At 41.1% G+C, this 206,579-nt stretch overlaps 1 protein-coding gene across 3 annotated transcripts; it reads right to left on the reverse strand.

Annotated features, from left to right (window-relative positions):
* Window positions 1-26,822: 26,822 nt before the first annotated feature.
* LOC110493905 (TOX high mobility group box family member 2) lies at window positions 26,823-169,154 on the reverse strand. Of its 3 annotated transcripts, XM_021568495.2 has the most exons (10): window positions 168,506-169,153; window positions 119,845-119,940; window positions 98,987-99,046; window positions 78,741-79,001; window positions 59,133-59,372; window positions 55,702-55,932; window positions 38,192-38,272; window positions 31,943-32,341; window positions 31,323-31,459; window positions 26,823-28,657 (listed from the first exon to the last, which is right to left on the reverse strand). In XM_021568495.2, exons 1-10 carry the CDS (start codon window positions 168,608-168,610, stop codon window positions 28,615-28,617), a joined length of 1,653 nt encoding a protein of 550 aa, XP_021424170.1. In that variant the 5' UTR covers window positions 168,611-169,153; the 3' UTR covers window positions 26,823-28,614. The 3 variants fall into 3 exon arrangements, with proteins under 3 accessions (XP_021424170.1, XP_021424171.1, XP_021424172.1); XM_021568496.2 differs by lacking the exon at window positions 119,845-119,940 and having other exon boundaries at window positions 168,506-169,154; XM_021568497.2 differs by lacking the exon at window positions 59,133-59,372 and having other exon boundaries at window positions 168,506-169,154.
* Window positions 169,155-206,579: the final 37,425 nt, after the last annotated feature.

Here is a 206,579-nt window from a genome sequence, read left to right on the forward strand (position 1 = left end):
CAACTATCAAAACGTCATTAAAAAAAGTACAACAATAATATTACTACCCTCCGCTTAACTCGGTGTTTCCTATCCTATGATTTATAACTCGCTCACCGCAAAGAAGTTGTATAACACACTGTATTACTTATACAACTGGTATAAGGACCGGACATGAGACAGGAGTAGAAATTAACGTGGGTGTTGTGTAATGCATTTCACAGGACAAGACATGCCAAACATTCCAATGTACTTAAGTAGAAGGGACAAAGTAGAATAGCAATACACAACATATTCCTCCCCCTTTACTTTTGATGCCTCATAAGGAAAAAGTAAATATTCACTGTTTTGCATGTTATTTTCTTTATAGTCTTTATCTTTAAGTAAAACATTTTTTTTTTACCAGAACAGTTCTCCTAATGTAACAATGAAACTTTTCAGTATGACCTCTCCTGAACTAGGGAAAGAGGGTAGAATGCCTCAGTTCTCACTTAACCCTGGGTTGTATTCTGCCCTCATGTCGGAGGTTAGTCTCTAAACTAAATGTTCAATCTTTCAGGGGGTCATCTTTCTCTTGCAGGCTAATGACGACGTACAGGTGAGTCTAAAGTCACATTGTATGGCCAGACTAGGGTACAACAGCACCCCGAGTAGGCACTGACTGTTTCAAGTGATATCTGTTCGAGAACATCGATAGTAACATGTTTTCACAACAAAACATATTTCATTAAACTGTTGACAATCCCTCTCTTTCTGTGCTCGAGAAAGGAATGAGGGAGAAAGAGGAGGAGATGAAAACGCACAGTGGTGAGATATTCTGTAGCTAAGGTAATGCATCGACCTATTAATTCTGAAAATATAAAAAATACCCTATTACTAGGCTATTCAAAATCAAATGCAAATTCACTATAATTCTAGGCTGACTGCAAGCCGCCCTGCACAATCAATGAGCCAATAGCATTGCCTAGGTCTATACGTTCTCTCCCAGACTCCTGGATAGAAAGTTTGGTGGGTAGCACAAGTTAACCAGTCCATCCAGTATGCATAATAATATAGTCCACACTTAATTAAGGTGATTACTAGAATTTATTAAATGTTGAAGTATAGGCTAGACCAATTATGTAACAGAACATCTTAAATCTGTTAAATGTTTAATTTTTACTGCCATGCGTAATATGCGGTAGGCAATTAGGCTATGTATTGTATAAGGGCACAATCATTATTTAAATTCATAATAAAATGATCGGGCTTGGCCTTCATATATAGGCCTATACGTATGCATGTTTGGATGTTTTGAATGAATCACCACTTCAGAAAGTGCTGTCCATTTTGCTGTGTTAGGCTTTGAAACAAGATCCACAATGACCATGTTTCCCACTCAGTTTCAACCTGTTGTTGAACTTCTTTCTTCAAATTGATCGATCACGGTGAGATGAGTTTTAAAAACATGATGCCGTTTTAATGATAAGTGTGTGTGATGTGATTTTCATTGCATTTGCATTGATGTCAGAGCGGTTAGAGGAACAATAGAGCGCTGAGTACCAGGCCATTAGCAACCTGACGGTCGTTAGCGGGTTGGGTCATACCAACACATGTCCAGAGTGCATAAGAGGAGATTACCGTGACAAAATGTTACTGCGGTCATGACTCATGACTGCCAGTGTGGCAGTAATACGGTCATGTCGTTAGCGGGTTGGGTCATACCAACACATGTCCAGAGTGCATAAGAGGAGATTACCGTGACAAAATGTTACTGCGGTCATGACTCATGACTGCCAGTGTGGCAAAAATACAGTCATAGTGCTGACTTTATGTGCTGGATTCCGTTTGCTTCCTTGAATGACAGGAACTCTTCAGACAACAATTGGGGGCCATTATCGCTAACACTCCTGACTGAAGATTGACCGCAGTTCTTTGATGGCTCTCTCAGCTGAAGTGCTCTTCATCACTTTGACCTCAGGCCATTTGCTGTTTGTGTCGACTACGATTTCAAAATAATATATACCGTATATATTTACAAAAAAATATATATTTTGGAGATTGGAAATGAGGAATACAATTACACCGATAGAAGCCGCAATCTATCTGCAATATAAAAGCTGATCTTCCCCCTAAAAAAAATACATCAAATAAAAATAACAGAATGTCCTCAGTGGACCTGTATAGTCTCTGTGGACTCGCTGCCACTCGCTCTGGGAAGCTCTGGGAAGCTCCATGGGTGTAGCGACGCTAGCTTAGGCATGTTCCTCATAATTTGACATTGCACAACATGACTTATAGCCTCGTCTTCGATAGCTGCGCTCAAGCCTTGCCACCAAAAGTAGCTGCAATGCAATCTCCTTCATTGGCACCATGCCGAAGTGCCCTGAATGGACTTCTTCACATACAGTGGTGCAAAAAAGTATTTAGTCAGCCACAAATTGTGCAAGTTCTCCCACTTAACAAGATAAGAGAGGCCTGTAATTTTCATCATAGGTACACTTCAACTATGACAGACAAAATGAGAAAAAAAAATCCAGAAAATCACATTGTAGGATTTTGAATGAATTTATTAGCAAATTATGGTGGAAAATAAGTATTTGGTCACCTACAAACAAGCAAGATTTCTGGCTCTCACAGACCTGTAACTTCTTCTTTACGAGGCTCCTCTGTCCTCCACTCATTACCTGTATTAATGGCACCTGTTTGAACTTGAACTTGATAACGAGCATCCGGACTGAACTGTCAGCTCGTTTTTGCTCACCGGGTAAGGCTGTCCAACAGCTCCCGTCCTTTCCCACAATTGACAATGTCCATGACAACAGACGTCACTGGATCAGTGCAGGTGAACTTCTTCACTTGGGCTGACGTAACCGGGGTGTTCATCACTTCCTTGAAGTGGAAGATTTCAGCCTGGGAGTGTTCTGTGTGGTGTGCGACAGGTAAGGGAAGCCTTGGGAGGCCGTCTGCATTGCAGTGATGCTTAGACATTCTCTACTTGATGTTGTACTGGTGAGCAGATATCAGTGAGGCCCATCATGTCATGCGGCTGGCTGCAAGCGACAGAATGCTGGTGTGGGGACCAAAGATGGAAGTAAGGGGTCTATGGTCTGTCAGCAGTGTGAATCGCCGTCCAAACAGAAACTGCTGGAATGTTTTAACTCCGAACACGATGGCGTGCATAATTGGTCCCGGCTCTCATGATGGCATGATGTGTGAGACAACAGCACCAACACATAAGGTGATGCATCACATGCCAACTGTAATGGCAAGTTGGGGTTGAAGTGGGTTAGGGCCTCTGACTAAGCTAAGGCTGTTTTCACTTGAAGGCCTCCTCACTATCTGTCCACTTCCACAGTTTGTACATGCAGTGGCTTTGGCATGTTAGCTAAGTTCGGCACAAACTTTGCGTAATATGTCAGTAGTCCTAAGAATGATCTCAGCCGATTCACAGTAAGAGCTTCCATGATGGCGCCTTATGGAGCCCCGAACTGTCGATGACGTGGCCCAGGTACTCAACGGAAGGCCGGAAAAACTCACATTTGTCCTTCCGGACCCTCAATCCGTACCCTTCCAGTCTCTGTAGTGTAGCGTCAAGGTTTCTCAGGTGCTCCTGCTCGTCTTTGCCAGTGATGAGTAGATTATCGAGGTAAAATTGGACCCTGGTGAGCCCTCTCTCCGTATCTGGTCCATAGCTCTCTGAAACAAGGCTGGAGCTGAGGTGATTCCAAAAGGAAGCCTCCGGTACCTGTACAGTCCTAATTGAGTCACTATGGTCAACAGTTATTGTGACTCTTGGTCAACATGCATCTGTAGATAGGCCTGACATAAGTCTATCTTACTGAATTTGTGTCCTCCAGCTAAACCAGAAATGAGGTCATCAATGAGGGGTAATGGATATTTCTCAGCAGGGTTAACGGTGACTTTGAAGTCGCCACAGAGTCTGAGGGCTCCGTCTTTTTTCAGGAGTGGAACGGCGGGTGTAGCCCATTCACTAACACCTCCTGGATCCAATGCTCCACTCCTAACTAGTTTGTCTAGCTCACTTTAAACTTTGTGTTTTATGGCGAATGGCTCTGGCTATGAAGCATTTTGACTTGCTGTCTGTCTGGTTTTACGGTCAGTTTTAACATTTATGTCCTTTATACTGCCAAGTTTTCTATTGAACACAGCGTGTTGCTTCAATATCCCTTGTAGGTTTGAATTATACAAGTTTCATGTCCGTTTGATCTGTTCCAGCCAGGTTTGTCCTAACAAAGCTGGATGGTTGCCTCTCATGATGTTGGGTGGTAGATTTAACTTCTGTTTGTTGAGCTCCGTGTCCACATTGTCTGAAATGGGCAAAATATGCAAATATTCTTCCACTTAAGACAGGGTATCACTTTGTTCACCCTCTGTGTGCTCCATTTTATGCACTTTCTTTTTGTACTTCCTGAAGTCACTTTTCTTTTGTTCAGTACTTTTGTTTGATTGTGTCTTTTGAGTTTTGTGACCCTTTTTGCCACAACTTCTGCAGTCTTTCCACCAACACTTCTGCGCTTGGCGACCAGGGACCTCATTTATAACCATTGCATAAATTTCACCCGAAATATATGCGTGCTCCATTGCAGAAAAGTCTGCTCATGTACAAAAACATTGATATTATAAACTTGCTGCACAGTCCATACATTCGCATGTTTCCGATATAAATCAACACCTGTGGTAAAACTCCTGAACGTGCATTAAAACAACACCGGGAAAACACCTCCATTCACCTTTTATGCTGTCAATAATGCCCTTTATTTGCTGTATATTTGGGAGCTATTGGGATTAGGTCATGGCATGCAAAAGACAAATTGTTGTTCAATATTTAGTTTATCAATAGATTATTGGGTTTCAATGTCCTGCCTTGGTATAGGCTCTGGGATTAAATAGGCAATGATGTTGCACTCCTATCGCATGCACAGAAATACTGTAACCTACATAAACGACCAGTCTAGTTACTGTGTTGGCAAAATGTTTTAATCTAATCTAATGTTTTAATCCCCCATTTGCACAAAATACTTACTTGCAATACAATATCTCAACCATTAGCAGATGTGCATGCGCATGGTCTAGGGTTGGGCGGTATCCCGATTTTCACATCATCATATCATCCTTCTCTCACCCTGGGATTTCAGTTCACAAGGGGCCGCCAAAAAAATCACAAAAAAGGGTGTCTATTAGCAAAAGCTAGCAAAATTAGCACAAGTAATAGCGAATTTCCATAGAGGCTGCTAGCTACATATGCTATCGAGCGCAAATGAAAATAAAGGAATTGCAAATACAGTCAATCCAGCTCAAAGTTATACGTATATAGTTAGGATCTACCAAATGTAATTTTTGGTGAGTATGGACATTTACAAATCAAATCTAATTTTATTTGTCACATGCGCCGAATACAACCAAGAGGGGCCCCCGTGTTGAGGATCTGCATGGCAGATGTGTTTTTGCCTACCCTTACCACCTGGGGGCGGCCAGTCCAGGATCCAGTTGCAGAGGGAGGTGTTTAGTCCCACGGTCCTTAGTTTAGTGATGAGCTTTGTGGGCACTATGGTGTTGAACACTGAGCTGTAGTCAATGAACAGCATTCTCACATAGGTATTCCTTTTGTCCAGCTGGGAAAGGGCAGTGTAGAGTGTGATAGCATCATCTTTTGGGGCGGTATGTGAATTGGAGGGGGACGAGGGTTTCCGGGATGATGGTGTTGAAGTGAGACCAGCCTTTCAAAGCACTACCGACGTGAGTGCTACGGGGCGGTATTCATTTAGGCAGGTTACCTTTGCTTTCTTGGACACGGGGACTATGGTGGTTTTCTTGAAACATGTAGGTAGTACAGACTCGGTCAGGGAGAGATTGAAAATGTCAGTGAAGACACTTGCCAGTTGGTCTGTGCATGCTCTGAGTGCACATCTTGGTAATCCTTCTGGCCCCGCGGCCTTGTGAATGTTGACCTGTTTAAAGGTCTTGCTCACATCGGCTACGGAGAGTGAGAGCTTTGTTTGCTTCTCTGTGTGTGGAGTAAAGGTGGTCTTGAGTTTTCTTTCCTCTGGGTTGCACATGTGACATGCTGGTAGAAATTAGGTAAAATGGATTTAAGTTTGCCTGCATTAAAGTCACCAGCCACTAGGAGTGCTGCTTCTGGATGAGCATTTTCTTGTTTGCCTATGGCCTTCTACAGCTCGTTGATTTCAGTCTTAGTGCCAGCGTTGGTTTGTGGTGGTAAATAGACGGCTATGAAAAATATAGATGAAAACTCTCTTGGTAGATAGTGTGGTCTACAGCTTATCTACCAACAGTGTTTTTGTGCAAATGAACAAAGTTTGATGCAATGTTTTGACAGTACTGGCTCTCCAACAGCATGCCAACAGGCTGTGTCTGTGTGGATTCGCTAACCTAACGGGCCTGCCTGCTCTGTTTAGAAAAGAAGGGGGAGGAGCAGACAGACCGACAACAGAGAGGAGAAAAAATGCAAGGAAATCAAGATATCAGTGGCAGCTGTACAAATAAGTAATCCAAAGGGCTTTGACTTCTTAAACACGGCAGAAAGCTAACACAATTTGATGCCCCATCACCTTATTAATTCAGCCACTTACTTAGACAGCAAGTTAAACTTAGAGTTTGTGTTAACGCAGAATTTTGCTTATTTAAAAAAAAATCAGAAGATATATCTTGCTGCGTTTTGGAAACGCAGATCTAAAATGCTTCTTATTAGAATTTCTGCTGGGCATCAGACTGATTTTGTGTTTCAGTTGCACTTCTAAATTCCAATGAGAATTCAGGAATGGCATTCTATCAGCAGACTGCGCTCTGACTGAAGTGTAGCTACTCTTCTCCAATATTTTTCTCAGTGTAGCCAGCCTATTCTTGTGCAGCCAGCCTATAAATGCAATATTTTTTAAACAAAACATTAGGAAATGTAGCTGGCTGCATTCTTTCTATGATAGTCCTAAACATTCTAAATATGATGGCCATGCAAAAAAGACCTGCTCATCTACTTCTGTGGCTCCCAGCCCAATAGCTTTGTTGTCATCTGATGAAAATGAAGCAATTTTCTGTTGAATGTGCTGCACTAATGCATTTTCTGTGAAGGACAACTATAGTTGCGTGTTCCTGATCACTCTATTGAAGAAAGAAAAAACACGGTTGACTTTCAATATAAAACGCGACCTCTGTCAATACACGGATGGACTCACTTGCTCTCGCTTTCTCCCGTTGTGCTGTTTACAAACAAACGTGACTGGGTCAACTGTTCCGGGAAACTACGTAACCTTCATAAAGTAAAAATAATGTGACAGGTGAAATGAGGAACGTGATCTGCTTTATCTTCTAAAGTATTGCACAAGTTGACTGCAGGTATTTACTTTAAAAAAAAATAGCTACGCTATTCAAATGTATTGAAAAACTTTAAAGAAATAGTTTCAACAGTATTGAGGGTATTGAAAAACCATCCCATGGCTATTTCCAAATACACCGTATATACGGTATACCGCCCACGCCTAGCATGGTCTAAAGTTTGCGGGGAGGTGAGCACATTCTCACGTCAAGTTAAATTGGGATAAATGCCAACGCACATTTTTGGGGTATATTTTGTAGGTATGCACGGTTTGTAAATGAGGCCCTTGGTTTAAATAACTTATGCACTTGGGCCGATGCACTTAGCTGCTGTGCATCTTTATTTGACATTTCCATTGACGCACTCACTTCTATTGCTCTCTGCAGTGTTAAGGTACTCTCGGTAAAAAGGCGTTTCTGAATTGCCTCACTGCATGTGCCACACTCTAACCTATCACTTATAGTGTCACTCAGTGATCGCCCAAATTCACAGTGTTCAGATAACTGTTTCTGAAAGAGAGTGACATACAGTTGAACTCGGAAGACTACATACACCTTAGCCAAATACATTTAAACTCAGTTTTTCACAATTCCTGACATTTAATTCGAGTAAAAATTCCCTGTTTTAGGTCAGTTAGGATCACCACTTTACTTTAAGAATGTGAAATGTCAGAATAATCGCAGAGAGAATTATGTATTTCAGCTTTTATTTCTTTCATCACATTCCCAGTGGGTCAGAAGTTTACATACACTCAATTAGTTTTTGGTAGCCTTGCCTATAAATTGTTTAACTCGGGTCAAATGTCGGATAGCCTTCCACAAGCTTCCCACAATAAGTTGGGTGAATTTTGGCCCATTCCTCATGACAGAGCTGTTGTAACTGAGTCAGGTGTGTAGGCCTCATTGCTCGCACGTGCTTTTTCAGTTCTTCCCTCAAATGTTCTATAGGATTGAGGTCAGGGCTTTGTGATGGCCACTCCAATACCTTGACTTTGTTGTCCTTAAGCCGTTTTGCCACAACTTTAGAAGTATTCTTGGGGTCATTGTCCATTTGGAAGACCCATTTGCGACCAAGCTTTAACTTCCTGACTGATGTCTTGAGATGTTGCTTCAACATATCCACATAATTTTCCTGCCTCATGATGCCATCTATTTTGTGAAGTGCACCAGTCCCTCCTGCAGCAATGCACCCCCACAACATGATGCTGCCACACCTGTGCTTCACGGTTAGGATGGTGTTCTTCGGCTTGCAAGACTCCCCCCTCTTTCCTCCAAACATAACGATGGTCATTATGGCCAAACAGTTCTATTTTTGTTTTATCAGACCAGAGGACATTTCTCTAAAAAGTATGATCATTGTCCCCATGTGCAGTTGCCAACTGTAGTCTGGCTCTCATATGGCGGTTTTGGAGCAGTAGCTTCTTCCTTGCTGAGCGGCCTTTCAGGTTATGTCGATATAGGACTCGTTTTACTGTGGATATTAATACTTTTGTACCTGTTTCCTCCAGCATCTTCACAAGGTCCTTTGCTGCTGTTCTGAAATTGATTTGCACTTTTCGCACCAAAGTACGTTCATCTCTAGGAGACAGAACGCGTCTCCTTCCTGAGCGGTATGATGGCTGCGTGGTCCCATGGTGTTTATACTGGCTTACTATCATTTGTACAGATGAACATGGTACCTACCTTCAGGCACTAGGAAATTGCTCCCAAAGATGAATCAGACTTGTGGAGGTCTAAAAAAAAATCTGAGGTCTTTTCTTTTGATTTCTTTTGATTTTCCCATGATGTCAAGAAAGAGGCACTGAGTTTGAAGGTAGGCCTTGAAATACATCCATAGGTACACCTCCAATTGACTCACATTTTGTCAAATAGCCTATCAGAAGCTTCTAAAGCCTTGACATAATTTTCTGGAATTTTCCATGCTGTTTAAAGGTACAGTCAACTTAGTGTATGTAAACTTCTGACCCACTGGAATTGTGATACAGTGAATTATAAGTGAAATAATTTGTCTGTAAAAAAATAGTTGGAAAAATGACTTGTACAAACTAGATTACTTGCACAAAGTAGATGTCCTAACCGACTTACCAAAAGTTGGTTAACAAGAAATTTGTGGAGTGGTTGGAAAACGAGTTTTAATGACTCCAACCTAAGTGTATTTAAACTTCTGACTTAGACTGTACACATTTTACTGGTTTGTGACTCACTGGCACCACCCCGGGTTAAAGGTGAATAAACCAGCCCAAGAGTTAACACACAGGAACGTTATTCAACCCCCTAGTGTCGATTGGATCCCCATCAAAATCCATCAGTTTAAGCTAGAGATATCTGGGGGGTTTTTTCCCATTGGATGCGTCTCAATCCCTCACACCCGCCAGTGCCGCACTTTCCGCGTCTGCTGTGAAAGGTGGCAGAGATAGAGCCGTGTTTGTCAGACGTAGCGTCTGAACGGTTTGACTCTCACAAACACGATGGTGTTCTCCGTTTTGCTCTAGGACCTCCACAAGGGACTCTCTGAAGGTAACAGGTATCGTTAAAAAAAACGAATGGAAGTATAAAGGTAGTTTTGAGCCTACCAAAAAAAGGGGTTAAATATGTGTAATATATATATATAGTATACATACATATATTTTCAGAGTTTTTTTTATATCTCCTACATTTAGGACAGACATGATTATGATAAATGTTATGATAAATGTTTTGCCATTTATTGATGTTATTCAATGCATTTCTATGGGCTTTAGTAGTAAAAGGCCAAAATCTATATTTTATAAAACACTTTTTTAGATCGTTTTTTGATACCTAAAATCAAATAGCTAAATTATCCATATTATGACCATCTTAAAACTATTCCATATGTCAGCTTAGACTCTTAAATAATTAAACACACTGAGGAAGATGCATTTGGGGATGCACATGGGGATGAAAAGTGGGTAAAGTAGTGGAATGGTAGCAGTTCTGTAACAGAGGTAATAAATACACACATACCGAATGAATTCACCAGGGCACAAAGGCACAGATACAGAATCTTACAGAATATAGCAGTAAGGACTGTATAAATTGCATTTGTCACCTGCAGAGTATTACATAACACAGTAAACTCAGAAGGGGAACATATACTGAACCAAAATATAAATGCAACATGTAAAGTGTTGGTCCCATTTTTCATGAGCTGAATTAAAATATCCCAGAAATGTTCCATACGCACAAAAAAGCTGACAGGTGTGGCATATCAAGAAGCCTGGAGAAGGGGGGGGGGGGGGGGGGTGCTGAGGAGTATTTCTGTCTGTGATAAAGCCCTTTTGTGTGGAAAAACTCATTCTGATTGGCTGGGCCTGGCTCCCCAGTGGTTGGACCTGGCTCCCAAGTGGGTGGGCCTATGCCCTCCCAGGCCCACCCATGTGAAATCCATAGATCAGGGCCTAAGCTATTTATTTCAATTGAATGATTTCCTTCTATGAACTGTAACTTAGTAACATTTTGGAAATTGTTGCGTTTATGTTTTTGGTGTAGTATACAATAAGCAATAGTAGTAACTAACTGTGAAGAACAATATACAAATGTCACACAACTCACTTTGGGCACACACTCCACCCCACAAGTCCAGAGATATGAGTGAGTCCAGTTGTTGATGGACAGAGACAGAGATGTTGGTCTCTGCCACCGCAGACTGCGAGTATTGTGTGACCTGCAGAGTCAAGAGGATGGACAGATGTTCAGCCCCCCTAGTAACCTCCCTAGCAACCTATCAGGGCGCAGGTCATTCAGGTCAGAGAGAGTTTGAGAGACAGGTTTATGGTACCCTCTAGACTCTCAGGCTCCGGTAGTGGGGGATGGGGAATGGAGTGTGCAGCTCAAGGTTGTGAGGTGCTGATAACAGTCACGGCAGAGAATTTGTAACACTTTCAATACAACCACAAACTGTGAAATTGACTCCCCCTCCTCTTGATTTCTCTTATGAAACCTGAATCTCTCTGCTATGATCAGTGGTTTGGGAGAATAATGTCCTTTTTAAGGTAGCCACAATTTCATCATATGATTTGTCACCAGGCTTTTCAGGCATTACTAGTCTGCGCAGTAGATTGTATTTTCCATAACAGTCGAAAATGTTGGCACAACTACTTCTGCTTTAATTGTATTTGCCAACACAAAGTACTCAAAACATTCTGTGTACGAACTACATTGTTCCACAGATTCATCAAATTATCCTATATTTCCAACCAGTGCAGACATTTTCAGTAAAAAAAAAAGACATCTGAATGGTAGAATGGGCAAAACGAGTGACTTAAGCGACTTTGAGTGTGGTATGATCGTTGGTGGTGAGTGCACCGGTTCCAGTAACTCCGAAAGGGCCGGCCGACCTGGGATTTTCATGCGCGACATTGTCTAGACTTTGCCGAGAATGGTGTGACATATGAAAAACATCCAGTCTGCGGTAGTCCTGTGGGCGAAAACAGCTTGTTGATGAGAGGTCGAAGAAGAATGGCAAGAATTGTACAAGTTAACAGGCGGGCCACAAACAAGTAAATAATGTCGCAGTACAACAATGGGGTGCAGAACGGCAACCGACAACTTGTCGGTCCTTGTCACGGATGGGCAATTGCAGCAGACGACCACACCAGGTTCCACTTCTATCAACTAAAGACAAGAAGAAGCGGCCCCAGTGGGCATCCGATCACCACCACTGGACAATTGAGGAGGGGAAAAACATTGCCTAGTCCTACGAATTCCGGTTCCTATTGTATCATGCTAATGGCAGAGTCAGGATTTGGCGTTAACAGCATGAGTCCATGGCCCCATCCTGTCTGGTGTTAATGGTACAGGCTAGTGGAAATGGTGTAGTAGAGCAGGGAATGTTTTCCTGGTTACACATTAGGTCCCTTGATACCAATTGAGTAACATTTCCATGCCTGGAAGAGTTCAAGGCTGTTCTGGAGACAAAGGGGGGCCCGACCCAGTACTAGATATGTACCTAATAAACTGGCCACTGAGTGTATAGTGCACATTCTCTCACATTTCTGGTTGGCAACAAAGGAAACCCCAACATTTTCAAAATTGCTCTGCATATACAGCAGATGTGTGCAGTCTCAAAACCAGTGGGTAATCTGACAGTTTATTGGCCCCAGCCACTACAGCTAAAATGAGCCTGTGTCCCAAATGGCACCCTATTCCCTACACTCTAGAATAAAGGGTTCCAAAAGGGTTCTTCGGCTGTCCCCATAGGACAAACCTTTTTGGTTCGAGGTATAACCCTTTTTCGTTTCAGGTAGAACCTTTTGGGGTTCCATGTAGAACCCTCTGTGGAAAGGGTTCTACCTGGAACTGAAAAGGGTTCTTCAAAGGCTTCTCCTATGGGGACAGCCAAAGAACCCTTTTAAGGTTCTAGATAGAACCTTTTGGGTTCTAGATAGAACCCTTTCCACGGAGGGTTCGACATGGAACCCCAAAAAGTTCTACCTGAAACCAAAAAGAGTGTAGTGCACTAGTTTTGACTAGGGCCCATAGGGTTCTGGTAAAAAGTAGTCCGCTATGTAGGGAATAGGATATTATTTGGGATGGCCATGATAGCTTTACAGTCTACTGCTGAGGGAACAGTAGAATATCCATGAAGTGTGATACCCTTTCCATTGTAAATCAGTATTTCAAATAACACCTCCTTTTAGATTTTTACAGTAATGGCACAATATCAGTGAAGTGCAGGCGCCACATGCCGGTAAATCTAGTCTCAGTGGCTTCACTAGCTCCACGGCACAACAAAGAGAGGGAATAATAATAGTGTATATCAGACTACCAAATCAGGATGGAGAATCCATATTAGCCCCCGTCGATAACCGTGGTTGAGGGGTTGCCATGGCAACTGGGGTCTAGGAGATTGGCAGCGGCCTCAGTGTTCTATCAGTTAGCTGGAAAAATTGCCAATCAGCCCGTTAGATCCACCGTCTGGAAGGGAGGCCGCGGAAGATTGTGTGAATATATTTTGATTAAAAAATGGGAGGCCACTTACGAGAGAGAGAAAAAGGAGAAAATTGGTGGCAGCGGTGGGATCCGCATCAGTATTCAGCAAAGGTCGCATCGGGCTTCTTACAATTATGGCTAGCCGTTGTCTGGAGAGTCAAACATTTTTTGATTTTAGACAGAAGGATTAGGATATTGATATATTGATATGAATCTATTTCAATAGAGATTCTTCCCTCCATTTTTTGTTGTCAATTTGGCAGTATTATTTACTACTCTTCAATCAATAAATATAAAAATGAATTCGAATAAATACCATGAACTGAATAAGGGAGGTTTACCTGTGGTATTTATTCTGTTGCCTCTACAGACAGCTGGTAAAACACCTCAGAACCTCTCCTTTTCAGACTAATACCTGTACAGTTATGTCGCCCACCACCAGCAAACACGGCTTCACAAGCCTCACCGGAGGCTATTCTAACCTCTCTGCCTGTCCGTTCGCACCTTTGTCGACTCATGTCAAACGGTCTCCGGGGGAACGTTGAGCAGTGATTCTACAGTTAGCCTGACACTCACCCCCCCCCCCCCCCCCCCCCCCCTACTCCTCCCCCTCTTCCCTTTCCTCCCCTCACCTCTGCTTTCAGGTCACCTCATCAGTCCATTCCACTGCTCACTGAGCCATGCAGTGAGCCACAGCCGAACAGCAGCATGAGGGGATGACACAGGATTCTCTGACTGCCGGCGTTGCACGCCGGCTGTGTCTCAAATGACACTCTATTTCTCCAATACGGTACAATATAAGACACTGGTCCAAAGTAGCGCACTAGGGAATTCTGGAATGACCTATGTCTTTCTCAAAGGGCTTTGTTAACGGAAGCCCAGAATGGAATGTCGGTGACATTGCTCAATCCTCTCACTTTGTTTACGTTTAGCCATCTCGTTGACCTGGTGGCGTCATGACTCAGAAATGTTTTTTTGGTCCAATGGTGAATGTGCTCTGAGGTTGTCATTTTGGCATTAAAGTAGAAAGTGGAGATAAAATGGAATATTTGCTGTGTTGTTTACCGAGCAAACAAAAGGACCGGAGATACCAACTGCGGAATCTCTTTAGGAATTAACCATAACGCTGACCTGCAACAGGTGCATTAGCAATACATTTAAATAACATAAAAACAATGACCTCTGTTGACTGTTGTTTATGATTGGACATGCAGTACGTCATCATATACAACACCGTATATGAAAGTGATAAAGCGGCAATGCTAGTGGTCCTCCTTTCGTTTATTAAAATACCATGCTTAATTACAGCATGTAACTGTTAATTGCAGATATGATGCAAAAGTGATAAAAAAAAAAAAAGGAAATCATATTTTGCTCATGTCTGCAAGACACAGATGGTGCAAGAGCATATGGAGCACACAACTTGAGTCTTCTCTGTGGTCTTGATGTACTATTTATCAGAACCACTAGGGGTCTCTGTGTCTCTATTCATGTTGCCTCACAAAGGGTATCAGTGTTCGGTGAGAAAGAGGGGGATAGACAGTGGAGAGAGTGAGAGAGAGAGAATTGGAGCTCTGATTAGAGATGACCTAATTCAGCTCAGGACGTCCCACAATGCGCTCTCCCTAACACACACACACACACACACAGAGAAAGGGAGCAACTAGCACAATAGGAGAATGGCCAGAAAGAGTGTGTGAGATTAATACTAGCAGTGCAATTCATATTGGAAAAGCATGTTATATTTTTTTCCTCACACACTTGTGCAGTTGTTCCTATGAGGTATTGTCAAATCAGAACAGGACTTTCAATAATCCGATGAAAGATGACAGCTTGGTAAATTTTCAAAAAGAGGAATTCCGGGCTTTACATTATCCCCACATGAAGGACTATCAAATCATTTTCAAATTAACACCACTTTCAATAACAACGTTGACTATTTGCAGAGTGAGGAGCTCGGGCTAAAACAGCAACCCTTGTCAGCATAGCGGAACTCAGCCGAGCTTCAATCATGTTTGTTTGATCTCATTCAAACTGGCTCCCGGACAAATGAAAAAGGACAGAGCGAATCACAGAGAGTGAGCTGACTTGGCCAACTTTAACAAGACTTCTCTCACTCACCCCCGTTTTCCCAGAGGCAGGAGTTACGGGTAGTCATTTCATACTAAAGCATGGCTGGGAGTTTTTTTTCTCGATTGTATTATTGTTATTATTACAGTATGTACTAAAGACCCAGGTTAGGGTTATTAAATATGTCATTTTTGCTCAAGTAAGCTTCTTGGAAATATTCCATCAGAGCCTTTTTATTTTTCCAAATGTAGTTATGAATTTTAAAGTAGACTGGTATTACTGTTGGAGAGCGGGTTGTGATCTGAATTCTGAGTAATGCCGAGATTGGAAATTCTTGTTCCACAGGCTCTTAAAAAAAAGGAGAATATGACTGTCAACCATGGAGTGTAAAAGGGAAGGGAGGGGGAAGGTGTGAGGGCCTATGAAAACCAGGGGTGTTTGATACCGACGACATCAGATAGACATTCAAGAGGATTTTTTTTCTTCCGTTGTTGGTATTCATGAGCATATGTTCGTGTGTAAAGTCCTCCATCAATAAATATGCACAGTCCTTAATTGTTCCGTCATAATTAGGCTACAGTTCTGGGGGGGGGGGGGTTGGCTCGGGTCTACGAACGAACGCTCGTTCTTTTGTTTCTTGCTTTGGCGCCTCTAATGATTTCCATGACAATTGAGGGAGAGAGAGAAGCTGAGAAATGCTGGTGGAAGAGAAAAAAACGAGGGCCCAATCAAAACTGAATGGCATATTAATAGAGTCCAAGCAAACAGATGGCGACTGCCAAAAACAAACACAGAAAATACAACAACAAAAAAAAACAAAAAATGTAATTCAATTAGGGCGGAGGATTCGTGGATGGCACGTTGATGCACGTTGTTTATTTGTTTTTTTTTTAGATTCATTTGTAAATCCAATAAAAACGTTATGCCTTTCCAGTGGATTCTAGTTTTCTATTATCTGTCGTTCGTGATAGGCGAATGGAGTAGGTTGCGTGGGAGTTGAACGACAAGATTAAGTCATTATGGTTCTTGGCTGATGTGGGGGGAAAAACAGACACAAACGTCCCCAAAATACTAGTGGATTTCCAGGGCACACAACACTATTCGAGTAAGACCTGTGTGTGTTCATTTCTCACAGGACTCAGACATTTCACGTGATATTTATTATGAGTTTTACATGTACTTTTGGAAGCCAAAGTCTTGACCATTGGACCAAGAGGACCAACATTCATTTTGAAGATGCAGGTGACCATGAGCAACCATGGCCACTTCACTTTCATTAGCATTTTCATATTTTAATGTCAACTACGGCTGTCAAAATAAAACACATTTTTATTGAGGTTGTTGCAGGATTTGTTGTGATTAATCACGATTCATCGAAAAATTCATAATTTGCTCAAATTTAGTTCTAATTTAAGATTTTTGTTACACAAAAAGCATGACAAGAATTTTGCTGTTTTGATTTTGTCCAAAGTAACCATTAGCAAAATTAGGTAAATTGATAAACACACTTTCTTTAACCTCAAAATACCTTCTTTTTTTTTCACTGTTGGTTAGAGCCTGATTTGATTTGATTTGAAGTCCGCTTGTTTTGACATCACATTGTTGTTTTTAGCTGTATAGGTTTTGTATTTTGGATGTTTTCAGTGTATTTTGAATGCTTTCAGACAATGGGCCCCCCCAAAAAAAGTGGCCACTAAAATTACAAAAAGTTGACTTGAGTTAACCGGTTAACTCTGACAGCGCAATTTTTTTCTTTGGGCTTCTTCCAACGGTCACTGACCAACGTATGAAGAAGAGAAATGTGTGCCTGCAGAAGTAACACTCAAAATGGTTCAGAAATAAGACATGATCATTTTAAAAATGATTGTCACATGTGAATGGATTTCAGACGTGAACTTACTATCCCATGTGTGATATTGAGTTTTTCTTACACATTAAACTGCAAATGTGATTTTTACCTGTGATGGTTCATTACATGTAAAAATGCAATTCCATATGTGAAAGTGACATTTTCACGTGGAGTTTTCTTAGATATGAAACTGCAAATTTGATTTAGATAATGTGAACGTTTTTATCATGTGAAACTGCAAATTTCACGTGCAACTGAGATTCACATGTAAGGTGAAAACATGTTTTTCCTCTCACGTGAGAAGGGGTTTTTAACCTGTGAACTCTAAATTTAATGTAAGTGAATAAATGTTTTTTACATGAATTTTAAGCTCAACATGTGATTTTCACATGTGAAACTGCTAATTTGACATGTCGCTACGCCTCTGCGTTGGAATTCCCATTTAGGAACAAGATCACCAAACAATATGGTGGATTTGAAGCTTCTAAACCCCCTGATGGGTGGGATTATCATATCCTGTCAATCATCAAACTCTCCTTTCCCCATATCGATGCTTCTATTGGACTAAATCAGCCTAGATAGGATTGGTAGGACACCCACTTTGGGATTATAAAATCTGATTCCTGCTATGAATATCAAACAATTTAGCTCCCCTTAAAGCTGTAAAGTGACTAAGGGGAAACCCTATTTTGGACTGTAAGAGCCAAAGTATAAGCTTTGAGTAGAGGCGATTCTTGGCCCAATTTGTGGATACAGCTGTCTCAGTCCCACAGTATCCCACTCAGTGAAGTCCTCCTGTCTGCTGCAGCGTGAAGTGTTCATCCTCTATTTGCAGTTACAGTACAGTGCACCAGACTTGGCCCAAGAGCCTAGCAACAGCCCCTCCATTTTGGCTTCAAGCCCATTCTCAGCAGTACAGACCCGGGCCATAAGGTGTCTCTGGATCTCTAAGTCAGTTTGAGCAAACTGTAAGAAGGGGTATTTTTGCTCTTTCTACAAAGGAGGTTTCAACGCTAGCAGTTCCCAAGTTGTAAGACTTTCTCGTGTACCCTTTGTAAGCATGGTATTACCTGGTTTAGTTTGATTGGCATTAATGACATTGCCTTGGGTTGATTCTTAATCCAACCCTCTTTTACCTCATTGCCTTTTAAGTCCAAACACAACCTCTGGCTTTCTTTGATATATGTGACACTGAATGAAGAAACTTTTGAGTGGAAGCACTGTCACTTATAGATAGAGAAGGAAATAGGGAGAGAGAGGGGGGAGTAGAACACGAGAAAGAGAATGGCCATGAAATATGAATATCGCATTGAATTTTCTAACTTTCTTAGAAAAAGGACTCCAGGTTAGAACAATTACCGGAAGAGCAGAAAACACATATAATGCAATAGCACACTTCCTCTCTTCAAACAAGCCGAGGCAAAAGACAACGGACACAACAAGCCAAACAATACAATCTATGTTGTCCTTTCCAACTGTCCTTTAGTCAATGTTGAACCCAATAGAGCTTTACAAAAGCTTACCTTTACCTTCTAACAGTTTACCAAAAATATTGCTTCGCTGTATTGAACAAGATGCAACCCAAAGCAATGATCAAATATTTTTTATTTGCGCCAATCAAAAGTACATCAATATTTGCAGTCATGTCAATACATCATGCTTTTTACTACAAATATGTTCACAAACTGGATCAAAGACATATTCCTCCTGAACATTTTCAAAATCTGCCATAGGGTCTAAAATATATGTATGGGTGATATTGCTCAAATAGTGTAGCTCAAAGCTTAGTAAGTGTTTAAAATTACTACAAAAAAACCTGTTCCAACTTCACTTGTTCTAATTTGAGTTTATCCACGGCCATATCTGTGGTGAACATAAAAAGTTCCCTCACAGAAATAACACGATCCTACTTTCACAGTACACAATGTGATGAGAAGATAGTTATGTCTGCGGTTCTCCATTTGAGTCATCCTCAAGGGGAGAGTTAGCAACAACTGAGAACAAGAAAGAACAGTGGTGCTATTCTTTTTCTGCTCACACTAAGTGAGCACAGTGGTTTCTCTGCTTGGATGTGGGTTTATGCAGCCCGCAGCAAAATGAAACAGAGTTAATAAACGAAAGAGTACTTCTTGTCAGTCAAGTCTTTACTGGCCACCAATTGTTCAATGTTCTCAACCACCACCACAGTTTTCATATAGAATGAACGCGACAGTTCAACGTTCCATGCCGTTTTTGTGTCAGTCAAAAAGGATCCCTTAGAGATCTATCAAAAAGGTTGACACAACCAAAATATTTCAGTCTGACCACCTAATGTTGATATCACTGATTGCCATATCTACTTACTTTTTTAACTTTGCATTGTTGGGACAGGGCTCGTAAGTAAGAATTTCAAAGTCAAATCTACACCTGTTGTATTCAGCGCACGTGACAAATACAGTTTGATTTGAAATGACAGACTTGATCATAACAGCCATAGAGGCTAAGAACAAAGTAGTAAAGTGAAGTAAAGACGTCCCTGTGTTGCCATTCCCATTCAGGAACAAGATCATCAAACACTATGGGGGATTTGAACTGTTAACTATGAATTACACTTTTAAAAATTCCTCAGAAAGGAATGTGGAATGTGTCTAGCCAGCTAGCGCTGACTTGAGGGTCCTGTTCAGATACTCTTAAAATGCATCCTTCCTTCCTCAGAGTGATCACTGATCTGACATGACAGGATTAGGCTAGTGTTGGATTGATTTCACTAATTATGCCTTATCAGATCAGTGATTACCTCAAGCAATGGGAGAAAAAAAGGGTGCATTTGAAGAGTGTTAGAACAGGGCCAATGTACAGTGCCAGTCAAAAGTTTGGGCACACCTACTCATTCAAGGGTTTTTCTTTATCTTTACTATTTTCTACATTGTAGAATAATGGTGAAGACATCAAAACTATGAAATAACACATGTGGAATCATGTAGTAACCAAAAAAGTGTTAAACAAATCAAAATATATTTTGAGTATCCAGCCTTTGCCTTGATGACAGCTTTGCACACTCTTAGCATTCTCTCAACCAGATTCATGAGGTAGTCACCTGGAATGCATTTCAATTAACAGGTGTGCCTTGTTAAAAGTCCATTTGTGGAATTTCTTCCCTTCTTAATCCGTTTGAGCCAATCAGTTGTGTTATGACATGGTAGTGATGGTATACAGAAGATAGCTGCATTTGGTAAAAGACCAAGTCCATATTATGGCAAAGTCCATATTATGGCAAGAACAGCACAAATAAGCAAAGAGAAATGACAGTCCATCATTACTTTAAGAGGATATTAGGATAAGTTCATTAGAGATACCAGCCTCAGAAATTGCAGCCCAAATAAATGCTTCACTGTCACGTTCTGACCTTAGTTCCTTTGTTATGTCTTTGTTTTAGGTTGGTCAGGGCGTGAGTTGGGGTGGGTAGTCTATGTTTTGTTTTCTATGTGTTTGGCCTAGTATGGTTCTCAATCAGAGGCAGGTGTCGTTTGTTGTCTCTGATTGAGAATGATACTAAGGTAGCCTGTTTTCCCCATTTTAGTTGTGGGTGATTGTTTTCTGTTTAGGTTGTTTTCCCTGACAGAACTGTATGCTTTCGTTTTCTCCATTTTGTCATTTTGTTTGAGTGTTTTTTTGTGAACATTAAATATGAACAATTTCCACGCTGCGCTTTGGTCTCATTCCAAAGACATTCGCTACATTCACAGAGTTCAAGTATGTCAATGTCAGTGATTTATTTAGAATTCAAATTCACACTTAACCAGCATGGCTAACACAGCATTCTACAGCGATACGCCATCCCATCTGGCTGGTGCTTAGTGGGACTATCATTTGTTTTTCAACAGGACAATGACCCAACACACCTCCAGGCTGTGTAAGGGCTATTTGACCAAGAAGGAGAGTGATGGATTGCTGTATCAGATGACCTGGCCTCCACAATCCCTCGACCTCAACCAAATTGAGATGGTTTAGGATGAGTTTGACCGCAGAGTGAAGGAAAAGCAGCCAACAAGTGCTCAGCATATGTGGGAACTCCTTCAAGACTGTTGGAAAAGCATTCCTCATGAAGCTGGTTGAGAGAATGCCAAGAGTGTGCAAAGCTTTCATCAAGGCATCACTACTTTGAAGAATCTAAAATCAAAAGTATATTGGATTTGTTTAACAGTTTTTGGGTTACTGCATGATTCCAAATGTGTTATTTCATAGTTTTGATGTCTTCACTATTATTCTACAATGTAGAAAATAGTATAAATAAAGAAAAACCCTTGAATGAGTAGGTGTCCAAACTTTTGACTGGTACTGTATAAATCATACTTTGCCATTGTAGAGGATGACTGGGCAGACGAACATTTTACTACGGTTCACCAGGTCCTGCAGCAGCTTGATGATGCGAACTGTGCTCTCAAACCTGGGAACACACCAGCAATATCTGGATCATCATATTTATGTATTTATTGATACATTATAATGAAGCAATATATGGATCGTGCTCCTCAATATAGCAATGGATACAGCCCTTAGTCCTGATTCTTCAGTATATATTATAACAATGGAATATGTTGATTGTACTCCTGAATAAAGTAATATCTAAATTGACTTACAGTATAACAGTAGGCCTATATGGATCATACTCCTCAATTTCAATATACAGTGGGGCAAAAAAGTATTTAGTCAGCCACCAATTGTGCAAGTTCTCCCACTTAAAAAGATGAGAGGCCTGTAATTTTCATCATAGGTACACTTCAACTATGACAGACAAAATGAGAAGAAATCCAGAAAATAACTTTGTAGGATTTTTTAATTAATTTATTTGCAAATTATGGTGGAAAATAAGTATTTGGTCAATAACAAATGTTTATCTCAATACTTTGTTATGTTATACCCTTTGTTGGCAATGACAGAGGTCAAACGTTTTCTGTAAGTCTTCATGAGGTTTTCACACACTGTTGCTGGTATTTTGGCCCATTCCTCCATGCAGATCTCCTCTAGAGCAGTGATGTTTTGGGGCTGTTGCTGGGCAACATGGACTTTCAACTCCCTCCAAAGATTTTCTATGGGGTTGAGATCTGGAGACTGGCTAGGCCACTCCAGGACCTTGAAATGCTTCTTACGAACCCACCCCTTTGGTGCCCGGGCGATGTGTTTGGGATCATTGTCATGCTGAAAGACCCAGCCACGTTTCATCTTCAATGCCCTTGCTGATGGAAGGAGGTTTTCACTCAAAATCTCATGATACATGGCCCCATTCATTCTTTCCTTTACACGGATCAGTCCATTTGCAGAAAAACAGCCCCAAAGCATGATGTTTCCACCCCCATGCTTCACAGTAGGTATGGTGTTCTTTGGATGCAACTCAGCATTCTTTGTCCTCCAAACACGACAAGTTGAGTTTTTACCAAAAAGTTATATTTTGGTTTCATCTGACCATATGACATTCTCCCAATCTTCTTCTGGATCATCCAAATGCTCTCTAGCAAACTTCAGACGGGCCTGGACATGTACTGGCTTAAGCAGGGGGACACGTCTGGCACGTCTGCAGGATTTGAATCCCTGGCGGCGTAGTGTGTTACTGATGGTAGGCTTTGTTACTTTGGTCCCAGCTCTCTGCAGGTCATTCACTAGGTCCCCCCATGTGGTTCTGGGGTTTTTGCTCACCGTTCTTGTGATCATTTTGACCCCACGGGGTGAGATCTTGCGTGGAGCCCCAGATCGAGGGAGATTATCAGTGGTCTTGTATGTCTTCCATTTCCTAATAATTGCTCCCACAGTTGATTTCTTCAAACCGAGCTGCTTACCTATTGCAGAGTCAGTCTTCCCAGCCTGGTGCAGGTCTACAATTTTATTTCTGGTGTCCTTTGACAGCTCTTTGGTCTTGGCCATAGTTGAGTTTGGAGTGTGACTGTTTGAGGTTGTGGACAGGTGTCTTTTATACTGATAACAAGTTCAAACAGGTGCCATTAATACAGGTAACGAGTGGAGGACAGAGGAGCCTCTTAAAGAAGAAGTTACAGGTCTGTGAGAGCCAGGATTCTTGCTTGTTTGTAGGTGACCAAATACTTATTTTCCACCATAATTTGCAAATAAATTCATTAAAAATCATAGAATGTGATTTTCTGTATTTTTTTTTCTCATTCTGTCTGTCATAGTTGAAGTGTACCTATGATGAAAATACAGGCCTCTCTCATCTTTTTAAGTGGGAGAATTTGCACAATTGGTGGCTGACTAAATTATTTTTTGCCCCGCTGTAACTACCTTGATCTATTAGCAATACATTGCCATTTATCTATTAAATCAAAGCAATACCTACATGAATCATACTCCTCAATATAGCAATATATCTTGTAGCAAGCGAAAAAGAACAGGTGCAAATGGAAATAAGACATTTTTGCTGCCCCAATAGCCAGCCCCCAAGAGTGATGCTACACAAAGAGTGCCTTCAGAAAGTATTTACACTGCTCGATGTATTCCACATTTTGTTGCGTTACAGCATGAATTCTAAATGGATGAACATTTTCTCACCCATATACACACAATACGTGGGGCGGCATGTAGCCTAGTGGTTTGAGCGTTGGACTAGTAAACGAAAGGTTGCAAGATTGAATCCCCGAGCTGACGAGGTAACCCACTGTTTCTAGGCTGCCATTGAAAATAAGAATTTGTTCTTAACTGACTTGCCTGGTTAAAATAATAAAAATAGCCCATAATGACAAAGTGAGAAAAAAAAAATTGGGAAATGTTTGCAAATGTATTGAGAAGGAAATACAGAAATATATTCATTTCCTGAAGTTGTAAAATGGCGGCTATTTCGATGTGGAATAAACATCATAAATGGTATCCCCACTCAATGGGAAGAGTCAAAAGGCCTGTAGTTCATTCATACATCCATTGATCATGAACTATATCAATGTATGTTATGTGTTCATGATTTCCTTTGTTAAGGCCATAACTATAGTACATTTGCAGAGCTGCGAAAGGTATTCAGCTGTCAGGAAAAACAAAAAAGAGAAAAAGCCACAAATCAAACAAGAGACTAAAAGAGACATAAAGATGTACATTTTATGAGGTCGTGTTATCAAGATCTTAAAGAGCTTCTTAAATACTGGTAATATGGTAATTTGAAAGCAACGGTAATATTCAGCACACTGCTCTGGTGATCAGTCATAGAGAGAAGTTCAGTCTCACCTGAAGTTTCAGAATCTGTCTTAGGGGCATTTAGCATCAGAAACATGGCACCTTGCCATATTCTTAGATAATTCTGTCACAATACTGCACATATCCTTTCATTTACAGTCAACCTGATAGTGGGTTGGGAAAATAATCTGTATGATCAAAATTTTTCCCATTATTGTTATGATAGAATACAATAAATACACATACAGTATATCAAAGGGACATTTTTGATATTACGCATTTTATCATATATATAACATTGACTGTATGATAACCTCACATATTTTTCACTGCCTGGTCTCGACACATTTTTTGTAATAACTGCATTTCTACAAAAAAAATGCTGTAAATGCAAGTTGCACGGGCACTTTTAGGAATCATTTCATACTGTTGAATCTCCAAACACCAAACAGATTAAATGAACACAAAGTGAAACCCTGTTCTTGTCAAAACCGCCTACATTTCCTGTTCTCGCTCTAACACAGAACCAAAGTTGCAACTGACAAGTTTTTTGTCAGGTGGCCATGTGATTTTGAAGGCCGCACCTAACACTGACCTTCTACTTTCTAACTCTCCACTGAGGCTCACTAGCTAGGCACCCTCTCATGTGGTCGGGTGAGCTAAAAATGTTGACTTGGAATCCAGAGTTGGTACGTTACGCGACCACAAGAGAGCAAATGAAAAAAAAAAAGGTGTTTGTCAGAAAAAAAGAGGGTTTGACTCTTTCCACCAAGGCCCCCACCATGGTGGAAAAGTTTCCATTGTGATCTAACAGATTGTCTCCGTGTAGACGGCTCCAAACAAAGGCCACACCAGTGTCCACCTCAAATGTCACACACCCCTGTGCCTGATTTAACAGCTAATTTATATCCTAGTATGGACACCGTGCATCTGGTCACTACCAATCTAAACAGACCTCAAAAAACAGAGAACGTAATCAAATCAAATCAACTGTTATTTGTCAAACGCTTCGAATACAACAGACCTTACAGTGAAATGCTTACTTACAACCATGTAGTTTTAAGAAAATACTTACAAAAAGTAAGAAATAAAAGTAACAAATAATTAAAGAGCACCAGTAAAATAACAATAGCTAATATCAATATTCAATTTCACCTACTGTATCTCTGCATCCGTATTCATAAAGTGTCTCAGAGTGCGGATCTAGGATCAGGTTCTCCCTTTTATTCAGTTTGATTTAAAGGGCAAAACTGATCCTAGATCAGCACTCCTACTGAAAATCTTTGGGCTGCTGTCCTGGCCCTTTGTGAATACAGGCCCAGGTCCTTTGTACTTGATATGGAAAAGCAAAGCTTTTAATTGTATGGTTACAAGTGTTTTTACTTTTTTTCAATTTCTTCTACTGTAAATTGTATTTTTCATTTGACTTTTTCCTTGTGAGATTGAATTTGTGAAAGACAATAGGATTATGGGACCTGACGAAATTGTCAAATTGAGGCTGGCGGCTCAGTATTTACTGTTTAGTTTACTACGGTGCACAGAATGACCATGGAGAGTAGTATGCGTCAAGGTGGAGAAACTGTCAAATGAAGAAAGGCCATTGTAACTGCAAGGAAAGGGAAAATGATGTCAATTTAAACATTGCACAGAGGAGCCATCACCCCAACCTTCCCAAACATTGTGTTCACACACACACGCACACGCACACGCACACATACGCACACACACACGCACACACACACACACACACACACACACAAAAGAAAGACACCAATGTGGCTGTGCCAAAAAAAACTCCATTATCTGGTATTCCATTAAGAATGTATGACTGATTTTCATATAATGTGTGTCATATCACGAAGTGGCAGTCCACGTTTTCCAATTGTTCAATAATGATCTATTTGCCAATTCAATACTGCAAGAGAGAGAGGGAGATGCCAGCCGCAAATGAATAAAACATAAAATGGTGTGGTCGTGACAGTTCCCTTGAACAGCTCCCCACTCTCGTCTCTCTGGAAGACTTGTGTGCAATTGGGGTAAAATCTGTGTTTTGGATGGATGCCTGAGTTTGTGTACAGTACGTACGCCATGCATTTCTCTGTTCTCTTTAGCTCTGACTTGACGCCCACCACACCGTGCACCACTTTCACATAGCAGCAAAGCAAATTCAAGCCTGCATCTGTTCATGGTTACGGAGATAGTTTTAGGACAACGTTCAGATTGGGCCGGTGTTGGTGTTAGCTCTAGCGACGACAGCTAATTAGTAAAGCCATGGCATTTGATTTGAGTCCAGCCATAAGACTAAAATTAAGTATAGGAAACATATGGAATGTTCTGGGTTGGAAACAAAAGAGAGATATTATGGAAGCATAAATGCCTTGTTTTAGGACATTGTCCAAGGGTTAAGTGGATGCCATTTTAGATGGGATACTTTACCGAAAGGGAAGAAAATAGAAGGTTTTGTGCTGTAAAAAAAGAGTCGGTGAAAGCCTGTTTCTCTTTGAACGTTTTTTTTATTTATTTATTATGTAGATTTGAAATAAAATAAGCATTGTGACACAAAATAATGTCGCCCGGCGAGGAAAGAAAGAACCAGCATATAAATGTAAAAAAAAAAAAAATACAAACAAAAACAACTATCATCATCATCATCATCATCAAACCAAACATAAAAACAATGCAATTTGAATGAAATGAACCTCCATTGTATGAAGCAAAAAAATGATCTCATGTTCTTTCGTAAATAAGAAACCTGTCATAGCTGATGGGCAACTTGCAAAACAAGTTTTAAAATAATTATCATTACTGGCTTTACAAATAAAATAACTACAATTGGCAGGTTTAAATGTTAATATATTTCAATTACAACAAAAAAGGAAATGATGCTACAGTGAAAATAAGAACATATATCTTTGTCATCAAACGCATTAATATTTATCACAAAACTTAAAGATGAGATCAACACAATAGAACACCTAAGAAGCTACTAGAAACCCACTGTTATGTTTCTGTGACATAACCATTAACATATAGCATTTTTAGTATACCTCTTTATGTTGAGTGGCTGAAAATTGACAATTAACATGACCAGGTGAATTAAAAATAAAATCAACAAAGACAGTGGCCAAAAATGTTTGAGGCAACACTGTTCACCTGTGAGTGTATGTGTCTACATCTCGCTCTTTCTTGTTCCCTTTTTCTCTCCCTTTCTGTCTCTTTTCTCTCTCTCTCTCTCTCTCTCTCGCTCTTTCCATTGAATGATCTGCGGGACCCATACTCTGTATTCGGTTTTTAGATTGAACTTTATTGGGAAAAATCACACCAGTGAGCACAGATTTAATGCAAGATCGAGTGTGTGAAGTACTCCTCTGAAATCCACCTGCACAGGCTGTTAAAATTCACAATACACACACGCACAGACCCACATGCATGTGCGCACGTCGTACGCACAGTCGCATACACATCCACACACACACACAGGCACACAATATTTTTTTTTTTATACAAACCAATGACTTACAGGTAATATTAAAGAAGAAGAAAAAAGACATCTGGACTTCGAATTCCCAATTTGATCCCATAAAAGTGATATTTACAATCACACTGTGACAGCTTGGTAAACCTCCATGGGTCTTTCATATTACAAAAAAAGAATTTATGTAATTATCCCCCCCCCCCCCCCCGTCGTCACTTTGTATTAATATAAGTCACAGACCCTAAAGCAAAGCTACAGTAACATCAAGGCCTGTGTGCTGAAACCTACCAGAAGAGTATTTTCCCTACAGTACAGGGACTGTTATTGACAAAAGCAAATGTAGCAAGCAAGAAATAAATAAAAACAATAACAAGAAAACTAAACAAAATCAATTTAAATATGATTAAAAGGAGACGAAGGAGAAGAAGAAGGCTTTTTGCTCTTCTTATTCCAATTAAAGCTCAGTTTAGTCCCTGAGGGGGACTATTCTCATGGTAGTTCACTTTTTTTAAAACTTTGAGACAAAGATGAGTGCTCTAGAATCAGGCGCGAAAGGAAAAATGCCTGGACATTTGTAAGTGCTTTGCGTAAAAAGTTTTAAAAAAAAGAGAGGGATCGCTAGTAGTCGTCAGAATTGCACAGATCCTTCTAAAAAACCCAAATTACATTGACAAAAAAAAGGTTGAGTTTTGGTGGTGGTAGGGGTGGGTGGGTTGCGAGGGATGGGTCGGGGAGGTGGTGTGTGTGGTTGGGGGGTGTTGAGGGCTGACTCCCTGGTGTCTTTTCTTGTTGACGGCGGCCTCCAGCTTCAAGTGAGGTAGAGTGGCTTGTCTCTAGCTATCATGCTGCCACTGAAAACGAGAAGAGAGGGAGATGGTGAGAAGAGACGGAATAGGAAATAAAATTAAAAAAACACAGACTCAGAGAGGTGATACTACTTACTCCCCCCCAAAAACCTGCAGATAGAAAACCTTAAAATGCTTCCCCTTTGAAGTACAGTAGGGACAGCTGTCAAACTAATATTAAAGAAATAAAGCTTGTCCTGTGATTGTCGGAGTACACTCCAAACAGATGTTCCTAACAGAAGTTTCAATGATTATTCAGTGTCATAGCAGAAAAATGTACACTGAATAAATTGACAGACATCTCAAAAGAAACAATAGAGAAAGTATAATACGTGAATAATACATGTTCAATAAACTCAGCAAAAAAAAGAAACGTCCTCTCGCTGTCAACTGCGTTAATTTTCAGCAAACTTAACACGTGTAAATATTTGTATGAACATAACAAGATTTAGCAACTAAGACATAAACGGAACAAGTTCCACAGACATGTGACTAACAGAAATGGAATAACGTGTCCCTGAACAAAAGGGGAGGGGGTCAAAATTAAAAGTAACAGTCAATATCTGGTGTGGCCACCAGCTGCATTAAGTACTGCAGTACATTTCCTCCTCATGGACTGCACCAGGTTTGCCTGGTCTTGCTGTGAGATGTTACCCCACTCTTCCACTAAGGCACTTGCAAGTTCCCAGACATTTCTGGGGGTGAATTTCACTAGCCCTCACCTTCTGATCCAACAGATCCCAAACTTACTTAATCCGACCATCACCCCTGCTGAGACAAAACTCGTCAGTGAAGAGCACTTTTTGCCAGTCCTGTCGGGTCCAGCGATGGTGGGTTTGTATCCATAGGCGACATTGTTGACGGTGATGTCTGGTGAGGACCTGCCTTACAACAGGCCTACAAGGCCTCAGTCCAGCCTCTCTCAGCCTATTGCGGACAGTCTGAGGACTGATGGAGGGATTGTGCATTCCTTGTGTAACTCGGGCAGTTGTTGTTGCCATCCTGTACCTGTCCCGCAGGTGCGATGTTTGGATGTACCGATCCTGTGCAGGTGTTGTTACACGTGGTCTGCCACTGCGAGGACGATCAGCTGTCCGTCCTGTCTCCCTGTAGCACTGTCTTAGGACTCCCACAGTACGGACATTGCAATTTATTGCCCAGGCCACATCTGCAGCCCTCATGCATCCTTGCAGCATGCCTAAGGCATGTTCACGCAGATGAGCAGGGACCCTGGGCATCTTTCTTTTGGTGTTTTTCAGAGTCAGTAGAAAGGCCTCTTTAGTGTCCTAACTGTGACCTTAATTGCCTACCGTCTGTAAGCTGTTAGTGTCTTAACGGCCGTTCCACAGGTGCATGTTCATTAATTGTTTATGGTTCATTTAACAAGCATGGGAAACAGTGTTTTAACCCTTTACAATGAAGATCTGTTTTATTTGGATTTTTACAAATTATCTTTGAAAGATAGGACCCTGAAAAAGGGACGTTTCTTGTTTTGCTGAGTTTAGTAATATTGATTCAATAGTATACTGAACAAAAATATAAATGCCACATGCAGCAATATGAAAGATTTACAGAGTTACAGTTCATATAAGGATATCAGTCAATTTAAACAAATTGCGGTTGGTCTGCGGTTGTGAGGCCCGTTGGACGCACTGCCAAATTCTCTAAAATGACGTTGGAGGTGGCTTATGCTAGAGAAATTAACATTAATTTCTCTGGCAATAGCTCTGGTGGACATTCCTGCAGTCAGCATGCCAATTGCACACTCCCTCAAAACTTGAGACATCTGTGGCATTGTGTTGTGACAAAACAGCACATTTTACAGTGGCTTTTTATTGTCCCCAGCACAAGGTGTACCAGTGTAATGACCATGCTGTTTAATCAGCTTCTTGATAAGGCACACCTGTCAGGTGGATGGATTATCTTGGCAAAGGAGAAATGCTCACTAACAGGGACGTAAACAAATGTGTGCACAACATTTGAGAGAAATAAGCTTTTTGTGGGTATTGAACATTTCTGGGATCTTTTATTTCAGCTCATGAGACCAACACTTTACATGTTGCGTTTATATTTTTGTTCATTCAAAGGTGATATATGGAGGCCTCAGAGGTTGTTTCAGCATATTAAGTAGCACAACTATGTGTACTTATCTAAGGTTTACTCAGTAGAATCAACAATATTTTTATTTAGTTGACTAAGCCAGCGTTATGTACTAAAGCGTTGAATTTTTAAGGGGCACATGAGTCGTATCAAACGCACTTTCATATGCAGTAGATAGCTGAGCCAACATTGAGGACTGAAATGGTGCAAAGTAAATTCAAAGATATAGGCCTACAAAGTGCCGTAGTCTCAATTTTTAAAAAATGTATTAACATTTGAGCCAGCATTAAATAATAAAACTGTGTATTCAAGGGCATTCAACAAAGTCCTTTCATTTGAACAGTTAAGCTAACATAAAATAATACTATCTCTGACAGTTTATCGGATATAGGTTAAGCCAAGTACTGGACTAAAGAATCATTCTGAATGGAAAATCTCCATTGAAATAATTTATTGGTCCTGACCTAGCCTTAATTCGGGTCAGGGAAACTTGCCCTATTCTAAGTTATAAACAGTATTGGAATTAACAATAAATTCCTATACAAAGCCGATACTGGTCTGGGCTGCTCACCTGCAGTGGTTGCCACCGCACTCCCTATCGCAGTATTCACTGTCCCAATCGTGGCTTTGTCTACCCCCAGGGTTGGGGGCCGCCGGGGACTGGGAACCCACACTTTTCTGGTACTCAGACTGTAGGTGGGAGAATCCCTATAGGAGACGGGGAGAGAGAGGCCATAGCATTAGTTTTAGTTTCTGACAACTTATACTGGCCATATGGAGAGGGGACAATGCTAGAGAAAAGTAGGGGGAGGGGATGGAGAGAGAGAGGGAGAGAGGTTTGCTCTTTACTTATGGTCCGAATGCCAAATTCTGTTACATTTTAATTTTAGATTAGTCGAATTGCTAATTGGTTTGGCAACATAGTACCTCAAGGGAGCCAATAACATGTACAGTACATTTGAATTTAAAAGAGAGAGGAGTGGGAGGGAGAGAGAGAGGAGAATAAAGAGAGGCAGGAAGAGAGTTTTATTAAACATAATCTGGGTAGAATGTATACATTTTTTTGGGGCCCATACTGTTCACACTAGCATATACTACAAAGTAAGCATGTCCACTATTCCTTCAAATAATTTAGTGCACTAGTGATATGTGATATGCTGGTGATATTGGCACTCTCCGAGTCACACTAACCTGCTGTCCAGGAGGTGGTGAGTGAAGGGAGGCCTGGAGTCCCATCTGGTGGGAGATGATTGGCTGGGACTGGCCGTGCTGCATGCGGATTGGCTGGTTGAGGAGGGAGCTCTGGTGCAGGGAGAGCTGTTGGTGCAGGGGTGGGCTGATCTGGAAGGAGGAGGGGGGAGAGGCACTAATGCTGGGCAGCATCTGGGACTGGCTGAGGGTCCGGGAAAGTGCATGACGCGGTGCCCCAGCGTAGCTCTGCAGGTCCGACAGGGGGAAGCCCCCCGGCCCCAGACTGTACGGGGAGGAGGGCTGGGGTGGCACACTGTACAGGGGCGGATTGGGGGGCATCATGTGGGAGGAAGGCTGGCTCGTCTGGGCACCTTTTGTCTCCACCGGGTCATTGTAGGTCTGAGGGCGGAGGGGAAGACAAAGGGGACAAAAAGTACAGTTAATATAACTATACAGTACTGACATACGCTGAGTTTACAAACATTAGGAACACCTGCTTTTTCCATGACATGGGCTGACCAGGTGAATCCAGGTGAAGGCTATGATCCCTTATTGATGTCACTTGTTAAATCCACTTCAATCAGTGTAGATGAAGGGGAGGAGCCAGGTTAAAGAAGGATTTTTAAGCTTTGAGACAATTGAGACATGGATTGTGTTTGTGTGCTATTCAGAGGGTGAATGGGCAAGACAAAAGATTTAAATCAAATCAAATCTTATTTGTCACAGTTGCAGATGTTAATGCGAGTGTAGCGAAATGCTTGTGCTTCTAGTTCCGACAATGCAGTAATAACCAACAAGTAATCTAACTAACAATTCCAAAACTACTGTCTTATACACAGTGTAAGGGGATAAAGAATATGTACATAAGGATATATGAATGAGTGATGGTACAGAGCAGCATAGGCAGGATACAGTAGATGGTATCGAGTACAGTATATACATGAGGTGAGTATGTAAACAAAGTGGCATAGTTAAAGTGGCTAGTGATACATGTATTACATAAGGATGCAGTCGATGATATAGAGTACAGTATATACGTATGCATATGAGATGAATAATGTAGGGTAAGTAACATTATATAAGGTAGCATTGTTTAAAGTGGCTAGTGATATATTTACATAATTTCCCATCAATTCCCATTATTAAAGTGGCTGGAGTTGAGTCAGTGTCAGTGTCAGTATGTTGGCAGCAGCCACTCAATGTTAGTGGTGGCTGTTTAACAGTCTGATGGCCTTGAGATAGAAGCTGTTTTTCAGTCTCTCGGTCCCAGCTTTGATGCACCTGTACTGCCCTCGCCTTCTGGATGATAGCGGGGTGAACAGGCAGTGGCTTGTGTGGTTGATGTCCTTGATGATCTTTATGGCCTTCCTGTAACATCGGGTGGTGTAGGTGTCCTGGAGGGCAGGTAGTTTGCCCCCGGTGATGCGTTGTGCAGACCTCACTACCCTCTGGAGAGCCTTACGGTTGTGGGCGGAGCAGTTGCCGTACCAGGCGGTGATACAGCCCGCCAGGATGCTCTCGATTGTGCATCTGTAGAAGTTTGTGAGTGCTTTTGGTGACAAACCGAATTTCTTCAGCCTCCTGAGGTTGAAGAGGCGCTGCTGCGCCTTCTTCACAATGCTGTCTGTGTGAGTGGACCAATTCAGTTTGTCTGTGATGTGTATGCCGAGGAACTTAAAACTTGCTACCCTCTCCACTACTGTTCCATCGATGTGGATAGGGGGGTGTTCCCTCTGCTGTTTCCTGAAGTCCACAATCATCTCCTTAGTTTTGTTGACGTTGAGTGTGAGGTTATTTGGCTTTTTTTAAGTGTATATTGAGAACATATATTACACACTATATAATTTATAACACCACTAGGTTTGTGGACAGAGGGAGAAAAAGGAAAGTTCAGATGATATAATATATTGTGCAATTAATTTATATTGCTGAAATACACTGTATCTTAATGCAAATATATTACACAACTCATTTATATTGGTGAGATACAGTTATGTCAACGCAAATATAGTAACCAGTTCATTATACAACTAAAACACTATATTGGTAGAACATATGAATATGTCATACATTCAGGTCCCTCTATGTGAGAATCATGTTGTTCGGTTCATTTCAGCCTGGGAGTCGTATCCACTGATGTACGTGCTTGATTTCATTCGACTTTCCATCCTTTCATAGACTTTCAATAGCAATATATATGTATACATTGCTGTGGTATGAAATATGTCCAGGCCCTCTTGTTAGCTGTCACAGTTGTTGACGTGATCTATCGCCGTCTGCTATTTGGTAATGGCGTACATATATTGAAAAGAGCCAGAGAAATAATCAATGGAAAGATGGATAGATGAGTAAAGATGAGAGAGATACACTGCAGGGTCAAGTGGAAAATGAAAATGATGAAGAATGAACTATACTACTCTATACTATACTACCATACTATACTTGTACTGCAATATACTAATCTATCGCTATTCCATGAACAACAGGAGATGATTATTTGTTCACATATTGAAATGTGATACTCCCACCTTAAAGGGACAAGGTAAGGAAACCAATATGTCATTTTGTAATTTGGGTGAACTATCCCTTGATGTGTCCCTTGGTGGGTTGAAAAGCAGAAAACACCACTTTGACTTTTTGAATGAATGAAACTCATTAACTTGGGGCTTTTCACTGTAGCCATCAAGCTCCATTTGTGTGCGAGTACCTTTTCCACCAACATAGATTATCAGCGTGCGTCACAAACAAAATGGCAACAGGTGCACGCCAAACGCACGGAGCACGTGACTCGTCCAGAACGGCACTCTGTCGACTTCCAATTACCTTCAATTTCTCTCTCCTTGATTCCCACTTCCTTTGAAAAGACTCTCTCGTCAGCAATTAAAACACACTATTTAAAGAGGACTCCCTTTGAATGGCTAGATGTACTATGTGTCTTGTTCTGAGTGGTTGTGATTGCATAGTAGATTTGCAGTTTTTTCTCTGTTTTAATTTCTTTTAAATGCCTGCCAATCTGCTAACGCATCAATCAAGCCTCTGAATATGAGATTTGTCAGAAATAAATATTTAATTACGCAAACGAGCGATGAGAATGGCCTTTATTAAAGGGAAAAAAAAACCTTCACAGGGAAAGAAAGAGGTTGATGAATAATCTGTTCATGCCTTAATCAAGGCACTTGTTTTGGGCTTGTAAGCCTTGGAGGAAGTGTGAGGCAATGGGGACCGGTGGGAGGGTGTTTAACATGGTAATGCAATTTGGGTTTGTGTGAAAGGAAAACAATGGAGTGAAGACATGGAAATTGAGAAAATAGGTGCTTGGCACTCAGACTGGCACATGACAAATATTAGTATATCATGATTCAATCCTGTATTAGGCATTTAACCTGGTTCTGAATATGTATATCAGGGTTGATCTACTACATTGGATTCATAGTGTAATTTTACAAGCTTGAACATTTGGAAAACATGGACATTAATTGATTCTCAGACGTTGTCTGAAGTCTATATATTAGAATACATGGTCAAGTTTTAGATATTTAAATATATAGAGGAAAGAAGAAAGGTTTGCACCATTGAGAGCATCTTGACTGGCTGCATCACCGCTTGGTGCGGTAACTGCAAGGCACCAGACCGCAAGGCGCTACAGAGGGTAGTGAGTACCGCCCGGGACTGGGGCTGAGCTCCCTGCCATCCAGGACCGCTATGCCAGGCGGTGTCAGAGGAAGGCCCCCAAAAAATGTCAATGACTCCAGCCACCCAAACCATAGACTGTTCTCTTCGCTACCGCAAGGCAAGTGGTACCACAGCACCAAGTCTGGAACCAACAGGGCCCTGGACAGCTTCTACCCCCCCAAGCCATAAGACTGCTAAACAAGACTGCTAAATAGCTAATCAAATGGCTACCTGGACTACCTGCATTGACCCTTTTTTGCTCTCTTGCTCTCTTGCACTAACTCTATGCACACACACACTGGACTCTACTCACACATACTTACACTGACATCTCACACACACACTACATACTGACTAAGTAGCACTGACATCATCTTTGAGGAAGTGGTAATGAGGTGACCCATAATGATTGTAATTGAGATCAGCTGTGCGGGTGAATTTAATGCGTTCTGATGGTTTAACGAGACATCAGCTGGCGATAATCTAGTGCCATCGATGTTTGCAATACACCCCTTGTTATTTGAGTGTATTCCAATACATTCTGTAGGCTAGCCATTAGCCTGTCCATTTAAACATAATGAAAGGTGTGAAAAGCGATATTAGGCTACTGCGTTTCCCTGGCTGAGTTGATGAGTTGATTTGGGCCATCAATTGATTGACAGATGTAGACCTACTGTAAAACGATAAACTTTCCTGCAGTGTGGATGCTAGCCAACATTTTATAGTTAGGTTAACGTAGAATTTTTCAATTTAGTTAGGCTATGGTGTTTGGTGTGGATTGAAAGCCTGTATTGTGTGGCTTTAATATTTCATTTCGTAAAGCTGTCAAGATGTTTATGCATTTGAGCCTATCCAAAGACGATTTCATTGAGCTGAGACACTTTTCTCTGATGTGTAAATTACCAGACTATTCGTTTTACTTCTTGGAATCATTGAAATAAATGGAATTAACTTGTGGCCCTAATGGACTGCGTTTAGACAAGCAGCCCAATTCCGATGTTACTTTTTCACTAATCGGTATTTTGATCAATCCGATCAGCTCTGAAAAAGATCTGATGTGAAAAGATTGGATGTTGGTCAAAATACCAATTAGTGTAAAAGTTATCAGAATTGGGCTGCCTGTCTAAACATAGCCATTTAGGCTCAGGCTTGTCACTAGATTGCCCAGCATTGGGTATGAACTCTTGAAGCTCGACACCAGCGCACACTGCTTAGACCAATGCGCTACGGTACACAATACTCAGCAAGCACTAAGAATGCTATGAATACTGATGATACATAGGCATACTTTTTGTTTTTGTTTCTTAAGCCTTCCCTAAACCATGGCCCGCCCTTAACCTTAACCATTTGGAATTAATGCCTAAACTGTTTTTTTTTTTGTTTTAACCCTGTAACAATGCAGAATTAACACTGTGACCACACACATTTAATAGGTCAAAAGTAAACATTCATCCAGGAGTCTAAGGGCAGTGGGGCCAGATTCAAACCCATGCTGACTCTGGCATATCTGTCAGGGTAAACAGCTGTAACCGCCGGGCCACACAGGCACTGAGGTAACCAATAATTAATTCTGCTTATTGCTTGCCTTCAACATATAATAAATCAATTCATCTAACAAACAGATTTTTCCCAACAAGGGAAAGGATACCTAGTCAGTTGTACAACAGAATGCCTCTTACACATTTAACCCAACCCCTCTGAATCAGAGAGGTGCGGGGGGGGCCTTGTTCAGGGGCAGAACAACCAATTTTTTACCTTGTTAGCTCAGGGATTCGATCCAGCAACCTTTCAGTTAATGGCCCAATACTCTAACCACTAGGATATCTGCCACCCCACACAAATATGTACATTTATTATAATCCACATAAGAATTCACACGAGACGCTCTGTAGCCTGCACGTAGCCTATAGAAGGTACAATGCATTGTATACAAACACCGCCTCCAGCTGCCCCCTGGTGGCGATTCTAAATATATTTTTTAATCCTCCTGCTTCAGGATTATTTTCCTCCCACTGCAGGATTATTTTTCTCCTGCAACGAAAGGGGTCAAATTTTGATCCAACCTCTGTATCAAATCTCATCTCCAACAACCCAGGATATAGTCAAAGAAACAATCCTCTGGCAGCCCACACATTTGTTTCTCATTCAAAAACAGACACAACTAGGTGGCACCATGCTAGGTAATTCCCACTTCTGCCTCCACATACGCAAGCATGAACACACACAGGTACACACACACACAAACAAGCACACACACATACATACATGCATACAGTACTTAAGAACACACACATACTGTATACACCCTCACTCTCTCCCACACAGACACACAACACAAACACACCTTTCATCCCTCCCTCACTCGCTGTGTTGCAAATAACACGGGCAAATAAAGGAGTGTGTGTGTGTTTGGGCCCTAATTTTCACTGTTCTCTTCGGAGCACACACACACCCAATCCTCAAACGGCACCGCACGGAGATCCTCCCCTGGGATGAGAGAGGAATTCTCTATCTAATTTATCATCCCTTATATCGCCGCTGACCCATGTATATCAGAGATATGACCTCCGCCGTTACCTTGGAAACCAGACTGGCTCGGTACGCAGCCAGGGCTTTCAGGTACTCCTTCTTGGCAGCCTCTGTTTTCCTCTTGTAGCCCTGCGAGATACAACCAGAAACAAAGCAGTGGTCAGTGACAAGGCACTTGGGCTAGGCTAGGCATTTTACATTATGTTTTAGTCATTTAGCAGATGGTCCTTTTTAGGCTAGGCATTTTATATCACATAAATGTAATTTAGCGGACATTCTTTTTTTTAAAGGCTAAGGCTAAAAGCCATGGGGTCCTGTTCAGGAGGGTGTTACAGATAGAAATGCATAGGTTGAATAGAGGATTTTGTCAGTTCTATTCGTTATATTTCTATCTGCACTGTTCTGAACATTTTGCCACACTGAATTTAACCCCTGGTCCCGTCCCAAACTAGAAAACACCATCATTTACTCCATGATATGGTTCACATAATGTCAATGCCATGTGAACCACTGGAAAAAAAAAACATAAACATGATATCATCCCATTCAGTTTTGTGTCGGTTTTCCCACAGTCATTGAAAATGTGAGGTGTTTAGAGTGAGAGGTATGATGAAATTAAGGTAGAGAGCCAGACTTTAAAAAACACTATTCTGCATTTTGCCTCTCTGTCTTTGCCTCCATTAAAGCACACACACATTGCTAAATCAGAGTTGATGTCCCATCAAAGCATCAAGACGAGATGAAAATTCCAAACAGCATTAGCACGAGGCAATAGGGATCCGCCGAACGAACCTCAAATGATGCGTTCAGAAGGGCAATTCAAGTTAATGTAATAGGGTGTCAGTCATGTGCGGTTGCTAGCGTTTGCTGAGGCTGAGACTGAGGCCCCCGTTCCTTTTTGATGGTAAGAAAACAAGTGCCAAGTCCATCCCTCGATTGATAAGAAAGTCCTTGACTACGTCCCAAATGGCACCCCATTTCCTACACAGTGCACTACTTTTGACCAGAGCCATATGGGCCACCCTATGGGCCCGGGTCAAAAGTAGTGCACTACGTAGGGAATAAGGTTCCATTTGGGACGCATACATCAGATTTGGGCTTCTCTTGGGAGTTCTTCTACGCAACAGACTGCATGAGCAGATCGAGGATAATTAAAGTTCTCTTCATAGAGCCCCTCTGTGGTCTTAAAGACAGGTCATTCTCTTTGAAAGAGATGGGCTAGAATTACCATTAGGTATTCATGCGTTGCAAATGTACATAGACAAGACAGAAATGCACATATGGGCACGCTCACATGTACACACTGAAAGGCGCAGACACAGGCATCCCATATGAAAATCTCAGTTTTTTTTCTTCTTAAATTTCCTGTGAAACCATATGTTAAATTGTATTAAATTAAGAGTTCACATGTTAACACCACCTTTTCACATGTGAGGAGAATAACATGTTTTTACATCACATGTGATTTGCAGATTCACATGTTAAAAACTATCAGATGTGAAAATGTCCCTTTTACATGTGGAATTGCAAGTTCAAATGTGACAATCACGTTGGCTCGCGAGCTAATATTACGTGTATGATCTGTGGAGTAATATTAATTGTATCTCAGAGCTATTTGCGTTGCTAGTTATAGTTTAATGTTAGCTATTCATGCAGGGTAGTAACGTCATAAATTGGGATTATGGTTAATTGTTTAGCTAGCTAGCTACATGTCTAAACAAAAGACTCTACTATGTGAATAACCATTTCACTACACCTTCTGTATCCTGTGCATGTGACAAATATGTGTTTACCAGAGACAGTAATGTGAAGAACATGACCTGCACCAAAGTCAAATTAGGATATAACGTTAGGCCAATGAGACAGTCCAAGTTCTAAAATGCTTTGGTAGAATGCACTGTGTCATGTAAAAGAGAAATATCCGCATGAGCTCAGCCATCCACATAAAGAGGCGCACAAGCAGTTATTGGACTGAGAACATTTTCATGCTGTAATTTTTTTTTTACAACATGACGTCCCAACCAGAACACAATCAGAATGATTGGGAACTATTTCACGCTTGGAAGATTTTTTTACATGACACTCTGCTTTTATTTCATCACACTCACAACCGTAAGCTATTTTCTATAATTGGCTCACCATTAACTTGTAAATAATTATCTTGTTGTGAGTTTATTTTCCTTTAATAATGAAGACAAATGAGCTAAAGTGGAGATGTTGTCAGCTACGTGATACGGTCATCATTTGAACTGGCTAGCCAGCTAACTTAACATTAGCTAGCTAGCTAGCTAACAAGCTAAAAACAAAGCAAAACATTGTTTAGAAAGTTGCTTTTAGTTGCCTAGTTTGATAGATTGACATATACTAAATTAATTTTTAAACGGGTGGATTTAACTAGGGGATTTAACTAGGGGGCAGTATTTTTTCTAACTAGGAGGGCAGTATTTTCATTTTTGGATAAAAAACGTTCTCGTTTTAAACAAGATATTTTGTCATGAAAAGATGCTCGACTATGCATATAATTGACAGCTTTGGATAGAAAACACTCTGACGTTTCCAAAACTGCAAAGATATTGTCTGTGAGTGCAACAGAACTGATGTTACAGGCGAAACCCAGATAAAAATCCAATCAGGAAGTGCCGCATTTTTAAAAACCGCCTCATGCCAATGACTCCTTATATGACTGTGAATGAGCTACAAATGAGCTTACGTTTTCTACGTATTCCCCAAGGTGTCTACAGCATTGTGACGTCTTTTTACGCATTTATGTTTAAGAATAGCCGTAAGGGACCACATTTAACAAGTGGTCACATGGTGGCTCCCGCAGAAAATCTTGCGTAAAGTACACAAGTAGCCATTTTTCCAATCGCTTCTTATGAGAAACCAATTGCCCCGACGGATATATTATCGAATATATATGTTAAAAACACCTTGAGGATTGATTCTAAATAGCGTTTGCCATGTTTCTGTCGATATTATGGAGCTAATTTGGAAAAAAGTTCGGAGTTGTAGTGATAGCATTTTCCGGTCGATTTCTCAGCCAAGCATGATGAACAAACAGGAGCTATTTCGCCTACAAAAATAATATTTTTGGAAAAAAGGAACCTTTGCTATCTAACTGGGAGTCTCCTGAGTGAAAACATCCACATTTCTTCAAATGTAAATGATTTAATTTGATTGCTTTTCTTATTTTCGTGAAAATGTTGCCTGCTGCCAGCAGAGCCTAGCATAGCATTATGCCGTGATAAACTTACACAAATATGCTTGTTTAGCGTTGGCTGTAACGCATATTTTGAAAATCTGAGATGACAGTGTGATTAACAAAAGGCTAAGCTGTGTCATGAATAGGAACATTTTCTAGGGGTATTTATGTCCGCTGTGTTATGCTAATTCGTTTGAGGCTATGATTACGCTCCCGGATCTGGGATTGCTAGTCACAAGAAGTTTTAACAAAAGGCTAAGCTGTGTCTCAATATATTTAATTTGTGATTTTCATGAATAGGAACATTTTCTAGGAAGATTTATGTCCGCTGCGTTATGCTAATTCGTTTGAGGTTACGTTACGCTCCCGCATGCGGGATGGGTAGTATCAAGAAGTTAAAGAGATGGGTGGGGCTAAGGCTAAAGAGGGTGTGAATGATACTGAATGAGTGTAGACAAAGAAGAGATCTCCAGCAGGTTTACCAAAACATTCAAGGGCCATTTTCTCAAAAGTGAGGTTATCAACTTTCAAAGCAGAATAACTTTCCCATTGTTCCTTAACTGTAGTGTATGATATACAATTTTCTAGCTCTTTTAATCCAATGTAAAAAAAAAACATAATTTCAAATTTTGCTACATAAGTCCGAATCGAACTGGTCAAACCGGTCACATTTGCAGTTTCAAATTTTCACTTTCATGTGAAAATCTAACTCTCACATGTGAAATTGCATTTTCACATTTGAAAGACATTTACATTTTGGCAAAAAAGTATTTAGTCAGCCACCAATTGGGCAAGTTCTCCCACTTAAAAATATGAGAGAGCCCTGTAATTTTCATCATGGGTACACTTCAACTATGAAAGACAAAATGAGAAAAAAAAATCAAGAAAATCCAGAAAATCACTTTGTAGGATTTTTTATTTAATTTATTTGCATATTATGGTGGAAAATAAGTATTTGGTCAATAACAAAAGTTTATCTCAATACTTTGTTATATACCCTTTGTTGGCAATGACAGAGGTCAAACGTTTTCTGTAAGTCTTCACAGGGTTTTCACACACTGTTGCTGGTATTTTGGCCCATTCCTCCATGCAGATCTCCTGTAGAGCAGTGATGTTTTGGGGCTGTTGCTGAGCAACATGGACTTTCAACTCCCTCCAAAGATTTTCTATGGGGTTGAGATCTGGAGACTGGCTAGGCCACTCCAGGACCTTGAAATGCTTCTTACGAAGCCACTCCTTCATTGCCTGGGCGGTGTGTTTGGGATCATTGTCATGCTGAAAGACCCAGCCACGTTTCATGCCCTTGCTGATGGAACGAGGTTTTCACTCAAAATCTCACGATACATGGCCCCATTCATTCTTTCCTTTACACGGATCAGTTGTCCTGGTCCCTTTGCAGAAAAACAGCCCCAAAGCATGATGTTTCCACCCCCATGCTTCACAGTAGGTATGGTGTTCTTTGGATGCAACTCAGCATTCTTTGTCCTCCAAACACGATGAGTTGAGTTTTTACCAAAAAGTTATATTTTGGTTTCATCTGACCATATGACATTCTCCCAATCTTCTTCTGGATCATCCAAATGCTCTCTAGCAAACTTCAGACGGGCCTGGACATGTACTGGCTTAAGCAGAGGGACACGTCTGGCACTGCAGGATTTGAGTCCCTGGCGGCGTAGTGTGTTACTGATGGTAGGCTTTGTTACTTTGGTCCCAGCTCTCTGCAGGTCATTCACTAGGTCCCCCCGTGTGGTTCTGGGATTTTTGCTCACCGTTCTTGTGATCATTTTGACCCCACGGGGTGAGTTCTTGCGTGGAGTCCCAGATCGAGGGAGATTATCAGTGGTCTTGTATGCCTTCCATTTCCTAATAATTGCTCCCACAGTTGATTTCTTCAAAGCAAGCTGCTTACCTATTGCAGATTCAGTCTTCCCAGCCTGGTGCGTGTCTACAATTTTGTTTCTGGTGTCCTTTGACAGCTCTTTGGTCTTGGCCATAGTTGCGTTTGGAGTGTGACTGTTTGAGGTTGTGGACAGGTGTCTTTTATACTGATAACAAGTTCAAACAGGTGCCATTAATACAGGTAACGAGTGGAGGACAGAGGAGCCTCCTAAAGAAGAAGTTACAGGTCTGTGAGAGCCAGAAATCTTGCTTGTTTGTAGGTGACCAAATACTTATTTTCCACCATAATTTGCAAATAAATTCATTAAAAATCCTACAATGTGATTTTCTGGATTTTTTTTTCAAATTTTGTCTGTCATAGTTGAAGTGTACCTATGATGAATATTACAGGCCTCTCGTGTTTTTAAGTGGGAGAACTTGCACAATTGGTGGCTGACTATATTTATATATGCGATATATTTGGGCTTAAAGTGACAAACCGAACGGCCAACTTTGAGCAAATCCATGTGATGTTTTTTCCTATGATATGACACACAGAGTTTCAAGACTGAAGCTAGCAAGTCTTTGTTTGGCGAGCTCGCTAATGTTTACTTTCTGGCAATTGTTTTGATTCGAATGCCAGCCAGTGTCCGGAGGTTGAGGATGGAGAGAAAAAAAGCAGGATGGCTGACGTGTGCAGTGATGAAGATCGTAGGGAGGACTAAGTTATAAGACTACTCTTTAACTATTATTGAAATGTGGTTACTGCCGTAGCAGCTTCAGCCAAGTGGGTGCTACATTTTGGTAGTAGTGAAGGAGTAGCTAGCTAGCTACACTTACGGAGTTTGTGAACTGCAGTGGCTGAAGCTCAAACTTAATCCGAGTCCTACTATGGAGAGGCCACACAGACGGCAAGGACCAGGAGACACCTTGATGACATCGTGCTGCCTGCCTGCCTCCGGACATGCTCCAGAGACCATCTTTGCTTGCTCTCCCCCTTTGACCACCTCCCTCCGATGGCCACTCAAGCCAAGCTCTTTCCCAACCCTCCACATTACCTTACATCTCATGAATGTTGTTGTTGTTTTATAAATTGCTTATCTTTTTTTTGTGTTGCTTTAAAGTGATTTGAGATTATTTATGTAATGAATAGAGCTATAAAAGTTGAATACATTATTATTATTATTATTATACAAAATCTTTTTAGCCTACATTTCATTTCAGGGCTAGGTTTTATTAGAATGTTACCACCCACCAGCATGGCATTGTTTATTAATCAGAAACGGCTGCAAAATGATTCCTCTTCGTGACTAAGATGAGCCAAACAGCCTAGTGTCCACTTGGCCACCTGAGCCATGGAGCCCCTGTCGCCCCACGATGAATGGTTTTGACCACTAATGTTTTGCTTCACTATATACTCCACTGCTTTGATTAGTGTAACGTTAGCTAAAAACGCATATCAGCTATCTTTCAAAAGTTATCCATATCACCGGAGCTTAATCTTATACTTTTAAAAAATTCAGTTGAAATAGTGGTGCCAACTTCCTTTGGGGGGAAGGTACTTTAATTGTTTTGACCTAGTGAAAACAATAGGCGTCTAGGATGATTTTGTATTTCCATTATAAATGTTTTGGTTCTTAAATGATAAAATATTTCAAAAACAAGGACTCATATTGAGTGTATTTACATATGAACCACGGTTACAATATATTTTTTTAGAAGATTCATTTAATTACATTTTTATCAAGTGGTTGTATGCTACTTGCCCACCACTAGCTAGCTTAGTGCTAAATTGTAAATCACAACAAATTCTTATTTACAATGACAGCCTACTGGGGAAAGTGGGTTAACTGCCTTGTTCAGGGACAGAATGACAGATTTTTTACTTGTAAGCTCAGGGATTCAATCCAGCAACCTTTTGGTTACTGGCCCAACGCGCTAATCACTAGGCTACCTGTCGCTAGGCAAGTAGGTTCTAGCTAGCACGCAATTTGCTAGGCACTAGCTAGCCTGCCATTTTGCCCATGCTAGCTATTTTACGTTTAATACACAGGCGTAAAAGGGATTTTTATGTATTTGAAAATGTGTGAATGTGTTTGCTATTGGAATGAATGTAAATCAAGTTTTTTTCATTATTGGCCAGGACCCAACGTGAACCCTGGGCATGTGAAAGGTGGGTCGTGAGTTATGAGAATACATCCATAGTCACACACTAGTTCACTAGTTCACACTAGTTCTCAATTTCTCATTTTTCTCAACCTCTACAAAGAGACTATTTTGATTTGAACAGACAATATTCTGAGATTGTGAGAAATGAATAATAAATATACATTGGAAGAGAAACCCAGTGAAAATAATCTTTCCGTGTCTCCTTATTTATCGCGTTTAACATGTTAAAATCAAGATCAGTATCTAATGGTCTAATTAGCTGTCTTCTTCCATGGAAGAACAGGGTTCAAATCTCACTGGTACAAAAGCACACGTGAAACTTAGAATATCACATGTGAAATCATGTGTTTGAGTCAAACGTGTAAGAAAACCAAATGTTTTTCCCAATTTTTCTTGTAAGGGATGAGACACACTCAAACACGCGCAAACAAGCACACACACACACTCGTATGCATACACACACACATCACAAATGCAAACTCGCACTGCAGCCTTCTATAGGTGGAGGAAAATAAGTTCTTGCCCCAAGAAATTATGTTTATCCTCCCATATAATGATATATTTGCATTATTCCATTCTCTCCAGCTATATCATCCTTTCCATTATGGCATGAATGTCAAAATAGAGTGAAAGTGATGGGAGAGGAGGGAGGAGGGGGAGTGAACCCATTTATGGCAGACATGATATTATATCATTCCTCTCTGCTTTGTTTCCACAATTCATATACAAATCTGTAAATATAAACCCAAAAATCTGTAAACATAACTTATTCCTAGAACAAGAAATTAAAAAACAGACTGTGATGATATTTCCAGGTTAAAGGTTGCGACCTTAACGCCTCACCCCTTAAATATTGATAGAGCCAGCGCTGCCTATTTAATGAACCCCAAAGTACTCCCAGCAGCTTTAATTTCAAATTAATTTAACACAGCTAATGATTCGCCCGACGACGGATACTTTTAAATAAATTACCATGCCTAAGGATTCTCTAATTATTCCAAAGTGAGTGGATTCATTAGCAATTGAAGCCGTCAGAGGCTGCAGGTCGGGATGAATTAGAAATAACAAAGCTTCGAGGGAGCATATGCTGCGGTCGTAATCCTGACACGGGGGGGTGTCCCGCAACAATTAGCCTGTAATTGTACCTTAATGAAATGTTCTTGTTTGATAACCAGTTAATTATAGGAGACAATAACTCCCGAACCCCTCCTGACATCGACTGAGCGATTACCCCCCCCCCCCCCCTCCATCCCAACCCAAGCAGAAACAACCTGTGTGGGTACGAGGGGTGTCAGGGTTTGAGACAGGTTTAAGTCTAGCCGAGGCATTGATGGGATCACCTATAGCTAGCTGACTGATTCACACAGAGGGAGGGAGGGAGAGAGTGGGGTAGAGGGAGGGAGAGGGAGAGAGAAAGAGAGAGAAGGTGGAAAGAGAGGGGGAATTGAAGGCGGTAGTGAAGGAGAGGGGAATAGAAGGAGGGGGGAAAGAGAGGGAGATTGAAGGTAGAGCGATCAAGAAATAATACAAGAGAAAGAGAGATAAAAAGAGGGAGATACAGAGAACCGTTTTGTTTGAAAGCTTGTTTTTTTTTTGCCAGAACGACAGTTTCCCTCTCTCTCTTATGACCTTTCACGGAATCACACTTACAACACAACAGACTCAATTAAATAAAGCTAAGTACTACTATCCCCTTTACAACTGTCTTTCCTTTATAGACGTAAAACTGGGGATTGATCTTAATCTAAACCACAAAAAGAAGAACATTTCATTCTGTATTTGGGGGGCGGCTCGAACACATTGTCACCTTGAGGAATAACAAAGGCAAATTCAATGATTGATCTGAGACAACAAAGCAGGGACCCCAGGGGTTTAAATACTCTATGTGAGAAAACAGCTGAAAACAGCTGAATAAAAGAGGCTACGAACATAAAATACATGAAAAAAAACATGCCTCTAATACACTCAAGGACAACTTGGCAAAAATAAATCATGCAGTACAACAGAATTAAACATGAACCGAACTCAAAGAAGTATATAGTTTATGATGTAAATCTGATACTTAATAAGATACAGTGCTGGTATCTTTTCATTTGGATAGGGAATTGCTTGTTTTCTAACACAGGTAATTGGAAACAGAGGGCATTCCTTTGTTTAAAAAAAAATGTCTGCGGCAAGAGAATGTGTTGACATTCTAGTTATACTGGCTCTGGAAGGTCAGTGACATTAAAGTACACCTCATCAGTACTGTAGAACTGACATGACAGCCAAACACAAAAAAAATGGCACTCATCAGTTTGAGAGGGGAGATTAAAAATATTTTTTGGGGGGGGAAGACTGAAAATGTCTGTTTTAAGTATAGAAATAAACAGTCTAGAACAGACATAGCTCTCAGTTTCATTTCCAAGGCCCTTCCAATATGGAGGCCTATTTTATTTTATATATTGTTGCTGATGAAAAAGTATTTTGAATAGAATTGATGATGTCATTCAGAGGAAGGTCCTCCTCTGCGCATAATCTAGGTGTAATCTAGGTGCGTAAACATCTACTTTGTATCATGATGTATTGTCATCTTGAGTATATTTTTGGCCTCTGTAGGCTAAAGAATGTGATTTAACACAAGAGCCCAACCAAATCAAGTACAATTAGATGTAGAACAACATCTCAAATTATAATGCAATGGTGGAGTTGCCCTTTAACAGTCATTTTTACAGATAGTACTCCTGTGAAGGACAACCCCTATTCTATTTAATCTTTGTTTGGAGACAAAAATGACCTCAGAAAAATAATACAGGGTGCTGAACACAACATGTATGGTTGAAAGAGCCAGGACACCAGAGGGTTAAGAACCCAGCAAACAATAACATTTCAGGAACAGATGTCCTTGAGGCGGATTCAAGGACGAGGCAATTGCTAATCTTGTATTCTCAGCATGATCAAATCACCAGGCAACAGATATAAATAAAAGGACAGGAAATGAGGAATTCACATTCAAGGGTGTCAGGAGCGAAATGAAGATTCATGCTGAAGAGGGCCTAGTGAAGGAGGCAAAAATTTACTGCAAATAAAAGCACAACCAGTCTCCAAAGTCCAGCTGTATAAAGTAGGTTTGGGGAAAAACACACTTATGGTGTGAGATACGGTGTGCGGTGGCAAACAGGCTGCACTTCGTCATAGAGACAGGTGCTTTTATTTGACACGCAATAGGCCCCTGCCCGACTGGATATTCTAAAAAATATGAGTTTTGTCTGGGACCGGCATCATCAGACTGTCTCATTTTCCATTCATTTCAGCAAGTCATTTGTTACTATTGGCCCCTTTGACTTTTTCCTCCAGGGTTGGAATGCAAAAATGAAAGCAAAGAAAATGTACAGAGAAGTTTTGTTTGAAAAACTTGACCTTCCTGTAACCCTATGGTTGTGAGTTTAATCAATACAGGGTAGTAGTTTCGCTGTAATTGCACTACACATGCATTGCCATTGTAATCGATCTGTAATAATGACATTGACATTGAGTATGTACTTCATGAACCACCCATTGTTCCATCATACACACCATGCATCACATAAGCATATGGTACATTCTGTGGTGCAATTCATATGGTGCAATATTTCACAGTGAAATTTTATAGAGAAATAACTGAATCCATGGAAACAATACTGCAACAGGACCTATGCATATTCCACAATTCAAAGATAGTTCAAATCAAGCTTTGATTTTGGAGTGAACTATGTACCAATATTTGTGACTACAAATTAGATGTATTTTTTCTTTGACATGTGCCTTTATTCCGCCTACTCCTCTATGGCCGTAACAAAACTAAGATGTGTTTGTTGTGTGTTTACCTATTGTTTTCTGTGATTACTGTGTGAATATGAAATGTCTTTCTTTTGACAGGAGTTTCTGTGGTCCTTCTGTTCTGACAGACGTGTGAGGTTGTGGTGGGAGATAACTGTTTACTTACATTTAACTACATTGTGATTATGGTAAATACGCTGTTGCTTAGTTATACTGTAGGCCTCTATGGCTCTGGCTTGAACAAACTATCTGAAGTGAAGGTTGGCCTTGCCTGTACAGTACCTTTATGTTGTGATATGTTTTGTTGGACATTTAGACTTTGTTTGAATGATATGGATATACAGTACCTTCAGAAAGTGCTCATACCATTTGACTTATTCCACATTTTGTTGTGTTACAGCCTGAATTGAAAATGTATTACATATATTGTTTATCTCTCACCCTTCTACACACAATACACTATAAAGATTTAGCCAATTTATTCAAAATTAAATACTGAAATATCTCCTTTACATAAGTAGTCACACCCCTTTGCTATGACACTCCAAATTGAGCTCAGGTGCATCCAATTTCCTTTGATCATCCTTCCGATGTCACTAAACCTTCATTGGAGTCCACCTGTGGCCAATTCATTTTTGAAAGAAACATACCTGTCTATATAAGGCCCCACTGTCGACAGTGCATGTCAGAGCAGAAACTATACCATGAAGTCCAAGGAACTGTCCGTAGATCTCAGAGATAGAATTATGATGAGGATATAAAACTATTTGTAGAGTGTTAAAAGTTTCCAAGAGCACATCATTGGGAAATTTAAAAATGATGTACCCAGACTCTTCCTAGAGCTGGCCGTGCAACCAAACTAAGCAACTGTGCAAGAAGGACCTTGGTCAGGGAGGTGACCAAGAACCCAATGACCACTTTGACAGAACTACAGAGTTCCTTGGCTGAGATGAGAGAACCTGCCAGAGGGACAACAGTCTCTACAGCACTTCACCAATCTGTGCTTTATGGGAGGGTGGCCAGACGGAAGCCACTCCTGAGAAAAAGGAACATGGCAGCACGCCTGGAATTTGCAAAAAGGCACGTGAAAGATTTAAAGCATAATGCAAAAGATTCTGTGGTCTCATGAGTCAAAAATTCTTTTTTTTTGGCCTTCAAACAAAGTGCTTTGTCCGGAGAAAACCAGGCACAGCTCACCACCCGTCTAACACCATCCCTAACATGAAGCATGATGGCAGCATCATGCTATGGGGATGCTTTTCAGCAGCAGGGATGGGGAGACTGGTAAAGATAGAGGGAACCATGAATGGAGCCAAATATAGGCAAATCGTTGATGAGAACCTTCTTCAGAGTTCACCTTAGACTGGGCAAAAATGTACATTCCAACAGGACAATTACCCCAAGCATACAGCCAATGCAATGCTGGAATGGCTTCAGAACAAGAATGTAAAAGTCCTTGAGTGGCCCAGCCAAAGCCCAGACTTGTATACATGTATATGGAAAGACTTGGAGATTGCTATTCATCACTGCTCCCCATCTAACTTAACAGAGCTTGAGAAAATCTGCAAGGAAGAATGGGAGAAAATCCCCAAATCCAGATGTGCAAAGCTGATACAGACACCCAACACGACTCAAAGCTGTAATCACCGCCAAAGATGCTTCTATGAAGTATTGACTCAGGGGTGTGAATACATACGTACATGAGATATTTCATTTTCAATACATTTGCTAAAATGTCTAACAACATGTTTTCCCTTTGTCATTATGGGGTATTGTGTGCAGATGGATGAGATGAAACAAGACAAAATGTGGAATAAGTCAAGGGGTATGAATACTTTCTGAAGCCACTGTATGTCTGTCAACGTTTTATAGAGATAAAGTTAATTTTATTACATCAAGAATGCTATTATGCTCTAATTTTGGAGCCGCAAAACTTCATCCTACAGTTTTGAAATGTGACTCAATTCAGGATATGTATGTCACGACTTAACAGGAGAGCCGTTTGAACGTAAAAAAATGCGAGACGCGTCCATGCACAATGATGTATACAGGTAAGATAGTCTAGCATTAGCTAGCTAACATTATATTTTCAGATACTATTGGCTGGCTGGCTCCCTAGCTGACGTTATTATTCGTTTCCCAGAGCTGTGTGCTGTTCTAGTTAACTAACATTGAACATGGTTGGTTAGCTCCCAGCACTGTGGCATTGATGGCACTGTTTATTGTTTAACTAGCTAACGTTGGCTGGCTGGCTCGTTAGCTAACGTTATGTGACGTGTGTACAACATCCGTTGAAAATGGCCGGTGTCAGTAAACGTCTGCAAAAAAGCATAATGAAATTGTTGCCAGCAGTACTGGTTAGGCTGTTTTCATGTTATCGAGAGGTAAACAAATCATCGGGCAGAGCGTCAAGTGTGCGCTTCAAGAGCAAAACGAGATGGGTGGGGCTAAAGCTTAGGGTGAGGGTGTGAACGATGCTGAATAGGTGTAGACAAAGAAGAGCTCTTCCCTACTGTAGATAGCAAAACATTCAAAGGCGACTTTCTCAAAAGTGAGTTTACAAGTTGACTTTCAAAGCAAGTCCATGGAGAAGTCCATGGAGAAGAAGTCCATGGAGAACAAGAGCACCTCCTCCCAGCTGCCCACTGCACTGAGGCTAGGTAACACGGTCACCACCGATAAATCCGTGATAATCGAAAACTTCAACAAGCATTTCTCAATGGCTGGCCATGCCTTCCTCCTGGCTACTCCAACCTCGGCCAACAGCTCCGCCCCCCCTCGCAACTACTCGCGCACGCCTCCCCAGCTTCTCCTTTACCCAAATCCAGATAGCAGATGTTCTGAAAGAGCTGCAAACCCTGGACCCATACAAATCAGCTGGGCTTGACAATCTGGACCCTCTATTTCTGAAACTGTCCGCCGCCATTGTCGCAACCCCTATTACCAGCCTGTTCAACCTCTCCTTCGTATCATCTGAGATCCCCAAGGATTGGAAAACTACCGCGGTCATCCCCCTCTTCAAAGGGGGAGACACCCTGGACCCAAACTGTTACAGACCTATATCCATCCTGCCCTGCCTATATAAGGTCTTCGAAAGCCAAGTCAACAAACAGATCACTGACCATCTCGAATCCCACCGTACCTTCTCTGCTGTGCAATCCGGATTCCGAGCCGGTCACGGGTGAACCTCAGCCACGCTCAAGGTGCTAAACGATATCATAACCGCCATTGATAAAAGACACTACTGTGCAGCCGTCTTCATCGACCTGGCCAAGGCTTTTGACTCTGTCAATCACCATATTCTTAACGGCAGACTCAGTAGCCTCGGTTTTTCTAATGACTGCCTTGCCTGGTTCACCAACTACTTTGCAGACAGAGTTCAGTGTGTCAAATCGGAGGGCATGTTGTCCGGTCCTCTGGCAGTCTCTAAAGGGGTACCACAAGGTTCAATTCTCGGACTGACTATTTTCTCTGAAAATATCAATGATGTTGCTCTTGCTGCGGGCGATTCCCTGATCCACCACTACGCAGACGACACCATTCTGTATACTTCTGGCCCTTCCTTGGACACTGTGCTATCTAACCTCCAAACGAGCTTCAATGCCATACAACACTCCTTCCGTGGCCTCCAACTGCTCTTAAACGCTAGTAAAACCAAATGCATGCTTTTCAACCGTTTGCTGCCTGCACCCGCACGCCCGACTAGCATCACCACCCTGGATGGTTCCGACCTAGAATATGTGGACATCTATAAGTACCTAGGTTTCTGGCTAGACTGCAAACTCTCCTTCCAGACTCATATCAAACATCTCCAATCCAAAATCAAATCTAGAGTCGGCTTTCTATTTCGCAACAAAGCCACCTTCACTCACGCCGCAAAACTTACCCTAGTAAAACTGACTATCCTACTGATCCTCGACTTCGGCGATGTCATCTACAAAATAGCTTCCAATACTCTACTCAGCAAACTGGATGCAGTTTATCACAGTGCCATCTGTTTTGTTACTAAAGCACCTAATACCACCCACCACTGCGACCTGTATGCTCTAGTCGGCCGGCCCTCACTACATGTTCGTCGCCAGACCCACAGGCTCCAGGTCATCTACAAGTTTATTCTATGTAAAGCTCCGCCTTATCTCAGTTCACTGGTCACGATGGCAACACCCACTCGTAGCACGCGCTCCAGCAGGTGTATCTCACTGATCATCCCTAAAGCCAAAACCTAATTAGGCCACCTTTCCTTCCAGTTCTCTGCTGCCTGCGACTGGAACGAATTGCAAAAATCTCTGAAGTTGGAGACTTTTATCTCCCTCACCAACTTTAAACATCTGCTATCTGAGCAGCTAACCGATCGCTGCAGCTGTACATAGTCCATCGGTATATAGCCCACCCAATTTACCTACCTCATCCCCATACTGTTTTTATTTTATTTACTTTTCTGCTCTTTTGCACACCAGTATCTCTACCTGCACATGTTCATCTGATCATTTATCACTCCAGTGTTAATCTGCTAAATTTTAATTATTCACTCCTATGGCCTATTTATTGCCTACCTCCTAATGCCAATGTATATAGATATTTTTTTCCCTACTATGTTATTGACTTGTTTATTGTTTACTCCATGTGTAACTCTGTGTTGTTGTCTGTTCACACTGCTATGCTTTATCTTGGCCAGGTCGCAGTTGCAAATGAGAACTTGTTCTCAACTAGCCTACCTGGTTAAATAAAGGTGAAATAAATATACAGTTGAGTTTACATACACTTAGGATGGAGTCATTAACACTTGTTTTTCAACCACTCCACAAAATTCTTGTTAACAAACTATAGTTTTGGCAAGTCGGTAAGGACATCTACTTTGCATGACAAGTAGTAATTTTTACAACAATTGTTTACAGACAGATTATTTTACTTATAATTCACTGTATTACAATTCCAGTGGGTCATAAGTTTACATACACTAAGTTGACTCTGCCTTTAAACAGCTTGGAAAATTCCAGACAATTATGTCATGACTTTAGAAGCTTCCGTTAGAATAATTGACATATTTTAAGTCAATTGGAGGTGTACCTGTGGATGTATTTAAAGGCCTACCTTCAAACTCAGTGCCTCTTTGCTTGACATCATTCATAGGAAGGAGACCACGTTCATCTGTACAAACAATAGCACGCAAATACAAACACCATGGGACCACGCAGCTGTCATAGGAAGGAGACATAACGTCTCCTGTAGATGAACGTACTTTGGTGCGAAAAGTGCAAATCAATCCCAGAACAACATCAAAGGACCTTGTGAAGATGCTGGAGGAAACAGATACAAAAGCATCTATATCGACATAACCTGAAAGGTCGCTCAGCAAGGAAGAATCCACTGCTCCAAAACCATCATAAAAAAGCCAGACTACGGTTTGCAACTGCACATGGGGACAAAGATTGTACTTTTTGGAGAAATGTCCTCCGGTCTGATGAAACAAAAATATAACTGTTTGGCCATAATGACCATCGTTATGTCTGGAGGAAAAAGGGGAGGCTTGCAAGCCGAAGAACACCATCCCAACCGTGAAGCACGGGGGCGGTAGCATCGTGTTGTGGTGGTGCTTTGCTGCAGGAGGGACTGGTGCACTTCACAAAATAGATGGCATCATGAGGCAGGAAAATTATGTGGATATATTGAAGCAACATTTCAAGACATCAGTTAAAGCTTGGTCGCAAATGGGTCTTCCAAATGGACAAGGACCACAAGCAAAGTTGTTGCAAAATAGCTTAAGGACAACAAAGTCAAGGTATTGGAGTGGCCATCACAAAGCCCTGACCTCAATCATATAGAAAATGTGTGGGCAGAACTGAAAAAGCGTGTGCGAGCAAGGAGGCCTACAAACCTGACTCAGTTACACCAGCTCTGTCCGGAGGAATGGGCCAAAATTCACCCAACTTATTGTGGAAAGCTTGTGGAAGGCTACCCGAAATGTTTGATCCAAGATAAACAATTTAAAGGCAATGCTACCAAATACTAATTTAGTGTATGTAAACTTCTGAGCAACTGGGAATGTGATGAAAGAAATAGAAGCTGAAATAAATAATTCTCTACTATTATTCTGACATTTCACATTCTTACAATTAAGTGGTGATCCTAACTGACCTAAAACAGGAATTTTTACTATGATTACATGTCAGGAATTGTGAAAAACAGAGTTTAAATATATTTGGCTAAGGTGTATGTAAACTTCTGACTTCAACTGTACCATTTTGTAGCTCAGAGTCTCTACTTTTATATAATGTAAAAAACACAATTTCAAATTTTGCTACATTAGACTGAATCCAGGTTGTATAATTGTTTGTGTGTTATTAGCTTAAGCAGACAGTGTTTGTCTAGTGTTGTGACATAGATGAAGATCATATCAAATGTTATGACCAATTCATGCATAAATCCCGGTAATTCCAAAGGGTTCACATACTTTTTCTTGCCACTGTATGTTGGTGTGTGTGTATACCCATGTATTTATTGGTATGTGTACCTGTTTTGCCTCCTCCCCCAGGCTATCCCACATGGAGGCCACTATCTTGGACACGTCCCCGAAGGTGGCGTTGGGGTTGGAGCCCTTAATGGCCGCCTGGGTGTCCCTGAAGAAGAGGGCGTAGGCTGACACAGGCTTGTTCGGCTCGTTGGGGTCCTTTTTCTTCTTCTTCTTCTGCGGTTTGGGCTTGGGCTTCATCATCTCCGAGGATGGCCGCTTCTCGCCCGTGATCTGGAAGACGATCAAAAAAACGACAACAGGGTTCTACTTTATTAATTTGTCCCTCATGTCTTTCTAACATTGTTCGGAGATTGAACTTTGTAGTTCCTTACAATAAGACAATCGCTCACTCAAAGAGAATGTATTACACACAAGAAATGCAGTAAACTTCAACTGTTCCCTTTTGATAGGAGTAGTAGGCTATCAGACTTGGTATGATGCCAATTGTTTCCGCCATTTTATATATACACTTCTTTACTACATGAGAAGATCAACAGCACACAGTGACTAGATGCTTTCCACTCCTCTACTTCACGTTCCAGTGCACAGGCTCCTTAGATTGGTAAAGTTTCACTGCCTCTCATAGACCAATGGACATAGTCAGTGTGCCAACTCATCCATGTCGATGCCCACCAGACAGCTAAAACAAGTTTGCATCCCCACCATCAAGAGATATGAGTTGCCAGTCAAGTGTAAGAATAGCGCCCTTGTTGCAAGTATGACTTACTAGGGTAATAGACAATAATGTTTATGAACGTTTGCAGCGAAAAACAAAATAAAACTCAGTTTGACTTTAATGAAAGTGTGCATTTTTGCGATGAGCGTTTTCGATGACAGCTTAATTGAATCAATCCCTAGTTATTGAGACATCCACAGTCAAATCAAAATGAAAACAACAAATAGTTGCAGTGCATCATTTATTTTCATTTAGAATTCTCATAAACATTCAATGTAACCATTTAAACCTGTTAACATCAATCAAACAACTTTGGGGCCTCCTGAGTGGCACTGCATCGCAGTGCTTGAGGTGTCACTACAGATCCGGGTTCGATCCCGTTGTGTCGCAGCCGGCCGCAAACGGGACACCCATGAGGAGGCAAACAATTGGCCCAGCGTCGTCCGGGTTAGGGGAGGGTTTGGCCGGCAGGGATGTCCTTGTCCCATCATGCTCTAGCGACTCCTGTGGCAGGCTGGGCGCATGCATGCTGACACAGTCGCCAGTTGCACAGTGTTTCCTTCGACATATTGGTGCGGCTGGCTCCCGGGTTAAGTGAGCAGTGTGTCAAGAAGCAGTGCGGCTTGGCAGGGTCGTGTTTCTGAAGACACATGGCTCTCGACCTGCGACTCTCCCGAGTCCGTACGGGAGTTGCAGCGATGGGAGAAGACTGTAATTATCAATTGGATATCACGAAAAACGGGTAAAAAGTACCAAAAAAATACACAATAAAAACACAACTTTGTTCAAATACATGTATTTAAAGTATGATACTATTAATACTCTCTTCTTTTGAATTGTACTCCATTAAGAGAAACTGAGTCAGAATCATATGTCTGGTCTTATCTAATTTACCATTATCTATTCCGATTGAAGCTGCTTTGTCAGCAATACATTGTTTAAATTGTCAAACATTATTTATCAAAACAACACAAATGCAACATTTCTTCCAGGACTAAGTAAAACTGTACATTCCTCACATAGTTTCATTAAGATAATAGATTCCAACTTTTGTGCAATGGAGCAAAAACTATTCCAAATCACATCTGTTTGTACGAGCTTTGATGTGGATGTTGAATAAATTGGAGGGAGGCAAATGGAATTACATTCTGATAGGGGAGAGATAGTAATAGTTTTTTATTCATACATGGACAGTCATGCACAGCGGGGACTTGTATGGTGGAGAAAGTATTGTTTTTCAGAACATTTGCTACTTTAACAGTGCGCTTACAGATGCTGATAAATGTGCAACAAGACGATAGAAATCCCCATATTCAATTATACATATTCATGTTCCTCTTTACCAATCCCCCAGGTAAAGGAAAAACAAATCCAGTGAGAGCCCTGATTGGTGAGTCATTTCTATATGCTTTGTTGCATGGATTTACATAAATTAAACGAATGCCACTTTAATGAGTGTGTATTCCTGTTTCCTTGTTTCAAATGAAAGAGTTGTGCTTTTCCAATAGAGGAATTGAGGCACACGTATTCTCCCTCAAGCTTTCCTGTCCTTTTCAACACGTTTACCCCACAACGGAGAAACACATCTATTGATAGGTGTGTAGAGCCCTGGAAGACAATGATATACAGTATAGAAGACTGCTGCTTCTAGTGATGTTGTTTGGTCATCACTATGTTGTCTCAAGTTCTGTCTACGACATCTTATAGAGACGGCTTATATACGAAGACATCCAAATGCATTACTGTCGCCATTGCTGCAATATAATTAACTGAACACAGCTTCTGTAAATTAGGGCCTATCGAACAACAATAATACAAGATATGGAAACATTCATAAAGAATCAACAAGGGAATCTGACATTTGTTTCACAATTGTTTGAGGGGAAAACAACATAACTGTAATTGGTGTGAGAAGTTCTTTGTTTCCTTTCTTGACGTGACAATTAACAATATGCTAATTAAATTAATGAGATGACATGGTGATAATGGATTCTTAGCAAATCCCACATTACATGAACATTTCAAATGAAATAATTTAGACAGCAAGCAACAAAGGGTAAATAAAAAGGTGCATATCTTTAAAGCTGCAATATGTAACTTTTGGGGGGACGTGACCAAATTCACATAGAAATGTGAGTTTTAGATCTGCCATTCTCAAGTCTAAGAAGAAGTAGATCTGTTCAATGTGCTATATTTTTATGCTTCCCATTGTTAAGTTTTGTTTTTATGTCATTTAAGTTTTCTTTTTTTGGTACACCTGCTTCAAACAACTGAAAATACAATAATATATGCTTATTTTTTTCACATGAACTTAAATTAGGCTAACTATTATAATTTTAGCAACCAGGAAATGGCAGAGCAATTTCTGCAGAATGCATCTTTAAATTTGAACCAGGATTCGAAGCCAATCTAAAAAATACAAGATTGTCTATTATTGGCAAGTCCTAAGAAGGCAAACAAACAAATGAAACAAAGCAATCACCAATACCTATGAGATTGGAAATGTGTATGCTTGCATCGAGACACTACTGTGCTTAAAACCTCACAGAGTAGCTTGTTGCATAATTGCCATACATTCACTGTCATACTGCCATACATACTGTACACACATTACACAACGTAAGTCACGTTGATAAAAAATTACATGTAAAAAATAAAATGTTCATTCCATCTGGCAACACCCAACAGGACCAACCCAAACACCCTAACTTTCCCTAAGTTCAGCGAAATCAAAGAAGCATTGCCACATCAGTACCTTATGGTGGGAATCGATCTCCTCTTCCTGTGTAGAGCTCGAGGGAGAGGGTGTGGCTGATTTACTTCCGGGAGGTGAGGGAGAACCATGGGTAAGTGCACTCCGGCCAACCTGAGAGTTCAGTTGGGACATTGCACTCATGGGGTGGTGGGACAGTATCCTAGGTGACCTGTTTATCAGATGGGGGTTGTGAAGGCTGAGGTCATAATGTGAGCCGTCGTGGCGAGTCATCTCCTGGATCTGGGTGAGAGAAGAAGACCAGCTTTACTACTTAACTTTACCAATTGTACATTCCCAATTTGCCCAAAAACTTGACGTCTTCGTTAATGAAAGGCAAACGGTTGGTAGGATGTCAAAGAAAGGAAGTGTGCCCTTCCGGGTTCACTGGTCCCACTGTTCTACTTAGGACTGGTCGGAAGCAAACTTATCTTCATTCTCCTCGGTCACGACTGAAATACACACCATGCGTTCGTCCAATAACTTGGCACTATTCGGGCCATTTTTATCTGATTGAGCTTTGAGGCACAATTTGATGTGTTGAATTTCAATTGCAGTCCTCCAGTGCAAATGACCTTGAACAACATATAATTCATCACACCAACATTATTCAAAGACTGTATCTGTCCCTTTATCTTACTTGTGAATTCATGAAACTGTTTTTCTTTTATGGAGATCTGCACTGCCACCCGTGGACTTGTGTCAACACCCTCTGATGTCCCTGCCTGGAATTTACAATCCAAACCAATAGAATCCAAACCAACTGAACCACTTGACTTTCAAAGCGAGGTGGGAGATGTCTTGCCGCCGTAGAGCATCATTAGGGCAACATTTACTAGATTGTTCACTAAGTACCAGGATGGTTCAGACTGAAAGCTATGCTTATGGAATAATAGCCTATAGACTAAAATGACTGTGGTTGGTCATTCAAAGAGAAAAAAAGCTGTGGGCCAAGTTCATTGTTGGAAGTTAACGCATTAAAGGAGGATACACGCTTTCAACTGATTAAAGAGACAGTTCTCATAACCCCTTCTTAAAGTAGTCTAGTAGTCCTCTTAGTAGTCTAACAGATCTTCTAAAATAACAACATCAAAAGTATTTAAAAAAAACTCTATCAGGACATAGAAGAGCCAAAGCAGGCCTTAATGCAAGCATAACTGAGGAATGTTTGGTAATTTACAGATCAGAAAGTGATGAACTAGCATTTATTAGCGCTGTTAAACATTCATGAGCTAAATAATACATTACACATTAGCGCTGTGCTAAAAAGATAACATTACTGGAGCCCTAGCATTATGAGATCTTGACAAACACAAGTAGAGTCTCTGAGATGAAGGCTCTGCAGCTCTGTAATCATAATTGGCCCCAGTAGGTTGCTAAGAATAAAATGTACTGGTAATGTAATGTTGTAGAGAACTCTGGGCTGCTTTGAAAAACTGAAGAATATTTACAGGACATTAGATTTTTTTTTTTGACTCGGCAGCTGCTAACAAAAGGCTGCCTGAACAAAGACATTCCCTTTGCATTTAAAATAACCATGCTCTAACCTCCCCCACCCAAAACAGAACCTCCTAACCTCAAATCATAATTTAAAACACCATCACTCCACTTCTCAAACATGGTGAAATAGCTTTAGCCAAAAAAAAAAAAAAAAATCCATTATTTTTCCATTTTCGGCGGAGCTGCTCTTTAAGGGTCTTCACAAATCAAGAAGCATTGAAAAACCAATTAATCAAACACGAATGGCCTATCATGGCTACAGCAGACCTATTTCCATAGCAACAGCCTCTGGGTGAAATCGTCACCCTTTTAATCTGAGCAAACTATGTTTCATATAAACATTAAAAAAAGGGACAAGCAAAGCAGAAGAGTAGCAGTGTGGCAAGGTAGAGGGGTTCTCAGTAGTTCCAATTGGGATATATCTGTTTTTATAGAACAGTGGAGGAGTTATTGGGACAAAAGGAATTACCCATCTAATCCATATTGTTAAAGGAGGAAGGGGGAGAGGGTCTATAGCGGACTCCTATCAATCATGTTCGTTTCTCTTTCAACCGAAACGTGAATAATTCATAATATTTGTTTAGAATCAAGTATAGATACATTCTGCCACTATTCATATTCTAAATCATGCGTCATAGCATTAGCTTCAATTGTTGTTCCTTTTTCATTAAAGCTAAGTGCTCAAATGTAAAATATGGGGCACAATATCCAGATAGCAATATTAAAATACATACATGATACAATCTTATAAACTAATCCCCTGTTTTGACTAGTTGATCAATCAAATGGAAAGCAAGACATGTCAGGAGGTTTGTACTGTGAATATATTCTACATATCTACAGTGCCTTGCAAAAGTATTCACCCCCCTTGGAGTTTTTCCTATTTTGATGCATTTACAACCTGTAATTTAAATGCTAAATAAAAAATGATTTTTATTTGGATTTCATGTACTGGACATACACAAAATAGTCTTTTTTTTGTTAAGAGTAAAAGTGGTACGTGTATATGTATTCAGCCCTTTTGCTATGAAGCCCCTAAATAAGATCTGGTGCAACCCATTACTTTCAAATGTCACGAAATTAGTTAAATAAAGTCCACCGGTGGGGCATTCTAAGTGTCACATGATCTGTCACATGATCTCAGTATATATACACCTATTCTGAAAGGCCCCAGAGTCTGCAACACCACTAAGCAAGGAGTACCACCAAGCAAGCGGCACTATGAAGACCAAGGAGCTCTCCAAACAGGTCAGGGACAAAGTTGTGGAGAAGTACAGATCAGGGTTGGGTTATAAAAACATATCTGAAACGTTGAACATCCTCCAGAGCAAGATTAAATCCACTATTTAAAAATGGAAAGAATATGACACCACAACAAACATGCCAAGAGAGGGCAACCCACCAAAGCTCACGGACCAGGCAAGGAGGGCATTAATCAGAGAGGCAACAAAGAGACCAAAGATAACCCTGAAGGAGCTGCAAAGCTCCACAGCGGAGATTGGAGTATCTGTCCATAGGACCACTTTAAGCCGCTTTACGGAAGAGTAGCCAGAAAAAAATAAGCAAACATGTTTGGTGTTCCCCAAAAGGCATGTGGGAGACTCCCCAAACATATGGAAGAAGGTACTCTGGTCAGATGATACTAAAATTGAGCTTATTGGCCATCAAGGAAAACGCTATGTCTGGCGCAAACCCAACACCTCTCATCACCCCGAGGATACCATCCCCACAGTGCAGCATGGTGGTGGCAACACCATGCTGTGGGGATGTTTTTCATCGGCAGGGACTGGGAAACTGGTCAGAATTGAAGGAATGATGGATAGCTCTAAATACAGGGAAATTCTTGAGGGAAACATGTTTCAGTCTTCCAGAGATTTGAGACTGGGACGGAGGTTCACCCTCCAGCAGGACAATGACCCTAAGCATACTGCTAAAGCAACACTCGAGTGGTTTAATGGAAACATTTAAATGTCTTGGAATGGCCTAGTCAAAGCCCAGGCCTCAATCCAATTGAGAATCTGTTGTATGACTTAAAGATTGCTGTACACCAGCAGAACCCATCCAACTTGAAGGAGCTGGAGCAGTTTTGCCTTGAAGAAAATCCCAGTGGTTAGATGTGCCAAGCTTATAGAGACATACTCCAAGAGACTTGCAGCTGTAATTGCTGCAAAAGGTGGCTCTACAAAGTATTGACTTTATGCACGCTCAAGTTTTCAGTTTTTTGTCTTATTTCTTGTTTGTTTCACAATGAAAAATATTTTGCATTTTCAAAGTGGTAGGCATGTTGTGTAAATCAAATGATACAAACGCCGCCAAAATCTATTTTAATTCCAGGGTGTAAGGCAAACAAAATAGGAAAAATGCCAAGGGGGTGAATACTTTCGCAAGCCACTGTAGACTTAAAATTGCTCATTACCAAAACATAATCTCTTCTCTTCATATATTGCAAATAAATAGTTTTCACCCTGTGAGAAATTAGTTAAATGAATGTACAAAGGTTAATTGACTAGACCTTGCACTGCGTTCGGATAAAATGTGAGCAAATATACTCCATCTATTCAACAGTGCAATCTCAAAAACCACACCAACAGAAGAAAATATAAATTATGCGAGCAAGGGTACACTGGCAAGTAAACAGCAGAAGCATTGTGCCCATTGAAGCTGATAGATTTCATTTATTTGTAGGATACTATTTCAAGGTTTTTTCTTTCTTTCTTTCTTTTGACTATTTTCTACATTGTAGAATAATAGTGAAGACATCAAACCTATGAAATAACAGATATGGAATCATGTAGTAACCAAATAAAAAGTGTTAAACAAATTACATATATTTTAGATGTTAGTAGCCCCCCTTTCCCTTGATGACAGCTTTGCACACTCTGGCATTCTCTCATCCAGCTTCATGAGGAATCCTTTTCCAACAGTTTTAAGGAGTTCCCACATATGCTGAGCACTTGTTGGCTGTTTTTCCTTCACTCTGCGGTTCAACTCATCCCAAACCATCTCAATTGGGTTGAGGTCGGGTGATTGTGGAGGGCAGGTCCTCTGATGCAGCACTACATCACTCTCCTTCTTGGTCAAATAGCCCTTACACACATGTTAATTGAAATGCATTCCAGGTGACTACCTCATGAAGCTGGTTGAGAGAATGCCAAGAGTGTGCAAAGTTGTCATCAAGGCAAAGGGTGTCTACTTTGAAGAATCTCAAATTTAAAATATATTTTGGTTTCTAGATGATTCCATATGTGTTATTTCATAATTTTGATGTCTTCACTATTATTCTACAATGAAAAATAGTGAAAAATAACGAAAAACCCTTGAATGAGTAGGTGTGTCCAAACTTTTGACTGGCACTGTAGTTTAATTTACACGTTATAAATTCATTAAGGTCGAGTACATGAGGCCTCTAGTAACTAGTTTTACCTCTACAACAAAAATGCATAAGGCAAGCAAATAATACATGAATACAAAACACCCAAACTACATGTAGAAACCCTATTCTTGCAAATCATCACGATTCCAAGTCACATAATCACACTTCCAACAGTTGTCGAACCAAATCGTTATCCTAAAGGGCCTTTTATTATGTTTTGGAGTGCTTTCTGTTCACCCTTTCACCTCGAGAGAGAATCAGAGAGAGTGAGAAGGTATCACGTTGCACCATCAGTCACCCTAAGCTAAATAAAGCAGGTGGGTGACGGCTGTACAAACATTATGAAAGAATCTCACAAAGGTTGCCGGTTGCCATAGGTACAGTATGCTAATTCATAAACGGTGTCATCTCTGGACGTGGGGGGAAGTGCTGTCTGGGTAACAGGCTTTATTTGGCCATTACTGTCTGGCTCGATCCCTCCCAGAACAGGCAGACAGACAACATGTTCTTTATTCTAATAGAGCAATGATGATGCAACTGGCGATTATGTAATAAATTAAATTGCAATTCGGCTGCTTCTCCATTGTCGAAGGGTTGACTTTTCTGAGAATATCACTTTATTGTTTGACGCTTCTGGGTTTAGAAGTCACACATTAACATGTAGCGGACAAGAGTTGGTTATGGTCACGTGATGTGGTAGCTCCACCTACGATCTTCAAAACCAGTTTCTGCTCTTGGACCAAGTGGGAATTTCCTCTTGGTGTAATGGTCTAAGACGCTGGTCGCCCCCATTGTGGGAGATCCGGGTTCATATCCTGTGTGTTACTTTTTCACCCTACGTGGTGCGGTCTCTCATGGGGGAGGAGGTCAAAGGAGGGTGAATGTGGCGGACATGAACGAGTCATGTGACAAGGTAGCTCCGCCTGCGAACTTCAAAACCAGAATCTGCCCTCGGACCAAGAAGAAATCTCCTCTTGGTCTGATGGTCTAAGACATCGGTTGCTTCCAGGGGGAGAGGTTGGGTTCATGCCTGGCGTGACACACACACAATTGGCTTGGTGACAGTTTGATATTGCAATTTCAAAGTCCAGAATGACCTCCCGGCCGACCCTAACCGTGATGCAAAGGCAGGATGAAACTTTGGGGGCAAATCTGTTCCCCTCTCTCCACTGTAGTTGTGTTTGTATTCACATCTTGTATATCATAGTCAAATGGGAGTCAAATAACAAAGGCCTTCCAATTATGCGCAACACATTGTGTGCAAGCTGGTATATCAGAAAGCTATTGTTCTTCTGATCGTCTGACCTTACCTTTGAAATGGTTTCATCTCAGCTCGGATTGCCTGCACCATTTGATTTAGCTAAGGGATTAAACCAGCAACTGCAATGCCACAGTGAAGTGGACTAGAAAAGCTAGAGTTTCACAGAGAAAGAGAGCTAGACAGTATGGAGTGGACACCTCTAACATTTGTCCTAAACATGATTTCATATCGTTCAACTCAACTTCATATCACTTTTTATCTGTAGTTTTATTTAGGACCCAATGACTAGAGAGCTAGAGCTACACAAAGACGGAGAGCTACAGATGAGGTTGGAAGTTATATACACGTTTTTCAATCACCACAAATTTCTTGTTAACAAACTATAGTTTTGGCAAGTCGGATAGACAAGTCATTTTTCCAACAATTGTTTACAGACAGATTACATACACTAAGTTGACTGAGCCTTTAAACAGCTTGGAAAATTCCAGAAAATGATATTATGGCTTTAGAAGCTTCTGATAGGCTGATTGACATCCTTTGAGTCAATTGGAGGTGTACCTGTGGATGTATTTCAATGCCTACGTTCAAACTCAGTGCCTCTTTGCTTGACATCATGGGAAAATCAAAAGAAATCAGCCAATCAGACCTCCACAAGTCTGGTTCATCCTTGGGAGCAATTTCCAAATGGCTGAAGGTATCACGTTCATCTGTACAAACAATAGTACGCAAGTACAAACACCATGGGACCACGCAGCCATCGTACCACTCAGGAAGGAGACGTGTTCTGTCTCCTAGAGATGAACGTACTTTGATGAGAAAAGTGCAAATCAATCACAGAACTACGGCACAAGGACCTTGTGAAAATGCTGGAGGAAACAGGTACAAAAGTATTTATATCCACAGTAAAACAAGTCTTATATCGACATAACCTGAAAGGCCGCTCAGCAAGGAAGAAGCCACTGCTCAAAAACCGCCATAAAAAAGCCAGACTATGGTTTGCAACTGCACAGAGATCGTACTTTTTGGAGAAATGTCCTTTGGTCTGATGAAACAAAAATAGAACTGTTTGGCCATAATGACCATCATTATGTCTGGAGGAAAAAGGGGGAGGCTTGCAAGCCGAAGAACATCATCCCAACCGTGAAGCATGGGGGTGGCAGCATCATGTTGTGGGGGTGATTTGCTGCAGGAGGGACTGGTGCACTTCACAAAATAGAGGGCATCATGAGGCAGGAAAATAATGTGGATATATTGAAGCAACATCTCAAGACATCAGTCAGGAAGTTAAAGCTTGGTCGCAAATGGGTCTTCCAAATGGACAATCACCACAAGCATGTTTCCAAAGTTGTGGCAAAATGGCTTAAGGACAACAAAGTCAAGGTATTTGAGTGGCCATCACAAAGCCCTGACCTCAGTCATATAGAAATCTTGTGGGCAGAAATGTAAAAGTGTGCGAGCAAGGAGGCCTACAAACCTGACTCAATTACACCAGCTCTGTCAGGAGGAATGGGCCAAAATTCACCCAACTTATTGTGGGAAGCTTGTGGAAGGCTACCCGAAATGTTTTACCCAAGTTAAACAATTGAAAGGCAATGCTACCAAATACTAATTGACTGTATGTAAACTTCTGACCCACTTGGAATGTGATGAAAGAAATAAAAGCTGAAATAAATAATTATCTCTACTATTATTCTGACATTTCACTTTCTTAAAATAAAGTGGTGATCCTAACTGACCTAAAACAGGGAATTTTTACTAGGATTAAATGTCAGGAATTGTGAAAAACTGAGTTTAAATGTATTTGGCTTAGGTGTATGTAAACTTCCGACTTCAACTGTACACACTATTGAGCGAATACTTCTACTTTTGTACTTTCATATTATGATTTCATATCATTATAATGTTACCACTTCATATCAACTGCTTTATTTAGGTCCCAATGCATTACAAGGTTTCATGGCTCTAGCTCCGTAATAGAGCAACATTGACCCAACCACCACTATGCATGGGCTTTTTGCTTGCTGTAGTATTGCATTGGAATTGTAGTATGCATCACCATACATAGCATTGTCATGTAGATTGACAAAGAGCGAGAACCAAGTGGAAGATGGTTTCAATGGCTCACTTTGGCTGATGAGAGTATTTTCATATAATGTCCTTACACACTGTAACAGCGTTTGTTTGCCGTACTTTTGAGCTAAAGCCTTTGTGATACAATACAAACAATGATTTAGGATCAAAATGACCCAAGATCGACATTATTGCTGTAACAAGGGGATAGATAAAACAAGGGCAAAATCTGACAAATATTGGGACGTAATTGCATTTTATAATATCTTTTAGAAATATTTATCAATCAGCCTTAAAAAGGGATGGAATTAATAAAATACATATTCTATTATAATTAGCATAATCTACTTTGAGGTTTTGTGTCTACCTCCATTTTCTCTGAGGACCAAGCAATCAAGAATCTAGATGCAAGGTATTATTCAAAATGGGTGTCCAGAAGTTTTCAGGTCAATACATCAACAAAACAATGTTTGCTTTGTGAAACAAAAACCAGTCTTCACACATTCAAATCACACAAGCTTCACCGCCGCACACTGCCCACTCAGCTTTTGATTGAATAGTGCCCGTACTTGCCTGCTTAGCGCTCCTATCCCTGGCAGTGTTGGGAGAAACCCAGGTTGACTAAGCCTTCCTCCTTAACCCCCCAATTCACACCTTCCCTGATTGGAGCCATCTTGTTTGAGAGTGATGGCTCACTCACACAGGTTCACAGTTGCTATTGTAAAATCATTGAGCGTTTAATTGAAACAAATTACTATAATAATATAACATTATCCTTGCAGGCGCCCAGCCGTGACAGCTTTAATTAGGGCTGTGTTCGAGACTGATCCTTCAAAAGCAACGGTAAACATGCCTTAGGTAATAGGGGAGCCAATCAGCCAGCTAGCTACCGGGCCCTCATACTGCCTACTGCCCGGTCCTCATACTGCCTACTGCCCGGCCCTCATACTGCCTACTGCCCGGCCGTCATGTTCCCTTGGGAGACCCAGGTTCTAATCCCGACAGTTTCAAAAGCACACATGTGAGACTTATATCATGTTAAATGTTGGGAAACCAACGTGTCTGAGTCATGTGAAAAGTCCATGTAAAACTTCACGTGGCTGAAAACCACGTGTCTGTTTATCCCACGTCACATTTATCACGTGATTTACTCATGTGCATTTTTTTTATTTGAAATGTCACACGTGTCCGAAAACCACGTGACTGACTAGTGCAAATTTCACATGTAAACATTTACAATAACCTGTGTTCTTTTCACGTGGGATTTTTTTCATTTGGTTTTCAAGGGAGGGATGCAAAGTAATAAGCTAGGCAGAAGATGCGTTGGATGCTGCTCGCAAAGGAAAAGACAGGATTGGCTTGTGATAATGAAAGTAATTAAAGTATTCCAGGTATTGGATACAGGGTATCCTGTATATTTAGGACATGAAGCGGATAATTCCCAAGGTGGGTTATCATCATTCTACACAGCGAGGAAAATTCTGTTTATTTCTATGGTAGTTCTTTGTCAATGAATTCATAATTGGCTGTACATTTGGATACAATTCACCCCATTACATGGCCTAGGTCACTTGCACTTGCTAAGCAACAACTGAACAAGCAACTTCTGATCACTCCAACTTGATCCTAATCAAAGATGACAAGAACAAAAAAATATATACAAATCTCTTGAACATACTGTACTTCCTTCACTTCCTTTGGCTGAGAAACGGCAAACGCTCCTCAAATGAGCCGTATCAAAAAGTAATTACACATAGCTGTAATGTCTCACGGCGACATTGCAAAGAAAGCACAGTTACGCAAAGTTCAGTTCCAATGTGTCCAAACATTCCAAGTGTCCCTTTTTTTCATTCTGTCAATGTACATGCCAGAGTGGCAAGGTTCTCGAGAGACTTTAAAGACCACGTGGTTGTTTTTTCTGTCAGGAGCTGTACAGTGTACACTAACCTGGCACTCAATATGGAGGCATGGAATTAGCCTCGAGTTGAGCAAGTATGTTTCTCTCATCAGCACAGATTTAAACACACCTGATCCATACTATAGTAGGACTGTAAGCCACTAAGTCTCTCTTTGAAGATATGCTGAGACAGAGTCACTAATAAGGCAATGATGGGTGCAAGCACATTTCCCAAAGCTTGGCTGCACTACAACAGTAATGTGCCAGTGCCATTGAACAGAACAGGAACAAATTGGAGTGCTTCGGGTACCATGAAACAGAGGGTTGCTATCCTATCACATATGACTGAATAGTGACTACTAACCACCAACCACCTTTTCAAAATGGAGACTTGAAAATTGTGATGTGCAGATGTGAAATGTCGTAGTGTCCCCTTCGGCGTTATCCTCCGTGTTCCTCATTTCATGTAATGTCAGCGGCCCCCTTTTCTCTTCCCCTTCCCCCCTTTTCTATCTTTCTCAAAGCACCTCATCACACAACTGTCTCCCACCTTCACAAAGGGAGAGTATCTGAGCAAACGTCTCGTCTGACATATTTGAGACGATTGTGAGGAGCTGTGGGGACCCACGGTACCGACAGTAAGACAGAGCCTGCCTCCCAAATGGCACCATATTCCCTACTAAATGCACTAGTGCCATAGGGCTCTGGTCAAAAGTAGTGCACTATGTAAGGAATAGGGTGCCATTTGGGACACAACCTATGAGTCGCTCTGCTTCTTCTAATGAGAGCACAGTCAAATATGTCTCCCATTCCCTTCCTCACCTCGTACTCGCACACAGTATGCGCACACACACACGCATACATACACACGCATGGGCACGTAAGGTTCTCACACTGCGGGGAGTCTCGGCAACAATTAAGTTAACCAGGAGGTGATTTGCGAGAGTGTTAACTCCTCACACACACTGTCTTCACATGTTCTTGACAGGGGCCTTCTTCACCTACTGCACATGTGGAACTCCAAAGAGCATACTGCAGAAATAACATACAAATGAGTAGCTGACATACAGTATGTCTGAATACCATAATGGCATAATACAGTCGAGGGAATCATTTGAATAGGCTAATCTTACAGTGCAATGTCAAGAGTATAGCTGAGAGAGCGCCAGCATTTTGGATCGGCCCATTATTACAGTTGCACATCCTATTAGTCAAAGTACTGTATACTGGAGAGGACAATAGTCAGTGGGGGAAGCTGCGATCATATGGGATCTTCTCCAATAGCCAACAGGGCCGAATATTCCTCCAAGTAGGATGGCGAAGATATGGCACCGAGCAATATGGACACGATTTCATGCAATGATAAGCTGCAGTAGGGTCCTGTGGCTAAATGTAATATGAAATATGAAATCCTTTATCTATGTAACTGCATCACAGGACTGCGTCCATCATCTGCTGCAGCTGAGTCTTGTTTGGTGACCTCTTTGGCTACGTCTCAAATGGCACCCTATTCCCTATTTAGTGCACTACTTTTGACCAGGGCCCACAGTGCTCTGGTTCCAAAGTAGTGCACTAAATAGGGAATATTTGGGATGTAATTATTATTTTTTTTCACACAATGAGTCTCCAATACCTCTCATATCGGCAACTTGAGTGATGAGCATAAACATGATGATATGTAAACACAATATCTATCTGTACTTAGAAATGGAAAGCTTTCAATTAGTTTATTTGTTTCCACTTCCACTCTGCTGCAATGACCTCTAACCATGCTGATATGATACAGTGGAGTGAGTGGGCTGTAGGCACTCAGACAACAGACGGAGTGGTATACAATGAAGTCAACCAATGGAAATGTAATTGATATTAACCTATTAAAAGATACACTATGCAGAAATCACTTGGCCATTTCCTGGTTGCTAAAATTCTAATAGTTTGCTTAATTTGAGTTCACCTGACAAAACAAGCAAGCATAGTGTAGAGAATCATTGCACCATCTAAACTGCTGTGAAAAATATTTTCCATAACCAAAAATATTGTATTTTCAGCTTTTTGAAGCTGGTGTACAAAACCGAAATTGAAAGAGGCAAAAACGGAACTTAAAAACAAGAAGCATAGAAATGGTGCACATCGAAAATATTTACCGCTTCTTAGACTTGCTTTTAATGAGAATTACAGATCTATAAAACAAGTTTCTATGTAAATTTAGTTGGGTCGCCCAAAAAGTTACATATTGCAGCTTTAAATCAAAGAATTGAAATCAACCTATTGAATCAACCTATTGAAAAATGTATGAACACCCTTAGGTCTGAAATGTGAAATGTCTGAAATGCAATGGAGCTGGCCAATGTTAAAACATAACACTATTTCTGAGGGTGTGCATGAAAAGGAAATGAAATCCATACCTTATCCCTTGATTAGCTTAATCCTAAGGCTAATTGACTTTATCAGAAAGAAGACAAAGATGAGTTCTAGCCGTCTAGCAGCGATGAATTCAAAGTTCTCTTAGAAATAATGAAATTGGAAATAACATTATATTTCGCTCCAATATTTCTTCATAATATACAACTACAGTTTCATATCACATTGCTGGAAAAAATAAGGCACCTTTTCCCGGGAGAGGATAAAATAATTTATTTTTTCCTTATCGGTCATCTATTTTTTCAGCCGAATGCTATTACATGGCTGCTGGCGGTTGCTTAGCAACAGGAAATATTAATAGGACCTTTTATTAGCCGAGCTTTACCAGTGGAGTACTAAAATGAGGAAGTGGAAAACATGAATGTGTTACATAAATCTTTAGACCTTTCAGGGTTTGCACGAGTCTCTGTTTGTCCAATGATTTATTACGGCGATGCTTCATTTATGGGAAAAGGGCCTGTGAAATACAAAAATGGAACATTAGCTTGAAGGACTATTTGAAAATAAATAATTGCAAAAGGTGAAAAGAAAGCTGTTTAAAAAGCAGGCCTCTCTCTCTCTCTCTCTCGCTCTCTTTCGCTCAGGTTTCACAGGGCTATCAAACAAAAATGTGTTTTGGAAGCATCGATCATCTATCTGAGCCTGGAATAGTTCATATAATATATAAGATACGTTCTATATCATGCTTGTCGAACTGTGATAAAAAAAAATTATGAAATCAATCTATCATTTCCCTAGAGACACTATAATCCTGTTAACCAATCACTGAGAATTAAGGTCTCTAGATAGAAAAATGGGTTTTATACCATTAATGTATTCTACTTTGAATGAACAGGGTAGAATTTGTAGCAACCCAACGGCAGAAAACCTATAGCAGCCTTGTACTACTGGCCACGGTAAACAACATTCTAGAAGTTATTGATGAAAATCTAAAACATAATTAACTACATGACTATAATATGGACCTGGGAATCTTAACACAAAGGTATTATTGATTTAAACTAATGCTCATGTGCTAGTTAACTTGTTTTAAGAGACCAAATTGAAATGTATTGAATACAGTATTAGTTCAATATTATTTAGATTGAGTAAAAAATAATCTTTGTTTGAAAAATAATACATTTGATCAATCCTAATATAGCAGAATCAATGTATGGCAAGTAGCCATGGACTATTTATTATTTTAGGAAGCACATAATAAAGTCCAGCCATTTTTGCTAATACCTCTTCCTCGCACCTCCCCACATTGGTGGGCAATCTAGTTAAGTTACTGAAAGCTTGCATTAGGGAGAACACATTAAGATGCACCTCTAGTATCTTATCATTAATTCATTAGCCTTGTCTGTGACAAGTTAAGTTGACAGTGGATCCTCTTTCATTCATGCACACTTATGGCGAACACCTGCCGTAAGCACCAGAGACTGAAAACCCAACTAGCTGCCACCTTTAACATGACTATCGGGTCAAGATGAACCCATTCGCTGAATCCTCAGAATAATAGTCAGCAGATTAAAGGATTGTGAATTCAATCTTGCATTTGAAACGTTGGAACTAAAGAAGGTGATACTAAGCTGTGAGCTGAATACGAGCATCCTTAATATTGTTAATTAACTTCCATTACAATAGGGGTTAAGCAATTGGCTTCCCTCATTGTCCTTATGCAGAATATTAGGACAACTACATGTTTATAGCGCTAATACCTTGAAATTAAAGCAATCGTTAATGACAAAACCCCTCTGTTGATCTATGCATTTATCAACTTGCTACGTATTCCACAAGTAGACGTTGGTGATGATGATATCATATATAAATGCCAGGGCATGAATTAGATATCCAGTCAAAGATGAATTATTCAAGGTGAAGTACTGTTTGTGTTTCAGAGGAGGGCAATCTAATGATGAAAGGTGCACGTGCATACCATGTTTGACTTCGAAAGTGCCCCCCGAAACGGTTACGTTTTCAACAACAACAACAACACTTTTTCCTGGTCAGATCACATTATCAGAAAAAGAAAAGAAAAAAGACTCAGGGCACAATCATGCGCAGTATTGCTTGAAACACCCAGGTATCACAGACTAGCAGTAGGTCTAATAAACTGGAATACAACTAGCACTCTGGTCGTTAAGAGATAAAAAACGGGGCACCGCCACTGCAAACGCACCAGCCAATGAAGACAGGACACAAACAAATGTGGGACCTAGTATTTAGTGCTAGTCCAGAAACCCTCTACCACCGGCCGATGGGTATCTCACTAAGCGTTATGGAAAAGATCAGTGTAACCTGAGCGTGGATATTAAATGTCTAATGTGTTTTGGAACTTGCGGAAGATGCTATGACAGTTAACGCATTAACAGAGAGAGCGGAGAGCTTGCCAAGTGCATCGAGGGCATCGGAGAAAAGGCTCTCTGAAAGATATCGGGTTCGTCCAGGAGGGGCTCAGGACCGCAAAACACAATAAGCATCAGCTAAGGCCCTTATTAATTGAAAATGGCTCTCAACTAAATGAGGAAAGTACAGTCAATTACATGTTTCAGGCCTAAGAGTTGAGGGGAGAACAAGAACAGGTGTAGATGAGAGGGATATTTTATTTTCTGCCAGCACTTTGTATTTGTGGCTTGTCAATAAAGTGTGTTTGGGTAAGAGGCTGAACAGAGTTTGTGAAAAGAAACACAAATCATAAGAAATTAGCTTGTTTCTAGAAAAGAGGTGTGGGTGTATAGGGATGATGTAAAGCTGTATGGTAGGCATGCATGCACAGCTAGCATTTAGCATTAACATTTAGTAGACAGGGAGGTTTGTGAGTTTTCAGAAAGTAAGAGGCTATCAGCTTTAGCTAACAAGTGGATGTACTCACTCTTGTTAGCGTTGAGGTAATTATCCTTAGCTTGTAGCTTACTAGCATTTAGCTAACAAAAGCATTTGCCTTAAGCTAATACAAGCCAATTCATACCAGCACCATCCACTGGTCTTCCGCATTTGATGCCATATCGCACAAAGCTGTTGGGCCTGAAATGGTTAACACTTTGATAATACATATAACATATTAATATAATAATAATAATAATAATAATAATATAAGATAACATACTTAGCTATATGCAAAGTATTGTGCTGTATACCCATGTTATGTTATTCCTGTGAACTACTACTTTAATCTGGTGTTCTGCTAGTTTACTGGATTTGGCATGGCTTTCTTTAAAACCCATAAGCCTTTCAGTATTTACATAAGGACACTACATAAACCTATTTTCCTGAATTGCACAATCTCTTAAATGATCTAACACCCAAATCCTGAGAAAATAATGTGTTGAATTAAAAAAAAAAAAAATCTGTCCATTTAGTATTAGAGCTACTTTCCCTCTCCGCAAAATCTTCTCTCTCTCTCTCGCTTTCGTTCTCTCTCCATCCAGCCCAATTGCACTCTTTTCATTGTCGAGCTCACGTATTGAATCTGCCTGATGAAAACAGATCTCACTGCAGCGCCACAATAGAATAGCTGATGCAGGAAAGATGAAACATAATGGAATTTCTTTCCCATGTGCTCAATATTGAATATAAGGCCTGACCTCCAGATGTAGTAGATCCATTTCAGGAGCAAAGATATTGTTTATGAAGAGGAAGAAGAAGAAGAGGAGGTCACAACAACACCTTGCGCCATCTTCCAACACAACATGATACAAACATATACTGTATATGGCAATACATTCACTTGTACACCAACACAAACGTCAATATACACACCAGTATATACATCCTTACAACAAAAACATGAAAATGTGTGATCAAATCACAATTATTATAATTTGCCTACATGTGAAAATGTTCAGAAGTCAGACGTGGTTTTCGGAGAGGTGTAAAGTTTCACATGCTAATATTTCATGTGTTTTTTCCTCACGTGAAAATAAATTCCACTCGTGTTTATTTTCACCCCTTCACCCCTTCCAGCTACTGGTCTCTGGTCTCCCATCCAGGGGAGAGAAAGCAAAGGCCAAGGTAACTTAACCAAAGGTAGGGAAATCGCAGGAAAGAGGGAGGCATTTTATTTAATAGCGTTACCATATATTATTTTCTACTGAAATCATTTTTTTGCATCCATTTACAATTCATTTGCTCTCGCATGTCAAAAAAAAACCTTTGGGTTTATGTTTTGCTTTCAATATCACTATTTTTCTTTACAGAATTTTGTTGTGGACTTCAAAAGTTTTGCTTGATATTAATGGCACAAAAGTAACTCACTCATTAGAGGATTGCACCATATAATAACACTATTACTCTATTAAAAGTGTTTAAAGTGGCAATACTTAATTAAAACATGAAGAAAAGTGTTCCTCGCCCCGCCACAGATTGGGTAAAGAGCTGAGGGATGGAGAAATGCAACAACTCTCAAATAAATAGACTACTCTATGCATGCAAGGACTGACCATCCATGATACCAAAATTATATTTGTAATGTTTTTAGGCTATACATGTGGAGCTTTCTTACATGGGAAACTGCAAATTAGATTTTCACTTTCATGTAATTGTAAGTTCACATGTGAAAAATAATCACAAGTGAATATTTTTCACATATGAAACTGCAAATTAGATTTTTACATGTGATTGTTTTTCACGTGTGAACTTGAAATTCCACGTGTTAACGTGAGATGTTCACATGAGGAGTTGTTTTACATGTGAAACAGCAAATGCCATCTTCACATGAATGTTTTTCACATGTGAAAATGCAATTCCACATTTGAAAGTTCTGCCCAAAACAATCCGATTCTCACATGTGAAAGTTTTTAACATGTGAAACCACAAATTTCACATGTGAAACTGCAATTCACATGTGAGGTGAAAACAATGGTATTGTCCTCACATATGAAAAGGTGATTTTCACATGTAAACTGCATTTTTTTGTGTGTTTTTTTGTAAGGGTACCAACACTGAGATATACACTAACAAACTGTATACACCAACATATACACCAACACTAAAATATACACCAATATATATTTTTCTCTTATTGGCCATTCTAAAAGATGTTCCTTATTACTGGACTACCCCTTGTTTGAACTGTAGCTCACATAATTGTTACACTCAACAGATTTGACTAAAGTATATCTTAAAGAAGGCCTTTGTTGTGCAAATGAAGCTTTGCAACGGTTATCATTACTCGTTGTGTACTTATTCCTCGTGCCATTATCTTTCCCATTATTTCTCTTTTTTTATTCTCTCTGCATTTTTGGGAAGGGCCCGTAAAACATTTCACTGTTAGTCTACACCTGTTGTTTACGAAGCATGTGACCAATAAAATGTGATTTGATTAGGTTCGTTATCTAGTGCACAATGTATGGAGACTCTATCTGTGTATGCTTATACAAAAAGACTAATTCATGATCTGAAGAGGTCTAGTTAGATGCAGCTGTGAATAATAATAATAATATAATACCATTTGGGATTTATATAGCGCTTTTGGAAAACTCAGAGACGATTCAATTCTTGAACGCGTAAATGTCTCATCCTGTCCAGTGTAGCGTAGCATGCAAAAGAGTGACCACCATTTATATTCTCTCTATGACTACATTGGACTCTCAATAGTCACCACAATTGAAAGGAAACCATTATTATTTTGTGAAATATCAAATATCCATATTTACTGTGAGGATAACACTTTCCACACTAATTGTGACATTATGTACTACAGTACCCACAATGCTCTGTAATTCTACATCTTTTTTTACTGTTCTGTTCTAACATATGAACTGTTGTTATGTTTAAAGAAATGAATACTGTGGTTTATGTTAAAAGACATGTTTATTAAGAAACAATATTGCTGAGCAATAAGGAGGAGGTGTGGCATGATATACTACAGTATTCATAATTCTCCGTAATTATATCTGTTTTTATCTTACTAAACACATTTCTAAAGATAACACTATGGATTCCAGTCTCCTTATTATAACGGTATTAGAAAAACTGATATTCATTTTTTGTATGGAGATATGACCACATCTACAATCAGATATAGTGGTCCTAAGTTATTACCTTGAACTCACGGTTTCTACATATACTGTAGCTTTTGTGTACTCATTTAGATTTTATTTTCTCAGTTAAAATGACACTGGTTTCTCTAACCAGGCATATATAATGGTCTCTACTCTCTACATAGATAGCTTCAAAGAGATGATGGTGTATACAGTACATGTAGGCCGCGTCCCAAAAGTCACCCTATTCCCTATATAGTGCACTACTTTTGACAAGAACTCGATGGGCCCTTGTCAAAAGTAGTGCACTATGAAAGGGAATAGGGTGCCATTTGGTATGCATTTGTTTTATAGAGAATGATCTCATTCCAGACATATGGAAACAATGTCGATTTCCTGCCAATCTCATTAATACAATTATGGCTAATTATGATCATTTGTGGCACACTGAAGCAGTTTGTGTAAAAAGGCTGAGGGAGGGTGTATTCATGTAACAATCGGAGTCTATTCATAATGGCTGATGCTCACGTTAAAGAGAGATATGACACGGATGGATTTACCCACAAACCTTTGAGCGTCAGAGCTGATAGGGCAACCACAAACCGTCTGTTCTACTGTTATATTTACCTTTTCCTTTCTATTTGAAATTGCATTAATATTGTTGCATGCCATATGAAATGACCAGAGAAATGATTTACATAGCCTATGTTGTTAATGTAACATTTTACTATATTCCAAAAGTAAACAAATCTGAAGAGTAGGCAGTCTAGACAAAATAAAATAAAAAGCTTTCCCAAGAGCCAAACTATACACTGAAGGGCACGCTAACAATGTTCACGCTAACACAACATAAATTAGTTGTTGGTACTACCAAATGATGGAGCAATGACGAACGAATCAGTATCAGACAGACTACAAATACTGCTTGAAATATTTTTGTTTGAGCATTTGCTTTAGGCTGCCTGGTGTGCGAGGTTTGTACTTTTGGGACTTTTATATTGATTCCATTGTTTTGTATTGGTTCTAAGCTAAAAAATAAAAAAAAAGATTATATATTTGAAATGACTTTGAATAGTGTTTCAAACCAGCTGTGATATCAAAGCAAAACCGCCTGGGGGGTACTCACCGAGGGCATTTGGCTGGAGAGCAGGTGGCCATCTTGGGCCAGCATATTGGACATCATGAGGGCAGGCAGCTCCGGGTAGGAGTAGGGGTTGAGCAGGCCGTTGTGGTGGGCCCCTAGGGAGTGGCACAGGTAGCCCGACTCAGGGTCCATCAGGTGGAGCAAGGGGGGCTCGGGGTGGTTGGGAGGGGTGATGGGGGGAATCTCGTAGTCCTCGTCCCCCGCGCCGTTCCCATTGCCTCCTCCGCCCTGACCGGAATAGCTCTGGAAGGACAAACAGAGAGGGAGATGGTGTGAGATACTCTATTTGACTGTATATGTAGGTAGGTTTGCCAAGAGCAGTGTATGACTCAAGAACATTTGATGTACTGGGGGGAGGTCATTTGTGTCAGTCAGAGAACATATCATCTTGAAGAGTCAGATTATTTAATAAGGAAATAGTGCCCCCCACCCCACCCCAGAGATGGGAGTTCTAACAATGATAGAGGGTCAGTCCCCAATTACACCCTACCTATATGCTTCCTATTAAAAGAGTGTACTGGATAATGCTGTAGTATGAGCTTTCAGACATAACACCTCGGTCAGGCAAAATCAGAAATGTACATGTGCCTACAGTAAACATACAGAAACACAATTTGTTTTCAGAATAACCGTATGCATATCTGTGTATTCCTGTACTATCAATAGGTCCATCGTAGTGTGTGCTGCAATAAGGAAAAAGATGATTCTGAATTCTAGAGGGGGGAAAAAAATGGAAGAAATTCAATGGGGAACGAAAAAGCAATTTTGTCTGAGGCACTCTGACTTGACTCCCTTTGTAATGACTGAGTCAAATGAATCATCACAAATAATATTCCGGTGTCAGCCATTCAAGTTTTTAATATAATTTTTATGATTCATGTCTTGCCGTCCACATTTCAGAAATCAATTCAATATCATCTTTGTGCAGGCTGTCATCCTCTGCACTGGAGTGGTCATTTATCTCTTAAACAAATCCTTTCAGAAGAAAAAAAACAGGGCAAAGGCAAGGAAAAAATTATTCTCAGAGAGTTCTTTTCTACTAAGAGTAAATAACTCAAAGGTAGTAGCTAGCTACTGTAAGTACAATGACTTAATATCAACCCACCTACTGTGTAGCTTTTACAAAAAATGATCAAACAATCTAATGCATTTAACTGGGTATAATGTTAAGTAACCACTACAGCAGATGAAAGACAAACTCAACCCCCCCCCCCCCCCCCCCCCCCCAAAAAAAAAAACAGCCTCAATCTGGTCATGACCAAGGAAATTGTAATTGCAATGTATTACTTATTATATCGGAGGGATGTAGACATTGAACGAACACAACACTTAAACATGCTTTCATTCCCCCGCGACTAGTGAACATGAATGGAAGAAGGAAAACAATTTAATTGCTTCAATTGGATTTACTCTGTCCCTCGCATTGTCTGGAAAAGCATTTTCTAAATTGTCCTTTGAAGACAGATGTTTTTGTAAACCTTTGGGAATCGTGTTATTGTTTGGTCTAATGCACAAGAAAACGAACATTTCCGGAGATTCAATTTCCCTCATAATTGTTGGAAGGAAACAAACTTGTCTTTTGTAAACATTGGGGCCATTGTGTGAAGTGAGACCCTCGTTGAATCCTTTGGGGAACTCAAATCTCCATGATCTTTCATAATCAGGCAGGCACTAGGTATTCAGGCTAAGTCCCAAATGACAAGAAATTCCCCTATGGGCCCTGGTAAAAAGTAGTACACTATATAGGTGCCATTTTGTACACTAGTACACTATATAGGTGCCATTTTGTACACTAGTACACTATATAGGTGCCATTTTGTACACTAGTACACTATATAGGTGCCATTTTGTACACTAGTACACTATATAGGTGCCATTTTGTACACTAGTACACTATATAGGTGCCATTTTGTATGCAGCAACAGTCTTAACCAGACATTCTTGTAAGTCTTGTCAGAACTTAACCATAAAAGGATCTGATACTATGCACTAGGGCTGTCCCCGACTAAAAACATTATTGGTCGACCAAGAGTTATGCTATTTTACAAAAGTGTATTTTTCCATATGTACAGTGGCTTGCGAAAGTATTCACCCCCTTGGCATTTTTCCTATTTTGTTTGCCTTACACCCTGGAATTAAAATGGATTTTGGGGGGGTTTGTATCATTTGATTTACACATGCCTACCACTTTGAAGATGCTAAATATTCTTTATTGTGAAACAAACAAGAAATAAGACAAAAAAACAGAAAACTTGAGCGTGCATAACTATTCACCCCCCCAAAGTCAATACTTTATAGAGCCACCTTTTGCAGCAATTACAGCTGCAAGTCTCTAGGGATATGTCTCTATAAGCTTGGCACATCTAACCACTGGGATTTTTGCCCATTCTTCAAGGAAAACTGCTCCAGCTCCTTCAAGTTGGATGGGTTCCGCTGGTGTACAGCAATCCTTAAGTCATACCACAGATTCTCATTTGGATTGAGGTCTGGGCTTTGACTAGGCCATTCCAAGACATTTAAATGTTCCCCTTAAACCACTCAAGTGTTGCGTTAGCAGTATGCTTAGGGCCATTGTCCTGCTGGAAGGTGAAGCTCCGTCCCAGTCTCAAATCTCTGGAAGACTGAAATAATTTTCCCTCAAGAATTTCCTTGTATTTAGCGCCATCCATCAGTCCTTCTATTCTGACCAGTTTCCCAGTCCCTGCCGATGAAAAACATCCCCACAGCATGATGCTGCCACCACCATGCTTCACTGTGGGGATGTTGTTCTCGGGGTGATGAGAGGTGTTGGGTTTGCGCCAGACATAGCGTTTTCCTTGATGGCCAATAAGCTCAATTTCATTCTCATCTGACCAGAGTACCTTCTTCGATATATTTGGGGAGTCTCCCACATACCTTTTGGTGAACACCAAACATGTTTTCTTATTTTTTTCTGGACACTCTTCCGTAAAGCCCAGCTCTGTGGAGTGTACGGCTTAAAGTGGTCCTATGGACAGATACTCAAATCTCCGCTGTGGAACTTTGTTGCTCCTTCAAAAAAAATAAGCAAACATGTTTGGACCTGAGCCCTAGGACCATGCCCCAGGACTACCTGACATGATGACTCCTTGCTGTCCCCAGTCCACCTGGCCGTGCTGCTGCTCCAGTTTCAACTGACCTGAGCCCTAGGACCATGCCCCAGGACTACCTGACATGATGACTCCTTGCTGTCCCCAGTCCACCTGACCGTGCTGCTGCTCCAGTTTCAACTGTTCTGCCTTATTATTATTTGACCATGCTGGTCATTTATGAACATTTGAACATCTTGGCCATGTTCTGTTATAATCTCCACCCGGCACAGCCAGAAGAGGACTGGCCACCCCACATAGCCTGGTTCCTCTCTAGGTTTCTTCCTAGGTTTTGGCCTTTCTATGGAGTTTTTCCTAGCCACCGTGCTTCTACACCTGCATTGCTTGCTGTTTGGGGTTTTAGGCTGGGTTTTTGTACAGCACTTTGAGATATCAGCTGATGTACGAAGGGCTATATAAATACATTTGACTTGACTTGACTTGACTTCAGGGTTATATTTGGTCTCTTTGTTGCCTCTGATTAATGCCCTCCTTGCCTGGTCCATGAGTTTTGGTGGGCAGCCCTCTCTTGGCATGTTTGTTGTGGTGCCATATTCTTCACATTTCTTATTAATGGATTTAATGGTGGGATGTTCAAAGTTTTTGATATTTTTTTATAACCCAACCCTGATCTGTACTTCTCCACAACTTTGTCCCTGACCTGTTTGGAGAGCTCATTGGTCTTCATAGTGCCGCTTGCTTGGTGGTGCCCCTTGCTTAGTGGTGTTGCAGACTCTGGGGCATTTCAGAACAGGTGTATATGTACTGAGATCACGTGACAGATCATGTGACACTTAGATTGCACACAGGTGGACTTTATTTAACTAATTATGTGACTTCTGAAGGTAATTGGTTGCACCAGATTTGATTTAGGGGCTTCATGGCAAAGGGGGTGAATACAAATGCACACACCACTTTTCTGTTATTTATTTTTTAGAATTTTTTGAAACAAGTCATTTTTTTCATTTAATTTTTTTTCCATCAACTTGGACTATTTTGTGTATGTCCATTACATGAAATACAAATAAAAATCCATTTAAATTACAGGTTGTAATGCAACAAAATAGGAAAACAGCCAAGGGGGGTGAATACTTGTGCAAGGCACTTGTTTGAATAAAATCAACTAAATGTAGGCTACTGAGCTTGTCTGATTCTTTAAGCACTGTGATTAAAAATTAAGACACACAAATTACTAAAGAGGGAGCCAGAGATCAATATAGCCTAACCAGAAGTGAAAACTCTGTTCCTAACCCTCCTCCTCCCGCTGACCATTGCTGCTGGTCTTCACAGATTCTGCCATTATGCTCCGAAAGTTGCCGGTAATAGGCTACACCAGTAACCTTTCCCATTTAGAGTGCCAAGTTATCATACCATTTCTACTGATCTGCGTGCCAGTTATGATTTTCAAATGCACATTTTTGTGGAACAGTTTCCTTTCATTTAAAAAAAATCTTCATATCTCAAAATCAATGTAATATGCTTAACAAAAATGATATCTAAATTAAAATGATACAAACCTAAAAGTAACTTCTGTTGCCATTTCCGATATGTAAAAATAGCCTACATAAAGCCAACAAATAAAAACACTGCAGCCTGCCGGTATAAAATATCCTGATAAAAATAAATAACCTATAAATCACATTGGCTACCCGTGGCATGTCTGCAAGAAACATTGCATCAACTATTAACTTGGTCCAGCCCGATTGTGCTAGCAAACTTGCAACATTGTATAAAATGTTCTGGGCCCTAATTTTCCGGTGCCAGTGAGCTCTGCACAGATAGACACAGCTGTGATCTATTTGCGCAAGGGATTTGAAGCAATCAGGTAGAGCTATTTTATAACGTTTACACCGGATCAGAGCATGACATTTTTTTCCTCTTTCATGCTGAGTGGTTATAGAAAGGGAGAGAACTGGAAAGATTTCTCAAATAGCCTAAATTGAGGAACTATTTTCATTCTGGATGTAAAAACAAACGTTTGTTTACTTGCTGTTTAAGGCGAGGGGAAAAAATGACATTAAGAAGCTATACAGTGACGGTCAAGACAATCATTAAAAAAAAGTCTCACAAGTGTATCCTAGGTTGTGCGCTCTGCTCTGCAAGCAATGTGTCCATTTCGACAGTGACAATGGTAAGACTGTAATAATAATATATTGAATGCATTAACAGAAATGACTGTAACAAACCAAACATTAATTTGAAATTATGGGAAATTAACAGTAAGTCTACTACTGGTGATACTGGTGTGACATCCCTGTGGCCTCCGCAATGGATTAGTCCACTGAGACAGGCGTGAAAACAGACAGACATACATTTAAAAAAATGTATTTGCAACTGCTCGACTAAAAAAAAATATTGGTCGACCAACATCCTATCAACCAAACAAACCAGTCGACTAAATGTGGTCAGTCCTATGCAGTCATCACTTATCTTAAGTATCTTCTATCTTATGTTATATCTTAAGTACAAAAGGGATGTTCATCAACTGTGACCAATACTCTTTGTTTTCTGATTGTAAAAAAATACTTATTCCAATCAAATACAAATCCTTTGCTCGGTTAAATGTTTTTCAGTTGCATAAGTGAGAGCTAGTGAATTATATGTGTCACACGTTACATTACTCTGAAGCCTAGTCGGATGCACTTGATGATAAAATGTAAATATCAAGGACGTTCCCAGTTGAATAGTTGCGAGATAAATAATTCATATTCTATTCAGAGTGAGATTGCAGAGCCAAGGTATACTCCAGTTAATGCATACTCTTCACCCCTTCCCCTTTAAAAGTCAAATCTAAACAATGGCGTATGCATGCATGTGTTTGATAGATCATATAGGCCAGTGTCTGTCCTCCTTGTATGGTGACGACTCCAACAAACGCATATCCACGGTCTCTCTAAGTGCTTCTTCTCTCAAGGATTCCATTCTAATGCACAGTGCCATATTTTATTACACACAGTACAAGTATGTAGGCTTCACTCTCATAAAGGGGAGGGAGCTTCCTTCTTGATCAATAGTGTTAGCTTACCATTTGGGAATATATTTCTGGGTGAATAAGTAGAAAGCGTTGCCCACGTCCCAAATGGCATCCTATTGGCACCGGTTGGGCCCTGGTCCAAGGTAGTGCACCATATAGGGAATCGGGTCCCATTTCAGATGCAGACATTCTGTTCCGTCTTAATTAAGTGTAGAGGTCTTCGGAGAGTTCAGCGCTAATTTGAATACACCTTTCATTTAATAGAAACAGATGAACAGACAGTTGGTGTGGGGATGGAATGAGAGGGAATATATCATTGATTGGGAAGCTTTCCAGGTTATTTTTTGTTGGCACCAAGCTAACTTTCCACAACACTGCTTCACTAGCTCGGCTCATCTAATGGGACTTATCTGAACAGGCTTTGTTCAGTTGTCAAGGCCGTCAGTATCACAGATGATATCTAGCAGATGATTTGAAGTCAAAATAACATATATTTGGACAACTCATTTTCACAAATACAGTGTCTTATAAACCCATGTGGGCTGGGCATCCTGAAGATGCAAACCATTAAAATAAAATAAATATATGCAAATATAAACTCAGCAAACTTAACATGTGTAAATATTTGCATGAACATAACAAGATTCAACAACTGAGACATAAACTGAACAAGTTCCACAGACATGTGACTAACAGAAATGTAATAATGTGTCCCTGAACAAAGGGAGGGGGGGTCAAAATCAAAAGCAACAGTCAGTATCTGGTGTGGCCACCAGCTGCATTAAGTACTGCAGTACATCTCCTCAAGGACTGCATCATATGTGCCAGTTCTTGCTGTGAGATGTTACCCCACTCTTCCACCAAGGCACCTGTAAGTTTCTGGACACTTCTGGGGGGAACGGCCCTAGCCCTCACCCTCTGATCCAACAGGTCCCAGACGTGCTCAATGGGATTGAGATCTGGGCTCTTCGCTGGTCATGGCAGAACACTGACAATCCTGTCTTGCAGCAAATCACACACAGAATGAGCAGTATGGCTGGTGGCATTGTCATGCTGGAGGGTCATGTCAGGATGAGCCTGAAGGAAGGGTACCACATGAGGGAGGAGGATGTCTTCCCTGTAAAGCACAGCGTTGAGATACAGGCCTCGGTGTAACGGTCATTCCTTCGACGATAAACGCGAATCCGGCCATCACCCCCGGTGAGACACAACTGTGAAGTGAAGAGCACTTTTTGCCAGTCCTGTCTGGCCCAGCGATGGTGGGTTTGTGCCCATAGGCGACGTTGTTGCCAGTAATGTCTGGTGAGTACATGCCTTACAACAGGCCTACAAGCCCTCAGTCCAGTCTCTCTCAGCCTATTGCGGACAGTCTGAGCACTGATGGAGGGATTGTGTGTTCCGGGTGTAACTCGGGCAGTTGTTGTTGCCAACCTGTACCTGTCCCGCAGGTGTGATGTTCGGATGTACCGATCCTGTGCATGTGTTGTTACACGTGGTCTGCCACTGCGAGGGTGATCAGCTGTCCGTCCTGTCTCCCTGTAGCGCTGTCTTAGGGGTCTCACAGTACGGACATTGCAATTTATTGCCCTGGCCACATCTGCAGTCCTCATGCCTCCTTGCAGCATGCCTAAGGCACGTTCACACAGATGAGCAGGGACCCTGGGCATCTTTCTTTTGGGGTTTTTCAGAAACAGTAGAAAGGCCTCTTTAGTGTCCTAAGTTTTCATAGCTGTGACCTTAATTGCCTACCGTCTGTAAGCTGTTAGTGTTTAAACGACCGTTCCACAGGTGCAAGTTCATTAATTGTTCATGGTTCATTGAACAAGCATGGGAAACAGTGTTTAAACCCTTTACAATGAAGATCTGTGAAGTTATTTTAATTTTTACGAATTATCTTTGAAAGATAGGGTCCTGAAAAAGGGACGTTTTTTTTGCTGAGTTTACATTTTTACAAACTTGTGGTAATACATACTGTGCATTCAAAAGTATTCAGACCCCTTGACTTTTTCCACATTTTATTATGTCACAGACTTATTTTTAAATGGATAAAAAAAAAAAAATCTTTATCAATCTACACACAATACCTCATAATGACTAAGCAAAAAAAAGATTGAAATATCACTTTTGCATATGTAAGTATTCAGACCCTTTACTCAGTACTTTGTTAAAGCACCTTTGGCAGCAATTACAGCCTCGAGTTTTCTTGGGTATGACGCTACAAGCTTGGCACACCAGTATTTGGGGAGTTTCTCCCATTCTTCTCTGCAGATCCTCTCAAGCTCAGTCAGGTTGGATGGGGAGTGTCGCTGCACAGCTGTTTTCAGGATCTCTCCAGAGATGTTTGATCGTGATGATGCTGTGTCCTTAGGGTCATTGTCCTGCTGGAAGGTGAACCTTCACCCTAGTCTGAGGTCCTGAGCACTCTGGAGCAGGTTTTCATCAAGGATCTCTCTGTACTTTGCTCCGTTCATCTTTCCCTCGATCCTGACTAGTCCCTGCCGCTGAAAAACATCCTCACTGCATGATGCTGCCACTATCATGCTTCACCATAGGGATGGTGCCAGATTTCCTCCAGACATGACGCTTGGCATTCAGACCAAAGAGTTCAATCTTGTTTTCTTCAAACCAGAGAACTCCAAGAGGGCTGTCGTGTGCCTTTTCCTGAGGAGTGGCTTCCATCTGGCCACTCTATCATAAAGGCCTGATTGATGGAGTGCTGCAGAGATGGTTGTCCTTCTGGAAGGTTCTCCCATCTCCATCAAAGGAACTCGCAATCTCTATCAGAGTGACCATCTGGTTGTTGGTCACCTCCCTGACCAAGGTCCTTCTCCACCGATTGCTCAGTTTGGCAGACGGCCAGCTCTAGGAAGAGTCTTGGTGGTTCCAAACTTCTTCCATTTAAGAATGACGGTGGACCGTAAATGTTGCAGAAATGTTTTGGTACTCTTCCCCAGATCTGTGCCTCGACACAATCCTGTCTCTGAGATCTACAGACAATTTCTTCAACATCATGGTTGGATTTTTACTCTGACATGCACTGTCAACTGTGGGACCTTAGATAGACAGGTGTGTTTCTTTTCCAAATCACGTCCAATCAATTGAATTTACCACAGGTGGACTCCAATCAAGTTGTAGAAACATCTCAAAGATGATCAATGGAAACAGGATGCACCTGAGCTCAATTTCGAGTCTCATAGCAAAGGGTCTGAATACTTATGTAAATAAGGTATTTTTGTTTTTATTTTTTAATAAATTTGCAAACATTTCAAAAACCTGTTTTTGCTTTTTCATTATTGGGTATTGTGTGTAGATTGACGAGGGGGAAAAAAAACAATTTATTACATTTTAGAATAATGCTGTAATGTAACAAAATGTGGAAAGAGTCAAGGGGTCTGAATACTTTCCGAATGCACTTTATATGCAAAGGAATGAAGGAAAGAAACTTGAATCATAATGTAGTATATAATATGTCACTTATCAGACGGCGCAATCCAAAGCGATTCATAATAGTCTTCGTATGGGTGGTACCAGCGGAAATGTAACCCACAAACTTGATGTTGCTAGTGCCATGCTCTAACCAACTGAGCCCCACATCAAGTCTGTATCATACACAATAAATGTATTATCATGGACACAAATTAAGATTATGAGTGATGAGTTGATTGTTGATATGTTATATGTTGTAGTCATTTTACTTGACAATTTGTTTTGATTCAAGTTTATTGTGAAAAACTGCTGCAGTAAGTGGGGATGCGGCTTACTATACATACTGTTTTGTTTCAAAATGGACATATCAATTGCAGATATTTCCTTCTGGCTGGGGGCAAACCCCAGACCCCCCCCCCCCAAAACACCCATTTAAATTCAGCCATTTCCATCAGTATATACCATCTATCTGTTCTTATATACACCTCGCTAACTAGATGAGTCAGTGGAAAAGAAAACTATGTCAAGGCAGCGCCTCCACTCACGACATAGTTTGAGAGGAGACTTTCGACTTCCCAACGATTCAGCTGAGGGCCTGACCGACAGCACAGGGGGTTTGGGGCGTTGGGGTGGGGTGATGATGATGACAAATCTGCCTCACCACTAATGTGCACTTATCTGCCTATTGGAAGAGGTTTGTCAAATTGTGATTTATGCTTACACCCCACACCCACCCTCTTCCCCTTTCCACACCACCCAGAGTGCAGAAAACAAAGTCATAGTTATCTCTCGCTTTCATACGGCCTGTTTTTCAAGAAAAGAAAGGAGGAGGGTTATCTTGGGGAAGAATTTGGGTGCCTCATCCGTTTTCGTTCATGCTGACATTCCCCTCATAGAAAGCTTACGCCTCACAAATGATGCCATGGACAAGAGTAGAGGGGGGTTACATCACCCCTGTTGACATTAGAGGGTGGTCTGTTCCATGTGCAGATATTGGGAAAAATTATGAGAAAATAATGTACCCGACAATATACTGTATGAGGGTATGGAACCGTCCTTCTCCACGACTGGGTGATGTCATGCTTTGCATTTTGGAAACTCAACAGCATCACCGTGAGCTAAGAAGTCCATGTGTGTCCTGTTTAGACAGCTCAAACCGTGGACAACCCTCTCCCCTATGTTTGTTTCTCTCTCTCTGTTTATCTGTCCCTCTCTCCCAGCCATAATACAGGCTTTAATTAAAGCCATCAGCTGTGTTCTTTTGCTACAATATCATGTCAAGGATATCAACACACCACAAAGAGCCTCCTCTCTCTCTCTCTCTCTCTCTCTCTCTCCATCCCATCGATCTCTCTCTCTCTCTCTGTTTCTCTTTCTGTTTCTCTCTCCCTCTCCATCTCTCTCTCTCCCTCTCCATCTCTCCCTCTCCATCTCTCCCTCTCCATCTCTCTCTCTCCCATCCCTCTCTATCTCTCTCTCTCTCTCCCTCTCCATCCCTCTCTCTCTCTCCCTCTCCCTCTCCATCCCTCTCATCCCTCTCTCTCCCTCTCCATCTCTCTCTCTCCATCTCTCTCCCTCTCCGTCTCTCTCTCTCCCTCTCCATCTCTCTCTCTCTCTCTCTCCCTCTCCATCCCTCTCTCTCTCTCTCTCCCTCTCCATCTCTCTCTCTCACTCTCCATCTCTCTCTCGCTCCATCTCTCTCTCTCCCTCTCCATCTCTCTCTCTCCAAACAGACTAGCTGCATTATTTACCCGTCACTCTGTTACTATTTGGACATTTGCGGAATCTGAAACCGTGGATCTAAGTTTCTGTCTGAGGAGGAAAGTGAGGCATCGCTCCAGCCCCAACACAGTGTCATGGGCTCATCTAGGAAATAATAACCATAAAAAATATCTAGTAGCTACAATGCTGGCTATGGCTATTTCAGATATGACAATGCCCCGCAATGCTAACAAGGCCTAAAGAATGAAAGGCGATGACAGATACAAAATGACAAAATGTCCCTTTTTCTTAAGCACAGATATGGTCCATTTCATCCTAGAGAAATTAGTTGATTACTAAACAATCGTGCTAATTGCAATCGTTTCTTTATTTTATGTCTCTTCCCTTCCTCTTGTCTCTCCCCTCTTTCCCTCTCACATCTCCCCCTCCTCCCTCTGTCTCCCAGCTTCTCACTCCTCACTCCTCGTCCAAGGTCATGAGGTCATAGTCATCTGATCATATGTCGGTTGCGATTAGAATCAGGCCTTTTGTGCCATGTCATATTTCATTACGCACAGGACTCATCTCCTGGGTCGTGGGGTCACTCTGATTTGATTGGCTGACAGAAATGATATAATTTGCATTTAACCCTAGGCGGTATGAGTTCGGAATGGCGTACTAATGCATTTGGCAAAGATAGAAGGCTGCCCCGGGAGTGACTAATTTGAAGTGGCACAACAACAGCGGAGTTAGGGGGGCTGAGCTATTGCACAACATGCTGGGGTTACATGGAGTGAGGTTTATTCAATAATAAACAACACAAAGAACTCTCTCGGCGTCTCTTTCTCCTTCTCTCTGGTTGTCTCTCTCTACTTCTCTCTCCCTTCTTCTAATGACACTTTGATTTGACTGGAAGAGGATGCTCGGAGAGGTTGGGGCTATCCCATCACTAACAGGTCATTATTGCGGTACACTGGAGTGGAACAAAACGTTGTTCAAACGTTCCCAGACGAAACGCAGAGAAGACTGGGCAGACAATGGAATGGGATTAATGAAGATGGACAAATAAAGAACAAATAAAGTTGGATGAATTTGAATTGGAGAATGATGGGGGCAGATGTTAGCCTAAGCTAGCAGAAATAGATTCTAGATTTAATAAGCGTTCGCTATTGTATTCTTAGCTCAGACTTGATGCAGTGGACAGAGAGTTCAGTTAATTCGCTCACCCCTCCGATAGTGATTGTGTGCAGATGCTTCGCAGTGTAAACTGTGTAAGCTCAAACACGATCTTCGCTAATGCAATCATAAGAATGCTAAGAAAACAAATGATCAGATACAGAAACAAAGCTCAGGTTTTGAAGAGTCAATTAGAGAGAGATTGTGACACACGTTCTGCTACTGACGTGGGTGACAGGCGTGGGGGAAGGGGTCAAAGAAAGGCAAGGAGGGAGGGAGGGAGGGGATATGATTTCAACATTTCAAATGAGGACCTAAAATCAAACTTATTGCCTGACAGGAGGCATTCAGCATTATAAAGTCAAATTTGGCACACATATTATTTCTGCAGTATCCCCCTTGTCGCTTCTTATAGAGAGCAGCCATCTCTCTCCAGAGGAGGAATCTTTTTTACTTTATTCATTGGTTGCCCTGTCTCTTCTGATAGGCTTAACAGGGCTACTGCTGCTGTATAGTCGATGGAAGTGTCCCAAATGCCACCCTATCCCTGATACAGTGCATTACATTTGACCAGAGCCCTTTGGGCCATGGACAAAAGTAGTGCACTATGTAGTGAACAGGATGCTAATTGGGACGCAGGCGACGAGTTCCGTGCACCGTGCATCACGATAAACAAATCCAATGACATCAGCTCTTTTATATGGATTTCTATTTTATAATTTCACTATTTTTTTCAACACTGTTTTCACATCGAAGGTCAACGCTGGTGCGGTGCGAAAACAATGACGCCACTGTTTCTGATTCTGACTGACAAAGCCTAATTGTGCTGTTGTCGTGTTTTTTTTTATGTCTGGCGAATAAAAAACACACAGAAAGGACAGTTGGTGGATCTTTAGTCATTTATAGACAATTGTGGAAACTGACAATGAGGACGCTGACAGGACAGTCGTGTGGACACACAAATGTGTATTACACTGGTGATTGTTAGGAGTGTGTATGTGTGTGTGTGTGTGTGTGTGCGTGTGTGTGTGTGTGTGTGTGTGTGTGTGTGTGTGTGTGTGTGTGTGTGTGTGTGTGTGTGTGTGCATGCGTGCGTGTACAGTACTTGCACATATGCATGCAAGTCACAACAATAGCGTGCATTTCCACCATGGTATCACTGGGTTCTTAAGTGTCTCCCAGTCTTACAGGCCTGGAGTCAATAGTCAATGTGGCTGTGCATTGGCGATGGGCACATCTGCTGAAAACGGGTGCAAACGTCTGGGGTTTCGATCCATGGTGCCATTGTTTTTCCAAGATGCAGAGGGAGGGGACAGCTCTCCACCGTGAATGAGCCACTTATTCCTCAGCCATGATTGTACACACACTCTATGGCCGCGTCCCAATTGGCACCCTATTCCCTAAATAGTGCACTACTATTGACCAAGGCCCATAGGGAATAGGGTGCCATTTGGGATGAAGACTCCACGGCCATAACAGAACCCTTCATAACTCCGTTCAAGGTTTGGATGTATTTACCTGCTTTGAGCTAATATGACACTATCTGTGAATCTAATGTGATGCTGTCAGTGTAAAAGTCTCACTAAAGTGAAACTAGAAGTTATTAAGCAAAACTTTGAACATAATTAAGAACATTCTACGACCCCAAACAGTAAATAGAAATCTATCATCGCATAGTGTGGAAAATATTATCTAATGCAATCCTGAATGACTGGCTCCTTATCAACCCTTATGGGTTGCATCCCAAATGGCACCCTATTCCCTCCCTATTCCCTATGGGTCCTGGTCAAAAGTAGTGCACTTGGGAACATGGTGCCATTTGGGACTAAGCCTGGTTTTCTGAAAGTCCTACAAAAACACATTAAGGCTGCCATTAGATTAATTTGATCACCTAACGGCAACATGGAAAATTGACATCTCGGCACGGCAAAGGGCCCTTACACAAACATACAGCTGTGCATTTATTTGCAGTCCCGTGTCAGTAAACTATTTCAAACAGAAGGCTTTTAATGGGTGAAAAAGGGAGACATTTTCCAAATCACTCTAAAAACAAAAGGCCACGGCGAGGGAGAGAGAGAAAGAGAGAGAGGGGGAGCTTTTTGTTGCAGTAACAAATATGCCTGCACATCTTTTTAGCTTTGTCTCCCACCCCTGCTTCGTCAGCGAACGGCCACAGAAATATTTTGGCAGCCTGCTCTTTGTTTTCATTTTCACAAAAGATGGAGGGAGCGAGAGAGAGAGGTGGAGGGGTAGTGGTGGTGGTGGAGGGGTGGTTGAGCGCAGTAGGGGAGAGGAGAGGAGGGGAGAGGAGGGTAGGAGATGGGAGTGGAGAGAGAGAGGTAGAGGGGGTAGAGGAAGAGAAGAGGATGGGGGAGGGCAAGGTTTTCAGTCTGCCACTCTCAGTCCCAGACCCAATCTAAACAGCGAGAGGAAGCTGTAAATCAAACTAATGCGACGGACTGGTAATTCCTAGCAGCAGGGCCGGGGCGGTGGGCACAGACGAGGATCCCCAAATGGCGGGAGTTTACAAAACTGTGGCGGCACCGGCTTTAATCAGGGACAACGATCCAATGATACCGTCTCCCCCAATCAGAGCATTTCCTGTCAGTCACACAAGACCGATTTTGACCAATCAGGCGCGCAGACAGGAGATTGGGTTGCGGCCAACTAGCGAATTACCGATCTCATTTAGAAAAATGAGGAAAATGAACTTGAGCTCCTATAATTCTAGGGTTGTATCCCAAATGGCAGCCTATTCCCTATATAGGGCACTAATTTTGACCAGAGACTTATGTGCTGTGGTCAAATGTAGTGCACTATAAAGGGAATACGGTGCCAGGAATGTGACATCATAATCAGAGTGAGCACAAAGTCTACAATGTGTTATTAGATACATGTGCAGAGATAAAAATAAAAAAAACGAGTGGATAGCTGTTGAAGGCTGTAAGGCATGGGTGTGTCTCCAATACCTAAGATGGTTTTCAATTACAATCACTGTGAATTTATTTTTTCTATATGAAAAACACGATTCTGAAACCTATACTATGCCAAAGCCGAACAACACAAAACATGGAATGCTCCCCCCAAAAAAGTGAAACTATTTTCAACTTGTACAAAAAGAAAACAGGCAGCCCCAACTTGAAATTAGACATTGCCAGAGGCTGCCTTTCGTCAACAGAGGGGGGGTACTGTAATTGTAATTGTACTACAGTGAGTCAGAGAAAATGCGCTTCACTTCATCATCAGGCCTTTCAAACGGGCCATCCAAATCATGATCCATAAGGCTTTTTTTTATTTGATGCTGCTAATGCCCAGACACAGCACCGCATGCAGGCAGGCGAAGCCAAGCCGAGGAACGCGGTAGTGCCGTAGTGTTAGAGCGGAATGACTGGCGAAGGTACACTCGCTCTGCATGTACAACAAGCGGACCACTTGGCAGCCGTGGCGCTACAACAGGGCCAATCAATAAAACCTTGTTACACTAATTGCGAGATTATAATCTCCGCTAGCTACTTCGGCTGCATGTCCAAACAGTCCCTCCATTAAGATAATTATTCCTGCTACTCTCTCCCTCTCTCTCCCACCGATTTCCCCAAAACGTCTATTATGCTAAACAAATATTTAAATCGTGGGGGGAATGCATAAAAAGGGAATTTACTGTAGTTAAGGTCATATGGAGGATGACAGTGTCTTTAAAAAAAAAATTTTAACGCCCACTCAAGGGGTTAGACAGTTGTACTAAGCCCATGAGGCATTTGTAAGTGATGTTTTCAAGAATCAGTGGCTATATAATATATATCAAGAATTCAATTGACTATCATAAATGGCTGGAAATAGAACAGTGGGCCTTTAACACAAAATTAATACATACAAAATATCTTCATATTCTTCTACCTCAGTTCAGTTCAGTGCAAGAGTTTTTAACTCGAGTCTACTGAGGGAGAGAGGGACAGAGGGAGAGAGAGAGAGAGAGAGAGCACTCCCTGGGCCTTCCAGGAGCAAGCTACAATAGAAAAGTCAAGCTCACAGGCATTTAGTCCAGTCTAGAGGAATAGCTGGGGAGGGTTTTCATGTCAGGGCTAAGTCCCAAGTGACACCCTATTCCCTATGTAGCGCACTACGTTTTAACCAGAACTCTATGGGCCCTGGTCAAAAGTTGTGCACTATATAGGGAATGGCGTGCCATTTGGGATGCAGCTCATGTTCCCTGCTTGGTGCCGTATCGATCCGGTGCTAGGAGAGAGCGGAGTAAAGGGACACTCTCTGCTGGTTACTCTATTGTACACTGTTGCCACGACGATCGCGAGTGACCCTGGGCAGACAAAGGGCTAGTTGAGGCCGGGCCAGAGGCCTGACCTTGTCTTTTAATCAGCCCTGTTTCGACTGTCGCCAGAGAGAGAGCGGGAAAAGAGAGAAGAGAGAGAGGGGAAAGAAAGAGGCAGGTGGCGAGAGAGAGGAGACGAGGGAGGGGAAACATCTAGGGAGAGATAGATGGAGACAGAGAGAGCTAACTGGGGAGAGATAGATGGAGACAGAGAGAGCTAACTGGGGAGAGATAGACGGAGACAGAGAGAGCTAACTGGGGAGAGATAGATGGAGACAGAGAGAGCTAACTGGGGAGAGATAGACGGAGACAGAGAGAGCTAACTAGGGAGAGATAGGTAAAAGGTGATACAGGGGAAGGATATAGAGAGAAAGGACAAGTCGAAGAGTGGGAAAGAGATAGGGAGAGATAGAGGCAGAGCGTAAGGAGAGAGAAAGCTAACTGGGGAAAGATAAAATTAGATAGGGAGGGGAGGGAGAGCAAGAGAAAAAGAGAAGACAGAAATAAATAAGGGCCAATAGCAAGAGAAGAAAGAGTGAAATAGAGAAGTAGAGAGAGAGAGCTATAGAGAAGTCAAATGTCTACTGTTTACTGATGTTCCTAGTCCTTCTGTCCCCAACCAAGGAGAGCATACAACAGTTTCTAGCACCTAGATCTTCCGCATAGATTCTGTCGGACCTGGGCCCTGACAGTAAATCTCAATAAGACAAAAATAATGGTGTTCCAAAAAAAATCCAGTTGCCAGGACCACAAATACAAATTCTATCTAGACACCATTGTCCTAGAGCACACAAAAAACTATACGTACCTCGGCCTAAACATCAGCGCCACAGGTAACTTCCACAAAGCTGAGAACGACCTGAGAGACAAGGCAAGAAGGGCCTTCTGCGCCATCAAAAGGAACATAAAATTCGACATACCAATTAAGATCTGGCTAAAGATACGTGAATCAATTATAGAACCCATTTCCCTTTATGGTTGTGAGGTCCGGGGTCCGCTCACCAACCAAGAATTCACAAATTGGGAAAAACACAAAATTGAGAATCTGCATGCAGAATTCTGCAAAAAATATCCTCTGTGTACAATGTAAAACACCAAACAATGCATGCAGACTAGAATTAGGCCGATACCGCTAATGATCAAAATCCAGAAAAGAGCTGTTGAATTTTACAACCACCTAAAAGGAAGCTGTTCACAAACAGAGCCCCAGGACTGTAACAAAATGAAACCCAACCAAATCATGAGAAAACAAAAAGAGAATTACTTTAACAAAAAATAGCAATGGTAGAATGCTATTTGGCCTTAAACAGAGAGTACACCGTGGCAGAATACCTGCCCACTGTGACTGAACCAAAAGGAAAGCTTTCACTATGTACAGACTCGGTGAGGATAGCCTTGCTATTGAGAGAGGCTGCTGTAGGCAGACCTGGTTCTCAAGAGAAGACGGGCTATGTGCACACTGCCCAAAATGTATGACCATTTTAGAGACACACATTTCCCTCAGATTACACAGACCCACAAAGAATTTGAAAACAAATCCAATTTTGATAAACTCCCATATCTGTTGGGTGAACTACCACAGTGTGTCATCAGAGCAGCAAGATGTGTGACCTGTTGCCACAAGAAAAGGGCAACCAGTGAAGAACAAACACCATTGTAAATATAACCCATATTTATGTTGATTTATTTTCCCTTTAACTATTTGCACATCATTACAACACTGTATATAGGCATACGATGACATTTAAAATGTCTCTATTCCTTTGCAAAATTTTGCGAGTGTAATGTTTATTGTTCATTTTTTATTGTTTATTTCACTTTAGTTCATTATCTATATCACTTGCTTTGGCAATGTAAATATATGTTTTCCATGTCAATAAAGCCCATTGAACTGAGAGAGAGAGAGATCTAGCTGGGAGAGCGATAGCTATATAGTGAGAGTGAAAGAGCTATGCTCTCAGCTAACTGGGGTCAGGTCTATACGCATGGGAACAGTGGACATGACAGAAGATCTGACCCCATTTCTCTATGACTCATCACAGTGATCGAACTGAAACCACCACCATAGATAGTGGAGATTACCGTGCCCGATTAGCCGAAGATACACGGGCATTACAGCGAGATGATCTAGGCAGTTTCAGGCAGTTTGGAGGCGTCGGTTCTTTCCCCCCCAGAACCACTGACCCAAATACATTTTAATATAGTAAAAAGGATAAAATGGTAAAAGAACATACCAGTAAAAGGAAATGCAACAGACAGACGATAGAGAAGTTGAAGCCAGGAGAGGATTGTGAATTTCTAATGGATATTAAAGTACAGTATGAAGAGAGGCAGAAACTGCCTCTCCAATAGAAATCCCCGATCACGCTTGTAGGTGATGTGATGGCGGCGTTGGCTAGCTAACCACATGTGCAGAAACACATCACCGGGTCTAACCGTCGTCTCACGACTAACTGCGTATGTGCAGGCCGTCAAATCAAAGGCACTCCGTTGATATAAAGTTGTTTTGGATGAAAATGAAAACGTGTCAGTTTGTCACATTCACGAGGTTGGAGTAATAACATGTGATTTTTTCCCTCCCCCTTTGTTGTTAACTTTCTCAACTCAACCTAGATTTGAGCCAATGTCTTAAGTAGTTGAACTTCTCTCATTGACATCTCAGACCCCAAACCCCGGCCCGGTCTGCTTGGTCTGTTTTTACAAGCGTCCCCAGACGTTTCCCAATGTTGTGCCTCTGAGTTTAGAAACTCTGTGTGGATATGTTCTATATGTTGTGTTTCTAGGGTATGACCATCTCTATAAGTTAGAACAACAGTGCAGCGGGATCTGATAAGAGATATTCTTGGCCCACTCAAGTGATTGCAATTGACAAAGACAAGTGCCTCTCCCTGCTTTGTATGGCAGTGAGGCTTACAGCGAAATTCAACAAATCTCCCAGCTCAAACGCAACACCCATGTGTTTTAGTCCAGCTGCGGTACAACGCACTATAGTACAGAGCATACGCTGATGCATTCAGTCCTGTGTTCTCATGAATCTCATTGGACCCAATTATGTAGGACCACCTTTCACAAATACAGTCCTCAAGGTCCCCACCACTTCTTCTAATCGGGAACTGATTCAGACCATGAACACTTTCGGGCCAATTCAGAGTTGAGATAAGCGGGTGCAACTCAAGACTTTGGTGTGAATCAATACATTTATGTTAATGGGAGACAATGTGAGAATATGAGTTAAGCGTGATGATCTCAAGTCTAATTATTACCCAATGTGAGTGGAATCTCTGTCCATTTAATGACAATCGATTAATGAACTACCAGGTATGGATCAGGAAAACCAGCAAATGCCCTGTACTTTGAGGCTGTGATTTGAATAACCCTGAACGTAGAATAGAGCTTTAGTTTCAGTCCACCGTGAGACCTTATCAAATCCGAGGCATGTCTGGTCATTTTCTAGTCCAGACATATAAAAAAAAAAAAGGAAGCAGGTGTTTCATCAACAAAAAGAAAAATGCCGACTCACCTGATTTGGGGAGAGAAACTCCTGGTTATTTTCATTCATGTACATGTTGTCACCATCAAACTGTAAGGGAAAAACAGAGAAACAGAGTGGGAGAGAAATCAGTCAGTTCATAGAAAGAAAATCAGTCAGCGCATAGAAAATCAGTCAGGGCACAGAAACCATTTTGAACGAGTCAAATTACTCCATAGTAGTCACCTTTAAACCACACTGGCTCAGTGGCTCTCGTGGATGTCAGTAATTACAGTTCATTAGAGCCCCATATAATTAGACCAGTCAGACTAGTGAAACTCACACTGCTCCGCTTGCCTGCAGCAACCCCAGTGTGTGTGTGTGTGTATGTGTGCGTGCGTGTGTGTGTGTGCGCGCGCGTGCTTGTGTCTGTGTGTGTATGTGTGTGTGCGAGCCTCAGTCAGACTCGTCTGTGACTTGGGCTGCCTTGTGTGTCACGCGAGGTGTTGATGAGGACGCCGGAGAGCTAATCACACCAGCACAAACACAACACAACACAAAACGGCAGTCAGGGCCCTACGGAGGCCAAGAGGGCACAACGGCCCTTTAGCACTTTCACACTCCGACAGAGAGAAAAAAAAGACCGCCAGAGAGAAGCCTCCATCGGGCCAGGGCCGGGTGGGCGAACAACAGCTTGCCCCTGAGCAAAGGGGAATGGTGGTTGATTAGTGTGGTGGGTGGGGGAGGGCGTGAGAGGGGCAAGGGGGGTTAGTGGAGGCCAATGGTGGCCGTTCTCGCTGTAGCGGTGATTAACACTCGGGTCACAGCCAGAGGTCGCGGCTTGGAATGCTTCACACTTCACAGAGGCCTCTCTGTTCTGTCTGCCACTAGTTGGCACTCGGCTTTTATGAGAAAGCAAAACACACGAGGGGAAGTCAGCCAAAAGGGCCTGTAGAGCTGCCACGGCTGTACAGTAAGGTCATTACATTCTGGTGGAGCAGTACTGTAGCGTAGATCTACACTGTTTTCAAACTGCCAAGAGATATAGGCTAAACAATGGAAGCTACTGTATAATGTAGAGGCTGAAAAACCACAGGCCAGTCCATAAGGATATTAGCCAAAGTTAAGCCTTTGAACCTGTAGAATTGATTCCAAAGTGGAGAGATGTAACAAACCATTCTTTAGTAATATAAACTGATATACTGACAGTAGGGGTGGGAAATATGTGCAATGAGCTTTACAGTACATATATTCCAATGTCGTTCCATTTGACGTGCTGTCAAACCCACCATTGCTACCGTACGAGGCTAGATGACGGCAATAACTAGCACTATATCATTTGTCTCCCTACTTCTCATCACTCTCATATTCATCCTTTAGATAGACTCGATGCTTTCAGCATAATGAGTTCTCCTTGAGGGAACCATTAGTCTGTGGGCCACAATCATTGGATGATGGTTACACACTGCAAGTAAAATTAAATCAATTTCTTCAATTACATCGGTAAGAAGGGAGAAAAGGCCATGAGTGCTTCTGAGTTCTCAATCAGGAAATGAATGGAGAGCAAGGGTAGCAATGAGTAGTTATTGGTGTTTTCACACATGACATGGGTCCTCTCAGAGCAACTGGAGATTGTTTGTGATATTTATATACAGTGCATTCGGAAAGTATTCAGACCCCATCCCCTTTTCCACATTTTGTTACGTTACAGCCTTATTCTAAAATGGATGAAATCCTTTTCCCCCCTCATCAATCTACACACAATACCCCGTAATGACAAAGCACTTCTTTTTTTATGTTTGCTAATTTACAAAAAAATAACCTGAAATACCTTATTTACATTAGAATCCAGACCCTTTGCTATGAGACTCGAAATTGAGCTCAGGTGCATCCTGTTTCCATTGACCATCATTGAGATGTTTCTACAACTTGATTGGAGCCCACCTGTGGTAAATTCAATTTATTGGACATGATTTGGAAAGGCACACACCTGTCTATATAAGGTCCTAATGTTGACAGTGCATTTCAGAGCAAAAAACTAAGCCATGAGGCCGAAGGAATTGTCAGTAGAGCTCAGAGACAGTATTGTCTCGAGGCACAGATCTGGGGAAAGGTATGTCTGCAGCATTGAAGGTCCCCAAGAACACAGCGGCCTCCATCATTCTTAAATGTAAGAAGTTTGGAACCACCAACACTCTCCCTAGAGCTGGCTAGCCGGCCAAACTGAGCAATCAGGGCAGAAGGGCCTTGGTCAGGGAGGTGACCAAGAACCCAATGGGCACTCTGACAGAGCTCCTCTGTGGAGATGAGAGAACCTGGGAGATGGGAGAACCTTCCAGAAGGACAACCATCTCTCAGCACTCCACCAATCAAGCCTTTATGGTAGAGTGGCAGACGGAAGCCACACCTCAGTAAAAGGCACATGACAGCTCGCTTGGAGTTTGCAAAAGGCACCTAAAGACTCTCAGACCATGAGAAACAAAATTCTCTGATCTGATGAAACCAGTCAGAATCGAGGGAAAGATGAATGGAGCAAAGTACAGAGAGACCCTTGATGAAAACCTTCTCCAGAGCGCTCAGGACCTCAGAATGGGGTGAAGGTTCACCTTCCAACAGGACAACGACCCTAAGCACACAGCCAAAACAACGCAGGAGTGGCATCGGGACAAGTCTCTGAGTGTCCTTGAGTGGCCCAGCCAGAGCATGGACTCTGGCGAGACCTGAAAATAGCTGTGCAGCGACACTCCCCATCCAACCTGACAGAACCTGAGAGGATCTGCAGAGAAGAATGGGAGAAACTCTCCAAATATAGGTGTGTCATGCTTGTAGCGTCATACACAAGAAGACTCGAGGCTGTAATCACTGGAAAATGTGATGTGATTTTTATTTGTTATAAAAATTAAAAATAAATAGATTTTTTAACGTAACAAAATGTAACGTAACAAAATGTGTAACAATTATGTCATCACAAGTCTAACAATGCATTATAGCCGCATCACAACGAATTATACCTGGATGTTTTTAGTAACTTTTTATCTATATACACAGGAAGTTTACATACACCTAAGCCAAATACATTTAAACTCAGTTTTTCACAATTCCTGACATTTAATCCAAGTAAAAATTCCTTGTCTAATGTCAGTTAGGATCACCACTTTATTTTAAGTATGTGAAATGTCAGATTAATAGTAGAGAGAATTATTTATTTCAGCTTTTATTTCTTTCATCACATCCCCAGTGGGTCAGAAGTTTACATACACTCAATTAGTATTTGGTAGCATTACCTTTCAATTGTTTAACTTGGGTTAAATGTTTTGGGTAGCTTTCCACAAGCTTCCCACAATAAGTTGGGTAAATTTTGGCCCATTCCTCCTGACAGAGCTGGTGTAACTGAGTCAGGTTTGTAGGTCTCCTTGCTCGCACACGCTTTTCAGTTCTGCATACACATTTTCTATAGGCTTGAGGTCAGGGCTTTGTGATGGCCACTCAAATACCTTGACTTTGTTGTCCTTAAGGCATTTTTCCACAACTTTAGAAGTATGCTTGGGGTCATTGTCCATTTGGAAGACCCATTTGCGACCAAGCTTTAACTTCCTGACTGATGTCTTGAGATGTTGCTTCAATATATCCACATTATTTTCCTGCCTCATGATGCCATCTATTTTGTGAAGTGCACCAGTCCCTCCTGCAGCAAAACACCCCCACAACATGATGATGCCACCCCCGTTCTTCACGGTTGGGATGGTGTTCTTCGGCTTGCAAGCCTCCCCCTTTTTCCTCCAAACACAACAGTCGTCATTATGGCCAAACAGTTCTATTTGTGTTTCGTCAGACCAGAGGACATTTCTCCAAAAAGTGCGATCCTTGTCCCCATGTGCATTTGCAAACCGTAGTCTGGCTTTTTTATGGCGATTTTGGAGCAGTGGCTTCTTCCTTGATGAGCGGCCTTTCAGGTTATGTTGATATAGGACTTGTTTTACTGTTGATATCGATACTTTGTACTCGTTTCCTCCAGCATCTTCACAAGGTCTGCTGTTGTTCTGGGATTGATTTGCACTTTCTGCACCAAAGTACGTTCATCTCAAGGCGACAGACCGCGTCTCCTTCCTGAGCAGTTTGACGGCTGCGTGGTCCCATGGTGTTTATACTTGCATACTACTGTTTGTACAGATGAACGTGGTACCTTCAGGCATTTGGAAATTGCTCCCAAGGATGAAACAGACTTGTGGAGGTCTATAATTTTTGGCTGATTTCTTTTGATTTTCCCATGATGTCAAGCAAAGAGGCACTGAGTTTGAAGGTAGGCCTTGAAATGCATCCACAGGTACACCTCCAATTGACTCAAATGATGTAAATTCTTCTCCATTTTCCAAGCTGTTTAAAGGCACAGTCAACTTACTTTATGTAAACCACCAAAATTGTGATACAGTGAATTATAAGTGAAATAATCTGTCTGTAAACAGTTGTTGGAAGAATTACTTGTGTTATGCACAAAGTAGATGTCAAAACTATAGTTTGTTAACAAGAATTTTGAGGAGTGGTTAAAAAACTAGTTTAAATGACTCCAACCTAAGTGTATGTAAACTTCCGACTGCAACTGTATCAGTCCTATGACCTGAATGTGATTTGTGCCACAAATGCTAAAATGTTAGAATGTGGAAACAGTGCTAAGGAAATTAAACCAAAGCATGGCTTGCTGTCATACCTTGTCCATAGACTGGAAACCAATATTTCATCTTGTAATTTGGTTAACTATACTTTAAGTAAAGTGTTACCCACGTGTAATTAATGTAATGGAATAATATAAAGTGACGCAGTATGATGGAGGTTATTGTATTTTATTTTAAAGCTATAGTTTCTAGGGGGGGGAGACAGAGATTGAGTGAGTGAGAAACAACAGAAAGCTTGGTTAAAACCCAGAGCAGTGATGGTGAGGAGAGCTTGTTCAAACAACTGATACACATTTGACACCAAGCACTCCAGTTTGCCGAGCTAAAAAGCACATAGAGAGAGTAGCTATAAATAGGCAGCTGTTTGTGTAAACCCAAGCCACTGTCAGTTTTGAAGTGCACACTAGCACTGAGGTTATGGAACAACAGTTGAACGCAACCTATCACACAGCTCCCAGCCACAAATGAGCATTCCAATCTATAGTAGTACATCAAAATGGCATACATGGACAGCACGGCAGCCAGTACAAAAAGGCTCAACAAGATGGCTGCCAACCATGTGATGTAGACAATACTACACATTCATACAGGGCATACATGTAGCTGCGGCAGCCACGTATGTTTTCATTTTAGACAGACTCTCTTTCGTGAGGCTCAAATGTGACTCCATGGTTTTCCACAGGGCACGTGACTAATCGCCTGTCAATCAAAGTGCAAATTGGAACAGGCACCAGTCAAAATACCTGTGTCAGGACGCTGGTCATTAGAGCATTCAGAGGCTGGCAGATAGCACTGAAGGTCTGAGGGGATGGTCTGTTTTCAATGAAGCAGATATGGATCAGTTGACTGTGTGTTTTCCCTCTGCAGTATGTTTTCTCTGCTTTGCTGTGTGTGTGTTCTATGTTTGCCATCCTGTATATGCTGTTTGCTCTTATATATATATATATGTGTGTGTGTGTGGTGTGTGTGTGTGTGGTGTGTGTGTGTGTGTGTGTGTGTGTGTGTGTGTGTGTGTGTGTGTGTGTGTGTGTGTGTGTGTGTGTGTGTGTGTGTGTGTGTGTGTGTGTGTGTGTGTGTGTACTGTATATGTGTATTCACGCATCTGTGTGAACCGTGTGTCCTATTCAACACCACATGCAAAGACAACGTCCAATAAAGATAACAAATACAACTGTCATATTTGTTTTGCCATAAAAGACCTGAACTGCCACACCCCTTCCATCCCAGACCTGGGTTCAAATAGTATCTGAAATCATTTAGCTGGGCTTGATTAGCTTGCCTGGTGCAATGAAACCAATAGAACACTCATAACTGTGCAGCCCTGCCCAGTTGGCATTCCAGGCAACGCTAAAGAAATCACTGAAAGTATTTGAAAGATTTTAAATAGTCTTTGAACCCAGGTGTGTTCCACCCTACGATCCCATTCATCCTGGCGATAACGCCATACAGATGAAGTATGGTCTTCATTACGCCAAACTAAGACGTGGAGCCGCGCAACTCCACTGAGGAGGAACATAATTGTTTTTTTTATCGACTGAAGGGGTAAGAAATGAATCGGAACAGCAGAAAACCCTCCGATGATAAACATTCAAACGTGGCCAAATGGGAGCGAGAGAAAGAGAGACATCAACACAAATCGTGCGTGAGCATGTAAAGCACCGAGAAACGGGAGAGAAATAGGAGAAATAGCTGCATTAGGCAGGGGATTGTGTTTAACCATCCGGTCCGATGGATCCCGGGTGACGCTCATTCTCTCTCTTATGATGAGCTTAATTGCTACTATAAGTGTTGTGATATAATATTAATCTAGGTTTAATGCTCCTTTTTACTGTCTTGTCAGTCACATGGAGGGTTTTCGAGAGGCCGGTTGTTCCTCAAATTACACCTCGACTGGCTCGGCTCATAATGAGAGCGATTTCTTTCTTCTTTTTTTTACACAAGAAAGAATAAGAAAATAGGCCCCTTTATGTTGAAAATTAGAACGTTTTCGAAAACCTGGATGATGAGTTATTGTGGAATGCAGTTTCTGTGGTCCATGTGAATGGGTGCTATTGAGTAGGTTTGGTGGTTTACTGGATTACACTTGACCATGGGGTTGAAATGCATCGCTTCCGAGCAAAATGCACGTATATCTCACCTCTGACCCTGTGTAGGTGTCGAGTTACAGATGGCCGAGCACAATCACGCCATTGTGCTCAATTGGACACAGTGAAAACAAAGCAAATAACACATCATCAGCCTTGAATCCAACCTACGCTTCGAAACACGGACTCATAAACCAGGTGGAATGGAAACAGAATTGAAACAGAATTACCATAAACATGTCATTTGTGTGCAAATAGATTGATCAGACAGTCGAAATGTGCCTCAAAACGTTGACACTGAACGTGCGTCCGAAACAAAACCTTCACTCGTACTTCAATCAGGCGCATAGCAACCTGCTTTTTTGAGGTATATCGAGTGTTTCATTCATTTACACAGAAGGGGTGCTCATGGCTGAACTGTGGTGGACTGGTGTCTTGATATAAAGGCCACAAAACCAAGTCCCCGCGTCCTATATGGCACCCTATACCCTATATAGGCCATGGTCAAAAGTAGTGCACTAAATAGGCAATAGGGTGCCATTTGGATTCCGTTAAATCTGTTAAACCAGCTTGCATTATATCATGCAAGGCACAATAGGAGAATTTCAAGGGCAGTCCCAAAGGAAGGCAACAAAGGCTCTCTCTCTTCAAGGGAATAGTCAAGAAATAGCCAAACCATATTTTGTGCACTGTTCTGCTCCGCCTACAAGGCAAAGCGCAATCTCAGAAAACTCAAGTGGAAAAACGTTAAGGGGTCATTGCGAGAGAAAGGAGGGAAAAGGGAAAAAGTTACTTAGATACCTGTTTTTTTGCTTGAATGACTTTGACCAAAAAAAAGGGGCATCAATCACTTGAAGGGGAAGTCAAGGACTGCAACAAGATCAACATCTGGCATTCACATAATTATCTTCATGAGCGATCTGTTTGATGTTGGTTGATCATTTAATTTGATTCTAAGGTGATATATCACCTACAGAAAATACATGGTTCTAATCTACACAAACACCCAACTTTATTAATCTACACAAACACCCAAATTGTCACGTCCTGACCTTAGTTCCTTTTTATGTCTCTATTTTAGTTTGGTCAGGGCGTGAGTTGGGGTGGGCATTCTATGTTTTTGTTCTATGTTTTGTATTTCTGGTTTTGGCCTGGTATGGTTCCCAATCAGAGGTAGCTGTCAATCGTTGTCTCTGATTGAGAACCATACTTAGGCAGCCTGTTTTCCCACTATGGGTTGTGGGTAGTTGTTTTACGTTTTTGTATTAGTTACCAGACGGAACTGTTTCGGTTGTTCTTTTTGTTTACTTTGTATTGTAGTGTTCAGTTCAGTTGAATAAAATGACGAACACTTACCACGCTGCATATTGGTCCGATCCTTCCTACTCCTCCTCTCAGAAGAGGAGGAAAACCGTTACACAAATCTAACATTCAGTCTTGAAGAATAATTATATGAAACAGTATGATGCATGGAAATGCTCAAAATGCTAATTAGATACGTAAAAAATACCCAAATCACCTACAAAATAAATCCATCATTAGTGCACTGTGTACCATCAAAATGCACTTCAAATGAAAGGTCTACAACAGAACTGTCCCACACTCTCTACATGTTCACCAGTTTACCAAAGCACCAACACCGTATTGTAATTTCAAAGCCTCATGCTGTACAAAACAGCCTTTCTCAATACATATATAGCACTCTTGTCTTACCTAACACTCCTACATTTACATGGAAATGTTTCCTACAGTACTGCACTCTCTTCCCTCTCTTATCAATAGGCCTCATCATTTTGCATTCAATGCTGCAGCGCGGCTGATTATTTCTCATCCAGCAGCCATCGCTGCCTGGCAATCAGGCCGAATGTTCTATTACCAATCTAATTGCACATTCCACCCTGACAAGGACTCATTAAGCCTTAATTACACACATGTTGTTTTCTACAAACATCTCCATTTGGGTTTCTTTTGCTTTGTAATTGTTCAGCAGGGACATCCATTTGAGATCTCACCGAGAGAGAGAGAGAGAGAGAGAGAGAGAGAGCGAGCGAGAGAGAGAGAGAGAGAGAGAGAGAGAGAGAGAGAGAGAGAGAGAGAGAGAGAGAGAGAGAGGGAGAGAGAGAGAGAGAGAGCGAGAGAGAGAGCGAGAGCTAGCTGCCTAGAACTAGGTCACGTATCATTATAAACAAGGCACAGTTTCTAAAATAATATACCCATCCAGTGGAAGTAATGCCAAACAAGTGAGCGAATGTGGAGCTCATGTAATATTTACAGAGCACTAATAGATAGATGGCAGGTCTTTTCGGAGCAGTATGCACCCCCCCCCCCCCCCCCCCCCCCCCCCCCCCCCCCCCCCACACACACACACACAATCTCTTTGCTACGGGTTGCTGCTTTTCATTTTCTCTCTCTCCTTTTCTTGCCATTTGAATTTCAGAGAAAGCCGACTACATTAATACATCTGGCAGAGGGGGAGGTGTTGGGCACCTCTCAGCTCTCTCTTTCTCTATCCTTGCTCTTCTCTCTCTCTCTCTCTCTCTCTCTCTCTCTCTCTATCTTTCTCTCTATCTATCCATCTCGCTCTCCATCTCTCCCGATCCCCGTCTCAGTCTTTCTCGCTCCTGTTCTCCCACTTTCTCTCTTACCCAATTTCCTTTCTCTCCTGTCCCTTTCCCCTCTCTCTTTCTATCCATCTCCCCATGTACTCCTTCTCTCTATATCTCTCTCTTTCTCCATCTGTCTTTCCCTCCCCATCTCTCTTCCTCTCTCCTGGCTGCATGGTTTTGGCTGTGATGTTTTTTTCACACGTTTGTTACATTTCAGCGGCGGAAAGTGGGCCTTAATCCAGAGTCTTTGAGGCGTGAGCAATGATATTACTGAGGAGAATCGCGCTTAAAGACTTCTTTAAAAAATTCCAGCTGGTGCTGTAAAGTCATTGAAGCGCTTGTCAGGCACATGGCCCAAAACACCAGCCTCTCTGTAGCCTACTGTGCTGGGATTTCAATGTTTGGCTGGCTCTACTAGGGGGGATTGACTGGGAACACTGGTATGGCTCTTCTGCTAGCTTCCGCTAGCTTCCGATAGTCAGTTTAATGTGTCTTACTGTGGTGTTGGGATCTCTTTAAAGCACTGTGGTGCTTTCTGTGTGATGCAGACCTGGGCTCGAATTGTGTTACAAGTATTTCAAATACTGTAAGCCTTTGCTCTAGCCTGCCTGGAGTGGCGGATGGGTGGGGTTTGCAGTTTTGGGATTATTGAATTGGTCCATTAAGCCACGCAATTGTAATCAAGTACAGATAAAGTATGTACAATTATTTTAAATCGTATTTGAACCCAGGTCTGTGACGCTATGCTATTGCTGAACTACTGAAGCCAGTTCAGTATTACCACCCAAACAGCCACTACGACCCCCACATCCATGCCAAACCCCAAGAAAAGTCGGAGGACATGTCTTTAACCCCAAGAAAACCTGTAGGAATTGTCTTAACCAAGGAGGACTGTAGTGTTGACAGCAACTGTATACCATTGATCTTAATCCAAACAGCAAATATAGTGACGCCGTGACAAATCCTTTACATATCACTATTATTATGGTAGAGCGTAATTATTTTCATGATCCTAAACAAGATTGTTTGGTTCTGCCGATTCGCATGGAGAGAGGGAAGAAAAAAAACATCACTCTGTTCACTTATTTACGGATAGTATCTGTTTGCATATGATTTTGTTTGTTTGTTTGTTTAGTGACATTTTCCATTCTACGCCAATTACCATAGAGTTGCACTCATGCTGCGTTGGAAACAAAGATGGATGTGCCATCTGAACTACATTGAGATAAACAAACACAGCGATATTAAACAAAAACAAACAAAAAGGATTCATTCTTATTTATGACACCAAAATAAATCTGGATAATATTAATTATAACGACAACCTCCTAGGATCACCAGTGTGCACAGAAACAAACACACATGCACACACACACTCTCAGTCTCTCTCACAGACATACACACACACACACACACACACACACACACACACACACACACACACACACACACACACACACACACACACACACACACACACACACACACACCATATCGTATTCTTCCTCTGCTGGCTCTAATAGGCGGTCTCTTAGATATTCTGTACAGAATAGTGCTCATGCAATATTAATATGGCACACCAAAATATGGCAGTTGGAGCACACTCCATCTCTCACTCTCTACATAATTGACTATGGAAGTTCTCCAAATCAACCAGGAAAAGAAAGAACGAGAGGAGAGAAACATTTTTTTTTTTATCCTGAAAATAACCTGTCATCCCAGGTGAAGACAATGAGCCCTTGAACCTGTCAGAGTTAGAGAAGCTAAAACAACAACACCAAAACAGTAGTAAGACTCCTACCAGACAGTGGTGATTTTAACACTACCCAGAGCAGGGAAACAATGGCCATGTATGTTGCACACTGAGCTACTGTGTTTTACTGTATCGAGGCAGAGGCATTTCCATTGTCCCAAATGGCATCAAATTCCTTCTTTAGTGTACTACTTTAGACCAGCTCTCTATAGGCCCTGCTCAAAAGTAGTGCACGAAATAGAGAATAGGGTGCCATTTGGGACACAACCACATGCTGTGGAGTGTTGTCTCTGCTACCAACAGTGTTGTCTCTGCTACCACTAGATAAGGATTGTTGGCCACTCAGACTGACTAGCACTGTTGTGGTCAGCACTGTGTGCTGTTCTACGAGCGTGAAAGAGGAAGTTCAGTATATTTAACAACTTGATGTTAAATGGTTCCTCACACTGAAAGTAGTCTATGAGCCATGAGAAACAGTAATCCATGGTTTGGTTTTCTTTAAACTGACACTATAATCTTCAACTAATTTAAGCCAGCAGTAGCTACTTTCAGGGTAAAGGACCATCTAAGTTTTAAAATACTTAACTTTCCCATTAAGAATTCTGTGTTGCTGTTTCTTTTCTCACTCATCCATAACTGTGACTTATTCCACAATCCCTGTGACGCCTCATTCATTTGACATTCTTTGAGACATACTGTGGATACATGTTGTTCAACCCCATTAAAGGTACAATTTGTAACCTTGGACTTTTGGCACAATGTAGCTGCAGGTGGCAGTGAGAGTAATTGCATGCCTGCACTTGAACGCGCTTTATCTAGAGCACTGTCAACTGCGTTTATTTTCAGCAAACTTAACATTGTATGAACATAACAAGATTTAACAACTGAGACATAAACTGAACAAGTTCCACAGACATGTGACTAACAGAAATTGAATAATGTGTCCCTGAACAAAGGGGGGGTCAAAATCAAAAGTAACAGTCAGTATCTGGTGTGACCACCAGCTGCATTAAGTACTGCAGTGCATCTCCTCCTCATGGACTGCACCATATTTGCCAGTTCTTGCTGTGAGATGTTACCCCACTTTCCCACCAAGGAACCTGCAAGTTCCCAGACATTTCTGGGGGGAATGGCCCTAGCCCTCACCCTCCGATTCAACAGGTCCCAGACGTGCTCAATGGGATTGAGATCTGGGCTCTTCACTGGCTATGACAGAACACTGACATTCTTGTCTTACAGGAAATCACGCACAGAACGAGCAGTATGGCTGGTGGCATTGTCATGCTGGAGCTTCATTTCAGGATGAGCCTGCAGGAAGGGTACCACATGAGGGAGGAGGATGTCTTCCCTGTAACGCACAGAGTTGAGATTGCCTGCAATGACAACAAGCTCAGTCCGATGATGCTGTGACACACTAGATCACGACGGACCCTCCACCTCCAAATCAATCCCACTCCAGAGTGCAGGCCTCAGTGTAATGCTCATTCCTTCGGCGATAAACACAAATCCGACCATCACCCCTGCTGAGACAAAACCAAGACTCGTTGCTGAAGAGCACTTTGTGCCAGACCTGTCTGGTCCAGCGACGGTGGGTTCGTGCCCATAGGCGACGTTGTTGCAGGTGATGTCTGGTGAGTACCTGCCTTACAACAGGCCTACAAGACCTCACTCCAGCATCTCTCAGCCTATTGCGGACAGTCTGAGCACTGATGGGGGGATTGTGCGTTCCTGGTGTACCAGGGGCAGTTGTTGTTGCCATCCTGTATCTGTCCCACAGGTGTGATGTTCGGATCAGCTGTCCGTCATGTCTCCCTGTAGCACTGTCTTAGGCGTCTCCCAGTACGGACATTGCAATTTATTGCCCTGGCCACATCTGCAGTCCTCATGCCTCCTTGCAGCATGCCTAAGGCACGTTCACGCTGATGAGCAGGGACCCTGGGCATCTTTATTTTGGTGTTTTTCAGAGTCAGTAGAAAGGCCTCTTTAGTGTTCTAAGTTTTCATAACAGTGACCTTAATTGCCTACCGTCTGTAAGCTGTTAGTGTCTTAATGACCGTTCCACAGGTGCATGTTCATTATTTGTTTACGGTTCATTGAACAAGCATGGGAAAGTTATTTGGATTTTAATTAATTATCTTTGAAAGACAGTGTCCTGAAAAAGGGACGTTTATTTTTTTGTACGATTAACATTAGACTACGCCAAAATCCTGACTCTGCCATCAGGATGATGCAACAGGAACTGAGATTCGCTGGAACTGAGATTTGCCAGGCAATGTATTTTGCATGCCCACTGGAGCTGCTTGTTCTTGTTTTTAGCTGATAGGAGTGGAACCCGGTGTGGTCGTCCATTCCAATATCCCATCCGTGACAAGGACCGTCTAGTTGTGCGTTCCCGAGATGTCACTCTGCAAACCACTGTTTTTGCTATTTTGTTGCCTGATTTTTTTTTTTTTTGGGGGGGGGGGTGAATCATTTGATTTACACAACATGCCTACCACTTTGAAGATACAAAATATTTTTTATTGTGAAACAAACAAGAAAAAATACAAGAAAAAACAGAAAACTTGAGTGTGCTTAACTATTCTCCCACCTCCCCAAGTCAATCCTTTGTAGAGCCACCTTTTGCCGAAATCACAGCTGCTAGTCTCTTTGGGTATGTCTCTATAAGCTATATATCTTTGCCCATTCTTCAAGGCAAAATTGCTCCAGCTCCTTTAAGTTGGATGGGTTCCGCTGGTGTACAGCAATCTTCACGTCATACCACAGATTCTCAATTGGATTGACGTCTGGGCTTTGACCAGGCCATTCCAAGACATTTAAATGTTTCCCCTTAAACCACTTGAGTGTTGCTTTAGCAGTATGCTCAGAGTCATTTTTCTGCTGGAAGGTGAACCTCTGTCCCAGTCTCAAATCTCTGGAAGACCTGAAACAGGTTTCCCTCAAGTATTTCCCTGTATTTGGCGCCATCCATCAGTCCTTCTATTCTGACCAGTTTCCCAGTCCCTGCCGATGAAAAACATCCCCACAGCTTGATGCTGCCACCACCATGCTTCACTGTGGGGATGTTGTTCTCGGGGTGATGAGAGGTGTTGGGTTTGCGCCAGACATAGCGTTTTCCTTGATGGCCAATAAGCTCAATTTCATTCTCATCTGACCAGAGTACCTTCTTCGATATATTTGGGGAGTCTCCCACATACCTTTTGGCGAACACCAAAGATGTTTGCTTATTTTTTTCTGAGCACTCTTCCGTATAGCCCAGCTCTGTGGAGGAAACGGCTTAATGTGGTCCTATGGACAGATACTCCAATCTCCGCTGTGGAGCTTTGCAGCTCCTTCAGGGTTATCTTTGGTCTCTTTGTTGCCTCTCTGGTTCGTGAGCTTTGGTAGGCGGCCCTCTCTTGGCACGTTTGTTGTGGTGCCATATTATTTAAATTTTTTATAATGGATTTAATGGTGCTCCGTGGAAGTTCAAAGTTTTGTAAAAAAAATTATAACCCGACCCTGATCTGTACTTCTTCACAACTTTGTCCCTGACCTGTTTGGAGAACTCCTTAGACTTCATGGTGCTGCTTGCTTGGTGGTACGCCTTGCTTAGTGGTGTTGCAGACTCTGGGAACTTTCAGAATAAGTGTGTATATACTGGGATCATGTGACAGATCATGTGACACTTAGATTGCACACAGGTGGACTTTATTTAACTAAATATGTGACTTCTGAAGGTAATGGGTTGCACCAGATCTAATTTAGGGGCTTCATAGCAAAGGGGGTGAATACATATGCATACACCACTTTTCCATTTATTTACTTTTTTTAAAATTTCACTTCACCAATTTGGACTATTTTGTGTATGTCCACAACACGAAATCCAAATAAAATCAATTTAAATGAAAGGTTGTTATGCAACAAAATGGGAAAAAATGCCAACGGGGTGAATACTTTTTGCAAGGTACTGTAGCTTGCACGATTCTTGCTATTCTCCTTCGACCTCTCATCAACGTGCTGTTTTCACTCACAGGACTGCTAGTAAATGCAGAAATCGGCAATCAAAATAAACGTCCTACCACAGCTTCCATGTTATTTTTGAGAAGAATATTTGATTTTGAGTTTGGACATGCAAAGTTTGCAGTGATGGAAAAAAGTAATATAAATCACTTCAAATTGCTTATATTAAGCAAACCAGACGGCACAATTTTCTTGTTTTTAAAATGTACGACTAGCCAAGTATTTGTGTTTATTGAGTCCACCAGATCTGAAGCAGTAGGGATGACCTGGGATGTTCTCTTGATACGTGCATGAATTGGACCATTTTCCTGTACTGCTAAGCATTCAACATATAACGAGCACTTTTGGGTGTCAGGGAAAAGGTATGGAGTAATGGAAAAAAATATAAATATAAAAATATAAATAGTAATGTACATATACCCCCAAAAACGAATAAAGTAATACTTTAAAGGATTTTTACTTAAGTATTTTTACTCCCTTCCCTCGGCTGGAGCTAGCACATGCGCAGATCAAATACACAGCTGAAATGCCGATTAAGGTGTTTCCATGTCCTAATAATTCGAAAGATCGCTCAGAAAACCAGGTGTTTAATCTGCGTATGTTTACTTCGATTTGGACCTTAAGCCGATTAAGATAAGCAGAGTAAGGTGTTTACACGACTGTTGCATAATCTGCCTACATTCCATAATCAGTTTAATATCAAATTATTACTGTGTATTAGAGGTCGACCGATTATGATTTTTCAAAGCCGATGCCGATACCGATTATTGGAGGACCCAAAAAACCCAATACTGATTAATCGGCCAATTTTTTAAACTCATGTATTTGTAATAATGACAATTACAACAATACTGAATGAACACTTATTTTAACTTAATATAATACATCAATAAAATCAATTTAGCCTCAAGTAAATAATGAAACATGTTCAATTTGGTTTAAATAATGCAAAAACAAAGTGTTGGAGAAGAAAGTAAAAGTGCAATATGTGCTATGTAAGAAAGCTAACGTTTCAGTTCCTTGCTGAGAACATGAGAACATATGAAAGCTGGTGGTTCATTTTAACACGAGTCTTCAATATTCCCAGGTAAGAAGTTTTAGGTTGGAGTTATTGTAGGAATTATAGGACTATTTCCCTCTATACCATTTGTATTTCATTAACCTTTGACTATTGGATGTTCTTATAGGCACTTTAGTATTGCCAGTGTAACAGTTTAGCTTCCGTCCCTCTCCTTGCTCCTCCCTGGGCTCAAACCAGCAACACAACGACAATTAGCGGGCGCTAACTAGCTAGCCATTTCACTTCGGTTTCACAAGCCTCATCTCGGGAGTTGATAAGCTTGATAAGTCATAAATAGAACAGTGCTTGACGCACAACGAAGAGCTGCTGTCAAAACGCACGAAAGTGCTGTTTGAATGAATGTTTACGTGCCTGCTTCTGCCTACCACCGCTCAGTCAGATACTTAGATACTTGTATGCTTGTATGCTCAGTCAGATTATATGCAACGCAGGACACACTAGATAATATCTAGTAATATCATCAACCATGTGTAGTTAACTAGTGATTATGATTGATTGTTTTTTATAAGACAAGTTTAATGCTAGCTAGCAACTTACCTTGGCTTACTGCATTAACAGGCAGTCTCCTTGTGGAGTGCAACGAGAGAGAGGCAGGTCGTTATTGCGTTGGACTTGTTAACTGTAAGTTTGCAAGATTGGATACCCCGAGCTGACAAGGTGAAAATCTGTCGTTCTGCACCTGAACAAGGCAGTTAACCCACCGTTCCTAGGCCGTCATTGAACATAAGAATGCGTTCTTGACTGACTTGCCTAGTTAAATAAAGGTATAAAAATAAATAAAAACATTTGGGGGCAAATCGGAGACCAAAAATACAGATTTCCGGTTGTTATGAAAACTTGAAATCGGCCCTAATTAATCGGCCATTAATCGGTCGACCTCTACTGTGTATGTAAACTTACTCACTGTAGTGTACCTAATAAAGTAGCCACTAAATGCATAGCCATTGATTATTGAGGACTATAACTTGTAAATGCTCATGAGCTTAGTTCAACTGTCTTACAAAGTGAACCCAACCAACACCTTGGGCAAATGATAGCTGACACTGCAGTAGTAGTAGTGTCATTAGTGAGGGCAACAATAGGTCTTCGTTAGGTTAAGGTCAACACCACCACCATTCAAGCGTCACCTCTCATGTAAGCAAGCGCGAGGTTAGCAACACAACCCAACCTTAAGGTCATGCCCTCCTGCTGGTGGTAAAAAAAACAAACAAGAATGGCAGATTTAGGAACGATAGAAAGACATTGAAATAATCGGGGGTGGGGGTGGGGGTGGGTGGAGGAGGGAGGTGGGGGCTCTGTGCACCTTGACAGGAAGGAGAAAGGTGAAGAGCACGAGTTGAGTTGAGTGAGGTTATTTTGGCTGAAAAGGGGGCTGAGGGGGAGGGCGGAAGCAGCGCAGAACCCACAATTAACTGAACCCCTGGTAGAGAGAGGGAGATGGAGAGATAGAGAGCAAGGAGGGGAAATGAACGGGGCTGCAAACTTACTGCACCCTGAAAGTACTGTTCTCACCACAACACCTGATAAGTACAATGGAAAAACGTCTGGTTTCCTTCACACTGTTAAGTGGTTGCACTCTCCATGCAGTTACAGTTTGGTAGCAAGACTTCAAAGACAGGAGTAACAGACAAAATAAAATAAGACAAATAAGACAAAACATGGCATGCCGTTTTTTTTGTGTTTTTTTTGGTGTGGCTTTTTCATTTGAATAACTCGACATGTGAATAAAAGTAAACTATGATGTTTTGTGGAATGGTTTTAGATAACACACGACACTATCATCAGATGTACAAGCGCATCGGCTGTTGAAATCCAGGCTAGTTGAATGTTTAGGAAACGATTTCTGTTTCCCTCGCTCCCTCACCCTTTTATAAACAATTTCGATGTTCAGATTTAGCCTGTACATATTCATTCTAGCGACAGAGCGTCAAATGGAAGTGGATCTATATCTTTACTACCTCCAGCCCCCCTGACAAGTAGGTCATTAGGATGATTTGTACGTGGGCTCTCCACAGAGGACCATTTACAATATTCACTTTAGATAACGTATGATTCTTGGCCCTGAAACCGGATGGCTTTCTTAGAAACACTTTGTTAGCAGTCTTCCAGTTGATAAATTATTTAGGACATGTGGTCGGAAACATCAATACAATCTTTATTGTAATTAAAAAAGGATCCCACCAACAATATTGCACTGTTCAACATTGAGCCTTGAAGCTGAGCAGCGAGATAATTCAGAAAGAAAAGCTTGATTTCTGTTGTTGTTCTTAAATGTTTGTCCTTCGGTACATAAATGGATAAAATAAAGAAATTGCTAGTCAGGCTTTTTTAAATAATGAGAAATAGCTTTTTTTTCCAGACTTAGGCTTCTATCCAGGTTTCCTAAACAAAAAGGTTGACTTGCTGTCATTTCATCAAAGTCAACCCCACCACGGGCAAAAACCTGACATAACATCAAATCAACATCTAATCAACATAAAAAGTTGGTGAATATTCAATTGAATTGTCAACAAAGGTGAATTCAATGTCAAATGAAGATATTGTCAATGCACCATTAGGCTCTGTGCAATGAACTCAGTATCACCTCTCAACGACCTGTCAGTTCTTGCCCTCAACCCCCCAACCCCCCAACCCCTCATACTCATTCACAAAACTGTTATTGGATTCATGTAATTGAATCGGTAGTTAAATCGAGTGTGAAATTATTGTTACATTGGGGTTATATTGAGGCGAGGAGGCTACCACCAAAGGTTATCTATATTTCTCAATCACAGTTCACCTGCCAACTGCAGTTATAAAGCGAGGACTGCATTGCTAATGATCTATTAAGATATAGAAGATAGATATGCGCAAAGATAGATACCACAAAGATAGATGTGTACAAAAATAGATGTATACAAAGATAGCCTATATTGACTGCACTACAGTCAATGCAAACGATGGGGGTGTGATTCCCCTTGGTTCTGTGGTAAGATGGTGTTATGGTCATGTAGGCACTGGCTAACCCACTGTACTGCAGTTAAAGGAAAGGTTCACTCATTTTGAATGTTATATTGTTTTTTTGCTTCTCTGAGCGATGTTCTATTGATTCACTGGGTCATTTCATGTTTTCACGTGTATCTGAGCTATTGGCATTCAAGCAGGCAGGAATCCAACCGGTATTACGTAGCACTGTGATAAAGTCGCTCTCACTATACTGGAAATTAATAGCAATACGACTTTTCGATTGGGAAAACCTCTACCACACATGTCAGACTTCAATACTGGACGATGTCACAACTCAGGAGGATGTCTTCTCTCAAAGGAGCCATTGATCACATTTCTGCGATATTCCTAGCTCGATACATTTGTAATTTAATGGAGGATCTAGCACATTTTTCCTATTTGTCTGCCTCTTTAAACCTGGGTGCATTGCATGGTGCAGATGCCAGAGATATATAGAAAGAAAACAGGAATCCAATGAATGAAGGAATGTCTAACGCCCACACCCAGCAGACTGTAGACCAATCGCGTTCACGTTCTCATGCTGCGCCACACAGTTGCTAAGCTAATCGTCACGCAATCCCTTCTCAAAGTCAGTGTATATGTCGAGAAACATGCCTATTTTCCTCGAAAGTACGTCATGATTCCTAAGCTATACAATAATACAGGTAGCAAGTTAATTATCTCATATCTTGGAAAATATTTCTGATGTTGTACTTCTTTTTGACGAAATTCATGCTAATGTTGGGTTTTTGAGCTAGCGCCCAATAGACTCCCATTCACTCCTTGTCCCCGAATCGGCCAGAATTCACCGCGCGGCCCATTGACGTAGCACGGGCAACGTTTCCCATCTCCTCAAAAGTATATCTGCCGTTGTGAATGTTAGACCCCACTCTGTGAGGCACATCGATCAGCAGGTTGAAAATGGTGAGACTGTAGACTCCTAAATTGATAGTGCAGTTTGTTTAGGCGATTTTACAGCTAACTAGCTTCGTTACATGCTGATATTGTCTTTGGTATTATTGTGTGTAGGTACGTTTGCTAGCTAGCTAGCCAGCCAGCCCATAGAGAGAGCATTGCATTGTGGATTTTGCAGTCAACTTGAGCTGCAACAGATTACCATATGGATTTTCCATGTAACTACCAACATTATATACAACAAAATGAAGCATTTGTTCACAAAAAAAATAGTATTCTCACATGTTAGTGTTATTTAACACTGTAAATTAAAGGAATGAGTGGTTTTGGGTGGATTTCCTCAGTGTATGAGTTGAGCTACTGATGGTTACTTAGGGACAAACAGAGTTCAAGTGGTCTAGAGCTGATCTGGGAAGGTAGTGGCTGAACTGGGATCAAGTCCCCACTCTTATTGATTGTGATGTAAAAGACTGAACCCATCCTAGATTAGCCTTCCTATTCTGAGATAGTTAGTGCATATGAGTCCTGAAGCACATCTCCATAGGGAGAGTGTATAGAGTGTTTAGCACAGTACAATATCTTGTGGGGAATGTGTTTTTGTCAGTCACACATACAAAAACACAAGATGCTACCAGTTGAAGACCACAAAACCACCCAATCAGTCTCGTGGTGCCACATCACTGGCTTCTTATGGATGTCACTACTGTAGGGTATAATTGTGTACTAACTGTGTCCCTAATAGGGGTGAGGTGTGGGGAGGGGAGTAAGGGGGGTGGAGGGGTAAGGTGGGGGATAAGGGGAGCGTTCTCTCACCCCAGCAGAGGGCAGTCTCTTCCCGTCGGGGTTAGGGCGCATGGGCAGGGAGCTGTAGAGTCGAACGCTGTGGTCGCCTGATACACCGTATCTGCTCTGTAGAGCGAGAGAGAGAGAGAGAGAGAGAGAGAGAGAGAGAGAGAGAGAAAAAAAATCTACTTTGAACATGTTTTCACTCAATAAACCCATCTCTTGAATGATCACGGTTATTGCATGGCTTGAGGCATGCAACCTACAATACATCTGCATCACACAGATGCAAGAGGTCAGCAGAATTAGGATCTGGGTAGATTGTCATCAAGCACAAGCATCCACTCCGTATTGATGTCTACACATACCTAAGTTTCACATACCTATCTAAGTTTTGGCATTGGCAGCCATGTTGAAATTGCCCCATACAGCATCCTTGATTGCGTTCCAAATGGCAAAGTATTTCCTATATTGTTAACTACTTTGAATAGTTGTTTTAAGTAGTGCACTAATAGGGAATAAGGTGCCATTTAAGACTCATGTGTAGTGAGAGTTAATATATCCCCAGTCCCCACGCAGTTTGGAGACTCTCTCCCTTCCCCAATGTTTGTGTGGGAAAACACACGCTGCAGGAGGGTTGGCACTGCAGCTCTGGAGCCTGGGTACTTGGGAATCTAATGACTCACAACAAGGCCCTGCCTGCCAGTGGAGTGTTCGCCTCAATGGGCTTTACGCTGCAACCACCGAGGGCAGCGGGACATCCCATGAGCAGATTCTCTCTCTCTTTTTTCCCCAATAATTTTGGTGATGGTAAAACGTTTTCAGTGTAATCTTAAATGACTAAAACCAGATATAATTTATGTAGAAACCATAATGGAGCTATATATGTTTTTACTAAAAATCCAAAAATAAAAAGTAGACAGTCAAGGACAATCTAAAATTCCCAGAGTGTCAAGACATGGGGCCCCCATTGATTTTGTTATAATGTTTGAGTCACTCAGATAGCATAAGAACACGGCATAAGCCCTGGCAAAATGTGTACAATTGCAGGAAACTAGGTTTGAAACGGTGTAGAAATCCTAGGCGAAACACTGCTACAGTAAATAGTTTGACAACAATAAGAAACATACATCAGTGATGATCCAACTGGCTGTCCCTATAGGAGAACCCTTTTTGCTTCCTGATAGATCCCTTTTTTGGTTCCATTGAGAACCCTTTTGGGTTCCAGGTAACACTCCGTGGAAAGTGTTCTACCTGGAACCCAAAAGGGTTTTCTACCTGGAACCAAAAATGGTTATTCAAAGGTTATTAAAAGGTTATTCAAACCTTTTAGGTTCTAGATAGCACATTCTTTTCTGGTATGGTGAGTGGCTGAGAAATCGATTTGTAGTGTGAAATCGGTATGTAATTCGACCAGATGTGTATTGTGTACAGTAGTCAGTGCAATAGTTAATGGGTTTACCCAATGTGATGCATACCTTGTTCTAATGAGTTGAAAGTCTCTGATGTGGATTAACATGCGAGGGGGGAAAACACAGTGCAGCAGTCCAGAACAAATATCACAATAATAAATATAACTCTACACTCACTCTCACTCACACACTCACTCACTCACTCACTCACTCACTCACTCACTCACTCACTCACTCACTCACCCCGCCCCCCACCACACACACACACACACACACACACACACACACACACACACACACACACACACACACACACACACACACACACACACACACACACACACACACACACACACACACACACACACACACACACACACACACACACACACACATTCAAGGGCAGAGTTCCAGATTGCTATGCAGTGAGAACATGTATATTTAACAACGAAGTGAGAGAATGTCCACGGACCAATCAGGGCTTGCTGTGCAATTCTTTTCTTGTCAGTCACATGCTGGTGACAAAGACGCACAAAAGGAACGTACAGGAGAAAAGGGGTGTATGCTAAATGGAACCCTATTCCCTAGTACACTACTTTTGACCAAAGATATATGAGCCATGTTCAAATGTAGTGTATTATAAAAGGAATAGGATGCCATTTGGGACTTCATAGTAAAAACGCCTGCAAAAACATTTTGACTGACCCGGGTGCAGTGTGAAAACGAAGCAGTGAAATGCAATAGCAGTCCAATGCAATCAACTATAATGTGAATCAATTTTTATAAAAAGGAAAATATTATATTTCAAATAATGCAGTCTCAAAGAAAAGTGACACTTGATTGGATTCAGCGAAGTAAGGCAGAGTAACTTGTCAGACACAGCTTGGGGGATGCAACCCGATGTGTAATTCTTATAGTTTACATTAAAAAAAGCAACACAATTGCTCTTAACAATGAAACTTTTTTTAACGTTTCCTTTCCTGACATGACTAAATAGCCAACAAAGAATCGAATGAGCATAGGCCAACACACAACACTGACATACACAAAATGAAGAGCTAAATGTTAAATGCTAGCCAACGAAGAATTAAGAGTGAGCAAGGGGCAACACACAACACCCACAAATCCAAAATGCACAGCTATACGCAAACCTCTAGCCAACAAAGAAATGCTATATCGTGAGGCAACACACAAACATGCAACACCCATAGTACCAACACGCACAGGTAAAAGATAGCAACAAAGAAATGTGTCAGGATGGGGCAATACACAACACGATAAAACCCAAAATGCAGAGCTAAATGCTAACAGCTAGCCAACAAAGAAATGTGTACACATTGGGGCAGCACACAAACACACAACATCCATAAACCCAACAGGCTAAGCTACAGTAAGTGCTAACCAGCCATGATACCGGACATCGGCTCCATCTCTCTTCAACACCAGCCTCTTAAAACAGGCCTTAAAACCTGTTGAGACTCTAGGGGCAGTATTTTCATGGTTCTAAACAACGTTTGCCATGTTTCTGTCGATATTATGGAGCTAATTTTTCGGCGTTGTCGTGACCGCAATTTCCGGTCGATTTCTCAGCTAAATGTGAAGAACAAACAGAGCTATTTTGCCTACAAAAATAATATTTGGGGAAAAAATGAACTTTGGCTATCTACCTGGGAGTCTCGTGAGTGAAAACATCCGAAGTTCATCAAAGGTAAACGATTTAATTTGATTGCTTTTCTGATTTTCGTGACAAGGTTGCCTGCTGCTAGCAAGGCATAATGCTATGCTAGGCTATCGATAAACTTACACAAATGCTTGTCTAGCTTTGGCTGTAAAGCATATTTTGAAAATCTGAGATGACAGGGTGATTAACAAAAGGCTAAGCTGTGGTCCAATATATTTCACTTGTGATTTTCATGAATAGGAAGGTTTTCTAGGAAGAGTTATGTCTGTTGCGTTATGCTAATTAGCGTCAGATGATGACAACGGTCCCGTTCACGGGATGGGGTGTCACTAGAGGTTAAGAGGACTGTGATGAATTAGTCTAAGTCCTAATAATGTAAACACTAGCTATATAGCATTGTGTTTAATGGGAGGGGGGGCTGTGCACTTAACAGAGGCCAATGACAGTGAGTGTCCTCCGAGGAGAAAATGGCTGTCTCGAACACCTGATAGCTGGCAGGTTGTTAAGTCATAGCCAAGGCCCCCAGACAGACGACATCATCTGTCCAGAGTGGGATTTATTGAGAACGTGCTTAATGAATGATTTGGAATTCATGGGTTTGTGTTGAATTGTGTGCATTTTTAGGATCACATAGGAGATTGAGAATGCTCGTTAAGGACAATAACCAAGAGAGTGGCACATAAATGCTAGTAACACAACTGTGATGGTCTATAGTGAAGAATACTGTACGAGCACTGTCAATTGCATAGTGAGATACATTTAAAAAGTGCACTACAGTATAGGGAATAGTGTTCCATTTGGGACGCAGCCAGAGATTCATATGAAACATAGTAAAAATACAGAGACAAATGTGCATGTGTTGAAAGTATAGAGAAGCCTACATCTCAAATGCCAGAAGAATCCAGATCCGTCCTTACATTGTCCAGCTCCTGTCATATTGAGGACATACTGTACCTCCGAGCAATAATACAATAATAAAAATAACTCTCTCTCTCTCTCTCTCTCTCGTTCTCTCTCTCTCTTTTTCTCTCTCTCACACACACACACACACACTCTCTAAGTGATTGCTATATTTCATCTCATGGCGAATTGGCCGCGGGCCCAGTGAGCTATCATTATGCAAATGACGGCAATTCAATTTCAGTTGGTCGAAGGGGGAATTTCTAATTAGGATAACGCAAAACACTCGAGAGAATGGGGGGGGGGGGGGGGTGAAGAGGGAGTAGCCACTGACGTGAACACCTACACTCCAATGCTGCTGTTTCTGCCCCTGAGTCTGTCTCCCCCTGTTGTACCTGTCAACGGTATCTTCTTACAGGGGATTCACAGTCTTACTGTACAGTCCTACTGTGTCCATGTTAGGACATGCCTCAGTCCATAGAAAGCCTCTATAGACTCATGTTCTGATCTAGTGATCTGACTTGACTACACCTACTCCTGTAACCAAAAAAGCCACCGTCTACTACCTGAGAAACGTGGGTGTGCTTGTGATTACTGTAAATATCACATTCATTATCAAGTCGTTGTTACTGTAACTCACGCCACTTCCTCAAAGCATGCACTTTCTGGTTGACTACTATACTTTACACTGAGTGTACCAAACATTAAGAACACCTTCCTAATATTGACTTGTACCCTACAAGGTGTCGAAAGCGTTCCACATGGATGCTGGCCCATGTTGACTCCAACGCTTCCCACAGTGGTGTCAAGTTAGCAATATGTCCTTTGGGTGGTGGACCATTCTTGAAACTGTCGAGTGTGGAGGAACCCAGGCACCTACTACCATACCCCGTTCAAAGGCACTTCAATATTTTGTCTAGCCAATTCAACCTCTGAATGGCACACATACAAAATCCATGTCTCAATTGTCTCAAGGCTTAAAGATCCTTCTTTAACCTGTCTCTTTCCCTTACACTGAAAGGACATTATCCTCATTTTCACAATTTCACAGTATTATTCCAACCTCACAGTGTGGAAATATATATATAAAAAAAACAGGAAAATCACATGTATGACTGCACTGGACCTTTAACAATGACATACTTCAGTATCTATTTTGAATACATTCACTTGGTTCTAGTCATGAAATGTTAGGCGTACATAATGGGAAGTTACTGCTTCCGATTGATGTCAAAATATGTTTTTATAATAATTGAGTTGAGGCTTTCTTCTTACAGCGATGGGGCTATACGTTAGCTATCGGATGACTTACATTATAACACAGTAAAACACGGCTGGTGTTTTAGGTTGTGTAGCCCTAGCTTCGGCTAGTAGTCTACTGTCCCTGTGATTGAGCGCATTTCCAATTCCTCCGCGGTCAATAGAAGCAAAAGAACATCTCGGTAATGAACCACCAAAGTACCGTACAGTGTGTGTGTGTGTGTGTGTGTGTGTGTGTGTGTGTGTGTGTGTGTGTGTGTGTGTGTGTGTGTTGTTATGCATTCAACAGCTCAGAGGGGACACTACGTTCCCAGCACGAAAAATACGAATAAAAAAGAGGCTTTGGTCAGAAGCCAAATTACATCTTAGGTTTTTTTTGTGGTCTAAACAGTTCTGATTAAGTGAATATGTGCTCTTTGAAAGTGCAAGAGAAGTACATTTGAGTGTTTGTTTGCATATTGTACAGATGTGCGTGTGTGTACGTGCGTGTGTTGTTATGCCTTTGGTGTCTGTTGTCCACATGACCCTACTTCTGTAGCAGAGATACTGTACAATGTATTGCTGTGGGTCTTTGCATCACTTGCTTTAGCATGGTGCATGCGCAAGTGTGTTTGTGTGTGTGTGTGTGTGCGTGCGTGCGTACATGTGTGTGTGTGTGTGTGCGTGTGCGTGTGTGTGTTGTGTCAGCTAGATACACAGACACGGAACAGAGGATATAGCTGAGATCAGCAACTCACACCGGCCTGTCAGATATATTGTCAACTGAGCAAAATAATCACAATTGGACTATGTTAGACTATGGAGGTTATTAGGTTAATTATGTTAATTAATTCAAAGCACCATTACAATACTCTTGGAAAACGAAATCAACTCAACCTTTTGTCAGCATATTAACTACCCTGAAAAGGGAGAGAAGTCAACTTTATGTGTTTGAAACTACAATATGTACAGTAATTGCATATGCACGTACGCCAAGCACATAACCTTAGCAAGGACATTCCTGAACAAACTCTGAAACACTTTCTGTTGAAGCGATTACGTTGAATTTTTTGACAGTTATCCCGTGACAAATGTAGCACTTTCAATAATTGTCTCCCAACAAAACACAAATCTTTCTCTCGCAAAATAAGGCTAAAAGCCTAACTTTTCCATTTTCTTTCGACAAATTCAACACTCAAACATCTCCATTTCCACTGTTTGCTTTTCCCAGTCTGTTATGGGATTATTCTACTGGCTTTCATTACAACAACTGCATTCCAGTAATCTACCGTTTGCATGTTCCTCCCTCACAAAAGAGCCTCCCCTGTTTTCACCCAAACCTAAATCGACTCGCAACCATCTGTTTTCTTAGTGAATCATTGTCGTGTAGCCAGTTCAAAGCTCCGTAGACATTCCCCTGTCACTGTGTACTGTATCCTAACTATGCAGTCTGCTCACAGAGTAAGACAGCAGTCAGACGGCACCGTACAAAGATTGAGGATTTGAGTGCAAGTGACAAGAGACAACTTCCATTGCTTTCTGGAACCCTTTTTATTATGCACTTATCTATAGCGTTCGCGATAGTCAGAGTGCTTAGCTACGTAAGCATGTGAGTGGTATAGCCTTGCGTGTACTTTATTGGCCTTGACGAGAGGTATAGAAAGATCCTCGCCTCGACTTACACAACGGCAGGAAGTAATACACGGTCGAGTACATGGCTTTTTGAGGCGGACACTGAAGGCACATATCCAGTGATTGATCTTATACACTGAGTACACCAAACATTAGGAACACTTTCTTAATATTGAGTTGCCCCCCCTACCTCTTTGCCCTCAGAACATACTCAATTCATCACAGTTGTGTCAAGTTGGCTGGATGTCCTTTGGGCGGTGGACCATTCTTGATACACACGGCAAACTGTTGAGCGCGAAAAACCCAACAGCATTGCAGTTCTCGACACAAACCAGTGCGCCTGGGACCTACTCCCATACCCTGTTTAAAGGCATGTCAATCTTTTGTCTTGCCTATTCACCCTCTGAATGGCACACATACGCAATCCACGTCTCAATTGTCTCCAGGCTTAAAAATCCTTCTTTAAACCGTCTCCTTCATCGACACGGAATGAGGTGGATTTAAAAGGTGACATCAATAAGGGATCGTAGCTTCCAACTAGATCCATCTGGTCAGTCTATGTCATGGAAACAGCAGGTGTCCTTAATGTTTTGTATACTCAGTGTACAACCAAACGTCTATGTAATATCGAGTTTGATTTGTTTTTTGGGAGTTTGATTTTGCTTTTGTGTTTGATAATGCCTATTCTTTACATAGGCATCAACAGTCAAGGCATGGAAGGACTCCAGCACCGTTACTCACCAAGGCACGTAAACATTGAATCCATGTAGTTCTTTCTCTTTTCATTTGATATTTTTGGACTTGTGGATATTGGACTTGTCTCTCTTAACAATCTTTTTTATTTGTGTTTACACTGAAATACAGAACGGCTGTCAGTTCTGAGCGAACTGCACTAAAAATAAGCAACGTGAAGGGTTGAACCTCACACTTTGTCTTCGCTGACTTATGAATCAGCCAGGCAAAAGCGCTCCCAAGGTCGTTCTGTGTTCTGGCGGAGTGAAGATACAACAAAAAAATTGCTTCCATGGTCCGTGGAGCAAGTCTGCCCGTCAGAAAGCAGAACAGGCAGAAGCCCTCAAACTTCATCGTGAACCCTCGTACCCTTATAAGTAGTAGGGTCATGTATTACATTAGTAATCTGTATAATGAGCTCTTCTATTGACATATGCGTTGGCTGAGATAAGTCAAAGATGAATTCCTGATGGAAGCCTAATCAAAAAAGTATATGATCTCTGGATATAGTCATGATTCGTTCACAAAATGTTCCAATTTCAATGGGATTTTGGAGACACTATGCCAGTTGCATATGTGTCACGACTTCTGCCGATGCCTCTCCTTGTTCGGGTGGTGCTCGGCGGTCGACGTCACCGGTCTTCATTTTCCATTGGTTTTGTCTTGTCTTCCTACACACCTGGTTTCAATCCCATTCATTACCTGTTGTGTATTTAACCCTCTGTTTCCCATCATGTCTTTGTCAGAGATTGTTTCTTGTTTCAGTTTCGTTCTTCGTACCCAATTTGTTTCATTTGTATTTATGGTTTTGGAGTTATGTTTTGTTTTATTAAATTACTCCATTTACCAAGTTTATTCTCCTGCGCCTGACTTCCCTGCCACCTATACACACGTTTGTGACAATATGATTCACAGAGCACCTAAGCTCTAAATATTCAACTATAAGGATATTTAGCTCACTGCAGCCTATATCTATAGCTGAGGGCACCATGCTTCTCCGAGTCATGTTCAGTAGGGCACACCCTAGCAAACCATCTTACAACATTTTTTAAAAGTTTTAGAAACTGAAAACAAACAAAAAAATGAGTTCCCTATTAGGCAAGTCAAGGTATAGTACCACCCGGTTTTAAATTGTTTCAAAACTTTTCCTCCCTACTGAACACTACCCAAGTGTCAGTCAGCCACACAGGTCACAACCCTCATTTATATTATACAAAGCGCTGATCTCATACCCTGTATTTACTGTTGCAGTATCCACACTGTTGTGGTACAACATTATAAATCCACCTCACTGTTGACTGGAAGATCAACAAAAAGTGAAAACTATGCGAGACACGTAAACAGACCGTGGGTAGAGGAAAGGAGGAGGAAGAGGGGCGTTCACTCAAGGTTTTAATAGAATGTTGACAGGTGATAGACTTACACACACACACACGGATACACACAGGCCCACACATATACACACACACACACACACACCTACGAGACTGAGCCTCACCATGTCATGAAAATCATATGATGTTCTTATAAGCAACTTTTACCATCAGGGCCGGACTAGCACAGCTGTGGAACGGGGCACCTACCTCCAGGGGGCCCCCACACCCGATATACTGTACAGTTAACTTTCTGCAATTCTACACATTTGCCATGAGGCAAACAGAAGAATGTGCAGTTTTGTAGCTTATCTCATGCTATTTTACACATTTTGCCTGACCTCCTGGTGGCCCACAACTGACATGTTCATATGCTATCTTTCTTTTTGGGGGGGGGGGGGGGGTTTGTAATCCGGTCCTGTAAACCATACTTTTCTGCACTCTCTTTTTTTCTTACTGCGTAAATATTGACAGAGAAAATCAAGCGAGACCACCTATGTTTTCGAAAAAGAAAAAAATCCACTGCTGGAAGCACATTTGTCCCTCAAAAGACAAACTGGTAGCTAAACCGGACAATCTGTGTCTAAATCACAGTGTTCTGCGGTACCTGGGAGGCATTCTCTTGGTAGCAATTCACAACCTTTTTAAATAGCACCATTACAGGCCTAGTCAGCCTGCTGAAGAATCTGGCAGCTACATGCTTAGCCAGTGAGTAATATCATTATGTAAGCCTAGGCCAGGAGGGCAGGCATAGCTCAGTCCCTGTAGCCACATATCTCCATGTTTGAACTGCATACTGTACAGACAGGGACCAGTGAGAGAGACTACTGTGTATGGATGTGTCCCAAATGGCACCTTGTTTCCTTTATAGTGCACAACTTTTGACCAAGGCCATGGTCAAAAGTAGTGCACTATATAAGGAAAAGGTTGCCTTTTGGGACACACATTGTATGAAACCACTGAAAAATTATTAAATCTATTGTTCCTGAATCCAAGACAAAGATGGGGGGTTTTTTCTTCATAGTATCCAATTGTTTGAGTTGCTACTATCTTGTCTAATTGCTACAACTCCCGTACGGGCTCGGGAGAGACGAAGTTTGAAAGTCATGCATCCTCCGATACACAGAGAGACAACAGAGTTTATTCTCCTGCGCACTGCTTCTTAACATAGCGCGCATCCAACCCGGAAGCCAGCCGCACCAATGGAAACACTGGGCACCTGGCAACCTTGGTTAGCGTGCACTGTGCCCAGCCCACCACAGGAGTCGCTGGTGCACGATGAGACAAGGAGATCCCTACCGGCCAAGCCCTCCCTAACCCGGACGACGCTAGGCCAATTGTGCTTCGCCCCACGGATCTCCCGGATGCGGCCGGTTACGAAAGAGCCTGGGCGCGAACCCAGGGTCTCTGGTGGCACAGCTGGCGCTGCAGTACAGCGCCCTTAACCACTGCGCCACCCGGGAGGCCCCCAAATATGTTTTTTTCTGTATGTACAGTACCAGTCAAAAGTTTGGACGCACCTACTCATTCAAAGGTCTTTCTTTATTTTTACTATTTTCTACATTGTAGAATAATAGTGAAGACATCAAAACTATTAAATAACACATGCGGAATCATGGAGTAACCAAAAAACTGTTAAACAAATCCAAATATATTTTAAATTTTAGATTCTTCAAAGTGCCACCCTTTGCCTTGATGATAGCTTTGCACACTCTTGGCATTCTCTCAACCAGCTTCACCTATAATTATTTTCTAACATTCTTGATGGAGTTCCCACATATGCTGAGCACTTGTTGGTTCCATTTCCTTCACTCTGCGGTCCAACTCATCCCAAATCATCTCAATTGGGTTGAGGTCGGGTGATTGTGGAGGCCAGGTCATCTGATGCAGCACTCCATCACTCTCCTTATTGGTTAAATAGCCCTTACACAGCCTGGAGGTGTTTCAGGTCATTGTCCTGTTGAAAAACAAATGATAGTCCCACTAAGCACCAACCAGATGGAATGGCGTATCGCTGCAGAATGCTGTGGTAGCCATGCTGGTTAAGTGTGCCTTGAATTCTAGATAAATCATCCTACATCATCACACCTCCTCCATGCTTCACGGTGGGAACCACACATGCGGAGATCATCCGTTCATCTACTCTGCGTCTCACAAAGACACAGCGGTTGGGACCAAAAATCTCAAATTTGGACTCATCAGACCAAAGGACAGATTTCCACCGCTCTAATGTCCATTGCTCATGTTTCTTGGCCCAAGCAAGTCTCTTCTCATTATTAGTGTCCTTTAGTAGTGGTTTCTTTGCAGCAATTCGACCATGAAGGTCTGATTCACACAGTCTCCTCTGAACAGTTGATGTTGAGATGTGTCTGGTACTAGAACTCTTTGAAGCATTTATTTGGGCTGCAATTTCTGAGGCTGGTAACTAATGAACGTATCCTCTGCAGCAGAGGTAATTCTGGGTCTTCCTTTCCTGTGGCGGTTGATGGTTTTTGCAACTGCACTTGAAGAAACTTGAAATGTTCCTGATTGACTGACCTTCATGTCTTAAAGTAATGATGGACTGTCGTTTATCTTTTCTTATAAAAGCTGTTCTTGCCATAATATGGACTTGGTCTTTTACCAAATAGCCCTATATTCTGTATACCACCCATACCTTGTCACAACACAACTGATTGGCTCAAATGCATTAAGAAGGAAAGAAATATCACAAATGAACTTTTAACAAGGCACACCATTCCAGATGACTAGCCCATGAAGCTGGTTGAGAGAATGCCAAGAGTGTTCAAAGCTGTCATCAAGGCAAAGGGTGGCTACTTTGAAGAATATATTTTGATTTGTTTAACAGTTTTTTGGTTACTACATGATTCCATATGTGTTATTTAATAGTTTTGATGTCTTCACTATTATTCTACAATGTAGAAAATAGTAAAAAGAAAGAAAAACCCTTGAATGAGTAAGTGGGACCAAACCTTTGACTGGTACTGTATACGTATGCACATGTGTGTGTGCCTGTGAGTGTGTATGCCTGTGTGTACAGTGTATGTGTATGTACTGTATGTCTGTGTAAATATGGATGTATCTGAGAGGGTGTGTGGTATGCGCGCATGCACGTGTTCTTGTGTTTATGTATGCATGCCTGTGTGTGTGCATGTTTACGTGCACGCTCGCATGCATGTGTGGGATAGAGTTCCTCCATAAGCCAGTCTGGTCCTTGCGTTCCACTCCTTGGCCGAGCCCCGAGCATGCAGACTCCTTTCTGGCTAATCTGGGAAGAATATTATGTTGAGACACGTGTTACATTAAGTCCAGATCTGAGTAAATAATATAACATGTGACTGCTTACGTTACAGGTAACAATACCCTGCAGCTGTGCCTAGAGCTTTGCCGGCACTACATTGCCTAGAAAAAGAACGGCTGAATGGCCACGATAGCCAATGAATTAGTTTTGTAGCGCTGCTGGGTTTTAAAGGAAAATCTGATCGTGTAACATAGGATTTAGAACGCATCAGATATCATGTATAGGCACAATGCATATTTTGAACTGTAGCTCATGCGAAAAAAAGATCATACTTTAAGTGCTGAAAAGATAGGCTTGTGTCATGTCGTAACACTACACCATTGGGTGTAGCGCAAGCTCTCCTCTCCCCCACCCTTCATTGTTATCGTTCCATGTCCTAACCTTCGACATTGGTTCCCCCGTGTTTGTTCACTCTCTGGGCTGCCGTGCAGAGATTGGTTGAGCAGTGACTAAGGGCTAAATTAACCGACTAGGCGAATGTTTGCTTAGGTGTCTGTTAGTCTAGCTGGGGGGGAAGTCCCTATAGCAGCGAAAAGCCACCACTGTGGCTGGGGGTGGGGGGGGGGGGTGGGGGGGGGACATTATAATTCCATATTGTGTGCTTGCTTCCTGCGGACACACTTCGTTACTATGGCTGAAAGTATATTAATAGTCTAAATGTAATGTGTGTTGCTTTGATGCATCGGATAAACAGAGAAATCAGCATAAGTATTGTGTTTTGTAAAGCACACATTGGCATATTTAAAAAAAAAAAAAGCAGTTTATGGCATTCAAATGAGTATGCGAGAACAAGGGCTCTTTCCTATTCATTTATCAACAACCATGTCTTCCATTGTCAACATTTTACTACCCCGCCATTAAGGATGTAGACAAGGATGCTACACATGTCCAAGCAAACATGAGCAACTGATTTGACTAAATGTATAAACCCACCCAGTTTCACTTCATTTCACATTTGGAATGAGAAATATCTGTTGGAATATGAACATATATACACCCGTCCCCGCCCATGTCTCCTGTCTTGGTAAACAACTGTATTCCTCTGCGTGTGAATTAGGGCAAAGAATTTAGGGGTGAACATGTCCCCTGCAACCAAATTCACAATTCGGAGCAAAGAGGAGAGCACTGAGAGAGGGAGAGATAAATGGAGAGGTGGAAATAGTAATAATGATAACAAATATTAGAACAAGAGGTTCTAACAAAAATTAAGAAAGAGAGAATATACACAAGGTAGAGAATGATAGAGAAAGAGAACATGAAAAAGAGTGGTAGACAGAGATAACTAGAGAAAGAGAGAGGGGGGGAAAGAACAAAGAAAAAGAGAGAACACGAAAATCTAAAAGAAAGAATTGGCAACATTGGAGGGGAGGAGAGAAAGGGAACAAGACCACACGACTTCTCTTCTCCGCTTGAAGTAAGGGAGTGAATAAGTGTCAAGAGTTTGGCTGTGCGGTGCCAGCACTCTAATGAGACCTGTCAAGGCCTGTTAGCAGGCCCAGGCCTCCCTGTGTCCTCGGCAGCCTGCGGACAGCTGTTATTAGCCCCGTAATGGCATGCCACAGGGCCAGATAAGGCCTGGCATAGCCTGGAAAGCCTTCCTATCATCTTTTCTTTTAGCTCGCACACTTGAGAATAGGGTGACGGCAATAGCGACGCAGCAGAGGAGCTTTCCCCAATGACAGAACTGGTCTATCATGACTACGGAGCACATTTACAAGACTCGGGATGAGGGAGAAGCCAAGATTGTCCAGAGAGCTTATGGGTAAAAGTGTGAGGTCACAGTCTGTTGGTTGGATTTGTAGGGCTGGTTTCCGCAAACCAGATTAAGCCTTGATTTAAGAGCGTGATCATTGGAGAGTCTTCATTGAAAGTGCTTTTTAGTCCCGAATAAGTCTGGCAAACCAGACCAAAAACCACAACCTGTTACAAGTGAGTCTCTTGAATTGCCTTGCTGTTTTCTAGTGTTTGATATCAGTGCTGGTTTGTCTTTTCTGTTAGACCACAACACATAATCCAATTCAAAAAAGTACGCAATAATACTGTAACATCAGACCTATGTCAATATCTAGCAATCGGAGAAAGTTGTTTATGGTTAAATCGGTAAAAGGGTACTTAATGGATGTGATAGAGAAGTGAATGTCGGGGCGACAAAACACTTTTAGATAGCTCCAGCATCCTCCCTATCACGTCCATTATTTCAGTACCCGAGTGGACAAAATACTCTGGAAAGGGTCACATTTTTTGCAAAGGCCTCTGTAATATGGCCCCTATCGGGTTGGAAGCTCTGCTTCAGCTCTGATAAGCCCTGTGTTTATTGTCTGACTTCCATTATTTCAACCTGGAGAACAACTGCCCATCACCCCTCTGCTGCGGTGCTTTCCATTCTCACTCATTACCTCAATGTCAAGAGGAGGTGAGAGAGAGAGAGAGCTCTGTAGACATACATACATAGGATCTGTTTGAAATGGTCCCCTATTCCCATGTAGTGCACTACTTTTGACCAGGGCCCAGGGCTCTGTTCAAATGTAGTGCACTACATAGTGAATAGGGTGCCATTTCAGACTTAACCATACAATGTATCAATACACCAGGACCAAGTTCAGTAGGCAAAAGTTGCAGAAGGTTGGAGATAGAAATGTCACAAAAAGAGCTGACCAAGTTCCTTAGTCTTAATGTCAGATAGGTACTGTATGTTTGTTTTTATTTATTTATTTTGTTTCACCTTTATTTAACCAGGTAGGCTAGTTGAGAACAAGTTCTCATTTGCAACTGCGACCTGGCCAAGATAAAGCGTAGCAATTCGACACATACAAAACACAGAGTTACACATGGAATAAACAAAACATACAGTCAATAATACAGTAGAACAAAATAAAACAAAACGTCTATATACAGTGAGTGCAAATGAGGTAAGTTAATTAAGGAAATAAATAGGCCATGGTGGCGAAGTAATTACAATTATCTTCTACATTATGTATTTCTATCTGAACCATCGCCACTATAACCTTTTTATACACCTGCTCTGCAACAAGACACAACCTGATGAAAATCTACACATCCAACATGCAAATCACTGATGCCATCCCCCGTGTCTTCTCTGCATGGACTATCTTCACATATAAGATATCTGGGCACGTCGCGATGTTAACGGGGAAACGTTTCAGACAGGAGAGAGTTAAGTCTCTTATCTCTGGTCTCCAGAAGACATTCCTACTAGAGGCCACCGTCCACTGGTTTCCTGCCTTCTTGCCCCTGCCTTTTTTTTTTTACCTCGCTAGCAGCTCTAGAATACCAAGGCCAGCTTTTTCCTTGTCACTCGCACGTTTCCTGCCATTCTCACTTTGACATTTCTCTTCATCGTTAGGTTCAAAGGGTTCCGCCTTTTACGTGTCATAACTACTTTTTTTTTAACCAAATTGTTCATATTCCAATTTTTCACTAGTCCCCTTGTCCTTTTGGTCTTTGGAGGGTTTAGCGTTGGATTTCTTTAGGTGTTCATTTGAGACCATTCCTGGTGCAGATACACTTTATTCAATCGCTCCCTATCGCAGTCTGTTGTCCTCACGTGCTTAAGATGTCCACCACTGTTCCAGGCAAGCTATGGGAACTGAACTAAATGACTACCGCTCCGTAGCACTCACTTTTGTCATCATGAGAGGCTAGTCAAGGACCATATCACCTCCCGCCTTACCCCTACAACTTGCATTCTGCCCCAACAGATCCATGGATGACACAATCACCATTGCACCACACACCACCCTATCCCACCTGGAAAAGAGGAACACCTACGTGAGAATGTGGTTCATCGACTACAGCTCAGCTTTCAACACCATAGCGCCCCCGAAGCTTGTCACTAAACTCAGGGCCCTGGGTCTGAACTCATCCCTGTGCAACTGGTTCCTGGACTTCATGTCGGGCCGACCCCAAGTGGTGAGGTTAGGCAACAACAACGAGACGGCCCACAGGGAGGAGGTTGGAGCTGGCAGAGTGGTGCCAGGGCAATATCCTCTCCCTCAACCTCAACAAAACCAAGGAGTTGATCGTGGACTACAGGAGACAGATCAGAGAGCACGCCCTCATCCACATCGACGGGGCTACAGTGGGGAGGGTCAAAAGCTTCAAGTTCCTCGGGGTGCACATCACTGAGGACCTGAAATGGCCCCATGACATCGACACCACAGTGTGCTCCAATGGGGGCACACTGCCTGCCCTCCAGGTCATTTAGAGCACTCTATGTCGAAGGAAGGACAAGAAGATCATTAAGGACCTCAGCCACCCGGGCAACAGACTGTTCACTCTAATGCCGTCTGGCAGACGGTACAGGCTTGGAAACAGCTTCTATCACCAGGCCATCAGACTGTTGAACAGCCATCATAAGCCGTCTACCTCCCCAGGACGCAGTCCTGCACCTTAAATACTTTTTTGCACACATACTCCCACACACTCTCACAAGCCTCATACACACAGGCATAAACACACACACACGCACGCACGCACACACACACACACACACACACACACAACACTGCTGTACCATTTATAAATAGAGACATTAAACACTAGACACTTCCTGGTTCTTTTTATGCTGTTTTTCACACTGTGTATTTACAATTGAAGTCGGAAGTTTACATACACCTTAACCAAATACATTTAAACTCCGTTTTTCACAATTCCTGACATTTAATCCTAGTAAGAATTCCCTGTCTTAGGTCAGTTAGGATCACCACTTTATTTTAAATATGTGAAATGTCAGAATAATAGTAGAGAGAATGATTTATTTCAGCTTTTACTTCTTTCATCACATTCCCAGTGTTTAGAAGTTTACATACACTCCATTAGTATTTGGTAGCATTGCCTTTAATTTTTTTTACTTGGGTCAAACGTTTCGGGTAGCCTTCCACAACCTTCCCACAATAAGTTGGGTGAATTTTGGCCCATTCCTCCTGACAGAGCTGGTGTAACTGAGTCAGGTTTGTAGGCCTCCTTGCTCGCACACGCTTATTCAGTCCTCCCCACACATTTTCTATAGGATTGAGGTCAGGGCTTTGTGATCGCCACTCCAATACCTTGACTTTGTTGTCCTTCCCTCCAATACCTTGACTTTGTTGCCATTTTGCCACAACTTTGGAAGTATGCTTGGGGTCATTGTCCATTTGGAAGACCCATTTGCGACCAAGCTTTAACTTCCTGACTGATGAGATGTTGCTTCCATATATCCACATAATTGTCCTGCATCATGATGCCATCTATTTTGTGAAGTGCACCAGTCTCTCCTGCAGCAAAGCACCCCCACAACATGATGCTGCCACCCCCACAACATGATGCTGCCACCCCCATGCTTCACGGTTGGGATGGTGTTCTTCGGCTTGCAAGCCGCCCCCTTTTTCCTCCAAACATAATGATGGTCATTATGGCCAAACAGTTCTATTTTTGTTTCATCAGACTAGAGGACAAAAAGTACAATCTTTGTCCCCATGTGCAATTGCAAACCGTAGTCTGGCTTTTTTATGGCGATTTTGGAGCAGTGGCTTCTTCCTTGCTGAGCGACCTTTCAGATTATGTCGACATAGGACTCGTTTTTCTGTGGATATAGATACTTTTGTACCTGTTTCCTCCAGCATCTTCACAAGATCCTTTGCTGTTGTTCTGGGATTGATTTGCACTTTTCGCACCAAAGTACGTTCATCTCTAGGAGACAGAATGCGTCTCTTTCCTGAGCGGTATGACGGCTGCATGGTTCCATGGTGTTTATACTTGTGTACTATTGTTTGTACAGACGAACGTGGTACCTTCAGGCGTTTGGCTCCCAAGGATGAACCAGACTTGTGGAGTTCTCCTATTTTTTTCTGAGGTCTTGGTTGATTTCTTTTGATTTTCCCATGATGTCAAGCAAAGAGGCACTGAGTTTGAAGGTAGGCCTTGAAATATATCCACAGGTACACCTCCAATTGACTCCAATGATGGCCATTAGCCTATCAGAATTTTCTAAAGCCATGACATCATTTTGGGGGAATTTTCCAAGCTGTTTGAAGGCACAGTCACCTTAGTGTATGTAAACCTCTGACCCACTGGAATTGTGTTACATTGAGTTATAAGTGAAATAATCTGTATGTAAACAATAGTTGTAAAAAATTACTTGCGTCATGGACAAAGTTGATATCCTAACCGACTTGCCAAAACTATAGTTTGTTAACAAGACATTTGTGGAGTGGTTGAAAAACGAGTTTTAATGACTCCAACCTAAGTGTATGTAAACTTCCGACTTCAACTGTATATACAGTTTTCTCAACATAGCTCATTCTAAATATATCTATTGCTGTACATTGCATTTTTGTTACATTGTTTATACACACCGCATATTTATATACTGGACACTTGACATATATCTTCTGCTGTACACATCATTCTTAGTATATATGTCTGGTGTATATGTGCATCGATTGCATTTGGATTATTGATACAGTGTTATTTGGGTTGTTGATTGGATTAGTTCTGCCATTTCTTTATTTCTTGTTTTTTGTTTAGATTATTTGTGTACTTGTTTGACATTTTACTGCACTGTTATGACCTAGTAACACAAGTATTTTGCTGCACTGTTAGGACCTAGTAACACAAGTATTTTGCTGCACTGTTAGGACCTAGTAACACAAGTATTTTGCTGCACTGTTAGGACCTAGTAACACAAGTATTTTACTGCACTGTTAGGACCTAGTAACACAATTATTTTACTGCACTGTTAGGACCTAGTAACACAAGTATTTTACTGCACTGTTAGGACCTAGTAACACAAGTATTTTGCTGCACCCGCTATAACAAATCTGCTAAACTGTGTATGTGATGAATTCATTTTGTTCAAACGCTGTCAAAAAAGATCTGTTTCAGGTTGTCTTTGTCTGTTTGAATGCTTCCGTGTGTCTTTGTCAGGTTGAACGTATCAGTATGTCTTTGTCAGGTTGAACGTATCAGTATGTCTTTGTCAGGTTGAACGTATCAGTATGTCTTTGTCAGGTTGAACGTATCAGTATGTCTTTGTCAGGTTGAACGTATCAGTGTGTCTTTGACAAGTTGAGTGCTTCAGTATGTCTTTGTCAGGTTGAATGTTTCAGTGTTTTGAATGGTTGAATGTTTCTGTGATTCTTTGTCAGGTTGAACGTATCAGTATGTCTTTGTCAGGTTGAATGTTTCAGTGTTTTGAATGGTTGAATGTTTGTGTGTCTTTGTCAGGTTGAATGCCTCAATGTGTCTTTATCAGGTTGAATGTTTCAGTGTTTTGAATGGTTGAATGTTTCAGTGTGTCTTTGTCAGGTTGAACGTTTCAGTGATTCTTTGTCAGGCTGAACGTATCAGTATGTCTTTGTCAGGCTGAACGTATCAGTGTGTCTTTGTCAGGTTGAATGTTTCAGTGATTCTTTGTCAGGTTGAACCTATCAGTGTGTCTTTGTCAGGTTGAATGTTTCAGTGTGTCTTTGTCAGGTTGAATGTTTCAGTGATTCTTTGTCAGGTTGAACCTATCAGTGTGTCTTTGTCAGGTTGAATGTTTCAGTGTGTCTTTGTCAGGTTGAACGTTTCAGTGATTCTTTGTCAGGCTGAACGTATCAGTGTGTCTTTGTCAGGATGAATGTTTCAGTGTGTCTTTGTCAGGTTGAATGTTTCAGTGATTCTTTGTCAGGTTGAACGTATCAGTATGTCTTTGTCAGGCTGAACGTATCAGTGTGTCTTTGTCAGGTTGAATGTTTCAGTGATTCTTTGTCAGGTTGAACCTATCAGTGTGTCTTTGTCAGGTTGAATGTTTCAGTGTGTCTTTGTCAGGTTCAATGTTTCTGCGTGTCCTTGTCAGGTTAAATGTTTCATTGTGTCTTTGAATGCCAAGCAGCATACCACCCTGCATACCACTGCTGGCTTGCTTCTGAAGCTAAGCAGGGCTGGTCCTGGTCAGTCCCTGGATGGGAGACCAGATGCTGCTGGAAGTGGTGTTGGAGGGCCAGTAGTAGGCACACTTTCCACTGGTCTAAAAAAAATATCCCAATGCCGCTGCCCTGTGTAGGGTGCTGTCTTTCGGATGGGAAGTTAAACGGGTGTCCTGACTCTCTGAGGTCATTAAAGATCCCATGGCACTTATCGTAAGAGTAATGGTGTTAACCCCGGTGTCCTGGCTAAATTCCCAATCTGGCCCTCAAACCATCACGGTCACCTAATAATCCCCAGTTTACAATTGGCTCATTCATCCCCTTCCTCTCCCCTGTAACTATTCCCTAGGTCGTTGCTGCAAATGAGAACGTGTTCTCAGTCAACTTACCTGGTAAAACAACGGATAAATAAAATGGTTGAATGCCAGGGAGACAATCAATACATGCGTTAAGCTCTTAAGAAATCTTTGTCACGAAGAAATGGAAAGTGCCTTGTAAAAAAACAAATGATATCAATAATATGGTCAAGTAGAAGTCTACCACAATTCATGCACATGATTTTTATATGCGCTTGTGGATCGATACTGGTTCATAACACCGTGGCGTATAATTGGAAGCTACTTGCACCTGGTAATGCATTACAGAAAAGGCTTGGACTACCAATGGCACATGCACTTAAGAGTGTGCACTGGTAATATTGTCCATTGTCTAACTGAAGGTTATTTCCAACGCTAAACACTGAAATGAGATGAAAGGCTAGATAAAAGTGTTTCCCCCTAATTCTACTCTAGCGCATGAGCATAAACGCCATTATAGTCAGTTTGATGGCTGTACAGTGATGCCGCTGAGATGGTAAAATGACCTTCTTGGTTCCATATTTAACTAGGGATACCTTTTCCAGGCTCGAAGGATGCCTTCATAACCCCTATATAAGGACTACATTGCTTCCCACCAAACCCTGTCACCATCCTTTTACATTACACTTCCTTATGGATGACTTCTGAAGCATCAACGTGGGCCTTATAAAGGAGTTTAAAACACAGCGGCAGGTAGTCTAGTGGTTCTAACTTTGGGCCAGTAACCGAACGGTCGCTAGCTTAGAATCTCAGAGCTTGACAAGGTGAAAAATCTGTCTGTGCCCTTGAGCAAGGCACTTAACCCTAATTGCTCCAGGGTTGCCGTTGATAATGGCAGACCCTGGCAGTGGCCCCACTCTCCGAGGGGGAGTTGGGATATGCAAAATAAAATGACATGTTTAAACCACACATGAGTATTAAAGACAAGCTCCGGGAACTTTGGCGACTAGTAAGTACTGTTAAGCCTTCCTCTTTGGGCTGGATGTGTCAACGTGTAGTTCATACATTCATAATCTATGAGCGTAATTACTGTCTTACCTCAATTAACCAGGAAATCCCTAGTTTTGAAAGCAACTGTTTACTGGAAGCTTTGCAGCGTAATTTTCCCTACAATTTCCCCTACGTGGGCCAGCCCCTTAGCAATTCTAATTCTTCAGCCCCTCGCTATTTGAGTGACAGCTAGCACATATCTGCACATACTGTATGTGACGTAGTACGCAATTTTCGGGGGACCACTTTGGTTTGCTGGCTAAAAAGTATACATAAGTATAGGAGTATCTCTTTAATACACACAACTATAAGAACCTGCCAAATTATTCTTATTTTATTAATATTAGTCTTCAAGTTAAAAGTTATCTTTCATTTAAAGTGGGACCAGATTGTTTATTTTTGCCCCGTCACTCATGCATTCATGAATGTCAACACTATATCCCTACTTCTTAAAGGTGTGAGGTAAATGGTATTGAAAGCCTGTCAGACTACTGAAGGAGGACATGCACAGCTGACTAAGAGAGCCTTCTTCAACTTTATCTCTCAATCAGAAGGTGTGCATGTCTGTGCACATGCATATTTGAGTCTGTGTGTGTGTGTGCGGGTGTGCATGTGATTGTGTGTGTGCATTCATGTGTGTGTACGTGTGCCTCATATTAATAGACGAGAGAAATGGAGACTGCTGCACTTGGCCATGTGAGAGCGGTTCACGAGACGAAGGAAAATAAAGGCAGTCTGGCTTCACTGAAATGGAAAGGCTGTCATCAAACCATAAATCAGAAATCCCTCAACTTCTTCTCCTCCTCTTTCTCTCTGTCTGTGTGTGTGTGTGTGTGTGTGTGTGTGTGTGTGTGTGTGTGTGTGTGTGTGTGTGTGTGTGTGTGTGTTTCAGATCAATGAAAAATGCATTTGTGCTGCTGTGTTTCAGTGGTTATGCATCTTAGATACCTCAATTTATGTCTTGCTGAAAAATTATATTCAATACATTTGGACAAATACGCGACTCTCCACCGTAACCTCTTTTTAAAAGCTGGCGTTGGCAAAATCAGAGCTATTTGATGAAATATCTGAATGTCAAAGGAAGTTTTGACTCGCCCATTTAAAATAAGCAATTCAGATTTTATAACCTGAAATATTGCCACACCTCACTTTTCAATTTGTGTGCGAGTGTGTTAGTGAGTGCACACATTGTGCCTGTGTGCACACTGCACACACATACGCACAATTGAGTTTATGGATGCATGTTTGTGTGCACCCCTTTGTCTGTGCAAGTGTGCATCTGTGTGTTTGCGGCATGTGTGTGCGTGTGTGTGTGCGTGCATGTGTGTGCGCGCGCGCGTGTGTGTGTGTGTGCGAGCATGCACATGTACATGTGGCGTGTATTTATTTGTCCATGACTTTGAGAGAGAGAACCACCTGGTGTGTTTTAATATCTGGCGAACAGCGGGGTCATTGTCTGAGCAGTGTGATACTGTACTGAGTGACCCATTTAGGGCACAGGCACTGAGCTGACAAGGCTCTGTTATGTCTAGGACATCTGGAGGGCCTGAGGCACTAGAGTATGACTGAATCCATTCCATAGAAAGAAAAACATATTTGACAGCGAGACCCAGACACATTCTTACCTATGCTGACCCACAGAGAAAGAGCTGATCCTAGATGTTCAGGAAAAAAATGCGATGGAGATTTTTTTTCTTCATTTGATCGCTCCATGGGAAATTCTGGAAGGGAGTCAAGGGTTTCTCTCTCTCTCGCTCTAAAGCTGTCTTCTAATTTGCGGCTGAGATTTTGGGGCTGTGGTTTTGCTAGTGCTGTGGTAGCCTGAGAGGCTTGCACAGCAGAAATGTTCAAAGGCGATTGAGTGATAAGTTGAAGGGCTTTGAGCAAAGCGTGTTTATTTATTTGTAAAGTCATTTGCGTGAATGATGGGGTTTTCATGAAGATCAAAGCAGAAGTGGGAAATGAAAGGGTGCTGGGGGGGGGTGTGCCTATTGGAACTCGGCTAAAACAACCATTGAATGCACAAACCAAATGTTGCAATTTCAGTGTTGCATGTTTTATAGTATGCAGTGCTCAAATCTGTCCAATGAAATAAGAGCATTGTGTTTTATGTAAATGAGTGCATTCTGAGCTGCAAAAATGAGGATACACATTGAATGTTTTCCCTGGGGAAAAGGAAATGATCCAAAATAGACGAAGACACAGTTTGCACTAACAGTGGGAAGAAAAACTATTATTTAGCGGTTTTTTTTTTTTTTTAAACATCCATGTTTCTGCAAAAGAAGAAGCTAAAAGTACACATCTAGTGGTTGCTCAACTAGTAATATAATTATTTCAAAGGCTGAATAATTTCACTAATTTCACTGTCTCCCTTCTGGATTATTACCCTGAGGTTGAATTGCAGAAAAGATAGACAAACAACACTAACAACGCATCCCAAATGGCAGACAAACATATAGTATATACCTTCACTTCAATGACACTGTAAACGCTTAATTAAACCAATTCATAAGCCAGCCGGCTGTGCAAACTGTCATTTCCATTTTTTACTAAACCGTTCAGTATTTCCAGCATCCTGGAGTAATTCATATTTGTTAAGGAAAGGCAATTGCTGGTGAAGATTGAATCATCGGTCCTTGTTTCATTTTCCATGTAATTAAATCAGCTAATAAAAAAAGAAGATGTAAACTCACAAATGATTTAGGGAAAATTAGCATTTTTAATCACAGTAGATTACTTTAATAACTCAATAAATCTGTCGCAGCTGGAGCGTCTGCGAATGTTGTCACAGCCACTTAGTTCTGCAATTGCAACCAATATCGCCTGATGAGAGAGACAGGGAGAGAGAGAAAAGAGACAGAGACAGGGAATGAATAGAGAGGTAGAAGAGAAAGGTAGAGCAAAAGAGAGGGAGAGAAAGAAGGAAGAGAGAGAGAGAGAGGATTGAAAAAGATAGAGAGAGAGCGAGGCCTCTGAAGCGCGGGAGGGCTTGTTCCTCTCAGAGAAAAACACCACCCACAGCTATTAACTGATAATCCTCAATTAGCTCAGCCGTCACCTTAAGATGCATGAAGCCTGTTTACCGTGTTGTCCCCTTTGTACTCTGGTACTTGTGAGCGTGCAGCCTAGCGCTACTCTAGCATGCTATGCTAAATCCCCATGCTCTTTAAAGTACTGAGAATGCAAGTTATGGAAGGCTAGGCTATACTGTGCAGCCTAGCAATACTGTGTAGCATGCTACCCTAAATCCCCATGCTCTGTACAGTACTGAGGAGACTAGTCATGGAAGGCTATATGGGGCACTCTTTGAGAGTCAAATCAAGATGACAGAAAGGTGCTAACATGGATCCCCCTACTTTAACTCTTACTGATGTCAGACGTTCCATGCCAGGGTGAAGGGGTACAATGCCCACCTGTTCTGACTACTCTCTATTCATGATTGCACAACCTCTCTGTCAACCTCCCTAAGAAACCAAAGCATGAGCAAGCAAATATTGTACCATCCAATGTGTATTCTGTTCCTGTGGAGTCTTTGCTCAAACAGAGCTACTAGCAGTGGTACACTAAAGAGAGAGAAAGAAAAAGTGTGTGTGTGTGTGTGTGTGTGTGTGTGTGTGTGTGTGTGTGTGTGTGTGTGTGTGTGTGTGTGTGTGTGTGTAGGACCATCCTCCTCAGTGAATTTCATAAAAATAAAAATGTTAAAACATTGAAAAAGTTATCCTGTTTAGAGAAAACTATACTAAATATATTCACGCCATCAAATAATTGTTCAAAACACACTGTTTTAACAGCACTCACCTCACACTGCCTCAACAGCACTCACCATGGTGTAGCCGGAGGACAGCTAGCTTCCGTCCTCCTCTTGGTACACTGACTTCAATACAAACCTAGGAGACTCTTGGTTCTCACCCCCTTCCATAGACTTACACAGTAATTATGGCAACATCCGGAGGTTGTCCTCCAACCTATCAGAGCTCTTGCATCATGAACTGACATGTTGTCCACCCAATCAAAGGATCAGAAAATGTATCTAGTACTGAAAGCATAAGCTACAGCTAGCTAGCACTGCAGTGCATAAAATGTGGTGAGTAGTTGACTCAAAGAGAGAGAAAGACAATAGTTGAACAGTTTTGAACAAATTAATTTCTTCAACAATGAAGGAGAAGCAACAGAGAGAAAGAGCGAGTGAGAGATTTTGTTTAAAAAAATAAATTTCAGTTTCTCTTACTTAGCTAGAAATTGCAGCTGGCTAGTTTAGTTACTCAAAACACCCAGCTCAAACAGAGAGATGCTATGTTAGCTAGCTGGCTATGACTATCCAACACAACACTGGAACTCTTCCAAATCAAGGTAAGCTTTTGGTTTTATTAATGTATTGCCACCGGGCCCGCCGGTGTAACTGCTTACTGACTGTACACTGTAATGTTGCTGCATGATTGTAGCGGGTTTACTAATGCATTCGACTAGGACGTTACTTTAGCTAATATGGAGGCAACAATGTGGGCTGTGTGTAGCGGTTATGACATGGTTTGGCTTGGAAAGTTTTTTTTTGCCTGGTCACATACAGCTGATGTGTTTGTGCATTGAAGTCCACAAATGAAGGGAACGGTGAGAGGAAGAGAGTGCATTGAGGCGAGAAGGAATACAAAGGGGCTACAATGAAAGTGACCTGTGTTTATGCGTGCTCAGGGGTATATTCATTTTGCCGATTCTGTTGAAAAATGTTTCTTAGACGGAAGCAAACGAAACAGGGATGAAAATACCTGAATTTGTCCAATTGAAACTCTAATTTGCAACTGTTGGACTAATGATTATACCCTAGATAAGCTAGATGCAGGCAAGAGTGTGCAAGGCAGTATTGAATGTGTCATTGTCTGTCCATGTGTCACTGTCTGTCATCTCAAATGTTTCTCTCGACTTACGTTGTAAACTTTTATTCATAGGCTGAGTTGTAGCAACCTCATGGTGAGTATAGGGAACATTTGAGTATCATGTAGTAGCCTAAACCTATCGATGTTACATTGAACTGGGTGAATGGAATATGAATGGCAGTCATCCAACATGCTGTAATATAAATAAGCACACTCTCAAGTATCTGAATGACCAAGCCAGTACATGTGTGTCTATGCACTTCATTATAACTAGACATACAGTGCCTTCAGAAAGAATTCATACCCCTTGATTATTCCACGTTTTGTTGTGTTGCAGTCTGATTTTTTTTCATTTAAATTACCCATCTACACACAATATACCATAATGACAAAGTGGAAATATGTTTTCAGAAATGTTTGCACGTTTATTGAAAATTAAGTACAGAAATATCTAATTTACACAAGTATTCACACCCCTGAGTCAATAAATGTAAGTCACCTTTGGCAGAAATTACAGCTGTGAGTCTTTCTAGGTAAGTCTCTAAGAGCTTTGCACACCTGGATTGTACAATATTTGTCCATTATTCTTTTCGAAATTCTTCAAGCTCTGTCAAATTGTTTTTTGATCATTGCTAGACAACCAAGTCTTGACATAGATTTTCAGGTAGATTTAAGTCAAAACACTAACTCCGCCACTCAGGAACCTTGTGTTTGAGGTTATTGTCCTGTTGAAAGGTAAATTCATCTCCCAGTGTCTGGTGGAAAACAGACTGAACCAGGTTTTCTTCTAGGATTTTGCCTGTGCTTAGCTCCATTCTATTTATTTTTTATCCTGAAAAACTTCCCAGTCCTTAAAGATTACAAACATACCCATAACATTGTGCAGCCACCACTATGCTTGAAGATATGGAGAGTGCTAATCAGTAATGTGTTGTATTGGATTTGCCCCAAATATAACACTTTGTATTCAGGACAAAAAGTGAATTGCTTTGCCACATTTTTTGCAGTATTATTTTACTGCCTTATTGCAAACAGGATGACTGTTGTGGAATATTTTTAAGGCTTCCTTCTTTTCACTCTGTCACTTAGGTTAGTATTATGGAGTAACTACAATGTTGTTGATCCATCCTCAGTTTTATCCTATCACAGCCATGTTTAAAGTCAGCATTGGCCTCATGGTGAAATCCCTGAGCGGTTTCCTTCCTCTCTGTTAACTGAGTTAGGAAGGATGCCTGTATCTTTGTAATGACTATTTGTTTTGATACATCATCCAAAGTGTAATTAATAACTTGACCATGCTCAAAGGAATATTCAATGTCTACTTTTTTTATTTTGACCCATCTACCAATATGTGACCTTCTTTGCGAGGCATTGGAAAACCTCCCTGGTCTTTGTGGTTGACTCTGTGATGGAAATTCACTGCTCGACTGAGGGACCTTACAGATAACTGTATGTGCGGGGTACAGAGATGAGGTAGTCATTCAAAAATCATGCTAAACACTATTATTGCACACAGAGTGAGACCATGCACCTTATTATGTGGCTTTTTAAGCACATTTTTACTCCTGAACGTTTTTAAGGCTTGCCATAACAAAGGGGTTGATTACTTATTGACTCAAGACATTTCAGCTTTTCATTTGTAATTCATTTGTAAAAATTTCGAAAAACATAATTTCCCTTTATGGGGTATTGTATATACGCCAGTGACAAAACATCTCCATGTAATCCATTTTAAATTCAGGCTGTAACACAACAAATGTGGAAAAAGTCAAAGAGCTGTGAGATACTTTCTGAAGGCGCTGTAACAACCTAGATGTATCAGATGAAACAATATGCGAGCCGTGACATTAACCAGGCCAGAGGTTGACAGATATTGTATAGCTTCTCTGAGAGGCTTAGTACAGATTCAGCAGTACTACTGTTGGTTTGTGTAGGTTACTCTGTAGTAGGAAATGCCCTCTCAGCCCCTGTATACCAGCAGTCATTACCACATCTTCAAACAGAGGAGCATCAGTAAATTTCATTCCCCTAAATGCACTGTGTTCTGAGAGGAGTTCCAGATCAATTTCTCTCTCTCTCTCTCTCTCTCTCTCTCTCTCTCTCTCTCTCTCTCTCTCTCTCTCTCTCTCTCTCTCTCTCTATCTCTATCTCTCTCTCTCTCTCAGGCTTTACACAGAAGCTACATTAAAATGCACTTTAATGGACTTCCCTTTCAACAATCCCACCACCAAGAGAAGCCCAGAGAAATGCTTTTCAGAGAAAGTGAGCCATGTTGCTAAGTAAACCCAACAATACTGTGTTTCATGTGTCTATTTGTATTTGCTACACAGCACTGAGTGTTTTATGTGAAGATATGTTTGTCTCCATTGATTTTAAAATGGCTGAGATGGAGCTAGCTACAGTCGTAGTATTTTCTTCTACTATGTACTGTAGTAGAGTAGATGGCATGGCTAAATACAACATGCAAAGCTTTTAAAAAATAAAAATAATAATAATAAGATAACTCTATCTTTAAGTTAAAATCAGAGTTAAATGAACAGAAATGCAGAATGGTTTCCTCTTTGAAACGCTAATTGTTATCAACCTCATTTCCTCGCTCAGTGAATTATCACAACCACTACTTTAGTGGTTTCCTCTAAAATATGAACGCAATAACTACTACTGTATACTTCAGCTTAGGGCTCGTGGGCTTTTCTGTTTCAGCCATTCAAACCCCTACTTTCATGTATGTTCCAGGGCCTGAGTTCAAATCGCTGACATTATCGCAACCCTACACACTACACGCATTCAGTCTTCGTGTGAGCATTTTTGTCGAGGCAGATAAAAAAAAATAAGAATAAATTGCTGAAACAAATCCTATGCTTATTGAGATGTGAGGTTGTCTTCAGCATAGAAGGCAACGACATGAAAGCGTCATGGCACACACGCTATACCCGAAAGGCTTGTTGGCATGGGCGCTTGCCCGTTCGCTCAATCAGCACAGTTCCATTGAGGGAGAACAAGGAACAGTGTAGTTCCACTGATACACAGCTTTTGATTCACTTAGCAGGCTTTGCCATATGGATGTTGGATTACGACTTGCCTATGACTCTCGCTAACACATAGAATGGCTCTCCAATTCAGCTGTATGTTAGCTGCAGCGTCGAAGAAATGTTTTCTTCTAATTAATGATATAACAGAAGCGTGTTGGCTAACGGCTACAAAAAGATAAGCAAACACGTTGGAATTGGAAGTGTGGGAAATTGCCGATGCACCATGGATGAAAAAAATATTCAGAAAACTTTTGAAATAGGAGAGTCAACCAGTTATTTGTTCCACCCTCAACCTTCATGTAGCCTACTCCTTGGGTTCGGTTCAATATGAGTTTTGCAGAGAGCTGTAGCTTAATGATGGAATTACTCTGCCTGATGTATATCCCATGTACTCTCTGATGATGTAATCACTCAGTAACATAGAGGAGTCATATTTTCTCTGCCGACAACTCAGTGACTAACATTAAAATATCACTGGAGGAGTATAAGTTGATTTGACAGGACATGTACAAAGAAAAGCTATTATTGCTGCATGCTGGGAGATTTGGATTGAATGGCTAGACTTGATCCATTTGCAGATTGTATATTAGCTGATCCGAGGTGATTTTAACATGTTTCTTCTGAACAACAAAAACACACTCTGTATCTCACACGTTTGTGAAAATGAATCTACGGGGCCTCTCAGTTCCTTTTAATGCCATTATGAGGCCATTTTCACGCCACAAAGTGCCTTGTATTGCAGGTGCTATTTTGGTCATGGCCTCGAAATTATAGAAACGCTTGTAAAGAGGCCTCTGGGATCAAAATAGCCACAAAACCACAAGGAAATATTTTCGACATATATCTGAAGCGATGTTTTTGTTCGCTTTAAGTTCAGATCAAATGAAGAAACGATGCCATTGTCCTTTCTAAAAACGCATACTGTATATCCCGACTGTCAATTTAAATATGTCTATCTTCATTCTGGAAGAGCTCCATCTTACACTTGCAGTTAATGAGTTTTGCACTGGTGTTAATGGCCTGCAGTATATTGCACTTGCTCGTGGTTTATACCGACCGTATAGTTGTACCTTTCGGACTGCACTATTCTCCCCTCTTGGCCATTGGTGTTCTTGTTAAGAACATGGTTGAGTTCTAGACATTCTATAGATATGGCCGTAGTCTTCTTGTTAAGAACATGGTTGAGTTCTAGACATTCTATAGATATGGCCGTAGTCTTCTTGTTAAGAACATGGTTGAGTTCTAGACATTCTATAGATATGGCCGTAGTCTTCTTGTTAAGAACATGGTTGAGTTCTAGACATTCTATAGATATGGCCATAGTCTTCTTGTTAAGCGAGGGCTATACTTTTGATTGAGTGACCGAGTTAGTCATGCAGTTTTGCAGAGTTTTTGTCATGCAGTTTATCTTTACTTTGAAATGACGTGGTTCAAGTTGCCATTTTGGTCCGTTTATTAGCATGCTGCATGAACTACTTTGTTAGCAGAGGGCGCTAACTGCAGTATGCTAGCACTGACAGCTAGAGTAACTGTATATGGCATGGCAAAAGAAAATGCTGAGAACTCCATTTACAGTTTATAACTCAACCACACATCAATAGTAGAAATAAATGCCCCCAAAAAAATAGATTACAGTAAATCCGTGCTTCAAAAGTTGCATACCTCTGAAATGTCAAAGGGGAGACCGCGGAGGATAACTCATCTTGAAACTCATTGAAAGTGCACGATGGAGGCTGTATTACAAATATTCAACTGCCTTTTCCCTTAAGGTACAGTATTTTAACAGCGTAGTATTTGAAATGAGGAGAAAATTGTTTCGTGTTGGCGCGTGGCCAAACCCATTTAATGACATTCCAAATGCACACAAGCTCAGCTACATACCAACTAACCTATGCTGTACTTCTCTTCATGTCAATAACGTCCTTGACTTTTTGTAAGTAATTTAAATAATTCACTGACTCCCACAGTTATGCATAGCAGCAAAAAGTGAACAGGAGAAACGAACCAGTCGTCGATCGGAGTCCAATAGAATGTTCTGATTAGCTTCCTTTGAACTCAATTAAAATAATATTAAAGCGTCAGGGGCGGATTCAGTCATTTGGAGGCCCCAGGCCGAGGCCAGTCAATAAAGATGTATTACCTTTTAATGTGCCACGAACACAACCAGTCATGATGTTTTCATCATCTGCTTGTCAAACAAATCATTTTAAAAACTAGGTTACCTTCACATGTTCATCCAAAACAATTCCAGCATCCAAAGAGTGCTCTGTGGCTGAAACGATCTCACCAGCGATAGCATCCGAGCGAGTGAAACAACTCCCATCTGTCTTAGAATACTGAACAACGATCGAAACGCAACATGTAAAGTGTTGGTCCCATGTTTCATGAGCTTGAAATAAAGGATCCCAGAAATGTTCCATATGCACAAAAAGCTTGTTTCTCTCAAATGTTGTGCACAAATTTGCTTACATCCCTATTAGTGAGCATTTATCCTTTGCCAATATAATCCATCCACCAGACAGGTGTGGCATATCAAGAAGCTGATTAAACAGCATGATCATTACACAGGTGCACCTTGTTGCAAAGATCTGTACACAATTCATGGAATCTGAAAATATCCCAGTTCTTCCATGGCCTGCATACTCACCAGGCATGTCACCCATTGAGCATGTTTGGGATGCTCTGGATCGACGTGTACGCCAGCATGTTCCAGTTCCCGCCAATATCCAGCAACTACGCAAAGCCATTGAAGAGGAGCGGAACATTCCACAGGCCACAATCAACAGCCTGATCAACTCTATGCGAAGGAGATGTGTCCTGCTGTATGAGGCAAATGGTGGTCACACCAGATACTGACTGGTTTTCTGATTCTGATTCATGCTCCAACCTGTTTTCAATGTACCTGTATACCCAATCTTGTGAAATCCATAGATTAGTGCCTCATGAATTTATTTAAATTGACTGATTTCCTCATACGAACTGTAACAGTAAAATCTTTGAAATTGTTGCATGTTGCATATTTGTGTTCAGTGGATAAGTAGCCCATCTATCTGATGCTGTATGGTCAAAAAGACTATGACATGCCATACTCTTTTTGACCAGACAGCGTCAGATACATAGGCTACACATGCTTGTCCTCTGCCTCGACGACGATGGCCGCATTGTCAGCAGCATCTGCCTTTTTTGTCAACAATGTGGCCTAATTAACCTGGGCACAGTGGCCAGGCAAAACCTCCCTCCCCATTTCCTCTGCAACTTTGAAGTTTCCTGACGATTTTGCTGATGCCAGACCAACATGCTGAAGTGAGACAGAATGAGAGCGATGAGCTAACAATCCCACGACAGTGGCTTGTTTGTCAGGGGGTTGGGGGGCCTAGAGTGGATAAATGATTTGGAAAACAATTATTACGAGTATTCTAGTATGGGTTACTAGGATTTACATGCAACAATATATACAAATTATAACAAAGGTATATTTTTGCAACATGGCCTCGCAATTTACGATATGGCGTGGCAAAATAAAATAACTCCATTTACAGTGTATAACTCAAACACACATCAATAATAGAAGAAGAAAATGAAAAATAGATTACAGTAAATCCATGCTTCAAAAGTTGCATACCTCTGAAATGTCAAAGGGGAGACCGCGGAGGATAACTCATCTTGAAACTCATTGAAAGTGCACGATGCAGGCTGTATTACAAATATTCAACTGCCTTTTCCCTTAAGGTATTTTAAGAGCGTAGTATTTGAAATGAGGAGAAAATAGTAGCGTGTTGGCGCGTGGCCAAACCCATTTAATGACATTCCAAATGCACACAAGCTCAGCTACATACTAACCTAACCTATGCTGTACTTCTCTTCATGTCAATAACGTCCTTGACTTTTTTGTGAGCAATTTAAATAATTCACCCATTCCCACAGTTATGCATAGCAGCAAAAAGTGAACAAGTCATCGATCGGAGTCCAATAGAGCAGTTTTAGCGAATTTGTAACTCCATTAGAATGTTCTGATTAAGCTTCCTTTGAACTCAATTAACATAGTATTAAAGTGTCGCACCCAGGGAACAGACATCGCCTGCCAAAAACCCACCTGATTGAGAGAGGCCGGTGTCAGTGAAAACCTGACAATATGTTACTGCTATTTCATTAGGTGCAGTTTGTACAGAGTTGGGGGCCACATCCAAAAAAAGCAAACATTTCAATTTATTCTCATCTGAGTCCTTTGGGTTCTATCAGAGAAGATTTCAGGTGGGGAGAAACTACAGCTTAAGGAGCCAGGGAGGTCAAGTTTTTATACAGCCGAGCTGTGAAAGGAATTACTGTAATCACTCACACCACTCACACTGACCCCCATTGACAAATACAAAATAACCTAAATTCACTCGTCAAAATACTCCTCTCGGTGCTTCATCTGCCAGTGCATTCATCATTTCCATCATTGCTGACCCATATAGTGGGATAAGAGTTCCGATTGATCTGATCTCCCTGATGAAACATCAAAGGAATGTTTAAATGAGCTTCCTTGCAAAGCGTTAATAATCCCTCCGACTATTCTTAACTGCTAAGTCAAACTGTAACCTCAGATTCCCTCCCTTCTACAAATAGGCAATTATGGCATCGCAGGGCATATAACATTCACAGGCAGTTGAGCGGACGGCTATGCGCAGCTCAACATCGGGTCCTAAGGCAATTGAAGTATCCGGCATAATATCGGTGACCCTCGAGCCGTTTTCACACCGACTCGTATTTGAACGGGGTGTAATTATTTCCTGTGAGCAACGGGGTGCAAAGAAAACAAGACACTGAATTGACTTAGCCAATCTTCGTAATTGATTCTGGGTAAAGTCCTGAGGAAAAGTAGGCTTACAGATAGCAAAAGGAGCCGCTTTTACTAACCATCTAGATTCTAGATGACACAATAAAGATGCCTTTAAATAAGCACATTTACATAGTGTTTCGGCAGGGCAAAAACCCAGTTCTGACGGCCAACTTTTAGTGCCTGCATTATGAACAGCTACCCACACGCATATACAATCTGTCAGAGCGCAATTCTCAGAAAGCAGAGCCAAATGTCAATGCCTTTGTTTAAAAGATGAAGTGAAACCGGCGACGAGAAAGCAATGCCCCTGTTTGCATTTTGAACACACTCCCATCTCGGCTACACCGACACATCACATTCCAATCAGCAATAGTAGGAGACAAAAAGCAGAAGCAGGAGCAATATCAACTCAATATATAGCATTTCTGGGAGAGACAAAATAATAAAGACAGCAACATTTCAACAAACCAAAATATGCAAGTTTTACCTTAACCTAAGCATGTCTGAAGGAACAGTAGCCGTGTGAGTGATACACAGGCAGGAAAACCATACACTAGACATGGAGACGTGGCAGAGGACCAAACCGATGTGGCCCCTGGCTTATTGAGCAGTCTTAAGTCACAGCATGGGGAACACAGAGAGCCCCGACACAGTGACATTAGCAATACATCTCATTGTTCCTTACTGATTTAAAAACAAATCTGTAGCAATTGAAACTTGAGATAGAGATCACAAGACCTATGGCATAAATATAATGCCTGACTACTACTAGAAGGCTTACAGAACTCTTAGAAGCATTTATAATCTTTATGACAACGGACTGTACTATTGATTATAGTTTATACAGAACTATCCTTTATCAGAAAAGCTTAATTCAGCATATATATATAGAGCAAAAACCAAGACATTAGGTCAAAGGAATTGTCCAAGGAGCTCTGAGACAGCATTGTGTCGGAGCAAATCTGGGGAAGGGTACCAAAACATTTCTGCAGCATTGAAGGTCCCTCAAAACACAGTGGCCTCCATCATTCTTAAATGGAAAAAGTTTGGAACCACCAAGACACTTCCTAGAGCTGGCCGCCCAGCCAAACTGAGCAATCTGAGGAGAAGGGCCTTGGTCAGAGAGGTGACCAAGAACCCGATGGTCAATTTAGCAGAGCTCTAGAGTTCCTCTGTGGAGATGGGAGAACCTGCCAGAAGGAAAACCAACTCTGCAGCACTCCACCAATCAGGTCTTTATGGTAGAGAGGCCAGACGGAAGTCACTCCTCAGTAAAAGGAACATGACAGCCCACTTGGAGTTTGCCAAAAGGCACCTAAAGGACTCTCAGACTTTGAGAAACAAGATTCTCTGGTCTGATGAAACCAAGATTGAACTCTTTGGCCTGAATGCGTCTGGAGGAAACCTTGCACCATCCCTATGGTGAAGCATGGTGGTGGCAGCATCATGTTGTGGAGATGTTTTTCAGCGGCAGGGACTGGGAGACTAGTTTGGATCGAGGGAAAAATTAACAGAGCAAAGTACAGAGAGATCCTTGATGAAAACCTGCTCCAGAGGGCTCAGGACCTCAGACTGGGTCGAAGGTTCACCTTCCAACAGGACAACGACCCTAAGCACACATCGAAAACAACGCAGGAGTTGCTTCGGGACAAGTCTTTGAATGTCCTTGAGCAGCCCAGCCAGAGCCCGGACTTGAACCTGATCGAACATCTCTGGAGAGACCTGACAATTGCTGTGCAGCAACGCTCCCCATCCAACCTGCAACATCTTGAGAGGATCTGCAGAGACGATTGGGAGAAACTTCCCAAATACAGGTGTGCCAAGTTTGTAGCGTCATACCCAAGAAGACTCTAGGCTGTAATCGCTGCCAAAGGTACTTCAACAAACTCCTGAGTAAAGGGTCTGAATACTTATGTAAATGTGTTATTTCAGTTTTTATTTTTAATATATCTGCAAAAATTTAGATACATTTTTTTCTTTGTCATTATGGGGTATTGTGTGTAGATTGAAGAGGGTAAAAACAATTTCATAGATTTTAGAATAAGGCTGTAATGTAACAAAATGTGGAAAAAGGTGTCTGAATACTGAGGAGTGGCCAATGGCCGTGCAAGAAGGGGGTGGGGCGGGGAGAAGGGCGTAGGATTCTGGAAGGGTCCGTGTGTGTACTCAGCCAGGCCCAAAGGCACTTAGTAAAGCCCGGCCCCAAGCCAGCCATCTCCACTGTGTGTTTGCACAGGACATGCCACAGGAAGCTAAGACAACTGTTCGTGTTTGCCCAGCCTCGCCGACCCACTCTTAATACACCCGACAGCTGCATTTTTTCCACTCCGCCGACAGTTTGTTTATCGCTTTTCTACACATTTATCCTATGGAATCTGGGATCACTGGAATCGCTCGGACTTTCCAAGAAAATGCACATTGATATTGGAAGAAGTGAGTGTGGTAAGTGTGGTAAGATGTGTGTGGTAAGACGTTAAAAAGAGCACAAACTGCGGCCTCCACTTGCAAAGACAGGTATACAGTAACATAATGAAAATCTTTGGAGAGAAATCTGGTCAGTATCAGCTGTTGCTTGTAGCCTACCTGCTAATAAAATCTTACCACAGAGGAGACGGGTCTTGGTCTTATAAGAGCAGATAACACTTGTCGAGTTTGCTGCAAATTCTTGCCTCATCGTTTGGCCCTGGAATTGGGTTTGTGTCCCAAATGGCACTCTATTTCCTATATAGTGCATTACTTTTGACCAGAGCCCATAGTACACTATATTGGAAATGGGTTGCAATTTGGGATGCAGCCTTTGTCGGAGGCCTCGCTTTCTTATCACCAGACTGAACTAATAACTATTTTAGCTCCGTCACTCTGAAACGTCCCGATAATCACCAGAGATACAGTATCAGCCACGTCCAGACCATGTCAAACTTTCCACACTATGACCTGTCAAGTCTCCAAGAACTGTTTTTCCCCCCTTCTTCCCTCTCTTTCAATGTTTCATTTCCTGCCTGTAGCAAGCAATCACCAATCACCAACCACCAGCCATTCAACCTTTCAGAAAATGCAACTATGAGACTATAGGCGAGACACTGTATTCTTCCTGTCCTAGAACATTATGTGAAATAGGTTGGAATCCGGAGGTGTTACGCTGAGTGGTGTGTCGGAGTGTTGACAAGCACTGTCTGGCACGTATGATATACTAATGTGTTCCTTTGTTAGTTGGGCTGTGTCTTGAATAAAGCGTGCTAATTGCATTCTAGGACAGGTGAGAAATCCGAGGCAATGAAATAGGTCAACACCTCACACACACAGTATGCTCAGTATGCTTTCACTGTTATGTTACTCCGGGCTATATTTGGATTGTTGTTGAAAAACCAACTTAAGTAAAGATATCAAAATATTAAGATATCATCATGTTTATGATGTAGGTTGCATGAACGTTGCATTTGCCCGAGCAAACATTTTGCCAAAAAACTGAGAGGGATTTCAAACATTGTTAGAGAAAGGTTTGTGTTCTCGAATGGTAGCTAGGTGTGCTAACAGCAAAGGGCTGAACCTGTGAATGTCTCTTGCAGTGAAACACGGTCAGGGTTTTCCCCCTTCTCAATTCAAGTGAGTGAGGAAACAGTCAAGTCGCACAGAACAGATTCTCACCTCTTATTCACTCACTTTTTTCTCTCTTCTTTTTAGTCAGATCCATCAATCAGCATTTCATGCAGTTTGGGTTTGAACTAGAGGTCTTCACAGGTCCAAAACATTGGACCTGTTCCAAAATGGAATTGGGGCTTTCCCACCTGGATCCGATATGAATAAATGTTTGTTTTAAATATAGAGGCCCGTTCCGAACAGACCCGAGGACAACTAGACCTGATCCTTATAGACCTGGTTTATTAACCGGAGCAGCTGATAAAGCATGAAAGGAGGGAGAGGGGTACCGCTCTAGCAGGCTTGGGAGGGGCTGTACTGTGAGCGAGTGACATGGGAAGCAGGAAGGAGAGAGGGAGGGACAGCAACCAACCAAGCCGACTCAAAGCTATAAGTAGACTAATATCTGCCATAACTAGGTTATTTATCATCCAGTATGATTACATAGTACCTGTCTTGGACTGCAACAAACCAGGAGAAGCTAATTAGCTTCTGCTAACTGATTCTGCAGTGCAAGCGCTCTCTCTTCCTACAGTTACAAATAACAGAATATAAAGTAGCAGCCTGCCTACCTGATGGCTCTTGGTTGTTGTAGCCTATCCTTCTCCTTTAACTTTTAATTTATTTTCCGTCACTTTAATTTAATCTTCCATAAGTGGAATGGTATCAAATACATCCATTCCACTCACTCTGTTCTGGCCATTATTATGAGCCGTCCTCCCCTCAGCAGCCTCCTGTGATTAGAGATCTCCTAACTTTTGCCACACATGGAGCGAGGCCCAATGACTGTAGCCTATTACCGCTTATATGACTTATGATGGGCCAACAACAAGCTACACACAACACGCTCCACTCTCGTGAAAGGCAAGAGCAGCAGCATAAATTATCATATGTATCTCTCTCTCTACTGCAGCAGTCGCGTTCGAAACTGTAAGGGCCCTTTCGGAAAAGCCAGTTAAAACCCTAGAACGGTGACAATCATATCAGATCCGACCCAGACATTATTTAGGATTCTGGATCTGGACCCACTGTGGATTCGTGAAGACCTCTAGTTTGAATCACACGAAGTGCAGTAAAACAATAAATGTTTGTCTTTCAAGTCACTATCTGTGTTGGAACACATCTGTTGGCAAGGCTAATTTTGGTTTCCATATCGCTGAGAGACATTACTGACACGGTGGCTGAAAAATAAAGTTCCCCCCCAGGGCCATCGTAATGTAGAGGGGGAACGAAGTACATGTGGATGATGGGGGGGAGTCCGACAGGAGGCTTATCCCCCTCTGCAAGTTCGTACATTTAGTATTTTTCATACACCTGAAACAGCTTTTTCCTGCAATCTAGAGCCATAATAATTCTGCCTAATTCTGTCAATTTTAGTAAGCATATTAAGCATACCTCTTTACCTGGTGAATTGGCTTCTTTTTTGTTTAGCACTGTTTGGCAGAAAACCATTTCATGTTTGAAGGTAGAACTCCGCCTACCCGGCAGACCTAGAGCAAATCAAGTGCACATATAAGCCTACCGCTGACCAATCAGATAGCTCAGATCACTGTGCATGCACCGTTTTTAATATAGAGGAATATTTAACTTTCTCTGGTCATAGGAGTAACAAAATGAATTGGCGCATGAGGCAGAAATAATGCAGTGCGACTTCAATTTCGCCATCAGCTGGAAGACTGTGTCTCCTTTTCTCGGTAGAGACAACATACCTCTTGATGTATTTTGTTGTGTTGTGTTTGTTGTGTTCTCACCCATCTACACACAATAATACCACATAATAACAAAGTGAAAACATGTTTTTGGAAATGTTTGCAACATTTCAGGAAATTAAATACAGAAATATCTAATTTACATATGTATTCACAAACCCCTGAGTCAATACTTTTTTATAATAACCTTTGGCAGCGATTACAGCTGTGAGTATTTCTGGGTAAGTCTCTAAGAGCTTTCCAGACCTGGATTGTCCAACATTTGCATATTATTATTTTCAAAAACTGAACCAGGTTTTCTTCTTGGATTTTACCTGTGCTTAGCTGCTTTCTGTTAGTTTTTTTATTGATTACAAGCATACCGATAACATGATGCAGCCACCACTAGTCTTGAAAATATGGAGAGTGCTAATCAGTAATGTGTTGTATTGGATTTGCCCCAAACATAACACGTTGTATTCAGGACAAAAAGTGAATTGCTTTGCCACATTTTTTGCAGTATTACTTTAGTGCCTTGTTGCAAACAGGATGCATGTTTTGGAATATTTTTATTTTGTACAGGCTTCCTTCTTTTCACTCTGTAAGTTAGTTTCTTATTGTGGAGTTACTACTATGTTGTTGATCCATCCTCAGTTTTATCCTACTGTATCACAGCCATTACAGTAATGGTTAATAAAGTCACCATTGGCTTCATGGTGAAATCCCTGAGAGGTTTCCTTCCTCTTCGGCAACTGAGTTAGAAAATATGCCTGTATCTTTGTAGTGACTGGGTGTATTGATATACCATCCAAAGTGTAATTAATAACTTCACCATGTTCAAAGGTATATTCAATGTCCTTTTTTTTACCCATCTACCAATATGTGACCTTCTTTGCAAGGCATTGGAAAACCTCCCTGGTCTTTGTGGTTGAATCTGTGTTTAAAATGTACTGCTTGACTGAGGGACCTTACGGATAATTGTATATGTGGGGTACAGAGATGAGGTAGTCATTCAAAAATCATGTTAAACACTATTATTGAAATCAGAGTTAGTCGATGCAATTTATTATGTGGCTTTTTAAGGCAAATGTTTACTCCTGAACTTATTTAAGCTTGCCATAACAAAGGGGTTAAATAATTACTCACTCAAGACATTTCAGCTTTTCATTTTTAATTAATCATGTTTTTTTTGCAACAACCTCTTCCCATTTTGACATTATGGGATATTGTATGTAGGCCAGTGACAAAATCTAAATGTAATCATTTTTAAATTCAACAAAATGTGGGAAAAGTCAAGGAGCTGAAAACTTTCTGAAGGCATTGTAAAACATTTAAATACAATTTTCAAAATGGTCTGAGAAGAACAACATTGGCAGGGCAATTCAAGTATAGCCAGTAAGCAGTCATAATCTATTGTGCCTATAGCCTACTGCACAAATCTCATTGCTACAGAACTGTTTTAAATTGGTTAACGATGTATAGGCTTACATTTATTTATTTTTTATCCTGAGCGGTAGATCTCGGCTTGCATTTCCACTCAGAAAGTGATCTTGACTCAGGAAATGTTGGTGACCACTGGTCTAGGGGGTCTAGGCAATGACTCAAATGTAAAAAAAGAGGTGCCAGGAGTGCAGTCCAAACAAAGAGGTTTTTATTTAAGAAAAGGCTAATTAAATCCTTTGTGACTTTCACAAGGTTGGAATAATACAATTTTCAACTACTTAAGACATTGGCTCGAATCTAGGCTGTGGATTTAGATTTCGAGAAAATGAACAACTAAGGAAGAATTTTTCACCTGTCTCATTGACTTCTTAAACCCAAAACCTCGGCCTGGTCTGTTTGCTCTGTTTCACAAGCGTTCCCGAAAGTCTCGCAATCTTGCGCCTCTGGGTTTAGAAACTCTGTGCTGCAGTGTTGGCTGTGCCCCTGGAGGCATTACGAGGGACTGCAGCATTGGCGGTGCCCCTGGTGGCACGGTGGTGACGTGCAGTGTTGGCGGTGCCCCTGGCGGCACGGCGGGAGACACGGAAGCAGTGGTTGTGTTGCGGAGGTGCACTGCGGCAGCAGAGTTGGCTAAGCTTGGCCCTGCTGACTAAGCTTGGCCCTGATGACTAAGCTTGGCCCTTCTGACTAAGCTTGGCCCTGCTGGCTAGGCTTGGCCCTGCTGACTAAGCTTGGCGATTCTGACTAAGCTTGGCCCTGCTGACTAAGCTTGGCCCTGCTGACTAAGCTTGGCCCTTCTGACTAAGCTTGGCCCTTCTGACTAAGCTTGGCCCTGCTGACTAAGCTTGGCCCTTCTGACTAAGCTTGGCCCTTCTGACTAAGCTTGGCCCTGCTGACTAAGCTTGGCCCTGCTGACTAAGCTTGGCCCTGCTGGCTAGGCTTGGTCCTGCTGACTAAGCTTGGCCCTGCTGGCTAGGCTTGGCCCTTCTGCGCCACAGATGCACATTGATTCCTTAAGAACTGTTATGCCTTAGGAGTTTAGTACAACTGCCACACTGGTATTGTATCATAACCCTAAATATGCTTATCTGCATCTCCGCTAAAATCTGGGTAAAGTATTGAAAGGAATGTGAGTCCTATTCAGTACATTTAGTAATTGCTTGCTTTTCTAAAGTCTAGCAACCTTGCCAGCAGGCATGCCGGCTAAGATAGTTAGACAAGCTACTCTAACTTGATTGGTAGCCTGAAATGGCTTGGTTGCTAGTTATGAGGTTGGGAGATTGGGAGATTAGCTAGCTGTCTAGCTAAAGCCAACTTCATACAATTGCTAGGTGGCTAGTATTACTGAGGAACAACAAAACATGTTTGTTTATTTATTAATCAGAAGAAATCAATAGGCTAAATAGCTTGATCAAATTAATTTACAAACATACCTCCTGCCCATCACCGGCAGCTAAAATCAAATCAACCTCAACACTCTCTCTCCTTCTCCACCGACGATACTGTCTGCATGCACTAAAGTGTCTAGCATCCTGCCTAGCATATCTTTGCTCCATGGTGCACCTTGGAAGGACCCCCCCCCCACACACACACATCAGGAACAGGAGATCTTTAGATCAAGGGGCGGGAGGTCGGCACTACACTGTGTGTGCTTCAACAGCAATGACAAAAATGAGAGTTAATATGACTTTGCGAGGGGCAAGCATACAGGGGGGTCCAACACAAATCACCATGTAGAGCTTTAATTTCTTCTGTCATTACAGAATGTGACTATGATTCACTTACTGTGCAGCGGAGCTGTGATGATTATGCATGCAAATGATTTAAATGATCTATGCAAATGTGTCTTAATGCGTTACATCTTGAATTGTAATTAATCCCAATTAATGAATAGTACACTTTATGTACATATAAAGTGGCTAAAGCTATTGATATAACAAGAGTATTGTGTAGCAATCACAGAATACAATACACGGATATGTTTTACTCAATTACCAAAAGCAAACGGGTATGAATCTAATTTGGATGCAGGTGATAAACTAAAACTATTCTACCTATTTTGAGACATTTATTACATTAAACTTTGCAAACTGCCAATGCTTCAAATAGTGATGCCATGACACTAATGCTTCTAGTCAGGGCTAAAGCATGGAGAGCTGTGGGATTGCAGGCTGCAGCACCGTAGGCCTTGGCATTGTGTCTGTGTGGCTCTTTCTTCGGCAGGTTAAACTGGAGTCCAGGCTCAATCCCTTAGGACCCGATTCTTATTGACTGCAGGCATTACTGGATCCCTTTCCTATTGTTTATAGAGCCAGCAACCTTCCACAGTAAATGGCCTAGTCACAGTCACAGCCACTGTCTGTGACTAGTAATATGCCAGGTAGGCCTATATGAAAGCAGGACAGCTATCAATTAGGTTAACACTGGCACGGCATCGAAATAAAGGCAGGTTTGTTCTTTTTAGATGTCTTCTTTTTTTGCCCGTTCAAATGATGTGAAAGATATGAGAAGCACGTTGACGTAACCATCTCTCCTCCGTAACTGCTACTTTTCTCTCGTCCAAAAATATGATTGACTCGCTTAAAATGCATTACATTAAAAAAAGAAAAAAATATGAAACTGATCGCAGTTCCCCGTTGCTCCTTGTTGTTATTTGTTGTCGTGTTTTGAATAAATAAGTCATACCACAACGACGAGGGGAGGCTGGCTAGAAATCATTTTCCGAGGTAATGGTGTAGGCACTGTGTGGAAGGCAATTTCAGCTCAGCTTCCCCAGAGAATGGCTCTGTACTTATCATTAACTCAGAGATATAATCTGCTCCAGGCTACCTGATTCCCCCCCCCCCCCCCCATAACCTTTTGACATTGCCACTGCCGGCAACGTAAATAAAGAGATGCTCGGGCACATTGGAGGAGCGCCTGATTAATATCAGGAAGCGGTGACAACCATTCAACTAGTACAGAACATGAACGATTCGAATATAGTACATCCAGCGAATAGCCTACTGTACGAACTACCCCCAAATGTATCTGTACTTTTTTCATTTTACAATATTTTAGTTTGAGGTGGTTTTGGTTGATTTTGATGTACGGTGGCCTGTAGGAGTACTACCAGTGTCAGTGGAGCTACAGAATTATTTTTGTGTGTGCTATTCTGCCTGGCATTCCTTCAGTTACAGTATGCATGGGTTAACGCTTTTCCAGGGAGAATAGTAGTTCTTGCTCGGATTCGCCAGTCAGCAAAATGTATGAATGAGCGGTAAAACACCCAAGGCCGCTTACTTCCACTTAATTCACTTTTCTGTGTACAGAAGGTGGTAATGCTAGAATAACAATTTATTTTCTATTTCCATTAAGGTCACGTTACAAGAGAAGGGGAAGAAATAAGACATTCTGTGAGATTAAACATGAGAAAGACCACCCCCCACTGTGGTCATATTTTGGACTATTCCATCAACAATTGTATTATGTAGATATGGGTGAAATTGGAATGTCCCAAACGATAATAGGGGTTATGTATAGTTTTGTATCTGCCATATTTGTAAAAAGTAGTTAAACGATACTCAAATAGCATTGAGTACCTTGTGGTGGCTAATTGGGATTGAGGAAGTCGGCCTTAATCAGGGCAGTTCTTACTGTGTGGACTTCAGAGTGTACATTATATATGGTGTATGGAGGAAACACTGGAAAATTTGTACACCTGAGGCTTACTCCCATTAAATCATATGCTCCATAGATCTTGCCTCGAGGCATAACACCAATTAGAAATGCATGACACACACACACACACACACACACACACACACCACCACCAGAGAGTGTTACGACTAACAGAGCCACAAAACCTTTGTCCGTATACTTTTGTACACACTGTACTTACGTAGTGCAAATATGTACAGTACACTACATCGCCGCCACTGAATTTCCAATCCAACCCATCTAATTATATATCCGAGTCCCCTTTCTGACACATTGATGTTGGAGGAGGATCTGGGGAAAATTGGAGCAGCTAGCTAGATACAGTAATCTATCCAACTTCATTTCACAGAAGTGAGTCTGCCTCGGGGTATGCACAAGTCATAATACATTTGACAAATAGTCTCTCAACGAAACATGCATTTGTGAAGAAGTAGTGTCCCTTTAGCGCTGGTATGCGCCAAGTGTATGGAGCTACACTGAACAAACAATACACCCACTCATGGAGAAGAGAGAGAGAGGTGGAGAGATACAGAGAGGCTTCAAAAAGATTAGGAGAGAATCTGGGGCTAAAAGTGAGGATGACTCACGGCGAAGTGCAGTGACAATGTGTGCATCCCAAATGGCACCATATTCCCTATATAGTGCACTACTTTTGACCAGAGCCTTATGGGGGACCCTATAGGCCTTAGTCAAAAGTAGTGTACTATATAGGGAATAGGGTGCCATCTGAGACACTGCCAATGCAAGACAATGCAACTTGGAGAGATTTGAAAAGGCATAGGCCCAGAGAGTTGTTGGGAATACATATTGATGGGAATACATATAGTCGCATTTAGTCGCAAGTATCTCCTATCTTTTTGACTCTACACTGCTATGTTGTAGATTTGGTTCTCTTTTACTTCAGATGAATGCATTCAGTTGTACAACTGACTAGGTATCCCCCTTTCCCTTTTAAAACGTGCAATATACTATTGTTCATATGTTATTGTCTGGTTTCTAGAGAATGCTTGGGTTGTTCTAGATTGAGATCAGGATAGGGTCTAACGAGTTACTAGATAAGGCCTTTACTGTAGGTCTACTTAATAGATTCATTGTTCCACTAAAAACATACATGCATCTGTGCTGTTTAGAAATGGCATCATTGAATGCACCTCAAACTCAAATATTTGGGATGTTGGCCTAATCCTGGACTAAAAAGCATTTTCAGTGGAGATTCCCCATTGAGCTTGCTAGTGTCCAGGAAACCGCCCCATTATGTATTTGTGGAGGAGACAATGTGCCCCCCATCAGAGCCCTTGATATGGCTTGTCGATCCAGATCCATGAAATGCACCAATCACAAACCCAAACATCCAGATTCAGTTTACACATTTTACAAATCCTTTACATTCCTGACATTATTAACCCTATTTTGGCTTTTTGGTGTTTATGACTTGTACGTGTATCTGTACATTGCTGCCATTTTACCTGAGGCCTGGTTTATAGTAAACCAGCAGGAATGCAGACACCTCACTTTAGCACGTTAGCATGTTAGCTAGCACAGGAAGTAGCCTACAAGCTGTTTATACAGGATGGCCTGGTTTCCATAGCCACTTCCGGTTCAGCTGCAACACTGTAAGACATTATATCAGTCATAGTTAGGAGGGTCAATTCTATACAATTACTAAAATGCCTGTGATAACTCACTCCCATATGGTAGTCTCATAGACAGCACACATCTACAGTTTCATAAGTGTTAAAAGATTGATCCAAACGTGAACTGTCATAAAAAAATATATATTCGTTTTGCCACTTAAGGTGCACTGTGACAGTGCACAGATAGTGTGTCACAATGTACAGTGTGGACACGCGTCAATTTAGTAATGCCAAGGCTTTATGATGCTCTCCATGGAACCTAACCCCATCTCCTATTACCCAACATAGCAAAATGAGTGCAAACAAGAGTTCATTGAATCATGGGGCCCAAATCATAGAAAGGCAATCCACATTTGATCTTAAAGGACTACAAGTGTGTGGCAGTGCAAACGGATTAAAAAACAACATTATATTGCTAAGAAGAATAGCTATCAGATACAGCCTTATGCTAGGCAAACACAATTCATTCATATCATCCACTATCTGGGAGCACGTAGCTTTGTATTTGCTGACAAAATGTTTACATAACTTTTACATTGACCACAGCATTGACAGGCAGCCAGATTCGATCAACTGTCAACTGGTGCGGGACATAATGGATAGCAAAATCCAGATGCCTCTGAGCCATCACTGGCTTCAATATAAACAAAACTTTATCGTGGTGTTGTTTATATAAAGAAGACTTGTGCTATAAGTTGCTTCAATATCAAACATGATATAACATCGGTAGCCTATAAATGGAGAGCATTGGGCCAAACGGAAAGTTATTTATATTTTTTAAGTTTTGAGATCTGATTATGCTTTCTGTTTGACTGGGGAAATCTGATAATAACAGAGCTCATAGACAAACTGGACCAGTATTGCGAAACAATATCATTGCCACTGCTGTCTACATAAGCTTCATGCTTTTTTAAATTCAAAATATGGCGAGCTACTTCTGGTGACATTATTGTATAATCTAATTACAAAATTAAGGCATTTATAAACATATACTCAATCGTATTTTATAACTGGTAGTTCTTTCTGTGAGCAAAACACTGTCCTGTCGGCTATAGTACGAGGCTAGAAATTCTCAGGCTGGCATAACTGTTTGCAAAGGGAACAAATAAGGAAGCGGACGTAAGTAATGTACACACGATAAATTCGAATCTAGACTAAAAACAAGAGGAAGAATGTTTGGAATACGTTCAAGATGTTGTGGAAAAAATGTGCCTATGTGAGCTCGATGCGGTATAGGCGAATGCGTAATATGGAACATATGGATAGACGCAAACGCACACATGGCGAACCAATCATGCATTTTACAATGTGGGATAAAAATAATGTCTCATAAATGTTTGGCTTCAATTGCTTTGTTCGTTTTTTAGCTTTCCTCCACCCAGTAACTGTTGAGAGAAACTTTGCCAGCAGGTGCAGTTTTTATCCCAAGGGCAATAAACTCATTAGGAAGAGTTCCCATTTCTGCTTCAATCAAATATGATTACTTGTCATGGATATCATACATCCATGTACATATAGCCTATGAATATGTGAGATAAAGGATAAATAGATGCGAAAAGGATAATAGTAGGCAAAGCGTTCACATATTGCGTTACCAGTAGCCTACCATTGGCTATAAGACATATAGGCTAGTCTACCCTAAACATAGTGAATTCCCATTGTGTATCATGATGGTTATTCTGATTATTTCTTATTATGTGTAAATGTGTTATGCAGAGTGGCTTTGGTATGAATTAGTCATTGTTACTTTTACCATGTGGAGAATGCAGTTATTACCTATTGTGTAAAAAAGGTCATGAAATAAAATAATGTTCTTCCGCAGGGAAAAACTTAGGCGTAATTTTGCATGAATTATGAGCAGTTGAAAGTAAACCTGAAAACTGTGAGCAATTACGTCCGTATTCAAATACAATTTAGCTATTCGTTTGCGCTGGATAGGATAGGCACCGTACGCACCGCATTTCTGCATGGGACTTTACAGCACCGCGCCTTTACCTACAATTTATATATACAGTGAAAGGTTTCGCAACTTGCTCATAGCAATACACCTTTTGGGGTAACATCTCCGATGATGTCAACTTCCAAATAGTTACTGCGGAGCAGTAGGCTACAAAGACGCAGGAAAGTTTCAGGAAATGCATTAGTCTCAATTATGAAATGTTCTTTGAAGGCTGTATGGAATGCATATCATGATACTATATTTCAGATGAAGTAACATTTGTCAATATGCATGGTTGATAAATGTAGTATAGCCGCATGCAACACATTTTGCGCAACTGAAAAAAAAGATGCAACATCAATCTAAATGTATCGCCTTACAAATGAGTATTTAACAGTAATTACCTTGTTGCAGTGATAATAGTCCAAAGAGGTCAGGCAACTTGAATCAGTTGGCAATGTACATGAGCCCACGCTTGAAGGGGGTGCTGGATAAAATCTCACGTCCATCTCAGGGTCCGCAAGACTGACGGCATGAAAGCAGCGCCAATGCCTGTGACTCTCTCTCTCTATATATCTATATATCTATCTCTCTCTCTCCCTATTTCTCTCTCTCTCGCTCTCTCTACTGTTTTACCAAACAAAAAGAAACAGAAGGCTTGAAAGAAAAAGGGGTTGATTCTCTCAAAACACTCTCTCCTCACATCCGCTGGTGCTCTCACTTCAACGCTATCAAGCTTCTGCAATGATGCTCTATCGATAAATACATATATTTGTGTTCGCAGCAGGAAAAATACTCTCAAAGTTCACTTTGCGGAAAAAACGTAGATGTTTCAGCAACTAAACATGAACCAACGTTGACTGAAATTGTTTACAGCAACTCAGCATCAACGCTGCATGCAAAAGATGTAGCCCAAATAGTTCTATGTTCTCCCAAAAACGTTCGGCTGTTTCTATTTTCCAGTCGCGCGCTCACTCCCTGTCTGCTTTGTCATGTAGGAGTGTTTATCCATGTGTTCACTTCGAGTTATAGTTCGACTACTTCTTTCCATACCGAATGCCATGCGACCTCTACCGATAACAGAGGGAATAGGGGGAGAAAAAGAGAAAGAGCAAGATGAAGGGGGAGGGGAGATACAGTATCAGGCTGATTGACAACCGATCCAGTTCCACTGCGGTTCGGAGAAATCAGAGTTTATGGAGATGCTGTAGCTATGAAGACATAGCCAGACGATTCGGATAGCCTACCTAACGGCCAATTTATAGGGCTCTCTATAGGCTAAGTTACTGTTATAGATATTGACCCCAACATCCTGTTTACTTTACTTTTAAGACTAGTAATACGTTAAATGGTAATAGGGACAAGTGCAGCTATTTTTGCAACAACAACAAAACGGGTTGGACATTTCTTAACACGCTCATGGGCCGCTTCCGCGTCGCTTCTCTGGCTCTTTTTTTTAAACCAAAATATGAAATGTTCTCCCGCGAGACCAGCCCATGCACCTGCTTTATTGCCAGGCCGTTTTTTGTTCATCCTTTAGCTTTCCATGGACCATGGGTAACTACTGCTGAAGTGTAGAGATTCTGTGTATTATAGTTTGTTTGTCAATGTCAATGTCCAATTGCCAGAACTACAAACAGGTTTCTCAGTTAACTCAGTACTATATATCATTGGCTGTGTTTACACCTATGTATCAATGGCTGTGTTTACACAGGCAGCCCAAATCTGATGTTTTGTACAAAATACCAATTAGTGGAAAAGATCAGACACTGTAGATCTACATAGTAGCCTACCTTCCCTTTGTGGAGTCAAGAGTCTACTCTTGATACAGAAAATTAGGACCATTGTAAATTTGGTGTTCTATATCTATGTATTTACCGTGGCAATACAAATGTAGCAACACTTAGATTCAGCAAGATAAAGGTACAAATTTCAGTAGCTTCATTATGTCACTCAAAACATGATGCTGTGTTAAGTGTTGGATTAGGGGAGACGAATCTGGTTTATCTGGGGACCTCGTGTTTTTTTCCATTCTTCACTGTCCGTCTTTGACGAACTTGGGTCACAGTGAATTTAAGCACCGAATGAGCACTAAATGCAGTTGATCGTGATGGATATAGTTTAGGTTTGACACAGAAGAGAAATCATATGTGATGGTGTCTAACATTTATAGAAAGACAGGTTGATTGTGAACTGATTAACACTGACAACCTTCTAACTGCAACAAGGCCCGACGTAACGTGGTACTTTACTCAATAGAACGTTTTCTGGACACAATTGTTTCACACATCAATATTCTGTTTTCTGCCAAATTGTGATAGATATTTTGATGATGAGTCAATCAGTAGTAAACTCAGCAAAAAAAAAAAGAAACGTCCTCTCGCTGTCAACTGCGTTTCTTTTCAGCAAACTTAACATGTGTAGATATTTGTATGAACATAACAAGATTCAACAACTGAGACATAAACTGAACAGGTTCCACAGACATGTGGCTAACAGAAATTGAATAATGTGTCCCTGAACAAAGGGGGGGGGGGGGGGGGGGGGGGGGGTCAAAATCAAAAGTAACAGTCAGTATCTGGTGTGGCCACCAGCATTAAGTACTGCAGTGCATTTCCTCCTCATGGACTGCACCAGGTTTGCCTGGTCTTGCTGTGAGATGTTACCCCACTCTTCCACTAAGGCACCTGCAAGTTTCCGGACATTTCTGGGGGTGAATGGCCCTAGCCCTCACCTTCTGATCCAACAGGTCCCAAACGTGCTTAATCCGACCGTCACCCCTGCTGAGACAAAACCGCGACTCGTCAGTGAAGAGCACTTTTTGCCAGTCCTGTCGGGTCCAGCGATGGTGGGTTTGTACCCATAGGCAACGTTGTTGCCGGTGATGTCTGGTGAGGACCTGCCTTACAACAGGCCTACAAGGCCTCAGTCCAGCCTCTCTCAGCCTATTGTGGACAGTCTGAGCACTGATGGAGTGATTGTGCATTCCTGGTGTAACTCTGGCAGTTGTTGTTGCCATCCTGTACCTGTCCCGCAGGTGTGATGTTCTGATATACCGATCCTGTGCAGGTGCTGTTACAGGTGGTCTGTCACTGCGAGGACGATCAGCTGTCCGTCCTGTCTCCCTGTAGCGCTGTCTTAGACGTCTCACAGTATGGACATTACAATTTATTGCCCTGGCCACATCTGCAGTCCTCATGCCTTCTTGCTTTCTTTTGGTGTTTTTCAGAGTCAGTAGAAAGGTCTCTTTAGTGTTCTAAGTTTTCATAACTGTGACCTTAATTTCCAACCGTCTGTAAGCTGTTAGTGTCTTAGATGACCGTTCCACAGGTGCATGTTCATGAATTGTTTATGGTTCATTGAACAAGCATGGGAAACAGTGTTTAAACCCTTTACAATGAAGATCTGTGAAGTTATTTAGATTTTTTTACGAATTATCTTTGAGAGACAGTGTCCTGAAAAAGGGATGTTTCTTTTTTTGCTGAGTTTATATGTATTTTATTTGAAGAGTCTACTTGCAAAAACTGTGATATGTGGGAAGTCGCTCTGGATAGGATTGTCTGCTAAATTACAAAATAAAAAAATATGAAATTGGTTAGATTGGTAGAAAAAAGCGAGACATAAAAGGGCAGCAGATCTCCCAGTGAGCCTTTGCATAGCCATGCAATTCAATTCAACAAGCGGCTTTCACTGAGAATACAGTAGATGTCCTTTTCTCTCAGAGTCCCTATATCCTCCGGAGTGTTGATAGATATGACCTGGGAGATAATACAGCAATGGCATTGCAACACCTCAGCACTGACCCTGCCACACATCCCTGGTCCAACCTAGCCCATCCACACAGCCGACAAAACAGGATGAAAACATTGCATGCTCACATCCTTAAAAAGCAACCGAGAGGAAAAATAACATCACTTACAGCTAAGTGTTTATCTTGCTCTCCCTCACTCTAAGAATAAAAAACAACAAGAAAAAACTACCCTGTGTGCATGTGTGTGTACGTATGTGCATTTGTGTGCCTCCATTCAGGTGTGTGTGTGTTTCTGTGTGCCTGCATCTGTGTGTGTGGACGGGAGTGAACTCTCATTGTCATCACAGTGGGTGACTTGTTGCCCCCCCCTCCCCTTAGGAACAGGCCTTCATCAGTATGGCTATTACTCAGCGTGGTGGCACAGGCCCTGGGGTGCGAACTTGTTTAATACCAGCGACAGATGGGTCGCTCAGTGGGCATGCCGAGCTCGCCTACTATTGGCTGCAGCTAGCTCTAGCCATTGGCGAGGCTAGCTCTAGCGACTCAGGCCAGCGCAGGGGTTAACTGGCACAGGGATACCAAATGGCTTCAAGGCAATGGAATGTGTAGTGCCCCAGCATCACTCACTACTAGCCTGGGAGAGAAAGAGAGAGAGAGAGAGAGAGAGAAAGAGAGAGAGAGTCAGAAAGTCTATGTGAAGAGAGAGAGTGAGAGAGAGAGAGAAAGAGAAAAAGTGAGGAGAGGGAGAGGAAGAGAGAGAACCCATCCCGTATGGCCACTGAACTCTAAAAACGTGTTTTATTTAAGAACAATTGATGGAGGATGGGTTCCTCCCCAACAACGGAAACTAATTATTACCACAACTTAATTTTCCTTTAATTACCAGCACTGTGGCAGTTAGCGGCAGAACAAACGCAGTCCCATTTTTATTGCCTCGATAAGAGCTGAGGCTGTCATTAGGAAATAGTAAAAAATTAAATATGGCCCGTTAAAGGATAGCACATTGTATTTTGGATGATGTCAGCATTTCGTTTCTGATTCTGTCTCTTAATAGATTTGAACCTGAGCATATATAACTTTCTTTTTTATTTCCCAGGTCCAGTTTGAAATAACTTTAGATGAAACGTTCACATTCTGTGAAGATTAAGAAGTCAAAATGACTTTAAGTTCTAGAAAGCAAAGTCTAATAAGTGTTCACAAATACAAGAAAACGAATAAATAAAGTGTAAAGTAATACATTATGCATATGAGTAGTGCTTCATTTTACAGCCTGGTTTAAACTGGTATTTACATGGTATAACATTTAACTAAGAAACTACACTTCAACTGATAATAATCTCTCTTAGATGACTGTAGCTAATTCAGGTAAGCTGTAGCTTTCTCGTTGGTTTACCTAATGTGTGACCCTTTCATCTGTAACAAATAAGCAGCGTTATGCAAGTGTTATTTAATGCCATGATGATAAGACCATCAGTACCCTCGGTGGTTATTAGAGCTGAAGTTGTCAAGATGCAGTTGCATCACCGGCTACTTCCTCCTATCAGAGGGTTCACCTGTCTTACTGCATCTTAAGTATTTATAACCCATTCTCTTATAGACTTAAGTTGAGCAATCACTGACAGTTTCAGCTCTGAAGGTCAAGAGAAATAACGTAGGCACTTCTCAACTTAAGCGTATGAGAAAATGGTTATAAATACTTACATTATTTTCCATCTCTTAACATAATGGTGTACTTATTTTGCAGAGGCCGTATTCATTTACGAACAGGCCCGACTTAATTTTGAATGTTCCGTTCAATTACCTTTTACTTTGCGATAATCTATTAGTTATCTAAACAGTGATCCCACATTTGGCTGTATATTGCCATAAATGGCTGTTTGAAATACAGCAAACAGCCCAATGGTAAACAGGAAATACTTCAAAGGCTCCATTAGGCAAGGCAATGAGTCACTAATGATCAGAATCTGCAGTGAAAGCCTTATTTCACTGTAATTCACAGTACATGTATGGCATTCAAGCACACTTTCCCTCCATGCTCAAAACCAGCACTGTTATTCAAAGAAGTTATAATTGTAAATCCTGTATACTGAAGGGAATGTGATTTTCAAAATGACACAGTGAATGGACACGGATGTAAATGGATCTATTACATATCTTTGAGTGACTTTGATTAAATTCAACATCATGCCCATGTGTTATAATCAGTGCATAAATATAATTAATGCATGTTTAGTTTTTTTACTTCTTTGACCTAAGTAGTTTTTGTTCAAGCCTGGTATAATAGTAGAATGTAAAAAGATCAGGGGGTTGAAATAGTGTATTGGTGAAATGTTAAAAGGCTCTTGATTGACAGTCAAGAGACTTAACATTTCACCAATACAGTATTTCGAACCCCTCGTCTTTTTACATTCTACTATTATACCAGACGCACGTCCCTTGTAATACAAGGGTAGTGGGTTCGATTCCCGGGACCACCCACTCAGATAGAAGAGTTAAATGGATTGTTCAGCTATTTTGTATATTTGCTTCCTTACCTTGAAAGAAGTCTATGAACAAGGAGTGCCTGGAATCCACACACATAAGCGATATTAGCATTCTTTGCACCATTTGGTAACAGTAGATTCCTTTCAACGTAAGGAAACAAGTATCAAAATATGCAAAATCACTGGACTAACCCTTTAACTCTTCTATCTGAGTGGGCAGTGTCAATCAAGAGACTTTCAGAATTTCACCATAGCATTAACTCCACGCTACATTGATGTAGCGCCCCATCAGAGAGCAGGTTAGGGTTTTTGTTGTCATGAATCTTGTTCTGAAGGCAGCTCTGCAGTGTGGTCATTATCTGGTACAGCCACAAAGTAATACAATCAGATATTAAACCTAACCTTAACTACATTGCTAACAATAATGCCTAACCCTAACCTTAAATTAAGACAAAAAGGCACATGTTTTTTTCATGAATTTTTTACAATAGACCTATAGCCAATTTTGGTCCATTTAGCAGAAATCACTCAGTTCTGCCTCCACTGCAAGATTCGGGACTATAAACGTCAACCTGCCATTAGAGCAGCTGCAACTATAGCTAGCAGCTGGAATCAATGAGAGTGAATGAATAGGTTTGTGCTTCTGCTAGCCCATCTACATGGGGGCTCATCTCTTTGTTCAAGTAATTTTCAGATTCATTCTTCAGCACCTCATCTCAGTCTCTGAATCTGATTACAATGACTATGAACAAAGTCTGCGACTTTATGAAGATTATTGTATACCTTATACAACAAATGATAATCATTCATATACCAGGCAGGTTTAAATGAAAAAAAGTACAGATGTAGGATCTAAATTTGTCATCCTTTGTAGTTCAGTTAGTAGAGCATGGTACTTGTAACGCCACGTCTGTTGCTGCACTATTATTTTCCTGCTGTAGGAAACTGGCTCAAATCTGTACAATCAAACATCATTACGTATAATAATCAGTACATTATGATTAAAATATTGTCTATGTCCATTGACCAGGTATGTGTATACTATGCAAGTGTTAACCAATATCTATAATGGGAGCGCCAGAAGCTAATGGGATTACTGCATTATGCTCTGAGCATCTTCATACATTTCAAGTATTAAGTTGGAGCAGGAAGCTGCTTTACATATGACCACTCTTACATTGAGGTCGCAGTCTTTGTTTCTCAAGGCTTTCTCAAGAGGGGGGATCCTACTCTACATACTGGATATGCTAATGAATCCATAGCAAAGAGCTGCTGAGCCGGTAGATATTGCTTTTATTTGCTTATTTATGAGATGCTCGGTTTTATTTCCATAGTTGTGTTGTTGCTCTTCCAGGAAGAAGCGACAGCGACTAGTGCAGGGTTTCCCAAACGCGTTCGTCAGGACCCCAAGGGGTGCACGTTTTGGTTTTTGCCCTAGCATTACACAGCTGATTCAAATAATCAACTAATCATCAAGCTTGGATAATTTGAATTAGCTGTTTAGTGTTAGGGTAAAAATCAAAACGTGCACCCCTTGGGGTTACGATGGAAACACTGGACAAGTAAATGAACTAAAACTCGAACAGAACAGAGTTAGTAAGTAATAATTCAAATAAACTACTTACAGTTACTTGTTTTAATTAAGTGAGAGCTTTGAACTTGAAACACATTTGATTTAATACTCATAGCTTCTTCCTGAGCCATGTTTTTTTTAAATTCTCTGCACCAAATGAAATGAAATTGAGGATAGTTCCAGCATACCAACAACCATGGAGCCATGTTTTGCAGAATTTGCACTTTTCTGCCAAAGCATGGGGTCATATCAAAGCATGTCTGAATAAATTGAGGCTGTAGCAGAGTGCCACAAAGCTCTGTTCAGTGGTGAACCTTTGCTAACCTTTTCTAGCCACTGACCTTCAATAATGAGAATATGTTGTCTCTTGTTCCTGAGACAATCGTCCATTGAAACAACTGCCATTCATTCAAGTTCCCCTCCACCCTTTGGGTGACCTCTCTCAAACTGGTAATTAGCTTGCAGTTGCATTTCTAAAGCACAAAACCCACTGCAGACAATATTCCATTCATTTGTGGGTAGGAAATTCAAATATAGGCTTCATAATCGTCCACACTCTCTTGTGTTTCGATGGACCACACACTGCATACTACTGTAGCACAGTTGACAGCATAGTATGTGTACTATCCATATGTGTGAATAATGGATGGGGCATAACTTTCCCACAACTTTACCATAAGTAACTACAACATTTTCTTTTTAAAACTCATGAACTTGGCATTTGACTTTGAGAATTGAAATAGCCATAATCAGCAGTTTTTTTTTAAATCTTGAATTCCACAAAATGCTTTGATCTCAGCTCTTGTGAAACTAGTTGTTTAGGTTGTTTAGCCCCAAGATTCAAGATATGTATTTTTTTGACTCCCTGTCTTTACAAGCCCCCTCATCTTCGACCCTCTTGAATAAACCCATCATCATCATCCAGTCATTCCCAGGGTGTTCCGCTAGTGTTGCACATGGAGCAGGAAGAGGGGGATGGGAGAAGATGAGTGAGAGAGGGAGTGGGAAATGAAAGGAGGAGAAGGAAGATAAGAAAATGGGGGGGAAATGCCCTTTGAATGGATTTAAAAGTCTGTTGGATTTCATGTAGCGAGAGAGAGAGAGAGAGAGAGAGAGAGAGAGAGAGAGAGACAGAGAGAGCTTAATCTTTTTCATATCCTTTAAGGAATTCCCTAATTGATTAATGACTTCCATCTCATTGGGACTGGGTGCCATTTGAAGCTTAACTGAAGACTTTTACATCCCATGCCTTAAAACAACACCAAATGAGAGAAAGAGATGATGACAGTGGGAATGAAAGAAAGAATGGACATTTATGGAAATCTTCAGTAACTAAGAAATAATTGTAATATATTAATTGTAAATATCGTTATCCTTAGGCCTATAAACATAAACATGTCATTACTGTAGGTAGGAGTGTTTGTGTCACTATAATGACACACAGCATATGTATTGCTAATGTTTGTTAATTTTACAAAGAGACTAGGTAGGAGGTTCACAGTGTGCTGGTCGTAGCCACTCATTGAGATTGATAAATTGCAAGGGGGCCCAATCTTGCCTGTAGTGAGAGGGGGGGTGACAAACTCAATATACTTTAAAATGACTCAAACCAAATCGAGACTGTGTAGAAATTAATATGGACCTACTGTACATTTATTCCTTTTCTTGACTCTGTCCAGCCCGCTAATAATCACTGAAATTCAGGCTAGACAGTCAGGGAGTCTAAAAAAAATCCAAAATCGATGGAGGACTAGCGTTTGCAAATTTTGACAGGGAGGAAATATATGTACAAATCAGGGCCAGGGCTGGCCCTAGCCTTTTGGGGGCCATAAGCGAGATTTGGTAGCAGTATTTTTTCAGTATTACTTGAATATCCCTTTGAGCATGGTGAAGTTATTATACTGAACAAAAAAACATGTCAAGTGTTGGTTTCATGTTTCATGAGCTGAAAAAGATCCCAGAAATGTTGCATATGCACAAAAAGCTTATTTCTCTAACATTTTGTGCACAAATTTGTTTACATCCCTGTTAGTGAGTATTTCTCCTTTGCCAAGATAATCCATCCACCTGAGAGGTGTGGCATATCAAGAAGCTGATCAAACAGCAAGATCATTACATAGGTGCACCTTGCGTTGGGGAGAATAAAAGGCCACTCTAAAATGTGCAGTTTTGTCACACAGCACAATGCCACAGATGTCTCAAGTTTTGAGAGAGTGTGCAATTGGCATGCTGACTGCAGGAATGTCCACCAGAGCTGTTGCCAAATAATTTAATTCTCATTTCTCTACCGTAAGCCACCTCCAACGTCATTTTAGAGAATTTGGCAGTACATTCGAACCAGCCTCACAGACCACGTGTAACCCACGCCAGCCCAGGACCTCCACATCTGGCTCCTTCACCTGCGGGGTCGTCTAAGACCAGTCATCCGGACAGCTGTGGGTATGCACAACCAAATAATTTTTGCACAAACCGTCAGAAACCGTTTTAGGGAAGCTCATTTCACCTGACTGCAGTTTGGCGTCGTAACCGACTTCAGTGGGCAAATACTCACCTTTGATGGCCACTGACATGCTGGAGAAGTGGGCTCTTCATGGATAAATCCCGGTTTCAACTGTACCGGGCAAATGGTGTTGTGTGGGCGACATTGTGAACAGAGTACCCCATGGTGGAGGTTGCGTTATGGTATGGGCAGGCATAAGCTACGAACATCGAACACAATTGCATTTTATCAATAGCAATTTGAAGGCACAGAGATACCATGACGAGATCCTGAGGCCCATTGTCGTGCTATTCATCCACTGCCATCACGTTGCCAACACGCCATCATGTTTTGGCATTATAATCCACGGCCCCATGTCGCAAGGATCTGTACACAATTCCTGGAAGCTGAAAATTTTGCAGTTCTTCCATGACCGGCATACTCACCAGACATGTCACCCATTGAGCATGTTTGCGATGCTCTGGATCAATGTGTACGACAGCGTGTTCCAGTTCCAGCCAATATCAGGTAACTTCGAATAGCCATTGAAGAGGAGTGGGGCAACATTCCACAGGCCACATTCAACAGCCTCATCAACTCTATGCGAAGGAGATGTGTCGCGCTGTGTGTGTTCACACCAGATACTGACTCGTTTTCTGATCCACGCACCTACCTTTTTTTAAGGTACAGTATTTGTGACAAACAGATCAGTGGAGGCTGCTGAGGGGAGGACGGCTCAATGTAATGCCTGGAATGGAGTCAATGGAATGGTATCAACCACATGGAAACCACATATTTGATACTATTCCATTAATTTAAATCCAGACATTATTATGAGCCGTCCATCCCCCAGCAGCCTCCAATGCAGCAGATGCATATCTGTATTCCCAGTCATGTGTAATCCATAAATTATGGCCTAATTAATTTTTCAATTGACTGATTTCCTTATATGAACTGTAACTCAGTAAAATCTTTGAAATTGTTTCATGTTTCATTTATATTTTTGTTCAGTGTAATTACACTTTGGATGGTGTTATCAATACACCCAGTCACGACAAAGATACAGGTGTCCTTCCTAGATCAGTTGCCGGAGAGGAAGGAAACCGCTCAGGGCTTTTCACCATGAGGCCAATGGTGACTTTAAAACAGTTACGGAGTTTAATGGCTGTGATAGGAGAAATCGAGGACGGGTCAGCAACATTGTAGTTACTCCACAATACTAACATAAATGACAGAGTAAAAAGAAGAAAGCCTGTACAGAATAAAAATGTTCCAAAGCATGCATCCTGTTTGCAACAAGGTAGTAAAATAGCATTGTGGCAAAGCAATTAACTTTTTGTCCTTTGTTTGGGGAAGATCCAATACAACACATTACTGAGTATCACTGTCCATATTTTCAAGCACAGTGGTGGCTACATCATGTTATGGGTATGCTTGTAAAGATAAATGGAATTGGAGCTAAGCACAGGCAAAATCCTACAGGAAAACCTGGCTCAGTCTGCTTTCCACCAGATACTGGGAAATTAGTTAATCTTTCAGCGGGACAATAACCTAAAACACAAGGCCAAATCTACATTGAAATTGCTTACCACGAAGACAGTGAATGATCCTGAGTGGCCGAGTTACAGTTTTGACTTAAATCTACTTGAAAATCTATAGCAAGAACTGAAAATGGTTGTCTAGCAATGATCAACAACCAATTTGACAGGGGTTAAAGAATTTTGAAAAGAATACTAGGCAAATGTTTCACAATCAAGGTGTTGAAAGCTCTTAGAGACCTACCCAGAAATACTCATAACTGTAATTGCTGCCAAAGGTGCTTCTACAAAGTATTGACTCAGGGGTGTGAATACTAATTTCAATTAGAAAGTTCTGTATTTCGTTTTTCATTGTCTAAAAACATGTTTTCACTTTGTCATTATGGGGTAATGTGTATAGATGGGTTAGAAAACATGATATTGAATGCAGGCTGTATCACAACAAAATGTGGAATAAGTCAAGGGGTATGAATACTTTCTGATGGCAGTGTATATTATAACGTACGTATGTACCTGCCAGCCATCGCTATTGTAGAAGGCTAGTAACATGTTGTCCTTCATTTCTGAACATCTTTAACTAAAACTGTATGCGATCTGTTACAACATACTGTAAATAATACAGTATATAGCAATTACATGATCAAACCCGTACAGCAAAGTACATTGTTTTCAAGTTATAAGCTAATCAAATCCATAAGCTTAAAAACAAACGTTGAATTTCACCATGATTATTTGCCCTTTCCATGTTTTTGACAGCGACATGGAAATATTTATATATTGGGGATTCTCCAGGCATTTCCAATTGCACATCAAAACCAGTGGAAAGAAACCAAAACAATAGTGACCTTTACGAAACATGTTATATTAAGTATGAAAGGTCAGCTGGTGGGGGTGGTGCAAGAGTAAAGCAGAGACACAGCCTGCGTCCCAAATGGCACCCTCTTCCCTATATGGTGCACTACTTTTGACCAGGGCCCATAGGGAATAGGGTGCCATTTGGGACACAAGCACAGACAAATAATCCAGGAGGTATCCAGAGAAAATGGTGGAGGTGGAGGATGTTGGAAACCCTTCAGCTCCTCTCGAATGTATTGCTTTTCAATGAGAGCCTTGGAGATGCTTTGCTATGCAAGATGTCGGCCATCTTGGAGAATCGGGTACATTTAGTAGGCGTGTTGCACCTAGGTTAGAGCTACTTGATGGACTTGGATGGGTTTTGAAGGATTTTTGCTATTGCTATGTTTTTGTAGTTATATTATGATCATTGGATTTCACCAATTCAAAGTGAGTGTCCAGTTGGGGTGTAGTGTTCATACTTTTTACAGTGTTATCTGTGCAATAGCATTACAAATGTTTTCTCTGGTTGCAGTTGTTGTTTTTATGCAGTGCTATTTGTGATATTGTCCAACATACACTATGGGAATGAATTATATTTACCATATTCAATTCAGTTTTATGATGTTTAAGAGATAAGATTTGTTGAAATAATTATAATTTTCTAAAGGAGTCCTTAACTGGGAGGCACAATAATTCAAACAATTCTTCAACATGCTTGGAAATCTTTGAAAATCGACAGTAATATCTGTAATTGTGTTACAGGGAAAATAGATTGCGGACTGGCACGAATTGAGTTAAACATTGATATTTTCAATTGGATTGCTTGGAAATTAAATTCGAACTTCCAAAAGGCCAGCTATTTAATCTCATTCCTGCTTGAGAATATCTGAAAAACATTACTTTCCAAAACCATACAGCATAGCAAAAGTCAAATCTAAATCCATCAGGTTTATTAAAATGTATGGAACCTGTATGAAAAGAGGGAAAACCCATTGAGAAATGACATGTTTGCAAAGACCTTGAGACACCACGAATGAAATTCCTGTCATACCCCCTCTGGAATTCCGCTCTACGATTTTACAAGATTATGAATTTTACAAATATTTCTCCCTCTTGGTATCAATCATCCACAGCCTGATATTTGAATGAGCCAAATGCTTTCCAGAGCATGTGAACTCTGACCTGCCCTGTTTGATACACTCTATATCGTTGAGGTTAATGACAGCAGCCAGCGTGCACAGGCCTGTGGGATCGTCTCAGTGCAATCGTCTAGTGTCCTTGTGTGCTGTTATGAAAAGAGCTCGGGCTGAGGTAAGGACACAAAGTGGGGCTGGCAAGGCACTAGTAGCACTAGGTCCGCCTGGCACTAGACACCTCGCTAAAGCTAATAACCTAAATGTGGAGCTCAGCATGGGATCAGAAGAGTTGTGGGTCACTCAGAATGATTGCTCCTATAGCAACAATAAGCACTGGGTAGAAAATGCAATAAGTCTTTGTCTTGTCTAACCTTGTCTTGCCTAACCTTGAAAATATATGTAGGTCTTTTGCCAACGATGGAAGCTTAAAGGGTTTTGAAAAGGGACTTGAATCCATATGGAAGTTGAAGAGGTATCACACTGCCATAAATTGGGTAGCCATAGGATATCTTTTATGGAACCATATCGCCACAACACTCAGTGAGTTTTTTCATGTTTTTAAATGTTTGAGACAATAGCCGGTTAGACAATTCTTTCAAAATCAGTAAGACTAAAAATGCTATTACATCAGTGGGTGAGGGATAAGGGGTGTTGCATTCTTCTACTAGTTTTACCTCAAATGTCTGTCAAGCAGGTAAGACAGAGATGGTCAGTGGCTTTTGTGATGGATCAGCTGGTGACTGCCTTTGACAGTCCTGTTGATGTGTTGCTTACTGCTGGTGCCTGCCTCTCATTGCCTACTGAACATGCAATTGGAATTCAAGTGAAAGGTGTTTGTTGAGTACGGAGAGAACTTCTAAGACATGGTTCACCAAATCCCAATCCCAACGGTCAAAATTTAGCACATGATGTATTAATGATTCTGGTTGTAAAATAGTATGTATGTATTTTTCATTATTAAAATGGAATGGGAAATACGTCATATTTAGTTTGTTACCTGGTCAGATTACAACCCAATAGAGATGTTTTTTTTTTCTTGTTGCAAAAAATAAAATTATTAACAATATGCCTTGTATAGGCAGTGTGGTACCTTACCGTTACATTATAAAATACATCACAATCACGTCTTTGCAACCTTATCATGACATTATATAAAAGACATCAGAATGATATCATTGCAACTAGTTTTGACCGCTGGAACAATACTAGGTATGCACATTGCTGCTTTGAGAAATGTGGACCAATGCTCATACTCTTGAATGAAGATCAATTATCCTAGAGGGCAAACGTACCTACTACATTATGTCCCAATGTCTTGCTGTTAGCAAAAATGTGGATTTAAAAAAAAAAAAAGAATGGACCAACAAATCAATATCATCCAAACTGTACATGTACTCTTCAGTATTTTAGTATTTTAGTCTAAAGAAAGAATCCTCATCTTTCAACACAATAGACAGGAAAATGGTCTCTATTACCCATCCCCCTTGGAGTTTTAGAGTTTGAGCAATGCCATTTAGGTTATGTAAGGACCCGGCAACAGTCCAACCACTCATCCAGAAGTATTCAGAATGACAGGTTTATCTTGACTCTATCATATACTGTAGTTAACTCCCCAGGAAAGTGGCAATGTTTGGAAACTACATTTGACTAACTCCTGTACCCCATAACACAAGGCTCTCCAACCCTGTTCCTGGAGAGCTACACTCCTGTACCCCATAACACAAGGCTCTCCAACCCTGTTCCTGGAGAGCTACACTCCTGTACCCCATAACACAAGGCTCTCCAACCTTGTTCCTGGAGAGCTACACTCCTGTAGGTTTTTGCTCTAACCCCAGTTCTAACTAACTTGATTCAGTTCATCAACCAGCTAATTATTAGAATCAGGTGCACTAGATCAGGGTTGGAGTGAAAACCTACAGGACGGTAGCTCTCCAGGAACAGGGTTGGAGACCCCTGCCATAACACCATCTGCCATTTGCCCTTGTATTTTGGATGATAAAATGGTCTGGGGGACATTGAGCTTCTGTCAAACAAACTCTTCCATTTTGAGATAACATGACAGCTATTAGTCACTTGAGATGAGGGCACAATTCAAATGTATCAAATTTCACGATTGTTTTTCCCCACTGCCTTTCGCAGTACCAGAGACTTCCTTTACAGTTTAGGCTGTGTTCCATTAATTATGCTAAAAGTTTGTCTAACATCCCCCACTTTGGTAGAACTAATCTCATGCGTGATAATCAAGAATACTTATTCTCTGAGAGCAATTCTGTGCGCACAAAATAAGTATCTTGAATTTTAGATACATGAAAAAGGGTTCTACAGATTTACACCATCTTGAAACGTTATATAACCCACTCTATGCTCACGACAGACTTAAATAAGCGAAGGTTATGCAACTCCACCTAACTGCACTTTGCCATTGAATAGCAAAGCAAATTAAGTAGGTGCAAAGGAATTTTCAAGTGAAGCAAAACATTGTACCAGATTCCTGCTTTTGTTCTCGACACGCATTAAGCTGCTGTTTTCACATAAAAAGAAGGTACAGCTGTAAAGTATTTCCTCTCGCACTGATGACTCACAGGAAGTTAGGGAAAAGTTAAAAATAAGTCACAACCCCACACACAGCAGTACTGCTCCAACACAACACGGTGAACAGCAGATCAGGGTCTCAAATGCCATCCATCCTAGTCCCTCTTTCATGCACTACTTCTGACCAGGGTCCATAGGGATCTGGTCAAAGGTAGTGCTCTATATAGGGAATAGGGTGCCATTTGGAACGTAGTACAGTACAGGGCTGCCAGCAAGGGAGGGGGGGGGGGGTACTAGGAAGTGTTATTCTTCACTATTATGTATAACTCTGCCTGCTTATAAATTCAGAATGGCCAGTGTATGTGTAAAGCCTTTCATGGACTGATTAATATTTTAACAGAAACATTGCTTTTTTATCAGAAGAACATTTTTCCCATTTCTATCCTCTGCTCTTGATGTAAGCCTTGTGTCACTACGCATTACAGGCTTTTGCTTTTATCTCATATGATTATATTACTAGATCAGCCACCATCACTACATCACCCCCCCCCCCCCCCTTTTAGAGATCAAAAATAGAAGTTTGTCTCAAATTGAACACAGGGCATTCTGATTCTTCTTCACTCAGTTCATCCACTACTTGTTCTCGTTCTCTCTCTCTCTCTCTCTCTCTCTCTCTCTCTCTCTCTCTCTCTCTCCTGATTATACAAAACATTAATAACACCTGCTCTTTCCCTGACATAGACTGACCAGGTGAATCCAGGTGAAAGCTATGATCCCGTATTGGTGACAAATACTATTTGATTTGATTTGGATTTGTTAAATCCACTTCAATCAGTGTAGATGAAGGGGAGGAAGCAGGTTAAAGAAGGATTTTTAAGCCTTGAGACAATTGAGACATGGATTGTGTATGTGTGCCATTCATGGTTGTAGGTGCCAGGCGCACCAGTTTGTGTCAAGAACTGCAATACTGCAGTGTTTTTCACTCTCAACAGCTTCCTGTGTGTATCAAGAATGGTCCATCACCCAAAGGACATCCAGCCAACTTGACACAACTGTGTCCCGATGAAGTGAGGTTGTTCCGAGGGCCCCCAAAAAAGTGTGGGGTTGCAACTCAATATTAGGAAGTTGTTCCTAATGTTTGGTATACTCAGTGTATATATATACTGAGTATATCTTGATACACACAGGAAACTGTTGAGCGTGAAAAACCCAGAAGCGTTTACAGTTCTTGATACATTCAAACTGGTGCGCCTGGCACCTACTGCTAAACCCCGTTCAAAGGCACAAAATCTTTTGTCTTGTCTATTCACCCTCTGAATAGCACATACACAATCCATGTCTCAATTATCTCAAGGCTTAAAAATCCTTCTTTAAACTGTCTCCTCCCTTCATCTACGCTGATTGAAGTGAATTTAACAAGTGACATCAATAAGGGATCATAGCTTTCACCTGGTTTCACCTGGTCAGTCTATGTCATGAAAAGAGCCAGTGTTCCTCATGTTTTGTGCACTCAGTGTTTATCTTGCTCTTCAACACAATCGGTCATCACTGTTATATTCTGGTGAAGTTCTCATGAGTTGTAAGGGAATGGTATTAGGTAAAAAGCTGTACGCGATTCAAAAATACCTATTTGTAGGTAGCATTATTGCTATAGCAGGCTACAGGTCCTTGAAGCATTGGTTTAGCTAATGCTAGCTCCGCTGAAAATACCAGCCGATGTAATGGTTCCCCATTCCCAGAGTAATCCCCATTCTTGGATCTCATTAAAGTTATCAATTAGCTGATCAACATTTTATGCCGTCCGTGCACATTTCCTGCAAGCCGTACGCATCTACAAACTGACTGCTGCACCAAGAGAATTCTCTCTCTCACAGATCCATTTATGTCTCAAACTACAGACATGTAATACGATTAATGCTGTGAGATACATTTACTGCTTTAAGAATATAAATATGTATGTGTACTCTCTCTATGTATACCTTACTCTTATACAGAAGCTGGCCCTATACAATATACTGTACAGTAATGGTCCTGTGCCTAAAAAGGTAGGTACCATAACAGTCATAATCTGCATAGTTAGAAGTGATGAGAATCCCCCAGCATGCTCGCCAGCTAGAATCCCCCCACCCCCACCCGAATACTCCAAAGTCACCAGTCAGCATGATTCATATCACAGCATTAGGATTTAAATATACACCTAATTTGATATGTAAATATAGGCCTACATATGCATCATATATTATACATTTACTTGCAATATGTTATATAGTAATTTCACTAACTCAAAAAAGGAAACCCCCTGATGGTATACTTAACTGGGTGATAATTCAATAAAGATGGACATTTTTCATCCCTAAATTGCGTTTGAAAAGCATCAAAGAATGACATGGCTAATTCTTAGCTCAAACAACAGTGTGAACTGACGGAATACATTCAGTCATTCGGTTCTATACTGTACAGTTCCTGTAAGCAGCCCCCTGAATAAGGTTGCATTAAATATTCATCACCAATAGCTGTATTAATCATAAATATTCATAGCAGTACAGTTGTTATTTTCTTAGAAAATGTATTGACAGTGCTGGTATAACATTTTGCAATTATTCAACGGGACAGTTCGGCAAAGCCTCACTACAACACAATTTTGCTTTACCATTGCCATTAATGAATTATTCCTTAGAAACATGTAGAAACACAATGTTTAGTTTCATGGTTAGTAGACATGGGTGAGTCTGTTGATTTCTATCGGTTGGTATTACTGTAAGTGAGGACCATGCATTCCTCTTCATATGATTATGGTTTCTTCAAGCAACTAGATTTATTATTTTTTTTTTCTGATTTTGAATCAATACGAGGAGACTTGGGGTTTTACAATCACACATCTGGAATGTAACAGCGTGAGAATGAGATCATTCCTAGTATGAATAATACAGAGTACAGAATAATCCCACTAAGTGTATGATTTGTTTGTGGAGAGAAACAAGGCGTTTCTGTCTCTAGATCTATCTCTATCTCTAGATCTCCCTCTATTACTCTCATAGCACCTCTAACTCAAAATGCTAGTTAGTCAGATCGTCATTTGTAGTGCAAATGTTGCACAAATGGTAAGTTAAATGACTAGCAGTGTCTAAATGACGTAATAGTTTCAATGCTAATCCACTTAGTCAACATCAATCAATTGATACTGAAAAGACAGTACTAGCGAGAGCAGAAAGCAAAACACTGAGAGAACATTGAGTCCTCTTGCATTTCTCTGTTTTGGAGAAAAGACAGCTATATTGCCAATTTAGAGGAAATAAACATAATATCAAACCGACTCAGACACAGCTGTCCAGACAGCAACAGTCTCTTTAAAAAAAAAAATTGTATCTCTCTCTTCTATAATGTGCACAGGTGCAGCTTAATTCAATTGGAAAATGTTGCCATGGTATTACATGAATATGTTTCCATGTTACCAGTACAACTGTTGTCATGGAGATGATTGGACTTATTTAAGGCCGAAACAGAGTCTGGTTCAAAAGGAGCTTGCATTTTTTTCATTGTCCTTGTTTAATTTTGATTTGTTTCTAGCCACACCGAGTGAATAGAATTGATACAACACAGTGCCTCAGGTATTAGAATAAAGAAAAAGTCGGGGTAACAAATGAATACTATAATTAAGCAATAAGGCACGAGGGGGTGTGGTATATGGCCAATATACCACGGCTAATGGCTGTTCTTAAGCATGACGAAACGCGGAGTGCCTGGATACAGCCCTTAGCCGTAGTACTGAATATTGGCCATATACTAACAAAAACCGAGCAGCCTTATTGCTATTATAAACTGGTCAGAGATATAATTAGAACAGTAAAAATACATGTTTTGTCGAACAGCAGTCAGGGCTCAAGCCCCCCATTTTATAATTCGGTGTATAAAATCAGAGGTTGGCTTTCAATGAACATCAGATTTCCACTGGTATATATACACTAGTTGTATTGTACAGCATATAGAAATTACGTGCTGAAACGATAAACTGCCTTTAGAAAAAAATATGTTGTTTTTGTTTACAATTACATGAATGTCACTTGGACCTTTGGTTAGGTTGGTACGGTTGGTTAAGTTAGGTTAGTTGGTGTAGTGTTCACTTACCTGTTGTTAGGTTCGTTGGTTAGGTTGGTTAGGCTTGTTTTAAGTTACATTTTACCGTTTCATCCAAATATGCACTGAAGGAGGACTGTCTCAATTCAGAGGTTGTCACAAGGAACTCCCCTCTACAACCCTATCTGGCTTCATCTCAAATGGCACCCTATTTCCTACATAGTGAACTACTTCTGATCAGAGCCCACAGGGCTCTGTTAAAAAGTAGTGCACTATGTAGGGAATAGGAGAAACTCTGTCTGCAGCCACATCTTTCACCAGAGGATTTACCATTAATTGCCAGTGGAGTGATATGATTGAAAGTTGGGTATTTTTTTCTCTCCACCTTGTCAGAGTGGCTTGTTAGTTTGGCCCCATCTTCCCAGAATTCTCTTCTTGAATTCCAGTGTCCACTGACTTCTCACCGCACAATGGATGAAAGAAAGAAAATAGTAGCAATGGCAGTCAAAGTGTTGCATAAGAGTCATTTGGTCTCTTACTCTCCATTGGCTTAAATGTGGTTTGAACAGTTTCATTTTCACTGAACATACACAGCCATGGCCCATTTGCCACACAGTTAGTTTAGACTGCCTCTCAGTTTCACCTACAGTATGTGTGGCCACCGATGTAGAAACAAGGGAATTTTCTGTGTTATTTGAATGTGTGGGAGGACCATGGTTATTCATGTAGGCCTTTATTAAGCTAGCAGTAAGTTGAGAAGATTTGAGTTAAGAAGTTACTTGTGGGATTTTACAGCAAAGCAACGTGGTTCAGAGAAGAAGTCCAATGTTCAAACAAGTTGTGAGATTATGTATGAGTATGTAAAACAAGTTGTAAAGTACCAACATCTCATGCAAAATAGCGTAGGATGCAGGCTTGAATTTGCTTGTCAATTCTGATACTGTATTCCTGTATATTGTGCCAACATATACAGTAGTCTCATTAAAATATGTCAAATATTGACATTTAACCACTGTAGTTATGTCATCTGGGCTGACATATGACTTATGTAAACATGTATTTCCATGTGCTGTGACTGAATAAAAGCAATGAACACAATGAAAGGTTACATTTTTTTAAAGGCTAGAATCCTTTGATTCTCTCTGTACCATCGAAAAGCAACAGAAACCGACATCCACATGTCATTGCACCGATATCAAAATGAGCCAAGATGGTTGGACAGCAAACGACCACTAAAGTAACAGACCAGGGCCCTAAAATCATCTAGGGCTAAAAGACCAGCAGGCCCTCATCTGGACCAAGTGTCTTTACTATCCACACTACAGACATCTCAGAAAGATTTGCTGGTGGTGGGGCAATTCAGCACTGAGGGATGCGTCAGGGGCTGTCAAATAAAAAGGGAGTGCTTTCCCTGGGTAATTTAATCCCGCACTTTTATGGAATCATCAGTGCCACAGTGTGAGTAGTTAGAGCCGGAGTAAAAGGACCATAATTGTCGTTTTTTCATTCTGCCGTTAATACAGGGAATAATATATGTTCCATAATTACAGACTAGATAATAGTCGGCAGCAGATTGGAAATGCCTAACGTCCTGTGTTTAATGTCAACTGGAGGTACATCCTGTCTAGTCCATTTTGGCTATTTCGGCGCTAGTCAAACCTTACGTCAAAAGCATGAGTCGGACCTTGTGGCTTGACTTGCACGATCGCCCAAAATGTTCTCAAATGTTTTCAAATCGTTTTTCAAGATGATTGAAGAAGTGTAAAGTTGTATTTCTCAATAAATGAAACCAAACGGAAATTATTCTGGGGCATTGATTTGAGTCATTTGTTTAAATTATGCGTAGGAGGGATATGCCATGAAAGGTCTTCTTTCTGCTACAATTAAAAGGCAGTTGGAGTGCATGGGAATTCAGGTGTGTAAGTGTATTCTTTGGTTCCCGGTTTGCATAGTGTTTGTCAGAAAGATTTTTGATTGACATTATAATGTGCTAATCGGCAACACTAGCCATTCAGTTACTCACTCATACCATAGTAGCTTCTCTATAAGTACAGCACTTGTAACTACTGTAATTGAACACTATTTTTTCCCACCGATTTTGCATATCTGTGTTATTTCACCAGAAATGATTGCCTATATTATTACTGTTCTCAGATTTTGAATTCATAGATTTGTAAGTGTTTATTAAAAAAATAAAAAATAAATGCAAAATGCTATACAGTATATAACAATTGACATTTTGCTGATCACCTGCTCCATGAAGTAACCTGTCATGTTTCTCTGTTTCCTGAAATATTGTATGTCAACATTAACTCCATCTGTGTAGTTACGAACCCATGTTTCTTTAGTGGAAAACGCAGCTCCTAGTTCCATGTTGTTGTCACCAGACATTTATGCCACTTGGGCCTTTCCATTCATATATGCCAACTCATTCCTCTCGCTCTCGGCTAAACCAATCAAAGGTGAGCCTCCTGCTTCACCCAGATGGTCCAGGGAAGACATCTGTGTGTCTGACTTATGAATTCATGCCACTGGATTGGCTTTACACCAGCTGTATGTTTAATGCATGTACTGTACAGTAGGCCTATGTGGGAAAGCATGCAGTTGTTGATATGACCTTCAACACTAGACATAAAGGTGGCTATGTTGGAATGTAACCACATAAAGCGCAATACCTTATAGTATGTCATTATAGTGACATAAGTTATATGATATAACTAATATGTCACCTAAAGTGACATAACTACCTACTATTGCTAAAAAGGACATGTTGACATATTTCTAAGCAGATATATCTGGCCCATTTTGAAATGGAACCACATTAAGTGCAATACCTTTAGTGTATATTCATTACTGCCTTACATCAACACAGCAATGTATAGCTCCACAAATGAACTCCCTAGCCTTGCCTCCCTTTACAACACGCCAGCAGGTCGACTCTCTCATTTTCACATTTTCCATCATCTCGCTCATCATGAAACATTACTGCAATGAGATCCGTGGATGGGAGAAACAGAGCAGACAGAGCGTTCCACAATCCTTAAATAAACTCAATGTGACAAGATGGTTACTTTCTCTCTCTGCTGTGACAGTTAATTCTGGACTAGGAAAAATGTCAGAAATGTTTAGCTGCGCTTGACTAGAGTTAATTACAGCCCCTGAAGAAACTCTGACTGGAGCTGCTAATGGCATTGACTTGCAGATAACATTCCTTTTACATTAATGTTTTTAGCCACAGATCTAATTTGCTTAATATCAAATATTTAGGTTGCCGCAATTAAATTGACAATGTTACAGTTTAAAAATAGAAGTGTCTTTTTTTTTCTCTCCAATTGTTGCGTTGTGGCAGAGAGAGGCATCAATGCTGTTGCTTTGTTAAGGTCATTTTTGTTCGACGCGCCGGTGTCATGGGAAATTGTGAAAGGACGCCTATTATCTGTAGTTAGATTATGAATTCGAATTTAACAACACATGAAAAAATGAATGTGTGATTTATAGCATTTACTCACTTACACTCACAGGGTCATCTTTTACCATGATTGTCTCTTGAGACACAATATTAGATGTCATGATATGGCTGCAAGTTTCCGGTAACTTTCACTAAATTCCCAGGTTTTCCAGAAATCCTGGTTGGAAGATTTACGGAATCAGAAGGGAATAAGCCGAAAATGCAGAATCCTATAAACATGATTTTTCTGTAATCCTACATGTAGATATTTTTACCAGCTTCGCTCATCTAGTCTCAAGTTGATTATACCTTTCTGAAAGTAGTAGATTTTAAGTAACAATTTGTCAAGAAAAGAGAAACCTGCACAATACTCTTGCTAGTTTCGCTTATTTTTATTCAGGCTTACGTGTCGGCCTCTTGGCCTTCGTCAGAGCTCTTTGAAAGTTTGTAAAACAGTTATAAACGAACCATATGTCAACAATGTGGGGCGGTTTCCCAGACACAGATTAAGCCTAGTCTTAGACTGAAAAGCATGCTCAATATCTTTCAAAATGTGTTTTTAGTCCAGGACTAGGCTTAATCTGTGTCCGGGAAACAATCCCTGTATGTATTGTCGGGTGAAAATCGGCATTATTGTTGGCATTATTCTAACTATAGTGTCCTATAGTCATTATAGTCATTGTTGGATAGCATAATGTGTGTAATGTATAGTCTAAAAGTGGTGTAATGTATTGTCTAAAAGTGGTGTAATGTATTGTCTAAAAGTGGTGTAATGTATTGTCTAAAAGTGGTGTAATGTATTGTCTAAAAGTTGTGTAATGTATTGTCTAAAAGTGGTGTAATGTATTGTCTAAAAGTGGTGTAATGTATTGTCTAAAAGCGGTGTAATGTATTGTCTAAAAGTGGTGTAATGTATTGTCTAAAAGCGGTGTAATGTATAGTCTAAAAGTTGTGTAATGTATTGTCTAAAAGTGGTGTAATGTATTGTTTAAAAGCAGTGTAATGTATAGTCTAAAAGTTGTGTAATGTATTGTCTAAAAGTGGTGTAATGTATTGTCTAAAAGTGGTGTAATGTATTGTCTAAAAGCGGTGTAATGTATTGTCTAAAAGTTGTGTAATGTATTGTCTAAAAGTGGTGTAATGTATAGTCTAAAAGCGGTGTAATGTATTGTCTAAAAGTGGTGTAATGTATTGTCTAAAAGCGGTGTAATGTATAGTCTAAAAGTTGTGTAATGTATTGTCTAAAAGTGGTGTAATGTATTGTCTAAAAGTGGTGTAATGTATTGTCTAAAAGTGGTGTAATGTATTGTCTAAAAGTGGTGTAATGTATTGTCTAAAAGTGGTGTAATGTATTGTCTAAAAGTGGTGTAATGTATTGTCTAAAAGTGGTGTAATGTATTGTCTAAAAGTGGTGAAATGTATTGTCTAAAAGTGGTGTAATGTATTGTCTAAAAGTGGTGTAATGTGGCAGCATGGGGTGAATTTTTTAAAATACAAATGTTGGAATTCTATGAAAAATAAAACAGTACTATATCTTGATTGGATAAGTATTCAACCCCCTGAGCCAATAATACATGTTAGAACTACCTTTGGCAATGATTACAGCTGTCAGTCTTTCTGGATAAATCTCTAAGAGCTTTCCACAACTGAAATAGCCCATTTTTGTTTTCAAAATCCTTCAAACTCTGTGAAATTGGTTGTTGATCATTACTAGACAACCATTTTACTAGACCATAGATGCTCCTTCTTTTCACTCTGTCAATTACGGTTAGGATTGTGGAGTAACTACAATGTTGTTGTTCCATCCTCAGTTTTACCATATCACAGCCATTCAACTCTGTAACTGTTTTAAAGTCACCATTGGCCTCATGGTGAAATCCCAGAGAGATTTTCTTCCTCTCTGGGAACTGAGTTAGGAAGGAAGCCTGTATGTTTGTAGTGACTGGGTGTATTGATACACCATCCAAAGTGTAATTAATAACTTCACCATGCTCAGAGGGATATTCAATGCCTGATTTTTATTTATTTTGATCCATCTACCAATAGGTGCACTTCTATGCGAGGAGAAAACCTCCTGGTCTTTGTGATGAAATCTATGTTTGAAATTCATTGCTCGACTAAGAGACCTTACAGATAATTGTATGTGTAATTCAAGATAAAAAGGAGTTGGAGCACTCAACAACAAAAAAGACAGATTGATTTATTTTGATCACTTTAATCCATTGTACAGGAATGCGAACAGGTGACTGACGTTTCGACGTCAAACTGATGTTTTCCTGTCCATTGCACGTAGCTCCTATTTATAGCCTTGTGGCCGACTGAGACAAAACAATGTAAACAAATAATAATGATAATATGTTTCAAGGTCAATGGCAAATTATAGCACAAAATAATATGAGAAATAGTGTTCTCATTAATCAATAGGCCCTGTCAAAATATACATACACTCTTAGAAAAATGGGTTCCAAAAGGTTTCTCTGTGGAAAGGGTTCTACATGGAACCCAAAATGGTTTCACCTGGAACCAAAAGGGTTCTTCCTGGAACCTAAAGGAGTTCTTCAAATGGTGCTCCTATGGGAACAGCCTATTAACACTTTTTAGTTCTACGTAGCACCTTTTTTTTCAACGAGTGCAGGTGATATTTTGGTGTCTGTGAATCGGGAGACACAGAGACCCCCCCAAAAAATCAATATTATAACATTGTTTAACCCTTTCGGATCCACAGTGTCTGAGGAGTAGTGCCAGAATGCCTCTCTGGGTATGTTATATGGCTACAAAGCGCACTACGTCCCATAGTGTCAGGTAACAGTAGCCCTATTAAACCCCTATCTCAGTATGTTGATTTCTTCATCTCAAAATGTGTTCTAGCATTGCCAGCCTTTTTAGGAGATTCCAGGGATGTGCTTAAGATCATCAATAACTATTAATGCGACACTGAAAGAATATTGGTTACGCTTGACGTTCAGTCTCTCTATATCCCGAATGACGCAGGCCTACGGGCGTTCTCTCGCTCTCTCAACACTAGACGTGAGGGTATTTTACCTCCGTCTAAACTTTATTCTGTCTCTCACTGTCAAAGCCCTCACATCAAACGACTTCCAATATGAGGGCAGTTCCTACCAATTGATTTGGGGTAACGCGTTGGGAGCTGCATTCGCTCCTAACTATGCGAATTTATGTGTGGGACACTGGGAGGACACATTCATTCATGATGTACAGAATAAAAAAATATTTCCAGAATGTCGCTCTTTGGAAAAGATACATAGTCGGGACAAAATAGACGTCTTGGATCTTACAATCCACAAAAATAAAGAAAACAAGTTGGAGTCTACTATCTTCCGGAAGCCGCAGAGTAGAAAAATATACTTTTATGCGCATTCAGTAACCACTCCGTACACCTTAAGCGGAACATTCCTAAGACTCAAACGTAACTGTAGTACAGACATAGATTTCGAGCGCAAAGCTAATGATGTGCGCACCTATACCCATGCTAGACAGACTGAACGTTAAAGCCTACTCACTGGCACTAATAGAAACCAGGACAAAACGCCCTCGCGTTTGTGTTTTTCCACGGAATACAACGGTCGCGTCAAATCCATTGTATTGAAACACTGGAACATCTTCAAAAGTGATGCAAATATACGAACGTTTAGAACAATGCCCCTCGCAGTTGTTTTCACCGTGAGCGAAATGTGCTTATTCAGTTGCGCGCAGCATGCCCAAGAAGAGTGACACTTCTTTTGGCTGGCCACAGTGTACATTGTGACAATACGAGCAATACTAAAGTTTTTTTTTACCACCTGAGAACAGGTAAAGAATAGAAAATCCAACGCTTCATTAATTGTAGCACACATTCACACTGCTATGCTTTATCTTGGCCAGGTCGCAGTTGCAAATGAGAACTTGTTCTCAACTAGCCTACCTGGTTAAATAAAGGTGAAATAAAAAATAAATTAAATAAAATAAAAAATAAAAAATGCATTGGAACTTAGCATCGCTGAACATAAGGCTGCTAGTCGTAATAGAAATACGGACTATGCTATTGTGCTCCACTGCATCGAAGTCAACCATGGATGACCTTCCTCCTTACACTTTGTAGCCATAGAACATGTCCACATTTCATCAAGAGGAGGTGTCACCTTACCTAAACTTAAACAAAGAGAGGCAGTACTCCTTAGACACTGTGGATCCTAAGGATTGTTAGCTTGATGTTTTGGGTCTCTGTCTCCGGATTCATAGACAGTCACATATGTATATTTTGACATGGCCTATTGATTAACGAGACACACTATTTATCGTATTATTTTGTGATATCACTTGCCATTGACCTTGAAACATTATAATTTGGCTATAAATATGAGCTAAGTGCAATGCTCAGGTCACTCTGAGGGAGATGTCAGTCACCTGTTACCGTCTTGTACAATGGATTAAAGTGAGCAAAATGAAATTCCTTTTTTTGTTGAGTGCTCCAGCTCATTTTTACCTCGAATTAGTCCTTTTGGAAGTTTTTCTTGGTAAGCCGTTGAATAAGGGGTTGAATACTTATTGAATACTTATTGACTCAAGACATCATTTTTTTAAATAACCTAATTCTGCTTTGACATTATAGGTTATTGTGTGTAGGCCAGTGACAAAAAAAATCTAAATTTCATACATTTTTAAAATTCAGGCTGTAACACAACAAAATGTGGAAAAAGTTGTGGGGTGTGAATACTTTCTGAAGGCACTGTGTGTTTTAATGCAATGCAATGACCTTCTATGGGCCGGTATCTAAATGCATTCTTTTACAATGTCAATGTTATTAGAACGTGATTTATTTGTTTGTCATGGCACTGCCTATGTCCTAAATCATTTAAGAGGTCAAATGGTTATTTTGACCTTAACATGTTAAACTGGTGTTTACACTTGACTGTGAGAATTGATGGTGCTTGCAAAAACAATATGTATTCAGTGCTAAGCTAACCAAACCGTCCAAACCTGGAAAATGTGATATGTTTGACATTCAACTATCTTAACTGTTGCTTCTGCACTTTGACATTTAGCCCCTGTGACCACCTGGGTAACTTCATTTTCTTTCTTTCTTTTCCTTTACAAGTACCTAAATCTCTGAGACTTCCTCCGACATTTGGTGTCAGCGTTAGCTCGCATGGCATTGTGGTTCCATCACTTCCTCCCTGCAGCCCGTTTTGGCATCGCTGCATTGGCACATGAAAACCTGTGAAATGTTCATGAACGCACAACAACACACAAAGTGCCAAAGGCGCCGTGAACTCAGTCCCTGCTATCAGAACCCCATAGATGGCCCGTGAAATGGGTTCGGGCCATATGACATGCTCCACTGCCAAATTCACTAGCTAACTAGCCATTACAACTAGGCCTCAGACAATGATATTATTTACCGGAAGTTAGGGGCTATGCATAGAGATTGCCATTGGAGCCATATGAAATCCATGTGAACTGGGGCGCAATCTTTTTCATTTTTCCCTGTGTCTCGCTCTCCTACTCTATACTCTCTGAAGGCTTCCAGTGTGTGGATTGTGCTAAGCAGCCCATCCTCTTCATTGAGACTTCAGTGTACATCTGCCTATGGTAGTGTGTGAATTGTGAATGCAGCTGTCATTCCCCCACAAACCGTCACAATAGAACAGAGTCATTAGTATTATGCGCGATGCGCCTCGGCATCAAGCAACTACCACCCTTGACAAAAAAAAATTGTATCTGGAAACAAAGCCCTCGAATCCCGAGGGCTATAAGTGGCTTTACTTCACAACGGACTATGCTAATTACATTTTGCATGATTAATTGGACCAATTAGAATTAGCGGAGGAAGAAAATGATTCTTGGCAAGGTGAAAACATTAATTAGTCATGAAAAAAACATTTATTAATGTTAGGATTTAATCCCTCCCTTCCCAAATACAATGGGATTAGGAAGAAAAGACAGTTAATATGTGGCGTGTTCAATCATCCTGGGCAGCCATGGAAATAATGAGTGTCACTGTGCTACATCACCCGCACAATGCCCCGCTCCCTGAAGACAGACACACATACAGTACACACACACAGGCACACACACACACACACATACAGCCCCACCTCCCCATTTCCAGCACCACAGTCACCCTTTAAGAAACCCCTGCCTCGTCTGTCACCCCAAAAAGCGTCAGTTGCAACAAACATTCCCCTCCTGATTGATGACTCTAGTCTACACAGATTATATGATTTATACACGCTAATCCTGTAAAGGATTTATGGCTGTGTGTGAGCATACAGTGCACGGTTGCGACATCAGAGGATAAACAACAATAGCAACAGCAGTGCAGTTAATGGCAGTCTGGCTAATAGGACTTGTAGTGGGAGTATATGTGTGTAATAGCATTACACTACTGTTCCTATCTGTGGTGCACTGTGTTGTATGTTCATAATGGTGGTAATAGGATGCTTGATGTGGTGACTGAAAGAGCCTTATACACAACATGGGAGAGACAATGGCCGCGTCCCAAATCCAAATGGCACCCTATTCCCTACGTAGTGCACTACTTCCCTAATGGCCCTAGTCAAAAAGTTGTGCACTATATAGGGAATAGGTTGCCATTTGGGTGGCGCACAATCAGTGGAAGACACTGTAGCTGTTCTTTCACATTGTTCACACCCGTGTAATGCAGTGACACTTCAAATCAAGCTTGGCGGATACTGTAAGCTACTGTAACACTAGTCTGAGATTGAGTTCTAGCTGAAATACCTAAATGAATCCCTATGCATTTATTATTGGACCTACAGCTGTATGGATGATCTGATGCTTGTCCAGAGTAAGTATGGGATTGCTTTGTCAGTTTGATATGTGTATGTTTTGGAGCTCACTGATTGCAATGTACAGGGTCTTGTTGTTGAGGCCTCTGATTGCTTTGAAACTCTCTCTCTGCATTCCTCTCCCTCTCTCTTTCTCTCTCCATCTTATTCTTTTTCTGTCTGTCTCTCTCTCCTTTCCTCCCTCGCTCTATTTCCACCTCTCTCGCTCCTCCACCCACTCTCCCCCTCCCCTCGGGGCAAAATGTACAGAAGACCTCTGCGATTACAAGCTTTCACTTGGCCCAAGGGACCCACACCAATGGGTAAAGGGAGAGCGAGGAAAACATAAAATAAAAAAATCTTTCCACATCATAAACACAATCTGCTCAGGAAGTTAGTTTTATATTGAGCATGTTTGCTTGGCTATGATCACAATAGGTGGATTAGAGGATTTCCGGGTGTTGTCATTGTGACTTTGTCATTGAAATATTGAAGAAAATGGGCCATGGCGCATGAGTCTTATGCAAGCTTTCAATTAAACTAGCATGGAGCATGAGTCTAATGCCGGCTTTCAATCAAATTAGATTGGAGCACGAGTCCCATGCAGGCTTTCAATCAAACTAGCATGGAGCATGAGTCCCATGCCGGCTTTCAATGAAACTAGTATGGAGCACGAGTCCCATGCAGGCTTTCAATGAAACTAGCTTCACAGCCAAGCATTTGCACTGTAAATCTATTGCTAGATTTATTACATACATTTTGAAAGATGCATAACTATCTGTATGCTCATCATGTTGTATGGAACTGTATAGTGTGGTTTAAATTCAATTTGAAATATGTCCTTATGTTCCGGACAACCTCTGTTATTATATTCACCCCAATATGTTTTCCTCAATTCATATTTGTGAATCAGTCCTATGTTGTGGAATAAAGTTAATGTACCTGGAGCTAAAGTGATTTCCTTTCTTGAACAGGGGAGTTTTAATACAAGAACACTCATTTTATTTGGGTAAATTGAGTGGTTGCTACATTGGGGGATCAATTTATCTGAGCCAACAGTAGAGTAATTGAATGTGCGTCCACTTCAGAGTTTGTGTCTAGGAGATATTCTATCATAAACTCCCAAACAGTCATCTAAATTATCAAATATTACCAGAGAAGCATTGCAGCACAACTCATCTGGGTTACAATCTGCTTGCTTTTGCCTTATGTGACTTGTATGAAAATCTCATGAGCAGAAATTATGTAGAGGAACCAATAATGTCCAGCACTAATTTAATACCTTATTACCATAAGCTTGGTGCAATGCATGCATAATAAATTGTTGTATCTTACATGGCTCAGGCATATGGTTGGAGTCGGATTCTCTTCAAACTGTACCCCATTTGCATGATAGGATGTGAGAGTTGGATGGATTTGGGGATTATATCAAACACAGCCTCCTTTTCCAGTTCATTGTACTAAAGAGAGATATCACGTTCGCACAGATGGCGAGGAATTTGAAAACACTGCTACAGAGAATCATAAAATGTGCACAGGACAAAACACTTCAAAGACTGCATCTCCCCCCGAAAAATGAAGGAGAATGTGTCTACCAGTTTCTGTGGTTCCCATTTCCTGTTTTTATCAGGGTTAGCACCGCTAGCAGCTAAAAGTTAGCTATAGAGGAGAACCCAATGCTGTAACATAGTCTCCCCAGTGTTGTTAGAAGAGTTGGCTAGTTCTTGAAGTAATTCTGTGTAATTTATAATCTCTATTTTTAGATACTGAAGATAGTTCTAGAAATAATTCATAATCTGTTCTTTGATTCGAGGTCAAGAAGTCGTTCCAGGCCACTCCTAATTGGTTGTTAATTAAAAGGACAATCCTGATCTCTGACATTGTCAGCTCATTCTAGAAGTCATAGAAATAAGTGACATAGAGAGACACAAACACACTCTTTATAAAAGACACTAGCTACATCAACACACTATTAGAGATGTGCAATCTACTGGTTTACCTGACATAATGCTACATGTATTATATTACATAATGTAACATATGTACAGTAGTATGCTTGTTCCTGTTTTTTAATCTTCCGCCTCACTGTATATTTGCTGTGTGGATGTTTTTATTGAACCTTTTGTGTATGTCTCCTCTGATTCAGAGGATTGGGTTAAATGCGAAAGACACATTTCGTTTGAATGCATCCAGTTGTGTAACTGACTAGGTATCCCCTTTCCCTTACTGTGTTGTACAATCATTTCCCTTTGGAGACAAACATCTATTTACATACGTAAATGTTGATGATTTGCTTATGAACTGCTATGTAGTTTCTAAGTCATGCCCTTCCAGTGCAACTCCAACCAGTCACCTGCTAACTAGGAGGAGTTATTTTCACATCCTTGTCTAATTAGTTGGTGCATGGTTGATTTGTCTCTCAATCCTGTCATCCAGCCTCATACCTGAGGGTAATTCTAGATGTAGGCCACATGACAATTCTATCAACCTCCTTTTCTTCTTTAGGTGATTTGTGAAAACTTGCATATGAAGACATTGAAAGAAGCTTTCAAAAAACCAATCTTATACTGTATTTATATAGTCTTTGGAAAAAATGTAGTGCGTTGTGGCTCAGTTGGCAGAGCATGGCATTTGCGACACCAGGGTTGTGGGTTAGATTTCCATTGGGGTCACCAGTATGAACATGTAGGCTGTGCATGCACTACTGTAAGACACTTTGGATAAAAGTGTTTGGATAATGGCATATAGTATATTTAAAAATCAACCAATCGAATGGTCTGAAAGCAAAATTACAAGAGGCACACACTTTGAGGTTGCTTGTCAACATATGGCAGGTGCAGAATGCAGTAGAACAGTTGAGGTCATTGGTTAAGATTTGTTCGTGGATTCCACTGATTAGCAACATTAATCATGCTAAGAATACTGACCCCCACCCCAAAACACTCGCACAACGTTTAGAACATGGTGTCATTAGAGCAGTGACAAACAGTGCCTTCGGAAAGTATTCAGACTACTTGGCTTTTTCCACATTCTGTTATGTTACAGCCTTCTTCTAAGATGAATTCAATTCCCCCCCATCAATCTACACACAATACCCCTTAATGACAAAGCAAAAACAGGATTTTTGACATTTTAGCTAATTTATCATTAAAAAATATATATATATTTTAAACTGAAATGTCACATTTACATGAGTATTCAGACCCTTTACTCAGTACGTTCTTGAAGCACCTTTGGCAGCAATTACAGCGATTACAGCCTCAAGTCTTCTTGGGTATGACGCTACAAACTTGGCACACCTGTATTTGGGGAGTTTCTCCCATTCTTCTCTGCAGATCCTCTCAAGCTCTGTCAGGTTCGATCGGGAGCATCACTGCACAGCTATTTTCAGGTCTCTCCAGAGATGTTATATCGGGTTCAAGTTCGGGTTCTGGCCGGGCCACTCAGGGACATTCAGAGGCTTGTCCCAAAGCCACTCCTGCTTTGTCTTGGCTGTGTGCTTAGGGTCGTTGTCCTGTTGAAAGGTGAACCTTAGCCCCAGTCTGAGGTCTTGGGCACTGGGGAAGGTTTTCATCAAGGATCTCTCTGCACTTTGCTCCATTTATCTTTCCCTCGATCCTGACTAGTGTCCCAGTCCCTACCGCTGAAAAACATCCCCACAGCATGATGCTGCCACCACCATGCTTCACCGAAGGGATGGTGCCATGTTTCCTCCAGACGCATTCAGGCCAAAGAGTTCAATCTTGGTTTCATCAGATCAGAGAATCTTGTTAATCATGGTCTGAGAGTCCTCTAGGTGCCTTTTGGCAAACTCCAAGAGGGCTGTCTTGTGCCTTTTACTGAGGAGTTGCTTCCGTCTGGCCACTCTACCATAAAGGCCTGATTGGTGGAGTGCTAGAGAGATGGTTGTCCTTCTGGAAGTTACTCCCATCTCCACAGAGGAACTCTAGAGCTCTGTCAGATTGACCGTCGTGTTCTTGGTCACCTCCCTGACCAAGGCCCTTCTCCCCCGATTGCTCAGTTTGGCCGGGCGGCCAGCTCTAGGAAGAGTCTTGGTGGTTCCAAGCTAGTTCCATTTAAGAATGATGGAGATCACCTGAGCTCAATTTCGAGTCTCATAGCAAATGGTCTGAATACTTATTTAAATAGGTATTTATGTTTTTTTTTATAAATTTGCAAACATTTCTAAAAACCTGTTTTTGCTTTGTCATTATGGGGCATTGTGTGTATATTGCTGAGGATTTTTTATTTTTTTAAATCAATTTTAGAATAAGGCTGTAACGTAACAAAATGTGGAAAAAGTCAAGGGGTCTGAATACTTTCCGAAGGCACTGTATAATGTCACTATAATGACATTTTGGTAAAGAAAGAAGTTTGACTCTATCTTGAACTCTACAACAGTGATTTTGTTTTCGATTATAAGAGGCATTGCCATCGTCCCGATTCCTCTATTGAAATCATTATGAAACATGACAGTTGGTATAACCTCCCTGTTGTCATGGAAAGTCAAGAAGCTCGTAATGTCTGAATTTGCGGCCAGCCACAAATATCATCGGCTAGGTAACGTTCATTGATTGTGAAGGCAGGGCTCTGGGAAATGCTGTGTTAATCTGTTCTGAGTTCCCTGTCTGACACAAACCCATCCCATTCTACTGGTAAAGGTCAAACAAGCTGTTGTGAAACTAGCTAGCTGGTTTCAATTTCTTGCAACAGACAACAATCCACCTCTTTCCAATGATGAGAAATTAAGGGGTAGAACTTTGTATATTTGAATCAGTTTCACTGCCACATGCATTAGTAACAAAATGTTATGAGGCTGGTTTCCAGACACAAATTCAATGGAAGAGTTAGGGAGGTTTAATCAGTGTCCGGAAAACCAGACCATGGCATCTCTAGCTTGAAGATCAAACTTTTACCACTTTCAAGAAATAGGTCTTCAGGAAACTCGTGAAGTTTGTGTCTACCTGGCATTTCCTCATGTTGTAAACACTAGCCATGACAAAGTTAATAAGCCAGTTCTACTGTGTATGTTTTCCCTGCGTTTCGTAACTATGCCACGTATGAAAGGGGCAATTTGTGGCAGAGCGGCCTGCCTCTGTCCTCCGGCCTTGTCGTTTTGTGTTAGATTTTATTTAATTGTTTATTTCAAGGCCAATCAAGAGCCAAATGGGTTCTAAAATTAGATAGTGATGAGTCATTTTGTGAAATCATCTTGTAGAGGTTACCTGACTCCAAAGAGCAGTAATTGCCATTGAAGCCCATTAAATGGGATTGGGGCTGAAACCACAGACCAAAGTGTTCATGTTGATCATGTTGTTTCACATGCTTTTAGGCCTTAATAAAACTTGGTTTGTAAACATGGTTTTGCCCTTGTAAGTGAACAAAAGCTTTGAATTCATGAAGTGATGTGATTATTTCTCACAATGCGGTTATTTTATCTAGTAGCTAACGTGATGGTTGTGTAAGTACTGTATAAGCATAACTACAAGTACAGGCATACAGTAACTAAGCAATATCATTTGGCATGACAAATCAGTGGAGCATATTGTAAAAAGTAGACCAAAGTCGTGCCATTTCATACCAACTCAGTGCATATCAAACCAAAAAATGTTCTACAAATTCTTTGCCAGCTTCATCTGAACACAAAACAACACTTTTTATGTGAAATATGTTCCCATCATACATTCGAAGCATTATGAATGTGAGAAGGCAGCATTAATTTGTTTTAATTTCCAGAGAAAATAAACATGCAAGAACCTGTCCACTTATACATGGATATGCTGAGAGAGAGAGAGAGAGAGAGAGAGAGGGGGCTTGCTGTCTCTTAGTCTGTCATGGAGGAAGACATTTCTCTGTACCACCATAGGTTTCAGATGTGGTCTAAGAGCTCATACTGAGGGAAAAAAAGGTGTTTTGAGAGAAATGGGTTCGGGAGGGAGAGTCCCTTCAAAGAGACAATAATATAAACTCACGCAGAGAGCTATGGTGTGGGAGACAAGAACCAGTTTCAGAAAGTTTGCCGTTTCCATTAGCAATGAAAGACCACTAAATGCATGGCTACATGGCTGATGCTCATTTCTGAACATTGTATCTGTCAAGGTTGGGGTATAAACGTACATTGACATTACATTACTTCTAGCCATGTCAGTCAATGCGTCCCACAGAATGTTGGTTGATACATTGGTGGTTATTTATTTCAAAGTATAGAATTTGATTTTTTCTTTATTTTAAATTGTACCAACTAATTGAGGTTCGGCAACTGCATAACTAGGCTAAATGACTCATTGTACATCACTTTGGATTACCTGCTAAATCACCAATGAGGAGAAAATAGAAAAATACTGTAAGAGCCTTCAACATGAAAAAAACAATATACCAAGGAATGACCTTTTTCTCATGGCCGTTGAACATAGTCATTCATATTTTTTTACAGTGCAGCAGACAGATCTTTCTTTTTTACAGGACAATGAAATGGAAAAATGGGGCTGGACATATTCAAGCCTTAACAGCCAACCCTTTAAGTAATAATGAGAGTGAGAAAAGTAGTGCATAAGTGCACTGATCAATTATGGATGATTAGAAAAGCTTTTAAAAGCTTTATGGGGGTGATTCAAATGGCTCGATAAATAAAGAGCACATGAAGTGCAGTCGTTGGATAAACACAGAAATGACATAAAACCCCATTTTGAACAGGTGAACGAACCAATATGACACATCTTGTGTACATCACTATTCATCAAAACATCAACAGTATGTATAGGTCATACCATGGTTTTATGAGAGACATGGCTCTTTTGTGCTTATCAAGGACACTAATATGTCCTTAAAATGTATAATTTTTTTTACAAATAATTCATTTTGATCTATTTTGGTATTTGTCAACCTTTGATCTCCACACCCACTCCGATAACCGTCGTTCTGAGTACGATCTAAAAGAGGACAGGTCTCTCTCTCATCGTGATGCTGAATGCAACTGAAACAATGGAATGAAACAGACTGGAACACAAACGATTCTGCAGCGGGTTTGTGTGTGTTGGAGTTCGTCCCAACAATGCCTCCATGATGATGCATCTACAGTATATTGTGTCACAGTCATAATTGATCAATTTATTATTAATCTTACTCAGGGAGACTATTTCCAGCTCACTGATGTGGAAAGTAATCCTCTATTCTATGCTGACTGTCTGATTATGACCCCGATGCAATGTAATACGGAGCACAGTATTGTTTCAGTGAGAGATGTGACATTGGAACATTTGAGTATTTCTTTAGAACAATGGACGTGGGCTCCTGTGTTTTAAACTGTGTCTCCCGGAGAAGTCAGAATCATGCATGTTTTCACCTCTGAAGTGATTCCACCTGATTTATATGACAAGCCTTTAACCCTGTATGTGCCTGCCCCTCACCAGAACATGCCCAAGGACATAAAGGACCAAATCTGATTCTCTGTCTTTGACAGCTTCAACTAGAATGTGCTCCCACAAATCAAATGCAGTTATGTCCCTGTTTGGGGACAAGGACCAATAACCAAAGGTCAAAAGGGTTGTATGGGATATTGCGTTCTGTTGTACCGTTGCTACGCCATCCATTAGGTCACTGAAATTCAATATTTGGAAATTAGCCTATCAATTGATCGGCTATCTATTACATCAAATGGCCACATCAAGACAACTTTACCAAACCCTGGTTTATGTGTCCAACAAAATAACTAACCTATTTTATAACAGAGGTATTCATTTTATTCTGAAGAAAATAATGCAACTCATCATGTTAACCAAAACGTAATGCATGATAACATTTTTGATCTTGCATATTGCAGATAGTTGACATGATCTGTTG

Source organism: Oncorhynchus mykiss, chromosome 17 (genome assembly GCF_013265735.2).
Source record: "Oncorhynchus mykiss isolate Arlee chromosome 17, USDA_OmykA_1.1, whole genome shotgun sequence".
NCBI classification, from domain to species: Eukaryota; Metazoa; Chordata; class Actinopteri; order Salmoniformes; family Salmonidae; genus Oncorhynchus; species Oncorhynchus mykiss.

Coding starts and splice junctions, on each gene's coding strand:
- LOC110493905 (XM_021568495.2), bottom strand. CDS start 168,610: ATGGACGTGAGATTTTATCCAGCACCCCCTTCAAGCGTGGGCTCATGT. Junction 79,002..98,986: donor AGTTTCTCTCCCCAAATCAG/GTGAGTCGGCAT, acceptor TTGTCCTTCCAG/AGCTATTCCGGTCAGGGCGG. Junction 32,342..38,191: donor GAGCCAGTCTGGTTTCCAAG/GTAACGGCGGAG, acceptor CTCCGCCCTCAG/ACCTACAATGACCCGGTGGA.